The sequence below is a fragment of the Nyctibius grandis genome, chromosome 3, assembly GCF_013368605.1.
Source record: "Nyctibius grandis isolate bNycGra1 chromosome 3, bNycGra1.pri, whole genome shotgun sequence".
Classification (NCBI taxonomy): domain Eukaryota; kingdom Metazoa; phylum Chordata; class Aves; order Nyctibiiformes; family Nyctibiidae; genus Nyctibius; species Nyctibius grandis.
Genome location: NC_090660.1, coordinates 83,222,800 through 83,511,157, shown reverse-complemented (window position 1 = coordinate 83,511,157; position 288,358 = coordinate 83,222,800). Strand labels below are relative to the sequence as shown.

General features: G+C 41.2%; 9 protein-coding genes and 2 long non-coding RNA genes across 18 annotated transcripts in view; 3 read left to right on the top strand and 8 right to left on the bottom strand.

The window, feature by feature from the left end:
• The window catches only part of LOC137660785 (carbonic anhydrase 2), a 17,371-nt gene extending 489 nt beyond the window's left edge, over positions 1-16,882 (bottom strand). Inside the window, exons 1-7 of the mRNA XM_068395803.1 lie at positions 16,563-16,882; positions 15,739-15,936; positions 5,352-5,470; positions 4,751-4,843; positions 3,926-3,988; positions 2,730-2,885; positions 1-370 (exon numbers count right to left, since the gene is read on the bottom strand). The exon at positions 1-370 is cut by the window's left edge and continues 489 nt beyond it. Of these exons, the coding sequence (XP_068251904.1) occupies positions 251-370; positions 2,730-2,885; positions 3,926-3,988; positions 4,751-4,843; positions 5,352-5,470; positions 15,739-15,936; positions 16,563-16,596 (783 nt within the window). The 5' untranslated portion in view covers positions 16,597-16,882 and the 3' untranslated portion in view covers positions 1-250. The remainder of the gene's footprint in view (positions 371-2,729; positions 2,886-3,925; positions 3,989-4,750; positions 4,844-5,351; positions 5,471-15,738; positions 15,937-16,562) is intronic.
• Positions 16,883-87,130: 70,248 nt separating this feature from the next.
• Positions 87,131-103,199, bottom strand: LOC137661016 (carbonic anhydrase 3-like). Its single transcript, XM_068396311.1, has 7 exons — positions 103,122-103,199; positions 102,007-102,204; positions 94,263-94,381; positions 93,327-93,419; positions 92,341-92,406; positions 91,301-91,456; positions 87,131-87,374 (listed from the first exon to the last, which is right to left on the bottom strand). Exons 1-7 carry the CDS (start codon positions 103,159-103,161, stop codon positions 87,228-87,230), a joined length of 819 nt encoding a protein of 272 aa, XP_068252412.1. The 5' UTR covers positions 103,162-103,199; the 3' UTR covers positions 87,131-87,227.
• Positions 103,200-124,192: 20,993 nt separating this feature from the next.
• Positions 124,193-139,714, bottom strand: LOC137661125 (carbonic anhydrase 3-like). 2 transcript variants are annotated; one of them, XM_068396495.1, is made up of 7 exons: positions 139,498-139,714; positions 139,154-139,351; positions 135,938-136,056; positions 133,889-133,981; positions 131,940-132,005; positions 129,264-129,419; positions 124,193-127,311 (listed from the first exon to the last, which is right to left on the bottom strand). In XM_068396495.1, the coding sequence occupies exons 1-7, from the start codon at positions 139,697-139,699 to the stop codon at positions 127,192-127,194; spliced, it is 954 nt and encodes a 317-aa protein (XP_068252596.1). In that variant the 5' UTR covers positions 139,700-139,714; the 3' UTR covers positions 124,193-127,191. The 2 variants fall into 2 exon arrangements, with proteins under 2 accessions (XP_068252596.1, XP_068252595.1); XM_068396494.1 differs by having other exon boundaries at positions 139,426-139,569.
• Positions 139,715-141,180: 1,466 nt separating this feature from the next.
• Positions 141,181-144,885, bottom strand: LOC137661516 (uncharacterized). Its single transcript, XR_011047870.1, has 3 exons — positions 144,802-144,885; positions 144,651-144,701; positions 141,181-141,994 (listed from the first exon to the last, which is right to left on the bottom strand). It is a non-coding gene; the product is annotated as an uncharacterized lncRNA (long non-coding RNA).
• Positions 144,886-162,211: 17,326 nt separating this feature from the next.
• LOC137660972 (carbonic anhydrase 1-like) lies at positions 162,212-172,229 on the top strand. 2 transcript variants are annotated; one of them, XM_068396225.1, is made up of 7 exons: positions 162,212-162,611; positions 164,854-165,051; positions 166,229-166,347; positions 168,258-168,353; positions 169,238-169,300; positions 170,290-170,445; positions 171,640-172,229. In XM_068396225.1, exons 1-7 carry the CDS (start codon positions 162,602-162,604, stop codon positions 171,748-171,750), a joined length of 753 nt encoding a protein of 250 aa, XP_068252326.1. In that variant the 5' UTR covers positions 162,212-162,601; the 3' UTR covers positions 171,751-172,229. The 2 variants fall into 2 exon arrangements, with proteins under 2 accessions (XP_068252326.1, XP_068252325.1); XM_068396224.1 differs by lacking the exon at positions 169,238-169,300 and having other exon boundaries at positions 162,220-162,611.
• A 15,784-nt stretch (positions 172,230-188,013) lies between these two features.
• LOC137660724 (carbonic anhydrase 13-like) lies at positions 188,014-208,046 on the bottom strand. Of its 4 annotated transcripts, XM_068395697.1 has the most exons (8): positions 201,311-201,939; positions 200,692-200,756; positions 198,878-198,996; positions 197,459-197,829; positions 195,493-195,588; positions 194,279-194,341; positions 193,206-193,361; positions 188,014-190,229 (listed from the first exon to the last, which is right to left on the bottom strand). In XM_068395697.1, exons 1-8 carry the CDS (start codon positions 201,332-201,334, stop codon positions 190,116-190,118), a joined length of 1,008 nt encoding a protein of 335 aa, XP_068251798.1. In that variant the 5' UTR covers positions 201,335-201,939; the 3' UTR covers positions 188,014-190,115. The 4 variants fall into 4 exon arrangements, with proteins under 4 accessions (XP_068251798.1, XP_068251801.1, XP_068251799.1 ...); XM_068395700.1 differs by lacking the exons at positions 197,459-197,829; positions 200,692-200,756; positions 201,311-201,939 and adding exons at positions 202,456-202,653; positions 207,921-208,046; XM_068395698.1 differs by having other exon boundaries at positions 200,638-201,939.
• Positions 208,047-209,207: 1,161 nt separating this feature from the next.
• Positions 209,208-214,104, top strand: RBIS (ribosomal biogenesis factor). The gene is made up of 3 exons (XM_068396557.1): positions 209,208-209,359; positions 212,447-212,563; positions 213,938-214,104. Exons 1-3 carry the CDS (start codon positions 209,240-209,242, stop codon positions 214,004-214,006), a joined length of 306 nt encoding a protein of 101 aa, XP_068252658.1. The 5' UTR covers positions 209,208-209,239; the 3' UTR covers positions 214,007-214,104.
• On the bottom strand, positions 210,274-232,179 carry E2F5 (E2F transcription factor 5). 2 transcript variants are annotated; one of them, XM_068396556.1, is made up of 9 exons: positions 232,035-232,179; positions 223,032-223,141; positions 222,196-222,357; positions 220,925-220,968; positions 219,386-219,450; positions 217,450-217,717; positions 216,561-216,761; positions 216,115-216,159; positions 210,274-210,629 (listed from the first exon to the last, which is right to left on the bottom strand). In XM_068396556.1, the coding sequence occupies exons 1-9, from the start codon at positions 232,161-232,163 to the stop codon at positions 210,610-210,612; spliced, it is 1,044 nt and encodes a 347-aa protein (XP_068252657.1). In that variant the 5' UTR covers positions 232,164-232,179; the 3' UTR covers positions 210,274-210,609. The 2 variants fall into 2 exon arrangements, with proteins under 2 accessions (XP_068252657.1, XP_068252656.1); XM_068396555.1 differs by lacking the exon at positions 210,274-210,629 and adding an exon at positions 214,062-214,797.
• A 3,469-nt stretch (positions 232,180-235,648) lies between these two features.
• Positions 235,649-258,808, bottom strand: LRRCC1 (leucine rich repeat and coiled-coil centrosomal protein 1). Of its 2 annotated transcripts, XM_068396604.1 has the most exons (19): positions 258,712-258,808; positions 258,320-258,525; positions 257,909-257,974; positions 256,954-257,121; positions 255,152-255,303; positions 254,842-255,051; positions 253,845-254,047; positions 252,684-252,870; positions 252,201-252,349; positions 248,390-248,594; positions 245,097-245,236; positions 243,576-243,777; positions 242,332-242,517; positions 240,935-241,109; positions 240,056-240,219; positions 238,982-239,190; positions 238,672-238,809; positions 236,463-236,598; positions 235,649-235,866 (listed from the first exon to the last, which is right to left on the bottom strand). In XM_068396604.1, the coding sequence occupies exons 1-19, from the start codon at positions 258,768-258,770 to the stop codon at positions 235,744-235,746; spliced, it is 3,078 nt and encodes a 1,025-aa protein (XP_068252705.1). In that variant the 5' UTR covers positions 258,771-258,808; the 3' UTR covers positions 235,649-235,743. The 2 variants fall into 2 exon arrangements, with proteins under 2 accessions (XP_068252705.1, XP_068252706.1); XM_068396605.1 differs by lacking the exons at positions 242,332-242,517; positions 243,576-243,777; positions 245,097-245,236.
• Positions 258,809-261,181: 2,373 nt separating this feature from the next.
• LOC137661177 (uncharacterized) lies at positions 261,182-285,650 on the bottom strand. Its single transcript, XR_011047834.1, has 2 exons — positions 285,452-285,650; positions 261,182-265,074 (listed from the first exon to the last, which is right to left on the bottom strand). It is a non-coding gene; the product is annotated as an uncharacterized lncRNA (long non-coding RNA).
• SLC7A13 (solute carrier family 7 member 13) lies at positions 263,084-269,792 on the top strand. The gene is made up of 4 exons (XM_068396571.1): positions 263,084-263,807; positions 266,584-266,715; positions 268,420-268,784; positions 269,547-269,792. The coding sequence occupies exons 1-4, from the start codon at positions 263,084-263,086 to the stop codon at positions 269,790-269,792; spliced, it is 1,467 nt and encodes a 488-aa protein (XP_068252672.1).
• Positions 285,651-288,358: the final 2,708 nt, after the last annotated feature.

Genomic DNA, 288,358 nt, shown 5'->3' with positions numbered 1-288,358 from the left:
TAGTCACCAAAATGCACACAGCCACCCCCCGCCCCCATGCCTCCCCCCAACCCCACACCTTAAGAACCCTTTCCTATTTGGCCAAAAGCCTTTCACATTTCATTAGCTGGCATTTTAGATGCAGAGAGAAAGAAAGAATGGATCTGGGAGACAAGATGTTGCCAGGGCACACATGGCAAAGGTTTGATTTGTGCTTAGCATAAGGGGCTCCTCACAAACACAGCAATTTCTAACACACTCAATGCTGAGTTTACTGGAAGGAAGCTCTGACTTCTCGGCTCTTCAAAGGCTGACATGGGCGCCAGTTGTCCACCATATGGCACACGGGCTCGTTCTCAGCGCTGAAGCAAAGGCCACGGAGCTTGCACATCTGTGGAAGGAGGCACAAACATCCTCAAATGCATACTCTTGTTTCAGCAGGACTATTTGAATTACACATCTTGGGCCTGAGCCACAGGTACAACTCAGTTTCAGCAGCACTAATGGTCTAGAGATGGTGTCACCACCCATGTGTTTCTGCATTTCATCCACACCATTTCCTGCCCCTGACACAGGCTCTCCTGCCCACAAAATATCCAGCAAGAAGAACCAAGAAAACACAGAAAACAAGGACACAGGCACACATTTTCTGAACTCAGTGCACAAAGAGCTGTTTGCCTTCGATCCAGATCTGAATTGAAACTCTTTCAGGATCCTTTGCAAGTAGTACTGGTTTGGCTCTTTTGAAAGCTTGATTATTTGTGTCCAGTTGATATTAAAAAACAAAATTGACCTTACCCTTGGGTCAAATTAAAGCAGCCAAATTCATTCAAGATATCTTGATTTTCAAATACAGTGAGAGGGAAAACTGTCCCACATCAATAGGAGCATACTGTAAGGTTTTAGTGCTTGTTCCTAAAGTAAAATCAGTGTTTGCACAGTCTGATATAATAAAAATACCTTGATGTCTAAGCGGGCATCTCCAAAACTAAGAAAAAGTCTGTGTCAAAATAAATAACCCGCCCCAAATGTGATCTCACATAGACAGCTGGAACTGCTGACAGAAATATGTAGGTGGGATATAGGATTTTGTACGAGTCAGGCTGCAGGCCAGGCTTTCCCTCCTTTCAAGGAGGAAGGTTCCCAGGCTGGAGGAAGTGACCAGCCCAGAAGAGGACTTTACCTTCAGGACCAACCAGAGCAAAGTTTGGAGCTCAACCTCTGCCAGGAACTGCTGTGTCACTACAGCAAATGATAACGGGCTCACTACACCCTGCTGTAATAGCCAGCTTCTATCTATCTTTGGAAAACCAATTAAACTCAAACCCAGTGTCAATACTCTGCTTTATGGTTTCTTATTTTGACCAGCATCGAAATGAAAAGGCAAGCTGCCACACACACTGTTTTGATCTCAAATCCATCTTCAAAATGTCGACAGTAATATGGAGGGCGGTGTTTGGGAAAAACAAGTGGTGTCTTTTACCACTTGTAGGTGGTTAAAGTAGGCGTAGTAGGCAAAACAACTCTATTTTGGTGAATGTGATCCTGCCCTATAATAAAACTGTATTTGCAAACCTTGGATTATCAATAGCAATACCAGTAGTTTAGAACAAATAAACGGTGTCAACTTTAATGCTCCCTTGCAGTTTATTAATGGTAATAATTGCTATAATTATTATTTCCAATAGTTCTTTCTTGTCGTTTATTCTATCTTTTATTACGTTAAGTCCCACAACAGCTTAGTTGCACTTTTTTTCACATCAGCTGAACAAAACCCCTAGAATTATGTGTATATTGTTAGCATGTCTGCCATTGATAAAAGGGATTTAAGACTTTGAAGGATGAACTAAAGCCCTTCAGGCCTAGTTTATATTTATAGGCTCTAGATTCTATTTATATCTCCCAAGCACACAGATGCAAACCTGAGGATGGAATCTTGCCTCTATGTAATTTCATTAATGGACGGTGCAGAAAGATAGGGCCAGGAGTGATTTAATTGGTATGAGCTCCTTCCTACTAGAAGGATTCTATCCTCCTCAAGCTGCTCAACAGAATAAAGGATTTTCTTCAAGTAGTAGACTTCTGGATCTGCAAGTTTTCTCTCTTCCAAACAATGCCGTTTTGTTAGGATTGTCACAATTCTGCGTGGGATTTCCCAGTCTGTTCTGTGCTGAACAGAACTTGTAAAATGAGCTCTGTGTTCTGGAAATGCTGGAAGACCAACAAACCAACTACAGATCTACGGTGTGAGACTGCAGATGCAGAATACATGCCCTTTAAATGCTTGGTGAACCCAGTATTTTCAGAACAAGTATACCCATATAGGTGATTTCTGTATGTGTAGCAAACCTGCTGATGCTCACAATACATGCTAGACTAACTCTGCATGTGCAAATGGTCCTTTCATGCATGCTCCAGATTTCCCAGATTTTTACCACATGGTAGCTCTAACCATGTATCTGGAAAGCCTGATTAAATTTTTAAAACTCCCAAAATTTTCCCTGGACTGTGTTCAAATGGAAGACAGCCTTACATTTTACAGCAAACTCTACTTCCACACATAGAAGCAGAGTCCTGCCAAAAGAGGATAACCACTTCAGATATATATTTTGACATGTGATGCTAGCTAATACCCTACATAGCTCTGCAGTAACATAAACTGCCACTTCAAAGATCACCAGGAGGGCTGAACTGAAGCAATCAATACGACTCCAGCACACATCTACCAGCACCATCCATTGCAGACCTACCTGCTCGGGGCTGACAGTGATGGGCTCCTTCAGAACATGCCAGATCACACATTCAAGCAGTGGAGGAGTGGTCAGTGAGCCAGGGTATGTCCAATAATCTCTGCATGCAGGAAGCAGTCCAGTGGGGTCAAAGTTTGTGAAGGAAGCTTGCTTTCCCTAAATAAAGAAAGTAGATGGGCTAAGGTCAGGGGAGAGATCACATACACATGCTGGGCTTGCAGCAGTAAAGTCTCCTACGGGAAGCTCCATGTTCGGAGAAAGGCAGAAATGGAGTTTGGCATGAAGTGTTGAGTGCCTCCTACAGTACATTTGGGATTAAAGACTTTCAGCAATATATTTTTTTATAAGACTTTCAAGACATTGTTTCTCATTTCAAATGCTGAATTTATGTTCCTTACTCCTAGAGACATGATTTGACCTTACTTGAAGGAGCAATGAGATTTCAGATGCCACGTACACTGATTGTACTGGAAATATAGAACCTGGGAGACCTGTTGGAGAGTCCGTTGCAGTAAATGACAACATCCATTTACCTCAAAGGGAGCCTGATGACAAAGATGGCAGCGTAGTCTCATTCTTTACCTTTCCTGTCCACATTTCTCATTGGCACAGGCCTTTACCCACTATGAAGGTACCTAATTACTCAGTAAGTACTTTTAGTTTCTCGTTACTCAGCTCACTGAGATCACACACGATGCTTCACACAATATTTAAAATACAGAAAGGCTTTTTTTCCTGAAAGTTATATATCCTCAGACTTCTTATCTGGACCCTCTCTAGAAATAGCCAAGAGAAGCATGCCCTCTTGAAGGAAGGAAATTCATCCCACAGATGCAGAAATGAGGGGAAGTGCCTTTTGCATCTGTCACCACTGACTAGAAAGGGCACCTAGAAGAGTAGTTTAGATCAGGAAGATGAATGCTATGCTATAGGTTTAAATACAGTTAAAAGACAGAGAAATGTAGTCACAGAGATACAAAATGATCACCGTTTCTAGGATTCCCTGCCCTCTACCACAACTTCATTCAAATCTCTTTTGCATTTAGGATTACAGTAGTATCAATGCTGATGGCAGAAAGGTTTGTTTTACTTTCATACATGCAGAAGACTGGAAAGAAGTAAAAAATCTACTTTCTGATGAAGACAACATAGCACAGTTATGATTGGTGTCAGTCAACACAGACAGCAAGTATTACCTTGGTTTGAATGGAGTTCAGAGCATCCACAACTTTCTGTATTTCAGGCTTGGCATTTCCTACCTGTAACACAAACCATATGAAAAGAAAATAGCAATGCACTCTCATGATACCTTTACTTTTCTGTTACAATTATCAGGAAATATTTTATAGTACATTTTCCCAGTACCATTTCATTACATAACAAGAGTATTACAGCAAAAGTGACTGGAACTGTCTCCATAAAATCATGCCAGTTGACAGCACAAATGGGTCAGCCAAGGACACTGGACAGAATGAAGTTATTTTCATTTACAGTGAGTGGATATATTTTTGGACCTGAGATGGTTTTTTTTTTATAGAAGTCACCCTCCTAATAAAATACAGTGAGGCAGGACACAGTGCACACTGCTGAGGCACAGCCACCTTCTCCAACTAGCTGTGAAGACAATTCAACTAAGACAAAATGCTCTGGACATTTAACAGTGACAGGAAAATAGGTGTTATTTAGGCTGGTCCTACTGCAGATTCATACACACATAACTTTGTCAGTTACGCACATCACCTTTCACTGATAAGAGTTATGGCAGCGTCACTGTCACGATGAAGGCAAGTATGCTGCTATAGGGTTGCCACAGTGATGGATGTCAGTCAGACTCCATGTCTGGTGTACAATTTTTAAATGTAGAGAAAGCCAAGAATTTGGAGCATCACCTAGTTTGCTATGGATTTATGCAGTATAGCATAATGCTGCCTTATTCTATATTTTAGGCTCTTAGGTCCCCCAGCAACACAACGAACATACTGGTCTCATCCAAATAATACAAAAGAAAAAGTTTAACTAACCTTCATGAAGATGCCTACCACAGCCAAACCATCAGGATGCTTCACAGCTTCAGCAAATTTACCATATTTTACATTCCAGTGAACAATATGGAGCTAGGAGCAAGAAAACAAGAAGCACTATGAAGATGATATTCCATCCACAATATTTTACAAATGAGAATGCAGGGAAGTAATTTATTAAACGTTAAGAGCAGATGGTGTTTTACTGCTGAGATTTAAAAATTTTTGTGCACAGTTAAGAATTTGTTGAATCATTCATCTACTTTCAATTTTCATTTACGCAAAGAGATTTCTGTCATGCATTTTATTTTGCTTCTCACTCATTCCCAGATGAGTTTTAAATGCAAACTGTGGCTGTATCATTCTGCTTTTAGTCTGGTGAAACTCCTGTTATCTTCAGCATGAGTTTTGCCTGCATGCAGCCTGCAGGATTTTGACGGAGTATTTTAATGCTATATATCCTGGAGTACTTAGATCTTCTCTTGGTAACCTGCACAATCTCTTGCCCTATGAAGATTTGTAGAAAAGCTGCTACTGTGGTGGAACATTAAAAAAATACTCATTGTGCACAAAAGACTGGAGAAGGTAAAGCATGTCCTACCTCTGCATCATACTTCACACCATCCACAGTGTGCTCAGACCCCTGGCCCTCACAGGATCCCCAGTGAATGTGAAACTGTGCCAGCCTGTAGACTCCATCCAGCGCTCCTCCTTGCAGCACTGCAAAGCAAAGGGCCTCCATTAGCATCTCCCATAACCGTTGCACTTCAGACCAGAATGTCCATCTCAAGTCTTCCAAGTGAATTGCAGTTCATTGCTCTGCATGCTGCCATGCTACTCCAGATCATCCTCAATGGTATATTGCTGCAATACGCCAAAATCAGTAACAAATGTATAAAACCATAAGTGACTTTACAGTGAGTGTATCATCAGCAATTTAACAGGCATGCTAATATTACAGGTGATGAGGAGAGAGCTAAGGATGTAACTTTTCTGTCACCAAATAAATAAAAAAAGGCCCAGAATAGCCTTTGTAAGAGGCCTATATAGTTATTTTATGAAAGTACACTTGAAGCCCAAATCATCTTTCACTTACTAATGTACTCTGTCCCTTCTTTTTAGACACTTTATCCATGTAGGCCTTAATCCTGCAAATCCTGTGGTGGACTGGACTGAGTAAAATGCTTTTGGTTCCAAATTAAACCTAAACACCTGTTAGCCATGGGTTGCAGCAAGGTAAAGTGCCAGGCAGAGTGCAAGGCATTGCAGAGATGTGGATTCAAATCTCTTGTGCTTCCCATCCTTTACTCCTCAAGAATGAGGTTTAAAAAATGGTGGCGAGAACAGCAATGCCTGCAGAGGCAGACTTTTTTTTAAATATGGACTGGAAATGAGGTGTTTACTTACGTGCTCCACTATCTGACATTACTCCCGCTCTGTGACTGCTGTAAGTAGAGTGCCCAGCCACACTTTCAATTATACAGGAGTGGGTTCCCCCGAGCTCCCTTATTCTGCCAGTTAGTTTTAACCTTGTACTTAAGGTGTGACCAATCACCATTATGATATGCAGGATCAAGCCCTATTACTGCAAAATGCTCAAGGCACAGACAATGTCTCCTCCAGTGCAGCATAAAGCACAGAACAATAACAAATAGTTCTGTTAAACAGAGCTATTTGCCTAAGTTATTAGAGCAAGGTTTCACACTGGTTTGTGGTTTTGTTCGGGTGGTTTTTTTTTTTGCTAAGTGCCTCAAATCCAAAATTAAGTCTTTAAGATGTTAATATTTAAAAAGAAAAAATATTTTTAAATGTAATTTGAAGTGTTATAGATCTTAGAGATCAATTTCTCTATATATATACATAAATATATATATACAATAAAGTGACAGAAGAGTGTTGACATCAGATATTACAGGTAAATGTTCTCTGTGTATGTGCAGCAAACAAAATGGTTCTGTGGAGTAAAGATGCTTTCCTCTCAGTCTGCAATTAGTCTAGACACTATCACAACACGTGCATGTGTGAAAATATACATGAAATGCAGATAGGAAAAGGTCACTGTCTGTTCAGGTTTGAATAATTCTGATTATATGCAAGCATGGACAACAACAGCCATGGATACTTGGCAATGGGGTGAGAAGGATTTGACTAAAAAACTGGAATACATTAAAATTAAATGTAAGATACATAAAAAACACATTAGTTTCCACTGGTATGCCTTACACATGCAAAATTTGGGTTCAGTGGACAAATTCAGCATTTGCCTGGGGCTCCTTCTTTGGTAAACATACTTAGAAGTCTCCCAACATGTATTTCTATTTGAAAAATGTAAATATATGTTCCACTGCAGTCTTTGTAATTTCCAACACTGTAGCCAGCAGACCAAGACTTGCCCTACCTATTGCCAAGATACGTGATACAAAGAAGAATGGCTACTTAAAGTAATTAAACAGGAACATATCTTATTCTACTTTTATGTTTCTGCATGTGCTAGTTGCCAAGAAGCATAACTATTTCAAGCACAAGACTACAAATCAGAATACTTTTTTTTCAGAACGGTGACTGTGAATGTGCATTAGTTCCTTTTGAAAATGAAGTAACTGGGTGCTACGTCTTTACAGATGCAAAATCGTTTAATCCACACAATATCATGTTTCATTTAAAAATGATGCCATGGAGTTGCAATGTTTCAGTTCCTTTGGCTAATGGTCTTGCTGCTCTTTGCAGGTACAAACAGACCAAGGTTCCACCATTCCTCAACTTCATAAAGCACTAGCACAGCACAGGTTAATCTGCCACTATTGATCAATGGAAAGCATGCTGAAAAGCAGAACCATGCAATTTTCTTGAATCCATCTGCAGTGTTATTTCTCTACAGAGTCTGCTATAGTCTTGTAAAACTCAAAAGATGCAGAAAAATATCTTTGCAGTTTTTGCTTACTTTTCTCATTCTGTGGTTCTCAAATCCAGCACTAGCTTATTTTGACTCACAGCAGAGCATTCAAAGAAAGTAATAATTAGATTAGTGTAAATGAATACAAATTCATCAGGCTTAATTACAGAACAGCCCTCCTTGTTCTAGCCTACATTAAGCAGCTATTTTTTTAATTCTTCTCAGCCTTTCCAAAGAAGTAAAATTTAAAATTAAACTTAAAAGGCAAAGTAGAAATGTTAGAGCTTTTTTTCCCAGCATAAGCTTTTAAAACCATTAATAAATGCTACCAGCTTTTGCAAAACAAAAGTTCAAGAATCAGAGCAGCATCCACACCAGGAACATCCCTGTGCCATGTGACATGAACATCAGGTTCAGGCCACATGGACGATAGAAGTCCAACCTTTCCATCCCCTTTTTTTTTTTGAGGGATGGGGAAATTCTGATCTGTATTTGAGCATCTCATCATCAGCTCCCTCCCTTTTGAAATCAGTATTAGTGTACACTATCCTGGAAATATATATGTCGCTATGCTCCCTTTTGTTATATAGCACAGCTTCAGATGCAAGGTGAAGACGGCACTAGCCAACCTGGAAAACACATTCTTTTCTTGCAGGTTGATCCTACTCAACGCAATCTATGTCAGTAACCTGGTCTCCACAGATGTGTAACAAGAGGCGACAGCTTGAAAATGCAACTTTTTTTCTATTTGACAGTTATTTGAAATGTTACAGTGAGACAAATTTGGAACTACTTTGCTTAGATTAAGAAATGGTAACTGTTTTCAACCTTCTGCCCTTTACTGGGGAAGTTACACAAGTAATATCCAGTAATTACATTGCACTGTTATTAAATGATCTCAAAACATTTTCTAAATTAGGTGAACATAAGTATTAGCAGCGCTAATTTGCAAAGTCAAATAACGACACGAACTGTTCCATTTATGTCCGTGGGATTTCTTGGATAAATAAGGCGAACTCGATTTGTCTCCATTATACTTTCTTACGACATTTGGAAACACATGGAAATCAAAGGGCATTTTGCTGCACCTGGGACAGCTGTTTACGGAGGCCACACAACTTCACTGTTCTATTTGAAGGCAAGTCACCGGGTAGTTACCTTTCCTATATAGAACAGGACAGCTTTGTAAAAAATACTGTGGACCACTTCATACCTTTTTTCAGGAAGTGGCAGCCTCCACATCTGAATTTTTGCAGGAATACTGTGGAATTACTGTTATTTAGTTACATCCTATGGGATGTTCTCACTATACAGAGCAGGAGACTAATAAATCTCATCAGGTCAATAAATCTATCAAAGAAATAAGCAAAATGGCTGAACTGTAAGATTGTTTCATGAGTTAGAATGAACTTCCTGTCATACAAATTAGTGTGGTAAGAAAAATACTACTCTAAAGTTTGTTACTCTGAGAAAATGCAGAATGAGAAAATGTTCTTCAAACAGAAATCACTGACAGCAAAGCTCCTTCCAGTAGCTGAAATAATGGGTCCACTACAGCACAACAGATGTCCAGAGCTCCAAACTTAGGAAGTTTAGTTCTAATTGAGATTCCACCAAACAAAAACCAGCAGGACATTTCAAGCATCTACCTTTGAGGACAGCCCTCTGGCACACACATTGCTTTGGCATAAAGAAAGTCATGCGTTTGTATCAGCTTCCAGTAGATGTGCATACGTATATAACATTGTAGGTATGCATGTATGTAAATATATGCATAGTATATACATTAATGTTGATGTTTTGTAAGCTTTTGTGTATACAGACATCTGTATGTCAGAAAATAGGCCTTGAGGAGACAAAGTAGATGAAGCATTACTTGAGAAAAAAAATCTTGAGCACCATGGACTATTAATGGCACAAAAAAGGCTCTTAGAGGATGCTTGGTGATTAGCCTTGTGTTCTTATGCAAGGATGGGCTTCCTCATCTGATAGACTGAAGAGTTCAGTTAGGGTGAGCTATCACTTCTGTGAAATGTGGAGTACCGAGCATTACATTCTGTGAGATGTTTCCTTCTTTATGTTATCTCTTTCAGACATTCCTCCTAGGACACTGTATCATGACAAGCAAGAGAGCAAGACAGCACACAAGCATCTGACTGCAGGGATCATACTTGCAGAAAACATCTGTAATGTGTTTCACCAAGAGAGAAACTACGTCATTGGTGTCTCACTAGAAAAAAAAAAAAACCTACTCTGACCTTGCTAGAGGGTTAGCCTGATAAGGCAACAAGGATGTTCCACAGAGATAGAACAGAATGAAACATCTGCCAAAATCCAGCAGGTCTGCAGACGTGTGTATCAGCAGCGGGTCAGTGATTCCAATTCACCTCCGTTGAACTGTTTCATCCAGACTGGGCAGCAGCCAGAGACACTCTGACCTACTTAAGGATACAAAGTCATTTAGGTTCTTAACTTTCCTCCCACTCCCTGGGACCCGTGGAGTTTATTTCTCATGTAGTCTCTGAAATGGAGATTCTCTGAGAGTCTTAAGGTGCTGTACTGAGTCCCTGATCTACCTTCAATCCTCATGTTTCACACTGTATGAGCTGACAACAACTTTGTAAAAACTGAGTTGGAAGCATTAAGATTCTCTTGAAAGTAACAATTGTTTTAATTTCTCATGGTAATAGCTATAATACTAATCTCAGTGACTTGTGACAGTACTGAAAATTGTGCATTGGATATGGTGCTCATACTGCATTGACATCTAATGAAGGATGAACAAACTTAAGGTGTGACCATTGCCTCTAAGTACGCAGCAGTCCCTCATGCGTATAAGTAAATGAACAAATATATTGGCTCGGAAAAGCAGTCATGGTGACTCTGGCACATGGCTTCATTAGATCTTAAAAATAAACTTTTCCAAGTGGCCCTAGCTGATAACAGCTGACTGGTTTCTCCTGCTTTTGCACTAAAAGCGCCTCTAGAGGAGGAATTTGGAGGAGGGGAAGGAAGTTGCCATGATTCTTAAACACACAATCCATGTCAAATTCTGCTCAGAAGTTGCATGTTAAAAAAAAAGTTGATGTAAGTGAAGGGCACTTTCAGGCTCTGTAAAGTTATGAGGGCCTGAAATGTGCAGGACTGATCTGAAGCCCTCTCATCTTCCTTTCCAGTTCCTGGAAGCACTAGAACTATTCTCAAGTCAACTGCTTACATAGGCTTTGCAGTTTCTGGTGATCCCAGTTCACTAGAGAAATGACTTAACGATCACACACCCTCTGGGACCTCTGACTTTCTAGTCAAGCAGTGCACCAAAGTACTCATGACACATGGGCAGGTGTTTGAATACTATAAGCAATAAGTTCCCTGATTTATGGTTCAGAAGGGTCAGCACATTGCTTAGGCTATCCTGTATTGTGGACCTTCAATCCATGACTGTATACTGATAACATGCAATATTATTCTGGCATAGCTAATGTTACATCTTTGGCGCTAGGAAGCCTAAAAATAGCCCAGTGGCAGCGACTTGGATTAAAAGTTGTGCCTTAAGGACAGCAGACCGGCGTGTTTCTTCCTCAGTTTACCTGCCGAGGCAGAAGTATAAGAAAAGAGCAACAGTGGCACAGCTTTCAGAGTAACTCATTGCCAACCAAGCAGTGCTAATGCACTGGCTGTTGAATAACAAATATAACAAAATAAATTGGTCTGTTTACAGCGAGTCATAATTCAAGACAGTTGAAGCTTCCTTATTAATATTTACAATTATAGGAATAATTAGGCAATGTATTTGATTACAACTACTAAAAGTCTCCCAAGGGGTGCTAGTTCCAAGGTCAATACAGTATGTTCATTTCCCTAGGTCTCCTCAAAATTTTAAAGTTCTGCTGCGATTGAATGTATGCAAAAGTGTCAGATCTACTTGGGACTGCCTTGGATTTCAATATTACTTCTAGCTTAGCAGCAATGAACGAAAAGGAAATAATTAAGAGACTCGTCTACCAGCACAAATTACCAGTACGTTTAGTAATGTCTCTAGAGCCTTAAACCATAGTCGCAATTCATTTCTGTCAGGTTCTACAGATAAAATATGATATTTTAACATTCTTGTTATGGAATAAATTAATTGCTGATCGACTTCTTCCTTTTATAAACTCATCATACACACGATCAGAAAATACTGATACAGTGCCCACTGCTGTGAGAATTTGCCATTTGAACTTCAGGTTTTAGGTGAATTCCGTACAGTTTTCTGGGAAACTTACATAAAGAACACATTGTAACTATGTTACAAAATCTTCTTTCGGGCTCTGGAGGTTTTCTGGAGCCAAGTCACTTCCTGTGGTTTTACAGATCTGAGAAGTCGCTGTTTACTTCTATCTTTTAAAGTCAGTGAAATGATACACTTGTCCTTACAGCAGACTATAATATAAAGTGTTTGATATAATAAAAGAAGTACCTTTAATGAGACACTCCTTTGCTATAAAGTCCCTAAAATAAGGTGTATTATTATAATTTAACGGTTATCAGCACCATTTGCTTCACTCATATGTGGAAGGTCAAGTCCCAGGATACAAGGGTGGGTAAACCTGAATTTGTAGTTTTATTCCTAGTGACACTTTTATCATAATGAATTTTTGCTTTTAAAGTTACAGAAATTTTAAAGATTAATGCCTACAAATACTTGAACTTTCACCATTATTAAAAGACAGTGGACGTGAGAACTAAGAAAGCAACTGCAAGAACTGAGGGAGAAGAGAAACGAAGTAACAACTGGAAGAGGAAGTTCACTGTTTGCTTTCTACATACAAGGTCAAGAAAACATTCCAAAAGACTGCAAGGAAACAGACAGAATGCATCCTTTTATCTAAGAGAAAATAATGGAATTTCAGCAAACAAAAAAACCCAATGAATCATAAACAGGGCAATGCTGATTTGTGAATTTTCTTTCCATACACCATTTCTAGCAACTGTGAAATACGAAGGGGATTCACTTCGGGAATCGATTGAGCCTTCAGAAGTTTCTATTAGCCCAAGAAATTCAAAGGCTGTACTACAAGAACTGAAATAGAAGATTTGAGGGTAATTGCTTAGGAAAATGGTTTTTCTAAGCATGCTTAGTAATATCCAAGCATATCTAATAAAATTAACAAGGAAGTAAAACAAAGTCAGGTTCTAAAGCTATCACAAAGATTTTAACATCATTTCTCTGTTAAAACATCTAGGTCATAGACATAATTACAACCTGAATCAAGAGTTATGTCTATAAAGCTTCACTTATTAGTAAAGAGATCTCCTAAGAGCAGAGAAGAAAATGCTTTCTTCTGTGAAGATACACTAGTCACATAAATTGCACATAGATTATTTCTGTTTAAAAAGTTAAACTTATTTTACATCCTTACTACGCTAAAGAATATAGATGGGATATCGTTTTAAGAAATCCTATTTTTTCTTTTAGATTTTTAGTTTTTCACTGATATGGGCAGCAACTTTATGCTACATATTCTTGTATGCACACACAATGTAACAAATATACATTTGGGAGGAAGCACCTTTTATTTGGGGGAAAAATATTTTACATCAAAATTTTGAATATTTTGATATCTACTTTTTGTTACTTGTGATCAACATTATATCACATTATATACTTTCTGGATCAAAGAAATAAGTAACAACTACTTTCAAAGAGTTTTATCCAAACATGTATTTTAGCTTTCTTACCTATTTTTACTATACTATTACTACCTGTATTTTTTATTGCAAGAACTCATTTTGCATACCCTGAAGAGCAGGAGTCAGACAGACATTAATACCTAGAACTGCTGTTCAATTTACTTCAGTTTTATTAGTTATGAGCCTGAAGATTCTTAATGAATGCATCTACTTCTATGTTTGTGAATAATCTTCAAGACATGAGTAATTGCACACGATGATCTTGTTACTTCATTTTGTACCTGCTATCACAGATAATTCATTAACTGCATCTAGGACAGCTCACAGGAGCACGCACTGCAGCCTGTGGGAAGTATTTACAGGGTTTTGTTCCATTGTCTTCTGTAAAACACACCAGCACATCACATAATTTCACATACGTTTCTCCTTGTGACTGTTGCATGATGTCTAACCAAGAATTTGGTACACACATTATAGTTAGTCTCAAATTCAGAAACAGGAGTGAATCAAGCACAGGCAAGTCAGACAGCTCTATTTTGTGTAAGGAAAGTAGGTTACCTAGTTAGCTGCATACAAATGAAGCCATTAAGTGTGCTGCCAGGTAGATTCTATGCGCTGTAATTTCCAACAGGAAGTGTGATACGGAAGGGTCCACCCTTACCTGGCTTCATAGAGATCTGCTTAAAGTTCTCTTCTAAAGAATAATCAGATTCTGATTCACTAATAGAGCGATTGAGAATATTTCTACTTGCATCTTCTACCCTCCTACTCTGAAAGCTGTGTCACTACGTATCTGTCAGAGGATCCCTGTCACAGATGTTCTCCTTCTGCACCAACTTTTCTCATAAAAAGCATTCTTCCTACAGACATTTCTTTAGGTTATTTTATGTTCCTGACATTTTTTCCTCCCAAGTTACCAAATACAACCTAATTTTCACAGTCTTTCCAAACTTATGCACACACAAAGCGAACACGTAATAGTTTCTTTATACTGTGAGGACCTGAACCTGTTTTTTTTCAGCTCAGTGAGAACAGGGTGACAGTGAGACAGACTCACACATATCTGGTGAAAACATAACCCTTTTTTTGTACTCTGAATCACATACCTTATTCCCTATTACACTGTTAAAATGAACAATACATTCAGCTCCTTTAGCTCCTCAGTGCTTCAGAAAAATAAACACTAGCAAGTCAGAATACCTTTTTCCTTTTTTTTTTTTAAAAAACTATAGAAATGTTAATGTGGATGCTCTGTGTAGATTATACATGGACCTATGTGTGTTTACACAACTGTGAACACTTACAGCTGACCACTTAATATTGTTCAGTATAAAGACTGTAACTAAAATACAAAGTCAAATCCTTAACGCAATGCTGAATGTCTGTTATACCGTTATATTACATTATCTGCAAAAGCCCCACATTTTTAGTAGGCAGGGATAATTTGTTTTCAGCATCGTTCCCTAAATGACATTGCCAACGAAACGCTAGGAAAAATAGGGCACTTCCTCAAGCAAGTTAAATCAGGCAGTGTCTAGAGAAGGCAGTGACCTACAATGGGATTGTTTTTGCTGTCTAAATCAAAAATAGAGGCACGTTCATTGTAGCATGTGATGATTACTGCAAAATCAGCCAGCTGAAAAACTATAACTAAAGACAACCTACAAAAATCTTGTTGCAGATGCGGCTTGGATTATGTCTGTCCATCAGTACTGGATTTCTTTCAGTAAAGACTACTAAAAGGTTTGCAGGAATCGGTGCTTAATTTCACCATACAGTACGGTGAACAGTAAGATGCTGTGAAACGACTGCCCGCTAGCAAACTTTGTAGGAATGTGTCAGATATATTATCTTTATTTAGAAAGTCCAGAGTCAAGAAATGTCAGGGATAATACTTATTTAAATTACAAAAGAACAAAGAGGTATTTTCTAATCATTCCTGTTTCTGTACTAACCTGGGAGCATATTGGCTTCAAAAATATGAAATAATATTTTGATAACCAAAGAAACTATTTCCAAACTATTTCCACTTCAAGTTGTTAACTGTAACCCTTTGTTATTCTAAGGCAAAATTCTTTCTATGATGTATTTTACCTCTTTTAACCATTTCATCGGTAGCTTATGATGAGCTATGCCTAAAATTGTTCTTGTCAAATAATCTTTTTTTTTTTTCTCTTTACAGCTGAGCCTTTATCCAAGTCCTTCTGATTTAAACAGAAATAAAGAAATTCACTTTGCTGGACTTCAGAGCAGAGCAGCTCAAAACTTCCCAGACAGTTTAATGGGAGCTCAGTTTTCTTCTAGTCTAAAGGAGCCGTGTGGGATGTCTTTAAAACCCCTATGGCCTCAGTAGACATTTTAGTAGCAGTGTTAGTAGCAGTTTCTCCCATCTCCACCCCTGCATAGGACGATGAGGTCTCACCTGACTTGTCGGAAGAATCATCAAACTCCACGTTGAAGGAGTGCCCGTTGTTGACTATGTTTCTAGCCGTGCTGGCATCGTAACTGAAGCTGAGAGGCTTCAGAGAGGAGTCGTACTTGGCGGAGTTGCTGCTAATGGCAATCGGGGACTGGCGCTCTCCATTGGCGACGGGGAAGTGTTCGTGCCAGTGAGCGGGTCCTGCAAGACAGCGTAAAGCACCTCAGCGGGAAAAGATACAAAGCTCGGGGGATATAAATGATAACCCTCACTCTAGAAAGCAGGATGTTTTAACACTAGCATCAGCCTTTACTAATGTACTATCTGTGCAGACTGGCGGTGCTGGCAACACAGAAGACGCGAAATCCCTCCTGGGGACGAAGGCAGGGACCCGGCAGTGCCTGAGCCTTGGCGGCTGAGGCTGGAGTTTCACTGGGGAGTCCTTCTAGAGGCCACCCCGTCCTGCTGGCGCAGCGCCCGTCCTCCCCTCTGCCTTGCCCCGTTACCCAAGTAAAGGAATGACAGCAGGAAACCAGGAGATGCTCCAGGCAAACGGCGCGGCGCGCCCGGCTGGCTGCTCCGGCGCAGGTGGCAGGTTAAAGGGGGTGGCGGGGGGGGGGCGGAGAGACAAGAAGAAAGCGGCACCGAGCTCATCCGGCTCAAGGCAAGGGCTCGGTGCGAAGCGCAGCGGGCACGTCCCGGGCGCTGCTCCCGGAACGTGCCGGCAGGTGCGGTGCGGTGTGCTCTGGTGTCCCGTCCCGTCCCGTCCCGCACCGTGCCGTGCCGTGCCGTGCCGGCCAGAGCCCCGCACGCCGCCGGGCACTCACCGTCGTGGCTGCCGTATCCCCAGTGGTGGGACATGGTGCACGGCCCAGCTCTGTCCGCGGAGGCTGTCACAGCGCCGTGGCCCCGGCCGGCTCTCAGGGGCTTTTATAGGCTCCCGCCAACTCCATGCCCTTCTCCGCGGCCGGAGAAAGGGGTGGGGAGCGCGGGCGGGGGCGGAGGGAGCCTCCGCTGGGGGCGGAGAGAGCGGTCGCTTATAATCCGCGGTCCGCCGCGGCTGCGGAGCTGCGGTGGACCGGGCCAGCAGTGCCCCTGGCAACCGGGCTGCGCGGGGCGGCTGCGGAGCTGCGGCGGACCCGGCCAGCAGTGCCCCTGGCAACCGGGCTGCGCGGGGCGGCTGCGGAGCTGCGGCGGACCCGGCCAGCAGTGCCCCTGGCAACCGGGCTGCGCGGGGCGGCCGCGGACAGCCCTCGGCGGCCCTGCCTCCCTCCTCGCCTGCCTCCCTGCCCCGCATTGCGCACCTGCGGGTGCCCGGCCGCTGCGCGGGGCGCTGCGGAGCGCCGTGACCTTGGGGAGGTGCCGGCGGGCCCTGGGTAGCGCGGAGGGAGGCGGTGTGGTGCGGGAGGCGGGTGTGAGGTGCGTGTGTGTGTACGTGCGTGTGCAGGGGCAAGGCAGGGCGGTCGCCTGCTGCTCCCTGCTGGGGGTGGAGGGAAGGGCCGGGTGGTCACGGCAGTCACGGCGGTCACGGCGGGGGGAGCGGCGGGGGGGCCGCGCCTGCACCCGGCCGCCCCGCGAGGGGTTTGCCGTAGGTGCCGGGTCTGGGAAGGGATTAACGGGGATTTGGGGCGGAGATGGACGCGCTCAGCCGAGGGTAGCTATGGTCACGCTTCGGAAGAATGAGGACGTTGTTGCTTATTGCTTGATAGTGTATTTTTTCTAATCACTTTCAGAGAAGCCAGCAGGTAGAGCTCTGCTTATATTCGCTTAGCATTTAGGAAATACATACTTATTGTGAGAGCGGTTCAACTGCCACTCCTGACAACGGACTTGCGAGAATAAAATTGAGCAATACCTATTTGAGATATTTTTCTATTGCTCAACGCTCCGGTGTTTTATCGCAGGGCACGAGGGATCAACAGCTCTTTTACAAACGGCTGAATCGGGTCGTGTACCTGCTCTCCTCGTCACAGGATCACAGAATCATAGAATCGGTTTGGTTGGAAAGGACCTTTAAGATCATCAAGTCCAACCATTAACCTAACACTGCCAAGTCCACCGCTAAACCACGTCCCTAGGCACCACATCTACTCGTCTTTCCCTGCGCTGCACTGGGGCTGTCTGTCCCCGTGAAGCAACTTGTACACAAGTGGGTTTGCAGATGATCCTTTTTGAAGGCTTTTCTGTGTCCTCTCGCTCTGAGCGATTTTTGGTATGAGAATGACATTGTAAATGTAATATTAGTTTATCCCATTTTCTTATTAAGACGGTTTATTCAAATATGGTTTTAATTTTATTCTGTTGTGATTCAGCCACAGGGGTCTAAATTCTGTTGTCAGTGAGGGCATTGTAAATCTAGAATAACAAGATCAGAATGACTCCATCACTTACATTCAGCATTGTAAAATAGGTGTCATTTAGTTTTATTTGTTAATGAGGGGGGAGGGGGGGGGAAGTCTATTCATACAATGTGGTTACTGTTGCTAATAGCAAAAGGAACCAGCTGGGAAATTGCTTATAAAAATTGAAGGCATTTCTCAGACCTCTTTGAGTATAAGCAGAAAATATTTAAAGTTTATTACCAATTAACACAGTGTGTGTCCTCTCACATTTGCATGCCTCTACTTAAGATAATTTAGCGACCACAAGATAGAAATGTGAAGGCAAAACTGCATACACAGAAGTTATTTAGAAGTGGCTGTGGTCTATGGGATGTAGAACAGCAAATGGAAACGCACGTTAGAAATTTATTAGGAATTCCTTGTTTGCTCATTATAGATACTTTCCAGCAATCACTTTTAAATCTGCTGATTGTGCTGTCCAAAACAGTCTCTCATAAACACACACATATACCAATCCATATAGGTAAGAATCCGTGAAGAATAAAGCAGAAAACATCCATTTATGTTGTAGGAAGGAATAAGATTTCTGTACATTTCAGAAGGCTTCCTTCCATTTAATCTTACTATAAAAAAAAATTCAGCCTGATTCCTCTGCACTCTCATATGTCAAGTTTCCACTAACATCAAAGGGAGCACCACATAAAGGACAAGTACAGCATTAAGCATGACACAATGTTTGGCATGGTAGGCTTCCTGAAAGATCTACTTAGGGTTCTTACCAGGGAAATTAAGTCAGTCAGCAGCAGCACTGAGGGACTGGGATTTTAATTATATTAATCTTCATTTTATCACATTATCTCTGTCAGTAGGTATGTGGTACATGCTAAGCACACACAGACATACATCTGCAAATAGAAGGTCGATAGTTTTTAAAATCAAATACCCATTTTCTTTGATCATTCCGCAATTAGTACTTGCAGGCTTGTGCCCATGCCAAGAAGCTGCTATTCAGAGCCTGGCATTGACTCCAGATTCTCGGTCCCAGCCTCTTTCTCTTTCGTCTCCTGCCTGCATCAGACTCCTCTAATCTGTGACTATAGTTTTATGGCAGAATGCAATGCCTCAAAGAAAGCCATAAGCTGGCCTTGAGAAGTTGGATACTGGAAACAGTACAATCCAGATAACACTGCACACTGGTGAAGCTGCTTAGCAGTGACAAAAAACAAGGCATGTTAGCAACAACAGAAGGACTTAATACACATCAGTACAGTACCTGCAATGGCTCAAGCATCTCGCACAAATCCACACTATGCTCCGTAAACCTGCCCCTCTCTGCCACAGTTCTGCTGAAATGGGAGGAATGACGCATACCAATGAGGCCTACTTGCACGTACAGAATGTGTAGGAGCAGTTCCTAAAGCAAATGTTCACAAATCCTGTGGCAACAGAAGCATTACGTATACATTTCAAGCAATACAAATACAGGGAACAGATTAGGCAATTACTGTAGCCATTTGATTACTCATGTCTCTGACATTAACATTTTGGGTAGAAAAGATGCCGGTGTAATTTTGTCTCCCATTTCTGTCATTACTGGTACCACATACTGTGAGGGTTTTTAGAAACTCATAAAAACAAGATACCTTTCTTCATCTCTCCTCTATTTCTTAGTGTTAGATCACACCTGAATATGGTAAACAAATGGGTATTTCTACATTTGATTGTACTTTTGAATTGTATTAGTAAATACAAGTAGAAGCAGCATCAATAGTTTCAATAAGTGCAAACTGTTCACTCAGACAGCTCCGCACTGTTTATTGTCCTCATTCCTGGGCAAAGGACAGTGCAAAGCCCATACATCATTTAGGCCCCATTTGAATCCTGCTTTGAAACTTATGTATCACAGCACATGTGTTGACTCTGTGCACAGGAAGGAAAGCATCCTGTTTGTGTATGATTTATGAAGTTTCCTGAAATATATTTTTATGATCATTATTATTATTTGTGAAGCACTGCAAATGTCAGTACAGATGGCAAAATGGCACAGATCCTTCCATATGAAAGTTTTTTCTCCTTAGTAGTCAATTGCCAACTACTAGGATTATTCTGGCTGCAGGGGTAAAGACACGTCAAACATGCATCAACCTGCAAGGTGGTTTCAGCAGAAGTGCATACAATGATCATGTTGTAAATCCACATTTTAATTTTCATGGTAGATTTTCAGCAGTCATTTCTTCACATCTTTGTCCGTGTTTCTGTTCAGCACTGAGCAAGATCCAGAAGAACCCTGCATCATTCTGATGCATTGTAGATATTCTGTGAAAGTTAAATGCAATTATGAAAATAAAAATAATTTTTTGGTCCTTCAGTGAGGTCAGGTTAGAGCCCTTCCTTGTATTACAAAAGTGACGCTTTACTACTGATTTCTAAAGAGAGAATAATACAAGTATCAACAATGCAAGCTTCATGACATACCAGTGCAGTAGAAAAAGCCTACCTGCCCCTCTGCTGACTTTTGGCCATTGCTGATACAGGCTGCTTTGAAATACACATTTTGATACACTTTGAGATATACCATATTTAAGTAATCTGGTATGTAAAAATGAACAAACGACTACACAAGTAAGCTCAGTTTCCAGACTAAAGCTATTTGTCATGATTCAATGAAATCACATCCACATGATAAAGCCCTATGCAGTGTAACTCTAATGTCAACAAGGACATTTTAGTCTTTGTTTTAGGTAAGTAAGTCCCACAACTTCAGGAAAATATTTGTGTACATGCCTTCTCATTCCAGGCTAATGTATTGTTTCACCAATTGTATTCCATGATGTTTTGAATTATCTCACAATCTGGCCTTTACTTGTCTGGTCTTCACAGCTCCAGATGCCATTTCCCAGATTATGTGCTAGTGTGCCTTCCTCTTTACACACGAACGTGTCAGTGGTCATCATCCTGACTTCTCACCTATGTTCCTTTTTGCAAATATGCTCCACTAGTCTTGCAATCTACCTTCTTGTGACTTCTGCAATTGGTGTTGCACCATGAGGTGAACTTGTAGCAACTCACACTAGAAGTCTTTGTTACCAGGACATACATAAGAGTATTGCAAGGCAACGGCAGCAGAAGCTCAGCAGCATGACTCAGTACAACACTGCACAAGCAAAGGATTTACAAATGGTTTATAAACTAATCAAAGCCATCAGCTTCCAGCTGGTCACTAGGCAAGTCACTTCCTATTCCTATCTTGTCAAGAGACACCAGCATTGTTTGGAAGATACAGGAGATGATAACCCACACGGTCACCAGATGGTCACTCACTTTAGACTTTCTGCCCGTCACCAGATGGTCACTCACTTTAGACTTTCTGCCCACCAAGGTCAGCAGGTTAGAGATTCTTCCTTTAAAAAGTTCCCCGCAACCAGAAGGTCTGGTTTTTTTGCTTCTGAGATCCTCAGTGAGTTCACCTGGCCCCATGCAGAGCCCTCACCTCAAGGAGGCTGTGCAGAACACCATAATGAGTTAGTTTTTAGGCAGAACAGATGCTGGAAATTCCAGCTTCCTGTTATTCTCTATACCCAGTCTGCAGAGATGATAATGCACTTGACACAGTGGTCATCTGGGATTTTTGCACAGAGGAGAACCACTATATACAAATGCCATGCCTTGGTTCAAGTAGAGAGAAGGAGGCTTCTGTCAGCAACTGATGCAATGTGGGAATCCCAGATTTGCAAAACTTTTCTCTGGCCCCATAATAATCATCCACAAAGTGTGAGTGCCTCAGCAGCATCATCTCCTGGATCATGTTTTGCATATGATCATCTTAGTCTTTTCTCTCAGCTTTTTAGACTCTTTGTGTTCCTAAACTGTGTTCCTGAACTAATAGATAATGGCTGTCCTATGTATGAGCAATATTAGATGCCTCCCAGTCCAAATATCACCATGTGGCAACTGCTCAGAATTTATACGGCGAGATGGTCCAGCACAGGACTGTGAGATGTCTGTTGTGCAGCTGGTTTAGGGGAAAACCTACTATATGGAAATAATGAACCACGTTGAGGTAACAAGTGGCTTTTTGTATGCACTTATGGCAAACTTATCTCCAAATTCCTAATTCAATGTTTTCTACTTCAAAATAAACCTGTTCATGTCACCAAAACCCTAAATTATATGCATTACCCAGGATGAGGAGAATATGCTTACACTGAATGGAACGGATATAAAAACATAATTGCAAGGTAAGATTTAGGTAGAGAGTATAAATACCTAAGTCAAAATGTCATTAGATTATTACCTCTATACAAAACTCCAAAGCTGTGAATTTTTCAGTTGAAATCTGGACCAAAAAGTTACATCTTGTTAGAACATGAAACATTTTTACTGTACTGGTACACTGACTAAGTGTTGGTTCAGATGAAAATGAACAGACTCTCCTCTCCTCTAATAAAAATGTTTCAGGTAGCACATAAGCGCTTATAGTTGGACTCACCAAATATTCCATGAGTTAGAAGGGAATTCTGAAAAGACAGATAGTTCTCAAGGAAACTTTTGTATCCTTTCAACAACAAAGGAAAAAGTGGGAAATCAGTTTATGAAACTGAACTATGGAGGAGAGAAACAGAAAGAAAAAGAGAGAAGCATCTAAGAATAAATGCTAGGAGATAGCTGTGGAAAAAGGACCTAAGTACATCTGAAAGAAATAACAGACGAGATATTTTGTGAGAAAATTTAATGTATACATTTGTGTCAACTATAATCATACAAATGTTCATATACTTGAGTAATTTTATGCATGTGAGCAATTCCATTAGGTTCTCTGGTGAGTTTATTAATGCCATCTGCCCTGCTAAATGGAAATCAACTAAATCACCTGCACTTAAAAAAATCCACCACAACTGTATCCCTCTTGCCTTCATTACAGGTAAAAGTATAATATACAAGAAGAGCTGACATTTGAACTTCTGTGACAAGTTCTTTCCTGTATTTCAAATTTAAAAAAACACACTGTGGGGTATTCTGTTTTTGTTATTGGAGACCATGGCACACTCTGCTTTTGTTTGCTGAATGTGTAAAGTGAAGACACTGAAAATGGTATTCAACCAGATTCCCCTGTAATGGGCATTCTAATATTTACTTTATATGAGATTCTATAGTAAGCTCTTAATTTGAACACAGGGATGTTGCTTCTCAGGGTAAGAGAGAAGAGTAATGTGCTCCTCTTTTACTCTTTGGAAGAACTTTCTACCCCAGTTATAAAAAATGTCATGAAAGTGCTCATAGATTGGGAAAAACAATACTAGGCGTGCAAAGGGACTATGATTGCTGTGTGTAGAGCAGTGATGACCAAGGAGAGTTTGCACAGGAGCTCTGTGAGTTGCCCGCAGGATAGGAGTTAGGATGGAAAGCCATAGCTTTCAGAAATTACTTGTGCTTGCCACCAGAGATGGATGGTGGCTGGACACCAATGACTGCACTGTGCAAAACAGCCAAGTGTCATGTCACAAGGTAATAAATACTCTATTGATTTTGTTAGTTTCTTTTGCTAAAGTTTCACATCCAAATGAGCAGGAAATTGCAGAGCAAAACCTATTAATCACAACAGACCTTAACCTAGTTTTGTCCAAAAGCCATTCACATGAACCTGTGATTTTTGCCATTGATGGGTGTAAACAAGAATGATGGATATGAATCCTAGCCTCTGATCCAAAGCCTGCAGCTGAGGCCTCTAATTCTAATGAAAAATTGCAAATTGGACTGGGCAATCCTAGCAGCTGTGTGAATCTGTCACTGAATTGGATGTGGTTTCAAAGTAGTAATGAAACCTGCCAAGGTTTGCAAATACTTAATAAATCAATGAAATAGCCTCATAATACATACCTTTTTTTTTATTTCCTGGGAAAATAATTAAACTTTGTTTTCACAAAATATTGGTTGGTTTGCGTAAATTTCTGTCTAGGAGTAACTTACAGTAAGATACTGAGAAATCTACTTTGCTATATATTTCTGTGTCAAGCTACCACTAAATGACAGCTTCTGCATTCCCAAGAAATTACCTGATAGGTTGGCTTATTGGGCAAAGGACCTTCAGATTTTTTAGGGTTAAGTCCGGATTGTAACAGGAACTAAATCCCAAGCTTGTGTCTCAGAACTAATGTTCTGTCCCTACATGATTACCTGCTCACTCATTCTCTTCTACCTGGGTAAAAAATTGACATTATTATCCTACTATTGTCAGCATTGTATTAGATGCTTTACTCAGTGATAAGGAAGCAATCTAGTGACTTCAGAAAGAATGCTTTGGAACTTTTCCCGTACTTGTATTTATGTACTGATTTTTGGACTTTAAAGGCTACACAAACCACTAGAAGCACACACATCATCATAGGCTGGTTTTGTTTACATTTCCTCTCATGCACTTCATCTTCGTTTCTCTCATTGCAGAAATGTATGAGACATGCACGCACACACACAGCGACAACTTTTCAGATTGTTGCATGATTCCAGCGTTGGGCCTTTTTAAACACTGTTTTAGGGAGGGGAGAGCTACACTGCATTCAGCAGTGATGAACAGTGACTTCACTCATGACAAATGAAAATAAACTCACCTGCTTTATTTTTAGTTCTCCTTTTTTTTTGGTAAGATACTTCAGTATCTGACAATGGAAAATTTGGTATTGGAAAATCTGGCAGTGAAATATTGTTGATTTAAAAATAAATTCTGTCCACTGAAATTGAAAAAGGAAAGCTCATTATGTGTATGGTTAAGGCTTTGTATTTACTCAGCCAATGTTTAAGCCTAAATTGGTGGTTTTAAATAGCTTAGTACAACAGCTGCTATCCATCTCACAAAGTTCAAATCAGTTCAACCTTTTCACTGGCATGTGGAATCAAAGCAAACTGTAAGACCAGGCTTGTAGGTCTAGCTAAAGCGTTTTCAGCACAAACTGTAAAAAGTAAAGCAAAGGTGCTTTCACACCAGTTTTCTGAATTTTGACCAATGGGGCTGCTGATGGCTTCCTCACCCATTGACATGAAGTACCAGGATGACTATTTCAGGTATATTCCTCAAACAATTTAAATTGGAGATAATACTTCATCTCCTACTCAGGTCAGAGAATGACCCCAGAATGTCCTCTGCAGATTGGGGGCTGAGGTGGTGTGAAAAGGAACAGCAGTGCGGAGCTGGCTGAACCAGTTTGCAGTCATTTCTCTAACAGCTGCCAGGAAGTTATTGAAAAATTCAGCCTCTGTGAGTGGATAATGTCACTGGTTAAATCAACCACGTTTAAGGCTTTGTGTTGGAATACATATTGTATGCACTCCACTCTGTTCCTTTCTGTGAAAGTCTTCTATGTACTTTTCCATCCTAAAGACCAGTGATGTAGGTTTCACGTCATATCTCTTCTACTTGCTTATATGAAAATCACTGTGCAGTTACATTGCAAACAGCCAGGCTATCTTTTAGAGTCACCCTGCAACACTCCCTGCAAATAATTAAAACACACAAGTGACAGAAGTTAGTTTTGCCACAGCTTTTCTGTGAAAAAGATGGTTTTCAGTAAAGTTAAATTGGCTACCTGCTGCTGTCAGAGGAAAATGGTAATTATCTCCAGAAACAAGCAGTGGGGTGACAACATTTTCAAACAGCATAGGAAAATGTAGGAAAAAAACGATCGTTCAAGGCTTTTAATGTTTTTAGTTTTTTAAGATATTTACTTTGGGTATGTGAGTTAACACCCATTAAAAATAATGAAAAGATTCATGTTAGGAGCTCGTCAGAGTTTCAGATTCTCTACAAAGTCAGGGACTGTAAACTGTTTCTACAAAGTTCCTTTCATTCTTCATATCTGTACAAGCCATACATTTTTATTTTTCAGAAGAAGTAGAAAATGGATGAAAATTAAGAATTACTACTAAATTCATCTCTGCTGTACAGCCAGAGGAAGACCCTACTTATAGGTGAAACACAAGGACTTAGTCTTCTACAAGAATGAATACAAAGTAGAGGTTTTGAATTTGGATTGATCTAAACTAATCAAAATTGAAAATTATGTTATCTGAATTCTTCTAATTTATCATATTTTGATTTATGACATATCTCACAAAATGGACTTTTAAATTCAGAAATCAAAGTTCAATAATGTAGCTACTATTTTCGTATTTCATAATTCTTAATGATATTTCTCACATGCAGCTGTGAAAATTCCTATTCAGTAAGTATTAGCATTATTCAATCTTCTTAAGGATTCTGATCGGATTAGTATTCTCCCAGGACTGATATACTACACAAAACTGGTTTGATAATGCAGCTCATTGTAAACAGCCTTTCAAAATGTACAAATAACTGTACACTGTGTACCAAATTGCTATTACAGATATCAACTGCAAATAAATTATGAGCAGCTACCACCTATTTTATATCAAAACATTACATAAACTATGTTTGCCTTTACATTCTAAGTATCTTTCTATATTGGACTGGAAGCAGGATATAAACTTTTTCCCACCACTTGTTTTGACTTGAGTATTTTTCAAAGAATGGAACTCAAACTGAATTCAAACCACAGGAATTAATTATATCTCATTGCCAGAGTTCAGAGAAATAGTCCTGATCCCCTGAAAAAAAACATACAGATTTCCCGGAACTAGATTACTAGCACTGAGAACAGCTGTACCTTCACCTTCTTGGTCTTGCTGCTTACAAAATCTGATTTCCACATTTCATTCCATTGTCAAGAACATGAATTTTGGTAGTCATGATTTTGTGTGTCAACAATTCCCTGGGAAACAGGCTTGACTGACCTGTTAAACTATATCTGTGGCTTTGTCAGAATGTGCAGCTGACATTTTTGTGAATAATTTTAACACGCAAATTGTTGGTTACAAAAATGGTGAAAAAAACTATATAGTAAGTTCACAGCAGTGGAGACAGCACCGTAATGTATTGACCCAGAAAAAGGTCCATGGTAATGCTGTATAAGCCATTATAGCTCTTTCAGTGGCAGTGATATGTTGCAATTGCTAGTGCTGGGGAGAAATACTGTAGAAAGAGATGAAGGCAGAAGGGTGGTAATTAGGACTACCGAGCAACCTTCTACAGTGGGAAAGAATTAAAAATGGCTTGTTTTCCTAGAAGACATCACATGCTGTGTCTGCTGAATCCTTCTTTGCTGTGGTCAGAACCAAGCATTATGGCAGTCAATTACAGCTACCATTTGAAATTTCTGTACACAGAGGAGAAAATTATGAAACTGCCTTCCAGAAGGCAAAGTAACACTGAAGGGCAACTGACATAGCTGCTGCACTGAATAAAAATAGCTCATGAGGTTGACTGTGCAAAGTCATACGAGCTATGCTTTGTTTGAAGAAAGTGCTCAGATGAGGCTTGTCATTTAGCACGGGGATGGTTTTACAATGTGAAGTGGAAGCATCCAAGCGGATTTGCTGGCAGTAATAAGGCCAGTCAGCTTCTGCTGGAAAAGGAAAGAAGCACTTCTCAGACTGTGTTATCTTGGTCAGACATACCTGCTGACAGACCAGATTAAAGTCCATTTGTCAATGAATGCAGATCAGGTTGTATGAGATGAAAGATCTCTGTGATAGAGCACAGGTGTTACTGTATACATATGCTGCCAATACTGATTTTAAGAAATCAAAAAGCAGTTTTCAGGCAAACAACTGAACAATTTCCATAGCATTTATCACTACACAGAGGCAGGAAAGGGAAGAAGTAAAACCTAGACTTTTATATAGATTCCATGAGCTTATTAAAACCTCTGATGTGATCAGAAACACAGACTCTGAAGATTCCTGGAAAATCTCCCTTGTCAAAGAGCACCTATTAATTCTGAAACATCTCCCTCATGATATGCAAAGTAGAGTAAAGGTCAGTCAACCTTTTTCAAGCACTTTGTTGTTATAAAGTACATCAAAAGAGGATGCATCTTAGAGCACATCCTGCTTGTCCTGCTTAGGACATGAGGCATGATGATCTGTAACCTCTAAAATAGGTCCTCAGACTCAATCCAGACTGAAAAAGTTTGTTTTTTTCATACAGCTTTGTAGAGGGATTAATAGGAACTGTTCATACTAATGATTTTCTTACTGATGGCCTACTTGGAGCAACACTTGACGCCTATACTTGATTTGGAACATCTCTGAACGAATTGCTAAGACTGTTTCTCAGAAAGTCCTGGAAGAGTGTACCTTTCTTTTTCTACCTATCAATAGAACTGAATTCTAAGTCATTAATGAGTTCACTTAATTTACAAGCACCGTGAATGACAATGTCATTAGAGACACACAGGAGACCTCCTGCAAAAGGAAAGAACCATCATTTCTGGCAAACTCTCACAGTGAATATATGATCAACAGAGGATCAAGCTCTCTACTGGACTAAAGTTGTACCAAGCTATTGTACCTACCTCTCTGCCAGACAAGTATGAAACTTGGCTATTTAACAGAGGATAACTTTTTTCACATCCAACATGAGCTGATTTATAAGGTGCTGTAACAAGCTAATCTATGATGAAGTCTTGCAGTATACTGACTGCATTGTCATCAAGACATTATTGATAATAGTTCCACCATGACAGGCAAAACAGATAACACATTTTGACGCTTGAAGGACTAAGCAGCTCTTGTTAGGGGAAGTAAGAATGTGAAAAGAAGATCTGTAGTTGATAAGAAAGAGCTCCAAGAATATGTGCGCCACAATCCAAAGCTTCATTTGACTGGTCATGAGACATGTACCAGATCCTTTGAAAAGCTGAAGGAAGGAAGAATTCTGGGGATAGCTCACATATGACAGCAGCTTTTCACTGTGGACAGGGCCAGGCTGTGCTTGCTGCATGCACACCAAGTGCTGGTGTGACTAGCTGGATTCATCAGCTTGTACTAGCTCACTTCTTCCCACAGCTAGGGGCTACTCATGAGATCTTATGCTAGCATAGATTCACTGCCAGTCAAATGGCACACCCCTCAGTGTGGAAGCTGTGCTTGAATTGCTCGCAAGTTACAAGAAACTTACAGGCCACAGTATGGCCATCTCTATCCTGAAAGACACATTTGACTAGGTGCAGTTAGCATCACTTCATATCAATTATTTGCTGCACAGAGTAATGGAGACTAGCATGAGGCAAAAGCCTGTCTGAGCAGGAACAGCTTGCTTTTCACTGGAAAGCACACAATACAAAGACTGATCAATACCATCAGCAGAAACAACAGCTGCAAACAGAAGAGCTCTGAGCACTGTTGCAAGTTGTGCAATACGGAGTGTTTATTTCATATAGACCTGCACAGTCATTTGTACACTCACTGACCTTATTAACTCACCCTCTCTGCTCCAAGATTATTCTTTACAAGTGGGGTACAACAACAACAGTCTGGCATTTCCCCACAATAAGGGTTCTAGGGAAAAAGTTAGCCAGGATCCTCTGTGTAGTTAAACTATTCCAGACTCAAGAAGCTACTACTAAACTGAAAGACACTCTGGACAGTAACTATATGGTGCTTCACTAACAAATGACTATTTTGTCAAATCGTATCATTTGCCCAGTTACAATAATATTCCAGTGGCAGCATCAGACCTACAGAAATAGTGAACTGTCTTTATCATTACTCATAGTAAGAATCTGTAATTGTGCTTACCAAAGAATTGCAATGGTGCTAAGTTCAGAATACATGCATTTTTTTAATGTCTATTATATAATGAAAATATGCTCTATACTGTATTAAGGGCAAAAACATACAGTGACATTTCAAAGCCTGAACAGTCTTATATAGAAGGTGTTTTAAGACTACCTCTTAAAATAATTTTATCAGGATAAACCTAAATTTAAATGAGGTTTAATTCAACATTTTCTGAACCTTCTGCTTGCATATATTTTTATGCATTATCTGTATAGTTTTTGCCAATAAACTCCTTTAGCTGCTAACCAAAATGAATTTTCTCAAAAGAATCACCTATCTCCTTTCCAGAGGAACAACAACCAACATCACCCTTAAATCCCACCCGCTTCTGTGTTTGACTCTGCCTTACGCAAGAATAAGGTAGTGGGTGTGGATAGCTCAGAATTAGGCATATGGTATAATTGTATCTTGATCTTCATTAAAATTTTATTCACTGAATGTTGTTAGCATTTGAAAAGTATATTTTATTCAATGGCTTGAGTGTAGGCATTTCATATAAATTTGTGTCCTCTTGCTTGACAGAGTTAGGAAAAGTGACCCTAACTTACCTTGCCAGTCTTAGGTTTGGTCAGAACTGAGACAGACCTCAGGAAAGGAATTTGCATTATCGAAGTCTATATTTGCTCTACCTGTTCTACAGCCTGCATATTAATATTTCCATGCCAGCATCAAACCTATATAAATGCTATGCTCTATTTATCCATCATTACATACCAGGAAGAGTTTATATAATGGCAGCAGCACATGACTGCAATGACCTAATTAAAAAGGAATTATTTTTCCTTAAGACAACAGGTAAGAGATGACAGAGTATCCTTTAGTGTTGATAAAACGCTAAATAAACTTGACTGCATGGGATTTGGCTCTGAAACAAACTAAATATTTTGTTTGATTACAAGCTTGTGGATGTGTCATCAATCTGAGACATCTTCTATTTTCTGTTAATATTTATACAGGGGATGAGCAGGGTTTTTAGCTTTAGTGTCCTTAATATAACAGTCAGGATGGTTAAGGTAACAGCATAGACACACAACATAACATTTATTACCTTTTTTCCTAACTGGCTCCTACTTTAATTTCCAGGATTCATAAACTACCAGCTTTCTCATAATGCATGCTGGTATTAGTATTTCATGTTTTCTATGAGTATTGACCTTCAATTCAAGTTTCTTCCACTTATAAATTATGGTTACTCCAGTAAACACTATTTTTTCCCCCAAATTATCCGCATTTCTTCTGAAGCACCTCAGTCTCTGTCTTGGCCCCACTCTTCATTCAATCTTTCTGAACTCCTGATGTGTTTTATCTTCATACTACAATCTAGAAGGGCCAGTTTTGGAGCTGACATTTTCCTTTCTCCAAATTCTCCACTACATTGTTGTCTTCCTCCCTTAAGAATGCCTCACTTTCCTTTCCCACTTCGACTTCCATTCTGTGACTAATTCATCCAAATCATCCAGCCCTTTTGTCTCTTTTTTTTTTCTGTAAACATTCAGCAGTTCATCTTGCTCTGTTCTTCACTGTGATTTGATGAATTTCTGATAATATCAGTTCATGCCTTATTTTTCAAGCATTTTAGCTTGGCTTTTGATCTTCCTGGCTGTTTCCCAGAGAGGTCTGTTAGAACTAAATGTGCATTTCTACCTCATTTCTCCCTTACATTTTCCATAGTGCACATGCAGATTTTGAATCTTCTGGGAGGACATCTAAAGTCTTCAAATAAAAGACTTGTCTACATTACAAGCACTTTTCTTGTTAGGTGACATCTGTACTCCATTCCCACAGCTAAGATTTCAAAGTCTACAATGATAGCAACCTGAGTTAGCTGACTTACCTTACGGGATAATAAGATCTGAGTTAGCAAAATAATCTTATGAGAATATATCTGAGTTAGAAAACTAAAACTAACCTTTTTTTCCTATAATTTCTCAGGATAAATATAACAGAGAGAGGAGTAACCAGGAGCAGGCAGACTAATCACATTTCTGCGTCTTCCAAGCCTTGTACAAACTGGCTATTCATTTCCCCTGACACTCCTCTGTTTTCTGAAAACTGTATAGCCACACCATACTGGTAGTTAATCTTCTTTTTCCTCAAAGACTTTCATCATTAATATTAATTCTTGCCCTCTGAAATCAAGGAAGACTACCAACCTGAAACTGATGGTGGAAGCATGCTAGATTTCTAGCAGGTAGATGGAAAGAACAGCCCTGGAAGGATGACATTAGCAGAAACTCCAGGCATCATTGTGCCATGATCGTGCAACACCAAGTGCAGTTGAGTATCTACAAGGTGCTCTATCAATGACATTAGCAGATCAACATGCATCAGTGTGAGGCTAAGCACGTCAGTAAAATGTTTGTCTCTTATACACATCATGAGCCCTTCTACAACTTTTCAATAAGGTCCTATCCAGTGCATGGAGCACAAAACTCTCTCACTGTCTCACTGTCATTCTCTGGAAAGTCTGATTTACAAGAAGAGGATGTTTCTGAACAGCAGACTATAATCATATGAGATCAGAGTGCATCTAACTAGGAACAATATGCCTAATAAGTTTTTTCCAACATTCTGCTCCAAAATGGACATCTTACAATTTTGGAAGGAAGGACTGAAATTAGAGATGATCTGGGAGAGAACCACAAGACTGTGAAAGCTCCATAAGCTGTAACGTTAATGGAGTCAAGCTTCCTGCTTTCACAAAAGTTGTCTGTTATTTCTGTACAAAAAGTTTTGACACACAGGGAATGAGAGCATAGTTAACGGATATTTTCATGAAGGTTATGTTCAAAAACCCTGTTTCCCATATGGAACACTTGGTTCTAGCTAAGAGGAAAAGACAGGTAAGTACCTTCCCATACTTCCTTTCCTTACCCTGCTGGTCCCCGCTAAGCTACATGCTTTCCTACCAAAAAGTGAAAAAAATTTCAGCACCCAAGCTCTTCCTGCATTACAATACCACTGTTGCAATTTTACATTAATAAGGCAATTATTTTCTAAAACTGGTGAGAGCCAGTGGGTGCAGAAAATCTCAGACCATGACATGGAGGTCTGTTTAATGTGTCACAGTTTTCAGTCCTACAGTTATCAGGCATCACAGTCTTGGGTTGCATGGAAAATGTCCAGGAAGACACGATGAGTAGAAGCAAGACAATGTTGATAAAGTGATTCCAGACTCATAAATCACCATGGCTGAAATGCTCCTTGTGACCCACTCTAATGAAATCCAGGTAGTACAGCCTGCAGGTTTCACTCCTTGTTCTTTTTGCAGGTCCAAGCACCATGGCTTTTCATCCCTAAGACCACTCCAGACCATAGACGTTATCGCATATGGCAAAGTGCAGGATTTGGACGCCCCTGCGGTTGCTGCGTAACCAGAAATTCCAGGCATTTGGGGAAGGGAGGTACAAACAGCGAAACAATGAGCTCATGTGCTCAAGCCCCTGCTGCGCCGTACAAGGTGTGCTAAACATTTTATCGGGGGCAAAAGAAAGAAGGGCTCTGCAGACAGACAACAAACTGTTGCTACTCTATAACTGTGATTAGGCAGGCTGCCTGCAAGCCTTTGTTGATCCTCAGTTTCCTCAGGGTTAATTGTTTCACTTTTGAAATTATTAATGTGTCCTGCTCTGCTTGTATTATTGTCCTGGTTTGGCCTAAACCAGGCCGATTTTCCTTTCAGTGATTTTTACTTTCAGCTAAGTCTCCTCTAAGTAACTGCACTTTCTAAAACTAACTGCATGTTTTTGCGGACAGTGTCTGCTTCCAGGACTGATAACGCTCGAAGTTTGTAGTTATCACTGAGGCACCGGTAGGGATGTTGTGCAGAAAGGCTCTTGCTGTACTTGTTCTTGAGAGAAACCAAGGTCACTGCTGAATTCCTCACTGCTTATGAGTGAAGAGCCGAAGGGGGGGTCGCAGCTGCAGGGGGGAGCAGACAGGGCAGGTGACCCAAAATTGACCAACGAGGGTATTCCATCCCATACACGTCATTCTCAGTATAAAGCGGGGGGATCACGAGGGTCTCGCTCTCTTTCTGCTATGGCCGGTGTCCAGGGAGGACTCCGTCTGTTTTCCTGCTGCCCCCGATCCCGATCCGTGCATTCCTGAATCCAGCTCTCGACCATCGCTAGGCCCAGCCTGGGCCTTCCCGGAGCCTGCCCTGCAGTGCCGGTGGTGACGTGGCTGACTTCAGGGGAGCTCAATCTTGGTTTTGTATATATATTTGTATATATTTGATTATTTCTATTATTATTATTATACTTTTTTTTTCATTATTATAGTTTATTAAAACTGTTTTAATTTTCCAACCCAGAAGTCTCTCTCCCTTTTCCCTTTCCCTTTCCCTCTGGGGGGAGGGGGGGGGGATAACAGAGGGCATCTGCCGCAGGTTTAATAGCCAGCCCAGCTTTAAACCGTGACAATTATTTAACTGGCTACTCTTGCTATATTTATTTCCTTAATATCTTCTGTTTTCTTGTATTGTTTTAAGCTTACAAAGAAATAAATATCAATACTTGAGGATAAGAGTTTCATGAAAATTTAAGGAAACATCAGTGCCTGGGAATATAAATCTAGAGGTACCTCCATTACACAGTCTGTAAGAGAATTGATGCTAACAGAAAAAAAACCCCAACAATATGCAGATACAAAAAGCAAGAAAGTCTTTTTTCCATAAAATGCAAAGACAATGCAAAGAATGCAAAGACATACCTAGCCACAGTTACAGCAGCTCCATTTTTCTAGGCCTCCTACATAACTTGAAAACTAAGCAACATACAGATAAAATAACGTAACAGATGATAATTGTCAATACAAACATACATGTGTTTGCATTCAGTCACTCACAGACTTCACCTTGTGGTGACAACACTTACATTCCATGTCTCTGTTTCTTGACATTTAACAAGTACTGAATAATACAGGATGACTTGGGTGCACTCTCAAAAACTATTGGTGTACAGACCCCATCAAATCAGATAACCCAAAAATAACATAGCATAGTTCCTCTTCTCATAAACAAGGAAAGGAGAAACTGATAATAAGCTCACTGAGGCACAAAGTCATAGATTTAGGGAAGGCAGGGAAGACACTGTACAGGGTAAAAAGTCATACACAAGAAATCATGCTCTATAAAAATAGGCATTAAATGCAACTGTTCTAGAAAAGAGCTCCAACTCTTAAGTTTTATGGCATGTTAATGTTTGCTGCAGATGACTGAAAAAAGCAGTGGCTTGGCCAGCCCTGGGTGCCATCTGGCTCACTCTGGTTTTCCTCCAGCCTGCCCTGAGACTTCGCAAATGAAAGCAGGGTTGAACATTTCTCCCTTGGCTGTGCAAAGGTCCCATGAGGACAGCTTCTGTAATCACCTACCACTGCTGCTGGAGTCTGCCAGGGAGTAGCTGGAGGGAAACTCTTCCTACAGCTTTACTAGGGGCACTCCTCAATTTCGATTGAGTTTAAATCAATCTATATTATACAATGGAGGTGTTGACTAAGAATTATTCCTAAAATTATAGAAATTATGACCTATCCAATAGAAATCGTTCCTCCACTATCTGGGGATTAATCTTGATTCCTTTTTTCCTCCTTAGACCCCTAAAGATGAAAGGATTTAGATAAATGTGACAAATGCAACCATCGTTTTACTCCCTGAAACACAGCAGAACATGCCTACCAGATCGCAACTCTGGAAGCCTGGCCCTGCTGGACCTACAGCGTGAGGTTCAGAACCACTGCAAGTCTGTGAATTTTTGGCCCTTCAACCTATACCTGAAAAGACTTGATAGCTCTTCTGCTAATTAAGGCTTTACGTTTTAACCCCTGCCATCTAACAACAGTGAGTCTTTCTCCTGCCTCTGACAGGGTGTATAAAGTTTGTTTCTGGTTTCATCATGGAAATTTAATTACTTGGATACAGTATGCATAGCACAGGGTGTACAGATTAGGAGAGAGAATCTGAAGGGCTACAGGGAAATGCACAATAGGGCTGACCCATGAAGACCCCAAAACAATGGAGCTCAAAACCACAGCATATTCAGAAGGCACAAGCTCAGCTGCATTTGCCTGTGTGTTGCCTGCCTTATTACTGTCGTTCAGATGTGCATAAAAACGCGGTTTGTGTTCCGTCTCTATTGCAGTGGGTCTTGTGACTGTATGGAGCTGTCTCAGTGATGACATCTCTATAGTGATGAGAAGTTGCTCTGAAAGGTGAAGGCAAAGGGCTACGTTTGTGCAATTAAATACAACTTGCGTATAGAGGGGGGAGGAAAGATCATATCAAACATGAGCCTGTACACATCCCCTGCAATTCCCTCCGTAGTGACTTCAAATCCCCATTAATCCGCTTCCTGCTTTCAGCTCACAAGCTGGTTACACCTCCCCGCGCCCCACATGTCTCAACCCGTACGCTCGGCCGCGCTGCGGTGGATGCTCAGACCAGTGCGACCAGCGCCCGCCCCGCTCCCCAGACTGGGCCGGCGGGAGGCAGCAGAGCGCGCACCCGGGCAGCGGCCGGGGCTTACCCAGTCCTGCTCCTTCGCTGCCGCAGCTGCCATGAAACGGCACAGCTCGGCACCAGGTAACCCGTGACACGTAACGGGAACTGATAAAAGTGCGGGATACCAAGCACACTTGTGCCTAAATCGGCCAGTCCCTGCATTCGCTTCTCCGTATAAATAAAACACACTGTTACAGCTGGTGCTGTTTCCAGACCATCCGCCGCGCTGTCACAGGCAAAGCGGTCTAACCACAGGGTTTGCTGTAACTCCTGAGTCAGGACCGCCTGTCCGCGCCGGCCCCAACGGGCGCCTCAGCGGCAGGACGGAGGGGCGCCGCGAGCAGAGAGCCAAGTGCAGCCGAGCTGAGCTGAGCCGAGCCGAGCCGAGCCGAGCCGAGCCGAGCCGAGCCGAGAAGGCCGGAGCCGCCCGCGGCCAGTGGGTCGCTGCCGCCACTTGGCGGCGCAGCGCGGCGCTGCCCGGCGGGATGGCGGCATGGGGCGCCCCCGCCGCGGGGCCGGCAGCGGGGGGCCGCGGCCTCGGGCCGGGCCGGGCTCATTTCCCGGCGCTGGCGCTGAGCGTGGAAGAGAAAAAGCTGATTATTTTCACTCTGAAGAAAGGGATTGCGTCAAGCTGAACTGCCACGGTCTTCCCGTGGCAAAGCCCATAGTCAGTGGGTTGATGATAACATCCCCTCAGATACAATAGGAAAATAGGGCCAAGGGTAAAGCAGCAAATGTTTGCAAGTTCAGTTTAAATAAGCACCCAGAAGACCAGAAACTTTAACCCAACTAACTGAGACTGCAAAGCAGAACTAGAAGTTACCCCAGAGCAACCTTCTCTATGAACTTCTCAGTGCTTTTCCCAGGTCATGGAGCCATCTCTCAGCTCTGCCTGCTGGTGGGCATGTGCTTGTGGAGCTGATGAACCAGCCAGCAAAGCCTCCTGTGCGGAGCGGGATGCCTCTTGCACCCTCTGCACCCCAGTACAAGGTGGAGGACAGGCAGCACAGGCCTCAGCGCTGACCTCACACCTGTGGTGTCATCCAAAGGGACTTTTTTCCCTTTTGCATGAGTGGGGGAGGGTTAGGTCTGAGGGTGGTGCGGCAGGAGCACTCGGCCTTGGTGCCTGGTGGGCAGGAGCCCCGTGTTTTCCTTTTTTGTTCCGGCTCAGTTGTGCGTGAATGAAATCTGCTGGCAAGAGCAGCAGGACACGGGTGCCTCTCCTTGCCTCTGCCAAGAAGGTGCCAGGGCCTCATCCTGCCCCTGGTAGCTCAGGAGTCACAGCTCAGCTGGGAGATCCAGCCAATAAAAATAAATCAGCACCTACAACGATAGATTCAGAAAGCACTGATGGAACCAGAAAGACAGGAATAGGTGTGATTTAGTTCTTCTTTCTTTAGGAAATACAATTCAAAAGGAATTGGTTATAGCACAGAAGAGAGAACTCTTACCAGCAGTGACTACAGTGTTGCTTGGCCCCTTCTAACCATGTGTAATAACCTCAGAGAACTGTGAATTTACAGAGATTTACAGGGCCCCTTTGCCGTGCGGTAGGGCTCAACAGAGAGCTCCTGGGTAGCTACGATGTAGTCCTTTCCAAAACCTGAGCGGCATAATCCCTCACTGTCCCTTGCTACCAACTAAAGTCCACAGGCCACACACCCTCAGGCAGAGCCCCTGAGCCGTCTGGGACTGTGTTGCTTCCAGGACGTAAGCCCCTCTTTCTGCAAAACACCCTGCTGAGCTGTCTGGTTTGATCAGTTTGCACTGAGCCATCCTGGACTGCCTTGCTCTCTAGTGGGCAGTGCAGAAAAAAAATACAAAGGCACCAGACTAGATCCCTTCTGCATAGGGCCTAGGTGTTTTTGTCTTTTTTTAAAAAAAATATTTTCTCTAAATTATCTCAGGTGAAATATGACCTTTCTAAGAAGTGCCAATATTGCCTAAAGCTACTTCGAACAAATCCTTGCTGCTTATTTGGGATTTCAGACACTACAAGCCAGCAGCAGGGTTGCCAACTGACATGAACGAAAAAGTGGGACTTCGCCTTTTTTACTTAAATAGCAGGTCAAATAGCTAAAAATAGTGATTCTTGTGACCTTGCCAGGGTGTCTGCTTGTGATTGTACAGAGCTTCAACAAGTACAAAATTAAAACTGCAAAATTGGGAGTGGTATTTTTCTCCTGAGATCCATATTCTCCCAAATGTAAGAGTAAGCTTCCTACCTGGGACCATCTTGGTGCATCACAGAAATATTTCATTTCACACAGCTGAGCCGTGTGTCTGTGTAGATTTAAGTCATAGAATCATAGAACTATAGAATGTTTCCTCTGGTCCTATCAGTTGGTACTTGGGAGAAGAGGCCAACACCCACCTCGCTACAACCTCCTTTCATGTAGTTGTAGAGAGAATAAGGTCTCCCCTCAGCCTCCTTTTCTCCAGGCTAAACAACCTCAGTTCCCTCAGCCGCTCTTCACAAGACTTGTGATATAGACCCTTCACCAGCTTTGTTGCCCTTCTTTGGACTTGCTCCAGCACCTCAAGGTCTTTCTCGCAGTGAGGGGCCCAAATCGGAACACAGTATTCAAGGCGTGGCCTCACCAGTGCTGAGTACAGGGGCACAATCACTTCCCTAGTCCTGCTGGCCACACTATTTCTGATACAAGCCAGGATGTTGTCACCCTTCTTGGCCACCTGGGCACACTGCTGGCTCATGTTCAGCTGGCCATCGATCAACACCCCCAGATCCTTTTCCACCAGGCAGATTTCCAGCCACTCTGCCCCAAGCCTGTAGCGTTGCATGGAGTTGTTGTGACCCAAGTGCAGGACCCGATACTTGGCCTTGTTGAACCTCATACAGTTGGCCTTGGCCCATCGATCCAGCCTGTCCAGATCCCTCTGCAGAGCCTTCCTACCCTCCAGCAGATCAACAATCCCACCCAACTTGGTGTCATCTGCGAACTTACTGAGGGTGCACTCAATCCCCTCATCCAGATTATTGATAAAGATATTAAAGAGAACTGGCCCCAATACTGAGCCCTGGGGAACACCACTTGTGACTGACTGCCAACTGGATTTAACTCCAATCACCACAACTCTCTGGGCTCAGCCATCCAGCCAGTTTTTTACCCAGCAAAGTATATGCCTATCCTAGCCATGAGTAGCCAGTTTCTCCAGGAGAATGCTGTGGGAAACGGTGAATCATCAGGCTGCAACTCTGGGATTATGGACTACATCGGTTTAATGTAGCATGAAGACAGAATGCGATCACTCTCCAAGTGGTTTTAGTAATGAGGATACAATAGTCTCTGTTTTTCCAGGTGTATGGAGTGCATTTTTTCAGGTGGCTGCTAAGCATTTTGTTTGGTTTGATATGGACTGCCACAAAGCCTAAAGCAGAAGTACTGGAGCATGGTTATCTGTGCACTAGAAACCTAACTTCACTCACAGAAAGTCTGCTGGAGCTGTGCTGCAGCAGAAAGGGATTTACCTCCAGAGAAGGACTGAGCCTGTGCTGAAAGATGTGCATGATATCTGTGGGATAAACCCACCCCTTCCCAAATGCTTGTATTTCATTACAGGCTATTGAGCAAATGTAGATGTATAATTTTGACTGGACACTGACCTTCCATGAAAGTGAAGGGGAGAAGATAGGAATCCAGCAACTCAGCTGGTGTCAAATGAGGTTAAGCCTCCTCACTACCAAATGCCCAGTGATTGAAGCACAGCGTCTGAGGAGTGCTTGAGTACTACACTACACATACTGTCGATACATATGCATGGCAGAATTCACAAAACAAAGCTTCATGCTAGGGACAATTAATTCGACTGTCCTTTAGGATGATGTAGAGCACTTCAAAGTTTCATTATAGGTAAATCTTAAGGGACGCTCTCTCCACAGCCGTTGTAGGGATACTGAAATTGTTGACATGTTGTTAAATTCAACTTATGGCAATTGTTACTCTTATTCAGATAATTATTGTCCCCTGAAATTGGCACTACAAAAGTGCTCAAAGTTTAAATACTCTGTCTGGTACAGTGGGAATATGAACTTCCATTTCTTTCAGTTAAAAGATGTTTTATATGCTTTTGTGCTATCATATATAAAAATTCTTATGTCTTATGATGATTAATGCATACTGTACAAATAAGCTAGGGTCAGGATTTTTGCCATTGCACAAAAATCTTGGCTCACATTAGTATGCCATACAAATATGTCTGCTTATTTTTTATGAAAAATGGATGACAATGATACCACTCGATTGCAAATATAATGTGGACTGTAGTCTTTAGGGTAAAGTTAACATAAGCTATTGCACAGCTGTGTTTAAATACCAGTATTCACCTAGCTCATTTGAATATAGAGCTGCCTGGAAGTCATTTCTCCATTTGTTGTTCGTGTTACTGAAGTTATGTGATATTTGGAAACTTCTCTTTGCCTGCAGGTGTGATCTCATCAGCTTCTGGCTGCAAAACACAGATCTGTTTAGAGCCTTATTTCTGACTCAGCTATCCATGTTGCATAGCATCAGCTACAGATTTATCTGTGGCTCAGACGAAAGCAGAGTCATTACTGAGTCACTGTCGCCTCAGGGACAAAAATGTCAACATCTTGTCATCTTGCCCACCTTAGTATATGCATTTTAGTATGAAATTAATTTAGAACACAATAGGTAAGTGCTGACTCATTGGTCCAATTTTCTGCAGCATTTTTTTGATCTCAGCTGGAATTCAGGTAGTGCTCTTTTTTTCAGAAATATCATTAGGTTTGAAAGAGGAACGAATCATTTCTCTGGTAGGTGGCCAGAGCTATGCATAGTGTTCAGAAGAACACATGACCTGATACAGAGAGGAAAATGAACACTTTTCTGGATATTTAATAAATGGAGCTGTCATTGTCACATTTATTTGGGGTTTCATTATTTCAGAGACAGTTATCCGTCATTCATATACTCATCTACATGTATGGTGGCAACACATTCAATCATGAGGCATAACCCAGCTATCGAGGGTACTGAGGTACTGTATACGTGTGAAATAAATATACGGTCCTTGCCCTCAAAGGACTTGCAATCTAATGCCAGGCCCCAGATGATTTCTAATAGCAGATATTCTGGCAATATTTTAAATGTGCAGAACTTTGCTTTAGATATTAAAACAATGCCATGCTTGTTGTAGGGCGGGGACACGGGCAGATTTTCAGGGCTGTGCAACAGCTGCTCCGGGAACAATGTCTTCACACCAGCCAGTCCCTCAATGCCACACACTACCCCAATCTGCAGGCTGGCTGTTGCAATCCCACCTCTGTGTGTGGCACTGGTGGCAGTGGCAGATGCACGCACCCATGAACACAGAGAAATGTGCCTTCAAGTGGGTAAAACAGGCGTGGGTTGCACTGACAATAAGGCTTGAGAAAAATGTAGCAAGGGTCCTAAGAAAGAGATGCAAAATGCTACCTCTGGCTTCCATCACACCAGCTCAGGAATGTTAAGCTTTCTCATAAAAATGAAATAAACTGGCAGTTCTGTTTATAGCTGCTCAAAGGCTTGATCAAACCACCATTTCACTTTAATGCTGTAGTCAAGAGTACTGGCTCTATGGGCTACACTGTAGTAGAATAAATCTTCTGTCTCTGCTCACCACTGAAGTGAAGGACTTGCTAGGTAACTCTGCCTTAACCCTTCCTATGTGGGAACAATGCTTTTTTCTTCTGCTGTTTCCTTAACTTATGTCTTGGGTTTGGGTGGAAAGAGAGAGCATATCGCTAAGGCAGTTCTGCCAACTCTATCTTTGGTGTCTGAGATGTGAGCTCTAATTGGGTCTGAAAGGCATCTGTTCTGCAAGGATGTTCTCTAGCAGATTCATGTTTTCTAGGACCCCAGCAATAATGATCTCACATTGTGGGGTTTTTTTCCATATCTCTGGGACCAATAGTTATTCTACCACAAGCCATGAATTTTTAGATAGATGTGGTTGGAATTGGTCCGTTGGGTCAGACATTAAGGTAGTGCTAAATGGTGAATGAGAGATGAGAATGATAGCTGAGAAGCAGCCCAGGAGACGGTTGTAATGGATCTTGAATGTGTAGAATAGTTGATGAATACTGAAGAAGGCAGATAAAAGTAGGGGTGTAGTAGAGGTGGTTGAACTAAAAAAAAATCATATTTGCAGCAGCATTCAGCATACAAACAAGGGTGGAGAAACATTTTTGGTTGCGGTCAGCGAATTTCCAGCCCACTGATATCACACTCTTAGTGCGAAATGTCATATTTTAAAGAAACTTTGCTCTCTTTTTTTTTAAGAAGAAAATACTTGATGAAATATGTCAAACATTATGCATTTTTAAGAATTTAATGTCCAGATAGAGAGCACAGTCTTTGCCTCACACAGGTCAGTAAAAGAAGAAATCCTCCCTATGAGGTGTCATGGGGATGAGTGCCCTATGTCTCATGGCAGCACTGGCATCCTACACAAAACGACTGTCTCCAGAGTCTCTGGGCCACTTTTAATCATGAGATTTCATCTGGTTTGTAAATGCCATTTGTCTTGGTCAGTGATTCATAAAGGGCTTCAAAGAACTGGAACATAATTGCTGCTCATTTTCAGTTATATGTTGTTGGTTTTTTTTTTTTAATTTTTATAAATGACGCATTGTAATTTAGCCTCATAAACTGGCATCCGTTTATAACCATACATAATGGAAGACATTGAAACACACTGCTCGGCATGTATTTTCATCTGTGGCTTTGGAAGGGATTCTTCACCAGAACATAATCTCTGCCATTAGATACTGAACCATGTGGCTCTGTTTCTCGTGGTGAAATTGTCTTGCCCTCAGCCTTGTACACCGCATTGGAGGTTAAAAGGGCATTTCCCAGGACGGTCTATGAGCTTCCAGCACTGCCAGCAGCATCTACCCCACCGCAGTGTGAGGGGGCAGATTTATACATGAAATTCCTCTTTTCACCTCCATCTGCAATCTCTTCCCAAACAAGAGCAGTGGAGAGTCTCTTGGATCTAACCGATGGAGTGATTTTGAAGAGAAGATATTCTGCTAAGTGCAGGTACATCGATTGGGTAAAAGAGACTGGTATTTTTTGAGTGAAGCCTCACCTCTCTCTGCCTGCAAATGGCAGCCTGTCCCACACAGGTGGACAGGACAGCTTTGAGAAAGCCCTTTTACTCATAAAGTCATTCACAGCAATTCTGCTGATTAAGGCTTTATGTTTTAATCCCTGCCATCTAACAACAATGAGTCTTTCTCCTGCCTATGACAGGGTTTATAAGGTTTGTTTTCTGGCTGGAGGTTGGAAGGTACCTCTGGAGCTCATCTGGTCCAACCCCCTGCTCAAGCAGGGCCTCCTAGAGCCAGTTGCCCAGGACCACGTGCAGGTGACTTTGAATATCTCCAAAACTTCAGACTCCACAATGTCCCTGGGCAACCTGTGCCGGTGCTTGGCCACCCTCACAGTGATAAAGTGCTTTCTGATGTTCAGAAGGAACATCCTGTGTTTCAGTTTGTGCCCATTGCTTCTTCTCCTGTCACTGGGCACCAGTGAAAAGAGCCTGGTTCTGTCCTCTTTGCACCCTTCAGGTGTTGAATATATATATATATATATATATATATATACGAGATCTCCCCGAGCCTTCTCTTCTCCAGGCTGAATAGTCCCAGCTCTCTCAGCCTTTCCTCATGGGAGAGATGCTCCAGTCCCTTAATCATCTTCATGGCCCTTTGTTAGACTCTCTCCAGTATGTCCATGTCTCTCTCATATTGAGGAGCTCAGAACTGGACCAGAAAACCAGTGCTGAGCAGACAGGCAGGATCACCTCCCTCTGCCTGCTGGCAATACTTTGTCTAATTCAGCCCAGCACACTATTCACCTTCTTTGCCTCAAGGGCATATTGCTGGCTCATGTTCAGCTTGATGTCCACCAGTACTCCCAGGTCCTTTTCTGTCAAGCTGCTTTCCAGATGGGTGGACCCCATCATATATTGGTGTATAGGGTTGTTCTTCCCCAGGTGCAGGACTTTGCACTTCTCCTTCTTGTACTTCATGAGGTTTCTGTTGGCCCATTTCTCCAGCTTTTCACAGACCCTCTGGATGGCAGCAGAATCCTCAGGTGTTTCAGCCAGTCCTCCCAGTTTTGTGTCATCAGCAAACTTGCTGGGGCTGCACTCTGCCCCATCATCCAGATCATTAATGAAGATGTTAAACAGGACTGAACCCAGTATTGATGCCCAGGATACACCACGAATTACTGGCCTCCAACTAAGCTTCATGCCACTGATCACCAGCTTCTGGGCCTGGCCATTCAGCCAGTGTTCAGTCCACCTCAGTGTCTGCTCATCGAGCCCATACATCAACAGCTTTTCTATGAGGATCTTATGGGAGACAGTGTCAAAGTCCTAACTGAAGTCCAGGTAGACAATATCCACTGTGCTTCCCTCATCTACCAGGCTACTCATGTCATTGTAGAACTTTATCAGGTTGTTCAAGCATGACTTCGCCTTGGTGAAGCCATGCTGACTACTCCTGGTGATTTTCTTGTCCTTAATGTGCCTAGAAATGGTTTCCAGAATTAGTTGCTCCAGAAGCAGTCAGAAGCTGATGAGATCACACCTGCAGGCAAAGAGAAGTTTCCAAATATCACATAACTTCAGTAACACAAACAACAAATGGAGAAATGACTTCCAGGCAGCTCTATATTCAAATGAGCTAGGTGAATACTGGTATTTAAACACAGCTGTGCAATAGCTTGTGTTAACTTTACCCTAAATGCTATGGTTCACATCACATTTGGACTCAAGTGATATCATTGTCATCCATTTTTCACAAAAAAATAAGCAGACATATTTGTATGGCATACTAATGTGAGCCAAGATTTTTGTGCAATGGCAAAAATCCTGACCCTAGCTTATTTGTACAGTACCCATCAATCATGAAATCATAGAACCATAGAATAATACAACAGTTTGGGTTGGAAGGGACCTTTAAAGGTCATCAAGTCCAACCCCCCATCTTCAACTAGATCAGGTGGCTCACAGCCCTGCCCAACCTGACTTCGAATGTTTCCAGGGATGGGGCATCTACCACCTCTCTGGGCAACCTGTTCCAGTGTTTCACCACCCTCATCGTAAAAAATGTCTTCCTTATATATAGCCTGAATCTAACCTCTTTTAGTTTACTCCTTGTCCTATTGCTACAGGCCCTACTGAAAATTCTGTCCTCATCTTTCTTATAAGACCACCTTTAAGTATCGAAAGGCCACAATAAGGTCTTGCTGGAGCCTTCTCTTCTCCAGGTTGAACAACCCCAACTCTCTCAGCCTTTCCTCACAGGACAGGTGTTCCAGCCCTCTGACCATTTTTATGGCCCTCTTCTGGACCCACTCCAACAGGTCCATGTCTTTCCTGTACTGGGGACTCCAGAGCTGGACACATACTCCAGGTGGGGCCTCACCAGAGCAGAGTAGAGGAGGAGAATTACCTCCCTCAACCTGCTGGCCACACTTCTTTTTATACATCCCAGGATACAGTTGGCTTTCTGGACTGTGAACGCACATTGTCGGCTCATGTCCACTTTTTCATCCACCAGTACCCCCAAGTCCTTCTCCTCGGGGCTGCTCTAAATCCCTTCATCCCCCAGCCTGTATTGATACTGGGGGTTGCCCCAACCCGTGTGCAGGACCTTGGAGTTAGCCTTGTTGAACCTCATGAGGTTCACGTGGGTCCACTTCTCCAGCTTGTCCAGGTCTCTCTGGATGGCATCCCGTCCCTCAGGCGTGTCAACTGCACTGCTCAGCCTGGTGTCATGTGCAAATTTGCTGAGGGTGCACTCAATCCCATCATCTATGTCATTGATGAAGATATTAGACAGTACTGGTCCCAAAACAGACCCCTGAGGGACACCACCTCATCACTGGTCTTCATCCAAATATTGAGCCATTGACCACGGCTTATGTCATCATGAGACATAATAAGTTTTATATATGATAGTACAAAAACACGTAAAACATCTTTTACCTGAAAGAAATGAAGTTCATATTCCCACTGTACCAGACAGAGTACTTAAATTTTGAGCACTTGTGTAGTGCAAATTTCAGTGGACAAGAATGAGCTTTTGCACGTGATTAAAAGCAAAAAAAAGGAACCATACCAGCAATGGAAAGGCAGCCAAATACCCATTGAAGACTACAAGAACCTTGCTAGGGTATACAGAGATGCAGTCAGGAAGGTTAAGGCTCAGCTAGAACTGATGTTTGCCAAAGATGTCAAGAACAACAAGAAAAGGTTCTTCAGATATGTGAGCAGTAAGCAGAAGCATAGGGAAGACAGAGGGAAAACACAGGCCCATTGCTAAACAGGCAGGGAAACTAGTTACTAATGATGCTGACAAGGCAGAGGTTCTCACTATTGTCTTTGCCTCTGCCTTTACTGGCTTAGCTGGACCCCAGGATCAAGTAGCTACGACAACATGTGCCAACCCAGCAGTAGTGGAGGAAGGGCTGGTCTGCGGCCTCTTGCAAAGGCTCAACCCACATAAGTCTGGGCCTGGGCAGAATCTACCCCAGGGTGTTAAGAGAAGTGGCTGACATTGTTCCAAGGCCACTGTCCATAATCTTTGAAAAGTCATGGAGTTAAGGGGATGTCCATGATGACTGGAAGAGGGCGAATGTCATACTCATCTACAAGAAGGGCCCAAAAGAGGACCCAGGAAACTATAGGCCCATTTCCCTCTACTCTTCCCTGGTGAGGGCGCATCTGGAATATTGTGTCCAGTTCTGGGCCCCTCAGTTCAAGAAGGACAGGGAACTGCTAGAGAGAGTCCAGCGCAGAGCCACGAAGATGATTAAGGGGGTGGAACATCTCCCTTATGAGGAGAGGCTGAGGGAGCTGGGTCTCTTTAGCTTAGAGAAGAGGAGACTGAGGGGTGACCTCATTAATGTTTATAAATATGTAAAGGGCAAGTGTCATGAGGATGGAGCCAGGCTCTTCTCAGTGACATCCCTTGACAGGACAAGGGGCAATGGGTGCAAGCTGGAACACAGGAGGTTCCACATAAATATGAGGAAAAACTTCTTTACAGTGAGGGTAACTGAACACTGGAACAGGCTGCCCAGAGAGGTTGTGGAGTCTCCTTCTCTGGAGACATTCAAAACCCACCTGGACGTGTTCCTGTGTGATATGATCTGGGTAATCCTGCTCTGGCAGGGGGATGGGACTAGATGATCTTTTGAGGTCCCTTCCAATCCCTAACATTCTGTGATTCTGTGATTAGTTTTACTTCAGTCCATGGTAAAGTGATGGAACAACTCCTCCTAGAAACGATCACAAACCAAGTGAAGCAGTTGATTGTGAAAAGCCAACATAGATTTACCAAAGGCCTGACAAACCTGATCACCTTCTACAACAAAATAACATCTTCTGTTTACATGGGGAGAGCAGTGGATGTTGTTTGCTGTTGGACACTGTTTCCCACATCCTTCTCCTGGACAAACTGGAAAGGTACAGATTGGACAGGTGGTCTATGAGACAGATAGGAACTGGCTCACAGGCTGCACTCAGAGGGTGGTGATCAATGGTTCTTTACTCAGGCTGGCAGCCTGTCACAAGTGGGGACCCCCAGGGATCTATACTGGGCCCCACGCCGTTCAACATCTTCATAAATCATCTCGACAATGGGACTGGAAGCAGCCTCAAGTTTGCTGATGACAGAAAACTGGGTGATGAGGTGGACACATCAGAAGGGAGAGCCATCTTACAGAGACCTGGACAGGTGGAAGAGTGGGCTGGCAAGAACAGTATGAAGTTTAACAGACAAGTGCAAAGTCCTGTACCTGGGATGAAATAACCAAGAGCCCAGTACAGGCTAGGATCCTGTCCCTGAGACATGATATGTGATCATATCAAGTTAAAAGCATAATTTGTCCTGCCTTTGCTATCTTTTTGTCTCAAGCAATGACAAAGGAAATGTTATTTGGAATTTCATGTGAGCCAGGCCACCTTCTGTTGTCCATTGCCCTCATATTCTCAGCATCCACGATTATTGCATAAGCGATTTTACAAGGCACGTTCCTGATTAGTCCTTCCATTGTCCTTTTATAGACTTTCTGTCCATGAATTTGTCTAACTTCTGTGTCAGTACATTCCAGAAGTTACAAATATTCGTAGATTTTTACATAGACCAACAAGAAATACAAACAAATAATTGCATAGTGACATTAGCAGTGTTTCTGACAGTGAAATAATGACAAGTTTCACTTTGGACCATCTCTTACTTTGCAAAATCAAGACCTGTTTCTGTTGCATAGTTCATTCCAGCCGCAATGTGATCAGTAGTGTGATCTGCAAAGAAACCCAACAAAAATAAAGCTAATGCAGTTTACAGGTTTTGGGTTGGGCCCACCATAATGAAGTTGTTTTATGAGCATCTGGAGGAAGCACTTGAGGTAGAAGAAAATAAAATTTCCCAAAAAAAAAGGATTAATAAAGGTGAAACAACAAAGACAAGATTATTTTGTGTGGCTTTCCATAGTGAGTGTTTGGCAGTGGTAGAAGGATGTTAGGCATAGACATGAAAATCTGTGCCTGTCCTTAAAAGAAAGTGTTAAAACTTTCATCAGACACCAGTTCTGCAGACTGAGGTGGTAGCCCACAGTTTAAACTAAACAGCATCATTCTTCAATGGATAAAATGTTGTCTTTGCACTGCTCTTTTACAATATGAAAAAAGAGCTGCAGAGTTAAAAAAATGTTAATTAGGTACAATTAAAATCTAGACATGAATAAGCATTTGTCTTACCACAATCCTGTTGTAATAATGAACACCTAGGGGGCATTTTGTCTCCCAAAGTTGTTAAAAAAATTAGATAGTAAACATAAAGTAACTGGAAATGTCAAAGGAGCTAACAAATGCAATTCTACTTGCAGATCTGCAGATCCCTGGCTGCACTGGGATCGTAATTAACCAAAGCGGGAACAAAGGATCACAGTGCACTTTGTCATTGAAATGAACACACAACCTTGTGTCCTGTGGTAACGGGGTAAATTCTTGCCGCTGATCACACGCAAGCAAATGATAGAAAGGACTAGTTAGATATAAATTTTACTGCTGATAACAAGTGCAAACAATGACACAAATTATTTGTGTAGTTAATAATTTCGCATATGTGTTTACTCACTCCTCATGAGCTCCTGTTTAATTTTTTTTCAGACAGAAGCAATAAAGGTTTACTTTTGACTTTGTGACCTGTTTTTAAGAGTAATACTTTACTTGGCTATGAAACACCAAAATCTCTTATTACAAACTTGACTTTGGCATTACATTATGCCATGTAGTTTTATAGCTTTATAATGATTGTTTCACAGGTTATTAACATTGCACACAGATTCCAAGTAGTTCAGACTGATGTGCTCAAGAGGCAAAACCCGAAATTGCATGTGTCTCACTGGTGGTTCATCTTATCTGTCATCATATCTCCAGATGTGCCTAATTTCTGACATAAGAGGAGGAAAAAAGCAAAAATATTATATCTAGTCAATGAGATACAAATAATCTGGTCTACAGGATGTATCCATCTATTCTGTGTTTTTCTGGAGAAAAAAGAATGATTGCTCATACCTAGCTGAGAGGTGCCACTCTTGCCTCAACATTGGGATAGAGAGATGAGGCTGAACGTTTACTCCTACAAAATTTTCAACTGTAGCCCATGAGGAAGATACTGGAACCACAGTTTGTTCCCAAGAGCTGCCAGTGATGAACTACCTTGTCAATTGTGCTCAGAATTAAAAAAAAAAAAGTTTTTCTTCTAGCCCCCAAAGCCAAAATGCTGTGTTCCTGGAGTAAAATCCTTGATCTTAGTTATTTTCTTAGTACAAAGCTCAAGAGAAAATCATATAATCTGAAAACATGAAAAGATTCCTCAGACACACAAAGTCCAAGGATAGGAGTCTCTCAAAAACATACGTGCAGGCACACCAAGTCAAAGGCACCCACACTCATACAAATGCTGCTGATAGATTTTTCAAGCAAATGGAATTATATAAATTATTTTAAATAGATGTTGATAAATTTAGCCATGCTTAAAAATAATAATCGTAGGATTATTTAGGTTGGAAGGCATATCTTCAGATCGTCTAGTCCAACCTCCCCTGCTCAAGTAGGACCAGCTAGAGCAGCTTGTCCATGACCACGTCCAGTCAGGTTTTGAATGTCTCCGAAGATGGAGACTCCACAACCTTCCTGAGCAACCTGTTCCAGGGTTATATCACCCTCACAGTAAAAATTGTTTTCTTGTGTTCAAGTGGAATTTCTTGTGTTTTAATTTGTGTCCATTGCCTCTTGCCCTGTCAGTGTGCACTACTGGGAAGAGCCTGGCTCCCTCTTCTTCACTCCCTCCTATCAGGTATTTGTACACATGGATGAGATTCCCTCTGAGCCTTCTTTTCTCTAGGCAGAAGAGTCCCAGCTCTCTCAGCCTCTCCACATATGGAAGATGCTCCAGCAATGCACAGAGAGCTCCTACTTCAACACGAGCTGTAGGCTTTGTCTCTCTCTCTCCCAGACCTACGATTAACCCTAATGCAAATCCTAACCCTAACACTAAAACTAGATCCTGGGCTGGCTGAGCCTTACTAGGTAACCCAACATTAGCCCAGGTGAAAAAATAACAGATAGAAAACTGTTATTGAAGCCTACTTCTTCCATTGGAAACTTCTTTGCAGCCCCTGTCCCATGGCATTTCTACACTTTCTCTCTCTCCCAACCATAACCACAGCCACTGGAAGTTCTTGAGCCAAAGCCTAGGTGCAAAAGTTCATGAGGGAGAACCTGTTCTACAGCTAAGAACAGTGGCTTAGCACAAAAGATGCAAAAAGACTTCTCCCTATGAACTTTTTCAACGGTGCCAGGATAGAGGTTCTTGGTAAGGGTAAGGCTGGGAGGGAGACGAAGGATAGAGCTGTCATTGGAGTGGGGCTGCAAAGAAGCTGTCAATGGAAGAGGCAGACTGCAAAAGTAGGTCTCCCCAGTGAACTTTTTCACCTGGGCTGTGTATAGTGGAGTTTTGGTCTCAGGCTCAGTCAAGGACAAAGTCTAGGGTTAAGGTTAGGGACAAGTTTGGGACAGAAACAAAGTATAGAACAGCTGTTGGAGGGACGCTGCAAAGGGGCTGCCAGTGGAAGAAGCAAGCCACAAAATATTTCTCCCTGGAGAACTTTTCCTCCTAGGCTGTGTCTCAGTGTCTTGGTCTAAAAGCTCAGATGAGACCCAAGTTTAGAGTTAGGGTCAGGGTTAGAGCTGGGGCAGAGAGAGAGAAAGCATGGAACTGACCTTGGAGTGGGGCTGCAAAGAGGCTGCCAGTGGAAGGGGATGATAGGCTACAAAAAGATTTCTTCCTGGATTACTTTTTTTGGGACGGCTGTCTTTAGCAGTCTGGGTCAAAGCTCAGCTGTGGCAAAGGTCTAGGGTCAGGATGAGGGTTAGGGTTAGGAAACACACTAAGTCTGAAGTTGCAGCCTCTCCCTTCCATCGGTAGCCCCTTTGCAACCCCCCTCCAAGGTCTTTCAACCCTAACCCTCACCCTAAGCCATGCTCCTTCTGACAGCTGCCTCCTCCAAATCTACTTTTCCTGTCTCCTCGTTCTGTCTCTGTCGTTATGTTTGTCACAGCAGTCAAATAAAAACAGGAGACAGAAGGATTAGTTTCAAGCAGGCAGTAAAGCAAGAACAAAAGCAAACAGAGCACCCGTGTTTATTTTACTCCATTTTTTATACCCTCCCCCTCTAGCTGGCTAGCTTTATGATTGGTTGCGCTCCTGTTCACGCGCCTGACCACAACCGCTGATTGGCCGTCATGCACCGGCCACGAGTCCATAGTTGGCAGCTGGAATGTCACTCCATATCTTGTTTTTCTCACATCCTGTTTTCTTGCTAAATTCCTCTTCACTCTCAGATCTAACCATTTCAAGGATATAGATCCATTCCTTCAAGGTCAGGGCTGCCAGCAGCCCAGTCCAATCCCTCATGTCTCCAGGCACTCACTATCCCAGGCACGCAGGTGATGACTGGTAGCAGCTGGCTCTGTTCCCTGGGCTCTGCTATGAGGTCTCCTCAGGTTCGCAGCATCTTGTCTTTGCTCAGTGTCACTTCAATGGGAGAGAGGGAGACGCAGTTAGACAACATGGCCGTCACTAGAGGGCAGAACAGTCCGCGGGAATTCAGGGGCAAAGAGCGAGGACAGAAGGGTGGAAAGTCACTGATACTCCATATCGCAAAAACATTAATGATACCGAGCTGTGCTTTCTTCACATGCTACACAAGAGGTGTCGACCCTTTTTCAAGGTCTGGTCAGATTTCTGAAGCGAGGTCCCTTCCAGAAGGAGATATCCGTTGTGACTGATGCCACAGAAAGCGAGGCAGAAAACGAGCATTTACAGGACAGTAATGAAAGGAGGTGCTGAATGCCCTGAACTTGTGCCTCTGGGACAGAAACAAAGCAGAGAAGTGTGGACTGGGAAGTAGACTGTCATGTTATTAACACAAGCAAGAAACAGTTGGTCCTCTTCAGAGAAGGTCCTATGCAACTGCGTCTTTTAAGAAAGGAATTATTTCTTGCTGTGGACTAAAATCCTGTGATAAAAGGGCAAGTAAGGTCATCAGTCTGCAGCTCTGCAGAAGCTAAGAGTAAGGCTGATGGAGGTTTGCCTTTGCACTTCATGCCACGATCCTGTTAGAGCTGTCCTGTTAGTAGCTGTCCACTTCAGAAAAGTTTAGCTGAGATCCTACTTCATCAGAGCTTCATGAAGTCTATCTTGGGGCAGGGGGCTGTGTGAAATGGGCATAATGCAAACCAATCGAAGACATCTCCTTTTGAGAGCTAAGGCAGAAATTTGGTAAGCAGTAGCCTACTACTCCAGGGAGGCCCTTGCCACCCGTTAACTTCTACATTTTCATTTTAGGTGCCTGTAGCTTTGCCTCCAGTCACTGCAGAAAGCATGGCAGACTTCCTCGCGTGCCTTGAACAACTGAAGAGCTTGTCAGCAGAAAGAAGGTAAAATGTGCTAGATTTAGTTAAAATAAGAATTGATTCAAGTTTCCCATGGCTTTCCCTATCTAATAATACTGTTGAAGATCTGCAGGCCCTTCCCAGGAGGTCAAAAACCACAGAAACAGAAAGAGAAAACAGACCCATGAAGAGAGGAGTGAAAGCAAACAAGGAAAGAGGAGAAAGAGAGAAAAGGAGCTTTCAGGGATCAGCAATTGAAGAAATCCAAGAAGGCTGAGAAGAACAAGAAGCCCAGGTGTGTAAGAGACTCTGCTTGTCCCTCCCTCAACACTCTGAACACTGCTCTAAGTATATGAAATGTTTCTGTGATGCACCAAGATAGCCCCAGGTAGGAAGCTTGCTCTTGCATTTGGGAGAAAATGTATGTCGGGAGAAAATGGATGTCAGGAGAAAATACCACTCCCAGTTTTGCAGTTTTAACTTTGTACTTATTGAATCTCTGTTTGCACAAGGGCAAGCAGACACCCTGGCAAGGTCACAAGAACCACAGAGCTATGAAGAGGGGAGTGAAAGCGAACCAAGAAGAAGAGGAGAAAGAAAAAGAGTTTTCAGGGATCAGCAATTAAAATTGAAAGGGCAACAAAATCATGCTTATTCCTGCCTTTATGGTTTTATCAGTGCTTTCTGACTCTTATCACTGCATGTGCCAATTTATTTTTATTGGCTGGATTTCTCAACGAGCCATGACTCCTGGGCTACTTAGGGGCGTGATGCGGCCCTGGCACCTTTTTGGCAGAGGCAAGGCAAGGTGAGGTGTCTATGCCCTGCTGCTCTTGCCGGTGGATTTCATTCGTACAAGACTGAACTGTAATGAAAAAGGGCACCGCAGGGCGCCTGCCCACTGGCCGCTGGGGCCAAGCACTCCCCACACCGGCCTCAGACTCACCCATGTGCAAAGAGGAAAAAGTTCCTCATTCAACACTTCAGGTGCCACGCACTGAGGCCTGCGGTGCCTGTCCTCTGCCTTGTACTGGGGGCCAGAGGGTGCAAGAGGCATCCTGCCCCTGGCAGAAGGCTTTGCTGGCTGGTTCATCAGCTCCGTGAGCAGATGAGAGACAGCTCCATGACCAAACTGCAGCTTCCCGAAGTCTTAGGTTAATAATGTCCTACTGAAGATAGTACGATTCCTTCACCCACCAGCATTTTTCAACATAAAAAGGAGAGAAAATACTAACAAATAAGATTTATAATAACAATACTAATGAAGAAAGATTTTCCACCAGATAAAAGGAATGTCTCCAGTGTCTTTATCAGGGCCTGCCAACTAATCTATGATGGAAGAAGAATTTTTCATGTGCTAAACTGTTTTCTTTCTAATGTTATTTTAAGAAAAGTAACATAATGAGAATTTATTTGGTGCTCTGGGTATACTTCTCTTAAAGCCAGACAAAAAAGGAAATCTGGTATTTGTTTTATTTCTACTGTAGCACTTTGTCTGACAGCTTGACATGAGAGCAGGCATGAGAGCGTAGCTCATTTGTCTGTGTATAAGATATTTGTCTTAAAGGATCACAAAACAGTTTTATTCTCCGAATTATCAAACACAGTCTGATTGTCTGGCATGGATCCTGTGTCTGAAAAACAGTTTGGAAATACTGTTCTTGTAGCTGGGCAGTGGGTTTTTTTTCTGGAATCTACTTCTAAATGTTTTTATTAGCTAGCTCTCTTGGGTTTTTTCCCAAGTTTTTCAATATATCTTTGAAAACTCTCAATCCTCAAATTCTGTCTCCTGACAATGAATTCTGGAACAGTGACCAAGGAAAAGCAATACAGCCTGAGTGGCATTTGAGCAAGCTACTGCCCCAGAAAAATAAAAAGTGCTTTATGAGTGTATCTCATGATCTTGTAGCTGGGTATTTAGGTAGACTTTTGAAAGCAGCGAGTGGACAGTGACCCACAGGGTTGCCACGGATGGCTCTGAGAGTGTCATATTGTGATCCCTATCACAGATTGGATCGGATTAAGGGCTGCAAGAAGGTGCATGCTCTGACATTCAATCAGAGCATTCAGACATGTTAGATATGTGAGATACCTTTCTGAATTCAGTGAAATAACTCATGACAATTAACGCTTTTTGACTTGGGATCATAATGTTCAAAACCTTGTGAGCCCTGTGACAAAAGTACAGTTTTCCTCATCCCTTCGCTGATACACACCACAATAAAAACACCAGGTGTAGATATTATGCCACTGGCAGGGCCATAAAAATACTGCAGTGTCAAGGAATTCATTAAAAAGCAACTTTGAAGTGTTGACAAATGGATAAAGTTCACTGATTGTATTTTACTGTTTTCTCTGAAATCGCTTAAGTTTTGCATGTTCCAAATGTCAGGTACATTAGATAGGTTTCCTGAAACCGCAGAGCAAAATAATAAGCTGTCAGATTCCCTCTCCATCATAGGTTTGCATAAGGTCTTTTTCCCAGTTGATCTCCGCTAGAGTTATTGGTTTCTTTAGTTTCAGCTGGAGTTACTCCTGTGGAGTCTTTATGTAGTTCTGCAGTATGATAACCAACTTTTTAGGGTTTTTTCTTTTTTTTTAAACAGATTTGTTGAGGGCATACTACCCCTGCAACATTAGGGGGTTTTATTTCCCAATGCCCCAGCACACTGCTGGCGTTCCAGATAATCCTCCTCGCAGCTCCTTGGCCCCCTGTGACAGACACCACTGCCTGCCTGGGGCAAGGGAGAGGCTGTCCCACTCTGCCACATGGTCACAGCCACTTTCTCCTCGATGCCAGCCTCCCCAGCTCACAGCAGCCTCATGCCTGCCTCTGCGGGAATGGGTCTGGGTAGATGTATACAAGTGAGAGTGTCTATTGGGTGTCTATTACAGGCCACCAGATCAGGATGAGGAGGGTGATGAGGCCTTCTACAGGCAGCTGAGAGCAGTCTCGCAATTACAGGGCCTGGTGGTTGTGGGGGATTTCAACTACCCTGATATTTGCTGGGAGGCCTACTCAGCCAGCCATCCCCAGTCCAGGAGGTTCCTCCAGTGCATTGATGATAACTTTCTGATGCAAATGGTGGATGAGCCAACTAGGAGAGGAGCGCTGCTGGATCTGATCCTCACTAACAAGGAGGGTCTGGTGGAAGAGGTGAAGGTTGAGGGCAGCCTTGGTTGTAGCGACCATGAGATGGTAGAGTTCAGGATCTCATGTGGCAGGAACAGAATAGCTAGCAGAATCGCAACCCTGAACTTCAGGAGGGCCAACTTTGGCCTTTTCAGGCAATTGCTAGGGGAAATCCCATGGGACAGGGTACTAGAAGGTAAGGGGGCCCAAGATAGTTGGTTAGCGTTCAAGGACTGCTTTTTCCGAGCTCAAGATCAGAGCATCCCAACAGGTAGGAAGTCAAGGAAGGGTACCAGGAGACCTGCATGGTTGAACAGGGAACTGCTGGGCAAACTCAAGTGGAAGAAGAAGGTGTACAGATCGTGGAAGGAGGGGCTGGCCACTTGGGAGGAATATAAGTCTGTTGTCAGAGGATGTAGGGAGGCAACTAGGAAAGCTAAGGCCTCCTTGGAATTAAACCTTGCAAGAGAGGTCAAGGACAACAGAAAGGGCTTCTTCAAATACATTGCAGGTAAAGCCAACACTAGAGGCAATGTAGGCCCACTGATGAATGAGGTGGGGGTCCTGGAGACAGAGGATAAAAAGAAGGCGGAGTTACTGAATGCCTTCTTTGCCTCTGTCTATACTGTTGGAGGCTATCCTGAGGAGCCCTGGACCCCTGTGGCCTCAGAAGAAGTCAGGATAGAGGAGGAATCTGTTTTGGTTGATGAGGGCTGGGTCAGGGACCAATTAAGCAACCTGGACGTCCATAAATCCATGGGCCCTGATGGGATGCACCCGCGGGTGCTGAGGGAGCCGGCGGAAGTCATTGCTAGGCCACTCTCCATCATCTTTGCTAAGTCATGGGCAACAGGAGAGGTGCCTGAGGACTGGAGGAAAGCGAATGTCACTCCAGTCTTCAAAAAGGGCAGGAAGGAGGACCCGGGTAACTATAGACCTGTCAGCCTCACCTCCATCCCCGGAAAGGTGATGGAGCAACTTGTTCTTGGTGCTGTCTCTAGGCACATCAAGGATAGGGGGATCATTAGGGGCAGTCAACATGGCTTCACCAACGGGAAGTCTTGCTCAACCAACTTGATAGCCTTTTATGAGGATGTTACCCGGTGGATAGATGATGGTAAAGCTGTGGATGTGGTCTATCTCGATTTCAGTAAAGCGTTTGACACGGTCTCCCACAGCATCCTCGCAGCTAAACTGAGGAAGTGTGGTCTGGATGATCGGGTAGTGAGGTGGATTGTGAACTGGCTGAAGGAAAGAAGCCGGAGAGTAGTGGTCAGCGGGACAGAGTCCAGTTGGAGGTCTGTGTCTAGCGGAGTTCCACAAGGGTCGGTTCTGGGACCAGTTCTATTCAATATATTCATTAATGACTTGGATGAGGGATTAGAGTGCGCTGTCAGCAAGTTCGCTGATGACACAAAACTGGGAGGAGTGGCTGACACGCCGGAAGGCTGCGCATCTATTCAGAGGGACCTGGACAGGCTGGAGAGTTGGGCGGGGAGAAATTTAATGAAATATAACAAGGGCAAGTGTAGAGTCCTGCATCTGGGCAAGAACAACCCCATGTACCAGTACAAGTTGGGGACAGAGCTGTTGGAGACCAGCGTAGGGGAAAGGGACCTGGGGGTCCTAGTGGACAACAGGATGACCATGAGCCAGCAGTGTGCCCTTGTGGCCAAGAAGGTCAATGGCATCCTGGGGTGTATTAGAAGGGGTGTGGTCAGCAGGTCAAGAGAGGTTCTCCTCCCCCTCTACTCTGCCCTGGTGAGGCCGCATCTGGAGTATTGTGTCCAGTTCTGGGCCCCTCAGTTCAAGAAGGACAGGGAACTGCTAGAGAGAGTCCAGCGCAGAGCCACGAAGATGATTAAGGGGGTGGAACATCTCCCTTATGAGGAGAGGCTGAGGGAGCTGGGTCTCTTTAGCTTGGAGAAGAGGAGACTGAGGGGTGACCTCATTAATGTTTATAAATATGTAAAGGGCAAGTGTCAAGAGGATGGAGCCAGGCTCTTCTCAGTGACATCCCTTGACAGGACAAGGGGCAATGGGTGCAAGCTGGAACACAGGAGGTTCCACATAAATATGAGGAAAAACTTCTTTACAGTGAGGGTAACTGAACACTGGAACAGGCTGCCCAGAGAGGTTGTGGAGTCTCCTTCTCTGGAGACATTCAAAACCCGCCTGGACGCATTCCTGTGTGATATGGTCTAGGCAATCCTGCCCCGGCAGGGGGATTGGACTAGATGATCTTTCGAGGTCCCTTCCAATCCCTAACATTCTGTGATTCTGTGATTCTGTGAGAGGAGTCGGAGAGGCTGGAAATGCAGAAAATGGAAAATATTTAGACAAATTAATGAGCAGTTGCTACAAGTGAGTCACCAAAGTATGCATGCTATCACAGAATGGGATCTGTATTCTGCTGGGGAACTGCAGATCTCTAAGCTTTTGCAATGACATACCTCAGATAGCCTTACGTTGTCCGACAGCAGTCTGCTTGTCTCCTCCAGCCACTGTTTGGGAGGCCCATGCCTTCCTGCAGGAGAGAGCCCAGCCTCCGCCTGGGGCTTTGCAGGAGCCTGCTGCACGCCATGAACGCACCAGCAGATCTGTGGGAGCACTGGAGCCACGCTGAGCACTGTGGAAAACTGGGGTCATCAGGGAAGTTGTGCACAGCCCTCAGGCCTGATCCAGAGTTTGCTGAAATCCATGGGAGTCACTTCATGGACCTTCCTGGCCACGTACCCCTGGGGCAATATGGGTCCCAATGGGTTACTTGCAAGGAAACAACTCCACATTCATGGGGCTCATGGCAGGACCAACTGCTTTTCTTCTGTTGCTACTACCTTTTAGTGGCAAGGATTCAGAGGAAATAAACAGCTTATCTGGATCTTTACAGGTCTGTAACAGTACTTTTTGAATGGTAGTCCCCTCCCTGAGCAAGGACAAGAGAAATAACATTGACATTAGCTACAATTAGGTTTCCCACATGGTAGATGGAGTTTTCTGTTTTGAAATGCAACAACTTTCTGTTAGAGAAACAAGATATGGCATAAGCCCAACCAAAACACTGGAGCCAAGCACCCATGACAGTTGTCTTCTGGATCCAAGTGTTGGAGAGCTCTGGCAGGCCCACCTATCGCAGGAACAGATGTGAGTAATTAATAACTGACTCAAGGTGGCTGCCCCATCCTGGATAAAATGCTTGAAGATTAATCACAATGTTCTGAATAACATTTTTTTTTTTTACTTGACCTCTTATGAGATTTCTGCCACATGTGGGACTGTGATATGCAAAGAAACTACATGGGGGAAATCTCACTGTCACCCTGAATTGTGTGGTGATGGGACTGGTAATAACTAGGGGTCAAAGTCATGCAACAACAAGTCTGCACTCAAAAAAATCTGTTCTTGGACAGATTTAAGGGGGAAAAATTAAGAGGTAAATAATTGTCTTATGTTCTCCAATATGTGAATCAGTAATAATGCTACTAGTTAATCCCAGGCAGCTTTATACATGCCTAAACCTCTCAGTTCATGATTCAGGTCTATGTCATTTTCCTCCAGGTTTCAATCAGATAAGTATCATCTGAATTCACATGAAGCAGTGTTGTGAGCTAGTAGACAGCTGTTCACTTATGGGTGAATGTCAGTGCACATGAAAAAAGAAATCATTGCGTCCTTCACTCATGTATATGTGTATATCCTCTGAAATGACTCAAACTGAAATGGAGCTACAACAGCCAAGTATTTAACCTACAGAGCACATGGACGTCATTGAGATGCAAAGTGCTGTGTAAAGATAATTCGTTAATGGTACATTGCAGTGCTCCTGGCCAACTGGTTACTGTTAGATATCTCTGAAAGTAAATTATTATCATAGAATATACAGAATTCACTTTTGTGTATGTTTTAAAAATAGAGTGAGAATGGGTTAAAATTTCACTATAACCATGGTTTGTTCTGTTGTCCTGGGAATTTTGCATCAGTTCTGTTCTGTTTTAATCTTTACAGTCTCCATAAACCTTACAGATTCATCAGGCAAATTTTTTATTGTGGAAGAGAATCCTGTTGTGATTTACTAGCAAAATCTTGCAATTAAGTACATGGCTGCAATCACAACATATGTAATGGCTCCCTAAACCCAGACAGGAGAAGGGCGATATGCTGAAGAGTACTATTCTTGCTAATATTGCTTCTTACCTGCTTTCATTAACATTTGTTGAGCTATCTGTCCCCAGGTGCCAATACTTTTTCATGTTTAATAAGATTCCATTAAAGCCTCCATTAAACAAGCGGTGAGGCTGCAGGGTAAAGAACTCGCTAGTATGTGGTGTCAAAGGTAAGTTTGCCCATACAGTAAAAGCTTTGCACTTTGCATTTGAGAGGCTGGACTACAGTCCTTCAATTAAGGATGCTGGGTTTCTTTCACAGCCTTAATGAGCACAAGGGCAAAACTGCTTGTGCTCAGTGACCGAAGCAGTATTCAACAGTCACTTTGTCCAATATCCAGTGGCACAACTCCCAAACATGTGTAGACCTGGGAAAATCAGGGAAAGCTGGGGAAAATCCCCCAGGCTGGATGGGGAGTACTGCTTCATTTATCTGCTGGGGCCCACACCAAGCACAATATGCCCCGTCAATGTTTCAGCCAGGGCAAACCATCCACCATCCATGGTGGTGGCGAGGCAGAAATGCTGACATACAAGTTTTACTTGCTTCACATTCTCCAGTGGAATGTCTGAGCTAATTAATGCCCTGGAGTAGTGTCCCTTAGGCCTCACACACAGAAGAAAGTGACAGTCCATATATTTGCGGATGGCTCACCATTTCATGTCCTCAGCCTCCTAACCGAAGAGCTGCTGGTGTGCCCAGTCCCCCATAGAGGGGAAAGAGGACTGGGGACGTATGCTTTGGGAGAGTGCTGGTGCTGGGGCTGTGCATGCCCCGTTCCTTCTCTTATATGGTGGCATCCTTTTGCAGGCTGCACAGGAAGAGTTTGAGGGCTGTAGGGACAGCATAGGATACACATTGAGGATCCCATTGAATATTATCCGAAGCCTGAAGTGGTGCAGTAACACCAGCCTGCATTTCATAATTGCCAAGGGTTTCTGGTAATTGCTCTCTCTTTAGTCAAGGGATGATAACCCTCACCACAGGTGGCTGCAAGTTTAAACCATTTATTTGTACTGCACTCTGGATATTTGAATCTGCCTTCAGGCACTCTGACCCTGATCATCTAAACTCTGAATCTAAGTGTTATGAAGTGTAGGATCCAGATAGTCTGTTGTACTGTTTTTGGCTGTGATACAATTAATTTCTTCATAGCAGCTGTTACGGAGCTGTGCTTTGGATTTGTGACCAAAACAGTGTTGATAACACAAGGATGTTTTAGTTACTGCTGAGCAGGGCTTACACAGTATCAAGGCCTTTTCTGCTTCTCACACCACCCCACCAGCGAGTAGGCTGGGGGTGCACAAGAAGTCGGGAGGGGACACAGCTGGGACAGCTGACCCCAACTGACCAAAGGGATAGTCCATATGACATCATGCTCAGGAATAAAAGCTACAGGGCAGAAGAAGGAAGGGAGATGTTAGGAAACAGCTTCTGGGGCCTCTTATCAGAGGCAGTGGTGGGAAGACAGCTGTGATTTTATATTTTTAGTTGAAACTTGGCAACTGCAATTGCATCTTTAAACAGCAAAAAGTGTCTGTCCTTCACCTCCTGATGGTGGGTCACCTCACGTGTTCACTGAGGAGGAGTTCAGGATTCCTACTGGATGCAAATGCAGGCTGCTTGGTGGGACTGGAGGCTTCCCTGCAAAGCAGATAGTCGGAGGCATGAGAAACACCACTGTTATGGGAATTGGACTGTTCCCAACCACTACAGAGCTGGAAAGGGCGCACATCTAGAGCAGCACCAGTCCTGCTTGTCCATCCTGCTGTGGCCAGATGGATGTAAGTGCTGTGTAAGTGCTCACCAATGTGAAGAACAAGGCCCAGCCAGTCAGTTATAGGAACTGAGGAGAACAGTGGTTCAAGGTGTCTCTCCCAATCCAGCTGAAGGCACTGCTAGCTACAAAGACTCTTGCAACAGACACAGTTGCCACCACCAGTGACCAACAATCCTGTTTGGGATTTCAGCCCTGCAACTTGCTTATTGTAATTATCTCAGTTCAAATCTCCCTTCCTCCCTCCATCTCTTCCTCCATCTCAGGATACAGGATCTATAAATTAGAATTGAAGGCAGATGTAGCTGTTGCTTAGTAGTTTGTTATGTATCTGTGACTTTAAATAAGTAAAGACAATGATTCTATAAGTACAAAAGCCCTATCTTAAAAAGATCAGGAATTTCAATGAGAATACATATGTGCTTTAATATGCATGTTTGTGTTTATATATGTATTAACTTTTGAAATTGTGATCCATGTGTCCCACATGAAATGAGATGATAAATGTGGCCTTACCAATGTGGTAATTCTGCTGGCAATAACATGATCTCTCATTGCTATGTTGATAAGTGTCTGAGAAGAAATTTATGTCTGGGGTTTGTTATTCCATGCATTACATAAATCACTGTACATGTCAGTACCAGGCAAAAAAAAATACTGAATTATGGTTGAACATTTATTTGATCTTGTTCTCTTACATATGGTGATCACATAAATGCTTTTCTGCATATATTTTTTTTTAATGAATGCAAGCAATATATAATCAGCACCATTCATTTGTTACCCCTACTGTTATCCTGAGCCCTGTCCTCTGGAGCACTTAACTTTGTATTCTGTCTACTGGTGAACCATTGCACCCTATGTTTCTGAGCCATCCATTGTAACACTTAACGTATGCAAGTCCCTACACATCTTTAAGAACATGTATCTAGCTTCTCTACATTATTTTCAGAAAGCTTGTAAATTACTTATAGCAAGGGAGATATACAAGTATACCAAAAGAGAGTTAACCATTTTTAGGTACCTAATATTACAGAAACTGTCTAATACCATGCCCTCAGTTTTTGCCTAGGAGTCACTTAGCTGAAAATTCACCTTCTCCCAACAGTGCAGATTGACTTCCTCATGTTTTGCAGATTGCACACATCAGCATTTTCTAAAAGAAAAGAACACTAAGGAGAGAAGACGTGAAATGGCCTATATGGAGCAGAAATACTTAAGAACAGTATGGAGTGGAGTGATCTATAGTTAAACACAGCCTGGTCAGGAGGTGATAGCGTGCAACTCACAACAGTGGAAGCCCAAGTACTGAGGGGCCCTGAGGCACTGGGGGATGTTCCTCCACTGTTTTACTTCATCTACAGCCTCTGCCCATGGGTGAGTCTCTCTGGGATGCTTTACCAGGAAAGCAAAGGTGGCAAACTGAGCAAAACATTTCCTCAAAGATGTACTTTATAAAATACTTAATATACACTTAATAAAACCTAAGAAATATTTACAGATGTTCAGGAAAAAAAGATTAGATAGTGTGTCAGAGATCCCAACCTCTCTATAAAACCACTGTTGCACTTCACTTGTAATTGCTTCCTTTAAAACAAAAACAAGCAGAGCTCATGCACAGTGCATACTCTCTTTTTCCTTAGGTGATTATTGCTGTGCTGTCATATGTACTCACTTGAACGATGTGCCTGCTGAAATTCAAGGCTCCGGTCAAGAATGAAAATCTGATCTGAGCTGTCTGCACCAATGTGCTCTGGCACAGCCTGCTTGGAGTAATCCGGGAATGAAAGTTTGACCTACGCTTGTTTGTTTTTATCAACTCCAGGCTCACTCACTGTGAAATTCCAGTGGATTGGTGACTCTCCTCTCCCAAGGCAAAGCTTAAGTTTGACAGATGCTGACCTTCAGTTGTAGGCTGAAGTGAATACAGAGTCACACTGGAACAGCTCAAAGGAAGAAAATAGAAAATGAGGGATGCAAAGAACTGGGATGAAACTTCAAGGCTAGGAGTGCAAGCAAGTCTATTACTCCTTCACAATCCTTAGCACCAGCTGATTTGTCAAAACAGGCTTAAGACCATGATGCTTACTGAGGCTAATAGAAAAATAACCTTTTCTAAACTTAAGAAACAATCACAAATTCTAATCTATTTCTATAACTTGCCAGTATCCATGTTTTCTGTCAGATGGAGTGTATCTGGTAATCTTCAATGCAACACCTGTTAGAAGGCATATAGAATTTATATGCAAACATAAAAGTAATCTTTTTCAGAATAGTATGCCAGTTCCTGTGTCCTCCCTACCTTTTTCAATGCAGAAAGCTGAAAAATATCAGAACCGAGACAGTTCTAGCACAGCTGGTAACGAGAAAGTGAATCCACATTCCCTACTTGCTATGGAAACCCTCTCAATGTAGTGCGCCCCTGAAGAACCTAAGAACAGAAGAGCAAAAACCCAGTATTTCTACAGGTGAAACTATCCACTCTTTGTGTTATAGTTACAGAGAAATCATTTTAGACAAGTGATCACACCGTGGATCTGCTTGAAATTCATTGCACAGAGCTCACCACTGGAGTGTGGAAGAGAACATTCCTAGAAGAGCTGAAATGGCTATTCTGCTTGAAGGCCTTCACCTTGGCCTCGTGCTCAGCCAGACAGGGGTTATATTCCCTCTAAGCAATCGGGTGCTAATATCTAGATTTTGTCATCTCTCATGATACAGACAATTATAAATGCACATCTCACCTAGGCACATAGGCATTAAGATCCATAAACTAAGAGCTTGCAGTAGCTTGAAACAAATACTATTGCAATTCCAGTGCATAAGGAGAGATAATTTCCAATCGTATCAAAGATAAATTTTCTTCTCATGTATTTGTTCTTTATACCTAAACACCAAACATAACTGAGTCAAATATAGGTGCCTAACTACAAAATCTAAATAAAAAGAATGCCTCAGAGCAAATAGAGAGGCCTTCATATCTGGACTGACAGTTACCCTGACACCTAAAATTTCAACAGTGTGCAAATGAATACACATATCCTAGGCTCAGAACTTTGCCATATTTCTTGCTAGACCCAAGAAGAAGCCACACAGTAAGCATTTTTTTCAGCAAACCTAATACAAAGTGCAGAACAAAACCTTCTCCAAATGCAGGTTTTGCCACTGTTCTTTAAAAGGATTGCTGGGACACTGTGCAGGTATGAGACCTTGCAGTTGTCCAACCAGAGGGCATTCAGACTTAAAACTTTTGCCAGCCAAGGTTAATATGCTAATAACTAGGTCCTGGGCAATTCTTTGTCCTCCAAGAACTGAAGCTGATGAGTTCCTGAAGAAAAATTTGAGGTATTCAGAGGGCTAGAGAGAGAGGGGAAAAAAGGAAGCTCAACTGCCTCACCAGGACAGGTAGCCTACCAGTTGGGAATTTCACATGGATATGAGGAGACCCATGTCCCAGTTCCCAGAGATGCTGCATTCATTATGCTCAGTGACTGCTTGCCATAAGTCATTCTTTGGGCCAAGCGTTGTCATGACTCTACATGCCTTCTCCCGGGAGAAGTTTCTGTGTTCCAGCTTCCCCATGAAAAGAACCTTCCAAAGGCCATAGAGTACCTTAGTGGCTTGGGCCATTGGACTCTACTCTTAGGCTGAATAATTTTGCAATGCAAGTCTAATATCATTGTTAGTCTGAGGGCTATGTTACACTCCGTAAAGACACCGTGGGATATGTAACCTGGCCTGGACAGACAGAGCAAGAGACTGAAGTATCTGAGGTGAAACCCATCTGTATCTCTTCATAGGTCTGCCAGAATAAACAAAGGAATATATGTCTGTTATGTGGCTTGTACGTAGAGCAAATATACACTTAATCTTCTACTGAATCACCTTTTTCACACAAAGATCATAAGTGATCCGTAACAGAACAGCTGCTCAGACACATTCGGCTCTGGCCTCAGAAACCTCCCACACCAATGTCATGAGTAAAAAGCTATAAAAGAGCTGGTCTGCCAGATTGGAGGGTCAAATAGCAGCCTGTAAGTGTTTGTAATATGGGAGAGTGAGACTACTGATAACTCATTCCTCTTTCTTAATGGCCTTATGTGGAAGAAAATAGGAGAAAAATTTTTATGAGAAAGTAAAAAATAGGTAACCTTCACAAGAAATTAATCATTTCCATCATGCTTTCTCTTTCATATTGCTGCAGTATGAGCCTCAGCTAAGAATATGCCTTGATTTTATTATGGAAAAAATATATATATATTGGAAAGTGTCAGCTCCTGAAACATTGATCTAGAAAGATCTGCCTATTATCAGAGTCTCTTCTAAAGAATCTCATTATTTTTATTTCCTTACAGGAGAACCAGGCAGGGGAAAAATGAGAGTGATTGAAAAATCTCAGTAGCAAAGAACAGGAACTTACCAGTTTCAAACAAGAACCACTACCTAAAACAAGCTAGCTCTTTATTATATGCCACCAATTAAATGCATTATCTCATACTTTATCTTCAGCTCACAATCTACAGAAGTTATAGTATTACCAATTCGAATTCATAAGTTTTAGCAAAACAGTAAGCACACAGAAATATTGTCTTTATCACCTTATAAGAGAAACATGAAATTTCATGTGGACTGGCTCATATTTCTGTGTTCTTTATAATGGCCATTTTGATTTTTAAGGCCTGACAAGTCAAGTTGTTTTGTTTACCAAAACAAAATGTTCTTGTGCATATCCATATATCTGCCCAGGGAAGTGGTCGAGTCACCAAACCTGGAGGTATTTAAAAGACATGTAGATGTGGTGCTTAGGGGCATGGTTTAGTGGTGGACTTGGCAGTGCTAGGTTAAGGGTTGGACTTGATGATCTTAAAGGTCCTTTCCAACCAAAATGATTCTATGATTCTACGTATCTGGCAGTTGGACACTCCTAGACATGTTTGAATCTATTGGCCAAATTTGATAAAGGAAGAAGTTGTCTGAAAGTTATTATTTCCTGCAGGTTGCATGGAGCAGTCAAGAAGAAGGGAGGAGATCCATGCATGCCCTCTCTGGGGAAGGGCTACAACCTTTCTTGGAGTCAGGGAATCCACCTAGGGACTGCACCTCCAGGCACAGCTGTGGAGGACACAAAGCTTCTGTGCTTTTGCTGCTCAGTCATTTGTTTCAAAGATAGGCCAGAGCAATCATTTCCACTGACAATTCTCACATGTCACAGAGGCTTCTAAAATTTGCGTGTAGTGGATGTTTACACTGATTCACTGCAAAATGAATTATTCACAAAGAGCTCAACAGTGCTATCTTTCACCTGCAATGTACAAAACAGTAATCAATACCACAGAATCACAGAATCACAGAATGTTAAGGATTGGAAGGGACCTCGAAAGATCATCTAGTCCAATCCCCCTGCCGGAGCAGGATTGCCTAGACCATACCACACAGGAACGCGTCCAGGTGGGTTTTGAATGTCTCCAGAGAAGGAGACTCCACAACCTCTCTGGGCAGCCTGTTCCAGTGTTCAGTTACCCTCACTGTAAAGAAGTTTTTCCTCATATTTATGTGGAACCTCCTGTGTTCCAGCTTTGCACCCATTGCCCCTTGTCCTGTCAAGGGATGTCACTGAGAAGAGCCTGGCTCCTCCTCATGGACACTTGCCCTTTACATATTTATAAACATTAATGAGGTCACCCCCTCAAGTCTCCTCTTCTCTAAGCTAAAGAGACCCCAGGCTCCCTCAGCCTCTCCTCATAAGGGAGATGTTCCACTTCCTTAATCATCTTCGTGGCTCTGCGCCTGGACTCTCTCTAGCAGTTCCCTGTCCTTCTTGAACTGAGGGGCCCAGAACTGGACACAATATTCCAGATGCGGCCTCACCAGGGCAGAGTAGAGGGGGAGGAGAACCTCTCTTGACCTGCTAACCACACCCCTTCTAATTACACCCAGGATGCCATTGGCCTTCTTGGCCACAAGGGCACCACTGCTGGCTCATGGTCATCCTGTTGTCCACTAGGACCCCCCAGGTCCCTTTCCCCTACGCTGCTCTCCAACAGGTCTGCCCCCAACTTGTACTGGTACATGGGGTTGTCTTGCCCAGATGCAGGACTCTACACTTGCCCTTGTTATATTTCATTCAATTTCTCCCCGCCCAACTCTCCAGCCTGTCTATGTCTCTCTGAATGGCTGCGCAGCCTTCCGGTGTGTCAGCCACTCCTCCCAGTTTGGTGTCATCAGCGAACTTGCTGACAGTGCAGTCTATTCCCTCATCCAAGTCATTAATGAATATATTGAATAGTACTGGTCCCAGTACCGACCCTTGAGGGACATCGCTAGACACAGGCAGTAAGGAAGTGTGTAAGGGTTGGTTGGTCACTATGGGGCAGCACTGGCAGAGTGTTTGTCTGTTTGTCTGTCTCTGGTTTTCCCTTTATCATTAAATGGGCAAAATAAAGACATGACACTTGTAACTGTATATACAGGTAGCTACAACATTTTTCCTAGGGTATCTCTGCAAGTATCTCTTCAGATACTCTCTCTGAAGCTTATTATAAATTATTTTTGAACTGAGATCTACTTTACCCACTTTTGATGCAGACTGTTAGGAATACCAACTTACTGCAGGAGCTGTCATTAGTTGAGTGACCAAACTAGCCAATTTAAGTAGAAACTAGATAGGTCAAGAGTTCACAGTTACTTTGCAGCCCTTTGCTTGTTTCATTAAATCCATCAAGGATTTAAAGCAGTAAGTTATCTAGTAAGGCAACTTCCAGAAGAAACATGATAGCAAAGGTCAGAGCATTTCAAGCAGTAACAGGACCACTGCTGAAAGGTTTATGAACTTTCAACTAAGTAATTGACTTACCTCCCAGTATTTCAGGTCCAGACACATCACAGTCATTCATTAAAGAAAGTAGCCCCTTCTCAACTAACAGTATTACTATGTCCTTAGTGTTTGAATGGGAAGGAAGGCAGAAATTAGAACTGAGATTTGCAAAACTGGCTAAATGAACTTGTGATTTTGAATATTCCTCCTACATGTGAATTTCCTGGGAATACAAAAGAAGCCAGTGGAACAAGAAAGAAAGGAAGAGTAAGGATTTCTGCCTTGAACAGAAGATGATGCCTAAGAACATGATCCTGTACAATAATGTAAACTGGTAACACCCTAAGAAAAGTGGATTGAAGGTGCGATAAGATTTAGTTTGAGAGAAAATAAAATCTAATAGAAGGACAGGTTGGGACTGCAATTTTTTGCTAAAACTGAAAAAAAAAAAAATAAGAGGGGCAGTTCTGAAATGAAATGGAGCAAAGAAAACAGCAGCATTGGTGTTCAGACCTGAAAATATTGGAAATTTTTATATTCCTTTTCTGCTGTTGGTTTTAAAATTAAAACCCAACATAGTAATCAGTTGGTCACAACCAGGCTAGATTCAATAAAGGTTAAATACGGAGTTTTACTTCCCATAAACTGTACTTGTATAATGATCATAAAGTAAGGATTTTGACGATATAACATAAAACATGATTTGAGAAGTTTTTTTTTTTTTGCCTTACAGATTTATGTCAACATATTGTAAATACAAGTGACATGAAAAATTAGGTGATTTATTGCTAATGTGATGTCTTGTCTCTGAAGAAATTACATTTGGAGATCTTCATCTTCTCTCTGCACACGCAAGATAACAAAGAGGCTGTGAGTGTCAGGCATGTTAAATGCTTGAAATAGCTCTTGTGCTTATCTACAACACAAAGCAAAGTCATCCATATGTAGGGCAATCATTTCTGTGACTTTGAAAAGGAAACTCTTTAGCCTTTAGAGTTGAAAGTTGCTCATGTGGTCTGCTTCTGTGAATATTCTTGCCGGACATTAGCTTACAAAGAAGCAAATTCAGAACTACTGAGTATTTCAAAGGTTGTGTTGGGCAAACACCCAGCATCTTCCTCAGATGCTTGGCTGGCTGATCTCTCAAAGCCTTATGCCGATCTTGATGGCATTTCTCTGTGTATCTGTTCAGACGTAACAAGACAATGTTGTACTGCCTCATCTGATCTGTTTATCTCTAAAGGTCAGGTAATGTTCTAATGGGATATAACACAGGCAAAAACATAGGCAATATTTTAAGTATTAATGGGGCATAACACCTTCCCACATCACAGTATCTAAATGTCATTAGCCCTGCTGAAGATAATGGGCCTTCTCACTTGAATGAGATGGGGAGGGTATGGACTTAGGAATTGTATTTAAATATCATGGCCCAGAAAACAATACGAGGGAATGGAAAATTACTACTATACATAAGAGAAAAGCTACATCTTGTTTAAGCCTAGCGTGTATATGAGTACAAAAGAGGTATGTCACACTGTGTCAGACTGTGAAATGCCATCGCCAAGGTATCAGGTTATAGCAAAAAACTCAGATGTGTGCCAAACTATGGAAAATATCATTGACATGTATGGAAACCCCAGCAACAGCCAAATACTTTCTGGAATATCTGCCAGAGCAAAAAGAGCCCAAGTGTGGTTCTCCAGGGCCTGTCTGCAGAAGTGTTGTTAGCTTTCCACCATAACTACATGGGAGATGTCTGACTGTGTATTTTCTTGCTTTTTGCTCCTTTCTGTGGCATGGTGAGAGGTACCTTAATGCCCAAAACCTCTGGAATAGGCCTCTTAGTATCATAGACCCTAAGGAGATCTAAAAGATGCTGTTAGTATGGATGCTGTTACATTAATATATGTGGTCATTGATGAGACTACTCTTATTTTAATCAGGCAAGCGAAAATTCACATGCTCAGCGCTATGTTGTCATGCACCAAATGTACCCTGGTGAGTAAAACACCTGTACTGGCAGAGAAAAACTGTTAACATAGTAATAAAATAAACACAGTGCCCATGATCCATATTCACCTGTAAAGTGAACCAGTTCAATACATCATAGGAATCCCGCAGTACAACCATTATATATGCACAGGAGATAACAACATTTAATGTCAGAAATTCCAAGACTATTACTTTTTTATTGAAGTAATTCACTTGCACTGAAATTCCAATCTTCACCCAGGAATGGGAATCTGAATCAGTGTCTCTTTTTAAACATTCAGGCACAGTCTAACTGAAAAAAAAAAACAACCCAAGAATGGAACTTTTACCTGAACTATTTGATTATAAAAACTCTGGATACATCTACTGTGAGCTTTCATCAGACTAACATTTTCTCTCTCCTGAGATATGTTTGATCATGGCCCTGGAAGCCTAGAGCTGATGTTCAACCTTAGGCCCAGAACACAAGAATATTCAAACACCTGAAGTTAGTTCTGATAAAAACAAAGAAATGTTGTGGTAAGAAAGTCCAATAAGATCTAGAGAACCAGAGCTGCTGTCAGAAGACAGTATTAGCAATATCATGTGACAATAGGAAAAAAATCTTAACCTGGCAGCACATCTAGAGATGAGGAAATATTTGCCTCTCCTGAGTTAAAGTCAATCAAATATAAGATAACTATGGGATAATGAGCAGTAGTGAATACTGCCTTAGCTAAGATTTTTAGAAGTTAGTTAAGTGCTCTGCTTCCTCTTCAAAAACAGTATTATGTCAGCAAGAGAAATGTTCTTTATAGTCTTCTTCCACAGGATATTCTCCTTTATGTTTGCCGGGAAAGAGAAACCATCTCCAAGAAAGATGGTCAGAAACACGTACTTCCTGTGATACCCACTCCTGAATAAGGTGATTGATGATATCCATGCATCTGTGTGAAATTTTGTCCTTATCCAGTTTCATTTATCACCTGTCTTGGAAATCCCAGAAAGCTTCAAGACTCCAAAAGAGGCACTACTGAGAACCACCCTCCCACCCTCCCCATTTGAAACACTTGTATACTGTCAGGAATAAATACAGAGAGATGCTTGGCCTCTCAGTGAGCATTCCTGTCATTTATTTCACACCATCTGACCATTTCACAGGCTCCTACCAGAAATTACTTGCTTTTGTCTCTCCGCATGCTCTACCATTAACTGTCTATAGATACAGAGAATATCCTTTGGTTTCATAGCCTGCAAATAAGCATTTGTTCTCAAAATAAAAATCAAATAAATGAAAACACTGTAATTTTGACTGACAGAAAAATTATCATAACAGAAGGAAAAAATTGCTAAAAAGTTACTGTTCTTGTTCCCATCTATCTCCCACACCTACATTCAGATTAAAAGTTTGGTCAAACAGACTTGTTCTGAGTAAATGCAAGGACATTCAGGCCAGGTGTTAGAAAATAAAACCATTCTCCCTTGACCCTAATGGAAGATACCACAACAAACTGATCAGTTTCTCCAAGCATACACAGAAGACCATAGTTCAGAAATGCCATTCTCTGGTGGTAAAAAGATGATGAGGAATTAATACGCATAAATCAACAGTATCAGGGAACAGGGTAGATGCATACCCTTCCAAAAATACAGCCATCAGATACACATAATATACCATGAATTAGTATCAGAAAAGAGAATTAATATATTAAGGTCATCAGGTTTTTTTTTCCTGGAAAATTGTATACAATGTCCAGACAATTTTGGACATCCAAAAAGAAGAAAGATAATGTAAACGTCTTTTACTATCATTTCTGGGCAACATGGCTGATCTAAGAATTATTTTTCTGTGGGTACACTGAGTATAAAGAAGATATATATAGTTTTAAAAGCTTTTCTACAAACATCATGGCTCTTTTCCATATTTATATTGAACACATTTTCCTTATTTCCTACCTAGCATTTCTTGGATGTGTCATTGTCAAGTATTGCTGGTATATGGCTATAGATTTTTGACGTATATGAACATGTCTTTTTCATTGCAAACCTGCCAAATAAATAAATAAATTAATAAAAATAAGACTACACAGAAAACCACAGGAGTTAACTCGTGTTTATTAGTCCTCAGTAAGAGATCTGCTATATGTTGTCACTTGCAAGATGCTCTTTATCTCCTCCAGCTTCTGTATGGGCTTCACTGAACTTTCTAGCCTTTTTCCCTTTCTTTCTCCCTTACACACCTCTCATATATGCAAATCCAATATTATATCTAAATATCCATTCAGCTGGATAATATTAATGCAGACATGACTTCAGGCCAAAAAAAAAATCTTGGTCTTTTGACAGATTTCTGATTATTTACTTCAAGGTCAAGATGGGAAAAATGGTCTTTTAACACCCTTCTTTGCTTGGGCAAGAGGGCTAACACCAGTTACCAATAATAATTCAGGCCTGTGATCCAGGGCTGATCAAAGCTACATGTAAATCTTTCTAGTTCCTTCTGTTAAGATACCAGGGTGCAGAGCCTCTTCATCCAGCCAGCTAAAAATTAACTGAGGCACTCAGTGTCTCACACCCTCACTACTGCAGTGTCCTTTCCTCCAGCACTGGCAAACACAACCTTTCCACTGTTTGCTAAGATCATATTCTTGTTCTCTCTTTTAGATTATGTCACCACCTCTTTGAATCCCAAATGTCTTCTCTGTCACATTAAACACACACAACTCTCTTTGACTTTCAAGGCCCTTTGCAGACTCATTTTTTACAGAATCACAGAATGTTAGGGATTGGAAGGGACCTCGAAAGATCATCTAGTCCAATCCCCCTGCTGGGGCAGGATTGCCTAGACCATATCACACAGGAACGCGTCCAGGCGGGTTTTGAATGTCTCCAGAGAAGGAGACTCCATAACCTCTCTGGGCAGCCTGTTCCAGTGTTCAGTCACCCTCACCGTAAAGAAGATTTTCCTCATATTTAAGTGGAACCTCCTGTGTTCCAGCTTGCACCCATTGCCCCTTGTCCTGTCAAGGGATGTCACTGAGAAGAGCCTGGCTCCATCCTCTTGACACTTGCCCTTTCCATATTTATAAACATTAATGAGGTCACCCCTCAGTCTCCTCTTCTCTAAGCTAAAGAGACCCATCTCCCTCAGCCTCTCCTCATAAGGGAGATGTTCCACTTCCTTAATCATCTTCTAGGAGTTCCCTGTCCTTCTTGAACTGAGGGGCCCAGAACTGGACACAATATTCCAGATGCAGCCTCACCAGGGCAGAGTAGAGGGGGAGGAGAACCTCTCTCGACCTGCTGACCACACCCCTTCTAATACACCCAAGGATGCCATTGGCCTTCTTGGCCACAAGGGCACACTGCTGGCTCATGGTCATCCTGTTGTCCACTAGGACCCCCAGGTCCCTTTCCCCTACGCTGCTCTCCAACAGGTCTGCCCCCAACTTGTACTGGTACATGGGGTTGTTCTTGCCCAGATGCAGGACTCTACACTTGCCCTTGTTATATTTCATTCAATTTCTCCCCGCCCAACTCTCCAGCCTGTCCAGGTCCCTCTGAATAGATGCGCAGCCTTCCGGCGTGTCAGCCACTCCTCCCAGTTTTGTGTCATCAGCGAACTTGCTGACAGCGCACTCTAATCCCTCATCCAAGTCATTAATGAATATATTGAATAGAACTGGTCCCAGAACCGACCCTTGCGGGACTCCACTAGACACAGACCTCCAACTGGACTCTGTCCCATTGACCACCACCCTCTGGCTTCTTTCCTTCAGCCAGTTCACAATCCACCTCACTACCCAATCATCCAGACCACACTTCCCCAGTTTAGCTGTGAGGATGCTGTGGGAGACCGTGTCAAACGCTTTACTGAAATCGAGATAGACCACATCCACAGCTTTACCATCATCTATCCACCGGGTAACATCCTCATAAAAGGCTATCAAGTTGGTTGAGCATGACTTCCCCTTGGTGAAGCCATGCTGAGTGCCCCTAATGATCCCCCTATCCTTGATGTGCCTAGAGACAGCACCAAGAACAAGTTGTTCCATCACCTTTCCGGGGATGGAGGTGAGGCTGACCGGTCTATAGTTACCCGGGTCCTCCTTCTTGCCCTTTTTGAAGACTGGAGTGACATTCGCTTTCCTCCAGTCCTCAGGCACCTCTCCCGTTGCCCACGACTTAGCAAAGATGATGGAGAGTGGCCTAGCAATGACTTCCGCCAGCTCCCTCAGCACCCGCGGGTGCATCCCATCAGGGCCCATGGATTTATGGACGTCCAGGTTGCTTAATTGGTCCCTGACCCAGCCCTCATCTACCAAGACAGATTCCTCCTCTATCCTGACTTCTTCTGAGGCCTCAGACGTCCGGGGCTCCTCAGGACAGCCTCCAGCAGTATAGACAGAGGCAAAGAAGGCATTCAGTAACTCCGCCTTCTTTTTATCCTCTGTCTCCAGGGCCCCCACCTCATTCATCAGTGGGCCTACATTGCCTCTAGTGTTGGCTTTACCTGCAATGTATTTGAAGAAGCCCTTTCTGTTGTCCTTGACCTCTCTTGCAAGGTTTAATTCCAAGGAGGCCTTAGCTTTCCTAGTTGCCTCCCTACATCCTCTGACAACAGACTTATATTCCTCCCAAGTGGCCAGTCCCTCCTTCCATGATCTGTACATCCTCTTCTTCCACTTGAGTTTGCCCAGCAGTTCCCTGTTCAACCATGCAGGTCTCCTGGTACCCTTCCTTGACTTCCTACCTGTTGGGATGCTCTGATCTTGAGCTCGGAAGAAGCAGTCCTTGAATGCTAACCAACTATCTTGGGCCCCCTTACCTTCTAGTACCCTGTCCCATGGGATTTCCCCTAGCAATTGCTTGAAAAGGCCAAAGTTGGCCCTCCTGAAGTCCAGGGTTGTGATTCTGCTAGCTATTCTGGTCCTGCCACATGAGATCCTGAACTCTACCATCTCATGGTCACTACAACCAAGGCTGCCCTCAACCTTCACCTCTTCAACCAGACCCTCCTTGTTAGTGAGGATAAGATCCAGCAGCGCTCCTCTCCTAGTTGGCTCATCCACCATTTGCATCAGAAAGTTATCATCAATGCACTAGAGGAACCTCCTGGACTGAGGATGGCTGGCTGAGTAGGCCTCCCAGCAAATATCAGGGTAGTTGAAATCCCCCGCGACAACCAGGCCCTGTAATTGCGAGACTGCTCTCAGCTGCCTGTAGAAGGCCTCATCACCCTCCTCATCCTGATCTGGTGGCCTGTAATAGACACCCACAACAGTATCACCCCTGCCAGCCTGCCCCTTAATTCGCACCCACAGACTCTCAACTCGCTCCTGATCCGCCCCTGGACAGAACTCAATACATTCTAGCTGCTCACTCACATAAAGAGCAACTCCACCACCTCTCCTTAGCGGCCTGTCTTTCCTGAACAAGACATAGCCATCCATGACCACATTCCAGTCATGCGAGGCGTCCCACCAAGTCTCTGTGATTGCCACTAGATCATAGCCCCCCGACCGAACACGGATTTCTAACTCCTCCTGTTTATTCCCCATGCTGCGTGCATTGGTGTACAGGCATTTCAGGGAGCGAGCTGAGCACACCGATTTCACCATAGGGGGATGGGAGGCCTCCTGGTCTACCTCAACACTAGAGCGTTGCCCCAGTGGTGCAAGCCCAGCTACTACCCCATCCCCCTTCGAATCTAGTTTAAAGCTCTCCGAATGAGCCCTGATAATTCCTGTCCCAGAACTCTTTTGCCCCTACGACATAAACCTTTCCCATGTATCACTGTCACGCCTGTTGTCTTATAAAACCAGCCATTATCAAAGAACCCAAAGCCCTGCCTGTAGCACCAGTCTCGTAGCCAGGGGTTAATAGAGAGAATCCTACTATTCCAAACAACGTCATCACCTGAAAATGGAAGGAGGGAGGAGAAAACAACTTGTGCTCCAGACTCTTTCACCAACCGTCCTAGGGCCTTGTAGTCTTTCTTCAACCCCTTCAGACTACAGGATGCAGCTTCTTCCCCACCTGTCTGGAAGATCAGCAGGGGGTAGTAGTCTGTGGCCTTCACCAGGTTGGGGAGTTGCCTGGTGATATCCCTGATTCGGGCTCCAGGCAGGCTGCAGACCTCCCTGTGATGGGGGTCAGCTCTGCATATTGGGCCCTCAGATCCCTTTAGGAAGGAGTCTCCAACCACTAAAACTCTTCTCTTCTTCCTTGTGGAGGAGGTAGCTATACGCCTGTCAGGTTTTTCTGACTGTGGTGAGACCTCTGATATAGGTTGCCTCTCCACCACATCCCCATTGGACCGGCTGTATTCCACTAGGGCTTCATATCTATTGCTCAGAGGCACCTGTGGAGGCAAGGTAGGCAAGGAGGGCACTCGCCTTTTGCCACGGCCATAGACTTGCCTCCACTCACTCCTCTCCTCTAGGTTATTGCTTTCCACCTGAGAGGGGCAGAGTACAGGGGTCCCTCGATCCTGGGAGCTCTCCGGCAGGTGCTCCCATTTTTGTTGCAGGGAGGGCAGAGCCTGGCTCCACCAGTCTATCTCCATTTCAGCCTCCTGAATGCTCCTAAGCCTTTCTACTTCGGCTTGAAGCCTTTCAACCTGGCTTTGCAGCTGTGCCGCTCGGCCAAGCAGATCATTTACTTGCTCACAGCGCACATAGGCCCCTGACACCACAGAGACGCTGTAGCATTCCCTGCAGCCCGCAACCTGCACCATCGCCTCGTTCTGTGGGAGCTCTGTCTGGGTTCCCACATCCATTTTGGTCTTCTTCCACCGGGTAGATACCATTGTTCTTTCACTGAACTGGGAAATACCTGTTGGTGCCACCCCTGGTTCACAGCTCCTTGGCACCTTCCTCGCCTTGTGCACTGGGAGGGAGTCAGCACCCTCCCCAACGAGCTGCAAACGACTGCAGCCTCTCCTGCCCTGGAGGAGCCTCTCCTGCCCTAGAGGAGCCTCTCCCGCCCTGGGACACACCCAGTCACAGCTAAGTCTCCCACTCCCTTCTGGGCAGGGACTACTCCCTGTCCTCCAGGAGACTTTTTATCACCCGATAACAGGGGGTGGAGCGTTTAAATCGCTTAAATCGCCCGCGGTGGCTCTGTGGTACTTCCGGCTATGCTCCCTCGTCTCCTGATTCGTTGCCGGGAACCTCCGGGTCAGGGGGAAGCAGCTCGGGGCTGATGCTCGCGGGGGGCTCAGGGGGGGCCCAGAGTACGAAAAACCTGACCTCTTAGCCGAAACTGGGAATCAAAGTGCCAGCTCTTGTCTTTGATCAGCAAAGGTCCATTTACATTTTCAAGCAAGCATGAATTTAGGCATCCCTTCATACCCAGAAGAAGGTCTACAAAAACCACTCGGAAAACTTATTAAAACTGTCCTTCTCCATGATGCCTTCAAAAATTAAGCCAGGTAGGCTTCTGTTTTGTGATTCCACAGCCTGCTCTGATGGCTAACACTGCCTATTGACTTCTTTCATGTCTTTCTTTGTTGTTTCTCATTTTAAACGTATCATGATTTGATGGGGTTTTTTTTAGATGAGGAGTTATCTTTTTTTTCCTTGTGTTTCAACATAGTTTAACACAACGGCTTTCTGGTCTGTGACTGGGCTTTTATGCTATGTCTGCATTAGCAAGTAGTGAGAACCAGCAGGAACTGATATGGAGCTGATATGCAGTACACAACTAATGCAGACACATTCTTAATGTCACAGGAAAAAGAAAAAAGTATCTGTTACTATTTATACACTTGGTAAGTTGACTGCTCAGTCATGAGGGTCTATTGTTTTGGGGTGATTATTTGCTCACATATCAATTCGCGTTACTAAATAATGCACTGAATCAACAGGTAATTTTGGGGAGATAGCAGTAGCTAGATTACTCATTAATTCTACAGTAAAACACTTTTGAATTAACTCCTGGAAGCACAGTCTACTCATACACAAATATTGTTCCAAGGTCTGGATTTTTGAAGACTACCTGCAATAATCATATGTTGATGTTTTTCTATAGTATCAGCATCATTTTATTTGAATTATGTCTCAGAGCTCCCTCACTAGCAGACTTTAAACATTTGGAGAAACATAAGCCAGCACATAACTGGAATGCATAATAAAGGAACAGGGTTTTAATGACTAAAAGTATCATTGTGTTTTTTGCAGTAGATTTTTTTTGTACTAATGTGAAATCTCAATGAGTGAAAATGACTGTGAGTCTCTGCTGTTGATGTTTGGAAGTTGACTTGAGCACTTCTAGGCTTGAGTCATATTTCATAATGGAAAACCCTACCCAACCTACAGAGATCCCAAGTGGGATCATTACCCTAATCAGCATCAGGCACCTCTGAGAATCCCTAGTTCTAAGAGAAGAATGCTCCCCTATGATGACAGCACAAAACTGAGGCATATCAGATGTGCAAAATGGTCTTACTCTCTGACAGACAGGGCTTTTGTCGATGATTTTGAAGCTGTGATTAGTGAGAGCCTTAAGGGGAACTATTTTAATCCTCCCTGTTTCTCTTACCAAATAATTGTTTTTCAGCAGCCTTTACTAAAATAAAAAAAAATAAAAGTAATTGTCTTCACATATTATCTGAAAGCCAGAAGCAACACTTCACAATAGCAAAATCGACGGCAAAAATCAAAATCATAAAGGTCTCTTTGATTAGGTGGGCTGACAACCTGGTCCTGCTTTCTTCTATACAGTGTTCTCAGCAATTACAATATCATTAAGTTATACAGCTGTCTCTTCAATTAGCAACGACTAATATTTCTGTCCATATCCTGTTAGTTAGAGTTATAGATCGCCTTAAATGTTTGGGTATCTGGAATAGCACTTCTGCTACTGATGGTATGGATAGAAAAATTGACCAAATATGGTGTTGGTTTTCGGGCCATAACTGCGTGCTTTCCTTTGCTATCAGATTGGACCACACTGAACACTATCTGCAGCTGCTCAGACCCTGTTCAAGAATTTACACAAATTAGCCAGACAGCCTTTGAGAATCACCTCTTGGAGAAAGGAAGAAACAAGATTTAATTTTGTTTTGGGATATGTACCATTTGTTTCAAGGCCACTTCTGTGTCTTAGGAGTCGAGGCAGTGAATTTCCATCTTGGTGAAAAAACACTTATCATCCTGTGTTCAGACATGCACAATCAGAGCTGTTCTTAGGTCAGAGGCCAAAAGCTGTCCTTTTAAAGTCCGTGTCAGGTTTCTGATTCATTAGGAGTACAATACTTATTGTAAAGCTTACTTTGAAACAGAATTAAATGCTCTTTTGAACTTGGCAAGTTTATGGTGTGAGGGAGGGGGAAAAGAGCTTAATCCCTTTCTGGAACTGAACGATTAACTTAAATCCAATGATGAAAACAGAGGGCCTTTATATCAGCTCAACAGGCTGTTGAGCAGTACTTGTTTGTCAGAAATTCAAGTGTAGCCTCCATGCCAAGGTTCAACACTTAACATAGGTGCTGATAGATAATCTAAAGCCTAGTCTGTGAAAAGAAGTAAAGCAGTAGGCTCTGCTGAGACTGATATACCCAGTCTCCTCTTATTGTCCAGTGTTATGTGTATACTATAGTTCCTAGGGTCAAGAAAGTTGTCTGCCTCTTCTCTCAAGGAAAACAATTTCATAGGTTGATGGTAACCAGAAAATCAACAAAACTTTCCAAAAAACCTTTTTGTCTGCCTCCTAGTCCATGTCCTAGTTTACTGGCTGCATCCACGTTGATAGTCTATCTTTTTCAGCATTCTGATACTCCCAAAGATCACCCATTTTGAAAGTAAATGCATTCGTATTCTTGGAAAGCCACAAAACTGATCTAATCATTCACTGTGAACTGCAATAATTGCAAGACCTCCCTAACATATGTCATAAACCTTGGAATATTGTCCAATGCAGAAATTCCTGGGGCTAGAGTTTCCAGTGGAGATTCACCAACATGGTTCCACAGATCTCTGCTGCCATTCTCTGCATCTTCTTTAGGTAAAGAATCACAAACTCTAGACAATACTCAGTCCCACTACTGAAGAGTAGAACATGTATGCTGGCATTAAGAGAAGTAAACCAGGAAAAAAACTCTACCTTTTACACAGACCTTTTCCCACAGGAATACAAGGCAAAAAGGCAGGTCTAATTAATCATCTAATGAACAAGACTCTCTGCCTCATTATAAAACATGTGTGTTTCACACAGCTACGTGCACTGTGCAACTAGGGGACCATCTCGTCTATTTACGTATGTATGAGTGTTAATCCAAGCTGCCCTGTGCCTGCATGTGGGACCACAGTCTCTGTCATGCTGTAGCACATAAAGAGTGAAAGCCACAGCCTTCTCTCTTCTCAATGGAGTTGATTTGCTCAGGTTCCCTCAAGTGGTCTTGAATCAGTCCCATGCCTTCGGTACAGACATGCAACCACTTACCAATGAGGTACACTCCTAGTTTTCAAGAGACGGAGTTTGACCCTCTCATGGTTCAGGAGTCCTCACCACTTTCACCAACCAGCAGTTAATTCTGCCTTTACATCAGTTCTGCACATCTCACTGTGAACATTTGTAACTGTTTGCTATCTGCCCAGTCTTCGCCAGCTCTTCCACCCATGCAGTTCTTCATGCATGAGCGTGAGGATCTACTTCTCCCTCTTTAGCCTGACCAGATGTAATCTGTAGATCCTTCAAAATTAATGCTGCAGTTTGTAGGCTGGAGAGTGGAAAAGGTAATTAATGGCCCCAGTGATCTCAGAAAGAAGCAAAGCTGCTCCAAGCTGATGAGTTTCTTTTGTTTCTTTTGTTCTAGGAGGGAAAGGGAGCTGTTTCCTCAGCTGCTTTATTCTGGAAGACAGCCAGGTGTGGTGGAAGGCAGCCAACCAGAGGCACGTTTGGTAAAAGCAAGACTAACTCCACTAGAAGGATGCTTTTTCTCCTATGAGTCTGCAATTAGTTGTAATTTCAATAAAAATGCTATCCCACATTAACAAAAACCAGTAACAGAATGTGTATTTACATAGCACGTATGTGTTCTGTGTATGTACTGATATACATATATATAGACAGACAGTAAGCTATAAAAACACAGAGGCATGCAATGGGGAAAGGGCTTTGAGGCAAGTGAGTGAAATATTATCCAAAACAAGCCAGGCTTCAGCATGTTCTCTTAGAGGCATGATGCGTCCTCTAATGACCATGCCTCGGGATTAGCTGCATGTCCTTCTCGATGGATGGCTTTCCCCACCTGACAGATGGGAGAGTTCAGCCCCGGTGAGCTGTCACTGCTGCCACACGGTCAGCAGACAGGACAGAATGCCTGTGCCAATCATTTCTTGTGATCCCAAATATTCCCCACAGGATGCTTTATTACAAGGAGCAGCAAAATGCATGGCAGCCTGATTCTAGCCATAAGGATTACGTTTTTGAAGAAACAAGGTCATAGAGAATTTAGATTGGATATCAGGAAAAATTTCTTCACTGAAAGGGTTATCAAACATTGGAACAGGCTGCCCAGGGAAGTGGTGGAGTCACCATCCTTGGAGGTATTTAAAAGATGAGTAGATGTGGTGCTTAGGGACGTAGTTTAGTGGTGGGCTTGGCACTGTTAGGTTAACGGTTGGACTCAATGTTCTTAAAGGTCCTTTCCAACCAAAATGATTCTGTGATTCTGTGATTCTAAAACCTCTTATTTTCCTTTCAGCAAAACAACACAAAACCCAGAATTTTGGGAGTGAAGTTAGCAAGTCAGATTTTGCAGCATTGCTTCAGACATTACTGGATAGTCATATTTGTTTAAACTTTCAAGATTCCTTCACCGAGAGGAGAAAATTGAACTTTTTTTTTTCAATTAAATCTGAAACTTGGGCAAAATAATTCAGAATTCTTCTCATGGTCTTAACAGCCATGCACATAGTTTGCAAAATACTGTCTTATTTAATATAAAAGAAGACTTCTAAAGATCTGTCCATTGTTGTATAGATGACTCTTATGAAATTTCCAAGGCATCAGTTTGGATATAGAATAAATCACATTTAATCAAAAGTAGTCCTGATCTAAAGGAGACTTGATGAGTCTAAATTCTTCAAAAATATCCATCACCTGAATGATTTTGACCCCTCTTCCCCACTAAAATGCATGTCTATTTTTATATAAAATTTTAGATTGATATCTACATCTACTTCCTTTTGCTTGCTTCAGAGACGTTTGTGAAGTGAGACTGCTAGTTGATCATTTCATGCTCAGCTGCATACAGGTAACCTAAGGATAGCTTCTCTGATCAGCATGATGCTGGGGCCAGAGAAGGGGCTCCCATCGAGAAACATGAGAAAATGGACTTCCCACATGTTTACCATGAATATCTTTTAGTCTGAACAAGTTTAGACAGGAAGATCTTACCTAAAATTGATGGTGATTTGTCTTCACTGTTGATGAGCATAATCATGTCTCTGGTGCTACAGCACCTGCGATTTCATTCCACACGCACCTTCTTACTCATGTTCAAGACTGCCAGTGATGTGGACACAAGTACAACCATCCCTTTAAAATGTTGCAAGTTTCAGGAAGACTCACAGCACCACAGAGCTAGGCCAAGTTGAATTATTTTTGACATCTGCAGCAGCTGAAAAGTAACTTGGAGAAGAGGCTGTCAATGAGCCGTACAATGTGGCTGCATGTCTCATGTCTGCTTTTCTGTTTCAGAGGGACTGTTCCTAATCAGCACTGATATCACCAAGTATAGTCAGGCATACATGGTATGTAAAGTCAAATATAGTCGTAACTCATTGTCTTCTACCCCACCCAGATGAAAATTTTATGTCTTCCCTTTTTACCAGGTACTACTGAACCCAGGGCTCCCTGCTCTCGTTGTGCATAGAACTATACCCCATGATGGAAATGTGCAGAAGTGAGATGTGTGGGATGCTGTTACTACAGTGACCTGCAGTGACCTGAATTCAGTCATACCAGTGATTAATTTTTCTTGTACTTACAGAAAGCTGCAAGCTAAAAGCAAGGGGCAACTTCTGTAAAATAACAATGAACACAGCCAGAGAGAAAAGAAAATTGCATCAGACGTGAACACATTCTAAATGCTGACTCACAACATCCGATGCTTCCTCCCTTGCTGCCTTCAAAACTCTCCCTAATCTCCTCATACTTTCAGCTTACAGTTCAATTTACAGTGCCCCTGAAGTGCCTCCCCCATTCTTTGGCTTTTTCTTTTCTTTCTGCTCCTACACCTTCCATTTTTTTCCCCAATGCCTGCTGAACCAGTTTTCTTGATCTGTCATAATTACTTCAGATAGTCCCTTAAACATTGGAAAGGGGTCTGCAAAACAACTGTCAAAACCCATATTCACACACTTTCCCCTATCTGCAACTGAGTCAACACAGTCCAGAGCCTAACTTAGTATACCTTTTACTAATTATAAATACAGATATTATGAAACCAACTGCATGAAAAAGTCAAATGACACTTTTAGAGAGGTTACTTTGACTTTAAGTTTAAAACTTAATAAACATGGCTCAGAGGATGAGGCTGACCGCCGCTTCATTCCCAAAACCCAGACAGCTCCTTTGCAAAGTGTGGCTGAGAAACCACCATATCGTTAAAAAACCCCTCAGATTACATGTCCCAATTCTGCAATATCATAAATTGCAAGAAAGATAAAGCCTGCTCAAAACTCTAAGATATGCAACTCAGTTTATAACTTATATTCTAATTCACAGCAAATTACATATTTTAGAAAAATAATTTTTGCTTCAAAATTCCTTTTTCTAATGAAGCAATATATAAGCAAACAGATATATACTGCAGAATTGACTGGAGAAAAACAAGTAGAAAGCAGAAAGATATTTATAGGATAGTTTTCATGGATCAGGAAATTGCCATTTTCACCTGAAGGCAGGAAGCACTGGGTATTCTATCGGAGCCCAGCCCTGCATGGTCAATGACATTCTGTGACTTGCATTCCTGTTCAGAATAACATCAGTTACCAGACACAGAATATGTCCTGATGTTGTCTTGGATATTTACTTAGAAGTTTATGAGATAAAGGAATGTTTATGGATTAAACCTTCCCCTGAATTATAAAGCACAATTCAGCAGCATATTCTTATCCCTACAGCTAACACTGTGTTGGGTACTGGTGGTCAAACACAAAGCTATACTTTGAACTGTCCTAGAATGACCCAGCTGGGAAGAAATTACATTTAATTAAGTATTTTAAAAAAGTATATGTTTTCAAACATAAGGACCTGCATAGGTTTACTGGTGTAAGTCATCCATCTGAGTAAGTGGAAGTATGTACATGTAAGACAATCTGTGTCAAAGTCAGCAATATGTGAATGCAACGTAAACAGGTGTTAACTCGTCTGAACCATTTCACAAATGAATAATTTCACAAATGAAAAGTGCAAACACGAACAGCACAATGCAATCCATTTGGGAAATTAGTTGGGAAATGCTAACAATGACTAAATTAAGTTTCCCAGTCAAAATACTACCTATTTGAAGGAAGAAACCGAAGTGAGGACATGGTCCAGAAACGTTCACAGTGGAGAACTTGGAGACAGGGAGCATACTCCCTGTCTCATCACTGAGCTCAGCAATATCCTCCTGCCCTGCAACATGGCAGCTAAGAGTCCAGACACTGCCAGAGCACCAGCTGCTTTGTATTTCCAGAGCTTAAGGTAAATTACCATTCAGATTAATGGTTTCAGATACAGTTTGAACTTTTCCACTGTGCAATCAACTTGCAAAGGAGTTGATTCACATGACATTACAAGAAAGCCATTGTCAGAATAGGGTGACCTCACTAAAAACAGATGTAGATGTCTCAATGATGTAGCATGTTTAAGATATTATTTCCTTGCTTGCAGTCATATGAAATATTATTAGTACTCTTGTAGTTCAAACAAACATCTGAAAAAGATACCATCCATCATCAATTTCCATGAAGGTGTACTACAGAGGACATTGACAAACCTTTCTTTAAAATCCTGTTATTTTTGCATGTTTCTAAAGTTGGAAAAAAAAACATACAGAACAAAAATTCTTAAGTAAATGTATTTATTATTGTTGGATTTTTTAATGCAGAAATACTGTTATTTCAAGTATAGGCTTACAATCCTGTTTCATTGTTCTTTATGCCAAAACAAGGGACAAGGACACCCTGGTCAACTGCATTTTGCTCAGGAGAGTCAAACTGAGGTTTCAGATATTTATGCACAAATCTCATTGACAGCAGCATCAATTATATTTGCACATGAAGTGAGAATCTGCCTCAAAAAAAAAACCACTAAAAATGAAGAACTCTTGATGTCTTAAAACCCTTCTTACACAGAAAAGCACTTGCACACATGGAGAAAATACATATTCAGGATATGAAGACCAAGTTCTCAAAATCCATGTCACTTTGCTAAAATATTAAAATACAAATTAATCTTTTAATATGGACAACCAGTTGTGACACAAACAGAAACAGCTCTTCCCCCGTAACTACGTATAAATCAGCGAATACAATTTTCAGAATAGACCTCTGTTTCACCACAATTTTCAGACTAGACCTCTGTTTCACCTGTTCACTGTTTTAAGAAGTTAAATTTTATTTCTTTATCAATGGTAATGAAGCAATTTTCTGTCCTTTCATATTTTATGTGAGTATTAAATACCAAGAGTGCTCTCATTTATTTCCAAGAATGCCTTGTGCATTAACTGGTGCAGCTCAGAGCAAGATATGGATGATGCTGAAAACAACTACTGAAAAACATGGTTTTATGCTGAAAACAATGGCTTCTCTTAACTGCAACCTCTTTAGCATTGAATAAGGCAAGCATCAAGAGACATGTGGGCAATAGGAAATGGTTTTGTGGTTGTTGTTAGTGGCATCTTCTTTCTTCCTTTGTACTATTAACAAAAGCTAATGTTCAAGCAGTTATGAAGAGCCAAACAGATTTTCTACTTCTATTTTAATGATAGGATTTATCTAAGTTTCAGCCTCTGGACCTACAGCTGGAGTTCTGTCTAAATGCAACAGAGGACACACAACAAAACCATCTCTTAGTTCTAGACGTTGCCTCACTCAAGGACACTCAACCTGAGCCAGGTCATAGAGGAATGATGCGCTCACCATTCTGAAATACCGAGGCTGAGTTGGGCGCCAGTTATCAACCAAGGGGAGATCAGGTTCATTCTCGGCATTCTTGGATAGGCTGCGGAGCTTCGCCATCTGCAGGAGAGCAAAAATCAAAGTGTCCTGATGGAAATCCCTTGGGATCAAATCCACAGCCCAACAATTAAACCAAGGAGGCTGGCCCAGCCCCAGAAGTTGGGGAGAGTCTCTTTCAAAGCTGTGAAGATATCCTTCAACCCATCACCACAAGAACTGTACTCATGTTCTTTTCCTAGCAGTTAATATTCTTAAAATAGTCAAGATGGAAAAAATGGGTCCTATCTGAACACGATTGTGAAAAGTACTGTCATTTACACACTGTCTGTAGAACTGTGTACAGCCACAGAAACTGTGGAAAGTCCTCAGAAAATGTGACTAGAATAGCCTATGACCTAATAAACCTCTCCTACTTTAACCCTGCCGTAGTGTCTGTTAAGAAGCCTCTGGAATTGCAAGGTATTAAGGCTAACTTATAAACTAATTGTTCATTTCCCTGGTGGGTCTAGCAGAGGATATATTCTGCTGCAGTGACACAAAAAAGTCCATTATTAATAACAGGAATGCAAATGTGAATAATGACTTGGTCAAGGTTTCAAATGATTTGTAAACAGGGTCTGCAGCTTGACTCTCCTTGGCCATTTTTTTTTAACCAAGGTATGTTTTTTTTGAGGGATATTGTAAGAAGAGTTCTGCCCATACTCTTCAAAACTGTATAACGCTCTTCCTTTACTGCTTTCTGATTTTCAAAGGATGCAACACATATACTCACTTATGATATGTTATGTTCATTTGTTGTCACTGCCATGCACAACATCAGACAGGAAGCGTTATCAGCTGTGATTCAGCCACTTGACACTTTCCTGTTTGAAAGGCTCACCATGAAAGGACGCAATCATTTTCCCATGTGTACACTGGAAAATGTAGCCCCATGCATGGCACACATCAACTTTGTTCGCAACTACCTTCAATATGCTGATGTATCTACTTTTTACGGTACAGAGTTCAAATCCAATAGAAGCAGAACTTCTGTCTGGGCTGTAAAAGCTGGGTTCACTGTGACTATACTAATTCCAGTTTGTGCACTGAGCTAGCTCAGGCATCTCAACATTTCACTACACAGCTCAGAAAAGCCAGCTATCTCAGTTTGTCTGAACAATGATGAGGTCACATTTATAACCAGTATAATACGCATCAGCTGAACTACTCATCCGAAACTAAATTTCAGATTTCAGATGAAGAACAATTTGTATGGGAACAGTAGGAGATTAAAATAGTTCATCAGTTTTGTTAATACTGATAAAGTACTATTGGAGAAGAGATTGCTGGGTTTTATTACTATTTATAGAAGATCTGCCCTACTAAGTAAAAAAAAAAAAAAAGCATATATTCAGGCTATAGCTACATAAGGGTGAAAAAACAAGTCTGCAACTGGGTAGAGTTATTCCACAGTTAAATTCCTATCCTTTCATTAAAAGTAATCTGAGCAGCTAGGCCACCCACTCTACATCTCACAGGGATTTCTGGTGAATTGATTTTCCCTGCAGAGTACCAATTTGCAGTGACTGCACTTATCCTTGTGGCTAATATACTATTACCATCTGGCTGCAAAAGCATCCAAGCGATCCACTGTAAATGCACACGCACTTAATTACTATTAATGAGGCTGCTATGGTAGTACACTTTCTAGGATTAGAAATAATTGGTAACATAATCCTCTTTTATGAATACGTTACTTAGATTGCAGGCACTCTGGAGTGAGGAAAGTCTTTCTGTTGTACTTGTGTACAGTACCTCACATACACTGCCAACTCTGCCTGAAAAGCGCTTATCTCAGGGTAAGAGCCAATGTTCCGCCTATATGTAGTAATCTCCTTTTTACCTTCAATGCTCCATTTTTTCTATAGTAGGGCCAGTTAGAGAACAGTCTGTGTTTCCCACAACTCACTAACTTTAGATAAGCTGAAAAAAGGCTGTGACCCAAATACAGCAGTGATAAAGTTTTTCCTTGAAGCTGGATTAATTATGTGATTAGTTATTCCTTTAAAAACACATTTTAAATCAGAGATGCTCAGTAATGACTACACTTTTCCCAATAACATCTGTAGTTGATCTTCTGTAATATAAACCTCTAAGCAGATTTATTTTGTGGAAACCAGTCAGATCATATTTGTATTTTTCACACAAGTACCAGCTTCACAGCAGCCCACATACTTTAATTTTCAGATGGGCGAGGTAACAGGAGTCAGATCAATCCAATAAGCTGTGAAAATTAAGCTGTAAGTTGTATGAATACATTACTATATTTCATCTGTTGACAGCTAAGGTTCCCATCATACCTGAGTTCTATTCTTTAAAAGATATTCATATAAATACAAAGTACTAGAAAATAGATTTTTTTTTGTGATACATGCACAACAATCAATACAACAAAACACCTTATCACCTTGAGAACCTAAAATGAAAAGTTATATGGCTACATATAATATCTACATAATATGACAGTCACTTGATTAATGTTCATGTTCTCACTATCCTAGAGTCTTGAAATTTGTGATATCATTATAGTCTGCTGCATAGAGGAATAATCTCAGATGAGAAAACTGACTTGTGTGGTATGAATAGAATCATAAGCTGAAATGTGATGAGAGGGCATTCAAATTTCTATAAATCAAACTGAGGGGGAATGAGGATTAACAAGAAATACTTCTTTATGGTAAGTGACCAGAGAAGGCTTTCAAATTAACAAGAAATTGTAGTTATCTGATGCTGCTACTGTTTGTGAAAATTTAGCTGGTATGCCTTCCCAAAACATGGGTATCAAGCACCTGATACAACACTTCCGTAATTTTCTTGGTTACGTGATGCCACCTAGAATATGGGGCAGACAGAATCATTAATGCCATTAAATTTGTATTCTGATAAAAGATGTTTTTGAAAGAACCATGCTATAAGAGACACCTTTGCAAAGTAGAGTGTTCAAAAAATTGGAAATCTCAGCTGCATTAGGTGAGAACACTGGACTCCTGCTTCATTCACTGTGCAACATAGTTAAGGTACCTGACTGTCCCACTGCATTTCATTGCAGATGGTCAGTTTTTCACAGCACCTTCATTTCATAATTTGTCCAGTGACTACCCTCAAACATTCATCATGATAAGCAATGAACACTTTATATGAGGAAGCTTGAGACAACAGAAACGGTCAAAAAAATCGTGCATAATCAAAGTTGTTGGTGCAAACCTAACATAAGCTTTAGCTAAATGTGACAAAGTTCTGATTTAAATGGTTGCAGAAGAATAAAAGTTCATGGCTTGAGCTTTCCTACATTTGCTCTTGGTGTAATGCAGTATTCTGAGCTCTGTGAAAAATAAAAGGTATGAGCCACATCCAGCTCCATCCTTTCCTAATAGCAAGAGTTAATATCATGGGAACACAGGGACTGGGAAACAAAAAGAGAACTACCCTTTTATTTAGTTGATATTGCAAGAGGTCTCTTGCCCACAGGAGCAAGAACTCTCACATATAGTAACTACTGCTTGCTGTCAGTCACATTCCAAACTGCTATAAACTTTTACCATCTACACTGTGCCATGATTATACTGATTTAAAAAGCTCTCTGATGTCTGTGGATTTGAATCACCATGATGTCTGACATGGGCTAGGAAACAACGAGCTGTTCCAAGCAGAGAAGGTCGTCACCTCTGATCAATTAGTTAATGTAGGAGTCATACAGAGACAGATAAAGAGATGTGTCTAACAGGTTGATTGCACATACTAGGTTGTAGACTGCAGTCCTTTGAAGATTTTTACAGGTTCCCTATGGAGTCACAAGGCAGTTTCTAAGGGATTCAGTTCTTCACTATCTTTTTAATCATGCAATTTCTCTCAGAACCTAACGAGTATCTTCCTTGTCAAAAGAATAAGATCAGGTTATGACACGTAACTAAAAATAAGTGGGTAAAATATATCTATTTGAAGTTTACCTGGTCTGAGCTGACTATGATAGGCTCTCTAAGAACAATCCAGGTGATGCACTCTTCGCAAGGTGGAGTAGTGAAAGACCCATGGTATGTCCAGTAGTCATGAGATTTGGGGAAAAGAATTGAAGGATCGAAGTTTGGAAAAGGAGCTTCTTTCCCCTTTAAAAAACCACAACAAAACCAAACAGAAAACTCTTCAACAGCTCTAGTCAAGATTAGGTAAAGATGCAGCTCTGGTATTTTAAGAAGCAGAGAGTGACTCAGATATTTCAAATGTACGAACTCAGGAAACTAAGCATGCATCTACACAATACATAATGATGCAGTGTAAAGATAACTGGACTGAATGACCCTCACAGATGGGCCCAGAGAAGCATGACACAACGTACAACTGCATGATGCTACTTCTTGTACCTCAGCTAACTCATGTGAAGCAGCATCCAGTACCAATGTGTTTCACTCGTTTCTGTGCAGAAATACTCTTCCTTCTGGCCTCCTTTCTTATGGAAATTCTGCCTATCGCATATTGGATTAAGTCACCATATAATGAAATGAGACAGGTACTTTAGATTTATAATATTTGTGCTAAAAACAAACAATAGAGCCTATGAAATGTACATTTATGGTGAGATTCTTATCACGTAATGTTATCTGAGACACAGATGTTTAGTCAGGGGCATTTCCAGATATCCATTAGGCAGCCTATTTCAGGATCGAATGGACCAATTTCCAAAGGTGCCTTTCTCTTGTCACTGACCACTGACGGAACAAGACTCCACATCTAGTTTTTAGGTGAGTGAAGTTTGGTGAGATGACTCTCATTTTCACAAAATTATAAGGCCAACTAAAGCCAAAGAAGGCTCATGTAAATGGAAGAAAGGACTTCTCTTGCTAAGGAAAAGCTGCCCAGGGTTTGATTCACAAATATATTCTGGCAATGTTGCAGAGCAGAATTTGAAAACTAGGAAGTCATGCCCCTTGACTTTTTTTTGTCCTGAGAATTTGGAGCAATCTTCCTATAATGAAAAGCCCAACATCTTTACCTTTGTTTTGATAGCATTTATTTCTTCAAGAATTCTCTTCATCTCTGGTTTGGGAGTTTTCCCTACCTGTAAAGAAGAAAGCATGAGCTAACCAAAGAGTTCTGCTCGATCAGTTTTCTTCTTTCTCCTATTTTTTCATATGTCCATCTAAACATGTATCAACTATAAAATTACAATGCATTAATCCAACCTATCGCCCTTATGAGCTTAGTAAGCTATGTCTTCTGTCTGTACCCCAACAGATACTATGATCCAAATGAGGAAATTATATCAGTACAGAAACTCAACATCACGGGTAATTTCGCAATATAGCTACTCCTCTTGACACTGAATTTTAGCCTAACAAATATAAACAACTCTTCAGACTCAAGGACAGAATTTGGAAAAAGTTTTATTCTAGTTTAGAATCCAGATTTCATGCTCAGATCTACTGTTTGCAATTGCTGATCTCAACACAGATGTCCATCTTTCTATCTCTAGTGAATATTATTTAAACAAGAGAGAGCAAAGGCCAATACTTCAGGCTAAGATTGCATGCCCCTAAAAGGATTTTAAAAACATATGAGTTACATGTATTGTCTGTGAGTTAGTTTTGCCTGGGAGAAAATTCATAAAAAGCCTAGGAGTGGTATCTGTCCTTGAAATCAGTCCATGATTAGCATAGAAGACAGCTGACAGCTATTCATCAGAGGGCCACTACTGACATCGTGTCCCCAAAACAGGGGCAAATGCATCTGGATTTACAGCTTTGACCAGCCACACAGTGACACAATAGCTGCTGGGACAAGTGTGTGCAGTATTGGATACCATTTGAAATAACAGGACCCATGCTCTATAACTTGGAAAGCATACATTACTGAAAGTCAAGCCCTTCCATGTGGTACGATCCCTAGAAAATATATTCAGAGGGTTTTGCCTTTTTAACACTGTAAAAATAGAAAACTCCATAGTAGCAGTACAAAGAAGGGTTGTGTGCTTCTACTTACTTGCAAAAATATGGCCAAAACAGCTATTCCATCAGCTCTTTTTACAGCATCAAGGTAATTACTATATTTGGGATTCCAGTGTAATAAATGTAGCTGGAAACAAAGAAAAACATGTTAAAAAAACTCCATTATTGAATAGCAAGCCATCAGAGGATGAATTTAGGGTTCTTCATATACATGAGAGAGTTTGGGCCAACAGAGAATGAGGATTAGGCCTTCAAAAGGAAAAAAGAAAAAAGAGACAGCAATTCATATATGAGTTATATCAGCCCTATACTACCATTTAAACTACTATTTGCTTTAAAATAAACTATAAACATTTTAATACAGAAATTGCAAAAAAGAACAGAAATCTCATCTTAAAGCTGAAGAATACAGAAAAGATGCTTAAGTAAGCAGGCAGAACATGCAATTCAGAAGTCATCTACTGATACGTGATTCATTCCCGTTTGGCTTTTAAATGACAACAATTCTAGCAAAGAATCCATATGAATGTAAGTTCTGTATTTTATTAGTCTACAGTTCTCATCTTCCCTTACAATCCTGTAGTGGTAGAATATCAAGGTAACACATTCTTCCTCCTTTCTGTTGCTACAATTTTACACTTCTGCTATAACACTATACTTTCAGAATACTGTTTTAGTAAGTTTGCATTGCTTCTCAGTAATTCAGTCATGCTGTCCTATGTTTCAACCCATCTTGGTTTGAGAACATGAAAACTTTTGTTTCACATTGTATTTTTATTTTCTTACGCTGTGATAATTACTTCAACCTGATTCACATTTATAAGAATCAATGGGAGTCAGAAGAAAAGGTCACAAAGAAATAGAAAGAACTCCTTGAAAAGCAGACAAATGACAAATTTTGTCCCACCTGAACGACAATGACAAATGTTACTTTACATCCTGTTTTAAAGAAAAAAGTGGTGAGTCTTACCTCTCCTGCATATCTCACTCCATTCACAACATGCTCAGAGCCATGGTTGTCAGATGAACCCCAATGAAAGTGAAGCTGACGCAGCCTGTAGACTCCTGGAAGTGGCCCACCTCTCAGTACTGCAATTGATAATCTGCATCAGCATTAGACTCAGGCATCTTCCAATTTTTTTTAAAGAGAGTTATATATATTTTGAAAATATTTACATACATATTTACATATTTACTGTACAGATGTTCTACGTTCTGAGAGTACTGAGTACCTCTTGAAAACCTGCACTGATTTTAGCATCTTCAGCTCTGTGCACTTAAAGGCAGATGAAAATTATTTGTGTCTAGGCTTCCATTATAGTCAATAGAGATTATTGTTTTAATTGAGCTGCATAAGCGTGCATCTAGTACCTTCTGGGATATGCCAAAGACACCTGGACAGGACTGAAAGATGTGATACGAGATCTGTAGAACAACTGTATTTTTCTAAAGCAGTATCTGGAGACAAGGTGAAATACAATCGGTTATCAAAAATGGCATGAGATGCCTGTGTTTGGGTAACTGAAGACAGACCCTAATTAGAACAGTCAAGCCTCTAGAGTAATCCTGCTTGCCTTAAGGTAGATTCTCAACAGATGGTGACATGAATTGCTCCTCGGACTCCGTTGATTAAGTGTGACTCCACCTCTGTTGACTAGAATGGGAGTTTACAGACACAATCCACCTATGTTTAAAAGCCCATATAAGACACGTAAATTTAGGTGTCTTAATCTCCCCCTGAATTCCTTCTAGGATCTACCTATATCAAAGCACACAAAAATAATAGCCATGATTAAGATGAACTACTGAAGTACTAGATGATAAACAATTCCCACAAAATGCTACAAATTTACTCTTACTGCAGGCTACAACTTATTTGTTTAAAAACCTATGAAATTACTGATTATAGTAATTTATAGCTTCTGCTATAATGGCTGCTCCCTCTGGCTGTGGAAAAAGAAAACAGCAAATGAGTCAGAAAAGCAATCACTGAGAATACAAACTATTTTCCTAAAGAAAAGTTAGGCCTGTGATGAACAGTATCCTGTATTCTAAATAATCTTAATATTTTTACATTATGTACCAAATGAAGGTGGTGTATTTGAAAGGATCACACAATAAAAAGGGAAGAACTTCTTCACATTCATCAAATACTAATTAATCAATTCTCATTCACTGTATTTGAAGATAGAAGTTACAGCATTCCCATAATCCATTCAGCAGTTCTCAAGAACAGGTCCTTAAATGCTAGAGAAAAATATCCTTAAAACTGAAAAGGAGTGAAATCCGTGATCATCTCAAGAAATAAAGTACTAAGAGTACTCTTTACTGAACATCAAGAGCAAGCTGTTATTCTCAACAAATTCCTTTAACTTGTTCCCATAGACATTCAGTACCATGGCCGACGCAGACATGGTAACAGTAGTAGCTGACAAGGCCATCAATTCTCCATTAAAATAGATCTGTAAAACCAAATAATCCAGTTTAATGTAAAAATGTGTCATTATTTCCACTGATGGGCCATCAGCAGACATTTTTGATTGGGCGTTAGGTGAAGCTCTGCATCACCTCATGCCAACTCATTCCTGCTTCGCTCATCTATAAATACACAGTAGCTTTTACTTAGCACACTTTAAGCAGACAAAATGACACAGACTAAGATGTCTATAAACCAACATCTCCAGAAGGTCAAAAAGGTGCTTTATTTCTTTTAATTGCAAGTGTGTATTATAAAACATAGAAATACATGAAATCACAATATAAGTACATGAAATTTCCCTATGTCAGTAAATGAAATTCCTCTAGGCTTTAAAAAAGATAAAGTAAATGAAACAGCTACAAGAATGAAGTTTTCCAATATCTAAAACATAAAAAATCCCAAACTATGTCTGCACAGTTCAAAGTTAGTAAAAGAAATCTTTATTTCTTTTAAACATGTGGCTTGGAACCTAAATTCTAAAGGTATCTTTATCCTCTTGGATTTTTGTTTTCAAAAAATACTAACACTAATAAATACACACCCATATACCAGGTAGAAAAAGAATATGAGGTACAGGTTTATTAAAGAAACTATAGTATCTTTAAATTGATTTTCAGTGGTGTTAAAACATAGCTTTATTTTTATACATTTACATAATTATATGTAACAGGGAATAATTCTAACAATTATTACATAGGAAATGTTCACCTTAAATATCTGAAACTCCCAGTTTTAAGGCTGTGATAGCTGTTTTCCTACCACAAAACACTTACAAAAGGATGCTTTTCTAGAAGGCCCCATGACTCACTGAGCTTCTACCTATGACACTGCATGAAATGAAAAGCAAGAGCTTTAAAAAAGGAGCTGTAGGCTCACTCCCCAATATATAGTCAGCCAGCTTTTCTCTCAGTCCTCTGAAATACTTTGTAATCCTTTTCACACCGCCAGCTGAATGGCTGGACTTACTTGTGAATATTGGAAACGTGGCATTTCTGTTCCTGTTTCTGCTCTACAGGAAATAACAGGATGGCCACAGCAGAATTACCAAATGTAACTCCCTTGAAGTTGCTGTCATTAAGGTAACATGGCTCAGCTGCAGGAATATAGAAACCAGCCCAGGAAGACAAGGGAGAAAAGTATTCACTCCTTTTTGGTGCCTTATCGTTGCAAACTCTCATCCCATTGCTCAGTGACTGACCCTTTTTATATGGGTTTGCACATTGCCCTCCACCAGTGCCTAATACCAGACATAAAAATGCCATGTCAAATTCCGTGTCCCCCCACCCACACTCAAGAACAGTCTATCACAGAGCAATCCTACATGGACACACACATGGACGTCAGTTCCAGTAAAAAAGCTCACCTTTTATTTGATCCGTCATAAACTGAGCTGCATGAGACAGAACTGGCTAATAAAAGAATGGGTTTTTTCCACTCTCAATGTAGTCACTGAGGGAGACGTTTGCCCCCTGAGAGGACAAGTGTTGCACTGGAGGATGTAACTAAGGCGAGAAAAAACTCTGTATCTCACTCTGTGTGTTTGCACAGGAAAATGAAGGTGTGATGCAGTTTGAGTGGAGCTGGCTGCTCCACTCACTTTACCTTAGTTAGTAGGGTGCCCTTAACAACAGAAATGTGACAAGAAGGTTTTGAAATAAGTGCATCCAATTGCTGAGCAGCTCAGGTTGTTAACCTGTCCTAATGTCAATTGTCATCTATCCTCACTAAGGTAAAATTGGCAAAGTTATGCCTACACAAATGCCTTCCCTGTTTGCTGTGAATGAAATACTGTGAAAGTCAGATGGAAAAACACAAGGAGCACCAAACAGACACGAGGTGAGTTGTGTTTATAAACAGAAGAACTAACTGTTCTTACAAGATTTATGATCCTCACATCCTGCCAAATCCATAAAATCAACTGCTAAACCACAGTGAAACTAAATTAGTAAAGTATTACTGCATGACAATTGAAAAAGATACACTACCTTTGTTATGCTGCTGCTTTATAACAGAATCTAATGCAGTATAAAAACCACAGCTTTTTAATGTCAGTGTCACATTTTAGATGTTACAAAAAAGCCTCTGCTCAAAAGAGGATCTCTGTAATGAAACAGTCTGGCTAACTGCAGGAAAAATTTCTCACTGAAATTTTCTTTACCAAGCACTGAACAGATATGCAGATGAATTACTTTTGTTTGTATTTAAATTGGTAGTCTTACAGGGACAGACTGGGAAAGAGAAATGTCTGACAGAAGTCTGCCAGCATGCCACCCAGTCTCACCTGCACTGCAACACACCTTTTCTAGTTTTGTGCCTCTTGATCACAGTCTGTTCATCAGTGAGCTCCCAAATCATCTTTCTTTGTGATCTATGGTAGGGCTGAAATCCCCATCTCCGAGGGCAGAAAGCTGACACTCCACTGCGTTAACTGTATCCTCAGCAGGTCCTTGACTGTTCAAGCATTTTTACCTCTAACAATGCAAAGTTAACAGAAACTCCACTCCTAAATCCCCTGTACCCAAGCTCTGCAGTGCTCGTATTAACAATCAGTACCTTCATGCAGACACTACAAATGACAGATGTGTTAAACACTGAAGGAAGAATTTAACTTTGCTGCCTTTTGCGGTATGCAGTATAGCCATGGAGTGGCATGTACCACAGCTACACGTGCACTGGGATTTAGCTGTGCTCTTCTTGTAACGGCTGCTGGCTTGTTCCAGTGTAAATTCAGTACACAAAATGTTAAGTAACTTTTTGCAGGAATCAACCAAAACTTGATTGTCTATGGAAAGACTTCCCCCAGTTTTAATTAAAGTTACTGGGTTTTGACCTCATTGTTTTAGAACCAGCCAACAAATAAATGTTTATTCTCCAGAAGCTGATAATCAAAATCTCATTTGCAAAGATAAATGAGATTTCCCACAAAATGGTACTCTAGGAAATGCTGTCCACAGGCACTAGTAATACTATGAGACCGATAAGCAACAAGCTCTCATTACTTGCAGTAACTATCTCTCTAAATTTTTTTTGCATCACCCACTTCCAAAGGCACACATTCCTTTGATAAGAAATTGAAAGATTCTGCAAACAGCATCAAGGTAACCTTGTAACAACGTGTGCCTGCACTGAGGTACTCCAAGCCCTTAAATGTCATCCATCAGAAAGTTAGTAAAAGGAGAAGTAGGAATCTGTTTGGCCAATGAACTTCCATAGAAAGTGCCAAGGAGAGAACAAACACAACAGACACTAAAGTGAGAAGATGAAGGCAGGCATCCATTTGACATAGCCTTAGCATATCTCTCACCAGCTGCTGTGTCTGGGTTCCAGTACAAGACTTATGTATCTTTATCATTTATTAAATGATTGAACACCTTGATCTAACCATCCAAGGTATCATAAAGAAAGCCAAGGAGTCATTAATTTTAAGGAAGTTACAAGCTCTATATCTCACACACCATCATGACAATGGTCCCACTGGTTAGGTGCTCTCAGGACACTTCTCTGGCATGAATATTTTTGGAATTTTAAAAGCAAATGGACTCTGCTAGTAGAAATAAGATTGCAGTCCTAATTCGAAACAAAACCAGAGTCACTGCTGGATCTAAAAGAGTATCTGAGTTGCCATTCAGGCCAAAAACCATAGCAGTGGCAGGCTGCCAAAATACCCAAGTTCTGGCATGGGTTTTATTGGGCACAGCCACCTAGGAGGTTTTGATTTCAGCTCCCAGTTCTTTCCTGGATTTTGAGACTTCAGCCTCCACCTGTTTACAGTACTTAAGGTCCTTCTTCCACATAGGTATGGTAAGAGCGGCAACTGAGTCCACAATAATCCATTAACTTGTACGGACAGGCAGCAGAGGCATGACACAGCTCCTGAAGCAACTATCTGTCATCAAAGCCTTCAATTGTATATCAGATTCTTAAAGTCAACCAGACTTTATAAATAGCTGCACATAAATTCTCCAATTCCTTCCACTAGACTAATTCCAAAAAAAACAGTAACAAGGCCTTTTTCAACATAATATGTGAATTACATTGGATGGCACTTTCCCCGGAAGCTTCTCTCTAATAAACTGAGTTTAAGAAACTGTCTCAATGGTGAATATTCAAAGTATTCCTGGCAGAGAAGGCACAATGGAAGTAAAACTTGGAGACATCGAAAGTAATTAATTTTATCACTCACCTTTGCAATTTATTCAGTAATCTTTTTCATCTACCACTAATGAAAATCTAGATAGAACTACAGATATGGGTATGACCACTCTAACTGAAAAAGTTAGAAAAACAAAGGAAACCTTTAGTTTTCTGGTTAACTCAGAAATAATTCAGATGGAGTGACAGATAGATAGACAGACAGACAGACAGAATGTCTTTGTTCCAAAGGAATAAAAGCTTCATTCCTATGTTACATATGTATGCATTATGCAGCTGGTGATTCCTTTACACAAAAAATAAGTCACTGTACCTATCCTAAAAAACTTAAAACATGCTCAACTCAGTAGGCGTATGCACAGTGGAATGTGTCCTGCAATCAGAATTACATTAGAGAAGGAACACCACCCACAGACTCTGCAGGCAATGGTATAACAAAGGAGACAACAATAAACACTGAATGTTTCTTGCCTTCAAAGAGTTGAGAAATACACCTACTTTTTTTCCAGTGAGTCACTTTTTATTTCTGAGATCAGAACACAACAGTTACTGAGCTGTTAATCTGAAAAAAAATTCAGAACATTCCAAAACTTTCTGCTCTTTGTGGCCACAGTGTTGCATCCACGCTGTAGATTTGCAGTGCCCAGATACTCCCTCCTGTGCAAAATCTGAGTAATTATAACAATAATTACTTTGACATTTACGCAGAAGATACAACCACTGATATATTTGACGCTGTTCCAACAAATACAAGAGATGATAAAAAATGGTAAGTAATGTTCATGGAGGTCTTCTCATATGCCACAGTTATATCTCTTTAGTGGTGTATCATGTTATCTGACATTAATAATATTTTTATTCAAATAACATTAAAGATTCCCACTTTGCTAGAAAAGTAATCAGACTCTTGACTGCACAGTTATTTGTGAGTTTTGATAGTGTATTAACTAGTCCCATATACACACATTTTGATCCTCAGTTTTCATGAAACCCAAGTCATTCATTAAAAATCCATTCAACTAAATCCATGCCCATAGATATTTAAGATCAAGCAACCTATTAGTAAAATTCCTCCTATTAATTATAGCTGTCAATCCTAGTTATATTGTAATAGAAATTGGAACTTCTAATGCAGTTAAGAAGTAAGTCTGTACACTGTGGAAGACAGACTTTTCAGTATTTACTTAAATTGACATTTTTTTCTTTTCTTACCATCCCATGTACTATAAATTACAACACAATTCTGTTGACCTTGATAGAAGAATAAAGAGGTAGGCATTTGATTTTTCCTTTTTATCGCAGTACTAATGCAATTTCATACTTCTTTCACTAATGTTTTTTCCTTTGAAACACAGGCAACAGTAATAACATGAAATGTCAGTGGTTCTGCCAACATAAACTAAATATTGCTAGCACCTGTTAAACAGATCTTCAAAATAGATAACCCACTAACCCTTAAAAGCTATGCATTATATATGCAGCACATTGTATGTTGTCATAAGTATGAGTGCATAACAGATTTTGGACATTAAAGCTGAAATAATGGAATTTCTTAGCCCTATAATCCTCATTAAGACAAAATCTCATGAATGCCAAAGGGAGTTTTAACAGATTAAATACCATGACTTTGTGGCAACATCTGGGTTCATTACTTCATTTATCAGAAATTACATGGGTAGTTTTCAAATATTGTAACTTCAGCCATATACACAGTTAAAGATGTTCTGCTGGGCATCTCAAATAGCTTGAATGGAATTCAGTCCTCATAGATAGGGCCTGGACTCCTTGCTCCTGGAAAGCAACACAACTACAACGGCTTTTGCAAGCTCAGAAATTTACCTTACACCTTAATTCATCCTGCACCAAGCTGCTTTGCAGGTCTCTCCATTCCCTAGGATTTTACCCAGGCCTTTCACACAGTTGTGCAGGGCACTGGAGGCACAGACACCTGTACTTCACACACAGGCAGTACACAGAGACCTTCTGACAGCCGTGAGCATTCAGAGCACACTCTTGTCTTCCAAGCAACTTGAGAATTAGTCACTGATATATAATGATTGCTTGAGATGAAAACAAAACTAACCTGATCTATCGAAAGAATCGTCAAATACAACTTTGCAGGTTTTTCCATTATTGAGGATGGTCTTAGCTGCACCAGGATCATAACTAGCAAACCAGGGTAGCAGGGAGCGATCGTAATGCACGTCTTTGTTATTGATTTCAATAGGTGACTGATTGCGTCCTTTGGCAATCGGATAATTTTTGTACCACTGATCCGGTCCTAGAAAAAAATACAAAGAAATATCATGAAAGCCTTTTCCAGCTAGGTATGAATTATACTTGTGTTACAATAAATGCAAGCTTGGCTTTGCTTAGCTACAGAACATCAGTTAACTATATTAATAAGTAGGTTACTAATTGCCTGGTTGTTACTCATGCCCTGTCAAGAGTTTCACTGTACAAAAAGCAATTAGATTATTCAGGCTGGAATACTGGATGCTGCAAGTCACTCAACTGAACCTAAACTCTCATAGCAACCTCAGGACTTTACTTACTAGGAGACTGACAATACACCAAGGAAAGAAACTCCAAGTCCAGCAGTGGCTAGAAACAGGATGGGATACACCCAAATGATTCAAATGTGGCACCATGTACCCATCTGGAGAGAAAAGGCCACTGATACCTGAAGAAGACAGGAATTTGAAATATGGATTTAATTATCATCATGGTTTTATCACGAACTTCGTGTGGAAACAGCCTGATCGAGGCCGTGCTGTTCTTCCCACAGCAGAGGAGAGGGCAGGCACCACAGGCCGCCCTGGCTCCCAGCCTCTGCAGGCAGGAGGAACCGTGGCTGCACTGCGGACTGGCACCGCTGTTCCTGCATCAAGGCTGGTCTAAAGCTGAATATTAAAACTATGCCATATTTTAAATTATATGCACAGTAGGAAAACTGACTGTATTTAACTTAGAGACCTCTGCCACGGGCTCTCCTTCCACCACCTTCGCCTCTTCGACACCTGCGAGTGACAACCAGCTGGACACGCCACCCGCCCTGGAGCCCATGTTCCCCCTCTTCATGCCCGCTCGGGAAGCGGGGTCTCCGGTTTTGCCTGGGTTTTGCCTCCGGGCCGCTGCCTGCAGGGGAGGCGGCCGCAGAGGAGCCGGGCCGGGACGCGGCCCCGCGCCCCCACTCACCGTTGTCGCTGTCGTAGCCCCAGGGGTTGGGGTTGATCATGGTGTCGCTGCCGGGCGCCGCGCCCGAGCCTCTCCCTGCCTGCTCTGGCAGGACGGTTGCCTCGTCTCACGGCTGCTTTTTATAGACTCCCGCCAACTCCATGCCCTTCCCCGCCGCCGGCGGGCCGGGACGGGCAGCAGCGCCGCGGGGCGGGGAGAGCCGCGCTGCCTCGCGCTGCCTCTAACCGCCCGCCCAACGCCCCCAGCCGCCGCTCCCGCTGTGAGGCGCCGCCGCCACCCGCCTGCCGCCCCCAGCCGCCTCCTGCCGACCCCAGCCCCCTCCGGCCTTCGGGTCCCGGGCGAGTCTCCTCAGCGCTGCCGCAGGGGACGCGGTTTGAGGGGGTCCCGCTGTGTGGGGGGGGTGCACAGGATGATCGCGGCGTGGGGCAGCGCGGGGGACCCGGCACGGCTCCCCCGCTGTCCTGGCGGCCGGGGGCTGCGGGGCAAGGAGCTCAGCCGGGACAGCGCGGGGCGGGTCTTGTGAGGGCAAGGGGGCTGCTGCCGCCTGCCCCAGCGCCCAGTAAATGGGAATATAGAAAAGCACGAACGTCCAAAACTAGGTATGGGCAATGTAGGAATATTTTTCAAATTCAAATCAGATATGTATGCATATACACAGACAGACATGCACAGAAAGAACTTGTGGGTGCCCCCTCCCTGGCAGTGTTCAAGGCCAGGGTGGATGGGGCTTTGAGCAACGTGGTCCAGTGGAAGGTGTCCCTGCCCATGGCAGGGGGGTTGGAACTAGATGATCTTTAAGGTCCCTTCCAACCCAAACCATTCTATGATTCTATGATAAACAAGAAGCTTAGCCTGGTTGGTTCCTGAAATTAAATTTACAGGTTACAGGCAGGCTGGCTGGGCTTTTTATGTCTGTTTGTAGAAAGCCTGTTTGCCGTCAGACCTGATCAGGTTAGGAAAGGCAGGGTCCCTCCCAAGGAGACCACACTGGCAATGTGTTTGCCACTTGATGTGCAGCACAGCCCTGATCTGAGGTCAGCTGGGGATTAGGGGATGAGTCCAACAGCTTTTGTGTGCAAACGGCTATCACAGGTTCACACCCTTCCCAATGAAATTCTCACGTATACGCTTGGGTTCCAGCACTGCTCCCTGCTGCGCTCACTCCCACTGCCTTCATAAACAGCTTCCCTGCAAAAATTCAGTAGCGTTAATTGCCCCTGGCCTTTACAAAGGTGCTGCATCCTACTGCAAGGATTCTTGGAAACTGGAAATCACTAAACTAGCTGAAGATCCAGTTCCTGACAGCTCCAGATAAAATCTTTATTATCAAATCAAGCATAGGATCTGTTTGTTTTGCTTCATCTCTAATTCTCCTTTCATTTAGCAGGGTGTTATGCATCTAATTGCACTTAAAATTGTAACTATACTTGTTAGCATGCACACGTTCTTTATGTGACTCACACGTCACACACAGAAATCAAATTACTCATAAAAAATATTTGTTATTCTGAGACATAGGGAATTATCAGGCAAGTTAAAGACAGACATTAGCACCAGTGGTATTAAATGGATGACGGACTGACTAGGCAGAAGACAAGACATTGGACTGAAAGGTGAATTATTGTGATTTAAATTTTAGTAGGCTTTCTGAATAAGAAGAAGTGAGATTACTTTATTTGATAGTAATGAATGGGGACAAAAGTACAAGTTGGTTAAAGAAAAATGCAAATTGCGCAGGTTGGAACTGTGGGCTTGTCACACAGGAAAGTCCAGTACCGCTGAGCATTGTGTAAACTACAGTGGATGAAATTTAGTAGCAGAAAGTGCAACGTGGTGATCCTGAATCGTGGTCTTCGCTGATACGTTTTTTCTGATCTGAAATGGAAGTGAAAGAGAAGGAGGAAGAATGGGATTCGTTGGTCATAAAATGTCTATAAGCATTACCAGGCAGGAATGGCTCACAAAAAAACAAGTACAAAACGGAGGCTCGTAGAAACTGCAACTGGAGAGACCCCGGTTTGACCTCCTCTGAAACAGGCCTGTTGTCCTCCTAAAGCTGAATTAGGATGAGTTGGAACAGGTGCAGGGGACACCAGGGAACTGAAGAGCCTCTTTTACAAGAAGAGAATACAAAAGCTTAGTGTGCTTTGCATAGTGAACAAATGGTAAGAGGAGTGGTGACAGCTGTCTGTTTGTACACATCATCAGAGAGGTAAACACCAAGGAATGAGAAGAGTTATTGAAGCTGAAGAGCAGTGTTAGCCAAGGAACAATTACATATACATGTGCCTTGAACACATTGAGGCAAGATAACAGATGAAGCTTTGGAACCACCCAAAATATTCCAGTAACTTTGCAATATTAAAAACGGAGACATGAACAAGGTACACAGGAGCTATGTATTTATGCCCTACAGAGCACATACTATTTCCCACCTCTTCCTCATTTTTTACTTCCATTTCCTGCCATGTTCTCGCTACCTTGAGTCACAGGCAGATCTCCAGATCCAGAGCATCTTCCAGTGACTCAGAGTACACTTGCCAGTCTTCCAGATCTTGACAGGTCTACAGTGCAAACATAACCACAGCCTATCTCAGGACTATGAGGAGCACTCCAGGCTGCAATTATTATAATTTCACATATTTTTCAAGTCTAGCTCAGCTGGAACCCGCCATTCTTCACTTTTTCCAGTTTCACAGTGTATTTTTGTAAAAAGAGCTTTATTTTGCTCCTGAAAGCCAAATTAGTGTTAAGTCAGGGAAACCATAATGAGAAAATGTCTCTGGGAAGAGGAGAGGAAAAGAAATAAGAAATGGAGTTCTGCTGCCTCCTCTACTCATGCATCGAAATTGATGAGTTGGTCTCACCTGCCACATATAAAGCTTCCCTACCCTCTCCATTTTTCCAATATGTGCCCTGCACCCACCAAAGGAACTTCCTTGCCCAGCCAGAAGGTGAAGGATGGCAAAAAGACAAAGCCCTGAGCAATCTAATCTAACTTTGAAGTTCACTCTGCTTTAAACAGGGGCTGTTCTAGATGAGCTCCTTCCAGAATGAATTTTTTAAAGATTTTATGAATGTATCACAGAATCATTAAAACTCCCCCAAAATAAATTTGAAGCTTATCACAATTTCATCATCCACATCAGGACAGGAATCACGCTGATGACATATCAACCACAAGGCAGGTAGTTTATAAGCTTAGCAGGACGTAAGCCAGTTTTGTGCATAAAGGCATCACTTACGTTTTCCAAATCCTGGAAGATTCTCACGTGGAGAAGAGGCACCAGTACCAACAAGAGCTGTAATGGAGGGAGTATGGAAACTAGCAAACATCATGGGTAAGCAAAGACAGGGATTAGAGTATTTTGAAAGAAAAGTAGTGGACGATATGAACTAAGCTGAAGATCAGCATGGACAATTTTAACGTGCTACCTTAGCTACCAAGATTGTTTTTAGTATCAGTGCTAATTCATTTAAAGCTAGCCTCCTTTAACACTCCTCCCACTATCTGTAACTGCACTCAGAGAAACAATACTCTTCACTGATAGTTACTTACCCACATTTAAAAAGAAATATTTTGATGATAAGGATAACAGTAAGGAAAGAAAGAGGGAAAAAACCCAACCCCACCCACAACAGATGTTTACTTTCATTGTTTTAGCACTATTAGTAATTTCTAAGGAACAAGCTATAGCCTCACCCAGTTTTCTTAATAAATAGTCACATCTAATATAAGGCACTGTGTCTTTTATACCTATTTAAATGGAAGAATTTGAGGTTGTACTTTACTGCCTGGGTAGGAAGACTCAGTAGATACTGAAATTTCCGTCCTGAGCTCTAAGACACATAGAGCATTTTTCCAGAGTCACTGTTTGTTCTGAACTCCTTGTCATTTAGACAGCCTAAAAGGGACTGTGGAAGGAAGGAAAAAGCAACTAAGAAAAAGTTTCAACCTTACACACTTTAACTTAGACCTTTAAATCAAATAAGTAAGTTACTTCTGAGGAAAACAAAAGATGTCCTGTATGTATCTGCTTTCACTGAGCTCTTTTTCTGTGGGACTTGAGGGTCATCAAGAGTACCAAATGAGACAGGAGACTTCCTCCTGTCTTCTTCCTTTCTGATCCTCTTGCTTTTTTCAGACAGGGTCCTTACCCCTTTGCTCTGGATTCCCCTCCTTTCCCCCAGCGTGAGTACACTGTGTCCCTCAACACCTCTCTCCAGGTGAAATACTAACTCGCTTCCTTCTCAGAAAAGTCCTGTGTAGAATCCTTTAAAAACACTGACCTTACCAGCAGGAGATCACTTCCAGTAAAAGAAAGCCTTTAAAAGTCTTTGCTGGGCTTTTAATTACTCAACATGGCCTAAGTTCCCCGCATGTTACAGACAAGAGAAGTGTTTTAAGCAAATATACAGATGCCATAGAAGACAACAGTCAAAATTAAATTCAGTCTAAAGTGGCGGTTGAAATAAAAAAGCTTTCACAGAGCTAAGTGATATTCACCATTGGACAACAACATATCCTGATGTGCTACAAACCACATCATGATATACTCAGCTGTGTTTCCAATTTGGAGGCTACTGGATTCAATGAAATACATTTTCAGGCAATAAGTCAATAAATGCTTTAAAAGTACATATAAGTTATAGAAGAAAAATAAGCAAATATATTGTATATATTAACATGTTTTCTATGTGATCTCTAAGGCACTTGAACAATGTTTTCCCCCAAATACTGATATTCCAAAGAGCAAAATGCTCAGATATGTGACTTTCCTGTAAAATTCTGATTAGTCATTCAGGTTTTTTATTCCTATACCACAGATTTTCTCTATATACGTTGCTAAGACTAACATTATTTTGTAAGTTTTAAAGAGGATGCTTTTAATGTGACAACAAAACAGAGTTCCTTTGGATCCCAGTGAGGCTCCTCCTTTTTTTTTGAAAATGTGTATGATCCACTTATATTCATAGGTTGTATTACATCGTAGCATTATTATCGCTGGTATTTGCCCTTTATATAGCAGTAGCAATCAGAGGACTTATCATGCTAGACAGTGTACAAACATTTAATAAGGCATGAGAGACAGATGGGAAGCAGGTAGGCAGTCAGGAGCACTGAGAGTAGCTCATAATTACAAAGCAGAATAATGAGACAGAAATACCACAGGTCACAATTTGGTGGGTGCCACCTGTGTGTTGTAACTAATAAATCTACTGCTGCTTCAGATAATGGTAAAGTCAGATTTACAAAAAAATGTAAGACAGACTTGGTCTCTAATTTAAAATCTATTTTAAGAATAATAGTCAAGTTCAGAGATGAAAAGTAGTCAAGAAGTGAGGTTAAAATTCACCAGACAACATCTATCCATTAAAAAAATAAAGAGGCAAATTCAACACACAGAATCCTATAAACTTTCTACTTAGATAGCCATTGCGGTGTTACTATAAGTATTACCCAGATGTCCTATACGCTGAAATGTAAGTATCCATTCAAGAGTAGAACAATCTGCTCATGTGTGCTCTGGCACTGAGGCTTAGAACAGTAAAAATTAGACCTCATCTCTTCATAAAAGCAAAATCTGAACATGTCTGCTGTGAAATTCCCATAATTTGGTGGCTCCTCTCCACTAATGTATAGTTTATATTTATATTAATTTACCTTAGTTGACCTTAAAATGTAAGTCTAAAGTGAAAAGGACTAGTCAAATGTTAACCAGTTTATTAAGTTTACCAGGATAATTTTCTAAGGCTTATACAAACCATTTATTCTCAATCCTTGGTGTTAACTGGTGTGATAAAATTCTCAGTCTTAGGATCCAAACACACATAAGCAAAATCTGGAAAAGAAACTCACACTCTTTATAAACATTTCCCAGTCTAAAATGCCGCAGCTCTCACTCTTTCTGTGACCATGTTCATTGTAGCATGTCTTTATCAGAAAACATTTATGGTTCAAACGCCTTTAAATATTCCACGAAATTGTTTAGATGTAAGACTAACCTGAGCACTTTTAGAATTACGGTTCAGGTCCTGCCCCTTATCTACGTTTTTAGAAGGACTGAAATATATCAGAACTTAAATAGTTCTGCAATATAGCTAGTGAGAGGCAAAGTCCTAGGACAGAAAGCACAGCATGGATCCACATTCCTTACATGTCATGGAGAAGTGCTTGACAAAAGTATCTTCTGTGTCAGTAAACTAAAGACTCTGAGGAACACAGTGGGAGGGTAGATCTGCAATTGTGAGTATCCATCAGCCAAAGCCTTGATGATGCTAATGGTGGTGGGGACAAAGATACAAAAACGACTTCCAGAAATAGATAAGAGGTTGTCTTTGCTCATGTTTCAAAACCCACTTCCAGAGAGTGGAGGAGGTTGCTATTTCTAGAAATCCTGACATAGTAATTCCTCCCCAATGACTTTATTTAGGCTTTGCTCAAGGGACCAGGAATTAGTGCAAGATCCTTGACTGATTAGCAAACTATCACCTCTACATATTGTTTCCATCCCTCATGATTATTCACTTCTCCTTACAGATGCATTAGAAAAAAAATCGTTAACCCAAGAGTGTGTAGTCTCAGTTTAAACAAGTGCAAGAATAATTCCAGTTCAAAGAGGCAAAGGGACATAGTTGGCCACGAGATTTAGGTTGGGCAGTTATATTTACTTCTCATACATATGCTCAGACTTTGCACTTCAGCTAGATATTTTTCCACATAATACTAATCACCATTAAAACTAGGGCTTTGTCAGGAGGGATGAAGAAATGATTAGAAGCTTATTCTGAATTTAGGTCCAGGGCATGCACAAAAATGTTTTAATAAAAGACTGTGTATGTTCGAAGTATCAGTCTAAGAATTACTGTTCTCTGTACCATAAATGTGTCTTCATTCCTGGATCTGGACATACACATTTCTAAAACTCATCAAATCGATATATATAAATTTTACTTTCATTATAAATATAAAGGTACATTTATTCTTCCAAGTTATTCACATATTTCACAGAAATCTCAGCAACTCAGATGCTTTCATCTCTCACTGCAGGAATTTCCCATACTGACATTTTGCTGAGAACATGAGAAATAAGCTATGAAGCTATGGCACTACCCATCCACACAGAGGATCAAATTATATAGTCAGTGAAAAGGCTTTTAATGTGTAACAATAGAAATTAATGCAATTGCCAGCCTCCTTCTTTCATAATAGAAGAATAAACAGTTGGAAATTTCTATGGTATTTTTGTAATTCCTGTTATGAGGACTAGGAAGTATCAGCTCCTGCTGCATTAGGGTGTTACAGGATTCGCATCCAAAGAATCTTGTTCCTTGCATGCTTTCTTTTCAGAACTAAGTGAAGAAAGAAAAATAAAGAGTGATTGAGAAAGTCCACTATTAAAACAGAGAAATTAATTCTTCCATCACAAGGCAGATCAGTAGGCACTTATATATATCAATATGCCACTTATGTAGCATATTCTAAGCCCAGTTTTGGCTTATTCATATAAACACTGATACATACTGTTGTCCAAAAAGCAGCTTCGTGGCCTGGTGTGCAATAAGCCAATTGTCACACACTCAGGAGAGACATTGCTTATTTATTTCAGATTTGCGCAATCCTGAGTGCTTGGTGATTTTCCACAAATCAAGCACACCAGAAATCATCACCGCAATATCTTTTATGCACATATATTAGCTTCTATAGATACAGTGGTGATAAAAGGAAGACTAGGGAAAATGTGGGCTCTCTCCAGAAGGAAACAGGAGACCTGGTTACCCGAGATATGGAGAAGGCTGAGGTACTCAATGACTTTATTACCTCAGTCTTCACCAGCAAGTGCTCAAACCACACTGCTCAAGTCGCAGAAGACAAAGGCAGGGACTGGGAGAATGAAGAACCGCCCACTGTAGGAGATGATCAGGTTCGAGACCATCTAAGGAACCTGAAGGTGCACAAGTCCATGGGACCTGATAAGATGCATCCGTGGGTCCTGAGGGAACTGGCAGATGAAGTTGCTGACCCACTAGCCATCATTTTTGAGAAGTCATGGCAGTCTGGTGAAGTTCCCACTGTCTGGAAAAGGGGAAACATAACCCCCATTTTTAAAAAGGGAAAAAAGAAAGACCTGGGAAACTACAGGCCAGTCAGTCTCACCTCTGTGCCTGGCAAGATCATGGAGCAGATCCTCCTGGACACTTTGCTAAGGCACAGGGAAATCAAGGAGGTCATTTGTGACAGCCAACATGGCTTCACTAAGGGCAAATCATGCCTGACAAATTTTGTGGCCTTCTATGATGGGGTAACAGTGCTGGTGGATAAGGGAAGAGCAACTGATATCATCTACTTGGACTTGTGCAAAGCATTTGACACTGTCCCGCACGACATCCTTGTCTCTAATTGGAGAGACGTGGACTTGATGGATGGACCACTTGGTGGATAAGGAATTGGCTGGATGGTCGCACTCAAACAGTTACGGTCAACGGCTCGATGTCCAAGTGGACCAGTGACGAGTGGCGTTTCTCAGGGGTCAGTATTGGGACCAGTCCTGTTTAACATCTTTGTCGGCAAAATGGACAGTGGGATTGAGTGCACCCTCAGCAAGTTTGCCGATGACACCAAGCTGTGTTGTGAGGTCAACACACTGGAGGGAAGGAATGCCATCCAGAGGGACCTTGACAGGCTTGAGAGCTGGGCCCGTGCCAACCGCATGAAGTTCAACAAGGCCAAGTGCAAGGTCCTGCACGTGGGTCGGGGCAATCCCAAGCACAAATAGAGATTGGGCGGAGAATGGATTGAGAGCAGCCCTGAGGAGAAGGACTTGGGGGTGATGGTTGACAAGAAGCTCCACATGAGCCGGCAATGTGCACTTGCAGCTCAGAAGGCCAACCGTATCCTGGGCTGCATCAAAAGAAGCGTGGCCAGCAGGTCGAGGGAGGTGATTCTGCCCCTGTACTCCTCTCTCGTGAGACCCCACCTAGATTACTGCATCCAGCTCTGGGGCCCCCAACATAAGAAGGACATGGAGCTGTTGGAATGAGTCCAGAGGAGGGCCACGAAGATGATCAGAGGGCTGGAGCACCTCTCTTATGCAGACAGGCTGAGAGAGTTGGGGCTGTTCAGCGTGCAGAAGAGAAGGCTCCAGGGAGACCTTCTAGCAGTCTTCCAGTACCTGAAGGGGGGCTACAGGAAAGCTGGAGAGGGATTTTTTACAAGGGCATGTAGTGACAGGATGAGGGGGAATGGTTTTAAACTGAAAGAGGGTAGATTTAGATTAGATATTAGGAAGAAATTCTTTCCTGTGAGGGTGGTGAGACACTGGAACAGGTTGCCCAGAGAAGCTGTGGATGCCCCCTCCCTGGAAGCATTCAAGGCCAGGTTGGATGGGGCTTTGAGCAAGCTGGTGTAGTGGAAGGTGTCCCTGCCTGTGGCAGGGGGGTTGGAACTAGATGATCTTTAAGGCCCTTTCCAACTGAAACCATTCTGTGATTCTATGATATGATTACAGGATCATACACTCCCTGTTACAATGATTGGTTATCAATTAGCATGTAATTATAATATCTTGTTAATCATTTCTCACATTACTGCGCCTGCCCAGAGGAAGGGTCCTCACCTGGGTGAGGGTTTTCCTGACCTGTGTGTGGATATTTTAGTATTATAATGAAGGTAGCTCAGTTAAGGGCGCTTAAATCCCTGCTTTCTTTGCCAAGTTGGCCATATTCATGAGAAATCTTAATTAAGTCTTTATGTCTTTGTTCTGGACCCTGATGTTCCACAAAATGTTCAAAGTCAGTTTATATGTCCTCTTCCTAATCTTCATCTTTTGGCTTTAACTTAGCAATTGTTTATTGTTTTAAATTTAGTTCAATCTGCAAAATCCATGGTTAACTTTTAACTCAGCAATAAGCACTAGGCAATTGATATCATACTGCATCTTTAATTAAAGCATTTTTTCTCAGACAGTAAGTCTTTCCTTTTCTTTTTGCGTTTTCCTCCTCATCCCTACTTTGTTTGTACGAGGGAGAATAAGGCATTGCAGAGCATTGCAAGAGCTGAGCCTTTGCCAAAAGGCTACTCTTTCTAAGGCCATGCTTACTTCTCTAGGGTTATATCTATATTTGTAACACTGAATTACTTTTGCAAGAGACTGAGAATGCTAACTCACCCATTTCTATCTGTTTCACTCCCAAAATAAACTTTTAATATAGTATTTACAAAATGGAATACAGAGCAGAAGGAACAAATGAGAGATCTGTGGGAAAGTTATCCAACTTATGTGTGGTTCCCAAATAGTAAGCAATGAGACTACAGCAGGTGTTTCACACCATCTTCAGAGATTGCATCCAGAGCCTTTAAATGTGAAATTTGGTGGTAAGTATACATAAGAGCGTAAGCAGAGAGAACGTGAGAGCTGGAAGTCCTCTGGATATTTTGCAGATCACCAGAAGAGAGCAAAGAAGTCATGCTTCACAAGAACAGCTATAGCTGCTTCTAAAGAAAGCTGGCAAAGTTATCTATGATTTTACTTGAAGAAAGGAAGATGCAGAAATACTTCCGTTGTTTGACCTTTATTGAATATAACCTCCCCCCAAACTTGAAAATCAGCTGGTCACACCCAGAAAAGTAATTGGCTTAAGAAATATTAAACAGAAAATATTTTCCCATTTGTTAGTTCATTATTGTGACTGAGCATAGTGGTGTATTGATGATAAAATGTAGATAGAAATGATACCATAATGATTTCATGTTTTATCTCCAAAATAATTGAAAATATTGGTGCTGGCAATGACACGATCTTTTAAGGGAGTGAATGAAGAACTGCTTTTCAAAAGGATAGAGTCAGAAACTGTCATATTAGTTTCATATCTATGCATGAAAATCATCTGAAGGGATAAAATCCCAGTATTTTTAGCTACTAGGGAAGCCCTCTTACTGAACTGCTGGTCAGCTATGGTTCTACAGGTATGTGTAAAGTAGTCATGTTATTCAGTAAATCTGAAAAATGCACATATGCAATAGAATAAAGATATGAGGGAGATGTCTTGCTGACAAAAGGGAATGTTTTACTACATGCCACTTTATATATATAAGCTAGCCTGGAAAGATCCAGCCTCAGAACTGCAGCATATTTCAAAAATGTATTGGGATCAGCATCACATAAGCCACTTGGCTAAGCGTTATGACATCATCTTGATGACATTTCTCTGTCTGTCTGCTTGGAAGTAATGCGATAACTATGGAATGGGTAGCACCATAGCACTCAAGCAGCTTAAATACCTCTGCAGTTTTCTGCAGATCAAATAAACAGCCAGCTGGTCACACCAGTTAATACTGTACTGCCCAGCTATAAACTGAATGTTTTCCCTATTCTTCTTTCCAATTAGGCATATTTACTAATAAATCACCGAGTGATTTATTGGCTGAGCAGGAAAAAAGAAGAAGGAAATAAAGGGAAGAGAGATACGAAGCCTCTATTGTGTGGCAGAGAGAACAGCCTGAGCAAGGGACATATGGAGCCCTTGCTGAAAGGAGAATGGGAGCTGAGTATGGGAAAAGGATAACGGAGACTGATCTAAATTCCTGGGGCAAGCAGAAAAGAAAGAGAAAGGGGCACCATTGAAGAAAAAGATGGAAAAAGATTTGTGTCGCAAGAATTATTTGCATGATAGAAGATAGGCTGGTTGCCAGGAGTCCGTAAAACAGAAAGAAGAAAAGGCAGGCAGATTGCAATGCCTGCAAGTGCAGAGGCAAAAAGAGCCAATGGCGAGCAATAAATATGTCCAGTAAAAGCATTAACGCATTGGCACAATCCTCCAGTATACTCAGAGTCGTCATCCTTGAAATTTTGTACATCTATGGTCAAAAAGAAAGAGGAGAGTCAAAGAGATTATGATAATTTAAAAGAAATTAAGGTAGCTACTTATTCAGATACTATGAACAAGATTTGGTAAGGTAGAACATCCATTATTGTCCTGGGGTGAGATTTCTTTTGTTTTATTTACTGGCAAACAGTGGCACAGCATACACCCTCAGCAAGTTCTAGGGTGAGATCAGGGACTGCTATCCAGAGGAACCCAGACAGGCTGGAGAAATGGGCTGATGGGAACCTCATGAAGTTCCACAAGGGCAGTGCAAAGTCCTGCACCTGGTGAGGAACAACCCCATGCACCAGGATGTGCTGGGGTTGGCTGGCCAGCAGGCAGCTTTGCACCAAAGGACATGGAGATCCTGGTGGGCAACAAATGGAACATGAGTCAGTGGTGTGCCCTTGATGTGGTACACGCTGAGCTGCATTAACAAGACTGCAGCTAGCAGGTTGACGGGAGTGATGATTTCCCTGACTTCAACACTTGTGCAACTGGTTCTGGAGTCCAATTCTGAGCCTGCTAGTACAAGAAAAACATTGAACAAGTGTTGCGAGTGCAGTGGAGGGCCGGCAAGACAGTTAGTGGGCTGGAGCACATGACAGGCAAGGAGAAGCTGGTCACGCTGGATTTGTTCAGTCAGTAGCGCAGGCTAAGATATGCCTGCTTTAATTCTGTTTCACCTCAGTGCCTGACTGCAGAACGACTGCACCACATTACAGAACAGTTTTGGAATGATTGTTTTGTGCCTAGTACAAATATTAATATAACAAACCTTCTATTTTAATTAGGAATTTGTGAAAAATAATACAGCAACAAAGAAGCTGCAGAAAGCACCATATTGTCTTGCAGCTGATTGCGCATAGCACGCCTGGCAGTGTGCAAAAGACATTCACACTGTGCTTTTCATTGAGCATGCCATAGTTGGTGTGACATGTCACAGCCAAGAAGCCAGTTTGTCATATGCCTTCCACTTCACTGAAATTCGTGCCAGGCTATGGAAAACATGGTAGGCATGAATGGAAACCTATCAACAGCCAGATCTTTGTATGCCAAAATAAAAAGAACAACATACTGAGTTAAATTACGTTGCTATTATGTCACAATCCCTGTTTTTTCCACAGTTTCTGTTGTCAAAGAGCAGAATCTGATACTTACAGACTAAGAGTAGATAGGTCTATAAAATACCTTTCTGCCAGGATTTATTCTATTTTTATTGCCACTCATCTACAAAATCCCAGAGCTGCTATGGCATACTCTGCTCTACCACTTAGGTTAAAAGTCCACATGAACAAAAATCTATGCTGAAACATGAAAAAATGCAAATTTTGTTAGTATCAGTAATTCTGTCACATTCTTATGTAAAGGTTTTTATACGTGGATAAACTAGGAAAAAACCCCAAGTAAACACATTTAGGTGCATGTTAAAAATGTGTTGGCACTCTTGGCTGGAACGCTGGGTAAAACACTTGCTGCATTTCAGCATATGTTCGCATCTACCCACTTGGCAATGCAGTGCAGCTACAACACATAATTGTGAGCTCATTTGGATACTTTCTGAATGCCATCCGGCCGTTTCTGTCGACTGCATTGTTTTGCCTGCTACCTTTCAATTCCTTTCAAAGCCCTGGAAAATATTTGCTTCTGCATGCGTGCGCACACACACACACAGATCACCCATGTTTAGTTGTCAGAGCCAACAGGCTTGCTTCTTCAAATATACAGCAGGCTAGGTTGAACAACCAAAACATGCTCAAGAAGTATATTACTAGATGGCCAGAGGACAACGTTAGGTTCAGGATAACAGCTTGTATCACTACAGTAGGGGCGATGGTAAGGCAAGATAAACCAGAAATGCACTTTTCTGTAGCAAGATCTCATCTGCAAAAGTCCACCTGGTGCTCATGAGATGGTGCTCATGGGCTCAACCAGACTGCTGCCTAGTGCAGGGAGCTCATAAAGTACTCCAAGTTGAGCAACTCTTTGTCAGCCTGCTTGTACAAAATAAATTCCAGAAGTCCACATTTGCAACGCTGTGCAGTTTGCAGCCTACAGTAACCATCTCCTGTGCAAAGAGAAGCATGCTTTTCTAGACCAGACATAGGTAAGCAAGAAGCGTCACCAGGAGAAAGATTGATGATGGAAGGGTCCCCAAAAATCCTGACAAAATTTAAAGAAAAGAAAAATCATGAGAGCAAACTCTAGAACAGAGCCTGCTGCTAGAGACAACCCTGGCACAAGTCAAGCAGTAAGATAGATAGCCATTGAGACAGGCTGGCAAAATACTCTGTAGATCTTGTCAAGTACATATAGATAGGGAAGCATGAGGAAGAACCATGTCCACAGCAAGACCTGACACTGGATACATAACACTGAGCCATAGATTATTTTGGAAGCATAAGCAAGAGGGGTTTCTGGGCTGTGGCCAGTGTAATTATGTATATGGAGTTGGATTTAGCTTCTGTTATGGTGAAAGCCATGCCATTTCCTTTCCCGGGTGCAACCCGGGGCATATTCCAAATGGATTAAGTGTAAATAACAAAGTTATTTGTATGCTTTAACTAAGTGTCCATATAGCGATGGAAAAAATAGAATCAGATCATAAATTCCAACAGACACTAACAGGATAGATGGATTATACAGAGATTCCTAATGACAAGGAGTAGATGGGAAAGCTTTCTGCAGGCAATACTGCCTTGTGCCTTATCCATCTGGGCTGTTTGGCAAAACTTCACATCCTAGTTTAAGATTATGTGAATGTTCTCACATTTTCCCTCCACCAGTTCCAACTAAGGAAGCTTGACATCTTTTGTGCATCAGACAGACCAGTGAGTCAGAAGCTGAGGCAAGGAGACATTCAACAGCTTGTCTTCTTCTGACTGGTTATAACCATGCATTGCTATGATGCTTATTTACCTGTTGCAAATTTTTCTCTGTGCGTGCATAAATGGAATTAATCTACTCCTTTTCCTGACACATAAGGTATTCTTGAGTTCGCTTACTGACGTGGAAAGATGTGCACTTACATTCATGATGTTTTGCCAGGCAACGAGTTTTAGAAGATGTCTTATTCAACAGCTCAGTCACATATATTTACATATTGCCAAGTGAAGAGGCTACTCACTTGAACAGGTGCATTATGAGCTGGACCTTACAATCCTATCATGTGAAGATACAAATGTAAGTATTAAGAAATGGATCCACTGATTAACTTGACATTTTACAGATCTATGTGTAGGGTTGCCTAGATGCTACTATGAAGCTGTTCCAGGCAAATCTTTTCTGAATCATGGGACTTCATTTCCTGACTAAAGACATTTCAATAAACAAGGGGGAAAAAAAAAGAGAGCTCTAATGTAGTGTTGCTTTTTGGTCAGCATTTGGAGAATTACAGAACAAGCGAATACCAGAAATTTATTTTAAAATTACTAACCCTTCAGTCGGATCCTGTGACAAGTGAACACCGTGCTTTCAGCATGGATGACAGAGAGTAACTAGGACAGATGAGCTCAGCAAAGTAGCATGAGCAGCAGATTTTGTCATACTTCTGAAAATGACTATTGACTGGCAATGCTCACTTTTATTACATTTAACTAATACAATTTTAATTAATTTTTACTATTACATATATAACTATTAAAAGTTCAATTTGATTGGAATATAAAACAACAGAAAGCAAAATTCAGTGCCACTCAGATCATATCCCTGGGTAAAAGGCCCCCATCAGGGTCCAGTAAGAAGCTGCTTTTATTCTCTGCATTAGACCTTCGCTCCCCATCACCTCTGAGAGGAGGAGGAAATATCTGTATACACAGCCAATATTATGATTTTTTGGTTTTAAGGCTATGGGAAGCACATATAGTAACTCTGGTTGGGAATGTTTAAAATCATTTATGGGACTTATTACAGTGTCATTGAAATAGTCTGATGATGGACACCAGTGTAAGAACATGATGATTTTCACTGTTAATTAATATTGTACCACATTCTCTTTAATCTAAGTCCTAGCACAATTACTACTTTAAAGGTAGAAGACATGTTCCATATCCTCAACTTTATTTAGATTACACTAACTCCATGCCTTTTTCAGAATTTTTCAGTGATGGAAGTTATAGTAAAGTGCTCTAAGACATTAGGCATGGAAAGTATTGTTTCTAAACTTGCATCCCCTACCTTTCCCAACAGAGGCAATGAAATCAGAGTTTCAATTATAGGTCTTACACACTGTTGGGCATCAAATCAACTGTCATCTGTTTATCCAAGGGTCAGTAGCATTTGTTTAGCTATAAATTTAGGTATACTGCAGACACTGATGCCATCCATTGCTCAATGATGTCTGACAAGAAAAATTATTCCTTGATTATACTCTTTCTCCAACAGAGATTTATTACACAGACAATGCACAACACTGTGGGAGCTCTTAAATTAGGGCTTAATGGCTGTCAGCCTGCAGTGTTAAGGAAAAAAGAAAAATCACTGTTCTCTGAAAGAGGCGAACTTTAATGGAAATGTCTGTTTTTAAATGCAGTGGAGAAATTATCATAACCATGAAGGATGGTTGAGGCATCACGTGCAGAGAGAAAAGAGCTATGTAGACTGAAGGAGCTAGTCAGACAGGCTGTTACTAGCACGCAGGGCAACGTGTCCTGCAGTCCTGGTCGGTCTCATAATTATTCAAATCAGGAATCAATTTGGTGCATATCAGTGGGAGATTTTCCTCTGTAGCTCCTCTTACCTTGTGATAGGATTCTTTGGGACTTTAGGAATGGAATTAGTTGGACTTTTCTCAGCCTATAGAAGCAAAAGAACTTACGTACATAGACTTTGCATGAATAAACTTTTGCATGTAGGCAAAATATAAAAGCTTTTTAGATAGAAATGGATAACAGTCCATTACTATCAACATTTATTTAAACACAGGATCTTACAGCTCAAGAGTAACTTGGATAAACTGCATTTTTTTTCAATGCTTATTTAGTTACTCCTGCTGGACTAGAGGAATCTGCACTGTGTGGCAGCTCAGGCCTCCTGTTAGCTTAAAGTGGTGTCAGAAATGTGAATGCTGAGGTACTGGCTCCACCGTGTGGGCTATGGAATATGAACATTACAAGTCCAGCAAGAAGCAGCATCCTTCACTTCAGTTTTCAGTAAGGATGTTTGCATTGTCTATGAGATAAAGGTAGGATGAAGAGTGGGAATGTAAAAAAGAAAATGCTGTGAGGAGTTAGAAGAATTAAAAAATCTTAATCCAGTAAAACTTTATTATCACCACCATACAGATCTGAGAGAACTGGCCCATGGTCTCGCTGGTCTAGCCCAGCGAGGAAGCTGGTGTAACTCCAAGAAGGAGTTTCGAGTTCTTCAACAGTTTTCTGACAGATCTTCTGCAAGATATTAGTAACAGTACAAGAGTGCCAGTGTACTACTCGAAGTCACCAAAGGCATGTTTTTTCCTAACACCTACTACATGTTCTGCTTACCAATAGCATGATAGAATTGCAAAAGCATGAGTTAATGTGAACCTCTGGCTTGGAGAATTAGTGGCACAATCAGTGAGACTTTAAGAATTCCCATACAGATAACATTCTGTGTAAGTGCACCCACGTCTGCTGAGTCCAAGTGTGGTTCAGTAGTGCAACCATTTTTTCTGCATACCTGATGGCATCATCACTTCCAGCCTCCTGTTGGATTTTCTCCTAGAAAGGCAGGATGCCATCTTCAGGGAGCTCTTGTTAATTAGAATTCTTAACAGAAGTGTTGCAATTTGTTATGCCAATCTTTTCAGTTTTCTGAAGCAGAGACAACTCCTTCAACTGATGGAGTTTGCTCTACTGTCCTACTTAATTTGCCATCTCACTTAATGATAAATTTCATCCTCATATATATATTCCTATCAATCCTTCTTCATTTGCACCCATGTTCTTCACGGTCATCCTTATTTCTGGGGGAAGAGTGATAGAAAGTGGCCCGGTGGAAAAGGACTTGGGAGTATTGGTGGACAGCTGGCTGAACGTGAGCCAGCAGTGTGCCCAGGTGGCCAAGAAGGCCAACAGCATCCTGGCATGTATCAGGAATAGTGTGGCCAGCAGGACTGGGGAAGTAATTGTCCCCCTGTACTCGGCACTGGTGAGGCCACACCTCAAGTACTATGTACAGTTCTGGGCCTCTCACTTCAATAAAGACATTGAGGTGCTGGAGTGAGTCCAGAGGAGGGCAACAAAGCTGGTGAAGGGTCTAGAGGGTATGTCCTATGAGGAGCAGCTGGGGGAACTGGGGTTGTTTGTCCTGGAGAAAAGGAGGCTCAGGGGAGAGCTCTCTACAACTACCTGAAAGAAGGTTTAGCGGGGTGGGGGTCAGTCTGTTCTCCCGGGCAACTAGCAACTAGCAACAGAACTAGAGGAAATAGCCTCAAGCTGTGCCAGGGGAAGTTCAGGTTAGACCTTAGGAAAAATTTCTTCACAGAAAGGGTTATTAGGCATTGGAACGGGCTACCCAGGGAGATGGTGGAGTCACCATCCCTGGTGGTGTTTAAGAAAAGACTAGATGTGGCACTTAGTGCCATGGTCTAGTTGACACAGTGGTGTTATGTCAAAGGTTGGACTCGACGATCCCAGAGGTCTATTCCAGCCTAGTTGATTCTGTGATTCTGTGATTCTGTGAAAGTGAGGTATTCATTTAGACCGTGGACTTAGATTATCTTTGCGTCATCCTGATTGCATAGAAGCTGCATTTCTTTCTTCTCCATCTTCCTTTTTCATGGCTGATTTTTCCATCTACTATGTATTTTTTTTTCAAAAGTAAAAATTGACATGATTTCTGACAAAGTTCACTTTACTTACATGATCTCTGACATCAAAGATAGATACATTTTCCTTGGCTAATGATTTGCCTTTTCATTTCTTACTGTCACTTACTCCCAACAGCCTTTTTGGCCATTATTCATCAGGAAGTGCAGCGTTCATTTTCTGTGGTTTGCAATGTAAGTTCCAGAGATTTTAGAAGTTTTTGCTTTAAAGAACATCAAGTGTTTTCCTCATTTAAGTGCATGAACTTTTTCAGTTCAGTTAACTTGTGTTTACACAAATACTGAATACTTGCCTTTTTTGAAATTAAAAGCTTTGAAGATGCAATTTTATCTGTTCTTCTTTTAATTTGAATGGAAGCAACTTGCAATAATCAATGCACGATTCATTTCAAGGACAAGCACACTCGTTCACTGAAATCCAAACTATAATTGCATAGCACATAATCTCCTATTGATTAATGATTAACTGATAAATCTGGCATTTGTTACGTACAGGATTAAGTGGATTCTACACATTCTTGCAAGTATTTTGCTGTCCAGTCCAAATATAGAAAGTTAAAATTTTTTATAATAACAGTACTTTGTTGTTGTTTATTTTCCTAGTAATATCACAAGGTCTCAATCTGTATTCATTCTGTTTCTGTGTTTGTTTTAATGAACACAAACCTTTACAGCTTTTCTGTCTCTCCCTCACAAATAACCCTGAACTGGTCCATTTCATTTTATTGCACATTTTTGCAGATCAACATGTACAGCAGCCCTAAACTGAAAAGAAGATACTTTTAAAAATATGTTCTGAAAGAAAAGGTGAGTCCGATTTGATCTGTAATTCATCATTAGCTGTACATTAGCTGTACTCTTTTTTGGGGGAAAATGTTATAATATTCTGTTAAATTCTTGGTTTTGGAAATAAAATAATTCCTGAATACATGCTTTGTGCTGTGATATTGACAAAGCTAAATCGTAGAATTAATTGAGATGAAAGGCAGATAGATGAGGTGGATTTTGGAGAGCAGCGTAGGGGAAAGGGACCTGGGGGTCCTAGTGGACAACAGGATGACCATGAGCCAGCAGTGTGCCCTTGTGGCCAAGAAGGCCAATGGCATCCTGGGGTGTATTAGAAGGGGTGTGGTTAGCAGGTCAAGAGAGGTTCTCCTCCCCCTCTACTCTGCCCTGGTGAGGCCGCATCTGGAGTATTGTGTCCAGTTCTGGGCCCCTCAGTTCAAGAAGGACAGGGAACTGCTAGAGAGAGTCCAGCGCAGAGCCACGAAGATGATTAAGGGGGTGGAACATCTCCCTTATGAGGAGAGGCTGAGGGAGCTGGGTCTCTTTAGCTTAGAGAAGAGGAGACTGAGGGGTGACCTCATTAATGTTTATAAATATGTAAAGGGCAAGTGTCAAGAGGATGGAGCCAGGCTCTTCTCAGTGACATCCCTTGACAGGACAAGGGGCAATGGGTGCAAGCTGGAACACAGGAGGTTCCACTTAAATTTGAGGAAAAACTTCTTTACGGTGAGGGTGACCGAACACTGGAACAGGCTGCCCAGAGAGGTTGTGGAGTCTCCTTCTCTGGAGACATTCAAAACCCGCCTGGACGCGTTCCTGTGTGATATGGTCTAGGCAATCCTGCCCCGGCAGGGGGATTGGACTAGATGATCTTTCGAGGTCCCTTCCAATCCCTAACATTCTGTGATTCTGTGATTCTGTGATTCTGTGTGAATACACACTGTATAGCTGCTTCCTTTGCTGAGGCATGGGATAAAATGTCTCAGGAAGAAATAGATATTGTTTTATTTTACTAAACTCACTGACAATATGAACATTCTTTAACTCTGATTACTCAGCAGATAAACACCAGCAAGCAGATCCAGGAGAGTCTTTCTTTGAGATACAGTAAAAAAAAATATGTATTCTTTTCATTTTGTAGTAGAAATGCGTAACCGTTGCTGGTTGTGTACCGAGGGTCATACCAAGAATTCAGAGTTCAGTTATGAATTTATGCCTTACTGAAACATGGACACAGCTGGTGAGAAACTTGGTTTAGTTAATAAAAAAGCTTTGAAATTGTAGGAATAAGATTTAATTTTCTAGTAATTGCTCTTGTGAGGTGTGGGAAGCTGGGAGGGTTTCAGTGTCTGTCAAAACCTAATAGGTGGTAATTCATTTCATGTCCTGCTGAAATTAATATACACATTATATACATTCAAGTAGTCAAGGATTTAGTGCACCGCACTCATTAGGGTAATTCTTACTTTTTTTTTTTAATTCATCAGTGTCCAGAGGCTTTTTTCTTTACTTAAGATAGATGAGGCAGCAGGATCAGAGTCCACATAACATATTCTTAGTTTGTTACTAAGGTAATCAATACTGAGCTACACTATTCATCAAAGAGAGAAAGGCAATGGAAGAAAACTATATACACTTTATTCTTCAAGAAAAAAACAAAAGCATAAAGCATACTTGCAATGAGGTTGATGCTTTTGTGCAGTAATAGTTTGAAGACAGAATGGAATCAGAGCAAATGCATGAGGGAATAATAGAAATTTTGGACTGTATTTCATTTTGTGCCAACGTACAAAGCATGTGTTTGCTGTTGGAACCAAAACCCCTATGTCAATAGTTGATAAACTTCTGCCTATTCTGCTTTTCAAAACCAGTAGAGGAAACATGCAAATAAAGCATCAGTATCTGATTTTGTGTCCAATTAAGATATTATTTCACTTTAACAAGTTTAATTTGTGTGCTTCAAAAGTATAAATTAATCAGGAAATTTCAGAATGATGTAATACTTCAGCTAACTGATTCATGTGCTTCTTGGAAGAAACCAAAATTCATATCTAAGTTAGTGATATTCCAGATCAGACGTGAATGTATGAATTTTGGGAAGATGTAAGAGAGTATTTGTGTCCAGGCAAGAAATAAACACTTTTTTTTGTACCTGAAAACAGAAAACAAGTGATACTGTTCTGATGTCTCATATTTTTGAGGATCTGTTTGATTGGGTACACAGAAACCATGATAAGATATTAAACTAAACTCCAACAGCTAAAAAGGCGATTACTAGAGTGTCTGTCGACCCTTCTATTACAAGCGTATGTATCAAAGAAAAGAGTAGTAAGGTTTTCTAGTAAGTTCTTGTTACTTTCAGTCATCACTCAGCATTAGAAATAAAACCAGAAATCAATTTTTTATGTAAGTCAATTTATTGGTTCTCTGAAGACACAAAAGCTGTTATCTCAAGTGCAGGCAACTGATCTTGTTTTATTGCCCCAATAACAAGAGATTAAAACATCACAGTCAATGGCTTTTAGATAGAAAGACTCAAACTCTTGTCTCAGTTATCTGTGTTGAAATTTTCTCAACACCAAGATCAACTGCATATGGATATGAGAAGAAATTTTACATGTAAGACATAATACAGTAGAAAAAAAATATTGCTTATGAGCTTTCTGTAGAAACATTTTTATGTCTTGAGAAGATGTACAGATTCAGGAGTTTAAAGAAGATCTAAGTGACTCTTAAAATCAATACCGTTGCAAGTGCTGCACTCGTAATATCAAAAGCTGATCTTCTGATAAGATTAAGCCAATGCCAAAACATTTGTAAACAGGATTCAATCAATACTTCAGTTTCTGCTGACATGAACTTGTTTTTTAAAATGAAACTGCTTTATACTAAGCAAAATACACTTCTAATAAACTGAAATATTAATTCTTAATGTAAATTCAGGAATTCTCCGGATATTTCTAAATGAATACAAAGGATCAAATTCTGCCCTCAGTTTCATTCCTGAATTCTTACTCAATTGTTCTGGTAGTAACAGCAGAATTTGTCCAATGTTGCCCATTCATTACTTCCCCATTGGAGCACCATTTTTCTAGTAAAGGTGAAAAGTGAAATAGTGAAGAACTGGGAAATTACTATTCTAGCCATCTGTAACCCTGCTTTTTTCAGACTTTGACATATCCCTTATAAATGTTGCTGTGAACATGTTTGTGGCAACATCTCCAGAAGAATGCCCTCTGCCACCTACTAATGAGTTAGAGGAATACAGAGAATCCAGAAACTTCATTTGCAGGAGCTTTTACGCACCACCTTTGATCACCCAGTCTCCTGTATGTACAATACTGAATAATCACCCTGATGGTGAATATAACGTAGCAGATCTTTACTCACATAGTCTGCATGTGGTTTCAACCTAGATGGTACTTGTGTTAATGCTGTTTATGAAGCATGCTGAAATGATAAAGTTTACATGATGAAGGACAGGGGAAGAGGATTTAGAAGTTTCTGTCTGCCAGTGATTCCTTAATGGGATCATATGTGCGAGCTGATGTGCCTCCCCAGAAAGTAACAGAGCTAAACAGACTCCACTTAGAGTCCCTGACTACACAGAGTCACAATAAACAAATAATTAGGTGACTTAACCTGGATTTTTCAGTAGCAGAGAAGACAAATGACACATATGAGTCATCCACAAAGACCCTCTCCATATGCAACAAAATCCCTAATAGGTGACATCATTAATATGAAGACTAAGATGTCAAAAATAAAAAAAACAGGCAGAGCATCAAAACTAAAAATCCATCATCCCAGGAGGTAACACAGAGCTGCAGAAGAAAGGCACTTCCCCCTCAGCAGTCCTAAAGCTGCTATTCTAAATACAAGGCAACATGATACCAGCAGCACTCTACAGCTGGATGGGTGAAGTAACAGCAATAGTGAAAGAAGAAAAGATCAATGGGCAGCAGCAGGATGTGGCAAAGACAGCAAATGCTGAAATGACACCAGATACCTTTTCTTCTTCACACACAGAAGCTGAGTATGCCTGATTGTATCCCCGGAATACTGATCTAAACTTGGATAACAAACTATGAACAAGAGAGTGAAGGAAAAGTCTAGTGTGTTAAAAGAGGAACTTACTCTCTGGATATTTGCACTGGAGGTCAGATATCTGAGGAGGATCACTACTAGAGATGCTGTAGGAGCAGGCATTTTACCTCGTGTTCATGTACTGTTGACCCACTGTTATTTCTGCTTTCCTGAACTAGTGATTCATTTTTCTGCCTTTACTACATTTCCTTTGAAATTAATTTTAAATATTGAAACTGAGCCCATTTTTCTTCCAAGACCATATAGCAGAGAAGTGACACTATCACAAATGCTGAGGCATTTGTGGTCAAGAATCATGTATATCTCACATTTCCTTATTAAGGTTAGTATTTGTGTACAGTATTTTTTCTGCTTTCAAAATCAGATTCAGTTTTAGCACTCAGAATTTCAAGCTGAGAAACACAGATCTGTATCCAGAGGAAAAGCAGTAGACAGCAAAAACTAACTACACTTTGGGATGCAGGAATTTTCTCACTCAGGTTCAGCAGAGTGAGACTTGAGACTTCACTTGAACGACGCTTTTACTATCCTGCCCTTCACAGGCTGAGGTGGACGCCAGTTGTCAACCAGTGGGTTCACAGGTTCGTTCTCACCATTCTTGGAAAGGCTACGGAACTTTGCCATCTGCAAGGAAGAAAAAATTAAAGTGTGCCTGTGAATTCACCTGGAAGCAGTGTGGATCTTGATACCTAGAATAAACTCTGAGACAGAAAAGGAATTTTCTTATGTTATGACAGGCACACTGGTAGAGATTATTGGTAGAGATCACTGCAGCCCAACAGCTAGCACTGTTTCTGTGGATCCTTACACTCTTCATCCTTGCCTGGGTCATCATCTGACCCTTGCCTGGGCTTCTTGTGGATTTGTCCCTGACCCACACTCACAATGTGGAAAAAAGAGTAGGGGCCTCCTGTGACCCTGCTGGAGCTGAACTGCAGTCAAATCACTTGTGAAAACATGGCTATCCGTGAAGGAGGATGCACATCTAAGTCTATGCAAGGTAGTCTGACAGAAAAAACTGGTCTGCAGAAGTTCATATTTTGTTCTGCAAGGAAAGAGAAGTGTATGCCAACTGGATTATTACGTTCAATCATGAATTCAACACTTAGCCATTGTTCTCCAAATTAATTTAAATTCAGTGTTGCTTTATTAATTGTTACCCCTTCCTCAGAATGCAAAATAAATCTGTCCTGAAAACAGCCAAATCAGTAAGAAGGCTATACCCTGACTTGTACTGCTGAAGCAGAAAATAGTATAAATAACCAGGAGTTTTAATGGCAGAACTAAAAAGAAGGTCACCTTATCCAGACTGGCTTTCTATTCTTTTTTCCTTGTAAATGCACACTTGAGCTGTATGAATACAATTAGTACATTAATGTGCATTAACATTCAAGTTTGCAGGTTCTAGCTAGTTTGATCCTTTTAGGAAGTCAAGATCTGGACCAGCAATTTCTTAAACTGGGAAATCATCTAAATGTTAGTCTCACTTGCCACTTAATGCTGAAGCACAGAGAATGAAGTGAGGCTGCTGTGATGGCTGAATTTTGTGGCTTGGAGACACTTCTGCCTATGCAGGTTTTCAGGATCCCAAGAACACTCCGGCTGAAGCTATTCCAGGAGGTGCTGGGCAAGAACAACCCCATGTACCAGTACAAGTTGGGGGCAGACCTGTTGGAGAGCAGCGTAGGGGAAAGGGACCTGGGGGTCCTAGTGGACAGCAGGATGACCATGAGCCAGCAGTGTGCCCTTGTGGCCAAGAAGGCCAGTGGCATCCTGGGGTGTATTAGAAGGGGTGTGGTTAGCAGGTCGAGAGAGGTTCTCCTCCCCCTCTACTCTGCCCTGGTGAGGCCGCATCTGGAGTATTGTGTCCAGTTCTGGGCCCCTCAGTTCAAGAAGGACAGGGAACTGCTAGAGAGAGTCCAGCGCAGAGCCACGAAGATGATTAAGGGAGTGGAACATCTCCCTTATGAGGAGAGGCTGAGGGAGCTGGGTCTCTTTAGCTTGGAGAAGAGGAGACTGAGGGGTGACCTCATTAATGTTTATAAATATGTAAAGGGCAAGTGTCATGAGGATGGAGCCAGGCTCTTCTCAGTGACATCCCTTGACAGGACAAGGGGCAATGGGTGCAAGTTGGAACACAGGAGGTTCCACTTAAATATGAGGAGAAACTTCTTTACGGTGAGGGTGACCGAACACTGGAACAGGCTGCCCAGAGAGGTTGTGGAGTCTCCTTCTCTGGAGACATTCAAAACCCGCCTGGACGCGTTCCTGTGTGATATGGTCTAGGCAATCCTGCCCCGGCAGGGGGATTGGACTAGATGATCTTTCGAGGTCCCTTCCAATCCCTAACATTCTCTGATTCTGTGATTCTGTGCTTGTGAAGAGATCCTGATTCCCAAGGTCAGTTTTAAAGTCCATTTCAGCAGTTCATTCTGCAGGCAATTTCTCAGAGTCCTCAGCTAAAGCTTTCCTTTTCAAAAAAGGCAACATAACGTAGGGCTTGCAAATCACCACGCTGACATACTGAGACACTGTTGAGAAATGGTAAAGGAGTAGCACAACTAACTGGAGTTTACCTGGTCAGAGCTGACTTCAATCGGCTCCCTCAAGAGAATCCAAGTGATGCACTCCTCACAGGGGGGTGTAGTGAACGAACCATGGTAGGTCCAATAGTCCCGAGATTTGGGGAAAAGAATTGAAGGATCAAAGTGCTGAAAAGGAGCCTCTTTCCCCTTAGAGAAATGAAAAATAATTCTCTGCAGTAACTCTAAAAGACATCAGTATCTATGTTATTATAAAGGAATCAATTAAATATAAAGATTCATGCAAGAGATCAATCTCATCTCCTTTTCTTCTGGTCAAGCTTTGCCCTGCAATTAATAATAACTGACATTTTGATTCTATTAATAAATTAAAATAAGTTACAAACTGAACTGTGTGGCACCAAAGCAAATTCATTGTTACATTTTTCTGTTCTGGAATCATCAAAATTTTGTTTTATTTTGGGTCAGTTGGGATAAAAGTTAAAGGCTGTGGCACTGCAGGTACTGGTACCCTTTTTATCCAATAGAACAGTGGCCAGGCATTTATCCCAGATTCGTTATAGTCTTCTCCTCTATCTGAACGAATTTAAATCTGCATGTCTCTCTCCTCCCAAAATTGTGCTCTAATTACATTGTCTTAGTGACACTCTCAATCTTTTTGTTGGCACTATTACACTTAATGTAAAAAACTAAAATATTTCCTGGAAGAGTACTGAATCCTAAATGTCTTACAACTAAAGGTGATTATCACCAGACAAGGGAGAACAGCAGAAACCAGGCAGCATTTCCTGAAAAGTATTTCTTCTCCACCGAATGGGATACTCAAGTGAGTATCTCCACAGGAGTGTCATGAGACTTCCTTGTCCCCTGAGGGCAACAAGAACTGAACAAGTTCAGTTCTCTACTGGTATTTAGGATCCAGTTCTGGAAAGCAAAATCTATTATTTCTAATTCCTTCTCCTCTCATGGAAAGTCTTCACTAGATAGGAACAGAGTATGAATCTACAAAGTGCAATGGGAGGAGCTGAAATCTTTTCCATGCATCCTTGCACAGAATATGGGTGGAAAGAATAACATCAAGACTCCAAATATATCTTCCTAACAAAATTATTCTGTATATTCAATATGAGTTTGCAGATAACTTCACAAACAAAATTGTGCTTTTTCAGTAAATACAGTAGTGTCCAAGAAACTCCTCTGTCTGTAATGTATGACAGCAATTGAAACTGCATGTGCAATAAATACACTGGTGATACCATCCATTAATCTTTCCTGAAAAATAGGTAATCTTAGTAAAATGTATGTGATGACAGAAAAAAAAAAAGAGATAAAATACAAGATGTGTTTTTTTGCATGTACATGTGTCTTTCTCTTCTATTCTTCAACTATTGCTTTTTCCAGAACCACTACAGAGAATATCTGTATGTAGGAAATCAGACTTCTATTTTTTTACTGTTAGAAGTCATAAAATCTCCAGTTAGGCAGTCTCAGATAGAATATAATGGAGTGGTTATCACTGCCATCTTGTCATCATTATATGACACAGTGTTTCGGTGATCGATCAGCTTTTTATTAACTGTGGCAAAGCTCTTCTGCGTGTAAATGGCCAAAAAATGGTATAGAGATTATGCGAGAAAGCTGAATCTGTATCAAGACAGATATCATTGACATAGCAGGGGGAGCAATGGGTAGGGCAAAAAAAATGACCTTCAGTTCCCTCAGCAGAAAGAACTGAATTGTATCTGTAGACTAAGGAAAGGCTGAAAAAATAAAATTAACATGACTCTGAGTGAGGAGAGAACAGATTTCAGGCTCAGACCCACACATCAATGGCAGTACATACATACATAAATTAAATGCAAGAAATTCTTCTAAATTTGGAAGACAGCACTTACAAAATCTGTAAAATTCAGTCCTGGTGATCTGGTGGTATGTTCAATGTCAAATAAAAAAGGGACTTTTCTTTTAGCATCATTAGAATCATAAAGCTCATCGTGAAGTAGAATTGCTAAAGTATACCTAGAGGTTAGGTTTATGTTAAACAACAATAGATGCAGTATTACAATTCTCTGCAAAGAACTCCCTTCTGCATTATATCTGTGCAATAGGTATGGACTTTGGTCCTTAGATCATTAATTAAACTGGAAAACAGTTTAGACTAGATTTGCAATGCTATTTGTGCTAGTATCATAGGAAGACAGAACCAAGGACTGGTGCACAAACGGTACCGTGTAATCCCTTTTATAAAAGAATTCAGTTCCATCTTAAAACGAATAAAGTTTTTAATCTCTCTTACACTGACTGGGAGCTCGCTCCATCATTCCTACTAGTTTATTCTCACTTCAGGCTAACTAAATCTCTGACTCAATTATATGCATTTGTTTTGGCCACTGCTGTCCTCAAATTCAAAACGCTTTTCATTTCTTCTTGGTATTTGCACACTAGCATGTTTTTACAGAGCAGTATCAATAAGACTATCAATTGTGCGTGCAAGGATTGATACAAAATCCTCTACAACAAGAACACTTACAGAAGTGAGGAGTTACATGTTTACTTAAGCAAAAAAAGTGTCCTGCCCCACAGTCCAATGTATCACCTCTGGTGCTACTGTTAGGTATCAAAATGATGCCAGAAAGAGTGAATCTGAACTTCTGATTTCTGCTTCTGCTGTTTTTGAATAACATTATGTCACAGAAATTGTTTTGATACCTTGGTCTTAATGTTATCAATTTCTTGAAGAATTCTCTTAATCTCTGGTTTGGGAGTTTTTCCAACCTGTAATGCAAAGCACAAGGACTATATTTTTTCATCATGTTCCACAGTATTTGAAAGAAATTCAGTACATCCCATCTGTTAAGTTAGGCAGCAGTACTCTCAGAGCATCCAGTACAGACTGACACAAAATTATGAGTGTTAAAAGAAAACCTGTAATAGCAGACTCAAGTAACTGGCTTTGCAATAAAAAAATGTGTTGAAAGACTCTATAAGGTATCTTCCACTGTCTGAGGAACAAATTGTTCACTTAGGCAGTGTCATCTACCAGCCTAGCCCTTGGCTCATGGTTTGAAAGCAACCCACAACCACCAGGAGACAGATGAGCACTCAGCAAAGCATTGATAGTCTGAACAGCTGAAGTTCCTGCAGACACTTCAAACATCCTGCAGCACATATACAGTCAGATCAGACTTGACGTAAGACATATGATGAGATTCATGTCATGACCTCCTCAAGCTATGAGGTCACTTCATTGCTTATGTTCATCATGTTCAGCACCTCCAAAAGCTTTGACATGGCTCTGCATCCCAGAAGAGTAAAGATTGTATGCATAAGACATACAGTTATTGCCATGTCTTGTTCCAAAACAGATTAAATTCAGTTCTTCAGGAGGTAATTCAGTCTCTGTTTCAGCAATACCCAAAAACCCAGTCATGGAATATGACAAACCCAGGACAAAACACAAGCGCCTACACCAACGAGCAAGAAGGGGAAAGAAGGCCAGAGAAGATATAGTGATACTATTTACTTTTCTAGACCTTTTAGCTGACCTTAGCATGGTTAATAGGAACATGTTATGCTATGCAAGTTGTGTTTTACAAGATAAAGCTTTAGCCTAAAATAGACCCAAAGAAATGATAAAGGAAGAATAATTGAAGGCCATAGTCATAGGGGAGAATGTGGACAAGTGCTGACCTTCTGTCACTTTCAGTTTGAACTAACCACAAGAAAAAAGGTCAGGTTGGCTCACAGTATAACAGAATTAAAATGACATTGGATCTAACCTGTCCAGGGACACTGTAGCAAAATTAATTACACCCACTTGCTATTGCTTGTACGAATGCAACTTACTCGTGATAAAACAATAAAAGACGAGCTATTCTCTGACACTGTGTTTAAGTTGAAACGCCCACCTGCAGGTAAAATGACAGCCACATGGCTGAAGTTTGCATAATTTATCACTATTAGATTGTCTGCCTGTTAGTGTTTCTCAGTGTCCTAGACCACATGCAGATTTGATAGTAGGATTGCTTTCTTTCTGTTAAGTTTATTAAAAAAATCAGTTGGAATGTATCAGTACAGTATTATTTTGTTATGAAGCTGCTGTATTTCAAGGTTAAAATGTTCAGTGAACTTCTTTTACCATCAATTCTTTCAAGTACTTGGTCTTTTTGGAGCAGGTTCGTTGATCTCCTTTTGATTCCTGGCTCATGTGGGGATCAGCAAGAGACCAAGGATGGGAATCAGTCAATATAACCTTGCTGACAGGTAGATACAATACCTGCTAGCAGACAAAGGGCAGGAGGAAACACTCTTCCTATGCAGACTGTCCTCCTCACTCAGTACACACCACAGCAAAGAGCTGGTCAGCTATCAGGGACAAAGTTAGCAAGTGTCCCAGGCTTGAAGTTGTGTGTCTCTTGCTCAATACCACCCGTGATATGTGCCACTGGTGTCACGAATGGTGTCAGAAGTCAGCTCTGAACAGGTTAGTGCATGGAATCTGGAGGGCCCAAGGACATATGTGACTTCAGTCTGTGCATCGCTTTGAATGTTTTCCTGTAAATGATACAGTGCAGGGAAAAACAATGGGAACTTTTCCCCTGGCAAGGGGAAAGATGAAAAATACAGAAAATTATAAATACTGAATATTTGCCACTTACTTTCAGAAAAATGCCCACAACAGCCACACCATCAGGTTGTTTCAAAGCTCTAGCAAAATTACCATGTTTTGGATTCCAGTGCACCATATGTAACTAAAAATTAATGAAACCTCAGTTATAAACGCAAGAAATTGCCAACAGCACAATCTTACAACCTTTTACATTAATAAGAAAAGTTCCCAGTACACAGTAAGTAAAGGAATGGACATGAAGAAGAAAACTATACTTATTTCCTATTCCTGTTCCCATGCTTCCATGCACTCACACTTTCTGTAAGCATCACTTTCCATTTAATTGAAGCATAAAAGGAAAATGGAATTTACCACACAATACTTTTAAAAATTAATCAGACAATTCAACTATAAACAGTTTAACCCAAGCACGTGACATGCACACATGCAGTGCATAAAACACCTACTGACATGCACTTCATCTCGCGTAGAATTTTAGATCTTCATGTTATGCAGATAACAGCTCAAGGATTTACACTGGGCTGTATGCAGTACAAATGTTATTGTTTTGTATCTCTTACTACTCTCACCACATTGTACTGGAAAGGAGTGCAGATAGTAACCTGACATTTCTCATTTCTGCTTTCAACAATGCTGTATTTTCAGGATACATTTCAAGTTTTTACGTCTCCTTCCAGAAAATCTCTGGCTCCTGCATATAGATACAAATGCTGCAACCAGCAGTGTGGAATCTTAAAATAAGTAGTGTCTGGAACATAGTGCCATACAAAAAAAACAGGAGTCTGGTACATATTTTGAATGCAAATTTTTGATTTTTTTTTTTTTCAAACACAGGAGCAATTATTTAAAATAACAACAAAATCATTTGCCCCGAATATAAACTAATGTGTTACTCTCTGTTTCTTTTCTCTTGAGGGCAAGTATATCATTGCTAAGGATAAAGGTGGAACAGCCATATATCTTTGGTTGCATTCTAGCACAATTTCATACATTCCAGGCTTTCTTCTCCTGTCAATAAATATTTGAGTACTGCAAAAAAAAAAAGCAAAGTAAAAAGTCTGTGCTTGAACTAACCAGGAAATAGCTGGAGGAAGCAGAATTTCTCAGTTTAGTCGGCCACAGAAAGTAGAGCACTAACAGAGTTTGGCTGAGGCTAAGGAATGGGAAAAAAAAACCCAAACCATCACTGGCAGTCACCTTTGCAATGTTTGTCCACACTGACCCTGCAGAATACTTGCCTGAATTTTCTCCTATGATAGGTGGGCAATGCCCCTGTAAGCTCTGCACCTTGAGGGTATAGGCGGAAGGCAGGAAAACACTACTGCAGACTTTTTGTGGGTGTAGGCATATATTTTGAGCCTTTTCTCAAATAAGATGGAGGATAGAAGTAACATTTGCTAGTAATTCACTAACATCAATAGTGAATTTACTTATATTTATTACCTGAGGAAGTCTTCAGGGCCTAGAGCAGCCATTAATTTTAGCAAATTTGGACAACAATAGTGCAGTAGTTCACATTAAAAAAAACCAAACATCTGTTTTCCACAGTTCCCGAAAATAAACACAGAGCTTTTAAAGTACAGATGTTCAGAAACTAGAAGATACTCTTTACCACTCCAAATCATTTTTAAGGTGGATCTAATTTGAATGTCAGCTTATCAAATGTGCTTTTAGCAAGTTTTTCTATTAATTAGTAATGCTTTCTGAAACTAACTTAGTATAAAGCTACACCAGAAATGGCTAAAAGCCAAAAAACATCAGCAGAAAACAGATATTCCTGTTTGGAAATAACAGATTGCTTTGTCTCAAATATTTTTAAAACATTCTAAAATACCAGCAAAAACTCTTGCTTGAAGAAGCAAATTCCACGTTAGTATACACTTGCAAAGATACATTTGTTGGCAGATGCAACTTATCCCACTGCACGCTGACGAGTATTCACAAGTTTCATAGACAGATTTTAAGAGAAAAATCCATAGCTCAATACTTGCAAAAGGGAGAATGGTTAATCTGTTCAGATGCACAATCAGTCAAATTCCAGTTAGTACTGAATACTGCTATTAAAAATAAGTCCTACCTCTGCTGCATATTTCACCCCATCTATAACATGCTCAGAGCCATGGTCATCAGAGGAACCCCAATGCAAGTGAAGCTGACGCAGCCTGTAGGCTCCTGTGAGCGGCCCACCTCTCAGCACTGCAATTGATAATCTATATCAACACTAGCCTACAAAATGCTGATATACACGTTTACTGAATGGGGACCCGTACTTGGAAGGTGAGGAGGACCTCTTGTAAATCCAGCTGATTGCAGTGGGGGTCACAGCACTCACCATTTTACAAGATTGGGGCTGAATTCTGTTATCACTCATGAACTGAGTCCTGTTTGATGTGAAAACTGTGGAAGCTGCTATGAGACAAGCTCAGAATCAAACCCCAGAAGCCCCAAAAGCCCCTTTTCTCTTGGTGAGTGAACACAATACAGTTCCCGATGTGGAGAGAGAATGAAGGTGTTCATAGCTGATTCTTGTCAAGAAAATGGTCTGTTGTGAAATGGTTGGGGATAGGACTGTGAAATTAACCGAAAGGTGCTTTGAAGCATACTTCTAGTCCATGACGGGTGTACCTTTTACAGTTCAGGCAACTAAACAATGGTTACAGCATAGCTTGCTGCTTCTAAAATAAAGGATCTATTTCTTGAAAGTGAGGGAAGAGAAAAGAGTTTAGGTTAAATGAGTTAGAAAAGTGTTCTTGAGCAAGCAAAAGCTATGGTCCACATTTAACATTGCCACCAATGAAAGAAATTAAGAAGCTATTATTTCTGATGTTCTTAGCCAAATAATGCTGACCACGCATCAGTCTGACAGTTTACATCAGCTCTGACTTTCAAAGCGTCACACCTGCTCTTTCAGTTTGGGGATTCTTTTGAGCAGAGACTGCTTAGAGGATAAGCACTCAAATACATTTTTCATTCAATACCTAAGGCAGGAATGAGACGTGTTTCCTTACACAGAAAGCTGATAATGCAGTTCACAACTGCCGTGCCAAAAGACCTTGTTCAAATAGCATTCAAGTTTGAACTTCTACCAATAGCTTTGAAGTTCAAAGTTAACATTGAAATAATATTTAAATCCTCTTGTGCCCAATGGTTTCAAATTAATTCTTGATATCATATGTGTTGGAATACCTACACAGAGCAAGAGGTTTAACTTTGCAGTTTCTCTTTTTAGTTGGTAGGTGTCACAGCCATTGGGGGGGGGGCAGAAACAAAGCACTGTGTTGAGTTTTAGGCATGCAGTTCCTCTTATTTATGAGTTTATTCATCATAAATAAATTATCATAACTAACTCAATACAGTATTGAGTAAGCCTTCTGTAGAAGTCTTTAATGGAAAATATAATGTGTCACATAATAATAGTAATAATAATATTTACTATTATTATTGTTTCACTTTTGAATCTAGGAAAAATAAGGCATGGACTCTGAGGCCCAAATCCTCACAAGTATTTGCTTGCCATTTCACCCGGGAATCAACAGGAGGCAGGAACTTTCAGGAGCTGAATTTATGTGATCTACCTACATTTACAAGCTAAATTAATATCAGAGCTGGAAACTCATTTAGCAGTCGTTTCTCACAGATGGCCCTTTTCAGAGCTCAAATACTGTGAAGCACTTGGAAAAAGCACTTCATAACAGTATACAGATCTCCCTAGCATAAAAATAAATCTTTTTAACATTCAAGATTTTCCATGTGATTGGATCAAAGGTAGATTTCTTTTTCCAATTAAAATTGGATCTGTGACTACTACTTATCCTCAGCTGCTGCCACCGCAGAAGCCAAAAAATAAAGGTAATAAAATGTTAATGAAATGCTTTCTCATGTGGTTTTTCAGAGCTGTCAAACACTGCATTTGACTCCAATCAGACACATATTTATGAAAGGCTTGAACCCTAAACTACGATGGGTAGGGGAGAGGCAGGGAGGGAACAGAGGGAAGATGATTTAGAGGAAGGGCTGCACCAAGGGCTGCACTCCGTTTGGCCAAAGCAGGGTCTTTCTCCAACACAGATCCCTGGGCAGACATGTTCTTGAGTAGCCTCTGTCTAACCATTTCAGCCTTCATGAAGCTGCAAAGAAGACAGAGCAGAACTGCCATGTGAAAAAATCCATTATCAATTTACTTCCCATGCTTTCAATCATGGCATTGATTTTATGCAGTGTTTGTGGAAGAGTATTCTGTGTTATAACAAAAGTGCAATTTATGATTTGTCCGTGGCCACTGTGTAGAAACTGTGCTAATAAATACTAAAGCACCATACAAATACATAACAAAGAGATGGTCCCTGTCCTAAATAGTTTAGATTCCATCTGTGAGATGTGGAACAATAACAGGTAGCTGTAATGGTAAATAAAGGAGTCCAAGGAAACAATGAGCTCATCAAGATAAACAAGAGAGAGAGTGATCTTTCAATGTACTGCAGATATATTTCATTAATTATATAGTTTACTAAGAACAAAATCCCAACACAAATGCCATCAAAGCAGATGCAGAAAAATACAGTGGAAAGCAACCCTGTTTTCCATTAATTAGATTGCTTTCCTTCTTGATAAAGGACTGATCAATATTGCATGCTCTTGAGATGTCTTTGCGTTATACTGTATTGTGAATTTATTATTCATTTTTAATGTTGTTGCCTGTCTGCATTCAGAGCTACGCACTGATACCGCTCTGGAATCAAATTTTGAACAGTTTAACAGAATGCAAGACTGCTCTCTCTCAATTAAATAACAAAGCCATTTCATAGCTTTCCAGAAGCTATGAAATGTTATTTTCATAAATGCTGTTTTCATAGCTTTTTCAGGCTGTGGAGGATCTTAAGACTTCCCATACAAACGGAAGAAATCAAGATCACAGTCGGTGGAAAACCATGAGTTCTGTGTTTACAAAGTGCTCAGAGTGCGCACTAAACCCCTCGGGTGACACTCTCTCCCCTCACACAAAACCTGGGGATGTGGTGTCTGCGTTGAAAGAGGTGACTTGGAGAAGTCCACCTTCCAGCTGAGTCTGCATTTCAGGGGTGCCCCTGCAGCTACAGCCTCCCTGTCCTACCTATGGTGGACCTAAAAATGGCCGGATCCACCAGAATAAACTCCGGGAGCACCTTTTTTACGTGCCCAAATGGCTTTTCTCTGACAGACTGTGTAGGCCAGGTACCACAGCACGTGTTTCGATTCCCAGTGCTTTGCAAACCTCAATTCCTAACAACCCCCAAAAGCCAAACCAAAAACCGACCTGATCTATCAAAAGTGTCGTCGAAGACGACTCGGCAGGTGCGCCCGTTGTTCAGGATGGTTTTCGCTGCCCCGGGATCGTAACTGGCGTGCCAGACGGGGAGAGAAGTGTCGTGCTGCACGTCTTTGCTGTTGATCTCGATGGGCGACTGCTTGTCTCCCTTGGCCATGGGGTAGTTTTCATGCCAGCGATCGGGTCCTGAGGGGGAAAGGCAAGGAGATGTGTCCCCGGCTCGTCCCCGGCCGGCCCGGCGGCCCCGCGCCCCGACTCACCGTTGTCGCTGTCGTAGCCCCACACGGACTGGGCCATGGTGCCGCTGCCCGCCGACCCGACCCGTCCCTCACCTCCGCGGCGGCTCTGGCGCCGCGCTGGCCTCCGCTTCCTTCCTCCCTCCCTCCCTGCCTCCTTCCCTCCCGCCCCGGGGGGCTTTTTATAGACCGCCGCGGCTTCGCGTCCACCCCTGAGGGGTGGGCAGGGAGAGGGCGGCGGCGAGAGGCTGCGAGGCGGGCAGGGGCGGGGGGCAGCCGCGGGGGCGGGTAGAGCCATTTGCTCCCCCCGGCTGAGGCAGAGGGATACCAGCGGGACCCAGCGGCTCCTTCCATCTCCCTCCCGCGGGGCACGCCTCGGCCCGCCCTGCCCCGGGAGCGGGGAAGAGGGGGCTGCACCGCTCCCGGGGCCTGGCGAGGGCGGGCGGGCGGGCGCGGGAGCTGGTGCCGAACCTGCGGCAGGAACGGCGGGAGCGCCCGCAGCCGCCGCGGGGGGACGCGGAGCCAGGCTGGGGCGGAGGAGCCGCCGCGTGGAGAGCGAACCTGCTGCACGAACGCGGGGAGCCGGCCAGGAGGGCACGCAACACCCCCGCCCGGCCCAGCCCGCACGGGTTTCCCGTTTGCGGGCAGCGTGAAGTCCACCTGGATGATTTTGGGCGAGCTCCCAGGGCGGGCAGGCTCCAGAGCTCCAGCTTCCCTGCTCTCGCAAATACTCCCGTTCAACACCTCCGAAAGACACTGTATCTGCCTGAAAGGATATCTCATAGCCTGCAAAACCTCGCCGTTATGAAAGCTAGCCTCTGCCAGGCCCAAATGAGGCCATTCCTGGCTGCTCGGTCAGATTTGTGTTTGAGGTCGTCCAGTCGATTCTCCTTCGTGCAGGGGGCTTTACACCAAATGCGTCTCTCATGTTAGGCAACTTAGCAGTCGATATTTCCGTCAGGAAAACAGCTGTTTTTCAGATGATGGAGAGTTAGTGATCGGTATGGTTGTGTTAGTTGGCTTTGTCTCTACATCTATGTCGAATACTCAAAGCTTTTCTTTCAAATGCCAGCTTTGCTTCAGTCTCCCTTGGCTTTGTCAGTCCATGTTATCACTGCTGCTACTGTATCTACCTCGAGCTAAATACTATCTCAAACTACATACCTCGAACCAAATAATATCCCAAGCTCAGTGTTTGGGAGTCAGCCAAGAAGCATCGCGAACCATGGAGATGTCCAACATAGTTGCAGTAAACTTGCTCAAATGCTCCTTGTACTTGTCAGCACTGGAAAGTAGCATGGAAATAAATCTGCAGCTTTGAGAGATTGTAAACCCTTTGTATTAGTGAGGTACAGGGAAAAGGCTGAGAAGCTGCAATATACAGAGCCTAAGATTAATTTGGTCATACTTCACGTCCCAAAACCAGCTGCAGGATAGAAGTTCTCCTTCTAGCTTACGTATATAGCTAGGCTAATAAATAACTAAATATGGACTTTGTTTAGTGTAACTACAATGATTTCTTTAAACTTCTTTAGTAAATTCTTCTTGCTCCGAGGTTAATCATAGGTAAACATCCCATCTTTGAGAGAAAGGTAGGACAAGACCTCTCACTTAGGACTCTGCATCTGAGAAGATTTGTATAGAGATGTATAGTATCTTTGCATAGAGAAGATATGTCACATTGAAACTCACTAAACCTTAGCAACTTAAATGATACTGTAAGAAGCGTTACTCTTACCACCTTTAAAGATACAAAGATGTTCTCCTTATCAAAGTGTCCTTCAAAAAAATGTAGTTCCTCTTATCTTCCTTAGGCAGAAATCAATTAAGAAAATACTAGGGTTTAGGTACAATGGTACAGAAAATTACATTTTTTCACTTTCAGAAAAAAACTCTGAAACAAAAGAAAATACAATCTTTTACTCTGTCATCAATTACATGGATAATGTCACATTTGTTGCAAGGACAGGCATGTAAAATTGACTGTTGCAATTTTAATTCAGAAAGCTTAGGCATTAATCCTTTTGAAATGGTTTCTACCTCATCTGCCTAGACAGAAACATTTGTGAGCTCATGAAATTCTCATTGGAGCAGCTTATTTTCTGTCAGTATAAGCAGACAGTTTTAGTGGGCTTGTTTATTGAGCGCTCAGAGAGACTTTTAATCAACTTCATATATACAAGAAATGCTTATTGAAGCCATTCATGGAGGTACATGATTTGTTTTACACAGGAAAAGGTGCAAGTCAGTTCTTTTCCTAGTGTTTCATTGCTTTACGTGAGAATTTACAAAATTTTCTCTATTAAGGAGCCCCATGCCTACAGCAAAGTCTTCATATTTTAGCTTTCCGGTGAGCTGGTCCTATTGCACCCAGGGGAGCAGCTCTTTGTCAGCTTCTGCATGCTGTGGCTTCTAGGCACTGACTTACGTGTAAGCTACAAATGCTAGGATCAACAGTGTAGGTACTTGGAGTCATCCCCAGGCACTGAGTCATATCATGGAGTTTCACTCTGTGTTTATGGTGATGGTAGTATTCTTTTCCTGTTGCTTTCATCATCAAAGGTAGAGCAAAAAGAAAATGTGGTAGCTTTATCTGCATTAAGAGATAATCACAATGATATTATGTTTGCATCCCTTAGGACCTACCTTCGCATTTATCCTTTTCCTCTGATATTGGCTCAGAAATTCATTATCATCTAACTTGCATAACATTGCTTTCTCAGGGAAGTAAATACTTCTGTTATGAAAAAGCCATTATAAATAAGAAAGGGCCACAGTTTTAAACAGTTAAGAAGAGCAGTGTTACCTAGTGCATTCACAGCTGCGTTGCAGTGATTTGTTTCTATTTCCTAAACCTCTGACAGGTTTAGAAAGCCAATAGCCATCTGAAATAGCAAAGGCAAGAGCATAACAAGATCAGCCTATATCATTCATTAAAATCTTCAGGATTTCTGCGAGCCCAGCTGCAGTACCTTCATCCGCAGTACCTTCACCCACAGTACTGCAGTGTGCCACTAATGAAAGCATCTTCGTAATATATTCTGAAAAGAAATTATATTATACCCATCGTTCAGGTGGAGAATTAAGGTACAACATTTATAAGGATGGCATTCATAAAAGTCGTCCTACATCTCTTATACACTTAAAAAAAAACCGGCTGAAATTTTTTACCTTTGAGTAGGCAGGAGGGTCGGTACTGGGACCAGTACTATTCAATATATTCATTAATGACTTGGATGAGGGAATAGAGTGCACTGTCAGCAAGTTTGCTGATGACACAAAACTGGGAGGAGTGGCTGACACAACGGAAGGCTGTGCTACCATTCAGAGAGACCTAGTCAGGCTGGAGAGTTGGGCGGGGAGAAATTGAATGAAATATAACAAGGGCAAGTGTAGAGTCCTGCATCTGGGCAAGAACAACCCCATGTACCAGTATACATTGGGGACAGACCTGTTGGAGAGCAGTGTAGGGGAAAGGGACCTGGGGGTCCTCTTGGACAGCAGGATGACCATGAGCCAGCAATGTGCCCTTGTGGCCAAGAAGGCCAATGGCATCCTGGGGTGTATTAGAAGGGGTGTGGTTAGTAGGTCAAGAGAGGTTCTCCTCCCCCTCTGCTCCGCCCTGGAGAGGCTGCGTCTGGAATATTGTGTCCAGTTCTGGGCCCCTCAGTTCAAGAAGGACAGGGAACTGCTAGAGAGAGTCCAGCGCAGAGCCACGAAGATGATTAAGGGAGTGGAACATCTCCCCTATGAGGAGAGGCTGAGGGAGCTGGGTCTCTTTAGCTTGGAGAAGAGGAGACTGAAGGGTGACCTCATTAATGTTTATAAATATGTAAAGGGCAAGTGTCATGAGGATGGAGCCAGGCTCTTCTGAGTGACATCTATTGACAGGACAAGGGGCAATGGGTGCAAACTGGAACACAGGAGGTTCCACATAAATATGAGGAAAAACTTTACAGTGAGGGTAACTGAACACTGGAACAGGCTGCCCAGAGAGGTTGTGGAGTCTCCTTCTCTGGAGACATTCAAAACCCGCCTGGACGCGTTCCTGTGTGATGTGGTCTAGGCAATCCTGCCCCGGCAGGGGGATTGGACTAGATGATCTTTCGAGGTCCCTTCCAATCCCTAACATTCTGTGATTCTGTGAAAACAGCAGGGAATCCAATACAGCCCTTCTTACTCTATGCTTTAATCAGGCCACACTCACTTAGGAACATATCTGCATGCAGTAATACTCAATTGGCAGCACTGTAAGACATAGCAAGTTGACATCTGTTTCATCAGAAAGATAAGGTTTGAGAAGATCAGAGAAGGAAAAGTAAGAGGAAAACTGGGGAATTGAATCAAACTGACCAAAATGAATGGCAGATTTCAGCAGCGTCATTAACGGCTAGGTCTAAAAGTTATTAGTAAAGTCATTATCTGTGATTTTAGTTGCAGAATGAATTCTGTGCATTTGTTCATAGTGTTCTGATTTTGTCCTTGAAGGTAGAAGTGATCTGAGCACCAACTGGAGATTGCTAGTTGAAGTGCATGCTGAGTAAATACTAAATCTCGCTCTCAGACTGTCCTTTTAGAATGGTCCAAGAATACAGCAAATATAACGCAAGGACTTAAGTAAAAAACAAGTGACGTAGCATGGAAAGTGGTGTCATTAAAGAAGGCAGCTGACGTTTTAGCTTTGAAAGATGCCTGCCTGACAGCTTCCTATCACTGCTGTATCTGTAAATGCATAATATCAAAAGTAGTAGAATCCTATCCCAGTGGATATAAACCAGCAGTCTTCATGCTAAACTGCTTCTCTGTTATGATAATAAAATCACCCATGCAAAGCAGACAAGTACATGCATCATATATTCCTGTAACTGAAGAGAAATGCAGTGGGATGAAATGAGACCGAAAGTGAGAGGTTTTAGCCTATAAGGTAATTGCAGGCGTGCTCTTGTCTGAAGCTGATACTCAATCACAGGATCACAGCTGGTGACAACAGTATACTTCAAAAGCTTGACAGAATAAATAAAACATAGTGGTCCTGTTGGATACCTAACCGATAAGGTACTCTTCATCCAAAGGAGGATTTTGTATGTTTGTCACCTAAATGAAAGATCAAAATAGAGGGACTAGTACTAATTAATGGGCTACAGCTATGGGACACTGTCTGTTGGACTTGCAATTCACATGCAATGGTTGCTCCTGCCAAGCAAACAAAAGGCATAATCATGCTCATCTCACTTACAAAAATACCTTACCTGAAATCAAAGACGTTTTCTTTGAGTAAGGAAAGCAGGAGTAAGCAGAGCCTGGAAAATGGCACACAAAGCATGTACGGAAGAATGATGCATGGAAAAGTGACTTACAGCAGCTTTGGAGTCTGCCAGCCGTGGCTGGCTTGGCCAATACCTTGACATAACTAAAACAACCGAAGTGCTGCTCCATCTCAGCATGCCAATTTCCATCGGTCTCCAGCAGCCAATGTGACAGCTAGGAATGGCTGACTGTAAGGGGACACACAGAAGTAAATATGCCAGCAGGACGTAATTCAAGAATTCCCCTGCTTGAAGCTAAGCTTTCCAGGTTCCACCATGCTCAGGGCTATTTCCCGTGGGTGATTTCATGCAAAGGGCTTTAACAGAGCACAGAACGTGCCCAGAATGGGCACGTAGTTAAATGACCAAAAGCGTTTACTCAATGCCTGTGGCCAATCTATATATAAAATATATTCTACTATATTTAATAGCTTGTGGAAGAAAACAATACCACAGAAAGGAATAGGATAATACACAGTATGGAAGGGGCAGCAATGTTTTTTGACATATTGCACATTGCATGCCAGGCAGTGCAAGAAAGGCATGTCACTCCGTGCTTTTGATTGAGGGATGCCGTGGTGGCATGCCATAGCCAAAAAGCCAAATTGTCATATGCCTTCCACTTCACTGAGATGCCATGCTACGGAAAACATTGTAGGCATGAATGGAAACCCCCATTTACGGCCAGATCTATGTTGGAAGATCTGCCAAAGGAAAAAGAGAAGCATATTGGGTCAATTTTGTTGTTTTTATACACTATGAGTCCTTTAGCTACATTTACTTTATTTGATGAAAAGTAGAATGTAGTGTATCTAGACAAACATGAGGCACATATTTAATGCATTGTTCCATTTCAGAAGGCATATAACTCAGCAGTCTGTAGTTAGGACTTTAGGACCTTGCTTGCAAAATCCTGTCATTCTCCTGTTGTGGCTCAGAACCTACATTACCATTTGCAGAACTTAAGATTTAGTCCATGAGATACAATAAACATGGAAACAATAAGCCAGAATTCAGATTTAGCAAAAGAAACTAAAAGGTAAACAAGTTTTCCTTGTAGCAATCCATTAAAATGAGCATAGACTTAAAAGAGTATCGGTAGCAAAAATAAAATAAAAAAAAGAAGTAAATTTATTAAATATCACAAATATCACATACAGATCTGATACAACAAAAATATGCTGCCTGTTTAAGACATGTCTTCCAGATCTGAAAAACTAAAACGATAAACTCTGCTGGAAGATGACTCTTCTCTTTTTTCCCATAGAGATTTTCTTGTATGGCATTCACACTGAAATCCAAATCTGAGCTGGGCTGTCTACTTTTATACACACTGGCACAGTCTGACTTGAAATAATCCAGGTATGAGAATCTGACCTATACTGTTTGCTTTTATAAGCTCTGGACGTGTCTGTTTGGAAATTCCAGCAGATTGGCAACCCTTTTATATCAAGGTAGAGTTTTATGCATGACCTTCATCTTGCATGATACGCTGGCAGTAACATCTGCCTGGGAACAGTCCTGACCAGATCACAGAAATGCTAAGATGAGGCTGGAGGAGTTAATAAGAGCTTTACAGAAAACATCTCAATGATATACGTCACATAGTTAATGATGCTGCAAATCACAAATACTTCATACATATTTTCTAGTGAGACACATCCTCCTAAAAGATAATTTTATAAGAAGATCATTGGATGTATTTCCAGCCTTTGAAATGTGCCTTCTGCAGGCAGCAGAGATTTCAGCTCTTAATCATCTTTCAGAAATCCCTTGAGATGCCTGTCTCCCAAAGCCCTGAGAAAGTCACTCCTCATGAATCCATTCCATTTGTGCACTTTGAAAGGTCAGAGCATAGCATCCCATTTCTATCAACACCTGTGCTTCTCTTCACTTTAATGGAGTCAAGATTTCACTCTGAGTCCACAAAACACCATTGAAAGCATCATCTGTAAGTCATAAAAAGATAACTCAGTGTGTGGAAGTGTGAAAATTTGTATGCAAGTGCAAGGAGTATGTAATTAAAAAGGAGTCAGTATAAGGAACCCCATGCTTGTCAAATACGCATATTTCAGCAACACATATTGAAGAGAAGGTATTACCAGAAAAGAGGGGAAAAAAACATTATAAAAAGCCTTCAGTAACTGAGAAAAAATATTGGCTGGAAATGTTAATGTTCTTCTCAGAACAGTTTAAGAAATAAACAATATATCAAACATGGGGTTTTTTTTAACAACACCCACAGAAGCAGACTAAAGGAATGTTATGCAGTGATCCTAAGATGTAATCTTTAAAAATATGGCTGAGGATGCAGTAATAGAGCAGTACATTACTTTGCAGTTGGTGGTACATTACAGTCTTATGGATGAAATTCTCAGATTCCATCCTCTGCATTGTAAATCCCATTTCTGTGAATTTATACTGATGCATCTCCATGGGCTCCTGCAATATTCGGTTTTCTCTAGCATGACCACTGACAAGCTTGGGCTGTGGATTCTGTAACACATCTGCTCTTTAAGTTTGCCAGTACCACTAACTGTGAAATGCTGTTGTTCTGACAGTTAGTTCAACATGACTCAGTACAGTGGTCTGTCCAGCATGAAAGATTTTGCTAATTTCTCTCCCTCCATTCCTACCCTTTGGTGTCTTTCTGTTCCTCAGTCTCTTTCTTCGAAATTCTTTAACTTTCTCTGTGGTGTTACTCTCCATTCTCTACAAATGTGCTGGTTGCCCAATGCATCTTTACATTATGTATTTTGAAAAAAAAATACTCTTTTTTCTCCTGAATTGATGCTAAGACTTCCTGATTGGCTTTGATGATTGATGCTAGACATATTTTATGTGATCCAGTCAAACTCTGCTGTTCAAATCTCGTAGTCGTTTCAGTGACCTTACTCATGTACCCACAGTAGTGTGGAGGTACAGAAATATATTTGAAGAATGGAGCCAAAGTACTCAGACCCTTTCAGAACTAAGCTCTTGACTCTTGACCTTAACGATGCCTCCGTACTACCTGTAAAAGCAGTAAAAAGTATCAAGGTAATACTTACTTTTTGGATATTTTAATTGAGGATTTTTTATTAGCAAATCCTTTACGTCACTGTGGAGCTGTTCCTCCCAGACAAGGACAGATATTTTCTGGTACAAACACTCCACATCTTCCCAACTTGTCTGCTTTTGGAAGCAGTAACAGTACCATACCAAGGAGTGACACGGAGAGGTGCCCTCTGTTATTTGCTGCTTCTACCACTAAAATAATGGTCACATCTTATAATCAACACATAAAGAGCTCTGTAATAGTAAGCACTGAAACTCTTTTTGTTATCCTAGCTTGGGACCCCTGACCCAGAGCATGCAAGCACTGTCCGCTGGTAGCCACATCTGCGATCTGGAACTACAAACTTTGGCCCTCTCAACAGTGGTGGTTGTATGTCCTCCTCACATTATCACAGTCACAGATCCTAATCACTGTCATCGTAGGAGAACACAGTTTTTACTGCGGAAAGTGGTTGGGAACACAAATAATGAGCTTTGATTCTTCACATTTGCTGGGTGCTGGGTTGCCGTCTTTCCTTCAGTTCTGGTGATTTCAAGAAACTCTCCTTTCTACATAGTCAAGCAATCATTCTAGGCTTTAGAAATGCTTTTGGTTTGCTCAAACTTAAGATCAATGAAACCTTCGCGTTCAGGATGCACACTGAGGTGCCTTCTCCGAGGACATGAATGACGCACCAGTTCACTACTGCAAAACCTGGGTACAAAATGTAACCAATCTAATTCCTTAGTAGATCTTATTGGTTAGTTTTAAGAAATATGCTAGGCTGAAATGGAGAAATCAGGATTAAATATATAATAATGAAGAATCACCAAGCAGGAAACACCTATAAGAAAATCTCAAGCCAGTCAATACTAGCGGTTTATATAACCAAGCAGTATCTGCCAACTTCTCAAACATCCCATGTGGACACAGCAAAGATTTCCCGGCTATTCAGCAAACAAATTCCTCCAGGACAGCACAACTGTAGTGAAAGGCATATGACAAGAAATGAGAAGCCATTAAATCTAGTCCCGTTTCTAACACTGATGTCCTCTGACGACATGAGGATGTCACTCCCCGGCCAGTGTTCACATTACTGTAACTGTGCAGAGAGTGCAGCACCCTACTCTCTATCTCACAAGACTGTTTTAAAGATTAATAATATGATTACTGCAAACTCTTTTATTCATCGTAATAGCCACACAAGTGCAGCATGTCAGCTACCCACTTGTTATAGGAACACCTCTACTGAAGAGGGGAAATCTGATCTCTTCTGCATGTTCGCATTACCGATCTATTTCTTTGTTTTCTTGTAGAGTAGCATGCTGGGTGGAAAGAACAGCAGATTGAACACCCACAGCAACCTGAAATTTATGTTAGTATTTCTCAGTCTGCATCCGTAGACATTAGTGTTTGTAAAGCTAGTTTCACTATTCAGTCTTCCTCCGTGTGCTTCTCACTGGGCATTTTCCCAACTTTAACTACGTGCTTTTTGCAGAAGTTCTCTACAGAAATTATAGCAAAGTATTTTAAGGCATTAGACATGGAAAATATTTTTCTAACGTTGCATCATTCTACCTTTCTTGACAGAGGCAATGAACCCAGTGTTTCAATTATAGGTCTTACACAAACTATCAGGCAACAGGCCAAAAATTTTCATCTGTGTATTCCAGGACCAGTAGCATTTGTTTAGCTATAAATTCAGAGATGCTGTACGTTATGATCTTCTGTCAGGACTGGGAGAATTCGTGCCATGATTAAGCCCTTTCTCAACACAGTTTAATCTAATTAATTACTTTTCAATTAAACTCCAGAGACTAAAACCTAATAAAATGTAATAAAATGAGGTATTTCTGATTGGAGATCAGGAAGGGAGCATATGCTACTGCACTCTGTTTGTCTTCCAGATGTCTTACATCTTACTACTATGTAAAAAGAAAGGTAGAGATTACGTGAGAGGAATATTACAGTCATGCAATGTATGTCTTTTCCCCCTCTCACCTGGAATGTCTAGTATTAGTTTGGACAAAGCAAGGGTAAAGTACAAGTCCTCAGGAGGCTAGATTCCTCAGGAGGCTAGAACTGGATGACATTTCTGCCTCTAGCTTTTATCTTTTTATTGTTTGAATATACTAAACTGTAAAGGTAGAGCCAATCTATCTTTAAATGTGGATATGTCTTCCTTTTCTGGTAACAAATTTTCATACACAGAGAACACACATACCTGTGTAACCAAATATGTTTGTAGACAAGTAACTTCTTAATATTAGATCCTGAGTAATGAACAAAACTTTGAATAAACATTAGTGGCAACAGAAGTAGTATCCTAAGTCAAATTCTCTGAATTAATATCAGATGTCAGTTGCTAAACAGAACATTAAAAAAAAAACAAAGTAAGAAAAAAAGGTATTTTGGGTTAAAACAACTTTTAAATCCACTTATATCACTGACGTTATTTTCATCATTTGGTTTATTTTGAATTTTTAAAAATAAATTTAATTTGAAAATACAGTGTCGCTTAACAAAATGAATGTGTCTAAACAAAATATTTTATTTTTCAGTATTTCTCCCATTTCTTTCAAAAATCCCTATCACCATGTTCATCTTAAACCCCTGATGAGAAACTGCATAACCTTCCTGCCTAAAAAATTTTGTTCAGCTCTGCTCTCAGTTGTGTTACTACAAAACCCAGAGATCTGTATGAGATTCCAAATAGACTTATCATTCTAGGTGCAGCAAATGAATGAAGGTCTGTAAACTCAAATACCTGCTGGCAAAGGCAAGATGTCAGTGATGAGGCTCTTAATTTTTACCCAAATCATCCTGTCACCCACAGATAACTCCCTTTCTCAGCTTCAAAGTCCAGTGACTTGTTTTCCTACGCTTTCGCCTGTGATGATCCGGGAAGGAAAGGCAGATAAGGGTTTTCCTCTATCAATCAGCCAGACAGTGCTCACTTCAGCAATTTGTTAATGTTTTTTAAGAGGGACTTTTCCCTCTTGAAAATCAGTCAAAAAGAAGAATTCTGATCAGCTGTTCATATCAGCTGCCAGACAACAGTACAGCCGGTACAACTGCAAGCTGGTGCAACAGTAAACAACTAATTCTTGCAGATGCTTTCATGGAGTGCTACTAACAGTTTCTGAAAAACATGTCTCACAAGGGCTGAAGAAAATCCTCATCCTGTAGTGTTACCCTTCTTCTCAAAAGGTTTATGTTCTGAACAAGTTTTTCAGGTTGCAAAGAATCAGAGAAACCAAGGCAGAAGGGAGTGACAGCTGAGAGTTTTATACCATTGATAGAAAATTTGATGCCCAGATAAGCCCGCAGAGTATTAACAACAGTTTTTAAATAAGAGCTAGTTATGATATGTTCTAATGCTAATATTTTATTCTGAATTCCAACAAACTAAGATCCTCATTGTGAAAGGACAATAAACCAAATCTGACAAAAGTTACCTTGTCACAAAAAAAGCATAAGATCACCCTTGTCTTGCATTAAAAAAGCCCCAGTCTTGCATCTTTTGTTCAATAGGTAGGTACCCTGGACCTTGGGCTGTTAACTGGAGCATTGGCGGATACCGTAAACACAACTGCCAAAAGATTGCCTGCTGTTGGAAGGAGCGGGGAGGGCAGTATTTCAGTTTTATAACTAAGTTCTGTTATACTCAGCTGTTTTGCTGCAGTACTCCACATTGTCCTGTCCTCAACAAAGAAAAAAGTTTAAATAATGCCATCATCTGAGTGTCCAATGCATTGTTCTTAAGTTTTTATTTCTACTTCTCTGAGTTTAATAAAGGTCTAACTACATCTTTGAGTACAAAAAAAATAATAAATTGTAATCTTGAAAAAAATGTATTTAGTATGGTGTAATAACAGATAACCTATCCAAACCACAGAAGCAAATACAAGGAATTCCATGTAAATAACTGGTTGCATAGTCCATGAAGTCAAGCAACCCTCACCCAACACAATCTCTAAAACTGAGGGTTTAAGCCATCTCATATGGACTAGCAGTGCTCTAATCCCAAAAGTTTTTTAAAAAGAGGTATCTTAAGTCTCCTTGTTTCATTATGCACAGGACAACATCTTCATGAAGCCCTGCTGCATTTATCAGCTTTGGCAGCAGTCTTTTGCTTTTGGTAATAATATATGGCTTTCCTATTTTGGGTGGTAGTCTACTGACTAACATCTAATAAAACCAGCTACTAAGCATCTTGGAATACCAGAAAGTGGACATTCTGGATGTGCAGAGTAATTTGATACCCACGCAATATACAGCCATTTTGCACGCGTTTGATATGTCTACTATATTTGATGTACAGCAAGCTGACTGTGCACATGCGGATCAGTAGTGCCATATGCATGCAGTAGGTTTGACATGTTCTGCAGTTACTGCCTACACGCTGCACAGAGGCAACCAGAGCACACCACAAGGGTGTACTAGGCTAACTCCTGCTCCACTGGAGATTTGTTTTGTCTTTGGGGGGTTGGCTGTTTTTAGAAATGACTTCTTAAAATCCTTCATACATGGAATAGGTACAAATGCCTAAGGAAGCATTCATTGTCTCCTTACCCTGCTACTGAGGGGTTTTCTAATGGCACAGTCAGCTTAACGGGCTATTGGTGTTGACGGTCCTCCTCATACAAACATACTCACCTCAAGCTGTGGTTCAGGAAGCCCAAGGTCACATACAAAAGTGTTTCTCCACCAAAGGTTTACATTTTAATGTCAGTCATGCTTATACACAGAACCTGATTTCAGGAGTGCTGCTAAACATGAGCGATTTGCTATTACGAGAGTTTTGCTGGTTTTCAGAGAGAAGATGCATTAGAAACTGATGTCTCTCCTTTGACAGTCGCCATTGTAGCTCCAGTGCCTCCATGAAGACAAGTCACATCCCCTGTGGGGAAAACCTCCTTATGGATCACATAAGATATATTTATCATGTATCGTTCAAACAGATCATTGACTCAGAAAGACTAATATTTGCTTTTACTAGACAGTCACTTAGATATTCAGTGAGTCATTTGCTTCTGTGGCCTAGTAACTAAAGTTTTCATTTATTTAATACAATGAGGAAGAAAAGAGGAGTTTAATGGACCACTGATACACTGTCACAGTGACAGATTTGTGCTATGGAGGACAAGATGCTTGCAAGATAGTCTCAGACCTTCCTCTGCCCCCAAAGTCAGAGAAAAGGACTGCTGCTGGCCAGCTAAGCCATCTAGCACACAAGACCAACCTAGCAGAGAACTTAAGCACATGCAGGATTTTAAGTTTATAACCAGTTCTTTTGATTTCAGTTGGAGCAGTCACACTTTAAAGATGCTTGTACACTTTATAGACACAGTTCAGGTGAGCAACATTTTTTGCCAGAGATATTGGAGTTTTATTTTAAATAACAAGGGTCTGTTTTTGAAGTCACATAAAATTTCAGTTTTGAAGAAACTATGAATTTGTTTCAAAAAATTAATGTAACTTGATCTTGTTTTGAAATTAGCTTACCAGTTGTTCTTTGGGTGTGCTGGGGTGGACTTGCGAGAATCAAGCCTGCATTTTCCTATTTAGTCAATGCACATCCCAGCAGAGCACTTTATTTGTGTTCTCCTGCATCTCTAGCAGATGGTACAAAGTGCCCGTCCTTTGTAAGACAGCATTTACCACATTCTTGAAAAGCCTTCGCATTGCTTGTAGTCCTGCTTCTTCTCTGATGCTTCCCTCTGTTACGTGTCAACAGCAAAGGCCAAGCTACATTTGTTGGTCCTCTATGAGACGAAGGGTGTCCTTCACTTGTTCTCCATCAGGATTTGAACTGTTGCATATTTGTGTACTTTGAAAACTCTCGGGGGACAGACAATATGATACACGCAGAACAGACACAGTCATCCTTCATCACGTTATTATGTTAATACCATGAATATTTGTAAACAGTAAATAAAACAGCAATGAAACCACTTCTGAGAAAAGTAAGCTTGCTTTTAAGAGACAAGGGATTCTGTTATCTTCAGCAATCCATGTGCTTTCTTCAGAATTTACAGAACAGAATAAAGATTAAAGAAGCATCACCTGTAGATGTGTAAATGAAATTAACATAAATTGGTGACGGTTAATTGTGATGTGCTTATTATATTCCAATATAATAAGTAAACAGTCCTTCAGCAATCACAGAATCATTAAAGGAAAAGTGTCTGTTTCCAAGAGCTTACAAGATTGTCTTGAAATGATGGCAGATGAACTTGTTTCTCTGTCTGCACTTACTACATGACACTTGATCCCACTATGGTATTGCACTTTGGAATGGAAAAAACCCAACAGTTTAGTTAGGCTTTTAGGAAGCATTAGCTAATTATAGCTTTTATAATCCTCTTCATTTAGAACTAGTCTCCTGTTTGTAATAGCTGAGATCATCCCCATGTTGCAACATCCCACGCAGTCACTTGCTGTTTTTCCTACAAATACGCATCTCTGAACTCTCAATTCTATTAATTTATATTAACAAAGTAATAGATTCTGGACTGTTTGCTGTTTTACTTTATTCACATGATTGATTTCACCACAGATAAAAATTCAGAGAACAGACGTTATCTATGTATGTCTTAATCCAAATGTAATGAATTATAAAAATCATTGCACAACAGTGTTCAAAATTCCCCAGGTGATGCCCACATCTCTGACTCATTCTTCTTAACTCTGGACATATTCTCTACACAATACATTCTTTGATTTCTATATCTGATCATAGGAAATAAAGAGAAAATAAACCAGCTTTGCTGAAACTCAGTATAACTCTTATCTAGTGTTCCAGTATTTTTCATAGTGACAGGGAAATATTTTATAACATTCCAGACAAAACTTCAGTCACAGAACCATAAAAACACTCAGGTTGGAAGAGACCTCAGGCAGTCATCTAGTCCAACCTCCTGCAAAATAGCAACCTCAAAATATCATCTCACATATATTTCAGAACATATATTAATATGACATATATTAGTTTCTCTTAGCATATAACCTGCTTGCAAAATTTATTCTTAAAATTGTTGCTAAAATTTCATTTAATTTACTGATACAAATTTTGGAAAGAAGTAGAAGAACTAGTGGTCTCAGAAGTCTCTGGATGAAATAAATATGCTTCCAGCAAGGTTGGCCGTGTAAAAAGAAGTGTGTAGGCTTAATGTACAAGAACCATCCAGGTGCACTGTATGCTGATGTTCAATAAGATAATAGTGAAACAATAAGGGAAAATATCTGAAGTCAAAAGTCCCGTATCAGATGAGGTTAACCTTCCTATAAGGACAGCAGGTTTTAGTGCAAAGGCAACAACGGTGTCACATGAACAATTAAGAAAACATCCAAAGCACTACATCTGTAAAAAATTAGTGAACAGAAATTCTGTGATTGTTGTATTTGGCAGAGAGCAATACAAAGATGAGAAAAAGAAGGACTAACCTTCACTTAACATTAGTATCTCCATCAAGGTACAGAATGATTATTATAAAGGACAGAAACATTTTATTGCTAACATAAAGCAGCACTAAGATAGCATTTTTCTATGTATCTGCATTAGAGATACTCGAGGTGTCTAAGTGAGGGAGCCACAGGCTAGAACTCTTATCCCATCAGGTTCTCCTACACATATATTTCCTTTCCATCTTCCCATGCCTTCTGTTCCAGTCTGGCCCCATTTTATTCTGTACCTCTTGGATGTTTTTCTGCATCCCTAATACTTCTGCAGGTCCTCCATTTCCCGTTGGCACGTTACAGCCTCCCCTCAGACTCTTCACAATTTCTGGTTCACTTTCTAAAACACTACCCCCAAAATATCTTTGTTTAGAACTGTTTTCTTGTCACTTCAGAAAGCTGTCAAAGAGTGCTGTCTATTGAGATCATCTGAGTGGTTTTAATCTTTCACTAAAAAAATACAAGGGTATTGTCATTTTGAATAAGAGTAGGCATTTTTTAAGACACTGCTACTGGAAAGTGTGAAATTGGGGAAAACTGCAAAGAAACACACAGAATGTGAATTCTTCACAAAAGTAATAATTCCAAATTTTACTGTCTATCCTGTCAGGTAAAGATGTTCTTCCGAGGCGAAGTGAAATAGCTGGGAGAATCTTTCATGGCCTCCCACATCCCTGCTCTGTCAGCATGCAATGGGATGGGCCATGGCCAGGGAGATGGTAAGGGTCAGGGTGTTTTTTTCAGGATTTCGTCTTAACTTCTCTGAAGAGGCAAGAGCATGAATGCGCGTGTGTTCCATCATGCAGTTCTCACCTTTCAGTAACACTCTTTCTTTCTGTCTGTTGTCAAGCTGAGATCAACTCACTGGCTTGTTTCCTCCATCTCAGTCTGTTTACATTGTTTCAGGTTTTCAAGGCCATCTCTGCATGGAAAAGATCTGGAAAACTTTTCTTTTTTTAAACTGAGAGGAGACCTGCAGTCTGCTCCATTGACCTGGGACTCACACGATTCTCTCTGATCCTTTGCCAGTACACTAGAGTTTGGTTTTTTGTTGCCTCTGTGAGAGGAGTAGGATAACTAGGTGGTACAGAGTGTGATTTCACGGTGGCAGGGAGCATGGAACATGCAGTTAATCTAAACTGCAACAGAAACTATGGGAAACAGGGAAAGTAGGTCCTATTTATGACATTTTCAGGCACATCAGGCTTTTATCAGAAATTTGGGAAAGATGTTGTTCATTTAAGAATAGAAAAGATACCATTATTTATCTATTAAAACCCAACTAATCCCTCTTAGTATCATTTAGCATCATGGGGCTCAGTTACACCCCAGTGGAACGTCCAGCAGTGAAGATGGTTATGGAGTAAATCTGTGCGGTTTCTTGTGAAAACCTTGCTCAATTTCTGTACAATTTGCATTAAATCTTGATCATTCATCACATTCCTGTACTTCTGGTTTACATGCTGGGATGTCCCAATTGGGATGCCTCCTAGTTTCTCTTCTGTAACAACTCTACACGGGGCTAAGGTGGGGTTTTTAATGCAAATACAGAAATGGCATGTCTGTAGGTGGCAGGGTTGGTCTAATGGCTCTGGGTTACTAATGAATCCTGTGGCATTCCTGAAACTACTTCTGTTTCTTAACAAATGTGATTCTTAGATTGCAGTTATTAAGTCGCAGTAGGTTTCGAACATGCCCCTGTGAAAAAGGAAAGGTACCAACAAGTCGCACTGTGCACCAGCCAGGCTGCCCATGTGCCATCAAGCAGCTGGATATGTTTGGATATTTCTACAACTTGCACTATGCTTGCGGAGTTTAATGTGGAGCATAAAAAGAGAGAAAACTGCCAGTATAATACTATCTTTAGAATGGAAATCAGTGAAACTACACCTATGGTACATAAATATTCTTATTTGCATAGGTACATAGGTTACATGTATTTTACATTTGTAACAAAACTTGCATGTGTTACTTGTGTGTTTTTTTTCATCAGTTCAGTAGCTCAAAAAGAGAAATACTTTTGCAAAACAGATGACACTGAAATTATTTTTTGTTTCCTGTCCCTTTGTTATTAAGAACTCTTTCTGAGAAATTGTGAAGGAAGTACTGTATCCCTAACTGGCTCACAGAAATTATTCCTTGTGACTATCACCGATGTGGACAGTAAAATTAAAAGGTATGGCAAATTAAAGTCAGAACAGTCAGCCAGAAATATAGCCAAATAAGCCTGGAATTAAGTTTTAAGCAGCATTTGATGAAAAAAAGGTTCAACAATAATAAAAAGAACAATAACCTTTTCAGTAGCCATATACCATTTGTTATTCTGCTGCAGTTTTGATAGAAGAGGTAGCGCTTTTTTACCCACTCTTTCTGAACAAAGCATGATTTTTAATGCTTTGTCACTGAGAAAATGAAAAAAAAATCCTTCTCAGAAGTTCTGCTGCTCCTGTTTTTCACTGCTTAGTCTTTCAGAAGACTGGAAACAAAAAAATATTCTCAGCCACCCAATGCGGCTTACAATCAAACACAAATTTTCTGTAGCATTTTGACAAAAAACCTAATATCAGAAATTGCTTTCGGTCAACAACCTTACCCTACAAAAAAAGTTATGTTAGAAGATGTCTTTGAATTGTCCCATTTCACCCATGTTTCAGGTCAAAGTTATACCGGCTGAGTTTCTTATTGCCATTTCTTCACTGTGCTCAAGCAAGCAGCAGAGGGCACAGCTCCCTGCTGAAAGCCTTCCAGGCAGAAGGTTGTGTGACTATGCCTCATCCTGCTTAAAATGTTTCCTGTCTATCAGGAGTGAAGTTTTCATTAAAACACTGCATTTTCCACAGTCAGTAACACCTCTTTTGCTGTTTATCCAACAGCCAATTCTGTACAAAATAATGAGATTTAGTTATGCCTAATGCAACTTCCAGAATACAGGGGTTATCACAGACCACTGAAGTGATTATTTACATACTGTTTTGTACAGAACTCCAAAAACTGAATACGTTTTGTTACCTTGGACAAACATCTGCTCCATACATACAGCTCAAATTTGTTCACAAGCAATAGCAGTAATACTTGGTAAAGCTGTATTCAAACTGATCAGCAGCTCCAACCGAATGGTCTAAATCCTGAAAATGTATCATGCAGGTAACAGTTTTCAGCAGTCTCATGGCACACAAATGTGATTTTCACTTTCTGGCCCGAAACTCTGGTGTCTGTGGATTCTTTTCAAGGTGAAAGACAACTGAGAAGAGCAAGCCTGCTTTCATCAGGCTTTGATTTTCTGTATCTTTATTGGTAAATGTTTAAGCATCTGGAAATCAAAGGGCTGAAAACCCCTAATGTGGAGCAAGTAAAATGTACCATCATAACAGTCTGTCTTTCTCTTTCATATGTTATATCTATAAACCAGATTAAGTCTGTTGCAGCTATATATGCTTCTTTCATATTAAAGTACAGAATTAAAAGGGAAAAAAACCCATAGAACTACCCCATCATTTCTGATACAGATTGTTTACTGTTGTATCAATATAACTGCAAATAATAAAACTTGTATTTATTACCATGCCATGTCCACCTACAAATCTATTCTGGTATCTAAATGTATTATTTGCAATTCAATATATTCCCTGAATATGAGGTGCATAATGACATTTATAAGGTTTTGTTGGTATTTGCTAGAAAATATGGACTACATAAGCTCACAGAACACCTGATAACAAGAAAAGATTATGGATGTTTCATTATTTGAACACAACTTTTTTTCCCTTGCTTCAGACTTTGGCTCTTCTCCTAATTGGGACAGGGAGTTATAGGATGGTTTTATATTTTATAGGTCTGTCTGCAAATAAAAATAGAGATGTATGATCTTTCACCACTTAAAATAAATGCCCAGTTAGTATTAAAAGCCTAAAACTGTAGCCCATAGCAGATAAAACTCCCCAGTTAAACTGACACTTTTCCCCTCAGAAAAAGGGGCCAGGTTTGATCCTATCCACAATAACCAGCCGTGCATAGACAAACTGAGCTGTATCTCTCCCATTAGCAAAGCCCAGTGCAGGAAGCAGGCGTGAGGTAATATGAGACAATAGCTCTTTCACAACCATTGGGGTCCTATTATCTCCCACCTTTATGCCACAGGCCAATATTTACTACATCTTATTTTATTTTTAAGGCGTTCCTTATCTCTTGCACCCTATACAACACTTTGGACAAGGATGGCCAGAGCTTCCTCAGGTCAAGCGATGCCTGATGACTTGGAAGCTCCCTCCTAGTTCACTCCAAAACTGTCTTAACTTTGCAACTTTCCTCCCACTACTTTACTTAGAATATCTATAAGGGAAGATTATCTAATACAGCTTATTTCATTTTGACCTGAGCATTACAAACAACAGTATCTTGATTCTCTGTAAACATTAACTAAAAAGGATCACTATGAGAGCTAGTGAAATATTTTTGAAACATTTTGTAGGATTTTTTCACAAATCAATTCACTATCAACATAAGTAGTATTTGGCACTTAAAAAATGAAAATTTTCCTTTGAACATTCTTGTAATTTAATATTTTTCAGAAGACTTTTCTATTTTTTCTGGCCAGTGTCCTTAAAATAAAACTATTTTACATTCATTCCTATACTATGTTCATTTTAAATTTCATGCTCTCAAATAAGGTCAATAGGTGTCATGCTATGCATAAAGTTATACACATCTATAGTGGTTTCCGGGTTCAGAGCTTTAGACATTAAAACTTTGTCCACACTCATCTGGAAAGCCAGGGATTCACTTCTATTTATACTGTGAAGGTTTTGCCAAGGATATCCCATTTCTTTAATCCCGGTTTCCTGGAAAGGTGCTGACACTTTCACTGCAGAGTGTGGATAGCCTAAAATGTGGAGGCAATGATCAGTGGTTGATGGAATACAGGCTTGTGTTTTAAGAAGCTTATGACCATCCATGACCATCAGCCTTCTTATGGCCTGTGCTGCTGGGACATTTTTTGTGGTTGCTGTCTCAGCAATTTAGTCCCATATTTCTAATGAATTAGGGTAATGTGACAGTGTCTGGACTAACAGTACTCTGGAAGAATGTATGAGAGCCACAAAAATAATTATAAAATGCTTTAAATCATATTATTTTAACTTACATTTATAGATAATTTACTTCAATCCCTATTGCAATTTCTAAAAAGCTTTTATTTGGAAAAAAGTTCACTGCTTTTTGAGTTCAGAAGTCTTTTCTCCTAACATGAAGTTATTGTAAAAAGCCTTGAAGTGTTTTTTGTCAGGTAGAAGAGAGAACTGAAAGAAGTTGCCCAAATGGCAAGTGCTGTGCAACAAGCAGTAAGATATCAGCCACCCTTCCTAAGTTGCATCACTTTAGTTCCTGGGACTTCATTTACAGTCAAACCTAATTTGTTTGTTATCTGGAGAAAGGCTGATTGCACAGCCACATTGTAACTTCAGGAATTAAAAAAAAAGTGACAAGTCTATTCAAAGAAATACTGGATTCTTTTCCTTTGAATACTGGTTCATGAGCTATTCATGATCTCAAGAGCTCCTTGATAACATTAACCTTATTTTCTACATTCATGCAGAAAAAAAAATTTGTTTTTGACATGTTTTAAAGTTGTAAGAACCAGCAGCTTAGACTTTAATTAAGAAATACTAGTAATTAAATATTTTAGAAACAGTGATAGGGTCATAGTTAAAAGCTGAAGTGCACTTAGGGAGGTATAAAAGGGTATAACAGGAGGAATCATAAGCCTGTTGTGTTGGGTTTCAAGAAGCAAAACAGTTGTTGTGTCAGTCACGCACAGTCTGCTGCATTTAAGTTGGAGGTCTAGAATTACTTTAGAGCCTGGCTGATGAGACAGTAAAAAGGTCACAATTCTGAAATCTTGGCTTCTCTTCCAAGAGATCATTTTACTGAATCTCTGCCATGATCACCTCGCACAGAAAGAATATCTTTCATAGTCAGAAAATTGACATTGATTATCTGATCAAGCAAAAGATACTATGGCAATTTATCCACATTATATTCCCATTGCATCTGTCTAACAAGACAAGATTTATATTTCCTTTGGCTATCATTCCTAAAACTTCATTCCTTTCTTTGTTAGAAAATTCGAAATGATCTTTCCCCACTCAGCGTTCTTTGTCACTGAATTTCTTTATATTATATTGTTCCCATATTATGCTGGAATGCACCACCTGTTTCACTCAAACCACAAACACGATTTCAGATCTCTCTAAATTAGTCCTATCTAACTGGTCACTTGTTTTTTTGAGTGGTCCAGCTGAGAGTTCTTGACCACTGACAGAAGGTCTTTGATGCTATCTGTATAACTAACTCACAGTGACCAACATTGTCTACAGATGACTGAGAGCAGACAAGGAATTGAGGGGTGTCTGGTTCTTTCACCCTGCTGTGAGTGTGAACAACTGCAGTCAATTTGGTGCTGTGGCTCTCATAGGAGTGAAGGAACTTATTGTACATTATTCCAAAGGAATGATGATAACTGACATCAAATCTGGTCAAAAGTCAGGATTTCTGTTCTGCAAAAAAACATATTCTGTTTCAAAACAGTTCTTTAGAGAATTTATAAGTTTTGCTGTTGGCTCCTAAATCCCTCCACAAATACATTTAAGAGTTCTGATTCTCAAAGTGAAAAACTCTTGAGCCATGAACACCTTTGCCCTAGTGTACCAGGCTTATTTGTCCCTCCAGGACACCTAAAAGTCCTAGGGGACAGGCAGGAAGCTGGACCGCTTCCATGTCACTAATAACCTTGTAACTTGGACTCAAACCCTGAATCTTCTCCTGCAGCAGGAGAGAGGCTGCAAGTCCTGAGTGCCCAGGATGAAGGTGGCTCGCTCGGGGCTCCTGGGCTGCCTGCCTTAGGGCTTGGCTCTCCAGAGCAGTGGGTTGAATCTTTTTAGTGTCTGGTGCCAGGTTTGGTTTCCGAAGCTTCAAAACTGAGTCACCAACACCAGCCTGAGTCTCTTTCAGTGCTAAACATGGTAGTAATTTCTTCTTCATAGTAGCTAGCATGGGGCTATATTTTGGATTTGTGCTGAAAACAGTGTTGAAAACACAGAGGTGTTTTTGTTATTGCTGAGCAGTGCTTACACAGAGTCAAGGCCTTTTCTGCTTCTCACACGACCCCACCAGAGAGTAGGCTGGAGGTGCACAAGGAGTTGGGGGGGGGACACAGCTGGGACAGCTGATCCCAAGTGACCAAAGGGATATTCCATACCATATGACGTCATGCTCAGCATATAAAACTGGGGAAGAAGAAGGAAGGGGGGGATGTTCAGAGTGATGGCATTTGTCTTCCCAAGTAACCGTTACGTGTGATGGAGCCCTGCTTTCCTGGAGATGGCTGAACATCTGCCTGCCGATGGGAAGTAGTGAGTAAATTCTTTGTTTTGCTTTGCTTGCATGCGTGGCTTTTGCTTTACCTATTAAACTGTCTTTATCTCAACCCATGAATTTTCTCACTCTTACTCTTCCGATTCTCTCCCCCATTCCACTGTGAGGGGTGTGAGCAAGTGGCTGGATGGTGCTTAGTTGCCAGCTGCGGTTAAACCACAACACTCTCTTTCAGCTCAAGTTTGTGGTGGTAATTTTCCTTTGAACATTTTCTATTCTTATAAAACGTAATTTCTGAACAATAACAGAAAATTATCAGAAAATTGCAATCCACCTATAACTGAGACGCACCTAAAAGCCGTCGTATTCCTAGGCATCAATGCCTAGGGTTTTTTTTACAGGTTATAACATTACTTGCACAATGGTATCTGAAATTCCTGACGTCAGCTGTGGACATCTGCAAAGGCAGATATCAGTAGTTTCCTATTACTGAGAATAGTCTGTAAGAAAAATAGGAAAATGTCAACAGGTTCCATTTTTGCAACGCAGGATGACAAGGCAATGCTTGCATAGTCTATGATATGCCTTATTTTATATAAAAATAATTACTCCATACACTCAGTTCAAATTGTTACAAATACAGATAATACCACAACTATTTAAATGCTCTGCAGTACATGTCAAGTGTGTGGTCCTAAAAATACAATCCTGCTTTTAAGCACGTATGAGACAGAGTTTAAGCCAGGCAAAATCCCTTGTGTACTAGTAGAATTTAGCTTTTAAAGAGAGTGTCAGGGCATGGTATCTTATTACTGAAGAAATAGGTGATTGTGTGCAAATATTCTTGAATTACAAGATAGGACTTACTTCAAGAGAAAACTTTGGAAGTTGGACTTCAATCATTCATTTAATCAGGTATCAGTCCCCGACAAGATTGCCTTGAAGATTCCCAGCAGTACAAAAATAGCTTGAGATCATTCCTAAAACACCTGAAGCTGGTAGTACTTAGTAGGTTTTGGACCTTCTCTTTTATTAATGAGAGCATTGCTAGTCATATTAATGTAATATTTAATAATATATTGACCATTTTGTTGCACACTGGTGTTATTTGTTTTCCACCACTGAAAGCTACTGAGATTGACTATTTTTTAGTGATTGTCAAAATTAATGTTCTAAAATCCACACATAGATATCTTAAATCATTGACATGGATTTTCAAAAAGGCTGACCATCCATTGCTTTCTGTGTAGTCTGCACTTTTATATCATAATTATCCTTTGGATTATGAAGATTTAGTGTAAAGGTCTTTGGACAACATTTGAACAGTTAGAATGATGTATATTTTAATTTGGCATCTAACTCATATCTGTCTTAATATATGTACTGAATCAAAAAGTAAACAGATTTCAAACCACACTGTTTCCTTATTACAATCCTTTCCCTTATCACAGTTTCTCATGCCATTCTGAAATCATATGAAATCAATAAAAGTTGGTTAGAAAATATTACTGTCTTTACTGTTTAAGCAGGCATTTAAAAGCCCAGACATAAGTTAGAAATTGAGAAGAAAATCAAAGCAGAGATCTTGTCTCAACAGCTTTCATCAGCACCAGTAGTTTCTTTTTAAAGACAGTACTTTGCAAGGAGGAAAAAAATGGCAAGTTTGAACTGGAGTTATCAAGGCAACAATGGTAAAAGCTATCATCTTTAATAGAAAATCAGATTTAAAAATTGAATATTTCTTTATTTTCCTTATAAAAATTCTTCAGAATTACACAGATTATTAACATATCAAGTACCTGTATTATGCATACACAGAATCATAGAATCACAGAATCAACCAGGTTGGAAGAGACCTCAGGGATCATCAAGTCCAACCGCTGCCCCTAGACCACCCTGTCAACTAGACCATGGCACTAAGTGCCATGTCCAGTCTTTTCTTAAACACATCCAGAGATGGTGACTCCACCACCTCCCTGGGCAGCCCATTCCAATGTCTAATAACCCTTTCTGTAAAGAAATTCTTCCTGATGTCCAACCTGAACCTCCCCTGCTGAAGCTTGAGGCTGTGCCCTCTTGTCCTGTCACTAGTTGCCCGGGAGAAGAGGCCAACTCCCACTTCACTACAACCTCCCTTCAGGTAGTTGTAGACTGCACTAAGGTCACCTCTGAGCCTCCTCTTCTCCAGGCTACAATTGGTTCCAAGGGAAAGTGTCATGAATTCAGTATTGGTAGAGAATTAGAAGTAGAAAACTTCAATTATTTATTTATTTTGCCTAGGACCTGACCACTGGCACAAGTTATACCCTATTGCCAACGGAGACCGTCAATCTCCTATTGATATTAAAACCAAGGAAGTAAAAAAAGATGCATCTCTGGGGCTTCTCCGGATCACTTGGAAACCTTCCACATGCAAAGAGATTGTCAATGTTGGACATTCATTCCACGTGAATTTTGAGGATAAGGACAATCAATCAGGTTAGTAAAAAGGGGATCTGAAGAAGGGGATGTGAGACATTTTCTTTTTTCATTCTCGTGTTCTCTAATTTATATAGAAAACAAGACTACTTGCCTTTCAGGAGTATTTATATAGATTAAGGTATGCTTGCTAATTTTGTCATACTAGTTGGCAATACCCTTTAAGTGTTACAGAAGATCCAAATTATGTTCTTTAAAATTAGGACTTGTTGGCAAGTGTTCTTGTGTTAATGGCAAAGGGACTGGTAATTTCCCAGTAGGAAACCTTCAGGGTAGTCACTGATTTGGGGAGGGGAAGGTAGGAGGAGAGTTTCTAAATGAAGTTACTTAATTGTGCTTTTTTTTTTTAATCAACATGCAGAGGGAGATTTATACATATATAAAAGTTACTCACAGTGTAACTCCATATGAAACCAGTCTGGACTAGGTTTTTTTTCTCAGAGAGTCTTATTACCTTGATAACAAAGGAGGAGATTTTGTGCTGATGTATAGTATTGCAAGTGCTGCAAGAACTTCAGGCACATATTTCTAAGTATCATGCACAATTACAGGTACCTATCACCACAGTGAGAATCAATACACATTTATGTGCTTGTAAGCAAGGAATTAATGATAATGATCAATAAACAGTGTCAATAACATCTGAGTACACCTGTAGCATCTCATAATCTGAATTCAAAAAACATTAAGTACCTATAACAGTTACTTCTGTGAAGAAAGAGACCATTAAAATGCTGTAATAAATAATACAAATTTTAGTGGGAAGTGAATTCCATGAGGTAGGATGGTTTATTCTGCAGTTATTAAAATCCAATTACAGTTCCTGACAAACTGCTTGTTTTCTACGTTATTTTGCCTTTCTTTTTCTCTCTGCAATAGAAGGTGTATTCACATATATGTCACTTGAATTTTGGAACTGCATTGAGGCAACATGCAGATTTTCTATAACCAACGCACTCTATGTACCTAGAATTAAAATCTTCAATAACTTTGGGTTAACTGCACAAACTGTTGGTTTTTTTTTTCTAGATTTTTAAAAATAATCTAATATCAAAACATGTTAACATGTTAACATGGAGAAAACTGCTTTCATGTTATAAAATCTTTGAAATCTGTAACTTGCCTGTCAGGAAGACTTTATTGATTGATATTTTTACCATACTTTATGCATTTGCAGTGCTGACTGGTGGACCTCTCACCGGAACATATAGATTGCGGCAGTTTCATTTCCATTGGGGCCAAAATGATGAGCAAGGCTCAGAGCACACAGTGGACGGACAGAAATATGCCTCAGAGGTAGAGTCGATGAAAGAAAAGTCAAAGTCAAGTTTTCAAAGTCCAGTCACATACATCATCGCTGGGGAAAAAAAAAACACATTTGTAGATAGCTTTGATAGTTACTTTATTTTGCAAAAGCAATACCTTCTCTGCATGTGCAGAGTTGATTTTGCAAGAGCAAATTGGGTTTTGCAGTCAGTACTTATTAATCTAAATCCATATTTAAATAATGCAATAGGGCTGAAAGGTGCAGGTAGAAAAGTAAGTAACATCTGCTAAATGTTAAAAAGGTCAGCTGTACAAGTGTATTCAGCTAAAAAATAAATCAGCTGCTTTTTAGAGAGTCTGATCACCCAATGCCCTGCTATAATTGTAGCTGGAGCTCCTCAAACCTACAAGCATGCTGATCACTGTAAGGTGATTTTTTTCTGGCTTTTCAAGAACAGCAAATAAGGAAACCCAGAAGAAATTAATGAAGAGAAAGAGGTAAAAAAGCTATCTAGTAAGGACCTCAGCAGCTGTCAAGTGCATTAAATGTCTTCAGATAATGAAGCAAGGTCTGTTTTACAAAAATTAAAAAACACCTCTAAAGTAACAGATCTTATTTTTTTCCCAGTGCCTTAGTGCCGTGCTAATAGTCATCAACATGCCAACAAACAATGCATGTTCAATCCATGTAATGTTATCTTTGGCAGCTTTTTAGATTTTTAGGAACATTACAACATGACAAACTAATGAGATGGATTATTCATTTTTAATTTAGGCATTAGGAGCACACAGCCAGAAGTGTGTTCCTAATAGGAAATTTTTCGCTGTTGAGAGTGCTAAAGCCATCTCATTTGATACAGGCAAGATAAGAAAGGGGTGTCCCTTTGGAATTGCTTTTGGCCGTAAAAAGATAGCGCACTTAAGCTGTGTTTAAGCAGCACATGATTAAGTGTTTATTAGTTTGCTTTGAATCAATAGTTTAAAATATATTAAACCAGAAAGATGTTAAGTTGAAAAGACAGCAGTTCAGCTTTAAAAAATACCAGAATTTTTTAAAAATCTGATTAAAATCAGAATTTTAAGATTATGTTCATTATATGATAATTTCCACGTTCTGTTTCTATATTTTAGAATCTCCTCCTTGTATTTTAAGAAGTTTTCATACTTTTTGTGACCATGTTGCTGAAACATTATACAAATAATCCAGGACTAGACTATTACCATAGTCATATTTACCAAGTTAAATAGTTGCTAAGGAATTGCTAAGCATATTCATAGGTGAGAAGGCATTTAAAGAAATTCGTTTGATTTCCAGGTTCTGTAAGTTTTGGAAATTTATATTTCACAAAAAATAGCTGACGATATAATATGCAGCATACTAGGCTGAACAAAAGTTTCTTAAAACTCTGTTAAAGCAAGTACTGTCAGATACTTGTTGAAAGATCTATGTTGAATATAAACCATCCGCAGTCATGATGTTCATGGCCATCCCATTAATCTCTTGCAGTAAATGGGACTATTGTGAATAAATATTGCACCATGTGTAACATAGTGGTTACACTTCTCAAAACGCTATTTAATGTATTACATTTTTAAAGACATGGAAATAAAGGCATGCACAGGAGACTGTTAGCAATAGAGTTAGAAAAATATATGTCCCTTGTAAGTTGTGATTTTTCACATCTCTGTGTACTTACCTCTAAATTGCTTTCAGGAATATGTGCAGTTCTGCCTACCCCAAGATAAAGCCTGGGTATGAGTCCTGACAATGCCAGGGGAATTCAACAGAACACCATAAATCTGCAGGCGTTCACAAGCATGTTCTCAATTTCACGGTCAGACCCTAAGAGTGCAGAGTGGCATTTCTAATTATTTTACTGAAATAGCAGCATTTATTTGTAGTAGAACCAGCAAAAATGATCCTGTCAATTACTTTTTAGCTTCATCTCATTCACTGGAACGCAGACAAGTATTCGAATGTAGCTGAGGCTTTCGACAAGCCGGATGGCTTGGCAATTGTCACTGTTTTCCTGAAGGTCAGTAACAGACATACTGAAAACATGCGTGTCTCCTTTCCTTTCCTTATCAAAACTGCAGTCAGTGAGGAGGACTAGGAAAAAACACATCTTTGTGTTAAATAGGTGGAGATGACTGTGTCTTGCCCAAATTTAGCCCATATTGCCAACTTTGCCATGCTTCTACATGGATGTTGTACCCAAATCCCCATTTCATCCACAGAGCCTTTAAGAAGAGCTGTGCTTTAAAGGCATGGGTGCTAGTGAGCTTGCGGTGTTTTGTCCACCTTTGTTACAGGCAATGCTCACACCTTTTGTGTTTGCTTTCTACTCCATTTACAGTGATGAGAACTTCCACAGAAAGACGGTTTGTACCCCGTGTGCTATTACTGTCTATCAATCAGAAAAGAAAATTCTAAATCAGAACTCCAAGAAATCCTGAATCCATGCACATGACATATTTAGCCTTTCAAAGCCAACTGAGGCAGGAAAAAGAATTCCTTATTATTAAGGACTTTATATATTAAAGAAATATCATAAAATAATATTATATTTTACTATATACTACTAAAATATAATTATTCATAATTCACATTGCAAAAAAAGATATCAGCAAAACCATCTCTCTGAATGCTTCCAAAGTGAATTTCAAGGACAAGCACATATGACCAAAGCAATCATGTACTTCTGAACCACAGATTATTTTCACACTACTGTTTGCATTACTCTGCAAAGCAGAAGAAAAACTTCCTGTTATTTCATCAGAAGTCCTAAATTTTGTCTCATTCATAGTGGGTTTGCAAAGCTAAACTAATCAACATCTATAAAACGTTCTTATTCTTGATTCTGTTAGAATAAAACTATTATTACTTATTTAGGATTTGAAAATATTTTTTTATTTACAGCTTGGCTTATGCAATGAAAACCTGAAGGGTGTCTTGAAGGCCTTGGATTCAGTAAAGACTAAAGTAAACATCTTCACAGCCTGATCATGATAATATAAAGAGTAGTTAAATCAAAATCTATGCAGTCTCGCGTCTGCCTTTTTGAAGACTTCAGAATAATGCAGGGGTTCAGCTGAAGGAGGCTGTTAAGATGTGGAAGCTGAAAGCATGATCCTGGACATGAGTTTATGGGATCCCACAAGATATTTTGTATGGTTGGGGCTCCACCCTGCAGACACCTATGGGCTCTTTGTGTAAGAGTAAGAGTACACAGTTCCTGATTCCTACCTAATCCTATGCTTCCATCCATCTGTCTATTTAAAATTATCCCTGGTGTCCACCACCAGCATAGCCTCACAATAGCCAAACTGAAGTTTCGCTCAGTTGAAGGAGGGAAAAAAGGGAGAAGAAATAACAACAGAACTGAACTTTTCTTAAGCTGCCTTGTAAAGCACTGACTATTCCCACTAAGCCTCTCATAAAGGCACAAGATAAGCAGAGATAGAATCTGAATAGCTGAATTTTAGTGAAGCATGTTAAAAATACAATACAGCATCTGCCACAGCATTTTAAAAAGGAATGTAGACTTTGACCCTGAACAAGAAAACATTATCAACACGTGTGAATCCTCCCTTTAGCCTCAACAGACAGCAGAAAATTAATTATACACTGAAGTGTTTTGCTTGCTCAGGAGCACAGAGTTCAGTATTTTCAAAAAAAAACCCAACACAACTCTTTAGTCAGTGATTACGGAACTCTTCGGTATCTGATACCGTTCGAGGGGAAGTTGCTCTTTGTTTTTTTGAGTAATACTGCTCATTGTCGGTGGTGCCAACCTAGATGTATCTCAGTGTCAAACTTATCACCAGGGCGAGAAACTCACCTCTGATGCTATGAGAAAACTCTAGTGTTTTGAAATGACCTCCTCTGATTTAGGAACACACTCCCTTGTAGCCTGAGATGTAAAACCTATCTTATTCATGGGTTTCATTAACCCAGCGTATCTTCCACAGGGTAAGCAAGCTCCCTTTTCTGATTTTGATCCTTCAAGCCTATTGCCTAAATCCTTGGAGTACTGGACCTACAATGGCTCTCTGACTCATCCTCCCCTCCATGAGAGTGTCATCTGGATTATCCTCAAAGAGCCAATTACTATCAGCTCAGAGCAGGTACAGTGTTACAAGGAACAAGACCCTTCTTGTCTTTTAGCTTCAGGGACATTATCACTTTCCATTGTATTGCTGCATTTTATTAGGTTTATTTGTCTCATTTTGACTGTAAAATGAGTACTACCTTTACACCACATTATTGCTCTTAATAAACACTTATGATTCTGCCTCAGCTGGGTTGGGCTACTCACATCTTACAAAGTCTTGTGGGAATTGAGATAAAAGACTTCAGATTGGTGGAGTTGCTTCCATTGCTCCAGGAAAGGTGATTTACTTATTTAAACTTCCTTGCAGTGCTGTGTTTCCCAAAGCAGAAGCCAGGCAGAAAGCTGAATTCTTCCCATTTTCATTCCTACAAGACACCCCAAAAGAAATTCATACTCTCATCAAATCTCAGACAAAAACCTGCCTGAGGTGTTTTGTGACATGTCACAAGATCAAATAGCCAGAGTATAGCTCTCCATTCAGTGCTATTGTAGAGTGGTTAGGAGCTGTACCAATTGCTCTATTATTGCATTATTTCCTAATAATGTCTGTAGGACAACCTAAATATCCCTCACTGTCCTTACCGAGGTAAGCATTCTTTCTGTTCTAAACTCTTAAGAAACTGTCTTATGCAGTTAAATTATTGCCACCTGTCCTGCCAAAGGTGTTTGAATTAATACCTTTCCAGACAAGGCTAGTTAAGTACTCTGATTCTTTGAAAATAAAAAGCACGCATGTAGAAATAAAATGTATATTATGAAGATTCTTAATATTTTTTCAAGGTGTTATTAACTGGACTATTCAATGGATAGGGGACAGATATTAAGTGCAAATATTTTGACATAAACCCCAATGTTTAAAGCAAAGTTGAATTAGTTCTAAGACACTGTTTTTTACTTTCATAATTAATGATATTTTTAATTTAACAAACCCCAAGTTTTTTACATAGGTGATAACACAACAGTACCAGTGTCTGAAAGTTTCTGTGCTAGTTGGATATAGGGTTGAATAGGATATTCAGAGATGGTTGTTTGTTCCAGTACTTCTGAAGCAGCATAAACCCTGACTCACCACTAGATTAATTGAATATTATGACACTTTTTTTTTTTTTTAAATAGAAAGTTAGTTGGAAAGTATAACAATTTCTCACTGACTGGCAGTATAAAAGTGCAAAGCTAAATATACCCCTTTCTTCCTTGCCTCATTTAGCTGGCTCAATTCCGCACAATCCTGTCTTCTGCTGAAGGGGAAGCACCTTGTCCCATACTGAGCAATCACCGGCAACCCCAACCACTGAAAGGCAGAGTGGTGAGAGGCTAATTCCAGACAATCAAAGCAAATCCGGAGCACAGTCTGCTCATCAAGAGCAGCACATCTAAACAAAGACCATGGAAAAATCTACCAAAGAAAGGAGAATGTGCATGTGTTCTTAGCTGCAATATTCTTGTCCTGACAGAAGCCGTTGTAATTCACTGAGGCATTCAGCTAGTGCTTTTACTGGAATTAATCTATATCCTTTTTGTGGTAGGCAACTAATCCATTTTAATGCATGACTTTTAAAAGTGAAATGTACTTTAAAAATTTTAATGAAATCTTCACATTCCTTTTGATGTACAAAGTAAACCGTGGTGATAAGCAGCGAAGTAATTGTTCAGAGTGAAACTCATCAGTACACAGCTTCCCACAAGGAGAGTTTATGCAACTGTATGAAAGCTCTGTTGTTTTCTGCAATGAAATTCCTACTGTTAATGGCAATTACTAATGGGTTATTAAAATAAAATGTTTCTTTTTTTAAATTACCTGACATACGCTTGATTGAAATTAAATTAATAAAGAAAGCACCTTGAAATGAAACAGTATTGTAACAGTGCTATGCCAGCAGTGTTTTCAAAGAAATTGTGTGATAATTGCTGTTTTATTTCACCTGCAGCATCTAATAAATAATTATTAGACATAAGTGCATGGAAAAATAAAGCACCTGGCTGTACATTTAAGCCACACAGTTACATTTAAGCCCCCAGTTTCACTATTTCTCAAGCAGAGCAGTACTCAGCTTTACAAATGACTCCAACAGTGACAACTGAATTATTTAATAGCCAGCAGTGGCAAAGGTCTGAAGAAGGTAAGGTCAGACTCTACAAGTTTTAGAACAGAAACTCAGTTTCCAGTTGACCCCGTTATGTAACTTAAATGTTATTTGACTGAAATGGTGAAGTACTTCCCTTAATTACATACGTGACTATTATCTGTTGGTGTTTTGCAGCACATGTTGCTACGGATATAGTTACTTCTTTAATATTTGCACGCCTTTGACTATACAGTCAAAGCAGCGCTGTAAACATTTACAGTTCCTCACACTTCCTCGATAAAGTATAGAAAATTTTCAAATGCATGTTCCCAACATATTCAGAAGCCTAATTGCTTTTAAATGCAAAATACCACGTCTGCTGCAGTCAGCTGCATTCAGTGGGGCATGCTCCTAAGTCCACCTTTTCAGCTAACCAGTGTGTGTATCCAGCAACTGGATCAATAAGGCCTTGGTCTGTGACTCGCCACCATAAGGCAGTGGCAACAATTATCGTACCAGAACATGTGAAACAAATAACTAATTACTTGCCCCAATCAAGTTATCCTATACCTGGTTGGCTTGTGTACCCTTGCTGCCTTGTGCCATTAGCCTGTTAAGCACAATGACAAGTCAAGACTCCAACTTAATTTGGTGCAATGCATTTGTAAGAAACAGAGTAAAATCATACCAAGACCTTTCTATATTCCATTCCAAAGCAGGTACCACATTTATGGCTAACTTTCCGTATGAAATAGGTTTTGAGATATCGCAAGCAATTTATACCTGAAAAAAAGGAGAGGTCATTTAGCCTTATTCTCCTAGCTTGGAACTAAAGGAAAAATTGTTAATTGAAAGTGCAGAAGAGTGAGAACAAACTGCAGATAAGCACATGGCAACTAAAATATAATACTTCAGCTTAGTCTTAGACCTCCACCTTTATGAACAAGGATCTCCCTTTTGTCAGAAAAGCTTCTTTTCCTAATAATATCAATCCCTGACTCAGAATCATGAACGACATGTGAGCTCACCCATGAGCATGGGAACGAGGAGCTCAGTATTCAAAAGCAGTCTCCACTTCTGTGCTAATTAAAAAGCAGAAAAAGTCAACATTCAGTCAGATATTCCTGCCACCCTCATCAACAATACCTATTCCTATTACCTTATTAAGCAAAGCTAGTAAAATTCCTCTTTCTGTTTGTAAGCTTACAAAAAGAATTACAAAGAGGTCAATAATTCTCTCAGGTAACTGATACCTTCTTAATGAGCAACGCTGAAACCACACCACTTGTCTCTGCCTTGATGCAACAACTACATCATCCCTTTAACTGCCGTGAACAGGAAAATAATAATTTTCACTCCTCTCAGTTCTCCAGAAAAAAAATCTGGTGCTCATGGGAAAAGTGAGAACAGAGACACAGCTTTATAGCAGTTTGGCTGGTTTCAGAGGAGGCATCTTCCTTGTGATGGCAAAAAAATTGAACTTCACAAGGAGATTACAATGGGTACAAATTTGAGAAATGGGAACAAATCTGTTAGGCAGAACAATAACTTCCTATAAGGAGCGGTTTCATTCAGAGTCTCTTTAAAATGCTCTCTAACTAGTGTCCTGAGATATATTTTGTAATTTCTTAGATTTAGAGTGGGTCTGAGCTGCAGGGCTGTGGGTTCAATCAGTTGGAGACCTTTGCATGTGTGCACAAGGGTGACAGGAAGTGGGCAGCTGAATCTACTGGTTTGTCTCAAGTTCATCTCCAACATAAATTGTTTCACCCTGCTTCTTTTTGTGTAGCTCCTCTGGAAAATTACTTTAATAAAATACAAGTGAAAACATCACGTAGGAACAACTGTGAAAATCAAATGGATCCAGTTATGACAACTAAGAAAATGAATAAGCAATTCATAGTCTAGGAAACAGTAAGGCAAAGGAAATGTCCTTGACTTGATCAAGGAAAGGCAGGCTCATTTCATAGTATCTATCTCTAGAGTTTGGCTACTAGTGGAGAGATCTCTTATCTTTATAGCAAAGAAAGAGAACAAAATACAAACAGATTTTTTTTTAGGACATAAAACTATCACTATATTGACATCTAATGGTACTTGCTGGCAATATAACAGAGATGGAAAGGAAAATTATCCAGTGAAGTCGTTTGAACAGGTGATTTCTCAATGCCAAAGACTTGAGGAAATTACACAGAAAAACATGAATATTTTAAGTCTTATTTAAGACTGCCATTTACCATTTCTGCTTTTTGAATCATTTTCTCATTTGCTGCTCAATATTTTATCCGTACCTAAAAATACTGGTATTTGTGTGCTGTGCATCAATAACCAAACCCTTCGGTGAATCACCTTTAGTCCCAAACAGGCAAATGCAAGCTACCACAGATGCAATTCATCTAGAGAACTTCTGCTAAGCTTCTCCTTATCTTGCAAAGACTTTCAAAATACAGTAACTCTGCTAAAATAAAGTTCCCTTGTGTAGCTCCACAGCTGTGAAGAGGTAGTTAGACTTAGCATTTAGCATCTGATCCACAGAATGAGCTTCGGGTCAGGTTCCAGCAACCTCTTCCATCTTGATCTCTGCTGGGTGAATTAACTAGGACTCCTTCATTGGGGTTATAAGACAAAATTGGGTTGGTTAACGTTCCACATTAATTTTTTCTTTAGAAAATCCTTCCTAATTTAACTTTTCCCTCATGTTAAGGGAAGAAGTGTACTGTTATAACTACATAGGTGTCAACTGATAAGTGTGCTTTGAGAATGTCCAGATAAAACCCTGTAGATGAGATATAGTTTGAGGAGGCCTAGTTAATAGCTTCTGATACAGCTTAGGGATTTTACTGTAGGGTCTGTAGATCTTTTGGAAAAGGAAAGATCTTGTACACGAAGTCTCACTTCTTTCATAGGGCTTTATGGGAATCCTCTGCATCTCTAATCCCATCTATAACAGGCACAGCAATGCAGGGCTGCAGTGCTGAGCAAACTCAGCGGCACAGGATGGGAAATGTGGGGCTTGGAAGCAGCTAACAACAACACTGGACAGTGGAAGAAACCACTTAAAATCGAAGTCAGTCGCAGTAGACCATTTCAAAAATGTCAGATATAATACTACATCTTGAAACTTTAAAAATTGTTTTTCAAACAAAACTGCTTGTCAAAATCAAAACATTCACTAGCTATTCTAAATTTCTTGATTGCATTATTTATCAAAGAAATGTAAAGAAAAAAATTGCTGAAAAAATCCCACCAGGATTAATGGTGAACTGCTGCCTACGTTATGGTAATGCATTATAGCTTCTTTGCATGCCTTATTCATGTTTTTCTGATTAGCACAGAGCTCAAATAAAATGTATTTATTTTTTGACTGCTTAAACCATTAAGTCTTTTGCAATGCCCTGAGGTAACGAAGAGATCACACCATAAAAACTTTAAAATCAACAAACTAAATTGTACCACAAAGTTCACTATAATGTAGCTAGAGCCAAATCAGCTTAAATAGTATATGTGTAGGAAAAATACACCTACGGGATTGTGTTCACGCCAGTACAGTATACTGTGACTAATTTCTTTAAGGGCTATCAGTTGCAGCACTAAGTCAGCCAAAGGTGTAAGGTTCCTCTCGGAAGGATGTTAAAAGAGCATGGGTGACAACGAGGCACCTGCTCCACAGAGGGACCAAGTGCCCTTCGTCCCCAAGGCGTCCCGGCGGCTTCCAGCAGATGAGGAAAGGGTGGTGCTGCCATGGGGCGCTGGCCTGCTGGAGCTCATGAAGCCCGGGCGGATGCAGGACCAAGCTGTGCCATTTTGGGAGCAGTGACAGCAGCAGCACTTTCTGTTCCTGCAGCCTGAAACGAGCGCTTCCCTCACCACCAAACTATCGTCACCTGATGATCCCCTTTTAGATATCCATTACATTCACTTCCTATTTTGTCTGTGGAGAGCCACCGCTCGCATTTAGATAAATCTGTGAAATTGAGAGGCTGGAATATCTTATCCGTTGATATTCAGAGTATTGGGAAAAGTGTAGCCTCTGCTTAATTTCTCATAATTATACACACATGCACTCCAGGGTGGAAATTTAAGAGCGAGTTGGAGAAAGCCCCAAGCTTCCCTCTTTCTTCCACCTCGGGGGGAAATCGGCTTCATTCCTCACGTACCCTTTGAATAGCATTTACCCCTCCTCAGAACACCCATAAGCTTAAATCCATTTGGCCTGAGCAAAAGAAACCCGAGGATGGCCGAGAAGCGACCAGGCATAACACACGCCCGGTGGCTGTTGGTGCATGTTGCTCGGCAGGGTGATGGCTGCCAGAGCAACGCCTCAGTAACCGCATACGGTGGGGTAGAGGACAGCATGCATCTGCCAAAACGCTGCCACAGAGCAAGGCCAGGGACAGACCTGCAGCTCATCTCTGCGTGACCCGGGACAGGCCTGGCTGCAGCCACGTCGCTGAGTTCAGCCCTGGCAGAGCCCGCTGACCGCCAGGCTCACCCCTGCGCAGACAAGCACTGAGTTTGTCAGCGTCGGGTAGGACAGATTCCTAAGCAGCGTTTTTGACCTTTCGGTCACAAAACCATCAGATCTGCACAGGAGTCCTGGCAGCACGAGGATGTGCTTTTTTGAGACACCACATTTGGTGTCTCAGATTGATTTGGCCTGCTCTTATTCTCACTGAAATCTTTAGCAAACTGCCCGTTGACTGAAGTTGAGCAGGATAAAGCAGTAAATGAAGCCAAAAGACTGGAAAAAATAGTGTCTGGCATGAGAAAATCTAATGCAACAAAACCTCATCTCTATCTGGGATATTCGGTTACCAGAGCAATGTAACAACGTGAATCGATATAAAAGACCCAATTCACATACTGACAATACTTTTATAAATGGTGCCTCTGAACATACCCTCTCCTGCCCTGCTGTAAATCGCTCCTTCAGCTGGAGAGGTGTTGATAAGGAGAGAGCTGAGGGTCAGGGCAATCTGGTCATCTGGGCCGCCCCTTGAAACCTAACTGCTTCCTCACGATAAGGAGACACTAAACCCTTGGCACGCCAACAATGTGCCATCAGGAAACGTTTAGATTTACCCTTGAAAAATGTGTTAGGACAGATTTGGTAGCAGTGGCACAAAAAGCTGTCAGCAACTGATGCAATAGGACCACCCCAGTCTTATCAGAAGGTTCCCCATGAGGAAGAGAAAGGAGGGGGACATCTACAGCTGCTTCTGTGCAAGCGATTGGGCTTTCTTGCAGCCCTCTGGGGGAGGCCAGATCTGTGCATCCCACTCCTTCCCTCACCAAACTGTGCACTCTTCCATTGATTCACACTGTTGTGAAGCATGTTCCAACATCCTTTCACAGAACGTTATATCTTAATTATCTTCATTGAACCATACAGGCCATTTCTGCAATGACAACATACTTTGGAGGCATGGTCCAATGGAGCCATTGTGTCCTCTGTCTGTGGAAATGCACATATGCAAGAGGAATGCCTGAAACAGTCACACTCCAACTATTCAGAGTGCTTTCAGCCTTGAACAAGTCCTGTAGGATTAACATTAGGCAGGATTTGACAAGGCTGCCAGCTAACAATGTTATATTCTGTATTTCCATTACATATCCCACAGCAAAGTTTGTAACATGGATTCTTTTGTTATTGGGTCAAGGGAGAGAAAGGCTCCAGGGACAGCCTCCAGATAGCTTTAGATAATTATTGCAAAGGAAAGCTCTGCCAAGACCTGCAGAATTGTTTCCTATTTCACTCATTGTACCCTGCTTCTGGCCTCCTAGTTTTCCCTGGTATGAATATTGCTGACCTATCCTGTGATCCTTTAGCCCTGCTTCCAAGTACATTTTGTATGCATATTTCTTTCTTCAAGTGACATTTTAACTCATTTGAGCATATCTGATTGATGAGAAGGAGGTGGAAAACAGATATTTGGCTCAAGCAGTTGCAAGACCATGCACTTATGTACAGGAGATTACACTCTAGACCTGTTTCTGAAATCTCATTTCTGTGATACTACAGCAAGTCAGGCCAGTTGTGAAAGGAGCATAGACTGAATTCAGATAAATGCTTCAACAGGACAATATTGTAAGTATAAAGGAATGTATATTAAAATCTAATTGTGTTCAAGGCTGTGACATACACAGCATTCACAGTCATGTTCTTCTGTAGATCAGCAGGCATACAGGGATATAGTTATTCCAATGGGATGGTTAGACTAATGATAAAATTCAGCAGCTACTCCTGAGCCCTTGTTCCCAAAGGTTATGCTTTGAAATCTCTAAACATCACAACAGAAGTGACCCAGCTTGCCACAGAGATGGAGCTTCCACTAACTAGGAGATCGCTTAGGTAGTCAGTGCTTCAAGGAAATTAAAAGCTTCTTTTTAAATGGCTAAACAAGGAGTTAAGTACTAGTTTGAAAATACTGACGTGATATGAATACTTCAAAGCCACAAGGAAAAGTGGTGCAAAGTTAGAAACAGAACAGAGTTTCTGCACAGGGCTCCCATGCTAGAGGTGGCTTAGTCCCCTAGAGCAGACCTACAATTAAAACACAGCTTTCCAAAAATCACCTTCTACTGATCTCCCTGAGACAGATGCATGACCTGCCCCTGGTCTAAAGTCAACTCCTACACATCCAGTTTTCCAGGCTGCAAACCAGAAGGCCCCTCTTTCCTCATAGAATAAGCAGAGCAGGCTCAACTTTTAATTGCTCCTATCCTCCTTAATCTCACCTACATGCTCCTGGTTTGACCACAGGACCAGCTGGTTCTAGTTTGACCACATACCTAACAAAGACAGTGGCTGTTTCCATAGTTAAATCAGCATTCACTTATGTGCTGGCATCTGTGACACAAAAGTCACAAAAAACTTGAATTTCTGCTGAAAGACAACAGACTAATGAACAGAACAAGAATTAATGCACCCATTTTGCAAATAAGGAGAGGCACAAGAAAGGCTTACAATAGAATTCAGAAGATGCATTTTGGTACCTATAATGAAACTTAGGATGAATGCCAGTGGCTAAATTCAGTAGAGAACTCCAGAAAGTGGATGCCAGCCTGCCTCTCTCATTTACGAGACATCTAAATACCACTGTCACACAGGAATGCCACATGCAGTGGTGCCCATGCAGCAGTCAGCTTATGGAGACTCAAGTGTCCAGACCGAGTGGGGACAAGGTGTCACACAGCTGCTCCAGTGGGATTCAGAAAGGAGAGAGGTGCTGGTGAAGCCCTGTCTCACATTGCTGCACACAGCACTCCTAGTATGCACCAGAAGTGTTAGCTGTGCCCATACTAGCAACTGGAGAGGGACAGGACTTGGCCATGGTCAAGTGGAAGCTCCCCAGCGTGATTTTGGCAAATGACAGCTAGAGCTCTCTGTGAGAGGGTCCAGACCAGGTGGAATGATGTTGCCCAATAGACCATATGGAGGAAGGTACGCAGGAAGTTCAGCTGTACAGACTCAGGACATGTTATGGCACTTGTTCCACGACCAGAAAGTGGGCCCTGGCTTGTTTTATTTACCACGATAGGCACAGCTATTAAGATCACTACAAAGCACAGCAGATACATTTGATTTCCCTCTGGAAAAGCAGAGGGTGTTGGTAGTTAACAAACGCATTCAAGAAGTAGGTGGCTTTTTCCTGCTCTGAGGGATTCCTGTTGCTTCTGCAGGTGCCCTGATGGGAGGTTTTGAACCAGCTATACTGGTTTTTAACATGAACTCTTCACTCCTGTAACTGGACAGTGCTTACATTGTGGGTGTGATATTATGCTTCTCTGTAAACTCAGAAAATAAAGTGATAGTAAAAAGAACAGGCAACTAAATTATTTCTTTTTAACTATTTAGCCATTCGTGTGGTTAGTGGTTTTATACCTTGGCTGGGTAGCTTTTTCCCTATCAAATGAGAAAGGTCACTCTCAGTGCCAGTAAGAAGCATTAGCTAATGTTTGTACAGTGCCTACCAATGCAAGAGTGCTAAGTACTAGAAGTGAAGCACATCTTAGCACTCAAAGACCTGCGTGCTGAATAGTTGACCCAGTGCCCAGACTGGGACGACTACTGCCTCTGAAGAGGCTGAATATAGCTTTAAGCCATAACAGAAAAGAAGTCCTGTACAGAGATATAAACAGCAATACATATTTCAGGAAAAAAAAATGGAGCTTTCTCTTTTGCAATACAAAGCAGTTCAGTCAGTCACATTTTCCTCTTGCATGAATTACTGGATGCAAGATGCAAGAGAAAATTCTTTAATTTGATCTTTTTTTTTCAATCTCGTCCCATTTTAGCAGCAGCTTAGTTCAATTGACTCTACAAACACCCCTGAACACATTGTCATGATGCAACACACCCGCGCCAGTCACTAGGGAAAAGTGAAGCACAGTCATGAGACTTCTGTATTATTTAAGCAATATCACACCTAAGCAGTGTGTATACCCGAGTGCTGTTCAGCTCTGATATCCTGGGTGTTCCCATCCTGCTATTAGCTGGCCGCATTGCAGGCCTTGATTACTAGATTACTTCCCGATTGCCATAACTCAGAGGTGGGGGCAGTGTAGGTTGTATATACCCTCTGTACACTGATGCAGAGCGTGAAATCCAGATCAGTAAAAATGACAGCTATACAATAAATTGAGAAAAAAAAATAGTAGGCCAGAAAAAAACATTTCAGTAGTGCTTTTTCCTGTCCATAATTACAGCTCCCATCTTTCTGTAATCATGCAGATCTATTTCCAGTTAACACACATTTGCAGTGTGCTTGTGTGAACCAAGAAGCCTGCCTTGAATCCTAGCAGTGATATTTAGTTATCTCATAACTGAGAGAGACAGACTGGCAAAGGCTTTCTGGAGACTCACATAGAAAGTGAGGGAAGAGCAGTGCCACTGCTGAAGTGAGGACCACCGTTCACCTGAATCAGTCAGGAAACTGAAGCAGAAACTGGTTTCAAATAACTGGTCAGATTTTCTATACCATTCTTTACTATTTCCTTTGCAAAAAACTTGCACAATGATGATGACCTATGCTCAGTTGTATTTACTGCATGTGTGAATTTGTTCTTGCACGGAGCTTGCTCCCAGCGCTTTGGGCGCCGGTGCAGTCTGACCTGCTGCCCATGCCTTGCCCAGCGGCTTTTCACATGTTTAGGGAAGTCCAGCTAAGCCAGAGCCTGCTTGGTAGCACTGACATAGCCGTGCTACCTCATGTTCCCTGTACACAAATGACTTAAATGCTCTTTTTTTTAATGCCGGGGGAAATTTCCAGCTAGAATAAACCAGAAAAACGATTTGCTCCTATAGTGGTTGTTTCTGGCCTGTTACTTTTGGGCAGGTGTGTAACTATGTGATGGTAAATGCTTACAGAAAACAGGCGAGCATTTAAATGCACAGATTCGTGCAAATATGATCTTTTAAAATCTGCATGTCTTTTGTTATGTATCTGAAAGTTACCCTTTTTTCCATAATCCTTGTTTCACTTTTCAGAAAGGGAGTAAGTCACAATCGACAGCACATCCTCAATGCATGAGTTATGTTACATACTCCTCTTCCACAGGACTTCTCTCTTACTCCAGGACACGGTGGGTGTTACTGGGGAGGTCGTGTTGGTGTGAAGGTGACACCGAGCCCATTTCCTTATTTACAGTGACATCTACCGGCAACAGCGATCTCCAAAGGGCCTCTTTTTCTATTGGGTTTTTCTGTGTTTATGTTCCTATCTTGGGCATTTTTCTTCATCTTCTGCACATCTCATTGCTCAGTTGTTCACATTCAGTTCAATGTTTTAGATTATTGAATATACTTTAGTCTGTTATCATCTTTTCAAACCCAATATCCCTGTCCTCAATCAACCGTCCATCTATCTCCAGAGTACATGTCAAAACAGAATAAGATTTTATATCATCGTCACCGTTTGCCAGTGCATGTGAGAGTGCTGGGCATCTCCAATATCCAGGAGACACAGCTTCTGCTGAGTTAGTATCTTCTCAACATTTATATTTAGCATTCCCACGTACCTACCTATGAACGTAGCTATCACTGACACTAACCACACACCAAAACTGAAGCCTCTTTTGGCACAGGACCTTGTCTGCAGATTTCAGGAGGCTGGTGGAGACCAGTGTCAGCTCAATTCCATAGGACTCAACAGAATCTGCTGTGCTCTAGCGTCATCCTCCAGCTTTTCCTTTATATTCTGCAGTGTATGTGTGTTTATATACACATACATAACATGTATATAGTATATCGTGTATATAATGGTAAACATATATACAGAGAGACTATATATAGATAGTTTAGTATAGTTGCTAAACATTTTAGGAGCAATATGTAGGAACAGTAATTACATTTACATCATCAGACTGTGAGTACAGAAGAAAATGTTTCAAGGATTTGCTCAGGATACCTGCTGAAAATACTACACACCATGTTACAGCTACTCAAATAACATTAATTAATAAATAGAGTTTTGCTTTGATTTTGCCATCTATAGTTATTGTTATGTATCAGATGACTGTTCAAAACTAATTCAAACATGATTGTTGCAGCAGACATTTGTGAAGGGCTTTGTTCTGGGCTTTGCTTCTGGATTTGTTCTTCTGATGAAGGTTCCCTGAACCAGTCATGAAGAGAGATTAAAGATTTCTTTTGGGCATTGGGCCAACAGGCTGGAAGTTCTTTGGCTAGTCTCTGCAGACATTTTTAACAGACTTCAAAATTAATATATTGTTGAATAGCACGGTACCATGACTCTGGTATTCTTTAGTTTGATACAACAGTAAGATATTGCTCTTATTTATAACTCTATTTGCAATGAAATAGGTAACAAATACTATTTAAATAATCTTCAGCAATTTTTTGATTGCCGTTGGCATCTGCAGACCTGGGGACACAGCATTTTTTCAGCTATCAATACATAGGTACCTAGGCTTTCTACATAACCATGAGAATTTTAAAACAATGTTGGGATATAAATTTGGATATTGAGATCCTTAGTGATTTCCAGGTAAACTCTTTATTCATGAAATCACAAACTATGTAAGAAGTTGGAGTTTAAACAGGACAAAAGGAAAACAGAAATCAAGAACAGACTCTCTGAAAAACACCAAGGATTATAGGGTTCCTTTGCACATTTCTGTCTGGTGTTCATACAACTGTAGAAAAGAGAAGAATTGGAAGCAAAACGTTGACATTTAAATGGGTGATGTTTTATTCAAAATATTTTCAAATGAGAGAGACAGAAAAAAAATTAAATCAGATCTTCAGAAAAAAATACAATTCACCTATCTGTTGCATGCAACCTGTACGATTTTCATCTGAAAAACAAAACTGTCAGAAGCATCTACAAATTATTCAAATTTATGTACCCAAGTATGTGCGTGAAATTTGATAAAATAGAAGTGACACAGGAATTGACTGTGCAGCACATCAGTTCTGTTAAGCGGAGGCAGAGGATCTTTGTTTTCACACAACAATCCAATATTCTCCTGTCAGAGACATTCCCTGTCCTCAAATTCTGCTGCACAAGAGAAGCCAACGCAGATCACACATGCAAATGTATCACCACAGTGAAAACTTCTACTTGGCATGAACGGTGGAGAGGTTGACAGAAATGGGAAACAAAACATTAATTTAGAAGCATTTTTGTTGAAGCACTTCAGCATTATCTCCTGTCTCACAAAGACAGCAGACTCCCAGAAAGGGCCATCTGTCCATAGAGTAAGTACTTCACGAATAAAAGGTATGAAAATAACAGTATTGAAGAGATTAAGTCATGGACCAAATCTCTATTGGGCTAGATCTGTTCAAACAAACAAACAATGGCAAGACAAAAGCTAGAAAAACAAGTAGGCTATCTGTATGTGCAGAACATTGGTGGAAATATAACACTACTGTATTTTTGTAGGATGCTTTATAAGTTAAGCTTTTTATCCTAAATCCTAAAGAGATGCCAGGGAAGAAGAACTAAAGCAAAATGAGCATAGGCAAGCAATGGTAATTAAAACCAAAAATGGAATAAACTCTTTACTCCACAGCTAAAACTACAAAGCAAGATCAGACTGTGGGGGGAAGAACAAAATGTAACTGTTAGGTCAGAAGTTTGATGTAGAAGAGTGATAAAGGAGATGATCACAATGCTTTTTACACTAGTTAATAGATAATAAAACAAAAATACATCTCTAGAGCAGCATTCCTCTGGCATTCGTACCTTCTTGCTGAGGCTGCAACCTGAACGTTTTCTATGTCTCCCACTTATTTGCAACTTTTAACACATGAAGGCCGGGCAAGACTTCTCTCTAGCAATCTGCTCCTTGCCTACCTAAAGCCACAAGAATCTAAATCCCAAATTTCCTTTCCATGAAGTTTATAAAAAAAAGTATAACATATTTCTTCCTATTATGTTACTTTATTCATATGCCATATTCCACTTTTTTTACTAAAGTTATTTTATAATTGATTATTTGGAAGACTTGGTTTTTTTTCCTGGAATTGATTCCTTGAATTCTTTCGGTCCCAGTTCACGTCTGGAAGGCCAGCAAAGTTCTGTTTGCTGAAGCAACAGAGAGACAAATCTCTGAAGGGGCAGAGAAAGCACAGGTACGTAGCAAGTGGGTGTAAGGCAGCAAACAGATGTCTGCCTGATCTTCAGCCCATTGTACTCCAGAAGTAAAGACAGCTACTTCCCAGGTTTTTTCTTTGACACAAAGAACATTCCCAGCTGATGTTTAAAGGCTGTCTTTGCAACATGAAAGACATCATGAGCATGACTGGCAAAGGCTATAAACACAGCAGAGCACACCGCTTCCCTCCTGCGCCAAAAACAGCAGAGCTGACCCCAAGGCTCTACTGCAGTTTGTTTAATCCTGAGAATAAGTTTATGGGTGATCAGCCATCCAGCCGTATACAATTCTTGACAGCTACTATTTTCAGCAAATACCCTATATGTTTTTTGGTCACTGAGCATTTCATCCTTCTTAGTATAAAGGCTCCAAGTATGTCAGAGGGTAAACAGTTGATCAAAGAGACCTGCAGCTGGGGGGGCTGATCAGAGAATCACAGAATCACAGAATGTTAGGGATTGGAAGGGACCTCGAAAGATCATCTAGTCCAATCCCCCTGCCGGAGCAGGATTACCTAGACCATATCACACAGGAACACGTCCAGGCGGGTTTTGAATGTCTCCAGAGAAGGAGACTCCACAACCTCTCTGGGCAGCCTGTTCCAGTGTTCGGTCACCCTCACTGTAAAGAAGTTTTTCCTCATATTTATGTGGAACCTCCTGTGTTCCAGCTTGCACCCATTGCCCCTAGTCCTGTCAAGGGATGTCACTGAAAAGAGCCTGGCACCATCCTCATGACAGTTGCCCTTTACATATTTATAAACATTAATGAGGTCACCCCTCAGTCTCCCCTTCTCCAAGCTAAAGAGACCCAGCTCCCTCAGCCTCTCCTCATAAGGGAGATGTTCCACTCCCTTAATCATCTTCGTGGCTCTGCGCTGGACTCTCTCTAGCAGTTCCCTGTCCTTCTTGAACTGAGGGGCCCAGAACTGGACACAATATTCCAGATGTGGCCTCACCAGGGCAGAGTAGAGGGGGAGGAGAACCTCTCTTGACCTGCTAACCACACCCCTTCTAATACACCCAAGGATGCCATTGGCCTTCTTGGCCACAAGGGCACACTGCTGGCTCATGGTCATCCTGCTGTCCACTAGGACCCCCAGGTCCCTTTCCCCTACGCTGCTCTCCAACAGCTCTGTCCCCAACTTGTACTGGTACATGGGGTTGTTTTTGCCCAGATGCAGGACTCTACACTTGCCCTTGTTATATTTCATTCAATTTCTCCCCGCCCAACTCTCCAGCCTGACTAGGTCTCTCTGAATGGCTGCGCAGCCTTCCGTTGTGTCAGCCACTCCTCCCAGTTTTGTGTCATCAGCGAACTTGCTGACAGTGCACTCTATTCCCTCATCCAAGTCATTAATGAATATATTGAATAGAACTGGTCCCAGTACCGACCCTTGAGGGACTCCGCTAGACACAGGCCTCCAACTGGACTCTGTCCCATTGACCACCACTCTCTGGCTTCTTTCCTTCAGCCAGTTCACAATCCACCTCACTACCCGATCATCCAGACCACACTGCCTCAGTTTAGCTGCGAGGATGCTGTGGGAGACCGTGTCAAACGCTTTACTGAAATCGAGATAGACCACATCCACAGCTTTACCATCATCTATCCACCAGGTTATGTCCTCATAAAAGGCTATCAATTTGGTTAAGCATGACTTCCCCTTGGTGAAGCCATGCTGAGTGCCCCTAATGATCCCCCTATCCTTGATGTGCCTAGAGACAGCACCAAGGACAAGTTGTTCCATCACCTTCCTGGGGATGGAGGTGAGGCTGACAGGTCTATAGTTACCCGGGACCTCCTTCTTGCCCTTTTTGAAGACTGGAGTGACATTCACTTTCCTTCAGTCCTCAGGCACCTCTCCCGTTGCCCACGACTTAGTAAAGATGATGGAGAGTGGCCTAGCAATGACCTCCGCCAGCTCCCTCAGCACCCGCGGGTGCATCCCATCAGGGCCCATGGATTTATGGATGTCCAGATTGCTTAATTGGTCCCTGACCCAGCCCTCATCTACCAAGACAGATTCCTCCTCTATCCTGACTTCTTCTGGGGCCTCAGGGGTCCGGGGCTCCTCAGGACAGCCTCCAGCAGTATAGACAGAGGCAAAGAAGGCATTCAGTAACTCCGCCTTCTTTTTATCCTCTGTCTCCAGGACCCCCACCTCATTCATCAGTGGGCCTACATTGCCTCTAGTGTTGGCTTTACCTGCAATGTATTTGAAGAAGCCCTTTCTGTTGTCCTTGACCTCTCTTGCAAGGTTTAATTCCAAGGAGGCCTTAGCTTTCCTAGTTGCCTCCCTACATCCTCTGACAACAGACTTATATTCCTCCCAAGTGGCTAGCCCCTCCTTCCATGACCTGTACACCCTCTTCTTCCACTTGAGTTTGCCCAGCAAACATGTCAACTGAGGATGCAACCAAGTGCTCAGTGCCGAGACTGGGTCCATGCTCTCACCTTACAGTTGCAGCAGGTGGATAACCTGGGAAGCTGCTGCTGAAGGATTTCAGGCAACTCAGAATTTCTAGTCTTTTGCAGATGCCACCACTAGCTCTCAGCCCAGGTGCAGTACCATGCTAGGTCAATCTAACGTGAACACAGCATCTCCATATTAAGAGAATTACTGTGAGTGATGTCTTCTTCTAAAACTGCTTTGCATAACTCTATAAAAATAGTCAATTCAAAAAAGCCCTATCAGAAACTTTTACTTGGAACACACTTGGAAAACATTTTACTTGGAACACAAAAAAGATACCTAATACTACACTGCCCAAAGATAGACTTCAAATGAGGAATGACAATTTTTTCCAAAACTGCAGGCACTAGTTATAAAACTGCAGCCTCCTCTGTAAAACTTTAATCTCTTCAATAGAAAATACAAGACACATTCATAAAATTCATTTTTTATTTTGATAAAATTCTTATAAATATCAAAGCACTGGATCAACTCCACTGTTTACAATATGTAAAAAACATGTAAAACTTTTGTTTCTGATATGAAGCAGTAGCCTTATTACTTTCTCTTCTGAGGCAAAAAAACTTTATACCCTTCGTGCAATTTGTAAACATTTTGTTCATGTTCTGCAGCTACTTACGTGACAGGGAAACATATCAGATCCAACACTAAGTCTAAAAAAGGGTGTGAAAACATGCAACACACTCCCACTCTCTCCATGCACACTTTCTAGACATCCTCATTCAGAAAGAACCAACCTGAAGTCTTTTCAGCTGCATTCTTCTCCCTATGCCAGGAAACAAGAAGTGCCTGCAGGCTCTTCCCCTTTGGTTAATACTTGTACCTGCTGTCGCTGCCAAATGCCTTTTATTTCTCCCATGGTCTATTTGTGTTCTTTCCTTCAGAAAACATCCAGAAGGCATTGAGAGGCCTTACAGCAATAGTAGCTATATTCTGAGGAGGAGAAAACAAAAAAATCCACCTATCTTAAACTAAGCTAAAATACCTATATCTCTATGTCAAATTTATTCAGTTATAAGAAGATATATAAAGTCAATCCTGATTGTGATTTCCCTCATGTTTGTCTGTCTAAGATCAAAAGACCCGTTGAGGTACAAGGCACAGCCTATAAAACCTATAAAAAAACAAATTCATGGAGAGCAGTCATGGAAAATGAGTTGGTCAGAAGTACTACAGAGATTGGTGATAGTTGCTGCCCATGAAACCTCTAGCTGCCTCTTTCAGGTATCACTGGTTTTCACTATGTAGTTCTCACAGTCTGAGAGTAAATCTAATCCTATACTAAGCTACATCCTATGGCAAGTTCATTAAAAATAATAAAAATAAATTTGGTGTAAAGCAAACAATTATATTCAGATAACAAAAGCTCCTGAGAGAAACACAGGCTCAAGTCAATTCATAATGACAGACATTTCGACACATTGCTATTGAGGGCTGATCTTTTATTAGATATTGACTTGATTCTGATTTCTTTGGCTTCCTCTAACTGCTATCTTTGGTCTTGGAACATAAGTGCAACCACCCAAATTCAGCTGTGACAGCAGAACATCAGCCAGTACCTAGGAAACATTACATACCTGAGTAGTGCTGTGCTCCACTGTAAGATGTAAGGTATGCAGCATGTTTCACACTGCAGTGTGCAATGTGTCTAGTATGAAGCAACAGCTACCCCTGCCTCTTGATTTTAAGCAGTAGGAGTCTGATGCTACATGGATATAGTGTTACAGTCCCTTATTGTTCACCAAATGCAACAGACTGGATTTAGGAACGAACAGTTCCCTCTATGCCCTTCCACCTTGAAGTTTTCAGGTTTCAGGACAATTTCATCACTATATCTGGTAGAATTCAGGAATACCTAATCCACCTGACATGATCCTCCAACATACAAAATCCTTACTATTTGCTTTTTTTTAAAAAAAGATCAATCAATACATCATTACTGCTATGAAGCAGTTAGAATAACAGGATCATATAAACATATGTTTTACTTAAATGCTGTTAGTCATTACTGCTTTTTGTAGGAAGGTAAGCATGGTATTGCAGAAATCAGCAATAAAATTCTATCAATCAGCCTTGAAATACTTTTTTTCTTGAGAATTACAGTGTGAAGTCTTATATAGAAGCTAAATGTTATGTTAGAGACCAGAAGAATAATCCCAGAACATCCTTTTCTGCCATTAATGTCAGGGATCCTATTCAGTAATTTCATGGCAAATTCTGGACAACTCCTTCACCACACCTGACCCTTACGATCAGCACTGCCCTCTGTGCATGTAACACTAACACCTCAATGCTCCCAAACCAACGCACTCAAACACAATCAGACCTGTTAACATTGATGAACCTGCAACAACTCAGGACATACTTGTCTGTGAGAAATGACTGCATGATAACCAGTGATAAAACAACACCTATTTGTTAAAACAACTCACAAAAACCAAATAAAAATCACAAAGTTAACTACTAAAATTAATTCAGCCTTTGGTTTCTGAGGGAGACTGCTCTGGCTTTACTCCTTTAATTCCTTCTGACTTCTCGTCCCTTTAAAGGCTGGGGAGGACGGTAGTTTCTCAGCAAGCAGCAGGCAACCTCATCCTCAGCAGTGCTCAGGAGGCTGCGGAATTTGGCTAGCTGTAATCAAAAGAGACGTAAGATTCAGCAGAAAACCCTCATGGCTCATACTAATGAAAAAGCATGCTGTAAATATTAAAGATACTTGTCACCATTTTTCCGCCAGGAAGAAAGGAACTGCATTTTTCTATGGCATGTGGGGAATAGCAATTTCACCATTTCTGTCCTTGCAAATGAAAAACGATGACTACCAGGAAAATCTCCAAAAATACGTGTCAGAATGAAACTGTGCATAAGGTTTGTTTCCTATATTCACATTTTGTCTTCCATAACCTCATCTAAAACAGAGTTTTTTTTATATTTTTTAGTTTGATTTTATAGTTTGGAGATTCTGGAATGTTTTGTGCCAAAAATTGGATTTCTTACGTGCACCTGTGTATGTCTTCTTATTCAAAGAGTATATTCACAATTAACCTGGAATAGTAGGTGTAGTACTACAGAAAGCTTCTGTAACGAGCACTTATCATATATTAAACATGTACTCAAACCAGTAGAGATTCCAAATGTTTCCCTTATGAAGACACAGAACAAGCAGTTATTCATACCTCAGCATAAGTTTCTCTGCTTAAGCTGATTGCAGGAGAAACTCAGATCAGAGCTCATGTCTAAACCTCGGGAAAACCGAGTCTGATTTCTGACCTGAAGTTTAGTATTTTGTCTGATTTCTAATATTTCCAATATTTGATATTTCTATATACCACCTTACTTCCCTTCTAGGTTACCAAAGGCAGGACAGCACAAAAATAATTCCATTATAATAGAGCATTTAGTTGTATGGAACATTGCATCTTAATTGCATTAAAAGCAAAAAAAATCAATACTATCTTACTCCACCCCATTCTAAAGCTAACATTTGTAATTCAGGCTCCCTGTGAGTTTCTAAAAACTTAAAATTTATTTTTGATTTCTTTCAACCTGAAAAATGTCCCAAAAAGTAGGTAGTAAACTGTAAAGCCCCAAAGAAATACAAACTTGAGGAATAAAATTTGTCCTAGTTTGGCCCAAACCAGGCCAATTAGTCTTAGAGAAACCAAGGTCACTGCTAAATTCCTCACTGCTTATGAGTGAAGAGCCGAAGGGGGCTCACACCTGCAGGGAGGAGCAGACAGGGCAGGTGACCCAAGATGGACCAACAAGGTATTCCATCCCATACATGTCATTCTCACTTTCCTATTTATCACTAACCCACTCCCTCCTGGAGGTGGGGCCCAGGAGGGAGGGGCCCTCCTGTCTCCCACTGATTGGTACCAGCTTTGCCAGTTTCCAGTTAAAAGCCTGCAGGTGTGATGGCAGGGAGCTATTGCATTTTCCCCTCTGCCTGTGCTGGGGGGAGCTACTGCATTTTCCCCTCTGCCTGTGCGGGGGGGAGCAACTCTGTCTGAGGAGGATTTCCAAGCTCTCAGTCTTGGTTTTGTATATATTTGTATATATTTGATTATTTCTATTATTACTATTATACTCTTTTTCATTATTATAGTTTATTAAAACTGTTTTAACTTTCCAACCCATAAGTCTCTCTCCCTTTTCCCTTTCCCTTGGGGGGGGGGGCGGGGGGAGAGGGTTAACAGAGAGCATCTGCCACCTGGTTAATAGCCAGCCCAGCTTTAAACCGTGACAAAATTAAATGGAAAAACAGTATCAGTCATAGAGATGACTAATCAATCACAATAGTGGACATTACCAGAAACAAACACTTTTAACTATATGCATACTTATATTTGTAAGAATACAGCACATTTATACTTTAATACATAAGATACAGCTACAGTCTGTGAAAAATGACTAGTAAAGAATCACTGTACTTGACACTGTGTTTGACACTGTGTCCTCTGAACCTGTTACACATGGGTGTTTGCATACAGTATTTCACATTTTAGAATATATTAACTATAGATTAGCCCAAACAAGAACCTTTTAACTGGAGCAATGGCTTGTCTTTGGGAAGTTCATATCTTAATGCAAATTTTCAATCCTAGACTCACGCAGTAAAGCGAGCCTTACAAAGCCAGATTGAGGGGCGTGGGGAAGACAGATGACAAAAATGGACACACTGAGAAAATACATGACTTCAAATCAGTTACAAACAGAATTTGAGGTCTCTTGACTAACAAGTAACTGTCATTCAACTACTTAGTGAACTGTCTTAACATTTTGTACAAAGACTGAAGTCACCATTTCTGCTGAGTGCTTTGGCCTAGGGTATTGAATTTTCTGAGGTATTTGTAATATTGCCCATGAATGAGACAAACACTGTGGTACAAAAATCTTAAAGGTTACAGTGTGCCCAGAATATTGATAACATATTGCAGGTGACGTACTTATCAACATCTAATATTAGAAGCTATGATCTGACATACTTTAGTGTCACCCGTGGGAAAAACTCTTTATACCTGAGATGATCAGCCCACTGGGTGTCACTGTTGCAACATTAATATATAGCATGAAGCTTAATTTAACAAGAAATGTAAGTCGACTCTTTTACATAGTATCACACTTTTCCTAAGATAGCCTAACATAAAAAACAACTTATTACACTTGTATTTGCTTTTCATTATTCTAGTAAATTCACCAAGTTTTACACTTCTGGAATGCAAGAAGAAATTTACTATTGATCTGCCAAATAAAAATGCCAGAGAAGAGATTTCAGCAGGATATGCAAATAATCATACTGAGTGGAATTCCAGGATTTCTAAGTGTTACCAGAACCTTCTCTCCTGTAAGTTCCTTGTGAGTTATTTTTGATTGTTAATTTTTAGAGTATGAAGATTCTTTTTTTAAAAATGGATTTTAAATAACTGTTGCACAAAGAAAGGCCACAAGAAATCAGGATAAATTGGATAGACACATTTTGTCCTTTGAAAATTCGATAAGGTATGCAATGCCAAGGTCTGAAAAAAAAAATATTTTTGGGTGGCATTTACAATTTCAAGTCTTACAAAAGCAACATTTCTATAGCAGTGAAAAATCAAAAAATACCTGTTCAGAACAAACACTTATGGGCTCTCTCAGAACAATCCAGATGACACTCTCAAGAAGAGGTGGAACAGTGAGAGAGCCAAAGTAAGTCCAGTAGTCCAGGGACTTGGGAAGCAGACAGCTAGGATCGAAGTTTGTGAATAGTGCTTTTTTACCCTGGAAAGAAAAAAAAACCCTCATGGTGGTTCTAGATTAAATATATTTAGAAAATTATTTCTTACACAAAGTTAAAAAGAAGAAAAAAACAGGGCAATATTATTTAAAAGCAAGAGGTCAAGATAAATCACGCCAAAGGAGGTAGGGCTTGTTCCACTATGAGGTGCGCTGGCAACATCCTGGATGATTACAGCAGATGAGCCAGTGCCCTTCTGATGAGGTCTTACCTCTGTGACAGCTTTACTGCCAGCAAGGACACCATCAAAGGCATCATGTTAGCATAGGCTTCCCATAGTTACAAATGGCCATGGGATGGAGGTTGGAGAGAAAAGTGAGAAGATGTCGAGACATTCAACATGGAATTGATGGGGCTGGCGGAGGAACCCAACAGGTCCCTTGTCCTGCCACCTGCTCCCCTCTCCGTTCACTCCTCTCAGGCCCATGGATTACTACTTCTTCTTGCTGTTCCAGCTACCAGGCCAGAGATGCCCATACGAAACATGATGCTGTGAGTCTGGCGGATTTCTCTCAAACAATAGCTTATTTCTCACCCAGTATGTCAGCAAAATGGGAGGAAACCTTTCCCTCATCTTTTTCACAGCTTTCCATAAAGTATGTTCTTCACCTGTTAATATTCTCATAGCACCAGATTTGTCAGAGGTTAGGTTCTGTGAGGAATTAGCTTTCTCCTCTGATCTCTTATTGTATAAAAATTATTCTTTGTTTGCTTAGGTTTTTTCAACTTTACCTAACAAGAATATTCCTAAATTGTCCCAAATTAGAGTTAGATATGGATAGCTATAAAACTAGGGACTAGGGAACATGAAGGTGAAGGAAGTAGCAGCCAGGTTACCAAAAAAAACAAAACAACAAAAGCAACCACCAGTATTAGTACTCTTTTAGAAGCATTCGTTCACCTTGATTCTGATGGTGTCCAAGCGGTCAGTAATCTTCTTCAGCTGAGGGTTGCATTCACCAATCTATTAACACCAGAGAAAAATGAAATAATTGAGGTCCAGAGAAAAATAGCAAAAAATAAATCATCAAAAAGCAAATGCATAATGAAATTGGTTTATAAAACTTTACTTAAGTGACTGTGAGATCTGATGGTTTTTGTGAGTATGAGCCTGTGACTAGCTGGTCTTTAGAAATAGTACTGGTTGTAAAGAATATCCACTCCTTTGATCACAGTATTTATTCTGGCTACTCGTTGTAATTATTTCAGCTACAAAAGACTCACAAACTTTAAACTACAGGGATATAAAAGCATTTTATTATTAATGTGTTGCATGCAGGACATTAAAAGTTTCAGGCTTACATCTGAAATTTAAATTGCTAAGAACAGTGAAAACATCATTCTTACGTAGCCCAAGCAGAATTTGTGTGCTAAGAAAGCCAGCAACTTTCCTTGAATCATTATAATGCAAACTGGAAAGACAGAATTACTGAAGCAGTTCTTTGCAACTGCTGCATGTAATAGCTCACTGACTGCACCAGCGCCAGCACCAGCACTAGCTGTGCCCAGAAAGCTGTGGCAGCCAGGCAGAAGCTACAGATTTGATCAAAGGCCTATCCTTTGTCATGGATTTTGTAAATTCTCCATCTGTTTCTTCATACAGAAGTCAATGAAGCTGTTGCAAGAGTTGAATGTCATCTTAGAATAGGTGCAGGAGGCAAAGAGGTATATAACAATTACAAGGCAATTCTCCAGATTCTGGAGTGGGTTTTTTTTTTCATTTTTCAGAAGAAACTGTCAGCTCAGAAACAAACTGTTAAAGGAGCATTTGAACCGAATCAGATCACTTTCCTAAAGAAACCTTGTAGTCAAGCACAAGTTTTGGGGATCCATATAGGGGCAGCTGAATTAAGTTCCACATCTTATGTTGTACAGGAGTGCAGACTAGGCAAACTGAAGAGTCTCACTGTCTTGAAAACCTATTAATCTGATATTTGTAATCTTCAAGGAAGCACGGCTTTCTAAATTGGAAAGTAAACAGCAGGAAGGAAACAGTATAATTTAATGCCCATATAAAACAAGTATCTCTTTAGCAATAACTATACCAAACTTCACCATTAGCCCTTTGGGTTCATAATGCAGATTTATTGGGAGGGCTGAGGCATCTTCTCTTACCTTCAGAAATACAGCCATGACTGCTAATCCATCTGACTGACGAGCTGCCTCAACAAAACTGGAATATTTTTCTGAGTTCCAGTGGACCACATGAAGCTGAAAAGCAAGAGACACAGACAGCATCAACTCCCGCTGAACTCAAATAATCACAAATTAATACTGTAACTTTACTGGTTTTGATACTCTAGTTCATTCTTTCGTATTCTGAGCCATTCAGTTTTCTAAATGCAAATATTTAATGAAATTGGTAAATATGTAGTTCACACAAATGGCAAAAGCATTTCCAGTGGCTGGGATTATTCAAAATTTAGCAGCAATCAGCACACCACAGTGCCTGGCAAACTGCTGTTGAGTCCCCAGATTTTGAACAGAGAAGCTAAGACAAGCTATCCCATGGTTATATAACTAAAGCTTTTAAATCCATTTCTACTGCAGCTGATTTTAGAAAGTGATTGAAAATCATGAGGATGCCATTAGTATTTTGCTTCTCTTTTTCCTTAATCAAGCTTTCAGTAACATTAATCAGCCACATAAACGGCTAGAAAACAGGCAGAGGAACACACATTAAACTTGCACCGACCCCTTTTCCCTTGTTTAGTTTAAGCTGAACATCAAAATTTCATTACTTTCCAAATGTCATTTTCTATGATTACCAGTAGCTAGGCACTTGCAAGGAGCTTGATTATCTCAGGTTTGAGCATTTGCATTTCCAACATGCATTATTCTGGAACTGTCCTGTGGTAGTTGCTTAAGCAGCTTAAAGACCCCACCTAGCCAGGTGTGGAAAGGAAAAGCCCATGCTGTCTACCCCCATACCACCTCAGTCCCTCCCGCTAAGCCAGGTTTCCTAAATCCTGGCCACGCCCTGCAGCAGGAGCTGCTGGTTCCCAGGAAGCGCCTTGAGCAATGGTCCGACTGTCAAACTGGAGAGAGCACAAACACTCACACATCGCTTAAGACTAAGTACTTCACAAACATTAATTACTCTTGGAAGTCCTCAGCAGATTAGTAAATCTTACTACCCGTAGTTTTAGATAAGAAAAGAGAAGGTCAGAAACAGGGCATGGGATTGGCTTTTCTAAAATTGGTGACCATCTTTTCAGACTTCGAACTTTACTCTTTAGGAGTGCTGAAATGCAGTTCCACGGAATGACTTAAACTGGGAAAAAAAGCCTTGCTTTTGGAACAGAGCACTTCAAGACCTCTAAAGTAAGAGCAACTTCGGAAAGCTGGAACTTGCTTTAAAGGCCTTCTAAGGGAAGCAACATAACGGTGTGGTTGAAACAGGAATCTAGGAGTGTGAAGATTTTGACTCTAAATCTCAGTCCTTGCCTAACCTCTATGAGTTTTAATTTGCCATATCTGTAAAACAGAGCTGTCACTTGGTGTTACAGGGTGTAATTAATGTTTGTTAAGCACTTGGACTGAAACATTACTTCCAGCAAGTAAGGAATCCCACTGAAATCAATAATACTACATGTATGCTCATGATGAAACACATGCTGGCTCACAGCTTCAGAGATCCTTGAAGGAAAGTTGTTAAAAATATTATAAATTAAACCGGGAGGAGAACACAGTCCACTAAACCTTTCTCAGATGCATTAGTATCCTGGAGCTCATAGCGCCTGCACCACTCACTATTATTAAAGTTCACAAAAGCTACATTGAACAATTTTTAAGCAATTACACTTTTACATACACAAAAAGGAAACAGATACTCTCAGTCGGAATTGACTTTTATTGTGGATTTAAAAAAAAAGAAAAAAAAACAGCAAAGAACAAAAAGCAAAATTCCCGCAACTAAATAAAGCTCACTCCCACTCCCACATAGCTTTGCCAAAAACCCTCCAAACCAACCCCTCCAAAAACCAAAACCCCCAAACAAACAGATCTGTGAAACACTTTTGGGTACAGCCCCATTGTCAATGGTTTGTGACTTCTCTTTAAGGAATATATCCCGTCTTACCACCGCTCTGTCACTGCAGCTTGTGAAGAGACCTTGATCAGACCATACGTTGTCACAAAGAATGGAGCCACGGATCCCTCTGCTTCCCGGTGGGATTAGGGGGCGGAACCTTGCAGTCATCTTTACCTGTACACTAATTCTTTCTTCAACTTGGTTGATGTTTTTTCTTGAACTCTTACACATCTTCCTTATGAAGGTGAGCACTGAAACCATCTTCATGTCTCCTTCTGAGGTATTTTCTTTCATGTGAACAGTGCTCAGAAGCCTTGATCTTAATTCTGGGTTTCTTATCCCAAAGCCAAAGTGCCATCTAGAGAGCTTCTTGTGGAGGGTTACCCAACCAGCAGGTAACGGAAAGGTTTTTAGACTGGCTAGAAATTCAGAGATATTTTCTCCTTCCATTTGGTTTCTTAGATGGGAAACATATATATTTTCTCAGCTAGAAATTTGGGTTTGGTACTTAATGGTATTAAAGCACCTCTATTAATTCTTTATATTCCATCTCACCTGGTTCCTGTGGAAAACATAAGCCTTTAAACACTGCAAATGTCACTTTTCCCCATTAATGTTAGAAAACTGATTTTTTTTCTGACCACTATCTCTTACAGCATTTCCAGTAAAATCTGATCACACCACTGTGCATACATTTCATTTTTTTTCTTCTTTAGTATTATGTCTTTTATTTGTCCCTTACCATTTATTTTTATACTTTTTACTACTTTTTAACCCCAGAAAACTCTTCACTGCCTGAACTATTTGTTGTGAAGGATCTCGGTCTTATCAAAGTACTCCATGTTACTTCCATTTGCAAAGAGGAATCAGCTACTGAATACTCTTTACTGTAGACTACTCAAATGCACTGAAGAAGACAGAGCAGGAGTGAACTCTCCGTGCCAGAGCAGATGGTGCACTTCTCCCTGTGGCACGCTGCCTCCACTGAAACGCAGTATCTCCACACACAGCAGGCACCCCACAGATATTAAGGTGAGGTTCTCAAAGAAAGTCATAACCATCACATGGCTAAATGCACCACAAAATGCAACACTCCCAAGTCCTGCATAAATTTTACACTGCACAGGCCCCAGTTCAAATAATTCTGTGGTTTGTAACTGAAGCTGACTTTGAAAATATTCTCCAAGGAAGAGACAAGGAAAGACAAAGTTTAAAATAACTCTTGAACATTAAGTCTTGCTCTTATCAAGCTCTCGTCTTCTGTACTCCTTTTTTATTCCTCTCCAAAGCTTTCAAATACGTTCTTTTTTGAGAAAGGACCAAACATGCAACACTTCAGGAAGACTGCTTGTCTTTGGGTAAAATGGGGGGAGAATGAAAAGCAGGACGAGGAGGGGCAACATTATTCTTACAATAGAAAACTAGTCACAAGCTTAGAGGTACAGATGACTCCATGTAAAGCCTTACCTCTGCCGCGTACTTCATCCCATCCACTGTGTGCTCGGAGCCGGCTTCGTCGTTGGACCCCCAATGGAAGTGAATCTGGCGCAGCCTGTAGGTCCCGATGAGCGGCCCCCCGGTTAGCACTGGAAACCCAAGCAGAGTAAAAAGCTTCACTGCAGGAACAGGAGCCACTACCCACATCCTCTAACCTCACACCAGACTTCAGTCTTCGAACAGTTCCCTACTCTTTCTCAAAAGCTGTCTCAGATGTCTTCCAATTCCTTTGAAGTACTACAGAAACCCTCACTTGTCCAGGATATGACTTTCAAAATTGCATTTATGTGTAGATTAGTGGGTTATGGCCCACTAAAGGGTATGTTGTTATCACCAGGTTTGTCTTACTATGGGCTGGATATTTCTCAGAAGATGGGAAAATATTTCAATCTTGCAAGTCGTTTCCTCTCTTGAATGTATTTAAAAGAACCACTGAGAAATTAAGCTTAAAATACAGGTTTTATGAAGAAAGGGGAGGATCAGAAAAAATATAATGTGAACAGAATTTCTTCTTCTCTTAGAAATTTGGAGGAAAGTAGGTGGAGGTTAAAAAAATTTCAAGGCTCTTTCCTTCATTTGCAACTAAATCCAGTTACATCAGATTGAAGTCTGAGAAAAAGGAGCGTATATTAACATAAATAAAATGAGGTCAACACTACATATGCATTGTACAACTGCAATATTACTGACATTTAATTCACCGTTTATTTCAGCTTAACATACATATGGGTGAGCTTTTCATTGTTTTGCTTTTGCAAGTGCTTGTCTTTTGCTAATCAGAGTTGGAACCAAAACATCTCTGCACAGACACTTGAATGGGAAACACATTCAGAAAGATTCCTTATTCACCGCAAAACAAATCACCCCACTCTCCTGGCTCCATATCTCCTCTGAGGGTTTGGGAATTAGCCTGAGCTGGCTTATTGGCTCATTATAGAGATTTTAAGGGGAAAGGATGGGAGCTTTAACCAGATGGTTTTTAAATTAAGAGCACTGGGGAGGACAATAGTAATTTATTTTCTCTTCTAGGTTTAGTCCAGAACCTAAACTTTGTTAGGAACAAAATACCATCAAATAACGATAAAACAATAATTTCTTAAGTTGCCTATCTTCTAACACAAGTAGCCTGGCTAATGAAAAGGAACTGGAACTGTTTATCTGTGGGGAAAAAAATATTTGACCTCCTTAAAACTTCAACTCAAAAACATGCTTTTACAGAGCCTGTAAACCTAGTGAACAAAGGGGATGGGGAAGTGGCACTCCTAAAATAAATTCCTTCTTTCAAGGACTGAGAAGTTGGAGGCAAATGATCCTAAAAATGTGTAAAGATCGGTGTTCTAACTGGCTGAGGCAAAACAATTACATAGAAATGCATCAGCATTTAATGAAATACTTCTGCTGAAAAATAGCCTGACGATGTATTTGTGCCACATCATACAGTGATGGTCAAACCCTTCCATTCCAACAGTAATTAAAGAAGAGGTCAGTTAGAAGCTATTTATGGCAAATATCAGAAACTCAGACTTTGAAAAGAGATGGAAGAAGAGGTCTTTGAAACATCAGTAGATTTATTTCAGAGAATGGAGATAATGTGGTACCCAAGAGGATAAACAGAATTACACAAACAGTTACAGACTTGACAGCCCAGTTTCAATGCTGGCAAAAGTGAAGAAATAGTTCATATGGAAGTTAGTTAATAATGTATTTAAAAATGCTAATGTATTTAGTACCAATTAATTTGACTTTTTTTTGTCATAAAACCACCATATGGCAGGAGTGCTTACTTCACAGGGGTGCCCCAGAGGCCAAATTTTGGCCCTAGAAAATTCAGTATTTTTTGATCAATGACCTGAAAGAAAACAAAAACATTACCGATAAAGTTTGTCAGTGACAAGTATTAGGGAAAATAATGAAAACTCAGTTTATGGATATAGAAGGATTTGAATTCTTTGACAAGTAAGGCATGATAATGGCCAAAATGTAAAGCCATGTATGTGGACTGAAGAATTCAGTCCATACATAGAAGATATGGAGTGACCTGAAGGAGACTGGGGATTACATTTGTTAATTATCTGATCAACATCTGTCAGTGTTTTGCCGTGACATGAACTGTATCATTGGAGATATGGCCTGAGGAAAACAGTAAGAAGAGGAGCACATTAGCACTGCTTTGGTACCATTGTAAGCCTACGGAAATACTAAGTTCAGGCCCTGACACTTCATGGATGGCATTAGAGAGTGGAAGAGGTTCTTGGTGTATTCATATTCATATTCCTATTTATTACTTTCTTTAAAAAAAAAGAAAAGGAGTTTAAAGGGTGAGTTGATCTAACTCACACCAGAAATAAAGTACGATTTTGATGGTTTTAATTGTGAGGGTAATTAACAATTAGAACAACTTACCAAAGGCAGTGGAAGGTTCATCATCGCTGGAAATTTTGAAATCAAGATTGTATGTTTTTCTAAGAGATGTGCTTTAGTTCACCCACGCCTACTAGGCTTGAAGCAGAGATTAATTCTGGGAAGTCCCGTGGCATCTGACACACACGAGGTCAGACCAGATCACTGATGGTCAGCTGATGGCTTTCAGGCAACATCCAATGTTGCTTGTATCGACAGAAAATTTAAGAATTAAACTAAGGCTGTCCGGGAAAGCAAAGTGTGATGTTGTCTCCATATAGGTCTCTCCCTGTTGCCACTATAAGCCAATAGTTCCTCAGGATTAACGGACAGAGTGATCACAAATCAGTCCCCCTCTGGCTTTGACCCTTGTGAATGCACCATACGGGCTTGGATCCTCAGCTAAGCCTCACGCAGCCAGAAGAGGATTTTATTGCTTATAGAAACTGCACTCCTACAGTTTCACGGCAAGGTGCGCTAGCTTGCCTGCCATCCAAGAGGAGGTTTTAAAGATGAAGGCACCAACATTACAAAGACTATGCTAAACCAGAGAACTTCTAAATAAGAATTATTGCTTCCAAAAAGGGAAGCTACATACTCCTAGAAAAGACTGGGACAATAACACTTTCCAGAGAAGAAAAGGGATCACTTGGGATATATTTCATTTGTTCTGTATTGGCTCTTTCCTGACACAAGAAGTCCAGGTATGGGTTGCAAAAAGGGAAAAAATATATAACCAAACCTGCAGCTAAAGTCAGATAAGAGAGTTGAGTGATTCGGTTGGAATGAACCTGTAATGAGACACAAAGGATTCAACTGCAGTGAGAGAGAGTAGCATTTGAAAAATTGTACACAACACTGTTCAAACAGGGGGGCTGGCACTATCTAGCTCGTTGGGGTGGATCAAACCATCCCTGTGAAAGGGGAATCCTAGTGCTTTCTGAGAAACGCAACCTTGAACTCATGTCCAAATATGTTCCCACATTGTGTCATGCTGAAAGACAGGGAATAAAGGAATCTCTCATCCGGAGGAGCAAAGCCTTACTGTTTATAGGAGTTCATACCTGGCAGTGAGTCATGCCCAGGCTGTATGTACTCTATTCAGGAAACAGCAGAAGAAGACATAGTGCAACAGGAAAGGAACAAACCTGATTTGTTGACGGTGTCATCAAACTCAACACTGGTGGAGTGCCCATTGTTAAGGATGATTTTAGCAGAAGCTGGATCGTAATTTGGATTTAGAGGACGGAGAGAGGGATCATACTTGGTTTCCTCAGTTTTGATGTCGATGGGTGACTGACGATCTCCGTTAGCAACAGGAAAAACCTCCTTCCAGTGGGCAGGCCCTGCAATGCATTGGAGAAGTCTAAATTGATGGCAGTGCCCTGCTTCATATGAAAGAAGACTCTGATTGAATTGTTCTTGTTTATATCTTTTAAATTCAAAAAGGGGCATCAGCAAAACATAGATCAAAATATTAACCTGCTTTTGCTGCACCACATTGCAACAGCAGCTCTCAAGACCCCTTTATCTCCCTTGCATGGGGTATGTAATTGTGTTTGGCCTTTGAATAAGGCCACATGCAGTAAGTAGATATTTAGTTATTCACAGTTAAGACTCAACTATGCACAAGACATATCCAACAAATGCTCATTCAAATCAAGCATCCTGTATCCAACAGGCAATGTGCCCCAATAAATTTTTGACATGCCATTTTTGCCTAACATCATGTCTTGTTATGTCTTTAAGGATTACCTCTTATCTATCCAAAATCCTTGCATTAAGGTTTTTTTTTATACCTTAGTCATTGGCTGCAAAAGACCTGAGAACACATCTTCTACTGACTACGCTGAATGAGATGGGGAGATGTCAAAAAAGATAAAAAGGCTGAGTGGTACATGGACTCTCCTGGGGCCTGATGGCAGTGCCTGTAACTTAAGCATCACTGCACAATCGATCACCTCCTCCCAACCCATCAACCCTGCAAAACAGCTGTCACAACATCAGAGAGTCACCCTCTGACCATAAAGGCTACACACACACACACGCACATGCACACACATTAGGACAGTGCTGACAAAATCATCAAAGAACAGGAACACTCAGGACAGTGGTGCCTGCATGAGGTTTGGATTTCTATTACCTCCTGCTGATAAATGAGAGCAGATCTTCCAGACACAGACTTGCACCACCATTCACCAGTTAGCAAGAAATTAAAACACTAAAGAAGCTGTTAATCAGTACTAGTGATCTCGAGTTAACCTCCCTTCCTCCATGCAAACTAAGCCAAAAGTCAGCTAAAAAGCATTGTTTCTGTAAATCAACAATATGGATATGAGAAAAATGGCAAATGTCATTCTACAATAGTAAGAAAAGCTTCACTGATGAAATGTATGAGGTGTCCTTATCTACTAAACATCAGAGAATCCTCATTAAGAATATATGTGCCATTGTTGAACCATATTTGAGTAATAAACAATGCGGAAAGAGGCCATAGAAGAAAAATAGGAACAATAAGTTGCTTGGGGAATATGTTCCGTAAGTTAAAGATAGCAAACAAGGTTTAGGATGGAAAAGAGGGTAAGGTAAGGGAAAACCAAAAAGGGAAAAGGGAAAAGTCTGCAGGGCTAATGATCTTTCACTATTGTAAAGAGCATAGCACTTATTTTTCCTCCAGGCTTATCATGGGTAAGAAGTGTAATAAATCAACTAAGAGATACTGGATATAAGAAAAACTTAAATATGAGTATCAGAACCTGATCTTGTAAAATCTGCATCACTGGAAATCCTCATAACTCCCTATATTGAAGGTAACTGATCTTAGTCTAAAAATCACCCTGTTGGTTTGGGTCTTTCTGGATGGCTTAGCACTTAAATAAACATGATGACAAAAAAGGTTTAAAATGTATTACGCTGTGATTGATAGCCTAACATCAAAAGTTGTCAGACAGTTTTCTCTCCTCTACTTCAATAGAAGTGAACATAGCTCAGAAACTCACAGGTGCTAAACTAACCCAAGTGCCCCAGCAGTAAATCAGGAAGGAAAGCGTCCCACGGCGCCGTGGGGAAGCCTCCTGCACAGCCACCTGGGCAGAGCCTGACTCTCCTCTGAGCAGCACTGAAAAATGGAAGAGGGAAGGAGTAGCTTGTGAAGACCAGCCTAAGACTTAAACCTCAGGTAGAACAAAGGCAAGGGCCTTCAGTCTTGAGTTTTTTAAAAAGTCTTTTTTTTTAATGATTTCATTAACTAAACTCATTAAGCAAAACACTTCTAAGGCAGAAGATAAAAAATCCTTTGAAATATAAAGCTGTTCGAACTTAATTCTTCTCACTTCACAAATGGTCATCAAAGCTATTCAATATTTTAATTACACAGAGTTTAGCATATGATGTAATTTTAATTGTGTTTAGATCCTAGTACTTTGTAGTTAGAGATGCAATGTACAATTTTATTAATTGAAGAAGCACCACTCCATCATTTATACCTAACTAACTGCTGCTATTTAGGATGCTTTAGAAAGAGCTTATTGCTACTTAATTTTAATACTTAGGATATTCCTAAACTGAGGAAAGGCAAAATATATGTATGTGCTTAACTACTTGCTCCTATTGCTCTATTTCAGCAACAACTATAGTTATTGTACAGTAAATAATATGCATGATTTGCATTCATAAATAATATGAATGTGCCCAAAAGAGGACCCATTCTGGCATTAGCTAATTATTCAACAATAAACTTCAGTTCTAAAAAGACATTATACCTGCTTTTGTACTTGTCCTTAGCTCGGATGACCAAAATAATCTTTTGCTTTGGTGATTAAACATCTGTCAGCAACACGAGACTGAGAGAAATCTGACCTTTCAAAATATACAGGAAAATATCAAGAAATTTCAGCTAATTTTTTACCACTTGGTTCTATCAAGAGGTATTCCTTATTGGATTATCTGCCAGCAATCTAATATAATTATCATATTCTTGCCAGTCTAAGAAAACTGTGGCTCAATGCATTACTATGGACCTCATCCCAAAGCAAACATTATGTATGGCTGTTGGAAAATAACACATTACAGTTGGAAGAACGTGGACATCATGCTCAAATGTATGTCACACAAACAGATTTAAGCCAGTGGGATCTCCAGGGTGAAAATTTCTTCTGAACTTGGACCTGAATAATATGCCTCTGTTTCAACACAATGTACAGTTTAATTTTCTAGATATGTACTTTAAGACATACCCAGGAATGTGTAACTCACTGATTCACCTCCTTTCGTTTTTTAATTTACTGAAGGAACTTGATTAAATATACCAATTTTTGAACTTATGAAATTCCCTCTTGTTGATGGGAAAATGTTCTTTTGCTAGAGGATATTACCTAGTAGCTCTTAACAATCAAAGCCACTGCGACCAAGATTTAGAACAAAAAACTGAACCCTCTGCTCTGAAGATTGCATGGCTTTATTTTGGACACAGAGTTACCAAATGCAATACACACCACTGTCACTTTTAGATTAGACTATCGCTACTTATGGTATCCACCAGCATTGCACACATTCAGTTCATGGACTAAATATCAGCAGGAAGGCAGCTACGAGTTTGTCAGGAAACATAACTCGCTATAGCACCTTACAGCAGTGCTTTTTTACCCAGCTGGAGTTAAAGGTGATGAGCTTCACCAAAAGGCTAGACTAACTTCAAACAAGCCTAACTGAGACATCACAGAATACGGGGCAGAACATTTAGTTCTGTGTATACCTGTCAGACCATGTCCTCACACATAGATATACCATATATGCAGACGTGTATGTGTAACATTTGACAGTTCACTTTACGCACAGAATGATTTGTGTTGCAGTTATTATTGCTAAGGGGCAAACAAGTTTTCCCCTCAGTTTATAAAAACAGTGCTTTTATCACTGCAAGTAACAAATGCAGAACTCAGAGTGAATGTAGATGTCTTTCCAATTCTTCAGGAAGTCAACTTTAACACATGACTGCACCAAATTTAATTAATTTCACTTTATTGCTACCTCCCTAGTTGCAAAAGCTAATCTTAGGCTCAGGGAAACTATTCAGGGCCATGCAGGGCAAAAAAAAATTCAAGAATCAGAGCAATCTCCTGAATTTGCAGTTCGGCAGAACAAGAAACAAGCAAAACCAATAAAAAGAGAAAAAGCTGAGAAATAAAACTGATGCCAGGGAAGACAGTGAAGTGTTGGATATCCACGCCTCTCTCCTTTAGTCTCCTGTGAGAGGCGGGGGAAAGGGGATGGACTGATGAAGAACTATCCACCCCAGCTGCTGGGGTCTCTGAGAGAGGAGGAGAGCAAGAAAGTCAAACTCCACCCCAAATATGTTATCAGCCAGCAAACAGAGCTTTACAGGAAAAATGGGGCCTCAAGGAAGGTCCAGGGCCACTCCGATAGAAATTCTGGTGCCCTCCCCTTCCTAGAAGTTGAGGATAGCAAAAGAGGAGGGATAGGCTAAGGGAGGGAAAGTGAGCTTATCTGGACGGTGCAGGTGAAGTTCACAGTGCTCTTAGAAAACATGTGGAGAAACAAATTTGAAAAACAAGATCCATTTACGTCTTCAGGGGAGGGGTAGACTGCACAACAGTAGATAACACACCTAATCATTGCGACACCGCTGCGATCCACCACCACCCAGTTTTTCAGGAAAAGTAGATCCATCCAGAAAAGACTGAACAAAAGGACCAGGAAGGAAAGGCAGCACTTGCACAAACAGTATTCCAAACTCCAAGTAACAATATAAATGAAGCATACTCCTGTAGGCATTAGTATATGCAAACATATAGCTTTCTCCTTTTACTATCATGGTGTTTTATTTCTCTGTGTATTATAACAGACAACATAAGTTATTCCATTTACTTTATCAGAGCTGAGTCTCCAATTTACAAAAGCACTTTCGTTGCTGCTTGCATGACTTGTGAGCCGGTCTGCAGACTGGAGCAGCGTTTGCATGACTTACAATGCAAAACAGAGGAAAGTCTTTAAGCCTGCTGATGAGCACATCTTGGGACTTCAAAGACTGACAAGATTAAGGAAACCATGAAACAACTAAAATCCAAAAGCATCGCCTCTTAGGTGCATAGTTATACAGTCAAATGACCGACTCTAGTACCTAGTATTTCCCACCATATAACAGCAGCAGGACGAAGACGAAGTCAGAAGGCACTGCCGATACAGCAGCTCTGATCAGTGTGACCGTCTAATACGTTGCGGATAGTGCCTGCAACTATTCAACTAGACGAGCAAACGAAATCGTTACAGGGAACGAGACAGATCAATGTGCCAACTCAGAGCCAACCCCCGACTCGACTCTGGCAGGCGATGCCGCACCATGGAGCACCTCTCTCAGCAGCCAGCCTTGCATCATTCCGAGACAAAAATCTGCTCGGTCTCACGTTGCAAAGCCTCGACAGCAGTTCCGCGAATTCAGCTTTCTCGCGGGCTGGGGAGCTCCCGAAGCCAGCTGCGGGAGGTGCCCTCCGGGCTACCCCGCTGGCCGCGGCGGCAGCGGCCGCCCCGACGGCCCCGCGGGGCGCACCGCGGCCGCGCCCGGCCCACCGCCCGCCGCCCCCCGCCGCCGCTCTACCGTTGTGCTCGTCGTATCCCCAGTGCAGCATGGCTCTGGTCTCCTGCCGGGACGGGACGGGGCGGGAGAGGCGGCCGCGCCGTCACCGCCGCCCGCTTTGAAGGCGACGGGCGGCGACGCCCCGATGCTCGGGCGCCGATAAGGAGCCTGCAGCGCTCCGCGCCCGCGCAGCCTGGCCCCGGCCCCCCGGCCCACCCGTGCCGGTTCTCGCCCCCCACCTCTCCGCCGCTCGGCCGTCGGGGCGGCACGGGGTAGCGGCGGTGTCACCTCGCAAGGGACCGCTCCGACAGAGCAAAGCTGTTACCCCTCCATCAGCCACTTTTCCATGAGTTGTGCGGCAAGGAAAGTCGGGGCAATAAGTGTCTGTTCCTGGGGTTACTTCACATACCCCCCCTACCCCCGGCGGTAAAGCGAAGTGTTTCAGGGACTTGCTTTGGCACGTGCTTTCAGCACTGTGGTGGTTAACTTGGCAGCCTGCAGTGACATGTGCAGAAAGCTCAGCTTTCATAGGATCATAGAATCATAGAATGGAAGGGACCTTAAAGATCATCTAGTTCCAACCCCCCTGCCACAGGCAGGGACACCTTCCACTACACCAGCTTGCTCAAAGCCCCATCCAACCTGGCCTTAAACACGGCCAGGGAGGGGGCAGCCACAGCTTCTCTGGGCAACCTGTTGCAGCATCTCACCACCCTCACAGGAAAGAATTTCTTCCTAATATCTAATCTAAATCTACCCTCTTTCAGTTTAAAACCGTTACCCCTCATCCTGTCACTACATGCCCTTGTAAAAAGCCCCTCTCCTGCTTTCCTGTAGGCCCACTTCAGGTACTGGAAGGCTGCTAGAAGGTCTCCCCAGAGCCTTCTCTTCTCCAGGCTGAAGAGCCCCAACTCTCTCAGCCTGTCTTCATAGGAGAGGTGCTCCAGCCCTCTCATCATCTGCATGACCCTCCTCTGGACTCGTTCCAACAGCTCCATGTCCTTCTTATGTTGGGGGCTCCAGAGCTGGACGCAGTACTCCAGGTGGGGTCTCACGAGAGCGGAACAGAGAGGGAGAAAAGAGTGGAGTAGAGGAGCTTTCCCGCCCTGGAAGCTGGCTGGGGGGAGCGGGAGCAGGCGCGGCAGGCGGGGAACCAGCGCTGGGACAGGGACATCGCCCCGCTGCCCCCGCTCCCCGCCGGGGGGTGCGGGGGCGCAGCGCCCCCTGCCGGCCACGCCCGGCGCTGCCGCCCGACGGCAGTGCTGGAGGGGGCGGGCTGGAGGCTTCCCCGTCGCGCGGGTGTGACGTCACCGGGCGGCCGTCGGCGCAGGGCCGCCGCCATGGGCAAGAGCCGGTCGCGGGCGGCCAAGGCGGCGAGCGTCTTCCGCATCGCCCGCAGCGGCGCCGCCAAGGCCAAGGCCAAGGGCAAGGCGCGGCCCGTCACCTCCGGGCTGAAGCAGGTGAGTGGCGCGGGGAGCCGCCGGGCGGGGGGGGGCTTGCCGGGGGAGCGGCCTGGTAGCGCCCCACCGCAGGCCCCACGCGGGGCCTCGGCCCGGCCGGCCCGACCGCTTCCGCGGGGTTGGCTCCGGGCCGGGCTGGCGCGGCCTGGCCTCCTCTTAGGCCTCCTTTGCGGGGCGCAGGAGGCGATCGTGACTGACGGAATAGAGCTGTTTTAGGGACGGTGTTCTTCTGGGTACGAAATTGTGAAGTACACAATTTCCACCTGGAGACTAGGTTTACGTGTGGATGTCATCAGCTTCAAAAATAAAAGCACAAAAAGTTAATTTGACTAATGTCCTGCAGGCATTTGCCACGTAAGACTTCAAGCTGTTCTCCTTGAGGGGGGCCATTTAGAAAGTATCTGATAGCATCTCAGTATGTCCTGGGGAATGTGATGCTGAAGACAACATCAGTTGTTTAACGAGCTTACGTTTACTGGAGGACACTTGCAGCATCACTGATGGTGTCATTCAGGGTATGGTTTAACAAAATGGCTTGATCCAAACTAGCAGGCACAGATACTGCAAGGGGAAGTCCTGCTCCTTTCCATCATGTTCCCAACCCCAGTCCCCTTTACCAGGCTCCGGGCTCTGTTCCCATAGCTCGCCTTGATGCTGGCTCAGGAACTCATTGCATACTAGGTGATTCAACATGCTAAATCAGCAGCAAAAGCAATTAATAATGCATTTTGCATTTTTCTCTGCTAGGTTGAAGAGGTGAACAAACTTAATGATGAATGAGTGTAAAGAGAAACATTTGGGGGGGAAAGAACCAGAAAGGATGGAGCCTTTTCTGATCCAGAAGCTGTTTATTTGTCTCAGCTGTCAAGTAAAACCTTGTCAGTGAGATGCAGTGAATAGATCTAAGAGCACACACTGCCATATGTTTTACTCTCAATTCTTCTTTTTCCTCTTCTGACACCGTAGATGGTCTGGGATGCTCCGCAGACCCTTCTGTGAGCTGCTTTAACACACTAAAGCAATGGAAAAGTAAACAAGCAAAAATAATATTCTGCCATTTTCGTGTCCGGAGAGCCCCACCGCCCAGAGGAAGGAGAGAGTGTGTCGTGTGGCTGGGAGCAATACAGGGGAAGAGGGATGGGGGTGATCTAAGCAAGAGTCTTCCTCTTGGTAGCAGCAAGTCATTGTACAGTATGTTCTTCTCAAACCCTGCCTCCAGCCTGAGCTGTGTGATCTGCTGAGAGTTCAGCTCATCCCTCTGGAAGGGCATCTGATAATAAAAGCAGAAAGTTAGTGGCTTGTTGTTCCCATTAGATATAGTTGCAGTCTGCTGGGCAAACAGGGTTAAAGAGCAGCTCTAAAAAAAAGGCCCTTTCAGATTTTCTCCTGGAAGCTAAAGCCACTTGACAAGTTAATCTGGTAGACAGACAGGAATGTAACAAACTTTGGAAACAGGAGCCCCAAAACAATTTCATATTGCTGGCATCACATCTCCACTTAGTCTAGAGGGTTCTGTATAATAAAGGGAGAAACAGGTTTAAAAACTTATTCATGAAAAGTCAGTAGCTTATTAGGAGTAAAATTTTATTCTGTGTGTTTGAAGTTGTGTTCTTTAATCCATTAAGCCTTTGGGGATTTACTTATCATTAAGCAGTATAGGAAAATGCTCAGAAAAAATTGCTAAAATAGGTTTATTCTTTAATGGAGAAAAGCCCATTATAACTGTTCAAACAACTTTTGATATAGATACACATGCTAGCTACACAGCCTCTTTCTACGGGGGAGTCCTACCAGTGTAGCTGAGGATATTGGGTATTAAAACTGACTGGATTCTTTCAGCACCCACATGAAGGTGGAAGATGGTAACAAGTCCCGATGGGAAACCTAAGCTCTTTGTAAATTGCATTGCCCACAGTCCCATCCACTCTGATTTGAGCTAGGAGCGGAGTCTATTTCTTGAGTGACCATCCATGTTATTATGAATTAAACTGCTAAGCTGAATAGGCTTGTTGTATCAGCCTCTTGCCACTACTTTCTTACTACTGGTTCTCTTGGTCACTCACTTGGAATAAACTGAATTATTGTTAATATACACATGCTCTGAAATTATGGAAGCTTTGGAAGCAAAATGAATATGTGTAACAGTTCGCAGTTTGCTTCTGCCTATGTAAATTGCTGAGAGGTGAACTACAGGGGTAGCCTTTGGAACAGCAGCAGGTATGCTGAAATTTGGGGTTGCCTGAAGAAGAATGAGTGTGCTTCTGGAACACTTGCAATGTAATAGCAATGACTACAGTCCTGTTCCAAACTTGGTGCTACAGAAGCACCAGGTGCTAGGGCTGAGATAGCTGAATTTTAATTAGCTGCAGTGGCGAAAGAGTTGATGGCCCCATGCACCCACCCTGCCTCTCTACCACAGATTATTGTGCCCAGAGCACAGCACATGTCTGTATCTTAGCTCTTTCCCTTCAAAAGCAAGTACCTTTGCTGAAATAACTAATGAAGGCAGACTTGGGCTAGTAAGTGAGGCTGAGGTGTCCAGGGACGAGAGACACATCCTGGTCTGCTACAGCCATAGAAGTTTCTTTAAATATCATAGCAAAATCTGGTAGACGTTGTTGGCCAGACCTACAGTATGAACAAGTAGGAATGCAAGGTGTGATGCTGAAAGGCAAACTACTGGAAGAAATTCAAAATGGTAAGATCATTTATAAATTAAGGAAGGAGCCCTTCCTGCAACTCCACTCCAGCTAAGAGGAGCTGAGGGTGGCACAGCAGGGCCCATCCACAGCCTGGCTTTTGTTTTCCCTGTGTTCTGTTTCTGGATCACTGTGAGATCCCTTTCCAATAGAACAAGTTCAACTGCTTTCCTAATTTTCAATTTATTAGAACATAAGTAGTGCATGATTAGATGATATAATTAAGTAACAGATATAATCAAGATAAAAACATGCCTACTAAAAAGCAATACTGGAAGGTATGCGTGTAACACTGGCTGTGTAATAGTTGTACAAAAATGGTGCAATTTCACATGCCAGTGGAATTTCAGTTGAAAATATCAATGTGTGTATTTTTTTTCCCTCCCAGATAAACATTAGAAATGCTGAAAAAGTTAGCACAATAAATAAAGCATTTGCTGAAGTTCAGAAAGAAGTACAGCAGCTATCAAAAGGCACTGCAGCAGAACCTCAGAAGAATCATCAGGTAATTTAATTTCCCTTTGTAAAAATCGAGGAGGTAAATGAAAGGGAAATGCATGTTCAAAGCATTGTACTCTGGCTCTAAGACTGCATGCGATTCATGCAGTTGCTTTAAAACTATAAAGCCAGCTTTATTAATTTCAGTTGTGTGGTAATGTTGAAATTTGGGTAGCATATTCAAGTGCTATGTAACTATTGAAGTCATGAGAGAAGAGGGTGGGCAGCCAAGCCAGAGCATGCTTCCAAAACATTTTTAAATTATGTTCCAGATGGTTTTTAATTGATTTTTTAAAAGTTAATTCCATCTCCAGCCCCTTGATTTGAGACTTATGCCTCAACATGAACAGACACAGAAAGGATGAACCTTGCTGTTCCCTATCTGAAGCACCTGATAGTGCTTTGAACCAAACAGCTCTGCCTCTTTCTGTTCCCGATTCCTCAGCCTTCATATTTCCCTCAACAGAAGTACCAACACCCGAAACAGCAATTTCTGTAGCAGAGCTCTTGCCTGTAGCACTTAGGGTTCAAGACAGTGTTTCACACGTCTTCCTTGGTCTACTCTATTAAATAGGGCTACATGCAGTCTTGAGCAAGAAATAATTCACAGAATTTAATTGCAGACAAGCTCCTCTGTATAAACTCTTTATGCTGGCTCTTCATGATGGTTTGGGGGAGAGAGAAAGCAGTGGGCTGGGACAAAGTACAGATGAATCCATCCTGGCTGTTGGGGGAAGTAGAGGGAGCTGGGAGAAGTGGATATGAGTTGAGTTTTATTTACTGTGCCTGGGGTGATCAACTTTCTTTATGGCTGGGAGCCACAGAACTACCTTAAGTGTGAAATACCTTAAGGAGAGGCTGAGGGAAAATGAAACGTAGGTGACAGTGCTGCCAGCACAGGATGAGGCCGAGCAAGGATTTCAAGGCAGTTGGTGCCAGTGGCCCTATCCCTGCTGGTTTGCTATTGCACACAGGCAGGAATTTGGACTATACCACTGCTCACATGCTAGTAGGGCGTACGTGACGTAATGTTGAATTTGATCATTCAGGCTGTAATAGTATTTTCTCTAAAGCTGCAAAATTATGATGTCAAGAGCATTTCCTGAACTAAAAACTGAGCCTATTTCCATTTGGCCATGTATGTTATGTTCCTGGCATGATGCTTTGCCTTTCTCCTACAGCATAAAGTAGTGGCTGCTTATTTGTCAAGTTTAGTGAATCCTGTAATCCCCCAAATTATTGAATTATGACTGCAAAATTAGCCTAAATTAAATATATTAAGACAAACTAATCTTCTAGACAACAGGTATTTATTTTTTTTTCTTCAAGCAGAGTAAAAAGATACTGCTTTCTACTTTAAACTGTAACTCATTTTTTTCAGGTTTCCACACAAGTGGAAGAGGAACCAGCAAACGTGGATGCTGCCACAAACCTATTATCTCAGTTGTAATGCTTAATGGACAATGAAGGGATTGCAAGAAATGAAGATCAAAAATACTGATCGCTTTGTTTGTAAAATTTTATTAAAAAAATCTTGTTAATGTACAAGTATTGTCACATTTTAATACAAACTACAAACAGACCTTTCCTATCATCTAGGAAAGTGGAATGTCAGAAGTCAGTGTGAGGAACTTAAAGTGCTAAAACAGAAGGCACTTCACAAAATTGGTTCACTGAAACAATTTAGCATAACTCAAGTTGATATCCTTCACTTTTCAGCGTGGCAGTGAAAGCTTCGAAATTGATTGAAAGGTTAAAAACAATATAGAAAGCTTCTTGGCAGTAAAGCTTTGAAGAAAATGCTGTTAACTGTGAGCAAGAAGCCTAACCATTTTTAAAAAAATGATCAAAAGGCTATAAAGCATTTTCACTTTTCTTACTAAAGAAAACTCCAAATAATTGGATTACACAGAGGACATTCAGGTGAAAAAACGTGCCAGAATTTTTAATAAAAGCCCTTTTTTCTGGTTGTTGAATTTGTTTTGTGAAGTAGTTAAAGGAAGCAAAAGGAAATACACTCCCAGAGTCAGCGAACTAAGAAGTTATACATTCATTATTCAAATACTTAGGTTATGAAGAAGTCTAGAATGTTATAGTTAGAGGTAGATAAGTAGTCTGGTTGACACAATATCTAATAATTTAGTATCTGCACATCAAAGAGATCACAGACTCCTTCATTATCATCCAGGTTAAAATTGTAGTCATCTCCGGGAGTAGGAGAGAGTCTTAAGAGAGGAAAAACTGTAAAGCAGGAATAGTTTAGTTTAAATTAAAACACTTCTGGAATATCAGCCCTATCTCATAATTCAGTATCTTTGTCATCACCAGTATCAGGGTTAGTCTTAATAATTACAATAGTCTTGATAATCTGACAAGCATGCTAGGATACATACTATGAATACCTCTATTGCCTTCAAACTAAGGCAGTAAGTGATGTATCTACATTTTTTGCTTAGTATTTTTAGTGAATTTGCTGGAATGGAGTGAGCTGTGGAATAGGGACTTAATTTCTCCTTCTGCAGCAAAGGTGCTCCTGAGCAGCTTTTGAAACTTCCATCAGAAAGCCATTTATATTTATATTCGTTCATCTTGTTACAGTATTGCATATATCAGCCTTCAAATATTTATCGTTTTAAGTGAGGAAGTTACCGTTATCCCTGTTTTACATACAAAAAATGGAGGCTAGCAGTTTCTCTGTGCACTGCATTTCAAGCATGGACTTGACACCATCTTTGGGCAGGGAATGCACGGAGAGAAGCCTCAGCCCTCATGCTGCACCTCAGGAACACTAACCAAGTGCAGATGAGCTGGACATGCTGTACCTGCTCTAAAAGTGGAGGCTATTTCCATTTTAGCCATGTACTGGCACATTCACATAATCCCATCTTGCCCCTTAGATCTTATAATTACATGTTTTTTTCTTGATAAACCCTGAGGTTGTCTGCTTGAAGGGCAGATATTAGCAGCTTATTTACAGGGCAAGAGGAACAACGCCAGCTGAGTTCACCTTGCCTGGCACCTCAGCGAGACAGAGCACAGCGGCAGGGAGCATGTGAACTTGCTAGCTAGTTCTGCACTCCTATGGCCACTGAGGTACAAGAGCAGAAATGGGTGACATTTGTCTGTTCTGTTAGTGTACCACAGCTGGCTATGTATCAGTCTGCATGCAGGCATGTAAATATGTTCTGAAATGTTTACTCAGAGCTCCTGCAGGAAGCCTGAGGCAGAACAGAATTAAACCAGTTTGTTTTTTTTTTTTTAAGGCAGCACTCTACTCCTCAGCCTGTTCTTTCATCGTTCCTGAATTAAGGACTAGTGGGTTACTCATGCATGTAAGTGCTTGCTGGATTAAGGCTTTCATATTTTGATTGTTAAATAAAACTGTTGCAGGGAATGGAAAGGGAATGACAAAGACAGGGGAGACAGTACAGGGGAAAGAAGTAGTTTCATACTGCCTCTTGGAGTCAGATTTAACAGACACCTACCAAGAGTGCTGTTCACACAGAAACCATGCTGCTACTTGTGGTTATTAGAAAAGTAAAGATGCTAAATACTTACCGTCAGAAGACATGAGTTCATCAATAATATCCCCACTGATATTTCCTGTGAAAGACAGGAGCAGGTATTTATGGAAGTCAACACACATTCTCTGCATTAAAGCACTGAATTGCAAAGTACAGTATGGCTTGTGTGCACAGTGTAAGAGCAGTGGAGATGGCATGCCATGTAAAATATATTCATCTTTCTATCCCTCATTTTTTCCTTATACATTTCTCCCACTGATCCCTTACAACCCTAGAGCCATGTACAATATGAAGCCTATCTGGTGGCAGAGAAAGGTATTTTGCTCAAAATGACTTTGCTTCTCAGAGCTGGCTCAGTGGCTTCATTAGGAGATAAACAGAGGCCTGTCATTTTCTCTGTGTAACTCATGAGTAGCTTGGTCACAAAGAAGGGCTCAGGAAACTAATAAAAACATTTAAACAGTAACTGCTTCTTCCTACCTGTGGGCTCCTCCATCTTTGCTATGTCAAATGAGTTTGGCTTGAGAATACAGCTAACATCCAGGGGCAGCAAACTCTGGTAGTCATTTGAGCTAGCTGTAGCTTGGGTGACGTCTCCTGAAAGGCTGGGGTACAACACCGACTCTGGAAGGCTGGAGTAAGGAGCTGCTGGGGTTGTACTGTTTTGCTGCACACTGCCATCTACAAAGACAGAAAGGCACGTTATAAAGTCTGTTATGGTGAAAAGGAACAGAAAAGGCCTGCACCGGGCTTTGTCTTTTGAGGTGAAAGTGCCCAATGTCTGGGATGAGGCGAGAGAAGTCTCGCCCTTCCAAAGTCACAGGCACAATTTAATCAGGACTCCTCAGAAATGCAGTCTGTAACAGTGACAGCGTTTTCTTATGTCTTTTCATATTAGCCTACTATTATTATGAAAAAAAATACCTGATACTCAGGCAGTCTCTCACTGTGCTATGTGGAAGAAGGTAAGTGACCTTGTGGCACAAAAGCTGGAACTGGTGCCTGTATTATGTGTCTCATTAAAAGGCAGACGTTCAAATCACATACTCCATCACAGGGTGGCAATTTCATTCCATACTGCATTCTGGAGAAGCACCTCAGAATAACTAACAGGATCACATCCGAAACCTGTTCGGTCTAAAATGATAAGCTACAAAGGCAGAATCTGTTTCAGAAGACAGAAGAAGAAGTGGCTTCTCTGTAACCTCCTGAGAGCTACTAGTAAGCCCTTGGGGTAGTTTCTTAACAGGCAGCTGCTATGCAAATTCTTGATCCTTCCTTTATCTACCACCTTTTCTAACAGTTTCTCCCTTCCCTTCAGCCTCCTTCCTCCTCCACCCATCTGAGGTAGGAAAAACCCTGGACTCACCTGATGGCGTGTCCGCAACTGGTGTTTGCGGTAACTCTTGTCCTTGGTTAAGACCTTGTTGTCCAGGTGGATTTTGAGGAGCTGTAGCAGGTGTAAGGGGAGTCGCTGGAGCTGCAGGTTGAGCCGGGGGCTGTGCAAGGTCATCAGGCGGAGGAACTGGAAACACCATGGGCTTGGAGGAGCTTGATTCTTTATTTATAAGCAGCACATGGATAGGTCCTGAACTACTTTTAAGATTGATCTGGTATTTCTTCTGTCCATTCTGTCCCTGTAGAGGTGGTGTATTAAGAAAGTTACCATTCCTTGAGAACTTGGAACTTTACAGAACCTAACAGTAACTGCATAGAGTTATTTCCCAGAGAAAGTAATGAAGATGTTTGAACTGAATTCTCAAACGGATGGAGAAGATAAATACGGTGCTCTTCTAATTAGATCACTAGGAAAAGCTGAGAATTGGCACAAACTTATCAAATCATACTCAGGAAAAAAATATTTAAAACTAATATATTTGATCTAATAATAATTAACAAAAACCCCAGATTACAAACCTGTAATATATTTACCTGACGAACACAGTTACAGAAGACACAAATACACAATTCTTCAAAGCGCTTAACTAAATCTTGAATTCAAGTTACATGAGACATAGCAGGGCTACATCTTATCAGTCACAGCAATGATAAATAATGATTTCTGTACATGTAAATTTCTTCATTTTAAATGGTGCTTCAGAATGATCCTGGTTGGGACAAAGTATCCTAAAACAGCTGGATATCTCACCCAGACTGACTGAACACAGGATCATGAGTCAACAGAAACAATTTCTCAGGTGATCTGCCAGGCCTTCTTTTGGCAAGTTACTTAGTCAATACAGCTAGGACTAGCTTCCTATAGTACAGTCTCAATGGGACCGCTGACTCTGCAGTGGCTAATTCAGCAAACAGGTTTTCAGCAAGTATGTTCTAGAAAAAATGAGGATGAGACAACTGGGAAAGGAGCCTTGGGGAGGGGAACTGAAACAAAACCATCCAATTTGAAGTTGATGAAGACTAAGATCAGCTGGTTTAGTCCTCGACAAAAAGCCAAAAAAACCCCAACATCACAGCTGCTAACTTTGGTCCCACAGAGACCCTTACCATTGCCTGAACTGATTTCAGCGGAGACGGACAAAGATAGTATCACTGGGATCGACTCCATGGTTCTAGCTTTGGGTGCTCTTATGGTATTAGACTGTGCTTAGCCTCACTAAAAATAGCTTGTGAAACTTCTCAGGTGAATTTCACCCTTCTACAAGCATAGTGGCTATCATGCTTCATACAATGCTCTCTCCCTACTATGTAAACCCTATTTAAAACAGAGCACTGCAATAAAAAAAAAACTTAAAGATGGACAGAGGTAAGTAATTTGGCCTTCTACCTTAATCCTGCCTGTTTAAGCCTTCTGGCTAAAGCAAGACTGCAGTCTGTATTTCTTTACTCAGTCTAGTACTATGTGACTGAACACAAACTAAATCTAAACTAATCCTACAAATCTAAAATGCTTTTTCATAAGAGCAATACAATAGAGACGATTTAGCAATACAATACAGAGAAATTTGACACATAAAAGTTGCTGCTAACAAGTTCTTAAGGGACTTCATAACAATTATGCTTAATTTGGAAAGTTGCAACATTTAAAAGCAAGAGAGAAGAGGAGAGTGCAAAGAAACCCACTATTATATCTTGTTTTCAATAGAAGACAGTTACCATTAGTCTATCCAGGTATCCAAATACACTTTTTCCCACCCGTCCCCTCCATTCTTAGCTGAAACCATCTCATTTTTTTTAATTTTTTTCCCCTCTCACACATAACTAGAGATAAATCCTCTGCTCTAATGTAGCTGCTCTTTTCCACTGTCCCTCTAGAACACTTACATAAACAAGAAACCAGTACGTACCATCTCGGGTATAGGTACTTCTAACTGTGTACCACAAGGTGCTTGAATTGCTAGAAGTGTGTCTCCTGGTTAAATAGCAATTTTTAAGAAAGTGTTAAGTGTGCATATTTTTCTTAAGTCTTGCATGGTATCCACTCAAATGAGATATAGTAATTCTCTAAGGCCACTTAAAATACTTTGTAATTCTAGCATAAAGAAACTTGTGGTGGGACTTGCATAGCCCCTGTAAGATCCAAGTATATCGCATAATATATATCACAGAATTTCAATACTTAGCCCATAGCTGCAAGAACTTTTTCTCGTAGCAATGCAATATTTAGCACTTCCTTTACCTGTTTGTTATTGTGCCCAGATCTCCTAGTTGTATACATATCATGAGATGAAAATACTTATTTTACTAGTTTCTTTTTCAGCTAAACAGCTCTCTGGTACAGCTCACTTGAGCTTTGAAGAATGGTGGTAGTACAGAGAGGTTTCACAGGAGAAAGAAGAAGAGGTCTTAATGATCGCTTTCGGGGCCAGCAATTCCCAGTGTCTAAGCTCACAGCTTCTGCACCACATACAACTGGGATGTAACAGCTGGCTATCAAACTCACCTGTGTCTTACTATGTGTACTAAAATGTATTGGTTACAGTCAGGAGATCACAATTACATCAGCAGCACTGGCACAACCTGCTTTACACTGCAGATCACCCACCTACCTGCACATCATTTCCCCTCTGTCCATAACTTAGAATAACACTTTTCTTTCTCTGCCTCCTAAGAGACACTTACATGAAGTACTACGTGACTGGCATACTAGGTGCCTCTACATTTTGTAATGACTGTTTTTAGTAACAGCTGATTTTGCTAAGCTCTGCAGTAGTTGTCTAATCTTGCACTTTTATTCAAAAACAAACCCAACCTTCCTTGTGGCAAAGAAGGGATAGTTTTGAGCCTAGCTGGGGGCTGAACAACTATCTTCCCTTGGATAGCCCAGGATCAGGAAAGGATCTCAAGGGAAGTAATTTTTGCCAGCAAGTCTTGGCAATTTCTTCAAACCTCATGTACAGAAGGAATCCTTATGATTTAGTAGCAATGCCTCATCTTTGAACTTCAGCTGGCTCCACTTACACAGCATCATCAGGAGCTCCCTCTGGCCACAGCTGCCACCAGAAAATGTTATGAAATTTGGACCTGTCTGGTCTTTCTGGTGGGTTGGACCAACGTGTCCTGTCCGTGGTTCTGTTAATGGCCTGAGGCAAGCTGCTGCAAAGTATGAATATGGAAAAAGACATCCGAAAACAGCACTCGAAAAACAGCTGAGCTTCCATTCCATACAATCTGTGACTACAACTAGAAAATGCCAGAACTTGCTGGTCACGAACATTATGAGAGACATCTACCTACTACCGATCACTACAGAATACTTCTAAATTCAAAATACTTGCAGGGAAAAAGCAAGTATTTTTACTTGAAAGGTTAGTTAGCAAGTTAGTTTTCAAGAGGAAGATCAGGAAATCCCTCACTTTAAGAAGTACAGCCTAGCAGCAACTTACCATTGAAGCAGTTACAGATATCTTCGTGGGTTACATATGAAAACGTAATTCATGTCAAGGAACGTTTTCCTTAAAGCACCACAAAACTGGTATTTGTTGCCCTTTAAAAGAACTTTGTCCAAACTCAGCCTAAACTATAAACTTATTGCTGTTACTCAGAGGTGTAATCAAGGCATGATTTTTGGCCTTCAGAAGAGCTAGTTAAAAATAGCAGAGTTCTGTCTTTTAAAGAAAAAAAAATCATATCTGTGACGAAAACACAAAAAGGAAAAAGTTGCATAGCTTGAATGACAAGAGATTCTTCTAAAAAAGAGAACGTGTAAGATCTAGTCTTGAAGAACACCATTTACCTTATGAACTTGACACTACAGAATTCAAGTATGTATCAGGACTTCCCAGAATCACACAAAAATACTGCCAGAAGGGATCTGAGAGTTCATCTGCCATCCCATTCTCCTGCCTCAAGATAGGATCAACTGTTAAGAGATTCCAGACAGACGTTTGCCTCCCCTATGCTGGAAAACCTCCGGTGATGGATATTCACCATCTCCCTGGGGGGTCAATTCCAGTGCTAGCTCTCCCAAATCTCCTAACATGTAACTTCAATTTCCTTTCTACAAAATCCATTTTACTGGAACAGTTTCTGTAGAGCAACTGCAAGCAATTTTTAAGTACTTATCACTGGTACTACAGACAAGAAAGGCACTCTTCTGCTCCCAGTCTCAGGTGTCTATTTTGCCCAGTATCCTGCAAGACAGCTAAACACATGGTTACAAGTAACACAGCAGGAACTCTCTGCTCATGGGGCATTTACACACAGGATATTTTTCCAGTTCCAAACCCAACAAGCTTCAGGACTTTGTCAACTCAATTTGTCTTGGGGTGATAGCTTAATCTTTCCAAGAGAAGGAAGCAACGCAAAAAAAGATTCATGTAAAGTACTGCTGAGAAAGGATAAAATCAAGCACCTGAAAGCAATACAATTCATTTAAATTAACACACTAGGATTATACCATGCACTTAAAAATTACTGCCATATATATATACACACATGTGCTACATTATTTTCAGGTTACCAATCATACAGTCACAGAGGTTAAAAAGTCACAGAAATAAGATTTATATTTTCTTTCTTTTTGAACCAGAAAAAAATATTAGCCTTTCCTTGCTTCTGGATAAAATGGACTACATTATGTTTTACCCGTTACCTACACTTTAACTGTTAATTTAATTCTAGTTCCAAGATGAACACAATTAATTTAAAAGGATATTGGTGGTTTGTAGAATCATCCATGACATTCTTAATACTTTGCTGAAGCCACAGTTTCTGCTGATCCAGTTCTTTTTCTTTTAGCTCTAGATCTTCAATTTCAGCTTCCAGATACCTCAGCCTGTCTATGACTTCTTTTGTATTGCATCCAGCACCTACTCCTCTTAAAAAGGCATAAGGGTTCATGAAACCATAAGAAGTGAAAAACTAAAGCAAACACGCAAAGATCATTTCTTAAGACTACTTCAACATTTTGAAAATCTACTAATATTCAGTATGAAGGAAATGAGCGTTTACCCTCCCAGCAATGTTATAACAGAAAAATTAAAATTCTTAACTTCAGATCAAATTTAGAATTCCCCACTACCTAAATTTACTTTCTTTTGGAATGTAGCTTTTTCTGCATTGGATCTGGTTTGCAGGCCCCTTCTCCTTACGCTCTAACTCTTAGCTTGAATTTTCAATTTCAGCGACCCAAGAGAAAACAGGCGTGGACTACAGGTGGGTAGGTAGGTGGAGACAATGTGTCCCAATACCCTTCCCAGATTCATCTAGAGTAAATTTTTCAACTACAAGTGCTAGTTATAAAGTAGCACTACAAGTTTTCTGGAAGTTTCTCTCCTGTATACTTTAAACTTGATTTTATGTATCAAAGACACAAGTTAAAAGGAAGACAAAGTTCATTTGCAAATCAATACTGTGATTCTGAAATGTGGTATTGCTCATTGATAAGTGTAACATTAATTTTAAAGTGTCATATCTAGTCAGGAGAAGTGGAAGGATGAAATTTTTGTTGCTCTTGAACATGTGAAAATATGCAGAACTGACACAGCTTACTTCCACTGAATGCTGTTTTTTGACTTCTTCTCAATGAGATCAATCCCCTCCAAAACGTTGGTGATATCATAGATCCTTCTCTTCTGCCTCACAGCAAGGGTATCAGCAGCCTGTCAAGACAAGAACGACGAGTATCAGCAACTTGCATGCTGAAGGCAAAAGACACTTAAGCCATTCCCTTGCAAAAATGCCAAATAACATCATTCTGAAGGGAGGTGTCTCAGCTCTTCAAAAGCCAGATGCTCAATCATGAATTCAAAATTTCAGCACCTGCATGTAGTGCTACAAAGCATGCTGAGAGGAGTCACCTCTTTGAAGCAGGCTTACCCCTCCCAGAGAGGAGAGTTCATGTGTGTTGCAAAAACCGTGTTCGGTATCTGGAGCATGTGCTATTCCACTGCACGGAGGAGCCTGCAATGCTTTTTGGAAGGTAGGAAAAAGTAGGGAAGGCAGACAGCAAGGCCCTGCAGTGGAGCAAGCCTCTGAAGCCAACAACGTCTTAAGTTTATCATCCCTTCCACTGACTCGAGGTATTGCAGTCTTTGTTTGGATTAAACTGTGCTGGGATATGAAACGACAGGGCTGTAATTTCACAAAGTGGCTGCAGGAGAGCTGCAATACTTCAAGCCAGCATCATCCTCTAGCATTTCACTGCATGAATCCACCATGCAGCGTACCTGGGCTCGCTCAATCTGTCACACCGCGTACCAAGAGCCATTTCACAGCCACCAGGACCCTGGTGCAGCTCACAGGGATGCCCACCCACCGCTGTCACAGTACCACCTCTACGTTACAGCTAGCTAGGCCGTGTGTCTGTGTGCTGTCACAGCTTGTCATTCAAAGCAGAGTGCCAGGCAGAGGAAACAGCCTGCTTCATGCCATAATTCTCTCCACGGTGACTTTTACATACCTGATGCAAAGACTTAAGATAAAATAAGCAAACTTGAGCTAGTCGTGCCTTCCCCACCCTCATCTCTTTGATGCTGTGAAGCGGCTCAAGTTCAAAGAATATTGGCCAAAAGGAGAGAAAGCAAAGAGGAGTCTGACTCTGTAACTACTCAGGACACTCGGATACAAGGATTACAAGGGATTGTATGTATTAAACAGATTAAAAGAAAAAAAGAAGAAAAATAAAGAGAAGGATAGCTGGCAAAGACTTATGTATCCCAAACTTGAACTAATTGCGTAAAGCCAACTAACTTCCACTATAGGCACATAATGATTTATTTCAGTTTGTCCAACAATCTATTAAATTAATGCTTTTAGTAAAGCAGTATATATGAAGAGTACCTGAGACAATGACAAATAGGAAGGAAAACCAAATCCATTTTATAGCAAAGTCCATATAACTCCTTTTACAGTATGTTCTGAACCATAAACAAACTCACTAATCTTCCTAAGAGATGACACTTTCCTACTAGAAGGTTAATCACTAGGACTAAGTAGTCCAATTTATACTGGTGAATGTTTTGCTAGTGAAGTAAAATTAAAGGAAAAAATGAAAGAATAGAGAATAACAAAAAAAAAAATACGCTTATAGCCGTGAAGCATAAATACTGCTCTTTCTCCTTGACAGTGATGTCCCTACTGAACAGTGTTTCTACCGATACTGATACCAACATTTATCTTTTGTATGGCTTTCCATAGCAGTCTGTTAAAATCTTTTCCTATCTAACAAAACAAAATACATACAAATATATATAAAAGGCACACTTTAGTTCTCACCAAGGAAACAGGCTCTTGAATCACTTGCATCAGCAGGTATGCACCTGGTATCTTAACCTGCTATTTTTGCTGTACGCATACACACTGCTTACAGTGATTTCAAGAGGAGCCTTCAAAATCTAGGAAGTGACAAAATTGATGCTGCTTGCTCAACGTTTAATCAACACCCTGTATATCTCACCGTCTTCAGATGCACAGTTTCTACAAGCTCTCCACATTATTCAGCGCAAGCAATGGACAGCACACACTTAATCAGCTGCTATTCAACCTTCCGCTTTTTTCCCATTGCTCAACACACGGACCTAGGACTCAGTCTACCGCTCATGGTTTGAATGATGAAGAAACTGCTCTGGAGACAGATTTCATTACCTTATAAGATTTTCCAAAATGCCCATCTGTGCAATACATTAATGCTTTACTAATCTTAATTCATTTTCAAACCAAAGTTTAAGACTTTAAAACAAACAAACAAACAAACAAACAAAAAATGGATACCACTAATTTTGAGTGCCCAGCTTCAGATGTTTCAAAGTTGGAGTGGTTTCAGTACTCTAAATTCTACTGCACTTCGTACAGACTGTAGAGCTCCCACTAACACCAGCAGTGGAGATTCATCACTGCTGCAAATCAGGCTCCAGAACCCCAGGTTAAGGACTGAGAAAATGAAGGACACAGTTACGTATTTGGCTTCACTAGCCCTGTATGTAATTCAATCACAGCTACAAAGTGCAACTACTTACAACAAGAATTCCAACAATGAAATCAAACTGGGGCCAGTCTGGAAAGTTTAATCCAGACATTCAATAACTTTCTGGTGCTGGTCTTATAACCTAATTATCTTCCCAAAATTTTACGAGATGTTTCACAGATATTTTAAAAACCAATTGAAAAGTTCCTTCCTAACACTCTAGCGGTTACCAATGTAACATCTTCTGGTAGGCACATGGCTCAGAAATTAAGTTCAGGCATTCAGTTCCTCCACACAAACCATGCACTAATGACTTCAATAATTAAAAGAGTCTCCTGAGACTTTTAAACAAAGCTCCTGTTGTCAAAAACACTTTAAAAACTCCTCATTCCTCACTCTATGTCAAATGGTTGAAGCAGATCCAGGCAGCACACGAAAGGGACATCTACCACAACGGCCCTGTTAAGATGGCTGGATGTAGCTTCCACATTCCTTCCTCTGAGTCATTGGTATTTGGAGTTCCTTCATAAAATTTTTTTAATGTAAAGCTGATGCACTCTAGTCATTCCTTCTAGCATCTCCTCATACTCTGAACATGTACATATCCAAGACAAGCACTATATGAGTATCTCATAGACAGGTTCATAACTGGAAGAAAAACATCTAAGCGCAGTGCTTTGATTCTGTGTGCATTCAGGTTGTGCAACTTCTGTAATACAGAAAACGTGCCGTTCAGCACAGTTTCAGTTGCAGGCATGCACATGCACACAAAACCCTGCCCAGAAATAAAAAAAAAGAGACAACCAGAAAAAGGATAATCAAGAGTTTGCGTGCATTCTAATGCAACTTCTTTGCTCCCTGGGAGGTAACAAAAGGCAGTGGGAATGATCAGCTGCACATTTGCTGCATTACAGAATCAAGGATCACAGAATCACAGAATCAACCAGGTTGGAAGAGACCTCAGGGATCATCGAGTCCAACCGTTGCCCTCGCACCACCCTGTCAACTAGACCATGGCACTAAGTGACATGTCCAGTCTTTTCTTAAACACATCCAGAGATGGTGACTCCACCACCTCCCTGGGCAGCCCATTCCAATGTCTAATAACCCTTTCTGAAAAGAAATTCTTCCTAATGTCCAACCTGAACCTCCCCTGGCGAAGCTTGAGGCTGTGCCCTCTTGTCCTATCGCTAGTTGCCCGGGAGAAGAGGCCGACTCCCACTTCACTACAACCTCCCTTCAGGTAGTTGTAGACTGCAATAAGGTCACCTCTGAGCCTCCTCTTCTCCAGGCTAAACAACCCCAGTTCCCTAGGCCATTCCTTGTAGGTCAGACCCTCCAGACCCTTCACCAGCTTGGTCGCCCTCCTCTGGACTCACTCCAACACCTCCACGTCTTTCTTGAAGTGTGGGGCCCAGAACTGGACACAGTACTCAAGGTGCGGCCTCACCAGTGCCGAGGACAGAGGGACGATCACTTCCCTAGACCGGCTGGCTACACTATTCCTAATAGAGGCCAGGATGCCATTGGCCTTCTTGGCCACCTGGGCACACTGCTGGCTCATGTTTAGCCGGCTGTCGATCAGCACCCCCAGGTCTCTTTCCACCGGGCCGCTTTCTAACCACTCCTCCCCCAGCCTGTAGAGCTGCATGGGGTTGTTGTGGCCGAAGTGTAAGACCCGGCACTTGTTCTTGTTGAACCTCATGCCGTTGGTCTCGGCCCATCTATCTAACCAGTCCAAATCCCTCTGTAGGGCCTTCCTACCCTCCAGCAAATCGACACTCCCACCCAGCTTGGTGTCATCTGCAAATTTACTGACGGTGCACTCAATCCCTACGTCTAGATCATCTATAAAGATACTGAACAGCACCGGCCCCAGAACTGAGCCCTGGGGAACACCGCTAGTGACCGGCCGCCAGCTGGACTTTGCCCCATTCACCACCACTCTCTGGACTCGGCCATCCAGCCAGTTTTTAACCCACTGAAGAGTCCACCCATCCAAGCCCCAGGCAGCTATTAGCACTGAAGAGCAGAGGAATTCATTAGAGCACCATGGCAGAATCATAACCAAGAAGCTAAACAAAGCAGAAGGGCCAGCAACGCCTGCTTGCTCTCCATGTGCCAAAGGAAAGAGGTCCTGCATCTTCTGGACTATGCCTGTAGCAAATGACAACATCTTCTCCCCAAGAGGATTGTCAACAGTTCAGTGTGAGTTTTAAAATTAACAGCATGCTTGGCAACCTGTAGGTAAAACTACTGAATATCACCGCACGCATAAAGGTTAAAGGAATGCTAAATTTAATAGATACACTTTTTCTTCTTCTGTGGAAAAGGGCAAGTGTAAGGCAGTTATTTGCTCCTGATTAATACCTTTCTAAAGGCAATAGCAAACAAGTAGATTTCAGAGTACCTGATGTTTTGCACTGATGATCAGAAACACTACTTAACCATCAGTACAGCAGGGATGGCATTCTGCTATAAACCAAGCCCATTTAAGATATCAAGGCAGTAACAATTGTATGCTACTGAAGAGAAAGAACACACAATGTTTTGGGAGTCATTTCAGGTGGCTTATCCCTTATTCACTCATCTTGCTCTTTTTCTCTCTCCCCTGCAATTCGTGGGTTGCTGCATACAGGAACTTTGTTTTCTTTCCCTTCTATCTCATCCCATAATGTTTTAAGCTTATTTCCATAACTAGATTTGTTTGTACAGGGACAGTCATGCAATTATTCCAGCTGTTTGATTTTAAAATAAGTATTGTAGAATTCGAATTCCAAGTAAAGAAAATCCTCACTTCCATTCCCACAATCTGTCATATGTTAGCAGAGAAGTGTCCAGCACTAAAACACTTGAAAAAAAAAGCTCAGCATACAGAACTCGCAGGGCTCCCTGCACCTAATGCAAGGAACAGTGCCCACACATAGGATGATGCATCACTTCTGCTTCATGATGGGTCAGCATACACATCCCATTTCTTCTCACAGACCACAAAACTATAACTATAGATGTATCCAAAGATCACCACGAAATGTCCTACATAACAGCTTTGCACTCTCAATTTCTGAATCACAAAGCCAGAAGTACACTTAATGTTTCCCAATTCTGTTTTCCTCATAGTGCACTGCTGGTTTTGCTACAGAATTACTAATCAGCAGCACCACATCAGATGGCCAATACCTGTCAGCAGAGAGACATCTGAAGATCTTCACTGCATGAATCATTTCTTGGAACACTGTTCCATCTCAAGACCATCCTGTTCTTCAGTTCCCTGAGCACACCGACATAACACACATGCTGGTTTTCATTTTTCCTTAGATATGTGAATTATTTATGAGAAATACTGGTTACAGAAACGTATGTTCTGACTAGTTGTTTATGAAAGTACCAACCATTCATTCATTTCAGTTAATATTTACTCCCAACAAATGGTACCCTGTAACTCAGAAACCAGTCTCCAATAAAGGTCTTGAGCAGAAATGTCTATGACTTGTTGCAATGCCCATTTACTTTTCCCTGGCTATCAACCCTTCCATTCCCTCTGGGTAGTTACCTTTCTCACAAAAGGGAATGTGAAACGTCATCCCATCCCTCTACACAGCCCAACTTTGTTGTTCAAATCAATCCTCTTTGACTCTTTAAGCTAATCTTTTTGGCCCGTTGTCTTACAAAACGAGTATGTTTTGCTTCTCAAACTGACCTGGAAGGTGTCGCAGCACATGACAGATAATAAACTAAGCTGCACAACAATCCCCGAGATGTGGACAGCTTAGTTCTGTTTTACTAAAGCAAGAGGCAGTTAAATACAAAGATGCTAATCAATGTGTGCATACTTCAACATAACTAAAGGAGGAGTATAAAACCTATCCAGTATCCTTCCTAGTTCACCCTGAAGTTTCACTCGCCACTGTAACACCACTGAAGCGCTTGCTCTCTGAACAGGGATGAACAAAAAAGCTCCGAGAACACTGCTCACCTCCTGTAGCCCACCAAGAATAATCAACATATAAGGTCAGTTTTCCAGAAAGGACGTAAGTAACCAAAGCGCCAAGCTAGCCTCTTCCTGCACTTTGCTCAACTCCTCAGCAGTTCGCTGAGGACCTTAACCACACACACCTTTGCCTTCACAGAATCACAGAATCACAGAATGTTAGGGATTGGAAGGGACCTCGAAAGATCATCTAGTCCAATCCCCCTGCCGGGGCAGGATTGCCTAGACCATATCACACAGGAACGCGTCCAGGCGGGTTTTGAATGTCTCCAGAGAAGGAGACTCCACAACCTCTCTGGGCAGCCTGTTCCAGTGTTCAGTCACCCTTACAGTAAAGAAGTTTTTCCTCAAATTTAAGTGGAACCTCCTGTGCTCCAGCTTGCACCCATTGCCCCTTGTCCTGTCAAGGGATGTCACTGAGAAGAGCCTGGCTCCATCCTCTTGACACTTGCCCTTTACATATTTATAAACATTAATGAGGTCACCCCTCAGTCTCCTCTTCTCTAAGCTAAAGAGACCCAGCTCCCTCAGCCTCTCCTCATAAGGGAGATGTTCCACTCCCTTAATCATCTTCGTGGCTCTGCGCTGGACTCTCTCTAGCAGTTCCCTGTCCTTCTTGAACTGAGGGGCCCAGAACTGGACACAATACTCCAGATGCGGCCTCACCAGGGCAGAGTAGAGGGGGAGGAGAACCTCTCTCGACCTGCTAACCACACCCCTTCTAATACACCCCAGGATGCCATTGGCCTTCTTGGCCACAAGGGCACACTGCTGGCTCATGGTCATCCTGTTGTCCACTAGGACCCCCAGGTCCCTTTCCCCTACACTGCTCTCCAACAGCTCTGTCCCCAACTTGTACTGGTACATGGGGTTGTTCTTGCCCAGATGCAGGACTCTACACTTGCCCTTGTTATATTTCATTAAATTTCTCCCCGCCCAACTCTCCAGCCTGTCCAGGTCTCTCTGAATGGCTGCGCAGCCTTCCGGCATCTCAGCCACTCCTCCCAGTTTTGTGTCATCAGCGAACTTGCTGACAGCGCACTCTATTCCCTCATCCAAGTCATTAATGAATATATTGAATAGAACTGGTCCCAGAACCGACCCTTGCGGAACTCCGCTACACACAGACCTCCAACTGGACTCTGTCCCGCTGACCACTACTCTCTGGCTTCTTTCCTTCAGCCAGTTCACAATCCACCTCACTACCCGATCATCCAGACCACACTTCCTCAGTTTAGCTGCGAGGATGCTGTGGGAGACCGTGTCAAACGCTTTACTGAAATCGAGATAGACCACATCCACAGCTTTACCATCATCTATCCACCGGGTAACATCCTCATAAAAGGCTATCAAGTTGGTTGAGCAAGACTTCCCGTTGGTGAAGCCATGTTGACTGCCCCTAATGATCCCCCTATCCTTGATGTGCCTAGAGACAGCACCAAGAACAAGTTGCTCCATCACCTTTCCGGGGATGGAGGTGAGGCTGACCGGTCTATAGTTACCCGGGTCCTCCTTCCTGCCCTTTTTGAAGACTGGAGTGACATTCGCTTTCCTCCAGTCCTCAGGCACCTCTCCCGTTGCCCACGACTTAGTAAAGATGATGGAGAGTGGCCTAGCAATGACTTCCGCCAGCTCCCTCAGCACCCGCGGGTGCATCCCATCAGGGCCCATGGATTTATGGACATCCAGGTTGCTTAATTGGTCCCTGACCCAGCCCTCATCAACCAAGACAGATTCCTCCTCTATCCTGACTTCTTCTGAGGCCGCAGGGGTCCAGGGCTCCTCAGGACAGCCTCCAACAGTATAGACAGAGGCAAAGAAGGCATTCATTCAAGGCATGTGCCTTGACACACCCTGACAGCTTGCAGGGCCCACGCAGGGCCCCAGCCCCTGGGCTAGCGCAGCAGCATGTGCCAGGCGACCGGGACACGGTGCCAAGGGTCCCTCCTGAGACAGAGCGACGTCCTGGCACCAGGCCCTGGCGTGAGGTGGGCTTGTCCCAGGGCTTCACCACAGACGTCATCCTGCTGCCGCGGCCCAACGCCTTCGCACCTCAGAGGCTGCGGCGCGCTGCACAATGGGGGAGGTGGTTTGCAAACTCCCTTCTCCCAGTTAAGTATCTTTTATATATATATAAAAGTACTAAAAGGGCAATGGTCTATTTTTCTAAAAGGACATCGAGGGAGACGGATGAGAAACAGGTTTAAATAGCGGCCCGTGCACTGAGTCCGTGCACACAGCAACGCAGGAGAGTACAAGATAAATAGAAAAAAAAACCCAGTGAGCTATATTTTCTGCACAGTAACCATTTTACCCTCTTTAGAAAGAGCCAGAACGCGTATTTTATCCGTCCGCGGACGGCTGTCAGCCATCCCAGGGCGGCCGCTGCCCGTCAGCGGCCAGGGTACTCCCCATCGTCCGGGAAGGGAGGGTGCAGGCGGCCCGGCCCAGCCCGGCCCGGCCCCCGCGCTGCACCGCCCTCCCGGCAGCGCGGCGGGGCTTTGCGCGCCAGCCAGGCCCGGCGGTGCCGCGGGCGCCGTCCCCCCCACCGCGAGCAGGCCCGCCGCCATGGCGCCGCCGCCCCGCCCCGCCCTCGCACCGCTTTGAGGTCCAGCACGCCGTCCTTGGCCTCCTGCAGCAGCGACACGAACTTGGTGGTCAGCAGCCCCAGGCTCTTCTCATGGCGGCTGCTGCTGCCGCCGCCCGCCGCCTCGGCCGCCGCGGCCATGCCGCCAGCGGGGCCGCCCCGCCGCGCCACGTGTCGCGACCGCTGCAACGGCCCGAGCCCGGAACGGAGCCCCGGCCCGAGGGCTGCGGCGGGAGGGGCGGCGCCGCAGGAAGTGACGCCGCCACCGTTGCCCGGACACCGGCATGTTTCGGCCGCGGGGGGCGAGGGGCTGCCCGTGGGGAACGGGCCGGGCCGGCCCTCGGGGCTGCGGCCGCGGGACAGGTGACGGGGCCGACCCAGGGCCCGTCGCTGCCGGGGGAGACCGGGGCGGCGCTCCTCTGCCCTGCGGTCTCCAGCCGGCAGCAGGACGGGCAGCTCCCGCGGCATGTGGGAGAAGAATTGCACTTGGCTGACAGGGGCCGGGCCAGGCTTTCGCTCGGGCTTCCCCCGGGCGGGCCTCGCTGCGGTGCCGGTTGATCGGCTGAGAGCGAGGAGCCGCCGCTCGCCCCGGTCCGCCCTGGGCTGCGGGTGGCGCAGGCCTGAAGCCGACCTCAGGAGGGGAGGGCCGGGGTGTCAGCGACCGACGAGCGCGCCTGATGTGCCCCCACAAGCCTGCCTTCCTGTCCACAGTAGCGCCGCGTCACTCGTTTCACCATTTGCTACAAAACCACTTAGATTAATTAAACCTGGTTCTCACAGCTCCCGAGGCAGGAGAAGGGACACGTTGATCGTCTGGCGAGAGGCACTGAGAATTTCGGATGCTTACGCTGTCCCTTGCACTAGTGTCCAAATATACTCAACCTTAACCTTCATTCAGGTACACCTCTTCCCTTCAGTTACCATCAGATAAAAGTAGAGAAGCTTTAAAGTCCATGTAGCGTACGCATTCAAGAGATGCACTTCATGAAAGAAATGCTGTTGGGAAAAGACCCTCAGATACCCCATCACACGAGGCAGTGGAGAACATTAGGAAGGGACATGGCACTGAATGTGCCGTGTCACATAGGAGCTGGACCTTCATAGACAATAACACGTTCAGGGCAATATATATGTGTATAGGAGCAAGCAGGTACGCACTCTCTCTGGACTTGAATCACATTCCTCCTGGTCTTGGGTAACACAGGAATTTCCTAACAGATTACATGTTCAATATTGACTTAAATAGATCCATTATCTTGTCTGGAAATAAAAACAAAGGCAAATCAGTTTTAAATTGTCATGATTAATGCAGGAGAACATACCTTGCATCTGACAAGGTCAGAGTTCACATTTCAGTGATTTTTATTCATTTATTTGTACCTTTCAGTAATCTCAGGCTGAAATTTAGCTCTATGAATAGGTAAATTTGGCACAGCTTTGACCTACACCATATTTTTATTTTATCATTTTGGGGCCTTTTCCCAAGGTAGAAATAATTTAAATATCTATTAAAAAGTTCTAAGGAAGCCACACAAGCATAAAGAGGGAATTAGCCGCATGAAAAATATACAATCCAAAGACTGCTAACACGTGTACATACCCAAGTACTGTAGTACAAGATTTCTGAGCCAAGAGCAAGGAACGGAAACAATTCATGTTAAAAACAGTAACAACTCCCTTGATGGAATAAGAAAATAGTTTCAGAATGAAAATTTTGGAGGAAAAGCTCTTGAGCCGATATTAATAAATTGAATCAGGGTAAGTTCTTTCATGTATTTACTTCACCCCAAGGCGTAGCTTGGTCAAATAAAAAGCAAAGAAAAAAGAAGTGCCCAAGGAATACTTGATAAACATGACGGAAAAGCACTCTGAAATGGTGCAACCTTTCTGCGTCAGTGACATCCACGTAAACACTATAGAACAGCTTCCCAGGTGAGTATTCCCTCACATAACATGGCTCCTGAAGAAGCAAGTGTCTAGAGCACAATGTAAGAATGAGAAGTAATTTTCTTCTGCATTTAGATAACATTGATATATTTGTATCAGGTAATCAGGAGATCACTGGGATGCCAGTAGGCCAATACATGAGGCTAATTTTAAACTTTATAGCAAAATTTACCAGACTGACATTCTTTAATCCAATTGTGCTAAGAGTTCATTCTTACACCTTGCGGAGCATTACCACTACGTCTGAATTTTTACATATTATCAGCTGTAGGTGCAGATTCAAAGCAGTCAGTCCATAACAGCTACACCCCACCTTAGCTGTGGTGTACAGTACCTCCTCATTAGCGCTGATGTCTCTAGTCCTCAGTGGTCTCCAGGGCCAGGTGCAGGAACTCTGAATGCAGGGAGCCAGAGCTGGAGCAGGTGTCTGCTTTCTGCCTGCTCCTACAAATCTGGGACCTTACCCTTTTATAAGACCATGCCATCTCTAGACAATTCCCAGCCCTCCACCTCCGCTTTTGGACAATGTTACTGTGCGAAGTGGGGTGGGGTGGTGTTTTCCCAGGCCGCTGCAGGTGCCTTGCTCAGTTATTGGGCTGGTTTTATTTTGCTTTGCTCCTGCTTCCTTTCTTAAAGCACAAGCAGTCTGTTCCCAGCTCTCAAGCTTGTGCTTTGTCAGAGATCAGCCACTGACCACCAGTAAGTTGTTTTTGGTGCCGTGGCCTCTGCTTTCACCTTGTACCCATGTTTTGAAGGCCATTGTTACATCCCATGCTTCAGCTGCACTTCGTAACAAGAGGCAGCTGGTATCAAGCTCTAGTTCACACAGCAAGTTCTCGTAACAAGTTGATAACGAGCCCAACAGGCCTCGCACAGTTTGACAAAGGCCAGGGCCTTTTACTAGCAGTAGTGCTTTTACTGGGCTGCTGGGCAGAGAAATGCACACACAGTTACACCATATCAGTGTGCTTATGCCTGGGTTCTGAACAAACTGGCAGAGATGTCGGCTGAGTGGCTTCTACCGTCATCTGAGCTACAGGACTCTGCTTTAACTCTTGCGAGGGGGTAAGAAACAGCTCCACCTGCTGTACCAACACACAACTGCTTTTACTATTTTACTACTACTGCAGCATTAAACACTTCAGAGTATGGTGTAGTACAGTTAACAGTTTAGGATCTTCTGAGAACAAACAAATGAAATAAATGCCTGAGCACAGTGGAGATGGTCAAGTCTCCATCACAAAAGAGGCAGAACAATCATATTAACATAAAGCTTATGATTAGCTTCCATAAGAAGCTGTTAGTTTATTATCTCCTACTTTTCAAAAGCCTGGTACGAAGCCTGTTGCTGTAGAGAACCAAAAGGAGTCATGCATTCTTCATCAACAGTGGCAGATTAAACATATTTTCAGGTAAATTCTTGTATATCTCATTATAAGAATCTTTACCCAGTGAAGGAAAGCTTCAAGCTCTTGTCTTTGGGCCTTTGCTTCTACCTTCTTTTCTCCTATTAAGTACACTAATTCCTAACTTCATATGATGCTTTTCATCTATAGGTGTGTTTTGACCCATTTTGATAAAACATGTAAAAATAAACAAGGGTTAGAAATAACTATTTATTACGAAAATATTGTACAAATATTTATGTCTGACTCCTGAACCATCAAAATATATCACAAAGAATTTATTCTCTAAAAACCAAGGAAAAAAGTGCATTGTAGTGTATTTGCTTAAAGTTGTGTAATACACTTTTTAGTGTGTATGTTAATAATCTTCAAAGATCTCGTTGAAAATCATTCAGTGCATGTGTAAGTCGTCTTATTTTATTTTCCATGGCTTTTTTATTGTTTGCCATTTCCTGCAGAAGCTGCCGCATTTCTTCTTCAACACAGTAAACCTGAAAGAGCACAGAAAGGTCAAATAGAATTCTTGCTTTTCCTTAATATACCTAAAAACATATATATCTTGGCAATTTTTAATGCTGATAAGCAATGCAAGAGTTCTATGCTTATGCTTAAATAAGCCACTGGATGCAGTAGCAGAATTTTGCTTTTTAAAAAAGTATTAATTTGCTAGGCGATAAGGAGTAACGTATGAGAACCAAAATACCTACTACGCAGAAGAAGCACCAGTTGTCACACTAAGGAAGAATGCAGTACATGACAGGAACAATAACTGTTAACACTGGTATAGGTGAGTAAATTGGATTATCTGGCATAATTATCATTATTCTTGCTTGTACAGATAAGGACTGTTTAGCTATCAACTTGTAATAGCTACATAGCATAGAACTTTGCTTGAAAACAGAACCTCATGATGGTACAGTTCTAGAGCTTTTCTTGCTGTGTAAAGATTGAGTACTAAACCAGGGCTGTTTCCATCCAGAGATTAGCCACACAGATATCAAGAGGCGACTTTCTAGCACCACTGTTGTAGTAGCTGTAGAATAAAAATACAAATACAGTAAATATATAAATTTAGTATTAAAATTACTTTTTCTTTTGCTGCTTCAATTTGTTTTTCCTTTTCATTTTCCAGCTGCAATAATTCTTCCTGATGAGCTGCCAACATTGACTCCAGCTGTTTTCTAAAAGCATCATCCATTTCATGAAGCTTTTCCATGGCAATCCTATATAAAATGATTAAAAAAAAAAGTCACACTGCTGCAAACAACCGAAGTATTTTGCTTTGCCCAATTCTGCCTTCAGTGAGGTTTTAATAACATTGGCACGAAGACAATTATTTCAATATCTAGCTTCAGAAGATGTTCTTTTTTCTCAAGTACATGTTCTAGTTTTATGCACTGTGTTTAGGGCCTCTGGCATTCCTCTTAGCAGAAGCATTTAATCACTATCAAAGAATACAAACATTCAGGCTTGCTACTGTCAACATGGATAAGAACTCCACCTATTTTCAAACATCTACTTCTCATGCTTTTGCTTCCTCAGAAGTCAATGCCTGAACTCTGTGATCCTGTAAATGGCCTGTAAGCCTGTGTCTCACAGAAACAGGAAAGTGTCTGCTTCACAGCAGTGAAGCATTTCCTTGACTCCAAGCAAATTCTGCTTTTAGGGGATAATTCTAAAATATGTAGCAACAGAAAGCAAGGCAAATTATTCCACTATACAATTCACACCAAAATTTTGAAACAAACCAGAATTATTTGGGACAAAATTTCAGTTTCACTACTGATCTTCCAACCATTCCAAACCCTAGTACTATTGACTGTTTGAGGTGGTTGGGTTTGTTTGGGTTTTTTGTTTTTAAAAATCAAACTTGACCATCAAGGTATTTTCTTTCATTTATTAATCAGATGACCTTCCTTAAAGTAATAGCAAAAATGTAATTAAAGTGTTTAATTTAAAAATGCAAAGAAAAGAACCTTAGTCATAACTAGCTTATTCCTTCAGTCACGGTGTGGTTATCCCTGCTATATAAATACACAGTCTTATTAACTAGGTAATCTTTTCTTAAGAATACTTGGGAGGAAGGAATAAAAATAAGAGAACGGGGCCAAAGACTAAAGTAAAAATCATATTAACAATCTAAGCTCATCACAGGCATCAGTCTACCATACTTCTCCATAATGCCAGATGCATATGAAATAACTAAGCATGATCTAAGTCCCTAACCATTTTCTGGGTTATGAGTACTTGTTTCTGTATCATCTCCTATTTACTATTAACTGCTCAAAAATTGACAGTACAAGAGGAGCAATAAAAGAAATTAAAAACCTATTGCTACTTGTATGGGAAGAGAATGACAGGTAAGTTATAAACAGTCTGCCTGCCACAGATAATAATAATAAATATTGCTAACGTTTACCCTAGGTTGTGATTTACTTTTCACCCCTTTACTTTGAGGGTGACAGAGCACTGGAACAGGCTGCCCATGGAGGTTGTGGAGTCTCCTTCTTTGGAGATATTTAAAACCCACCTGGATGCAACCCTGTGCAACATGCTCTAGGTGAACCTGCTTTGGCAGGGGGTTGGACTAGATGATCTCCAGAGGTCCCTTCCAACCCCAACCATTCTGTGATTCTGTGTGGTAAGTATTGAGTATCTGTCCTCAACTTCCTCCACTGCACACAAGGTATTTTCATCATCCTGCACAGACGCTAGTGAAGCACTGTGGCCTCTCTTGTAAGCCCAAATGCCAGCCACAGTTGCTTGGCTCGACCTGTGATTTGCAACCAATTTGTCCCATGCATCCTGGTCACGAGCTAGAAGGCTGACAGGCTCATGCTCAAAGAAACCCTGCTACAGACTGTGAGACTGTGCCTCGTGTGCACAAGCATCTTCATAAGCATGACTCCAGCCGGCACATGTAATGACCATATAGAGTCCCTATCACATAAGCATGACATGGAGTTTCCTCACAGAGGTAAACCAAAAGCATTGTGGTGGAACGGGCGTACTAGGGAGGTATGAGTGTAGGCTCCAATTATTTTCAAAGAAAATGGGAACATACCTAACAAGTTTAAAGGATGAGTGCTGTAACTGAATGCTAGTTCCACAAAGTCAGTCACCTGTATAGCAAGAATTACTTCTACGCACAAAGGCTTGCAGCAGCTGGGGTCACCAAGTACTTAAAAAGGTATTACACCTTCTTTCACCATATAATCAAACATTTTGGTACACTTATTAACAGTGCAACTCTACAGTAACTGAGCAGTCGCAAAATAAGCTATTAAGGTTTTCACCTCTGAGTCTGAAGACTTTTATTTCTCTCTTCAGTCAGCTTCTTCTCTTTGATATCGAAGGTCTCCTTCATTTGTTTAACTTGCACCTCCAGCTGGCTTAATAGCTCTCCTTTACCTTGCCACTTCTTCTTCAGTGCACTGAAAATAAAATGCACATCTTTACATCCTTAAGAGGATGGAAAGAGTTTCAATTTTTCCAGGTTTCTATGGGTTTTAATTGCAAGCAAGTACTCTCTGAACATAAATAACTTCATAGCAGTGTTGCATACTACTACCATCCCAAAGAATTATTGCCACTTGTATGCATCACCTGTGTGCATTCTTAATGTCATCAAGTTCTACTTCTTTTTCTTCTAGCAGTTGCTTTAATTCCTCTTTTCTTTCATGTTGCCTTTCTATTTTTTCTATTAGCTCTTCTAATTCAGCAGCTTTTTCATCCAACTGTACTTGAAAAAGTTTCTGAGCTTCCAGATTTTCTTCATGCTGTTTTCTCATTTGTTTATCTTTTTCTTGTAAGCCCTTTAGAAGATAAATATTTTAGAACACAGAAACGCCCTTAATTTTAACTTTATTGTTACCCTTAAAGAGTATCTGTTCAGTCTATGCTGGAATAAAGGAGAGATGGACATGTGAAAGTTTACTCTTCTAAACATATTATTTTATGAAAAATACTTAGTAAAGTGATAGCCAGTTAAATAATCTTCATCTGAAAGAAGTCAGAATCTTAAAAAATCATCAAAACATAAATCTGAAATTGAAAGCAAGTTAAGAAAAAAGTTATTTAAAACTCTAATACAACAACTTATTCTACACAAATCACTGAGCTCACATTCTGTTACATGGCTATATATAGTTTAGTAAGTAACCCATTTAACCTTGACTGACATAACATACTACAAAACTTTGCTCTGATTAATAAGCTAAAGTCTTAAGTCTCTAAATGAGATTAATGGAATTAATAGAACAAAACATAGTAGCTCTGCTGTTAAAATATTGATTTACAAGAACAGAATAAAGAAAAAATATTTACATTGTAAAATAAACCTGAAGCAAACTTTTAAAATTTTTTTTCCTTCTCTTTAAAACAAAGAGGAAGAATTATGCTATCCTGTTTTTTCCTCTCTCAAAATCATTATCAAGAATAACTTGAAGCAAGGCAAAGAAAGTCTTTACATAAATATGGTTCAATGAGAGATTCAAAGCAGCATCTCTGTACATCAAGTTAATACAAGGCCCTCTCCTGCTCTCAGTGACATCAATTGCCACCAACAGCCTGATTGTGCTTTCTGAGTTGGTAAAACTAGGAGCGCGGAGCCAGCTTTCATTTCATCTTTTACAGTATTAATTTTAGCTAAGCACACTAATTATCAGACATGGCACTTACTTCTTTTAATCTCCTAATTGTTTCTGTCTGATCGTCCACTATTTTGTTTTTAATTTTTATAGTATCACTGTCCTGTTCCTTTTGCTTTTTTAGCATCTCAATCTCATTCGTTAGAACTTCAATTTTTGCCTCCAGTTTTCCCCGATCTTGAGCAAGATGAGCTCCTAGACAAAACAGGATATTCACACTACAGCACTCATTTTATAGATGACTTCAAGATGTATAATGTCGGGAGGGGAAGGGAAGAACCACCTTAAAAACCAAACATGACCACTTCACCCAGTGGAAACACTGTGGGGCGTTAATCTGTAGGTAGGTAACACTTAAGAGGAAATGTAGAACTGAAGGTCAGTATTTGATCCTTTGAAAACTTCTCTGATAACATTCAACAGTAATTCTTACAGACCCAGCCAATCTCAAAGAACCCACGAGGTGGTGCTGAGTCACAAGTATGAGGGAAAAATTAAAAGAGCCCCAGCTTTTTTTCATCCAGTATTTAACACTTTTATTTTAAGGATATCTACTGAAATTTTCACATTAGATTTATCTGATAGACAAGCTGCATTACATAACATTATTTACAAATCCTTGTTTTCCTAGTTTCATATTTAAAAGTTCCACGTATAACATTATGGTATTTTGACATTTTGGGGAAACCAACTGTACTTGCAACTAACTCCCACAACTGCTGTTATAGTTCCTATAATGGCCTGCATACTACAGAAGATTTATTTTTGCACATCATCTTTACAACTGGATAAGATCAACAAGGCATCCAGAGACTCTGTCACAATTACAACTATATTGGAGTGTTTATTTGAAAGGTATAACATTGAACTCCACCATTTTTTCTGAAAGAGGAAAAAAAAAATATTTTACCCTGTTGTGCCAACTCCTGCCCCCATAGTTTTCTTTCCATTTTTAATCCATCAATCACAGATTCCTGGGCTGTCAGCTGAGAAATAAGTTTTCCATTTTCCTTTTTCAGAAGTTCAACTTGAACAGCCTTCTGTTTGTCTTCCTCAATCACAGTTTCAAGTTCTCCAGTTCGACACTATATGAATGAAGATTGGAAAAAGACAGTAAGATCCTTTAAAACAAGTATTCAAAGTTTCAAATCAATACTAAGCAGCTAGGAAAGCAATACTGATATACAGACAATTAACTTAACTGAGGAATATTCTGCTTGCATACAGGGTGCTATCTGCATCTGTTCCCAGTAATGAAATACAAATGTTTGTTTCAAATAGACATACTTCAATCCCAGAAAACTGCAAACCTGATTTCTAAATAGCCACCTTAAATTATTGATGCTATTATAAAAACCTGTTTAGAATTATAAATCACAAGTCAAAAAAAGGGAAACAGAAAGTCAAGATAATAAAAAAGAAATCAAAAGACAGAGAGAAGCTGGGATGAACTTTCACTTCCCACGATATAGATTTATCTTCAGTTATGCAGGCTACTTTTTGTTTTACAGATTACATCTGTTTAATATAGCTATTTTTTAACTGACGGGCAGAACCCTATTCTGTATAGCAACACAATGTTTAGACACCCCAACAGCAATATGTAGGAAGGAGATTAGAAACAGCTGTGCAGGGGTTGTACTGCACAGAAGTTTTAACATAAAGAGGGATGGATACATACATGGATTGGATCACACAACAGTTTAAGAGTTATGTTCCTGAGATTTTTAAGAATTATTTAAGGACAACGTAGTACTATAATATGTTACCATATGCTGATCAGCGGTGGAAGATAAAGCAACTGTGCCCATAGAATTTAACATTAAAATCAGACTATTAGTAGATAATGACTAATACTGCTTATTTTATGCAACTCAGAGATACTAAGCTGCTAATAACTACACTTGATTATTTGTGCAATTTCATTTTTACTGCACGTACAGTGACCACTAGAGAACCATATTCCATTACTTTGAATTTACAGAGGGCCAAGGGTATTAATGTAGGTTTTTAAATCTCAGTTTAGAGTGACCACTTGATGATATACAAACTGCTAGTGCTCACAAGGCACGGAGTACACTTCTGAACACATGAATGAGTCTAAATTTTGCTATTTGGGGAGCAAAGTGTTTGTGAGAAACAAAAGTACAAGATGCAAGAACAAAGGCTGATGTGAAGTACTAGGTTTTACTGCAACAGGAAACACGCATCTTTCAGTCAATCTACCTTGTATGGAATTGTTACTTTTATAGATAAAATATTACCACAGAAAACATATATGTAGTTGAAATGTTTTGAAACAAGTACCTTTAGGTTTGCTGTAGCTTCTTCATTTGATTTTGTTAATTCTGCAATCTTTGCTTTCTGTTCTTCCACTATACTTGTCAGGTCTTGGATCAGACTTGTCATCTCTTTTTCCCTTTGTTCAAACTCAAAGAGGGCTCGTTTATGTTCAACTAGATCAGCAGCAACATTTTCAAACCCCTCTTTTACCTAAAGTTTTGTAAGATAAGATGACTTGAAAAATGCTAACATTTGGAAAAAGTGTGTGCACATATATAGAAGTGATATTTGAATTTCAAATAAAGGAAGAAATAGAAGTCCACCAACACTACATGAAATTAGTGAATGTCTGAAACTGGTTTGCTGCGTTTGTTGGTGATACTTCAGCTCAAAAAACTGGTTCTGCTCAGCTACAAATTTGTAAAAAAAAAAAAACCTGGAAAAAAGTAATTCATGGGTGGATGGGAAGCAGAGCAGCAAAACCATAGCCTGGGAAATGAAAACAATGCCTTGTTTTAATCTTGTTGTTAAGATTAACATTAAAATTTGGAAAGAAGAACTTAAAATTAATTCTATTTTTCTTTCCTTACAAGAGAAAGATTTGAAGGGTGTAAATAACCATTTTCTTTCCCCTCTTCTCCCATGTATCCAACTGATTAGAAATGAAGAAAACCAAGTTTAAGTGAAGGTGAAGCATTTAAAATTTTATTTCACTTAAGAACTAAAATAATGTGAACACTAGCCATAGAAATAAGTTATCTAAGGAATTCAGTAAGCAAGTTTTGAATTTCAATTTCAAAATGTATGTCCAAAATTCATTTTTGAAAAGTTAAACAATAGGGAACTTCATTATTAAATACATCAGTATATATGTAACCATAACCTTATGAAAACACCACAAGAGTTATTATAATAACTGAATATATTCTAATAGAAGGTCAACATCTTTTAAAAGAAGTTAATACCACCAGATAGCAAGTTTTTCTGATTTCTTTTGATTAACTTTTACTTGTGAACAAAAATGGTGTTTTGAGTGCTGACTTGGCATGTGGGTGTTTATGCTCTAATCATTGATATTTCAAATCTTACTATCAGTATTTTTAGATGAATCCTTGGAGCAAAGACCTTAAATATTAAAAAAAAAACAACCAAACAAAACAAACAACAAAAAAACCCACATAAGAACAAAACCAACAAAAAAAGCCCCAAAACACTTAAGAGAACTACAACTCCACCTACTTTGAGACAAAATCTTCTCTTAGTCTTACCTCTTTAAACTTTTTTGCCTCAATAGTTAAAGCTAAACGAAATTCATTTTCTAACTCTGCATACTTCTGGTTTAACATATTAATTCTGTCCTGAAATTCTTTAACACGCTGTTCATGCCTCTGCTTCTCTTTAGCCACTTCTTTTGACAAAGCATCTTGAAATTCAGGTCCATTTAAAGCCACTCGGGTTTGAAGTTCTTTCCTGAAGTTACCAAACATATACTTGAGACAAGAACTGCAGTATCTCACAATGCTATTTCAGTTGATTTCCTTAGTATATTTAAAAAGGATAATAAATTACATAACAAATGAGATAAATTCTGTAGTTTCACAGATTTCAGTCTTCTATGATAATGGCCCTGGCATGAGGAAAAGTGTGTTGACTACTGTTAAAACACCCAAAGGAATAACCTTACTTTGTAATTCAAATTTTTGTAGAAATTATTCAGTTTCTCTATGGCTGTTAGTTAGCATTTGCTTGCTTTGCTGTTAAAAGATCTGGAAGAGAGAGAGAAATTGGGAAAAGCACTGTACAGCCAGATATCCTCTTAATGCAGTCATTCTCTTCACCCTCACCCAATAACTGCTGCTTCTCACTTAGACCTCAAACCTGAAAAGCAGCAGCAACAGGTACCTAAAGTGTTCCAGGACAAGCCTCCTTCCTGTCTGGAAGCATCCCTATAGGAGAATGCTGAAGCAAAATTACCCTGTACTTTAAGACTATTCTGTTCATCTGCTTCAAAGCACAAACACAAAACATACCTGCTGTCCTTCGCATGACATCTTTTGGGGATTTATGAGATAATAATTGGAAGTTCTCAAAACACAGCTGTCATTCTTTCCATCTAAACCTGCAGTTATCTTGGTATTTGAATACATTTATCCTTGTAAAATTTAGCAAGCGTAACCCGCTTATTTTATTAATAGCCTCCCTGACATACTAGTATACCACACACCACTCATTGCTTTAGTTTGTACACACATTTGATTGTATTAGCTAAAGAGTATAGAACTTACGTTCATGTATTCTCCCAAAAAAGGAAATTTTGAGAGGAAAGAGGAAAACAGACAGTCAAGCCACCTACCCACCCTAACGCATGATACTGTAGAAGCTGACTTTTTTTTGGAACACTTTGTGTTGTTGTAGTATATGCAGATCTTCAGACAATAATTTGAATGAGATTTTATTTTTATCTGATTATTTCCTGGATTAAAGATCAAGTATTTAAAATAAAAAGTTCAGCCATATAGTAAGACAAGAACATAACAAATGAAAGACCGGAAGAACACAGGTGCCTACATGGACTTTTAAGTCAGGAATCTACAAGATATGAAGATATTCTTAAATGAGCAAGAAGACAGGTGGGAAGATATCTACATTTTTACAAAGACCACCTCTCCCATTGAAAAAAAATACCAAACAAAACCACACCTACACTTGGCAGAATGCATTTAAACAAAACACGTTTGCAACTCTAGCATCTCTATTAACTTGTGAAAAGAAAATAGAAGACCCCCCACCTTTGCTCTTGCTCTCTTAATATAAGAAGTTCATGTAGCTGTTTTACTTTCTCCTTCTGTTGTCGAAAGGATATTCGAAGTAACTGTACTTCTCTTGCATTTGCTGATGCTTTAAGCTCTGCTTCTTGCACCTGTTTCATCTGTGTAGAAGTCAGAGAGAGGAACAAGATTTGCTTAAAACTGTGATCTATTCTTCATGTCTTATACTAGAATACAAAGGAACAGGGGCTTTTTTATAGTTTCATACATGTCTACCTGGACCATTATGTTTACAGCATGGTCCACAACTGTCAGCATTTTTCACAAAATTTTGTGAAATTTTATTATGTTACCTAGCCTAAGACAAAGGAGGTTTTGGTGGGTGTTGGTTTTTTTTTTTTCTGGGTTCTTCATTGATTTTTTTCTTTAAACTTAATATATTTTGTTACACTTGCAGAAATTTAAGACTAGATGTTTAAAATTAAGTCTCAGCTTAACTTACTAAAACAACAAAAAAGCAACTTTCCTGAAGAACCAAGAACAAGTTCTTCATAGATTAAGTAAAAGAAAGTGTCCTCCAGAAGTGGGACAAGTATACTGGAAGAACGATTACAATTACAAACTCTTGTATTGTAATACTTGTATTAGTTTCAAGCAAAACATTTAGATGTATTCAACATTATTTTTTTTTAAACACTCCAGTTAGAAAAATCTGCATCATTGAGTTTTACAGTTTAAAGTTGCTGAACAGAGATACTTTCTAATGTTTTTATGAAAAATGGAGAATCAGTATAAACAGCAGGTGGCATACTCCACTTTTTCCATTTGATGCAAGCTTCTATGAAAAATCTCATTTTATAATCTTAAGCCTTTTACATACAAAGGTGTCTTTTCTGACTCGACAAGTAGAAAAAAAAGATATTAAAAAAAATGTAAAAAGAGGTTTTAATTACTCATGAAATGGTTATTCAGAATCAAGACACTTCAGAAGGCTGCAAGTTAGAACATGCAACAGAAACAGCAGAGATGATGTTAATGGAGATATTCTTACCCCTAATCATTACTTGTAGAATTCATCTCAATCCTTTTGTGCTCAAGCGGTGAGCAACAATAACTTAACTATCTTGTCAACTTGTCCTCCTAAGCAAAGCAAAGGGTATCCACATTCCATACTCACACAATTCTGATCTCTCTGCTTTCCACAGTATCAAAGCTGTGAATGGTTAATAGACTAAAGATTACTCTTATGTGTCAGTTATCTAATGGCAGAGCTAGAATGCAACAGAGGCAACCTAGTTTACTTTCCAACTCTCACAAGAAAACAAAAAAACCCCAACCCCCACAAAACAAAGACCAAAAAATCCCAAATCTTTTTTCTTTCAGAATTTCATCACCACTGTCCCCTCAACTTGATTTTTGAACAATCAATAAAAATGCAAAATAAGAAATTAAGGAACAGCTGTATGGCATGTCCTGCACTGACAAATAAAACATTGTTTCCAATGTTTATCATCTTCTGCAATGTCCCTTAAGATATATCCAATGGCTGCTGCATGACTTCCAGCTTGAGAATGCCAGAGGTACCTAAAGTTCCTACAGTAACTTCAGTTGTATGAAAATTGTGAGGCTTGAGAATGAAGCCAAGTCCTCATATTCTACATGTTAAGCCTCTTCATGAGTAATATTTAGACACACCCCACTGTATTTCTGTTGTTTTGTGGATGAAGTGAAGCAGTTCTCTCCTACACTGAAGAACTTAAAAATTTCAAGTAAGAACACATGCAAATTTAAAGACTGCCAGAAAACAGGGTACACACTTAGATGCATAGTAACTTATTTATCTTGAATAGCTTAAAGAAGTTATCGAGTAATGTTGACTGAAATCCTTAAACAGTGACTACCTAGAGCAACCATTATTTATCACTGAAGCTAACTGCCCATGTGTACTGAGAAAGCTCTATAAAATATTCTAGAATAATTTGTTAATCTTACAGTTGATAACATAGGTCAAAGGTATATTAAATCTGAACATTCAAGAAGAGAATTTAGTTTCTAGAGCATCATGACTATTCTTTGAAACATAATTATTAATGAGTATTTGCTACAGGATCTTAAAGACAGGAGCAAAGACCTTCCCTTAATGAAGTTTTGTAGTTAATAAAAATGATGCTACCACTATCAAAAGAGACAACTTATTTCCACAAACTCAAAGGAAAAGTAAAAACTTCATACACCAATAAGGCATTTCCTTTCTTGTAGGAAAGAGAAACAAAACAAAACAAAAACACTCTCCTCTTTTCTAAATCACTAAATTTAGTACTTTTCAAACTACTCAAAATGTGATCCAAACTGAAGGTCACTTCTAGATCCATAATAGCGCCAGGGTATTTACAGGTAAGGAAGAAAATGGAAGAGCCACTCAGGTGCCTAAACAGGAGCCTAGAGAAGAGGGTGGATAATCCATAACTTGAATGGCAGTTTGGCTGTCAGCATGCTCCCTGATTCTGTTTTCTTTCAGGGTATCTAAGTGACAACACATCCTAGAGCACCATACTAACAGTTCAGAGACTTTTCAGGATAGATATATTAGAATTCAATTTCTCTAACTGGATGCATTCAGTGACAGAGGAATGGGCTAATATAGGAATATAATCAAACGACAGGAATAGATATTGGAAGATGGAGCATTTGGTCACTGAAAATTCACCAATTAATTATTCAGTCAGAAGTAGTGGCAGTATCTGATCCAGCATTTTGACCTTATGTATTTGTACACAAGTGCCTCTGACAACAAAAGCATCATTATCTTCTCCAGCTGTAAAAACAATCAAAAAAATCCCAAACAAACAAAAACAACCCAAAACAACCAGAATCTTTAAAATAAGTTCTCAGCAATTACTGTTTTGTTCTGGTTGCAACAAAAGGCATCTAATTCTTTAGATCAGAAAAACAAACAGAACCACCAGATTTCCATTCCACTAATAAGATCTTTATTGATTTCAGCAACAATTTAAAAAACTTGTCTTTGTTACTGTATATTTTCAGAAAATATCAACTCTCAGTGTTAAGTACACAGGACTTGTTCTCCTTTATCTTAAAACCACATCACGTGACATATTTCTATTTATAAAACACATTAATTGACAATTAAAATGGATACTTGTTATTAACTACTACTACGTAGAAAAAAGCGCCAGCTTTTATTGTAGAAAACTCAGACTTAAGGCTTGTAAAATCTAGTGTTTCTTAATATCTAGGACTATAGTAGCCTTCCTGTTGACATCGTATTATTTACTTTTGAAAAAAAAATTTACCTCTATTGTTCTTTGCTGCAATCTCTGTGTCTCCATCTTGGATAGTGTTTCTTCTAAAGCTTGCATGGCCTTCTGACATTCTGCTTCTTTATTTCTTGACTGATTTAACTCATTAGTAAGTCTTTCAGTTTCCCTTTTCAGCTGTTGGACATCTGCTTGCAGTCTTGCTTTAACATCTCTCTCTTTCAATACCAATTCCTTTAACCTGAGAATAAATGCAATAAAGTTGTATTACAAACATTTTAGTATTTAGTTTTATGCCAAATACATTGAGAAAAAGACATTTAAGTGTGGTAGCACCATGTCTTGTTCTGCGATGAGTTTTAGAATTTACAGCACTGTCATGTAAAACTGTTTAAATTTGTGTAAAATATTACTGAAGTAACATGTAGCATTACTATATGGAGCATCATTTTAAAAGAAACTAAGCTGGAGACAACCTCATAGATAGGTCTTTCAGGAAAAGACATTCCAGTATCATTTTGCTTTATACAGAAGTCGAACATATAGTATCAATTTGTAATTTAATAATTTTCTTCAGAAAACTTTGAAATACCCTTAAATATTCTAATCATTTTTGATATAAGATCTATCTCAAAAGAAAAGGAACATAAGCCATAAGGTGATCACAAATAAAGGTGGGAAGTGAACCTAAAACAAAAAGAAAAAAAAGGGGAAATAATCACAGTCATGGATCATAACTCAGGAAGCACCTGGCTTGTTTCTTCCTTACAAGAAAGAAAATGCATCCTTGAGAAATACAATGCAGTTAAGAAAGAGAAAAATTGAGCAGACACCTCCAATTATAGGTGACAAACAGTGCTTTTTTAGAAGGGACAACTTTGAAAAAAAAAAAAGGACACCGCTCAGAACTTACAAGGATGACGACAGCAGTCTATACAAAGATATGCTGTCCTGGTTTGGCCTAAAACAGACCAATTTTCCTTTCAGAGATTTTTACTTTCAGCTAAGTGTCTTCTAAGTAACTGCACTTCCTGAAACTAACTGCACATTTTGCAGACAGTGTCTGCTTCTAGGACTGATAACGCTCAAAGTTTGTAGTTATCACTGAGGCACCGGTAGGATGTTATGCAGAAAGGCTCTTGCTGTACTTATTCTTAGAGAAACCAAGGTCACTGCTAAATTCCTCACTAATTACGAGTGAAGAGCCAAAGGTGGGTCGCACCTGCAGGGAGGAGCGGACAGGGAAGGTGACCCAAAAATTGGCCAACGAAGGTACTCCATCCCATACACATCATTCTCGGTATAAAGCAGGGAGATCATGAGGGTCTCACTCTCTTCTGCTATGGCTGGTGTCCGAAGAGGACTCTGTCCGTTTTCCTGCTGCCCCTGATCCCGATCCGTGCATCCCTGAATCCAGTTCCTGTCTGTTGCTGGGCCCAGCCTGGGCCTTCCCAGAGCCTGCCCTGCAGTGCCGGTGGTGACATGACCAACACCGGGGGAGCTTGATCTTGGTTTTGTATATATTTGTGTATATTTAATGATTTCCATCATTATTATTATTGTAGTCTTTTTCATTATTATAGTTCATTAAAACTGTTTTAACTTTCTAACCCGTAAGTCTCTCTCCCTTTTCCCTTTTCCTTCCCCTTCTGGGTGGGGGGAGGAGGGTTAATAAAGAGCATCTACCACCGGTTTAATAGCTGGCTCAGCCTTAAACAGTGGCATATACTAGACCTGACCTGCACAACATATTGCCTATTGGCCAACTCTGGCCTGCCAGAAACATCTTTGTTCAAGTGCACTGAGCAGGAAAAAAAAAAAAAAAAAAAAAAGACAGCTGTATGTACAGGTGGAAAGGGAGACTGGAAATTGGAAGCTGAAAGTATGATACAAGACAGCTACTAGGGCTTGAGCTGAAAGAAAAAGTACAACTGTGATACAGATTGCTTGGAAAGTAATGGCTAGAAATGGAGGTAAGTGACGTACTGATACTTTTCTGAGGCAAGAACAGGAAGAAAGCTGCAGAAAGGAATTTCATTAGGTAATTCCGACAGAAATTCACAGAATCACAGAATGTTAGGGATTGGAAGGGACCTCGAAAGATCATCTAGTCCAATCCCCCTGCTGGAGCAGGATTACCTAGACCATATCACACAGGAACGCGTCCAGGCGGGTTTTGAATGTCTCCAGAGAAGGAGACTCCACAACCTCTCTGGGCAGCCTGTTCCAGTGTTCGGTCACCCTCACTGTAAAGAAGCTTTTCCTCGTATTTATGTGGAGCCTCCTGTGTTCCAGCTTGCACCCATTGCCCCTTGTCCTGTCAAGGGATGTCACTGAGAAGAGCCTGGCTCCATCCTCATGACACTTGCCCTTTACATATTTATAAACATTAATGAGGTCACCCCTCAGTCTCCTCTTCTCTAAGCTAAAGAGACCCAGCTCCCTCAGCCTCTCCTCATAAGGGAGATGTTCCACCCCCTTAATCATCTTCGTGGCTCTGCGCTGGACTCTCTCTAGCAGTTCCCCATCCTTCTTGAACTGAGGGGCCCAGAACTGGACACAATATTCCAGATGTGGCCTCACCAGGGCAGAGCAGAGGGGGAGGAGAACCTCTCTTGACCTGCTAACCACACCCCTTCTAATACACCCCAGGATGCCACTGGCCTTCTTGGCCACAAGGGCACACTGCTGGCTCATGGTCATCCTGTTGTCCACTAGGACCCCCAGGTCCCTTTCCCCTACGCTGCTCTCCAACAGGTCTGTCCCCAACTTGTACTCATACATGGGGTTGTTCTTGCCCAGATGCAGGACTCTACACTTGCCCTTGTTGTATTTCATTAAATTTCTCCCAACCCAACTCTCCAGCCTGTCCAGGTCTCTCTGAATGGCTGCGCAGCCTTCCGTTGTGTCAGCCACTTCTCCCAGTTTTGTGTCATCAGCGAACTTGCTGACAGTGCACTCTATTCCCCCATCCAAGTCATTAATGAATATATTGGATAGTACTGGTCCCAGTACCGACCCTTGAGGTAATCCGCTAGACACAGGCCTCCAACTGGACTCTGTCCCATTGACCACCACTCTCTGGCTTCTTTCCTTCAGCCAGTTCACAATCCACCTCGCTATCCTATCATCCAGACCACACTTCCTCAGTTCAGCTGCGAGGATGCTGTGGGAGACCGTGTCAAACGCTTTACTGAAATTGAGATAGACCACATCCACAGCTTTACCATCATCTATCCACCGGGTTATGTCCTCATCAAAGGCTATCAAGTTGGTTAGGCATGACTTCCCCTTGGTGAAGCCATGCTGAGTGCCCCTAATGATCCCCCTATCCTTGATGTGCCTAGAGACAGCACCAAGGACAAGCTGTTCCATCACCTTTCCGGGGATGGAGGTGAGGCTGACCGGTCTATAGTTACCCGGGTCCTCCTTCTTGCCCTTTTTGAAGACTGGAGTGACATTCGCTTTCCTCCAGTCTTCAGGCACCTCTCCCGTTGCCCATGACTTAGCAAAGATGATGGAGAGTGGCCTATCAATAACTTCCGCCAGCTCCCTCAGCACCCGCGGGTGCATCCCATCAGGGCCCATGGATTTATGGACGTCCAGATTGCTTAATTGGTCCCTGACCCAGCCCTCATCAACCAAGACAGACTCCTCCTCTATCCTGACTTCTTCTGGGGCCTCAGGGGTCCGGAATTCAAGAATTCTATCACTACTTCTTGATGCATTATTTTCCAAGTATATTGTTTAAAGCTGTTCTCATTTCTTAAGCTCATAAACTGCATTGTCTTGAATAAAAAAAAAAAACCAAAACAAACTCTTATATTACAGCACTCTGTTTTCCTACCTGTCTGTAGTGTATACAGCCATACTCTGAATATTCTTTTCTTCTTTTGCGTGGTTCTGTAGCTCTCTAACATGCTCTCTTAATTTCTTCTCTGCTTGCTCTGCTTTCCACCTCCTTTCTTTCTCCTGATCCAGTTCCTGAATCAGCGCCTTAGCAAGAATGTGGTAAGCATCAACTTACTAGGAAACATTCAAATGTAGCCAAAAATGACAAACAGTGTTCATGATTGTAGAACACGAGGTTTTTGTCTTTCTAGAATTCATGGATGACAGAGGAAAGTGCACGCAACCAGGCCAAAAACCCCCATAAAAGTGAAATACAACAAATTCTCTTCCAGCTGACACTGCAAGAACCCCACTATTTTTTGATGCTATCTACACACAATTATTTTTGTCACCTCCAATTTAAAATTTCACCAGGACAATATGCTTGGCTTCAGGTGAAGACATACTCATATTTAACTTGAAATGATACAAAACATACTCGGTATGTTGACTCCTCTGTAGCATTTGAATTGATTTCTTCCACTTTTTCTATATTGCTCTGTCTTCCAGTCAATATTTCAGCTTTTCGTCCCACTACTTCCAAGTCTCGAGTATCCGATGATGAGCTGAGATGAGAGTCTCCCTGACTGGAGCGTGGACGCTTTGAGGAACTCTTCTTCTCTTCCCTATAACAGCAGGACATCAAAGTATATTTAAGAATAAGCGGAGTTTAAACAGTAACAGGGGATTCAGAGACGTTTACAGGACAAAATTTTACAGTTCTATGTAGAAGCTGAATCATACAGAATTTGAAACCACCTAGAAAATAATTTGCAAGCAGATCCCAAAACAAACAGCTAAATTCAAATCTATATGTAGTACTAGTACATGCTATCTGAAAAGCACCTTAGGATCACATAGATATGAAACAATTTTAGAGAAGCAGAGTAGCTGTATAGCTGCAGTGGCTGAGTAAACTAATATATTCCAATTTATATCATCTATCATCACTTCTGATATTTACTATGTAAATCAAATAAATTGCTATGGCATCCTCAGTTTCATCACAAAATATGGACAGTTATATTCTTGACCATCAGTCTGACACCATGAATCTTTTATTTTTATTTTTTAATTTGACTCAGTTCTTCTGTCTGTGAAGAATTCTGTCTCCAGAATTTAAAACAAAGATGAAAATATAAGCTGTTAGAATTCTGAAAGTGTTTATTTTGGAATCTTCAGTTCAATCTCCTTTTCACCTAAAGACAGAAAATGCTCATATAGGGAAATGACTGAGTGAAGAGTGAACTTCAAAAAGTTTCAAATAATACATAAAGGACTAATATCGAAAAAACAAGGGTATGTAGAAACAGTCAAATTAAGAAAAAAGGGGCTTGTATAGTAAACATGTATGAGCGGGGCCAGCTGACAAGTATCTCATTTTCTTTGGGGCAGGTGGAACACTTCAAAAATTTGACAAAATTTTTTCCTAATCAACAGATTTGTTATGAAGCCTCAGTAGCTAATTTTTAGAGCATTATTAACAGAGCTAATTTACCCAACCTCCCACTTTCAGCAAAATGTTTCAAGTCAAACTGTGTTCACCCTGACAACATTCAGCTTAATTCATTTTGGCTTTATATGGCAAACACTGGGATACCTGTCAGTTATTTTGCTCTTAAGATGATTCGCATGACACCTAGTAGATAAGGTCATTCTATGGTAAGTAGGGATCTTGCTTCTTTTCACCACCTTTCTGTTGTTCTCTTTCCCACTCTCATTTTCGCTCTCAGAAGTTGGATCTGTGTCTCTCTTAGCTTTGAGAACATTTGGAGGAGCTTCCCTTCTTGAGGTGTCAGATACCTAAGAACAGACAGAGGTTTTATTTATACATTTTACAATTTCTAATTAGCTAATTTCTAACGCTTATTCAGGTGTTATTTTTAAAAAGTTAACACTTACAAAATAATTTTGATAGAGAAGTAAATAATTGCTTCCAAACTACCCCTTCCCTCATTGCTAAAACACTTTGTTGTTTTAAAGCTAAAATGTACCCAACAGAACCAGCATGTAGTCGTATCTTTCTGGAATACCTGAAGTTTGTTTAAAATCCTTAGGCATAGAAGCTTGGTGTAAAATGCGAAACAAATAAAGTGCTTAAAACCAAATTAGCCCTGCAAACACGCAAGGTACACCATAAACTGTTACAAAAACATACCTGACAAACATATCAGAATAACTTGACCTATTACTTAGCAAAATTAATTTTCACCAACTCTGTAATTCAGATATTTTACTGCATTTCATATTTTACGCAGGTTCAGTTACATATATTGATGGTTTTGGGGTAAAAAACAGAAAACAATTTTCTATCTAATGTAAAATGATCAGATAGTATATGGGAGTAGGAGAACTATGGTTTTTATTTAGCATGAAAGTTTTCATGATTCAAAGTGCAACCTTCAGTTTTAAAGACTTGTTTTTATTTTATTCCCAGTTTCTCAAAATTATTAAATATACATTAGCCTGAAGTCAGTACTTCCATGCCAGTAGAAATGCTCCAGTCTCTCCCAGCAAACTCTTCCATTATCAAGAGGTACACCTTCTTTTACAAACAAAACTTGCTGTGCAATCACAGGGAAAAAAATAAACAATACCTTTTGCAGTATCTGTGAAATTTGATCTTCTATTTTTTTAATTCTTATCTCACTGTATATTTTATCAAGTTCGGCCTTCTCTGGTTCTGAAGATGAGACAAGCTCTGCAGAGGAGCTCATGGCACTTTGTACTGGTATTCTTGTACGTTGACGAAAATGAGCTAACGCCTGGTCGATATGCGGTGTCACCACCGGCAAGGTAACATAGTTCTATTAAAAGCAAAGATAACCCTTGTAACATTAATGAGTTCCATGCAATGTAAAAATAAAATGTATCAATTTTAAAATCAGTACACAAAAACTATGGCACCTGATCTCTGGACGAGGGGCACCCAGATGAAACCAAGCAGCCCAGAATGTCTTCTAAGTTTTCTTCTGCTGGGTCTCCTGGTTCACCAGAAATATTTATTCCATCTAGAGCTGTTAGCTGGGGCAACGTCTGAAGAACAGTTTCTCTATAACCTTGAGGAAAAGGCCACATTTAAATTGAAATTAATCTCCGAAAGAGATGTCTAGTGTATTTTAGGTACTCTGTCACCTTAAATTATTCATTGCATTTTTAGCGAGTTATCTACAAGTGTCTCACCTATCCCCACCCATAAGGCTTTCAACAGACATTACACAACAAATGAACTGGGAAGCTGCCTGTCTAGTCCTGGCCTACACAGGGATTTCCCCACCATCATCAGCACGCTGCTGTTGCACAGACAATCTTTTACTATTGGCCCACTGCACCAGAACAGTTGTATCAAGTGCAAGGACAGACAAACGTAATGGAAAGGCAAGCTGTGAAAGGGCTTAGATAACTTCATCCTTTCTCAGTGAATGAAATAAGGCATTATGAAACTGTAAGGCATTGAAGTTAAATTTCTTTAAATTAACAGAATTTGGGCTGCTTAACATTGCAGTTCCTTTTGAAAGTGCCACCAGAGAGGTGGATTTGAAGAGGTATGTAAACACTTACAGAAGAAAACTAGTGGAATTTTCTGAGTTATCCAGATAGCTTTAATAGTCCTGTTCCTGCTTCCGTGGTGCCTCAGTGCATTGTAAAACTTGTTCATGGGTGCTTTTGAAAATATTACCTAAGGACTTATTCGACTTCCCTCAATTACCTCTGAGGTTTGTTTCTAAGAACTGTACACATATTACACTTGTACCAGTTACATGCTCATGATATGGTTGTTATTTTGTATTATTGTAATTCTTACTGTTCTACTCTTTGTAGTTGGCAATGAAATTTTCAGTTTTAAGTGTTTTAGGAAGCATGAAGAGTCATGGACTGACATTTAAATACTTCCAAAATTATCTCTGAGCTGTCCCAAAAGTATCAATCCTCCAGTTCTAACTTCCTGTAGGAGATTTTCCCCTCTCTTACACACAAACAAATAAAACACACAAAACCTGCACCAAAACAGGATGCTACAGTTTAACTTGTTTGAACACAGGGTATAACATTTAAACAGTGCAAAAAAACCTACCCCCAAACCAGAAGCTCTAGGCAATACCATTGAAAGTGATGCACCCACACACATTCCTCCAACTTGACTCCACACTGCCTAGTGAAACCCCTGCCCACTATTTTGATGAAAATGCTAATTACTGTAGAGCATCTTATACTCTGTCACTGCTTACTGAAGCTATGGGAAAAGAAGGAAAGGCTAATAGTGCTTATTACTGATTTTCCTCTTGTGGTCTCTATCAGTAGAAGACCACCTACTTCCCATGCCTGACCTCTTTCTATCTAGCACAATATCTTTATGTACATTCTTCAGATTTTCCACCCTCCAACTTTATAATATTAATAATTTCTTCCTCCCATTTCTTCAATACTTTCTCTTCCCATCACTATTTGTCCATCTCCTGCCTTAACCTAAAATAATATGTGAAAAGTTAAGCCTTATCAAAACATACAACAAGTTACAATTTTAAGCATATGCCCGGGGCAGTAGGGGGTGGGAAGATTTCTCTATGGAAAATAAATTCCTTTTGGCCTGACTCCTGCAGGCTGGTCAGTTCATGAATGAATTTGTAAGTTTTGGAACCTGACTGACAACTCAAGGGAAATCCCTGACCTAAAGAGCACAAAGTATCTACCTAACATGAGATCCATACCTGCTGTGTGACAAACTGGATTGGCCTTTCCATTTTTTTCCAGTGTCAGATTCGTCAAACAGCGCAGCCCCTTTGTGCACTGAAGTAAATGATTAATATTGTTTACACAATTGCTGTGAAGGTCAATATGGCTAATCTTATGATTGGTCCCATGAAGGCACTGAAATCCTTAAAGTTTGAGAAAAAAACACAAAATAATGATTTCTGCTATGATCCTAGACTATCGGGTTTAAAACAAATGGCATCTTGTTGAAAAATACTCAGTAAATCATACATCATAAGTGGAAATGAGGTAAACAACTTCTGTTTCATATCCCTGTCTATGTATATTAATTATTTACTGGGACACTACCACATGTGCAACACTTAAGCTAGTTACAAGAGCTAACTTTAAAGAAACATTAATTTCTAACTGTTAAGAAGCATGTAAAAATAAACAGTTTGCTTGAAGTTCCTTTTTATAACTCAGTTCATTAAAAAAATTCTTATCAATGTTCTTTTTTAATATCACCTTGATTTTTAATTCCCTTGATTCTGTAGCTTAAAGTCTTAGTTAGAAGCAACAATTGACCACTTAAAGAAGAGATTTAGAAGATATCCATATCATATCCAGAGTTGCATTTTTGTCCTATAAAAAGGAAAGATGCGAATCTTTTGGAAATATCTTCTGAGACTATTGCATTTTTCACTTTGGAAAGAAGTTTGAAACAGTTACTGTACTGCTCTGTGAACAAGCTCAGCCTCACCAAATACAGGAGAATAAATTCCAGTTCAGAACAACCCTTGATGTTACAAACTTGAAAGCTGAGAGTAGCAGCAATTGCCACCTTTAGTAGCATTGCTCGGTCAATTGGCTGAACTACTAGAAACTTCTAAAAATACGTTTGGTCAAGTTTTTCAAAATTAAAGTGAGGCAAATGCTTTTTATTGCACTGCACATGCCAAAGTCACTTACCTGAGAGATCACATATGCGATTATATGACAAATTCAGTATAGTTAAATTAAAGAGTTTTTCCAGCCCTAAACAAAATGAGGGAAAAAAGAGACAGTAAGATTTTCTGAAGAATGTTCTGCTTTCATCAAATCAAAATTTACAAAGTAAACCTTTTACAATCATAACTACAATTATGACAATAAACTATAATCATAATATAAAAATCAATTTTGCCTTGTAAATTAAGGCATTTTGCTATCATAAAGCTTACAGACTATATACTCTTCTTAAAATTTACATAATAAAATGCCTAGTAGCTCATATTAACTTTGCATAACCTTAATTATATGCATACTTTCCAGCAGCAAGCTTTAACACAACTCTTAGAAAGCTTCATAAGGTCGCTAAATGGACACAATAATATTGCAGACCCTCCACTTTCGTTATCAGGTTACAGGATAAGCTTAGGGTGCGCAGATTAGCCAGGGAACTTAGCCCCTCGATCCGGCGGATTTGGTTTGATGACAGATCTAAATGCTGCAGATTCCGAAGGTGGCTGAGCCCTTCGATTCTGGCGATGCAGTTACAGTGCACGTTGAGCGTGTGCAGGTCCGAGCTCAGGGAGACCTCCAGCAAGCTGCGAAGGAATGGCACCCGCCATCAGCCGGGCCGCTTCATTCCCGGGCCGCTCTACCCAGCGCCCCCCCGCCGCCCCCAGCGCCCAGCCACGGCCGCGGCCTCCCCTCACCCCAATGGCCCAGCTCCCCGCGCCGGCTGCGGCTGAGGCACCAGCCCTGCTTGCCCCCCCCGGCACGCTCCTCACCTCTTAACGCCCTCATCCATGAGGCTGAGCTCGCCGGGGATGGCGCGGTCCCCCGCCATACCGCCGGGACACCGCACAAGCCGCCACTACACTTCAAACTTCCCTCCCCTCCCAACGGCAGCGCTCCGTACTTCACGGCTGAGACACAAACCCCTCACGACAACTCCGCCGCAAAGCTGCACCGCCCCGGTCTCCTTCCCGCCTCCCGCCGCGGGCAGGGCGCGCGCGCAGAAGGGGAGGCGGGGCCCCGGGAGCATGCGCAGAGCGGCACGCGAGGCCGTCGTCCGCCCTTCGTGGGGCAGCCGGGGCGGTGCCTGCGGGGCAAGGCTCGGCCCGGCGCTGCCTGTTGCCCGGGAGCGCCCGGCGGGGTGGCTGGGCTTGTAAAGGGGGCTGCTTTGGATTCTCCTCAGGGACATGTTTGGGAGCTTCAGATTTTTTTTTTTTAGGGCTGATACAGTATTAAGAGATTACTGCAGTCGTGGCTTGAAGCTTGCCGCTGGCTCAGGCAGGCCTGGCCTCGGCGGGGCCGCGGATCCGCCCTGTAAGAAGAGGCATTTTCTAATGCACTGAAGCCCTGACACTCCGAGTGTTGACTGCTTGCACATGGGCCTGCCCGTTCACGGACAGTGTGCTGAAATCGGGCTCCCACTCTGGTATTTGCACAGAGCGTGAGACCCCCGCACCAAATCCTGAAGAGCTGGAAAGGTCCAGGGCTCTGTTGAGCTGCTGGGGAGTTTCTGCTGGCCACAACCAGGGGATCTTGCTCAGCATGGCCTGCCTGTGCAACAGGGAGAACCTCTGTGTGACCAGAGGCAGTGACAAGGCACTGGCTGTTACAGTACAACTAGGATTTTGAAGAGAAATGTAGTTAAAGGTGAATTTTTGTTGAAGAAATTCAGTAAGGCTGGACTGAATGTCCTAACAGACATCCTACTTGGACTAGGTGCTGTACTTGCTTTTTTAATATAAGTGCTATTGTAGTAGCTCTTCATGTACCTTATTGACTTTTCTTCATGAATGGTTTTATTCTTCAGGGCACTATAGTATCACTATATAAGCTTACAGTACAGCCCTGGGTGTTTGATATAGAAAATCCAGGTCTGTCCCCATGGCATGTGGAATGGGTTAGATTTCAAGCAGCTGTCTAAAAGTAGAAGGGGAATAATTTGCAGTGGGCAGTTCCTACAGCCATTGCTGGGATTGGATGAGTCCCAACCCACCTCTTGCTATTTACTACAGGGGAAGCTTAACAAAGTAGACATCTATTTTTTAAGTGTCTACATTTAGACAGATGAGTGCTATCGCACTCCTTATCCAAGTACATTGAAATTCAGTTAATTATGATTAGGAGATAATACATATCCATTTTAGGCAACAAAAATATTCTTCCATTACTTTTCTGTATTGTTTTCTTTCTTAAATCTAGAGAAACTACAGTGACTGAAGGTATCAGTCATGATAAGCATGAGGCAGGTGATAATGAAAAACTTGACATTGAAGGCTAAAAGAATTTTGAAAGAAAATTAAAAGGGAAAATCCTAAATGCTAGAAGAACTAGAAATGGTCAGCTGAAGTTTCAGCTTTCAACCATAGCTGTTATGTAGCACTCTCTTGACCTCATTTTACTGTCAAAGAGAACTCAGTAGTTGGCACTCAAAAGAAATGTTGTTTGCTGTTGACTATAAGAATTGCAGTACTTCTGCGTTTTATTTTGATGATGATATAACCTTTCAGTCTACACCACATATCAGGGGAATGTTAGGCTTGTCTTACAAACATGTCTAGGTTATTTTAATCATTTATCTTTGCCTTATATTCAGTGGTTGAGTCTCTGGATAATGTCATCAAAGTGACTGTGACCAGGTATTGAGTACCTAGTTGGGTGTGAGGCAGGAGACACTGACATATGAGACCTTGAGATAATCATAGAGACTGTGGAAATTTATCCTCTCAGCCAGAGGGAGAAGTTGGATGTCGTAGAGAAAACCTGGGAAGTGAATATTTATGATGTGCTTCAGAAGACTCTGCCCTTACATACTGAAAAAGAAAGCAATTTGGCTGGAAACTACCTGTTGTTGTATAACCAGCTGTGTTTTACTGAGTTCTGCCCTGGTAATGCTTGTGTTACTGTTTCCAGAATGTCAGTTTTTGTTGGATTTGTAGGAATGTTGTCATTATCTCTGCTCTTATTTACCTCCTCCTCTCTGGCAACAACATACCAAAATGAAAATCACACTTTGCATAAATCTCCAAAGCATTTCACTGAAAGTCTAGAAACATTTATCTGAGGTAGGCAGAAAGCACACACAAGAAAGTAATAATCTCAGTAGGGTTTTCTGAACTTGGGCAGCTTTGTGAGAAGTAAAAAATCCTTAGTAATCTGCTGCTTGGGAGATTTTGGAAATGCCTCTATTATACTAGAAATTAACATACTTCAGGATGAACAGCAAAACAAAATCAGTTGCATCTGTACTTTAAGTTGCCATTTAGTGTAGTATTTATTTTAATCCAAATCCAACTGTACATGGCAGAACACCCAAAGTAAAGAGTTGGAAGATTGCTGGATATCAAAAAACATGTATACATTCACAGAGAAGGAGACCCAGAAAAGGCACTGAAATAAAACACAAAATTACATATTTTAGCCATTTAAAACATTTGTCACACTTAATTTCCAATTCATGAATACTGGTGAATAAATACTCTCAATTATTATGAATTACTCATAATAAGTGGTAAATGCATACTTGAACTTAAAGACATAATGCAATTTCTAAAGTGAATAAATGCAATTTAAAATGCATGGAAAATTTTATAAATAGAGGTGTGTTTCATGTGTAACTAAAATTTTTGTAGTCTGTAAGACTTGATGATTTTTGGAGATGAAGGTATATAGTGAGTGCTGCAGTGATTTGCGGAAGATGGAAGAATTGTCTTAAGGTTAAACGCTGTTCTGGAGCTGTGGATGCTGTCACTGACTGTGCTGCATAGTTTCTGTGTGGTGATGGACACCCATGTTAACCAAGTCATCAAAAAAATTAAAAAATAACAGTCTGTGCACACGCCTAGTTTAACTATGGGTCTTTTACATGATGGCATATTACATAAACTTAATTTTTAAGACTAATTACTTTTGTTCTTGAGTGAAAATCCAGCTGTTCAAGACCGATCTGAACCACTGTGTCTTTCAAGATGGGTCCTGTAAAAGCCGTGCGTTTTGGTTGCTGTGTTACTGAGCTTTGACCTTCGGGACTAAACTGGTTCCGCAACTTGACTAGCAAAAAATAAGAACTCTGCAGCTACTACTTAACAACTCTTAAGGTACATGCTGAACGTCTTTTTCAGTTAGTTTCCTGCTTTCTGACCAGTTTTCTCTACATCTCCTAAAAAGAATAAATATATTTTTCTTGGGGCAAATGTCTATGGCAATAGTATAACCAGATCAGATTGAATAAAAGCTCCTTTTCCATATATTGAATGTATAATATACCACAGATTGTTAAATAAGCAGAAAAATCAGTGACCGCACCTTAAAAGGCACACACCAAACTGGTGGGAACTTTCAGCCTTCATCTTTCTGTTCCACAGCCTCCATTCAGGCAACGGAAATGATGATACAGCCCCTTCCCCTCACAGCAGTGTCCAAAGATTAATACCTGCATAGGAAGTGCTTGGGTACTACTATAATGATGAGTGCTTGAGAAAAACTGCAAATAAACTGATATTTTTCTTTCTAGGGCAGTGTTTAATGAGTGAAGGATAAAGAAACTCCACTATGCCCAGTGACTGATGGGGATTTGTCAAAACATTCTGGTGTTCACTGGTGATCGCTGTCCATTTTATGTATTGATGATGGAAAAATAGTACCAGGCTGTTCAACTAATGCTTGTGTGACTGTCAGTAACATAAAGAGGGCTGATTTCTTTCTTCATGCTGCCATACCCTTCCCCTTTCCCTAGGTCTGATGCAGAGGTCACATTTACCTACCCTGAACACTTGCCTCTGAAGACATACATTAAAAAAACTGAAGCCTCTTGATGAAAATCAGCCACGATATGGGCATTTATTGTGCATTATTTGTTATGCCATCTTCTTTAAAAATATGCCCAGACCTTAATAATTTCTGAAGTACATATTAAACCAACATGTACATGATTTGCCAGCGTTTCTTGAAGTATTTGGTTAATCATCTTCACACACAAGACAACAAAACCCGAAGTATGCTCTCCTTTCTGAATGATTAAGCCAGGCTTCCCATAACTTTTCACTAGGAAGTAGGGCTGTGACAGTCTGCTAACAACAAAGCGATGGGGAAATACATGTAATCCAGCCTCTGAAGTCATAGAATCTGCTGTGAAAAAAAACAGAAAAAATGGGAAAAGGAAAGAACAATGATCCCAGAGATGTGAAAAGAAAAGAAAATGACAAGATGCAACTCAAAAGAAATATAGGCTATTTTGATGGGGTAAGTTTTATTATAGGATCAATTGTTGGGGCAGGGATCTTTGTGTCTCCCACGGGGGTGTTAAAGCATTCCTTACTCAATGTCGGCATTTCACTAACAATCTGGACTGCGTCTGGACTGGTTTCTCTGATGGGTTCCCTCTGCTATGCAGAGCTGGGAACCGCTCTGCCGTTCTCCGGAGGAGAATACAGCCACATCAAAAGAGGTCTTGGATCGCTACCCGCCTTCATCTTCATCTGGACGTCAACATTTACCAAGCCAGCATCAAATGCTGCTCGAGCCTTGCTGTTTGCTGAGTATGCCACCCAGCCCTTCTACGGCATTTGCCCTGCGCCAGAAACGCTGAAGAAATGCTTGGCCTTAGCTGTTCTCTGGTCCCTGGGGATTTTGAATGGCCGCAGTGTCAAAATGGCTGCCTGGGTGCAAACAGTTTTCACTCTGCTGAAGATGATGGCCTTGTCCGTAATCGCTGTTGGTGGCATAGTTCTCCTCGTTGGTGGGAGAAAGGAGAGTCTGGCCAGGTTTGAGGACGCATTCAGCTCAGAGATCCCCAACGCATCACAGGTTGCTGAAGCCTTCTTCCAAGGACTGTATGCGTACGGTGGTTGGTGGTCCCTCAACTATATGGCAGGTATCTCACTCCTCTTTAGCTTTTGCTCTGCAGTCACCCTTCTAACGTTCCTCCACTCATCTTAGTAGAACTTGTCTATACTTCAAGACCATAGGGTCTCTCACATTTTATGCGAGTCTGTGTTTGTTGGGGGTGGTAGAGGAGATGCTGTTCCTCTCTAGGGAAGTTTCTTGCGTCTTGTGCAGTCTCCAGGATCAGACTGACATTTCCAAAGGCATACAAGAGAAATCAAAATAGTTCATTTAAATTCTTGTCATAAACAGATTTTTTCATACCTTAAAAAGTTGCATTTTTTCTTTTTCAGTGTCAGCGCATTTTTAGAAAAGGATTAAGATATCCATGCCAAACTATGTGTGCAGTAAGGACCGAATCAAAAAAGATAATTGATTAATTTGTATTTAAATGCCTGTACCTTCTCTGAGGTTATGCAGCTGGCTTGTACATTCCTTTTGAATTGTGTTAAAATCTAGTAATTTCATGGGCTGTATGGGATAGTCTGTAGTCACTTCCTTGGGAAAATAGAGTTTTGCACGGAAGGTGAAGAATAATCTAAGGAAAGTTGTATAAATCCTTCTGTGTAACTTGTGCTCAATTTTAAACATTCAAAACCTTTTTGAATATCCATTTACTTATCCTATTCTGTATCTGATGACACATGTGGCACTAATAAATAGAGCAGTTTTTCATGAAAGCTGCAGAGATAATGTTCATAATGTGTTATGCACGTCACGAGTTAAATGAATAGTGTTTTATAATATCAGATTTATAGAGTTGTAAGCAAATGGATGTTGCTTTGATATTTTAACCCTATTTATCCATTGACCTCTATCACATGTAAAACATTAAATAAACTGAATGTGTGAAATGAATAACACAAAGTTCAGTGGTGAGAACAGTGTGAAAATTGGGTTAATGTTTAAAAAAATGACTGTTATTATTACAACCCAGCTATTCCAATGTTAACAATATGTTGCAATAAAAAAGGTGATATAAATCGGCAAAGTATAGTTTTGAAATCTTAGGATTTCCTTAAAGGCAAACATTTAGCTTTGTAAGCCCAAGAAAATACAAAATTATTGGTACAATATTAGTGTATTTTCTGATCAGTTAGCTGTACAAACAAATACCATGTGCTGGGCAGCACAGCTGTTTAGACAGATGCAACCTATGCAATAGTCCTCTTCTGAACTGAATTTCCTGTTCTTCAACAATAACTTCATTCCTGTGATCTTCAGCTGAAGCATCAGGTGCCAGCTGGACGGCAGGACTGTAACGAGCAAAAAAACAAATGGAAAGACAAATTTAAATTCACAGTTTTGGTGATTGTCCCCTTGTGGGCTCAAAATTGCCAAGTGCATTTCTTACATTTGAGATAAATCCCGAATTCTTTGATAGTCTGTATCTGAATTTCACTGTTGTGCTCATTCAGTCCCTCTGGCTCTGTGCACTACAGCTGGCACTGGGACAGGCTCAAAGCTGATGTTCTGGGCAGAAGACAAATTATATTTGAGGGAGGAAAGCAATTTCTGTCCCCTAAAAAGAGCGTAAGCTGCATGCTTGACTTTTCACTTCTTCCTTCTTGTGAGTTATTGGTTGGTAATACTCAGGAAGTCTTTTGTAAATGCTGAGGGAAGTGGGAAGGGGAGAGGGAGCAAGAGGGAAGGGGTGAAGGAGTGACAGAGAGGAAAAAGATCCTTTTTGACTGAGATGAGGATGAATTATTAGGGTCCTGGAAACCAGCTCCATCTTTTCCTGCAACTATCACATGGTCAGGAATGTGTGCCAATGCTTCAGTTGTTCAGCTGCAAAGTTCAGAGTTTTTTCTTGTTTAGTAAGAGTAGTTTTAAGTTAAGATGCCAGGCTTAGCACTAAAGTTTTCCACCAACAACTTTGCCCTGGAAAAGATAATGAGCAGCAGAATCCAACTGGGAAAGGCTGCCTTTTAAAGCCACTGCATTACTGCTCTTCTGTCAATACCTTCAGTCTCTTCCCCTTACATTTTCTGTATTCCTTGATATAAGAGCGAAGAGAAAGGTTTTGTGCAGGAATAGGAAAATATACTCAGAAAGTTTCAGATCAGGATTCATGAGGTGATATAAGAATAAATAAACTGACTTTAGAGTCTGACGTTCAAGCTTGTGATTTAAAAGTATGGCTACTTGAAAAGTTCTTACCAAATCAGTTTTCTAATGTAAGTCAAATATTTGTTAAATCAGAGAAAAGTTGTCATAGAATCAGAATAATTGAATGGTTTGGGTTGGAAGGGACCTTCAAAGATCACCTAGTTCCAACCACTCTGCCATGGGCAGGACACCTTCCACTAGACCAGGTTGCTCAAAGCCCCATCCAGCCTGGCCTTGAACACTGCCAGGGAGAAGGCATCCACAACTTCTCTGGGCAACCTGTTCCAGTGTCTCACCACCCTCACAGGAAAGAATTTCTTCCTAATATCTAATCTATCAGTCCTTTTGTCAATTTTTTTAATCAGTCTATCAGGCCTCTATCTGTCCCTCCTTCCAAGATAGCTAAAAAATAGCTAAATAAGAAAAGAGAGATTTGAAAAAATAAAAACAATTTTGTTTAGACTTCTTTGGTAATAAACTGTTTGAGAACAACTGTGGGTCCTCGCAAGCAACGTTGCTTAGATGCCATGATGAGGGATTGGGGCAGGACTTCAGTGTCGGTCTTCTCAAGCTCTGTGCAGATTTGCTACTGAAACACACTTGCAGAAGCTACATTGCTTGCTTTATTAGTCTCTTTAAATTGTATTTTTCAGAAGAGATGAAAAACCCTAGCAGAAATATCCCCTTAACTGTGATGACTGCTGTTCCTGCAGTAATTGTTTTTTATTTACTGGTGAACATCTCATATCTGACTGTCCTCACACCTAAAGAAATTGTCTCTTCAGGTATGGATTTTATTTTTTTTTTCATTAAAAAGGTGTGGTCCATTACCATACCCATCTGATGTCAATTTACTGCTCATCTAACTTCACAGTTGGGAAGTTTGGGTTTCATTCTGTCTTAACAGGTAATTCTTGTTTAATTTTACCGTATGACACAAGTTGGAGTGAATGCAGACAGATGTTATTGGGTGTTGAAAATGTTGGCTTATACCTGCACTGTCTAAAAAAGAAATCAGAAGTGTATTAAAACCTGGAAAATCAGGCGAAGATCAGGTCTCTGCTGAGTATAGAGAAGACCTTTGTTTTCCTGTAGTTTTAATTGCCTCTCCTCCTTCCTTCCCTACCTCAGGCTGAAGCCATTACTGTTTAGGAGGTGGACAAGTCTACCATCTGTTTAGGAGGTGGACAAGTCTACCATAAGTAATATAGGAAAAACTGTAGACACAAAAATGTAGTCATTTCGGGGGTGTGTGTGTGAGGGGGTTATTCATGATAAATATTGTGATTCCTTAGAAGAGCCTATACAAAAGTCCAATTTATGTAAAGCCTCTCTCAGATCCTGCACCAATAAGCTGCCCATGAAAAGGTCCAAGAGGAGCTGTATTTTTCCTTGATTGTCTAAACAGCACCTTTTAAATACCACTCTAATGAGACTGAGCTGTCAGACCTTGCCTCCAGGAATGACAAAAAACATACCTCATTTGGATGAATAATTTTTTTTTGCCTGCTGAAAACAGTTCAATAACATAAATGGGAGCAGTGTAGCTGTCACTCAGCAACCTCGTATTGTTGCTGAGCCATTACCAGGCTGTCTGCTGGGAGAGATGCACACATTTGCAGATCCATTCTACAATGAAAGAGGCAGCGAATACCCGAGTCTTCCTGAATAGCACCTGCCCAGATGGCGTGAGCAGCTCCAAACATACCAGGGGAGCTGTGCTTATCTAGGTCAGCTGAGGAGATAGCCTTGAAATTATAGCTCGTTTCAAACATCGCTATGCATTGCTGCAGTTCTTGTTTGTTCACTACACTTTTTGGGGGGTTGTTTTTCCCTACCCTAGTAATTTCCTATGCTGTGCAGATCACTGCAAGACCTGTATTCCTTGCAGCAGTTGGTTATAGACCCACTAAATATTAGTCCTGGCTACAGTATGGGCTATAGCTAATTTCCAAGAAATATTGAGTATTTCTTGTTCAGAAGTTATCTTTCACATTTCCCAGTTCCACCTAAAGCAAAACGTCATTAATAACACACTCTCTGACCTGCCTCTGCACGTACATGTGCTCATGTTGGCAGTTCCCTCATAACAGTAGATCATGCCACCCCTGTGGTCACACCGAGGACTAATGCGTTCTTTTTCTTTCCCCGCATGGCCTTGCCCATGCGTGTACGTTTGTGATTCATGGTGGTGAGGTGCAGACTGCTCCCGCTGGGCCATCCATTACTGTGGTATTGGCCCCAGCAGGTTTTCCTGGCTTGCTCTGGCAGGCAGCACTCCTTCTTGCTGTCATCACCCCCAGGAAATTTTTAGCTCCTGAATTAAATACCTTTAGAATTAGATTAGTCACGTTTGACTACTGTAACAAAATCCAGGCATTGCTGGTAAATAATGGGTATTTAATGTATTTTAAGTTTCGTTTCTGCTGAGTCTGTCAGTAATTCAGAACATGGTACCTACACTACACTAATGGTTTGCTTTCTTGCAGTTGCTGTGGCAGTCACTTGGGCTGATCGAGTGATCCCTTCTGTTGCCTGGATCATTCCTCTCTCTGTTGCTGTCTCAATATTTGGTGCCCTCAACAGCAGCATGTTCACACTAGGTCGATTAAACTATGCTGGAAGTCAGTCAGGACATTTACCTGTTTTAATATCCATGCTTAATGTCCACTCCTGTACTCCAGCACCAGCTATGATTTTTTCAACCACCATTGCATCCATTTTTATAATCCCCTCTGACCTTATTACGTTAACGAATTACTTTGGATTTTCTGCCTGGCTTATGATTGGACTGACTTGTGCAAGCCTGATTGTACTTCGATACCGGGAACCTCACCTACATCGACCATACAAAGTAAGTGGAAATAAGTTATAAAATATTTTTACACTTTTTTTTTGAGTAGCATGCAGAAGTTACGGAACAAGTACAAGACAAAAGTGGATAGTCACTACAAAAATACAAATTATAGTCACAATGTTTAGAGCCTTATTCAACAACTTTGCTTCACGCTGTAGGAGGAAAGTGAAAAAAAACAGATGGTCTCTGCCCCAGAGAGCCTGCACTTGAAAACAAGGGATGAATATATGCAGAATGGGCGAGAATTGCAAATAATGTGAAACAGGAAACCATACCAGTGTGGAGCAGTAACCAGAACAGTGTGGGTTCCAAAGTGGCCGCTCACGGTTAATTAAACCTCGATCTACTCTCCTCTTTCCTGACACAACCACAGACATTAAGGATAGGTTTAATTTAGTCTCAATATGGCTGTCAGAAACATAGGTTAGAAGTGCATGCTCATTGTCAAGGCTTCTTGTAGGCACCCAAGCCTCAGTTTCTTTTAGGTGCCCATAACATCATATCTGGATGAATAGTTTTCAGGGCCTGCCTATCTCTCTCCCTTGACGGTAGAAGTAGCCTGAAGAAGTATATTAGAAAAGTTGCCTATCTTCTAGGGAATTTGAGGTCAGATGAATCTCATCCTGGATGAGACTGCAGCAACCTGAGAAATGGTACTCGAGTGTGGCAAAGAATGCATTGTTACTTTTACAAATGATGCATGAAATCACAGTTGGTGAGTTTATTTCCTAAAACTTTTTTTTTATCTTTCTCTTGCAGGTATTTCTACCAGTTCCATTTGTGATGGTGGCAACATCTGTCTTCCTGGTTTTAGCTCCTATAGTCTGGTCTCCAAACCTGCAATACGTTTATGCCTTCCTGTTTATGCTGGGAAGTCTTATTGTTTATCTGCCTTTTGTACATTTTAAATTGCATTTTGCATTTGTTGATAAAATTACTTGCCACTTACAACTCCTGTTGGAAGTTTCTCCTGCTGATGGATCTGCTGAGAGCAAATGTGAATAACAGCAAATGTTTAAGCCCAGTACAACTAACAGCCAACAGAGGATTTTCTTTAACTGAGATTGTAGAAGGCACAAGTTAGATATTATGTGTGAGATATATAGGCATGCATACATGTGTATGCATGTGTGTATATGTATATACAAATATAGATGAATATACATATACTGCATACCTATATGCATGTATATATATACATGCATATAAATGTATGCATGTAAATGCATGTATACATATATGCATATCTATGTATAGATGATAGCTTCATGAGTTAATATGTATATATTTCTATGTCTCTGTGTGTATACATATATATATGTAGGTGTATGTGTATACATATTTAATGGGTGCAAAGAATCTCTCTTAAACTGGTGAAATCTGTAAAGTGCTCTCTCTTGCTCCTGAAGACAGTTAGAGTTGTATATATACACTTGCAATAATAGAAATAAGACTACATTACAGCATTGATACTTATCAATATTATCATATAATAAATGAGTAAATGCATACTGATCAGCATCATCATATAACATGCTTTTGGTCTCCAGACTAAGTTGACTGGATTAATTTTAGTTCGTAGTAGCTAGTTTTAAAGGCTTTATACTTCTGTTCATCTGCTTCTTTTCTGTCTGAATTTATTTTTAATAAAAACCTTTGAAGGATATCATAAGATTGATTGAGACCTTTTTTAATCCCAAGAAAACTGTACATGGTGTGCCTTAGCTATTTTAGAACAACACATACAAATGCAGGGTGAAATTTTGCTAAGCATAAAATAAAGCAATAAGAATTATTTATCCTCTTTGTTACAGTAATAAAACTCGATATCTAGATTACTAAATTTTTTAAATCTTAGCAAGCATTAATATTACCTTGTTCTTTGGTTCCTTCTGAGTGTTATTGAGAAATCAGAGCTTTTTTAGGCCCCCTTCCCTCCTTTTTGTTTTGCTTATGAAAGCAAGATAAATAAGTTCTTGATTTTTTTTTTATTTTGTTAAGTGAGCCATATTAATTCCACTGAGTATTTAAATTTACAGAATGAGTACGCAAGAAACATCACATACTTAGGTAATTAATCTATTAATATATGCTATTGTTTTTATGATTACAATAGAATTAAGTGTGTAAAGGGGGGGTTTGTTTCAAATCTGTCCATGTAAAGCTCAGCAAAACAACCAGTAGATGGCTCCAGGCTGACATATCTCTTACACCGTGATGTTCTGGGTTGCTAGATGTTGTATCAGTGAGAGAAGTTGTTTTACAGAGCATTGCATTATAACCCTTACAGTAGAATGAAAAGATCCTTAATAGAAGATTGAATTCTCTGATATATCAAAAATTTAGAGATCAGAATGATAGATAAAGACTTCATACATAGCTACCCAAAGTATAGGGTGCCCATCAGTACTGCTGGGAACAAATTGAAGGTTGGTTGCTCTTCCATGCATTCCTCCATTCCTCCACTCCTTCTCCATGCAAGTGAGGAATGAAGTGAATACAGCTGAGCTGAATCCTGGATCCTGCTGAAAGCAAGACAGCTCAGTAGTGCTGTCAGAAAAACATTTCTCTGGCCATTTAAACTTAAAACATCACAAGACTAGACAAAATTTTATAGGAGTAATATTTTAAGAACTGAATTCTAGAGAGTACTAAAAGGAAGGAAGGATTTTACTGTGACTAAAAAACTGACCAGGGATTTGCAAATGCAGGGGGTGTGCCTGGCAGTGCCACAGATTTTCAACTGATCTTGGTCAAGTCACTTATTTAAAACAGATTTTAATCTGTAAATAAAAATGGGAGTCATAAGAAGAAAAAAGTGCATGGGACAATAACATTGTATTGAAGACCACGTAGTTAGAAAAAGCAGATGTTGAGAGGATGTTGCTCAGTTGGATGTGTAGTTTCTATGTAATTTCCTGTCTGTAGATGTTTGAGTTTGCTTATACACTTGAATTCCATGATGAGTTGAGTACCTAGTGAATACATATGTCAGGGTATATTTGTATAATTGGAGCATGTATCTGTTAACGATACAAGCCTTGAATTTAGACATCTAGCAGTTTCAACAAATTAGGGAGCACAAAAGTCCTAGTGAAACGTAATACTAAATAGATTGCATCTGTGTATCTTTTTGTAATACGAAGTAGATGATAGCTTTTCTGTTAACAAAAAACTGGGAAATGGCATTTAAAAAGGCATGCACACACCCCAGATTTTCAATGATTGTTGCCAAAAAAATCAGCAAATCCAGGTCAGAATTAAAACTGCCCGTGCAAACTTAATTTCTTAATTTGCCCCCTCTGTGGAGGCACCTTACAATGGCCTTTGATTATCAGATCATAAACTATTCTTTCAATATACCCCTACCTCTTTTATTGGATAAAATGCATGGTGTCCAGATAATTCACTATTATTTTCTTCCCATTTTTCAATGTGTGACCTTGCACTTTATTTATTACTGTTTGCTCAGATTCTGTTCTTGATACATTATTAATTTATTACAGACTTTTCTATGGTGTCCTCATGATAGCATCTGAGCACTTCACAAACAACCACTAATTTGTCTTTACTGTCATGAGCTGAAGCAGTGGTATCACCTTTGCTTTGGGGAAAGTGAATTAAGCTTATGTGTGGGTTGCACTACAAATGCATTTTGTGATGTTTCCTAAGATCCTTCAATTCAGATCAAGCACCTCGATGGAGAAGCACTGATGGAGATTCAGGTCAGCTATGGATGTGTCTTTACCTTAGGAAGCAGGGCAACGAGGTGGAGAGGAAAAGGAATCAGTGCACACATACCTTGTATGGATATTCAGCTACTGTATACAGATTTCGGTTCTTCCACACCTTTTGGTGGAAACGAAGTATGGCCAAAATTGTTGACTAATGTTGTATTCCTAAGCTGAGGTACCTTGGACCTGATTTTTCATAATAATATGTTAAGAGTGCATATAGTCTCCTAGAATTAAGTTCCACAAATAGTAAAAAAGGAAAGAAGTACAAATTATCACAGTCACTTTGGTTTAGATGAATAGCAGTGTCCTGGTTTGGCCTAAAACAGACAAATTTTCCTTTCAGAGATTTTTACATTCAGCGATTTTTACTTTCAGCTAAGTCTCTTCTAAGTAACTGCACTTTCTGAAACTAACTGCATGTTTTGCAGACAGTGTCTGCTCCCAGGACTGATAACGCTCAAAGTTTGTAGTTATCACTGAGGCACTGATAAGGATGTTATGCAGAAAGGCTCTTGCTGTACTTATTCCTACAGAAACCAAGGTCACTGCTAAATTTTTCACTGAATATGAGTGAAGAGCCGAAGGCGGGTCACACCTGCAGGGAGGAGTGGACAGGGCAGGTGACCCAAAAATTGGCCAACGAAGGTATTCCATCCCATACACGTCATTCTCAGTATAAAGCAGGGGGGATCACGAGGGTCTAGCCTCTTCTGGTATGGCCAATGTCTGAAGAGGACTCTGTCTATTTTCCTGCTGCCCCCGATCCCGATCCATGCATCCCCGAATCCAGCTCTCGACCATCGCTGGGCCCAGCCTGGGCCTTCCCAGAGCCTGCCCTGCAGTGCCCGGTGGTGACGTGGCTGACATCAGGGGAGCTTGATCTTGGTTTTGTATATATTTGTATATATTTAATTATTTCCATTATTATTATTGTAGTCTTTTTCATTATTATAGTTCATTAAAACTGTTTTAACTTTCCAACCCGTAAGTCTCTCTCCCTTTTCCCTTTTCCTTCCCCTTCTGGGTGGGGGGAGGAGGGTTAATAGAGAGAGCGTCTGCCACTGGTTTAATAGCCGGCCCTGCCTTAAACTGTAACAAGCAGGTAACCTATAACTCAACCTCTGACTAATTGTGGGTAGCTGCAATTCCTATACAGTCTATAAAATGTTAAATTACAACTATGAGAGTTTAAAATTCCACCGGATCTCACCATGAGGATTTAAGATGGGGTATAGAAAATGAGGAGAACAGAATTAATGAAAATTTTAAAAAATTTGGTTTAAATTATTTCAGCATGACCTTGGAATTTTATGGGGAAAGAGAAGTTTGAATTCTGGGCAATACTAAAATTCCTTAATCCAGAAACTCTTCTGCAAGTGCCACCTCATTCACTACATCAAATGCCATTTCTACAGCAAATGAAGGACTGGCTGCCTCAAATTTAGCATCTTCTTGAACGCAAACTGTTGACTTATTCCCTGATCTGAGATATAGGTCTTCTGAAAAATAATCCTCTTATTAAATGACCTGCTGTTTGGAAGGGAATCACACAGCTGAGCTGAGTTAACACTATAAAAGCAGTCTCAGATAGGGTATTTCCTGTCTTCTGAATCTGAGTCACTTTATGTTCTTTTAATGCAGCCTTTCTTTTGCCTGAGTGTTTTAGAATGCTAAATCACAAAGCAGCAAATACAGTATTCAATTCATATAGATTTCTTATTGTTGCTGGATCATTTCACATTTCCAAGCACTAAGCATAAAGGAACAGAATTCAAATTTATAACTCGTATTAGCTACTCTGGCCAAGAGCAATTCAATATTTTAACATTATAGCTTGTTTTCAGTGACACTACTTGGTCTCAGCTGCTTTCCTACTTGAACATATCTCAGAAAATGCTGTATAGCAGTGTGACTGTTTTAGTACTAGACTATATCAAGACATTTATTTAAATTTTTAATTTATTTTTTTACCTTTGACTTCATAATTCTTTTAAGCTCATGCATACTTGCATGTTTCAGAAGTTCAGCTTTACAACAAATAAACTTCAAATGTGGATATTTGTTTTTCAATACTGTACTGGCCCAGTTTGACATGTAACAACCCTAGCTGTTTTTCTAGGTTCCTAACACAATATTTGTATGTATGTCTGCATTACTTTTTCTTTTTTGCTATTTTCTCCATAAAAAGACAACATAAAAAAACAAATGAAAATCAGTCTTATTTACAAATTACTTGTAGTTATACATCATGCTAACTCCATGTGTGCTGACTGCTTTACAAAAAAATTTCACTCTGAGGCAAAAAACAGCAACTGTACAGAAGAAATGAAAAAAATCAGCGATTAATTGATTTACTTCCCTTTTCATAGTTATTGTTAACTGTGATACCAATCAAAAGATAATCAACTAGTAATAAACAGTTGTACATGTTTGTTTGTGCTTTGATGTGGTGATTTTTGGTTGGAACCTCTGGTTTATGCAGAGGAGGATGTGTGAGAAGTTGCCTGTAGCTGTTAGGCATGGAGGGGCTCAGACCTTCTGACTTCTAATATTAGGTTTGATATATGGCACTGTTGGTGTTGCTAAGGTTCCCCACATCTCAGTTGCCACATCTGCTAAAACAGAGACAATTGTGTTTTAACAACTTGCAGGTCAAAGAATATTCACTTGTCACATTCTCTTCTGGATCACAGTCAGCAATTATTCTTGTCGTTGCCCTCTATGACTTATTCCAAGGGATGGGAGACCCTGACCATTCCCAGTTCTTACTGGCATGATTTGGAGGGGTAGGAGCTGTATGTGCTTCAGGAACTTTGAAGCTCTTTCTGTTCTGCTTTGGAACAGGAAATTAAACATTTTTAAATTAGCAGGTTTGGATAACCTGTATCCGACAGCTTTAAAGGCACTGTTGAGGAGCTTGACTATTAATGTTGATTTTCAATAACTCTTGCAACACAGGGAATGTTTCAGGAGAGCAAAAGGAAGTTAACATGCCAATACTTAAAAGGAATAAAAGAGATGACTCAAGTAATTATAGGCTTGTCAGTGTGACATAAATCCTTGGCAAAATAAGGGAACAGCTAATACAAAACTGAATTAATAAAGAATGAAAAGAGAGTAACATAATTAATGCAAGTTCATTTGTGTTTATGGAAAATAATCCTATCAGACCAGCTTCACATTATGTTTTCTGTAATTTTGGTTGATTAAAGGATAATAGTGTAGATGTATAATACTCAAACTTCTTTACTTGAAACGAGATGAGAAAAGTCTTATGAAATATCTGGAAGACGACAAAATCAACATGACATACATTAAATGCTTCAGAAACTGGCAAATGACATCTCAGTTTAACCTGTGAAAAGGAGTCTCCAAAGCAGCCCCACAGAGATCAGACCTTGATTCTGCCCTCTTCCATGTGCCTGTCAGTGGTCTGTAAAAATGGAGCTATCAGTGAGAAAGTTTATATATGACTAAAACGGAAAACACAAAAAAAAAAAAAAAATAAGATGACAGAGAATAGAGCCAAAAAAATCAGGATTCTCTGATCAGCTGGGGAGAAGCAAAATGCATTGCAAAATTTATGGTCATATGTGTAGTAATCAAAACCACTGCCCCCTTTCTGGTGGCAGCACTCTATTAGATCAGTTTTGTTGCTGGTGGCTATGAGAAGGAGCCCACAGTTGTCATGAAAAGTCAACCTAACTGAGCTTCAGTGAGAAGCATCTCTCTTACGAGGAGAGGCTGAGGGAGCTGGGTCTGTTTAGCCCAGAGAAGAGAAGACTGAGGGGGGATCTTATTGATACTTACAAATACCTTAGGGGCGGGTGTCAAGTGGATGGGGCCAGACTCTTCTCAGTGGTGATGAGCGACAGGACAAGGCGCAATGGGCAAAAACTGAAACATGGGAAGTTCCATCTGAATATGAGGAAAAACCTCTTTACTTTGAGGGTGACAGAGCACTAGAACAGGCTGCCCAGGGAGGTTGTAGAGTCTCCTTCTCTGGAGATATTTAAAACCCACCTGGATGTGACCCTGTGCAACGTGCTCTAGGGGAACCTGCTTTGGCAGAGGGTTGGACTAGATGATCTCTAGAGGTCCCTTCCAACCCAAACCATTCTGTGATTTTGTGAGATCCTGCTTCTCTGTGTTGCACTGTCGGGGATGCATAGACCTCCTCTGAAGAACTGGTTCCAGTTCTGTCTCTGTGATGGGAGAAGTGGCTGTGGTTTTTCCCTGAATCCTTTCCAATAGCTGACAGTTAATGACACAAAATGAACCATGAACGATAGCTGGAACTTGGATAGTTTACTTTAGCCAAATGGAGATTGTTTGACCTGATGCAGAGCAAAATATTACTAATAAGCTTTTTAATTTAGCAGATAAAGATACAGTAAGATCCTGGATCTGAAAGTTGAAACAAATCAGATTAATTTGAAGTACATATACACATTATGTTGCTAAGCTCAATATATTCATTCAGACCTTGTTACAAATAAAAATATGTTCAGGAAACATGAGAATAACTTGTGTTTCTCCCATTTCTTCTTAATCTCTTTTTGCAGCAAGTTGCAGTCTTTGACATACTTCCCATCAGAAATTTCTTTCAAAGCCATTCCTATCAATGTTTAAAAGTTTCTCTTACATAGCACATTTTGACAGCTCTATTTTTTTTTTCCAAATTGCCTAATCATTTCACTTTGTGGTCTTGAGTTCATTCTAAGCCAAAAAAGCTAAGGCATCATTTTGAATTTACTTGCAAAAGCTGCTGAGGATAAACACGACCTCTGCCAAAATGTGTCAGCTGAGTTTGATCATATGTATTTTAGTCTTTCTAAAAGATGCATTTCTGATCTGCAGTTTGTCCTAGTTGCAGAGAGTGGTTGGACTAGTATGGCAGAACTCCTGCAGCAAGTGCAGGTGAAATACTCAAAAAGTCACCCAAATGTGAAAACGTGCAGGACACTGAATTGTGATCTTCAGCTTTCTCTCCAGCATAGGAAGTTTTAAAATTTGCTGCCAGAAATGGCATCTCCTCTGTGCGTTCATTGCCATGCAAGTTTACTGCCTGTTATCTTACACTTGCTGGTTGATGAAGTTTTTGTTTCCACTAGTACTCAAGCCTGGGTAATTGTCCTGATCTGTAAAAAATGCATTGCTAAAAGTATTTCCCTTCTGAATTTGTCTCCTTTGACTTTCTGGTTTGGTTTAGCTCTTTCTTTGCTGTTATTGAATTTCTGTTCACCGTGTAGATTTTATTAGACTGACCAAGTCATTACAGAACTTTCTCTGTTCACAGGGGGAAATCTTCACTAAAATTAGGGGTTTTTTTTCAATTTATTTAATGAAATTGATTATGTGATTCTTTCTTCATTTTCTCTTAAATGAGCTCAATCAGCATACTCTGAGGACAGTAAAACTGGGCTTAGTATCTGAGAAGCAGTCACACAAATGATGTAATGTAGAGTTCCTGTAGGGTGAAACAGGGGAATTTTTACTGTGACTGCACAAATTATATTCCAAGTCTGACCACAGTGTCACTCTAAGGAGTTATTCTTAGCTAGTTATTTGCCAAGGCTTCTAATACCTGCTCCAGAGCAATGATTCCCAGGAGAGACTCCCATGTCCTGGAAACATGACTCGGTATTTCTTGTTTATAATGTGATACAGAAATTCGTATTTCAGTGTCTGTGTGCAGATTATTCAGCATGCCTTGTATCAGCAGCTTATATTTTCATCACCTGTGATTTTCCTCAGCTTTGTCAGACCCAAAGTATGTCAGGGACAGCTTCGTGGTTTTTTTTTTTTCAGGTTAGATAAAATATTTTAAAGAGCGCAAGGCCAAAAGGTGACACATGAGGGATTCCACTAGGAATACAACTGTTGGAGGATGCATCTTTGTTCACAATTACATTTTGTGATTTATTGGTTTTAAATCCATTTAGCATGTGCTGTGGTAGTTTTGTGTGATTCCTGTTTTTAGAACTGAAATATAAAGTAAGACTGAGTCAAATACCTTAAAAAAATATAATCTTATTGCAATGTCATTATTACATTGAACTTGGGGGATCCTATACATAGTTCCTAATCACTTTCCCAGTGCAATAGAAGAGTACATTATGTTTGTGGTAGCTGATCATGCTTGCAACAATTTGGCTTTTTTTTCTTCTTTTAGCCTCACAAATCCTTATTTCCTAAAATGCTTGGCAACGTGTGGTTCTTACTCAACTATTCTAAATCAGACACATAATTTGAGGCCTAAATTAAGGACTCATTTTGGTTTTGCTCTTTGTAACAATTGTAACAATACTGGTCAGATATTTCAATATGTTAGAGAAAATGATTCCTACGCTTAAGTAAGTAGCAGAGACATTATAAAGCTGGTATCAGGTTCATAACCTTAAGTGGGACCTAGGTGAAGTGCATCCAGTCCTTGATCATGTCACAGTAGTTCTTCTGAAAATCTGGATCAAGTAATGCAGACCTGAGAGTGGGTTTTTGGAAAGGTATGCTGAGATCTCAGCATCATGTGGAGATGTGTGAAAAAGTTTTAAATGACATGCCTCCTACCACGAACCTGCCATACTGGTTTCTGCATGGCCAATGGTGCAACTTGGCCACCTTTGACTGATCTGCATAAACCAGCATGTTCAGGTGGGAGGTGTCAGCAGCAATGCTCAAAGATGAGGATATGTCTCAGATCACAGTTCCCTTTGTGTCTGGTCTAGTGGAAGCATCTTCCTTCACTCATTGTTAACATAACAGTCTTCAATTAAATGCTGAAGGTCTTTCATCAGAGAAATCCAACAACAGCAAGGTGAGGGTAGAAAGGAGAGTCACTTTTTCTTTGAAGCAGCGCTGGAGACAGAGAAGCCTCTCACCCTCTCTGATCCCACACCTGACTGGTTGGAAAGCTCACTGATTTAGATACCAGTCTTGCAGCCTTTAGCTGTGCTTTCCAAGTGCTTTAGACAGTAATCTGGAAAAACATGTATATGTCCTTAAAGCCAATGAATTTACTTGATGTAAAGGACAAATTTACTACTTCTCCAAGCTTTCCATCCTTTCCAGCTACTTCAGCCTGAAGGCAGGGTGGGTATCGGTACTTGCATCTTCCTTGTCTGGGGCTTTGTGTGAGGGCACTGACATGGCGGTGAAGCCCTCTGAGAGGAGGTTTCCTGGGACCAGTGGAGGTGTCAGAAACCAGCAGCCCTAGATAAATGACCACAGCCGCAGTGTCTGACCCCATCCTCTGTGGATTTATTATAAGAAACTTAATTTCCCTGATTGTGATCTAACACCAGCTGAGGTGGTCCAACAGGTTGACAAATGAAAGGTTAACTGCCTTGGAGCCAGAAGGCTTTTCTGCCCCAAAGCCAAGCAGGGGTAAGGTTAATTTAATGCAAGCTAACAATACAGAACAGAAATCAGGGATCTGGCAGAGGAACACGCAGAAATAAACCTGCTGGTAACTGCAGAGTGATGCTGATCAGTGAGCAGCTGGCTGTGAGCTGATCTGAAGTGTGTAAAAAGCGAGAAACTGGGAGACAGGCAGGAAAGCAGCATTTATCTTTGTCTGCTGGGTTTCAGTACAGTTTAAGAAATCTTCCTCAAATAAAAAGTACTGATTTGAGTTTGCAAATCCAACTTTAAATTAAAGTAGGACTATATCTGAGGCTTGCTGGAGTGAAATCCCAGTGAAACCAGTGGATAGGCTCCCATTAACACAGCAGGGTTTTATTTCTTTATTGACTTGAATCATGTATAGGATGGAAGGATATTGTTTAAACTTTTATTCCACATAAATGTTAATGCATTTAAGAACACCCTGCCTACATTTTAACTCCTTGAAGATCCTTTGAGGGTGTTTTTCTTAACTTTCTAAAACATTCTCATTAAATTTATTAAAATGCATCTCTTAGAACATTTTCACATATTAAAAAGAGCATTTGTCCCTTCATACTCTAGTAATACAAATGACATTGCTTAAAATTAATCTATTGCAGTAATCTCTTTTGACACTAGAATTTGTCTCTTGAAATTTTTCCTTAGTGTATTTTTTTGAGACTTTTCAGCTATTTATCTCTTACTGTACTTGCATGTACAATCTCTTCTTTTCAGTCCCTTTGTGCACTGAAGACCTACAGTAACTGCTGCAGTATTTAGCACCCCACCACTGTTCTTGCACATCCTCATGCAATCAGTAGCTGCTGTAATCTGCTCTTCTGGATAAATAATGGGAGTTTTCAAACATTCTGCATGTGTTCCCAAAACAAGGGGACTGCATGACAGTGTAGGATTCTCAGAAGGACAGACTGAAAGCCTGTGACACAAACACACCAATCGACACAAATAAAAGCATAAACAAGACGTTTTTTTCCTCATGGCCTCTCTTACTGTTTCAGCAGCCTGAGTTGGAGTTGGAGCAGCAGCTTTAACTGAGATTTCCTTTCTCCCAGAATCTGGTGTCCCTTAAGCCCCTGTCCTGGTTTTTCAGGGATAAAATTTATAGAATCACTTTTCTGTTACATTTCGTTTCAGTTTGTGGCCAGCTGTGGTATGGTGATCAAGGCCATTAGCAGTGAAAGTCAGGACAGCTGACCCAGGCTGTCCCACAGGTGTTTTCTATAACATTAACATATCACAGAATCACAGAATCAACCAGGTTGGAAGAGACCTCAGGGATCATCAAGTCCAACCGTTGCCCTGACACCACCAGTGCCATGTCCAGTCTTTTCTTAAACACATCCAGAGATGGTGACTCCACCACCTCCCTGGGCAGCCCATTCCAATGTCTAATAACCCTTTCTGAAAAGAAATTCTTCCTAATGTCCAACCTGAACCTCCCCTGGCGAAGCTTGAGGCTGTGTCCTCTTGTCCTATCGCTAGTTGCCCGGGAGAAGAGACCGACTCCCACTTCACTACAACCTCCCTTCAGGTAGTTGTAGACTGCAATAAGGTCACCTCTGAGCCTCCTCTTCTCCAGGCTAAACAACCCCAGCTCCCTCAGCCGTTCCTCGTAGGTCAGACCCTCCAGACCCTTCACCAGCTTGGTCTCCCTCCTCTGGTCTCGCTCCAACACCTCAACATCTTTCTTGAAGTGCGGGGCCCAGAACTGGACACAGTACTCAAGGTGCGGCCTCACCAGTGCCGAGTACAGAGGGACGATCACTTCCCTAGACCGGCTGGCTACACTATTCCTAATAGAGGCCAGGATGCCATTGGCCTTCTTGGCCACCTGGGCACACTGCTGGCTCATGTTTAGCCGGCTGTCGATCAGCACCCCCAGGTCTCTTTCCACCGGGCCGCTTTCTAACCACTCCTCCCCCAGCCTGTAGAGCTGCATGGGGTTGTTGTGGCCGAAGTGTAAGACCCGGCACTTGTTCTTGTTGAACCTCATGCCGTTGGTCTCAGCCCATCTATCTAACCAGTCCAAATCCCTCTGTAGGGCCTTCCTACCCTCCAGCAGATCGACACTCCCACCCAGCTTGGTGTCATCTGCAAATTTACTGAGGGTGCACTCAATCCCTACGTCTAGATCATCTATAAAGATATTGAACAGCACCGGCCCCAGAACTGAGCCCTGGGGAACACCGCTAGTGACCGGCCGCCAGTTGGACTTTGCCCCATTCACCACCACTCTCTGGGCTCGGCCATCCAGCCAGTTTTTAACCCATCGAAGAGTCCACCCATCCAAGCCCCAGGCAGCCAGTTTGTCTAAGAGGATGCTGTGGGAGACAGTGTCAAATGCCTTACTGAAGTCTAGATAGACTACATCCACAGCCCTGCCCTCATCTACTAAGCGGGTCACTTTGTCATAGAAGGAGACCAGGTTGGTCAAGCAGGACCTGCCTTTCATGAATCCATGTTGGCTGGCCCCGATGCCCTGATTGTCCTGCATGTGCCGTGTAATGGCACTCAGAATGATCTGTTCCATCACCTTGCCTGGCACCGAGGTCAGGCTGACAGGCCTATAGTTCCCTGGATCGTCCTTCCGACCCTTCTTGTAGATGGGCATTACATTTGCTAATTTCCAGTCAGCTGGAACTTCTCCAGTTAACCAGGACTGCCGGTAGATAATAGAGAGTGGTTTCGCAAGTTCATCTGCCAGTTCCTTCATTACTCTGGGGTGAATTGCATCTGGGCCCATAGCCTTGTGGGTGTCCAACTGGCACAGCAGGTCACTAACCGTCTCCTCCTGGATTACGGGAGGTTCACACAGCCCCCTGTCCCTAACTTCAGGCTCTGGGGGCCGAGACTCCTGAGGACAACCGGTCTTGACATTAAAGACCGAGGCAAAGAAGGCATTGAACACCTCTGCCTTTTCCTCATCCCCTGACACTACACTACCCTCCTCATTCAGCAAGTGGTGGAGGCTCTCCTTGACCCTTCTTTTGCTGTTAATGTATTTGTAGAAGCTTTTTTTATTATCTTTGACCGTAGCAGCCAAATCAAGCTCTAATTGAGCTTTGGCCCTTCTAATCTTCTCCCTACACGACCTGGCCACGTCCCTGTAGACCTCCCAAGTTACCCGACCCTTCTTCCAGAGCAAGTACCTCTCTTTTTTTCCTTAAGTTCTAGCCTAAGATCTCTGTTTAACCAGGCTGGTCTTTTTCCCCGATGGCTTGTCTTCCTACAGACTGGGACAGCCTGCTCCTGAATATTTAGCAATTCCCTTTTGAAGCATGTCCAGCCTTCCTGGACTCCTTTGCCCTTCAGGACTGACTCCCAAGGGACTCGGTCCACCAGCCTCTTAAACAGGCTAAAGTCTGCCCGCCGGAAATCTAAGGCAGAAGTTCTACTCTTGCCCCTCCTTACTTCCCCCACTATCGAAAACTCTAACATTTCGTGGTCGCTACTCCCAAGACAGCCACCAACCCTCACATCTCGCACTAGTCCTTCTCTGTTCACAAACAACAGGTCAAGCAGGGCCCCTCCTCTAGTGGGCACATTTACCACTTGCATGAGGAAGTTGTCCTCCACACGTTCGAGGAATCTCCTAGATTACTTCCTCTCTGCCATGTTGTATTTCCAGCAGACATCCGGCAAGTTGAAGTCGCCCACGAGTACAAGGGCTGGCGACCGGGCGGCTTCTGACAGCCGCTTGTAAAACGCCTCGTCCGCCTGCTCATCCTGGTTGGGTGGTCTATAACAGACTCCCACCGTAATGTCCGCCCTGCCGACCTTCCCCCTGATCTTCACCCATAAACATTTAACCTTGTCATCCTCACCATCTTCCTCAATTTCGACACAGTCCAAGCACTCCCTAACATACAGCGCTACCCCACCGCCTCTCCTGCTTCGCCTGTCCCTCTTAAAGAGCTTATAGCCATCCATAGCTACACTCCACTCATGAGAGTCATCCCACCACGTTTCTGTGATGGCAACCACATCATAACCTTCCTGCTGTACAGTGGCTTCTAGCTCTTCCTGTTTGTTGCCCATACTGTGTGCGTTGGTGTAAACGCACTTCAGCTGGGCTAGCGGCCTTTCCCCTGACGCAGGCCTGTCACCCCTAGGTTCATTTGTGGCTGCCCTGGTCTTATCCCCCTCCCCCATCGAACCTAGTTTAAAGACCTCTTGATCAGCCCTGCTAACTTCTGGGCCATAACCCTTTTCCCCTTCTGATTCTGCTGTTCCCCATCCGGCATAAGCAGGCCCGGTGTCATGAAAGCCGCCCCATGGTCAACGAACCCAAAATCCCACCTACGGCACCAGTCTCTTAGCCACATATTAATCTGTTGTACTTTCATAGTCTTTTCCCTATTTTCACCAAACACCGAAGGAATTGAAGAGAATATCACCTGCGCACCTACCCCCTTTACCAAACGCCCCAGGGCCCTGAAGTCCCTTTTGATAGCCCTGGGACTTCTCTCTTCAATCTCATCCCTACCCACCTGGAATACTAATAGTGGGTAGTAGTCAGAGGGCCTCACCAGTTGAGGAAGCCTCCTGGCAACATCCCTTACCCGTGCCCCTGGGAGGCAGCAGACTTCCCTGTGAGTCGGGTCTGGCCTGCATATGGGGCCCTCCGTTCCCCTTAGCAGGGAGTCGCCTATAACAATTACTTTTCTTTTCTCCTTTTTGGAGCTGGTTGCAACCCTCTTACTTGGTTGCTTCTGTTTACGTAGCCCCGTAGAGGGTCTTTCACCTAGATTTGTGTCTTCCTGACACTCAGGAAGACACTCAGGCTCCAGCACCTCATACCTATTCTGCAGGGGGACGTGGGGAGGGGAGGAAGGTCAGGATGGGATTCGCCTGCCACCACGAGCAGGGACCTGCCTCCATTCCCCCCCATCCCCTAGGTCTCCTCCTGCTCCTTGTAGAGGAGGAAGAGGATCCTCCACTACCTGAGGAGCATTAGGCCCGTCCGTTTTCCCCAGGACAGACAGGGAACAGCACTGCCTGCCATGCTCTTCCTGGGATGCTCTTGTACTCCTTAACCTTTCCACCTCCTCCTTGAACTGGGCCACCAAGGAGATCAGGTCGTCGACCTGTTCGCACCTCACACAGGTGAGGTCTCCGTTACCCTCGAGTGCCAGGACCAGGCTCTGGCACTCCCTGCAGCCTGCCACCTGCACCTCCGCATGCTTCCGCGGCAGGTCCGTTTGGGTTGCCATGTCTTTTCTGGCACCCGCAAGGGACTTAGGGCCCCACTGAGTGGAAACCATACCTGCCTGACCGCCTACCCTGCTTGTCGCCTGGCCTGCGAGAACTGCTGCGCAAACTCCCACGCCCCTGTTTGCGCGCTCCTGTTCACCACACTCCGGATCGCTCATGCTCCCCAGGGGGGCCCTTCAAATCTCCCACGGTGCCTCCGGCTACGCCCCCTCCTCTCCTGGGACGGGACTCGGGGGCTGCTGCTCGGGTGGCCCTGAGTACGGAACCCGCCCGGTACAGCCCGATCTCACCCTCACCCACACTCACCTCAGTCGCTATCGCTGCCGCCGCTGCTGCCAACTGACAGCAGAAGATTCACAGCTCCTTGGCGCCTTCCTCATCTTGTGCACTGGGAGAGAGTCAGCGCCCTCCCCAACGAGCTGCAAACGGCTGTGGCCTCCCCCGCCCTGGGACACGCACAGTCACTGCTGACTCCCCTTCTCCCGTCTGGGCAGGGACTAGTCCCTGTCCTCCCAGACGCTTTTTATCACCCGATCACAGGGGGTGGTGCTACGCCCCCTCCTCTCCTGATTCGTTGCCGGGAACTTCCGGGTCTCGGGGCTGCTGCTCGGGGGGGCCCAGAGCACAGAAACCACCCGATCTCACCCTCGCCCCGCACTCACCTCAGTCTCTGTCGCCGCTGCCGCTGCTGTCACTGCTGCCGCTGCTGCCGACATGTTCATATAGTGAACATCATGTTCACTATAAATGGGAAAGCTTGGTAGGGCAGGGTGGTGGGTTTTTTTGTTGTTTTTTGTTTTACTCTCCCTCTCCCTTTTGCTCAATGGTTGTGCTCCCTGGAGGGACTTGCCACCACTCTGTGGGCTAAGTATATCTTTGTGTCTTTTGTATTAGTATTAATATTGGCTTTCTTATTTTATTAAATCTGTTTAAACTTCAACCCACGAGTCTCCCTCCTTCTCCCAATTCCTTTTCTCAGCTGGGGAAAGGTCTTGGGTGGTAGAACAACTCGTTATTGTTTAGCCCTGAGTGCAGGCTAGAGGAGGACAGCCCCTCCTGCAGGTGCATCGCTGTGCTTTGTTGCTGAAATCCAGCTGGAAATCTGCTGCTAAGGGAGCTGCCACACAGGGAGCCTCTGCTGAAAAAGCTGACCTCACTAGTTTTGCATGATCCACTCCCTGTCTCTGTGTACAGGGTATTTTGAAGGAGACGATGGAGCAGAAAGCTTTGGTGTGGCTCTGATGGTTCTGTGCACACTCTTAGGTCAGTCCCAAGACTGCTGCCCTGGGAGTGTCTGTTGCTGGAGCTCTCTGTTTACGGTGCCTCGGCCTCCACCCTGCACCTGCTTTTCTGCTCTCTGTTTTCTGTTCCAGAAACACTTGCCGTGCGTTTGCCAAGGCTTTCCTAGCCTTTGTCCCTATCTCCATCATCAGTGTCTCCCTTGGAGATGTGATGCTGTCCTTTAAAAGAGGCCAGGCTTGGTTTGTGTCACTGATAACTGATGCATCCTGCCAGTATGTTTTTTTAAGGGGTGGAGGAGGGACCCTTTCCAAGGACTCTGGGTGAGATGACTAGCCTGTTAAATTTCCACATTTATGGCTCATCGACTTGACAAGAAACAAAGGGAGTAGCTCTTTTCTCTTTCAATGTGTGCAGAGATAGAGAAGTGTTTTCCCCTCCTTAACTGAGTCATTGGCTGCCAAGGTGTGCCGGCATGGGCTTCCACAGCATCTCACTGCTATGTGAGATAACACAATTAGGGTAAAGCTTAAACTAGTGAAATTATGGTGAGGGCCATTTCAGCCCCTATTACCTGAGAAACAGCAGAATTTATCATTTAGGTGCATAATTTTGCAGTATCTGTCCTCCATTTTGTAAAAGTGTGAAAGCATAACATGCTAGTAAAGTTTTTATTCTTGCCAGTGCCACTTATTATGTACTTGCTGAAGTATCTGCTTTTAGCTGAAAGAAGTCCATCAGTCCAAGGTCGCAAAAGAATAGCATCATATGTTTTCATTTTCATTTTAAAATTATTTTATCTTGTTCCTATCTGCATTCCTTTTGCATTTCCTGTATCTGGCAAGTGAACTGTCTGTCTGGCAAACAGCCAATTTTAAGCAAGGATTGCAGTGTATTTAATAAATGAATTTTGAATTTTCTACTGCTTCTATTCACACCATGAACTTAATTTTAAAGGTTATCATAATCAAGTCAGGTAATGAAATATACTGTTCTCAATCAAAACATTAGTATGATCAATTTTTTTCTCTTCCTGAAGAGCAAGTTAAAGAGCAATATTTGTAAGAACTTCAGAAATCAGTGTGCAAAAAGAAACCAAGAAAGGAGCAGAAAAAATTCAGACAGTAAGAAAGCAAAACTTATTTGCTGCATTATTGACAATGAATTATGTTCCTGGGAGTAAAGTGCTATTTAAAGCAAACAGGCACATGGCCTATGTTGTGGATATTTTCCTTGAAAAATATTTACCTATCCTGGTTGGTAAAATAATATTTATTTTTTCCTTAATAAAATATAAACAATTTTATATTTACAAAACGTTTTTGGTTGCATATTTGTAAAGCTGCACACATTAAATGTGTCTTACAAACTTAAATGTAGTTATCTTCAAGCATACACTTTGTGGTATTTTCTGTAAAATTAGCTTTCTTCCTATCAATGTTTGGTGACGTTGTTTTTCACTGATACAAACCAGAACAAGGACTTTTTTGCACTCACACTTGAATTTATGCTAGAAATGCTTTTCTAGTCACTTTTTCACTACAACGGGAATTAGAATAAAAGCAGCAAGAAGAGGACAGAAAAGTAAATTTTATATTGTGAATAAGACAGAATAAAACTGATTGTGAAGTCTGATTACTGGAAATAAACTTGATATATTACTGTCTCTTTTCCTTAGTACAGAGAAAAACCAGCTATTTTTAAATAATGAGTCCATGAACCTTATTAAATGCAATATAAACTCTTGGGAAAGAGCTGACGGAAAAATATTCTAATATTTAAAACATTTGAGACCTGCTTACTCCTGTTTCGTCTCTCTCTGAAGGTTTCAAAGCCTTCAGTATCTCCCATGCTTGTAATGCACTGAATCAGCCAACAAAGGGGATTGGGATCCATTGGTCTGCCTGGCTGGTTGCCTAAATCACATTGTATGAGTTACTGATGATCAATTCCAGTGGTTAAGTGCAAAAGACA

Excerpts from the sequence above, each read along its gene's own strand:
- LOC137661016 (XM_068396311.1), bottom strand. The coding sequence starts at position 103,161 with ATGATCAACCCCAACCCCTGGGGCTACGACAGCGACAACG. Across the intron at positions 92,407-93,326 it reads TTTTGGCCATATTTTTGCAA|GTAGGGAAAACTCCCAAACC; the intron begins GTAAGTAGAAGC and ends TCTTCTTTACAG. Across the intron at positions 91,457-92,340 it reads TAAATGCTATCAAAACAAAG|GGGAAAGAAGCTCCTTTTCC; the intron begins GTAAAGATGTTG and ends GGTTTTTTAAAG.
- LOC137661125 (XM_068396495.1), bottom strand. The coding sequence starts at position 139,699 with ATGGCTCTACCCGCCCCCGCGGCTGCCCCCCGCCCCTGCCCGCCTCGC. Across the intron at positions 132,006-133,888 it reads TTGTGGGCATTTTTCTGAAA|GTTGGAAAAACTCCCAAACC; the intron begins GTAAGTGGCAAA and ends TTTGCATTACAG. Across the intron at positions 127,312-129,263 it reads TTGAAGTCAGCTCTGACCAG|ATGGCAAAGTTCCGTAGCCT; the intron begins GTAAACTCCAGT and ends TCTTCCTTGCAG.
- LOC137660972 (XM_068396225.1), top strand. Across the intron at positions 166,348-168,257 it reads GACAGAAATATGCCTCAGAG|CTTCATCTCATTCACTGGAA; the intron begins GTAGAGTCGATG and ends ATTACTTTTTAG. Across the intron at positions 169,301-170,289 it reads TGGATTCAGTAAAGACTAAA|GGTAAGCAAGCTCCCTTTTC; the intron begins GTAAACATCTTC and ends TATCTTCCACAG.
- LOC137660724 (XM_068395697.1), bottom strand. The coding sequence starts at position 201,334 with ATGATGAACCTTCCACTGCCTTTG. Across the intron at positions 197,830-198,877 it reads GGATGAAGTACGCGGCAGAG|CCAGTCTAAAAACCTTTCCG; the intron begins GTAAGGCTTTAC and ends CTGAATTTCTAG. Across the intron at positions 190,230-193,205 it reads TAAGTGTTTGTTCTGAACAG|CTAGCCAAATTCCGCAGCCT; the intron begins GTATTTTTTGAT and ends TTTTGATTACAG.
- RBIS (XM_068396557.1), top strand. The coding sequence starts at position 209,240 with ATGGGCAAGAGCCGGTCGCGGGCGGCCAAGGCGGCGAGCGTCTTCCGC. Across the intron at positions 209,360-212,446 it reads TCACCTCCGGGCTGAAGCAG|ATAAACATTAGAAATGCTGA; the intron begins GTGAGTGGCGCG and ends TTTCCCTCCCAG. Across the intron at positions 212,564-213,937 it reads AACCTCAGAAGAATCATCAG|GTTTCCACACAAGTGGAAGA; the intron begins GTAATTTAATTT and ends CATTTTTTTCAG.
- E2F5 (XM_068396555.1), bottom strand. The coding sequence starts at position 232,163 with ATGGCCGCGGCGGCCGAGGCGGCGGGCGGCGGCAGCAGCAGCCGCCAT. Across the intron at positions 219,451-220,924 it reads TATCTGTAACTGCTTCAATG|GAGACACACTTCTAGCAATT; the intron begins GTAAGTTGCTGC and ends CTATTTAACCAG. Across the intron at positions 214,798-216,114 it reads TGAACTCATGTCTTCTGACG|TTTTTCCTCTCTTAAGACTC; the intron begins GTAAGTATTTAG and ends CCTGCTTTACAG.
- LRRCC1 (XM_068396604.1), bottom strand. The coding sequence starts at position 258,770 with ATGGCGGGGGACCGCGCCATCCCCGGCGAGCTCAGCCTCATGGATGAG. Across the intron at positions 245,237-248,389 it reads TGCAGCAAAGAACAATAGAG|ATGAAACAGGTGCAAGAAGC; the intron begins GTAAATTTTTTT and ends ACTTCTACACAG. Across the intron at positions 238,810-238,981 it reads GACATTAAGAATGCACACAG|TGCACTGAAGAAGAAGTGGC; the intron begins GTGATGCATACA and ends TTTTATTTTCAG.
- SLC7A13 (XM_068396571.1), top strand. The coding sequence starts at position 263,084 with ATGGGAAAAGGAAAGAACAATGATCCCAGAGATGTGAAAAGAAAAGAA. Across the intron at positions 263,808-266,583 it reads GTCCCTCAACTATATGGCAG|AAGAGATGAAAAACCCTAGC; the intron begins GTATCTCACTCC and ends TGTATTTTTCAG. Across the intron at positions 268,785-269,546 it reads ACCTACATCGACCATACAAA|GTATTTCTACCAGTTCCATT; the intron begins GTAAGTGGAAAT and ends TTTCTCTTGCAG.